This window comes from Scyliorhinus canicula, chromosome 3 (genome assembly GCF_902713615.1).
Source record: "Scyliorhinus canicula chromosome 3, sScyCan1.1, whole genome shotgun sequence".
Taxonomy (NCBI): domain Eukaryota; kingdom Metazoa; phylum Chordata; class Chondrichthyes; order Carcharhiniformes; family Scyliorhinidae; genus Scyliorhinus; species Scyliorhinus canicula.
In genome coordinates this window covers 91,782,961-92,071,318 of record NC_052148.1, presented here as the reverse complement: position 1 = coordinate 92,071,318, position 288,358 = coordinate 91,782,961, and the positions used below count along the sequence as shown (strand labels likewise).

The following is a 288,358-nucleotide window of genomic DNA, read 5'->3' as shown; positions in this document are numbered from 1 at the left end:
GGCACGATTACGATTCCTTTATTTTGTCAGCAGCAAACAAGGTAAGAGAAAATGGTGGGTCACAAAGGTTGGCCGGCGTGGATCGCGAAGGTCTGCCGGCGTGGGTCATGAAGGTCTGTCGGCCGGCATGGGACACGAAGGTCCGCTGGCGTGGGTCGTGAAGGTCTGTCGGCGTGGGTCGAGAAAGTCGGCCGGCGTGGGTCCCGAAGGCCGGCCGGCGTGGGTCCCGAAGGTCGGCCGGCGTGGGTCCCGATGATCAGCTGGTGTGGGTGACGATGGTCAGCCGGCGTGGGTCCCAATCTCCCGACTGAATGGCGTCAATCTCCCGACTGAATGGCGTCAATCTCCCGACTGAATGTCGCCAATCTCCCGTCTGAATGTCGTCAATCACCCGACTGAATGTCGCCAATCTCCCTGCTGAATGTCGCCAATCTCCCGACTGAATGTCGCCAATCTCCCTGCTGAATGGCGTCAATCTCCCGACTGAATGGCGTCAATCTCCCGACTGAATGGCGTCAATCTCCCGACTGAGTGTCGCCAATCTCCCGACTGAATGTCGCCAATCTCCCGTCTGAATGTCGTCAATCACCCGACTGAATGTCGCCAATCTCCCTGCTGAATGTCGCCAATCTCCCTGCTGAATGTCGCCAATCTCCCTGCTGAATGTCGCCAATCTCCCGTCTGAATGTTGCCAATCTCCCTGCTGAATGTCGCCAATCTCCCTGCCGAATGTCGCCAATCTCCCTGCTGAATGTCGCCAATCTCCCTTCTGAATGTCGCCAATCTCCCGACTGAATGTCACCAATCTCCCGTCTGAATGTTGTCAATCTCCCTTCTGAATGTCGCCAATCTCCCTACTGAATGTCGCCAATCTCCCGACTGAATGTTGTCAATCTCCCTACTGAATGTCGCCAATCTCCCGACTGAATGTTGTCAATCTCCCTGCTGAATGTCGCCAATCTCCCTTCTGAATGTCGCCAATCTCCCTACTGAATGTCGCCAATCTCCCGACTGAATGTTGTCAATCTCCCGACTGAATGTCGCCAATCTCCCTACTGAATGTCGCCAATCTCACGACTGTATGTCGCCAATCTCCCTGCTGAATGTCGCCAATCTCCCGACTGTATGTCGCTTAATCTCCCTGCTGAATGTCGCCAATCTCCTGACTGAATGTCGCCAATCTCCCTGCTGAATGTCGCCAATCTCCTGACTGAATGTCGCCAATCTCCCTGCTGAATGTCGCCAATCTCCTGACTGAATGTCGCCAATCACCCTGCTGAATGTCGCCAATCTCCTGACTGAATGTCGCCAATCTCCCTGCTGAATGTCGCCAATCTCCTGACTGAATGTCGCCAATCTCCCTGCTGAATGGCGTCAATTTCCCGACTGAATGGCGTCAATCTCCCGACTGAATGGCGTCAATCTCCCGACTGAGTGTCGCCAATCTCCCGACTGAATGTCGCCAATCTCCCGTCTGAATGTCGTCAATCACCCGACTGAATGTCGCCAATCTCCCGTCTGAATGTCGCCAATCTCCCTGCTGAATGTCGCCAATCTCCCTGCTGAATGTCGCCAATCTCCCTGCTGAATGTCGCCAATCTCCCTGCTGAATGTCGCCAATCTCCCGTCTGAATGTCGCCAATCTCCCTGCTGAATGTCGCCAATCTCCCGACTGAATGTCGCCAATCTCCTTGCTGAATGTCGCCAATCCCCCATCTGAATGTCGCCAATCTCCCTGCTGAATGTCGCCAATCTCCCGTCTGAATGTCGCCAATCTCCCTGCTGAATGTCGCCAATCTCCCTGCTGAATGTCGCCAATCTCCCTTCTGAATGTCGCCAATCTCCCTGCTGAATGTCGCCAATCTCCCTGCTGAATGTCGCCAATCTCCCGTCTGAATGTCGCCAATCTCCCTTCTGAATGTCGCCAATCTCCCGACTGAATGTCACCAATCTCCCTACTGAATGTCGCCAATCTCCTGACTGAATGTCGCCAATCACCCTGCTGAATGTCGCCAATCTCCCGACTGAATGTTGTCAATCTCCCGACTGAATGTCGCCAATCTCCCTACTGAATGTCGCCAATCTCCCTGCTGAATGTCGCCAATCTCCCGACTGAATGTTGTCAATCTCCCGACTGAATGTCGCCAATCTCCCTGCTGAATGTCGCCAATCTCCTGACTGAATGTCGCCAATCTCCCTGCTGAATGTCACCAATCTCCTGACTGAATGTCGCCAATCACCCTGCTGAATGTCGCCAATCTCCTGACTGAATGTCGCCAATCTCCCTGCTGAATGTCGCCAATCTCCTGACTGAATGTCGCCAATCTCCCTGCTGAATGTCGCCAATCTCCTGACTGAATGTCGCCAATCACCCTGCTGAATGTCGCCAATCTCCTGACTGAATGTCGCCAATCTCCCGACTGAATGTTGTCAATCTCCCGACTGAATGTCGCCAATCTCCCTACTGAATGTCGCCAATATCCCGACTGAGTGTCGCCAATCTCCCTGCTGAATGTCGCCAATCTCCCGACTGAATGGCGTCAATCTCCCGACTGAATGTCACCAATCTCCCTACTGAATGTCGCCAATCTCCCTACTGAATGGTTGCTATAGATGCGGAAAAGGCCTTTGACCGGGTGGAATGGAATTAATTGTGGGAGGTCCTGGGATGGTTTGGGTTTGGGCAGGGCTTCATTGGCCAGTGGTGATTGTGCGGACGAACCGGGTGAGTTCAGATTACTCTAGACTGCACCGGAGGCTAGGCAAGGATGTCCTCTCTCCCCACTGTTATTTGCATTGGTTATAGAGCATTTGGCGATGGGGCTGAGAGCTTCAAAGTCCTGGAAGGGGACAGTCCTGGGGGACAGGATCTCGCTTTATGCAGACGGCCTACCCCTATATATTTCTGACTCGTTAGGGGGGATGGCAAGATTATGCGGATCTTAGGGAAATTTGGCCGGTTCTCGGGGTATAAATTGAATATGGGTAAAAGTGAGGTTTGTGTGATCCAGGTGAGAGGTCAGGAGCGGAGACTGGGGAGTTGCCGTTTAAAGTGATGGTAGGGAGTTTTCGGTACTTGGAAATTTAGGTGCCACGGGAATGGGAGTGGTTGTTTATACCAACAAAAAGGAAGGATGGAGTTTATACCAACAAAAAGGAAGGACGGAAGAAAGAGGGAAAATCGACCGTGCATATCTAAGGAAATAAGGGAGAGTATCAAATTGAAGGAAAAAGCATATAAAGTGGCAAAGATTGCTGGGAGATTAGAGGACTGGGAAATCTTTAGGGGGCAACAGAAAGCTACTAAAAAAGCTATAAAGAAGAGTAAGATAGAGTATGAGAGTAAACTTGCTCAGAATATAAAAACAGACAGTAAAAGTTTTTACAAATATATAAGACAAAAAAGAGTGGCTAAGGTAAATATTGGTCCTTTGGAAGATGAGAAGGGAGTTTTAATAATGGGAGATGAGGAAATGGCTGAGGAACTGAACAGGTTTTTTGTGTCGGTCTTCACAGTGGAAGACACAAATAACATGCCAGTGACTGATGGAAATGAGGCTATTACAGGTGAGGACCTTGAGAGGATTGTTATCACTAAGGAGGGAGTGATGGGCAAGCTAATGGGGCTAAAGGTGGACAAGTCTCCTGGCCCTGATGGAATGCATCCCAGAGTGCTAAAAGAGATGGCTAGGGAAATTGCAGATGCACTAGTGATAATTTACCGAAATTCACTAGACTCTGGGGTGGTCCCGGTGGATTGGAAATTAGCAAACGTGATGCCACTGTTTAAAAAAGGAGGTAGGCAGAAAGCAGGAAATTATAGGCCAGTGAGCTTAACTTCGGTAGTAGGGAAGATGCTGGAATCTATCATCAAGGAAGAAATTGCGAGGCATCTGGATAGAAATTGTCCCATTGGGCAGACGCAGCATGGGTTCGTAAAAGGCAGGTCATGCCTAACTAATTTAGTGGAATTTTTGAGGACATTACCAGTGCAGTAGATAACGGGGAGCCGATGGATGTGGTATATCTGGATTTCCAGAAAGCCTTTGACAAGGTGCCACACAAAAGGTTGCTACATAAGATAAAGATGCATGGCATTAAGGGTAAAGTAGTAGCATGGATAGAGGATTGGTTAATTAATAGAAAGCAAAGAGTTGGGATAAATGGGTGTTTCTCTGGTTGGCAATCAGTAGCTAGTGGTGTCCCTCAGGGATCCGTGTTGGGCCCACAATTGTTCACAATTTACATAGATGATTTGGAGTTCGGGACCAAGGGCAATGTGTCCAAGTTTGCAGATGACACTAAGATGAGTGGTAAAGCGAAAAGTGCAGAGGATACTGGAAGTCTGCAGAGGGATTTGAATAGGTTAGGTGAATGGGCTAGGGTCTGGCAGATGGAATACAATGTTGACAAATGTGAGGTTATCCATTTTGGTAGGAATAACAGCAAACGGGATTATTATTTAAACGATAAAATATTAAAGCATGCCGCTGTTCAGAGAGACTTAGGTGTGCTAGTGCATGAGTCACAGAAGGTTGGTTTACAAGTGCAACAGGTGATTAAGAAGGCAAATGGAATTTTGTCCTTCATTGCTAGAGGGATGGAGTTTAAGACTAGGGAGGTTATGTTGCAATTGTATAAGGTGTTAGTGCGGCCACACCTGGAGTATTGTGTTCAGTTTTGGTCTCCTTACTTGAGAAAGGACGTACTGGCGCTGGAGGGTGTGCAGAGGAGATTCATAGGTTAATCCCAGAGCTGAAGGGGTTGGATTATGAGGAGAGGTTGAGTAGACTGGGACTGTACTCGTTGGAATTTAGAAGGATGAGGGGGGATCTTATAGAAACATTTAAAATTATGAAGGGAATAGATAGGATAGATGCGGGCAGGTTGTTTCCACTGGCGGGTGACAGCAGAACTAGGGGACATAGCCTCAAAATAAGGGGAAGTAGATTTAGGACTGAGTTTAGGAGGAACTTCTTCACCCAAAGGGTTGTGAATCTATGGAATTCCTTGCCCAGTGAAGCAGTTGAGGCTCCTTCATTACATGTTTTTAAGGTAAAGATAGATAGTTTTTTGAAGAATAAAGGGATTAAGGGTTATGGTGTTCGGGCCGGAAAGTGGAGCTGAGTCCACAAAAGATCAGCCATGATCTAATTGAATGGCGGAGCAGGCTCGAGGGGCCAGATGGCCTACTCCTGCTCCTAGTTCTTATGTTCTTCTTATGTTCTTATAAATTCAACTTGACCCGGTTAGTTGAACAAATGGGGGAGGACTTTCGGAGGTGGGACATGCTCCCAATGTCACTGGCGGGGAGGGTACAGAATGTCCTTCCGAGATTTCTGTCTGTTTTCTAGTGCCTACCTATTTTGATACCAAAGACCTTCTTTAAGCGGGTGAATAGGGTGATCTCTGGTTTTGTATGGGCAGATAAAACCCCGTGAGTAAAGATAGTACTGTTAGAGCTGAGCCGAGCGGGGCATAGACTGGCACTGCTGAACTTTAGGAACAATTACTGGGCAGCAAATATAGCCATGATTAGGAAGTGGGTAGTGGGGGAGGGGTCAGAGTGGAAGCGGATAGAGGCGGCTTATGTAAGGGCACAAGTTTGGGGACATTGGTAACAGCTCCTCTGCTGTTCTCACCGGCCCAGTACTCCACAAGCCCAGTGGTAGTGGCAGCTCTGAGAGTTTGGGGGCAGTGTTGGAAGCATATGGGCGTGGCGGGAGCATCGGTGTGGGCTCCAATTTGTGGTAATCACAGGTTTGTACCGGGCAGGATGGATGGGGGATTTCGAAGGTGGCAGAGAGCAGGGATTGAGAGGCTGGGGGATCTATTTATTGATGGGAGCTTTCCATGTTTACAGGATTTGGAGGAGGAGTTTGAATTGTCGGGTGGGAATGGGTTTCGATATCTTCAGATAAGGGATTTTGTGCGAAGGCAGGTTTTGACCATTCCGCTTCTACCGCCACAGGGGATACAGGACAAGGTAGTTTCTAGAATGGGGGAGGGGAAGGTATCCGAAATGTATAAAGAACTTATGGAGTGGGAGGAAATCCAGATAGGTGAGCTTAAGCGTAAATGGGAAGATGAGCTGGGAGGAGAGGTAGAGGCGGGTCTGTGGGAGGATTCTTTGAGCAGAGTCAACACGCCCTCATCATGTGCCAGGCTCAACCTGATACAATTCAAGGTGGTTCACTGGGCACACATGACGGTGGCCCGGATGAGTAGGCTTTTTGGGGTGGAGGACAGGTGTGCGAGGTGTGCAGGAATGCCCGCAAATCATGTCCACATGTTTTGGGCATGCCTGAAGCTCAGGGAATACTGGCAGGGATTTGTGGATGCCATGTCCACAGTGCTAAAAACGAGGGTGGCGCCGAGTCCAGAGGTGGCGATTTTTGGAGTGTCGGAAAATCCAGGAGTCCAGGGGACCAGAGAAGCCTCCTTGGTAGCCCGGAGACGGATATTGCTAATGTGGAGGGACTCAAAACCCCCAAAATCAGGAGTTTGCGTTAGCGACATGGCTGGGTTTCATAGGCTTGAGAAAATTAAGTTTGTCACGAGAGGATCAATGTTAGGGTTCGTTCGGAGGTGGTAGCCGTTTATCGACTTCTTTGGAGAAAGCTAACTGCCAGCAGTTAGTGGGAGATGGTGGGAGATGGAGGGATGGGTTACGCACTGAACTATGTTTACATTTAGAACATAAGAACATAAGAACATTTATATTGTTTATGGTTATAATGGTATAAATGCCTTAATAAAATGTTTTTTTTAAAACTTTCAGAGGGAGGACTGTCATTTTAACTGCCCATCCTGCCAATGACAATGGGAGCACATCCCACGTCCGAATGTCGCCCCTCATCTGCTCCACCAACCGAGCCAAATTCAGTTTATGCAGCTGCTCCCGCCCCCGCGCCAGCTGGATACCCTAATACCGAAAGTTCCCTCCCACCACCTTGAACAACATCTCACCCAATCTCTTCTCCTCCCCTCTCACCTGAATCGCAAAGACCTCACTCTTACCCATATACAATTTGTACCCCAAAAACCAACCAAATTCCTCGAATTTTTCCACAATCCCTTCAATTCCCCACAGTGAATCCGATAAGTATAAAAGTAAATCGTCCGCGTAAAGCAAGACCCTGTGCTCCATACCCGCCCCCCGCACTATCCCCTGTCAGACCCTCAATGCTCTCAGTGTCATTGCCAATGGCTCTATTGTCAGGACAAACAGTAGTAGGGAAAGTGGGCATCGCTGCCTCGTCCCCTGATGTAACCTGAAATAGTCTGATCCCTGCTTCCCTTCTTAAACAAAGGGCAACATTGGCTATCCTCCAGTCTTCTGGAACCTTGCCTGTGGTCAAAGGTGATGCAAAGATATCTGTTAAGGCCCCCGCTATTTCCTCTCTTGCCTCCCACAGGAACCTGGGATATATCCCATCTGGACCAGGGGACTTGTCTACCTTAATGCATTTTAAGATATCCAACACTTCCTCCTTCATTATAACATGTCCTAACCTCAACACCCGTCATGTCCCTCTCCTTGGTGAATACTGGTGCAAAGTACACATTAAGGATCTCACCCACTTCCTCTGATTCCACGCAAAAGTTCCCTCCTTTGTATATATGTATAAAAGGCCTTGGGACTTTCCTTGACCCTGCTTGCAAATGTTGTTTCATGGCCTCTTTTAGCCCTGCTAACTCCCCGTTTGAGTTTGCCCCTACTTTCCCTATATTCTTCAAAAGCTTTGCCTGTTTTTAATTGCCTACACCTTAGATATGCTTCCATTGTCTTTTTGACTAGTCTCACAATTTCCCCTATCATCCATGGTTCCTTAATCCTGCCATTTATGTCCTCCATTTTCGCAGGGACATGCCTGTCCTGCACTCTAATCAACTGGTCTTTCAAAGACTCCCACATATCAAATGTGGATTTACCCTCAAACAGCCTCTCCCAATCCACATTCTCCAGGTCTTGCCGAATTCTGTTGCAGTAAGTTTTCCCCCAATTTAACACCGTCTCTTGAGGACCACTCTTGTCCTTATCCATGAGTATTCGAAAACTTACTGAATTATGATCACTATTCCCAAAATGTTCCCCTACTGAAACTTTGATCACCTGGCCGGGCTCACTCCCCAATACAAGGTCCAGTAAGGCCCTCTCCCTGGTTGGGCTATCAAAATACTTTCGAAAAACCCTCTTGGATACACCAAACAAATTGCCCTCCATCCGAACCTCTGGCACAAAGGGAATCCCAGTCAATATGGGGAAATTAAAATCACCACCACAACAACCCTGCTATTTTCACATCTTTCCAGAATCTGACTACATATCTGTTCCTCCGTATCCTGCTGGCTGTTGGGAGGCCTATAGAACAACCTCAATATTGTGATTGCACCCTTCCTATACGTGAGATCTACCCATAATCCCTCACAGCACGATCCCTCCAAGACATCCTCCTTCATCACACCTGTGTTTTTTAATATAAATTTAGAATACCCAATTCATTTTCCAATTAAGGGCCAATCTAGCGTGGCCAATCCACCTACATAGCACATCTTTGGACTGTGGGGGCGAAACCCACGCAAACACGGGAAGAACATGCAAACTCCACACGGACAGTGACCCAGAGGCTCTGTGCTAACCACTATGCCGCCGTGCTGCCCCCCTCATCACATCTGTGATATGTTCTCTAACCAGTAATGCAACTTCACCATCCTTTCTGCTAACCCCTCTGTCTTGTCTAAAACATAGATATCCTGGAACATTAAGCTGTCAGTCCTGTCCCTCCTTTAACCATGTCTCCGTAACAATAGCAACAATATCATAATTCTCCACATTAATCCAAGCTCTAAGTTGATGCGTTTTACCTGTTATACTTCTTGCATTGAAGCAAACGGACTCCAGACCTCCAGACCCACTGGGATCTGCGACGTCTCCCTGCCTGCTCTCCTGCTTAGCTTTATTTGTCTTCGTCTCAAGCTCTTCCCCATTCTCCACACTTTCTAGCCTACTGCTCCAAGTTCCCCCCCCCCCCCCCCCCCATACTAGTTTAAACCCTCCCAAACCACATTAGCAAATCTCCCAGCCAAGATATTGGTGCCCCCCCCCCCCCCCTTCCAGTTTAGGTGTAACCCACTCATGTTGCGAGAGGCTTGGATAGAGTGGATAGGAAGGGTCTGTTTACCTTCGAAGAGAGGTCAGGGAACATAGATTTAAAGGGATTGGTGGAAAGAATAGAGGGTGACGAGGAAAAATGTTTTCACCCAGAGGGTTGTGCCGGTCTGGAACTCACTGCCTGAAAGAATAGCAGATGCAGAAACACTCAACTCAGTTAAAAGCTGTCTGGATATGAACTTTAAGTGTCACAACCTGTAGAGCAATGGACCAAATGCTGGAAAGTGGATAGTTTTTTGGTTCGTGTTTTGGCCTTGCTGACATCACGGACCAAGTGGCCACTTTTAGCACTGTGAACTTTCTATAATTTGATGATAATCCTTCATTTTATTGCATCAAATGCCAAAAAAATACAATTTCATTGCAATTACACATGAATTGTACACCAAAAATTAATCTTATGACACAAAAATGGCATTGGTATTCAGGTTACAAGCACTACTGCTCTAACAATAGCATTTTACTTTCAATTCTGTCCATGGTAATTGTTGAAGTGGCCATGTATTTATCCTTGAGTAATACTGCCAGGACGCTGCTGATGAATCAACGCAAAATTCACTTCAGATGTTCTGGGTACCAGTGATTGGCTGTTTGCTGCCTCTTGTGCTGATCAAGTCTCTTCACCTCGTGCCCCTTCTCCTTTCTTGTAGTTTTCCACCCATTCACTGTCTGCTTGCAAGCTCTAAGCCGCCAGCACTCTGACCCTCACTCTAATGGTGCTGAATTTGTCAGCTTTTCATTCTGTTCACTGATGTTTCAATACTTCTTTCCCCTTTTCTTTCAATACACTATGGGGCTGGTTTAGCACAGGGCTAAAGAGCTGGCTTTTAAAGCAGACTAATGCAGTCCAGCAGCACAGTTCAATCCCCGTACCAGCCTCCCTGAACAGGCGCCGGAATGTGGCGACTAGGAGTTTTTACAGTAACTTCATTTGAAGCCTACTTGTGACAATAAGCAATTTTCATTTAATTTTATTTCTATGCTCTTTATTTAAAAAAAAGAAAAAGTCTATTTCTGGGCACAGCTCAAGTGTTCCTCTGCTTCCTGCCTCCTCATTAGCTGCACCCTATTCTACATTTTACCACCATCCAGACAGTTCGCCTCCCTGCTTGACCTGGAGCTGACCTCTCATCCTAATTAGCCCTGTCTGCTTCAACTAGTTGATGATCAGCGTTTTCACCACTGATCAAGAAGCTTCTCCTCCCTCCCCCACTACACACCTGCTCTGATAATTTAAAGGGTCGGGGATGGGTTCACATTTCATAAATAAAGGGCTTAGAATCACTGATGCCAACATTTCAATGTCTGTAATTTTAAATCACAGGTTTAGAGGAACTTTATTTACCTGAAATTAATAAGTTAACGGCACAACTCATAAAATATGCAAGTTTGTTCAAACTTCCTTTGCAATACATTGCAATTATGAAACCGTAATGAATTGCCACTGCCGCTAAGTACTTCAACATTGATAACAAGGTTCTGCATCGTCTAATGCAGCAGAACGTCCATACATTTGGTTTCAGTTCGTTGCTACATTTTAAATAGCTCCTGTAGTAATAAACACCTCGGCTTGTAGCTGCTCTGTTTATTTAGTGTCATTTAAAGTTCCGTAATCTCCTGAATCCTGACCTCAGGTTTTACTTCAGAAAGAGTAGACTTGATTTCTTTGTATGTATCAAAAGTAGATATATAACCATTTTAGATAGTCATCCTTAAGAAAACAACTTTTTCCATATTGTGCAGATCAGCAAACAGGAAACACAAAGTAGAAAGTTAAATCCCCAAAGACTTCTGGCAACATAATCTTGCCCACAGGCATATTAAGACTTCCAAGACACACTGCATATCTCTTTCTAATGATTTGTAAAACCAGAGGGGGTTTTCCCACTCTATGCTCCAGGCCACTTATAGGTCCCCACTGTACAATAGCCACAATAATCTTTTATCATATAATCCCTACAGCACAGAAGGAGGCCATTCAGCCCATCAAGTCTGCACCTACCCCTGGAAAGAGCACCCTACCTGGGCCCACTCCCCGCCCAATCCCACCTAACCTTGAAATGAAATGAAATGAAAATTGCTTATTGTCACAAGTAGGCTTCAAATGAAATTACGTTGAAAAGCCTCTAGTCGCCACATTCCGGCGCCTGTTCGGGGAGGCTGGTACGGAATTGAACCGTGCAGCTGGCCTGCCTTGGTCTGCTTGTAAAAGCCAGCGATTTAGCCCAGTGTGCTAAACCAGCCCCTTTGGATACTAAGGAGCAATTTAGCATGTCCAATTCACCTAACCTACACATCTTTGGACTGTGTGAGGAAACCGAAGCACCCGGAGAAAACCCTTGCAGACACGGGGAGAAAGTGCAAACTCCACACAGACAGTCACCCGATGCTGGAATTGAACCCGGGTCCCTGGAGCTGTGAGGCAGCAGTGCTAACCACTGTGCCATCGTAAACGTGTCACGGTGCTCTGCAGGAGTGGTTTTCAAAAATAAGTTGACAATAGGCCACATAATGAGATATAAAGTTGATAAAAACTTGGTCAAAAAGGTAGGTTTTATGGACTGTCTCAAATGAGAAGGTTGGCACTCAAATGAAAGAGTGAAAGAAGAGGTATAGCGAGGAAATCCCAGAGCTTTAGGGTCTAGTCGATTGATGGCACGAACATCAATGGTGGAGAGACGAGAATCAGGGTTGGTTAAGAGACTGAAAGAGTGCAGAGATCTCAGAAAGTTGTAGACCTGGAGGACATTACAGAGGCAGAGAGGGGCGAGACATGGGGTAATTTAAATGCAAGGATGAGGAGGAGGATTTTAAAATCAATATGTTGCCAGATGAAGAGCCAAGGTAGGCCAACGAGCACAGGTGTGAAAGTGAATTTGATTTGGTGCAAGTAGGATACTGCCATCAGATTTTTAGATGGGCTCTAATTTATAGAGGATAAAAGATAGGATGCTGTCCAAGAGAGTACTGGAATAGTCAAATGAAGGGGCAACAAAGGCATGGATGAGAGCTTCAACAGCAGATTATTTGAGGCAAGGCAGAAATGGAAATGTTCATGCTGGGGTGAATCATATGATGCTTGTGTGGGAAAGCAGATTTTCCAATGGTTCTGGTGCTACTTATTGCCAACGTTGGACTGGAGGTGGGGCACAGTAAGAAGTCTGACAACACCAGGTTAAAGTCCAACAGGTTTATTTCAAATCACTAGCTTTCTGAGCGCAGCTCCTTCCTCAGGTGAATCTGAGCTGTGCTCCGAAAGCTAGTGATTCGAAACAAACCTGTTGGCCTTTAACCTGGTGTTGTAAAACCTCTTACTGTACTCATTTTATAATCCTTACTTCATCCTGTTTACGCGGCACATCCTTGCCTCATCTGGGAGTTAATACTCCGTGGTAGGTCCCTAGAAGACTTTTGATTGAGTGTAGGAGAAAACATGCTGAGGGGTCTGAAGAAACTTGGCGATAAAAGGGAGCAATTGGATGCAACGGGATGGCGCTGTCTTTTCAATATGGCGACCTGATCCTCGATCTGCTGCTTTCGAAGGCGCTGCAGTTGGGTGGGAGGGTGGGCTGTGAGGAGAATGCTGAGATGCTTCAAGTAGGTTTACATTAACACTGCAATGAAGTTACTGTGGAAATTGGCAGATGCAGTATAATGTGGGTAAATGTGAGGTTATCCACTTTGGTAGCAAAAATAGGAAGGCAGATTATTATTTAAATGGGTGCAAATTAAGAGAGGTGGATACTCAGCGAGACCTTGGTGACTTGTGCATCAGTTGCTGAAAGTAAGCGCGCAGGTACAACAGGCAGTAAAGAAGCCAAAAGGTGTATTGGACTTGATAGCGAGAGGATTTGAGTACAGGAATAGAGATGTTTTACTGAAATTGTCTTGGGCATTGGTGAGGCCACACCTGGAGTATTCTGTGCAGTTTTGGTGTCCTTATCTGAAAAAGGATGTTCTTGCTATGGAGGGAATGCAACGAAGGTTTACCAGGCGGATTCCTGGGATGGTGGATCTGTCATATGAGGAGAGATTAAATCGGTTAGGATTATATTAATTGGAGCTTAGAAGAGTGAGAGGGGATCTAATCGAAACGTATAACATTCTAACAGGTTTAAACAGGGTAGATTCAGAAAGAATGTTCCTGATGCAGGGGGAGGCCAGAACTAGGGATCATAGTTTGAGGATAAGGTGTAAACCTATTAGGACTGAGGTGCCGAGGAGTTTCTTCACCCAGAGAGTGGTGAATTTGTGGAATTTACCACCACAAAAAGTAGTTGCGGCCAAAAGGTTGTGTTATTTCAAGGAAGGAATTGGATATAGCTCTTGGGGCTAAAGGGATCAAGGGATATGGGGAAAGGCGGGATCAGGGTATTGAACTTGATGATCAGCCATGATCATAATGAATGGCGAAGCAGGCTCGAAGGACCGAATGGCCTCCTCCTGCTTCTATTTTCTTTGTATGATTCTATGTAGATGATGATTGCGAACATCATTATAGTGATAGACAACAAACTTGGCTTGTTAACACAGAATATTAATGCCCATGAGACGGAGATGCAGGATATTTTAAAAAGGCTTGGTGAAACAAAGGAAAGAATCCTGAATGTCAAAGATCATGCTTCCTCAGCTGAAGCTTGGTTTCAATCCTTGGGAAAACCATCCTGGAGGATTCGGGAGAACCGAGGCTGGAGGAAGAATGTCCAGGTCGTCGGTCTGCCAGAGGGAGCAGAGGGTTAGATGCCTGTTAAGTCTTTTGAGAGCTAGCTACCATGTTTCCTTCAGCTGGATGTGAAGGCTGGGCACATTAAGTTAGAAAGGGCACATCGTATCCTGCCTTTGAGGCCTATGGTCAATCAATGTCCCAAGCCTGTAATCATTCACTTTCACAACTTGAAGGATTGTCACAAAGTTCGGCAAGTGATAAGGCGTGGCAGGAGCTCGCTCCATGAAGTAGCAAGGATTTAATTTTTCCAGGATTTTTCGGCAGCGAAACAGAGGCTTCGATGAAGTCAAAAAGCAGCTCAAGGCAAATGGAGTGAATTATGCACTGCTTTATGCTGCCACTCTTATGGTGATGTCCAAGAACTCTGTTAAGACATTCGGTAATCTGGCTCGTGCCTTGGCCTTTGTGAAGTCCATAGAAGGCAGGAGTTTGAAGTAACAGTCTGCAGCTTGTTGAAATATTTGCACTCTCTCCGTTATAATGCCTCATATCTGATCTTATGTTGTTATTTAACATGGTTATTGGAAGGTGTTGATAACTGAGCATTATGCTGAATGTTTTAGCGTTAAGAAACTTTGGGACTTTTATTCGTGGTAGCTTTGCCATGTGCTAGTTTTCTGTCTTTTTTTTCTTCTTATCATTATCTTTATGATGGTAATACTGGTAGTTTGCTATCCTTACTTTAATCATGGAAGTGACGCCATTTCCGAGAGGCGGGTGAAAGGTTTTGGTCTTCATGGGTGGGCCCAAAATGTGGGAGAGGCATTTGGCTCCCATTCTCTTTTTGGCTTATCTCTGCTCCTCTTTTCTGAGGAGAATGCCTCCTGATGGCAATGGTGGTATGGCCGTAGGGTTAGCCTTACGGGTCCTCACTCATGTTGAGCAATGTCCCCTTACAACCTTTTTCGTCGTGATTAGTTTGTACTTATTTTGTGTTGGGGTTTGGGAATTGTTGACTCGATCCAGCAAGGATACAGACAGGTTTCTTCTCTGAGAAAAGGAGGTTATATAGAGTCTATGGTGCCTCTAGTGTGACTGGAGATGAGATGCACGTCCAAATGTGGCGTGAAAATCCCATCTTATATTTCTTTTGGTTGATTGAACAATGGCGGGTTAGTAAAGGCAAAGGAGTCAGTTGAGTAAAAACAAGATGTGGAGATGCCGGCGTTGGACTGGGGTGAGCACAGTAAGAAGTCTTACAACACCAGGTTAAAGTCCAACAGGTTTGTTTCAAACACGAGCTTTCGGAGCACAGCTCCTTCTTCAGGTGAATGAAGAGGTAATTCACCTGAGGAAGGAGCAGTGCTCCGAAAGCTCGTGTTTGAAACAAACCTGTTGGACTTTAACCTGGTGTTGTTAGACTTCTTACTGAGTAAAAACAAAGTACTGGTTTATTCACAGCAGAAACATATACACACTCAGGATCCGGTTAGGCGTTAGCCGTCCTTTCTCTCTTTGCAGGCTGTGCTGGTCAGGCCAACATTATATACAACAGACCTTGCCCTGCAGTTCAAAGGAGAGTGCATACTCCTCAATCCACATGGGAACTATCATCAACACAGTCCCGTATCCCGTGTGGGATACTACAGGCGGTAGCTAATTTTAAACTATGCTCCTGGAATGTGCGGGTAATACCTTGACATATTTTTAAAAAGGAGGTCCTGCCCTTTCTTAAAAAGGAGAAAGTGGACATATTCCTGTGACAGGGGACTTATTTAGATATGGGGCAGTATGGTGGCTCAGTGGTTAGTACTGCTGCTTCACAGCTCCAGCGACCAGGGATCAATTCCGACCTCGGGTGACTGCCTGTGTGGAGTTTCCATTTCCTCCCCGTGTCTTTGCGGGTTTCCTCCGGGTGCTCCGGTTTCCTCCCACAGTCCAAAGATGTGCAAGTTAGGTGGATTGGCCATATTAAATTACACCTTGGTGAACAAATGGTTAGGTGGGGTTACTGGATTATGGGGATAGGGTGGAGGCGTGGGCTTAAGTAAGGTGTTCTTTCCAAGGGTCGGAACAGACCCAATGGGCCGAATGGCCTCCTCTGCACTACAAATTCTATGATACAAGGAGCATTTAAATTTAAAGCGGGACTGGGTGGGTCAGGTTTTATCTTCCTTTGTTCTCATCCAGTAGCAATTTTGGTCAATATGAAGGTTCCCTTCAAGGTAGAGAATTGTGTGACGGGCAAGGGGGTTTGTTTATGATTGTTAAGGGACTTTTTTAATGGAGAATCTGTTTTGATAATGAATGTGTACGGCCCTCCAAATCATTCCACAGAGTTTGTTACTAAAGTCTTGTATGGATTTTGAGGAGCTGCCATTGGCTACTTCTTTGTGGCCTAAACCTCTTGGTGGATAAACTCCCAGTGACCAGAAATCCTCCCACCCTGCAGGCAAGAGCATTAGTGTCAGTTTGTGAGGAGCTGGAGTATTTAGACCTGTGGAGAACAATCTTAGAGATAAATAATTTACATTTTTCTCTGTTCCTCATCAATGTCACACTAGAATTAAGTATTTCTTTAAAACTGGATCAATCCTACATTTGGTGCCTTCCTGCTCTATCGGTAGCACTGTGATCTCTGATCATGCTCCTGTTTTCCTTGAGTTTTTAACTCGAGGGTTCCCAATCTCTCCCCCCCCCCCCCCCCCCAACCCCCACGGCCCGCCCCCCAATCTAGGTCATGGCATTTCAACGCGTCCTTGCTTGGGGATAAATCCTTCAATATGACGTACTTTAAGAGGGATTTTGAGCTCTTTTACTTAGTTAATTCTCTTTCTGATATTCTTGTTGGAAACCTGGAAGGCTTCTGCTAGGGGCTCGGTTATTTCTTTTACAGCCAACTAAAGATGTAGAATGTTGGAATCTAAAACGTTTTGCTGATTCAGCGGGCCGAGAGGTGCTTAAAGTTTGCAAAGCAAAATCTATCAGTTTGAGTACACGCCGAGTAAATTCTCAACTTTCTTGACTAACAGGAGTACTGATTCTAGGGCTGTCCCCTCTGTGCTAAATTCCAAGGGTAGTAGATTCAATAAAACTGAGGATATCAATGAGGCATTAAGGGATTTTTATGCTGAGTTATACAAGGTGGGCCAGTCTGGGGATGTATTGACATGTATGGCATGCTTCTTCTCTTCCCTTGAGCTTCCCTCAGTCTCGGAGGTTGGTCTAAATGCTCTTACCCTCAAAGAGAAAGTGGGTATGGCCATGAAGGCACTCCAACCTGGGCCAGATGGTTTTGGGTGTGAATTCTACAAGGAAATTAAGGACTTGCTGATAGATCTGTTGACTGGCATGGAAAGTCATTCATTTCAGACAGGCTGCTACCGCTGACACTACGAGACCCCCCATCAGATACTCCCATCAGAAATGAGAACACCATCAGAAACTCCTGCCTGCAAGTTGAAGAACAGTCCAGGCAGTAGGGTGAAAAATCGCTGCATTTTTACTGACCCTTCCCTAACATCTGTTGCCTCAGGCAGAAGTGTATAAAGCAGCAGCTGTTACAAGTGTCAGAAGCTTCCTGCTGATAAAAAGAGAAATTGAAAGCACTTGGATCCATCTGATGTGGTGAGAAGCTGTCAATTATTGCAAGAGTGTTTATAAGCATTGTGTTGAGTATCAAAGCAGGATAATTGAGATGCATTCAAGCCTGAATGGAAAGATAAATAAACAAAACCTCTAAGCAGCTGTAACTGGACCAATAACACTGTCAATCACTGGCTAGTGAAATGAAGGCTGTGTGAAATTGAATTAAAGATTTGCATTTCAAAGGCTGTCAAGGGAATTGAAGCCCTCTGAATTTTTGACTGGAAAATATTATTCTCCAGCAAGGGACTAGGCTGGGGTACCCCTCAATCCGTTTGCTGCTCACATTGGCTATAGAACCCTTGGTAGAGGCAATTCATCACGATCCTTTGGTTTTTGGGCTTCTCAGTGGAGAATAAGATCACACTGTATCCTAATGATATGCCTATGTTTGTATCTGAGCCAGACGCCTCGGTTCCTGCTATTATTGATGTATTAGATACAGTTGGCTATTTCTCCGGTTCCAAAATTAATTTGACAAAGTCTGAGGCTTTGCCAGTGGGTGGGCTGATAGATAACTCTTTCCTAACTTCCCATTCAGGTGGTGTCCCTTGGGGTTTATCTACTTGGCTGTTGTAATTACCCCCTCCTTTAAGCAAATATTTGTGGCCAATTTCCTATTGGTGGAACTTGACCGCTGAATCCCCCTGCTGATATTGTGACTGGGATCACATTGATTAATGTGTTGCCTAGATTACTGTATCCGTTGCAGATTTTGCCAATTTTATTGTCTGCTGGGTCTTAAAGGAGATCAATAGGCGGATCATTTCATTTATATATAAGAAAAAGAAACCTTGTTTGAAGTTGACCAAGTTGCAGCTCCCACATTCTAAGTGAGTAATTAGGGGTGCCAAACATTAAAATGTATCAATTAGCCTCTCATTTTAGGTTTATAGGGATTGGGTTAGAAAGACCCCCCCCCCCCCCCCCCCCTCGATTTGGCTCAACATTGAAGCGGGTCAGTCAATGTATCCCTTACAGGCCTTGCTGTTTTACAGGGTCTTCAGGACTGGCTCTGCCAAGTGTTGAAATCCTATAATCGCCAACATTCTTAGAGCGTGGAGGATGGTCTGTGTATCAGAAGGAAGATATAGACTGACGTCTGCTCTCTCTCCCAACAGGGTTTTATGAACCACGGATTTGATGTCTGGAAAGACAGGTATTTGTAGGCCGGAGGTATGTTTAGTGGTGTCTCCTTGTCATATTTTGAGCTGCTATGTCAACAATTTGACATCCTAATACACTCCTTTTTTAAATATCTGCAACTTAAAGACTTCATCCTTAATAAGACAACTATGCATGTTGACAGTTCAATTTCCCTGGTGGAAAAAAATCCTGATTTCTGCAAAGCTGATTTCAGTTAATTAACAGGTTTTATGACACTTTGCATTCTACATCCTCTGTGCGTATATTGGGTACCCTGCAGTCTTGAGAAAGAGACAAGGCAGTCAATACTGATGAGGAGATGTTGGGTAGTATATGGGAATATATGCCAATAACATTTTGGTATGCAATAGGATAAAGGAGACTGAATTCAAGATATTGCACCATTTGCACATTTCACCGCGTTTGAGGCATAGGTTTGATCCTATGGCAGGTCGTCGAAGGTGATGACATACACTGCATATGGTCCTCTGTCAAAATTCAATCCAATTGGTCTGATGCAGTTAAAGAGAGGATCTTTGGCACGGCTTTGGAATTTGATCTCATATTGCTAATTCTGGTTCTCCCAGGCAGGAGAATTATTGACGTTAATGAAAAAAGGGTGTACAATATCCTAACATTTGCAGCACAGACAAAAAAATACCCTGCGATTCAAAAATTGGCATAAAATAATTATGGATTGTCTCCCTATGGGATTCTTGACTTCTGTACTCCATTCTAAATCAAATACATTCCAAAAAGTGTGAGATCCCTATCAGGTTTTCCATGAGTAATACAACAAGTCTTGATTTTGTTATACGTAAAGGTGTGCATCTTGTTATGTAATTCCATCAAGTTTGCATAGGCTTTATCCTCCCCCCACGCATTCTCTAGTTGATCCATTGTATAGTTAGAGGCACTAAATCTTTAGAACTCTTAGTTCTGAGGTTAACCTGTCCTTTTCTGTTCTTATGTATGCAGAAATAATCGTTCTATACTGGAACAGCTTGTTGCATTGTCTGCAAAAATGATAAAACTCTAATAAAATGTATATATAAAAAATAAATGTTCATGCTGGCTGGTAAAGAGTTAACCAATCCTTAATTCCATATTCCAACTATTGGTTTGCACCACAAGAAGGGTACTGAGATGCCAGTAAGTGGTTTTGGGACAAAATCTACCAACTGGTAAATATGTGCCGTTTAATCCTGTATACTGTGCGCTAAAAAATTGCAATATTTCTCCAGTCAACCAACTAACCATTAAAACAGGTAATCTGCACAATATCTCAGGATTAGCAGAGACAGCACTTCAAAGTAAAAGCACTTCATTAGCTGTAAATCATTTTGGGGTACCTTGCGAATTATAAAAAGCAAATATTTTTCCTCATTATGCAACAAGAAACAAGATGGCAACGTGTAATTCATGCTCCTGGGATACAGTTAGACCATGTGAAGCCTTAATGTTCATTGATATTATATCTAGTGTTGCTCATAGTGGTATCGGCTGTGCCCCCTGCTGCTCCCGTTTACTACACTGGTGTTACACCCAAAGGGCAGGCCATGAACCATATCTGCCTGACCTTCCTGCTTTCTTCAGGGTGGAAATCTCAGGCCTCTGCACGCATTGTTTGATTTGTGCCCTCCTCCTTGTCTCCATGTCTCAGATTAACTCTCTTTGTTCTCAGTCTGTCTTTCTTCTCCTATGCAAGCTAAATTGTTTTGAGTCGATGGGAAGCATGGACCAGTGTCATATAAAGGAGTATTATATCAGCCACAGCACTATCTTAGGGGTGCTTGCAAACAGAATAAAGACTAAATTTGGAGACAGAATAAAGAAGGAGCTTGGAGACTAAATGAAGAGAGAGAAAAATATTCCCTGTTAATGTTCTCGTTTTTTAACAGGATGGGGTAGAATCATAAACTCAGCAAGACAAGGAAAAGGTGCGAAAAACCTTTGTGAAATGAACGGGAAAATGGAGGTAGAAAATAAGAAAAATATATTTATGGGGAAAATGAAAGTATGATCCAGAATTGTAATCGAAATAAAAGTCCTAGAAAGGGCAGAATAATAAATAAACACAATAAATGAAAAGGTGGATTATCAGGAAAAGAGTGTAATAGATAAAACTGCAGGAGAAAGGAACAGAAATACAGATGTTAAAACTGAACAACACTATTTATATGACTGGCAGAGAGTCAGAGTAAGGACATGAGAGAGAAAGTATCTGTCATGGCTTTTGCTGCATAGATATCATCATAACACAGCAAATCTCTGTAATGCAGAAGGAGGCCATTTGGCCCATCGATTGTACACCAACCCTCTGAAAGAGCAACCCACCGAGGCACATTCCCCCACCTAGCCTGTACATCCCTGGTAACAAAGGGACAATTTAACATGGCCAATCCACCGAGCCTGCGCATCTTTGGACAATGGGAGGAAACCGGAGCACCGGTTCACCGACCACAATCTGGATGCCCTCGAGGAGAGGAGAGGGCGCCTGTACCAGGACCCTGCCAGAGGGTCCCACCCAAAGTGGCCTGGCATCTGTGGAGGGAGGTGGGCGTGGCCGTCAGTACCATCGTGTTGACACTCGGGACTGGCGAGCAGTGCCACAAAAACCTCAATGACCTACTGAGGGCAGCCAGGGTGAGTACCCAGCAATGTGCCCATGGCACCAGCCCCCCTACACTCCACATGTGTAACACCTACCTCCTCCCCAGGGGGACGGGCACTGGACATTGCTGGTGCACCGGAGGACCAGGAGATTGCCCATGCCGATATCGGCGGCACGCCACCAAGTGAGATTCCTCCATGCCAGGTCCCTTTCCTCTCAGCATTGTCCCGTCAGCACTCTCCCCTCAGCCCTCTTCCCTCAGCCCACCACTCCCAGCACTCTCCCCTCAGCACTCTCCCCTCAGCACTCTCCCCTCAGCACACTACCCCCAGCACGCTCCCCTCAGCACTCTCCCCTCAGCACTCTCCCCTCAGCACACTACCCCCAGCACTCTCCCCTCAGCACGCTCCCCTCAGCACTCTCCCTCAGCACACTACCCCCAGCACTCTCCCCTCAGCCCTCTTCCCTCAGACCACCACCCCCAGCACTCTCCCGTCAGCACTCTCCCTTCAGCACTCTCCCGTCAGCACTCTTCCCTCAGCACACTACCCCCAGCACTCTCCCCTCAGCCCTCTCCCCTCAGCCCTCTCCCCTCAGCACACTACCCCAGCCCTCCCCTCAGCCCTCTTCCCTCAGCCCACCACTCCCAGCCCTCTCCCCTCAGCCCTCTTCCCTCAGCCCACCACTCCCACCACTCTCCCCTCAGCACTCTCCCCTCAGCACTCTCCCTCAGCCCTCTTCCCTCAGCCCACCACTCCCAGCACTCTCCCCTCAGCCCTCTCCCTCAGCCCTCTCCCCTCAGCCCACCACTCCCAGCACTCTCCCCTCAGCCCTCTTCCCTCAGCCCACCACTCCCAGCACTCTCCCCTCAGCCCCCTTCCCTCAGCCCACCATCCCAGCACTCTCCCCTCAGCCCTCTCCCCTAGCCCTCTCCCTCAGCCCTCTTCCCTCAGCCCACCACTCCCAGCACTCTCCCCTCAGCCCTCTCCCCTCAGCCCTCTCCCCTCAGCCCCCTTCCCTCAGCCCACCACTCCCAGCACTCTCCCCTCAGCCCTCTCCCCTCAGCCCTCTCCCCTCAGCCCTCTTCCCTCAGCCCACCACTCCCAGCACTCTCCCCTCAGCCCTCTCCCCTCAGCCCTCTCCCCTCAGCCCTCTCCCCTCAACCCACCACTCCCAGCACTCTCCCCTCAGCCCTCTCCCCTCAGCCCTCTCCCCTCAGCCCTTTTCCCTCAACCCATCACTCCCAGCACTCTCCCCTCAGCCCTCTCCCCTCAGCACTCTCCCCTCAGCACTCTCCCCTCAGCACTCTCCCCTCAGCATTCTCCCCTCAGCCCTCTTCCATCAGCACTCTCCCCTCAGCACACTACCCCCAGCCCTCTCCCTTCAGCACTCCCCTCAGCTTCCTTCCCTCAGCACTCTCCCCTCAACACTCTCCCCCCAGCACATTACCCCAGCCCTCTTCCCTCAGCACACTACCCTCAGCACTCTCCCCACAGCCCTCTTCCCTCAGCATTCTCCCCTCAGCACTCTCCCCTCAGCACTCTCCCCTCAACACTCTCCCCCCAGCACACTAACCCAGCCCTCTTCCCCCAGCACTCTCCCTCAGCACTCTCCCCTCAGCACTCTCCCCTCAGCACACTACCCCCAGCACTCTCCCCTCAGCACTCTCCCCTCAGCATTCTCCCCTCAGCCCTCTTCCATCAGCACTCTCCCCTCAGCACACTACCCCCAGCCCTCTCCCTTCAGCACTCCCCTCAGCTTCCTTCCCTCAGCACTCTCCCTCAACACTCTCCCCCCAGCACACTAACCCAGCCCTCTTCCCTCAGCACACTACCCTCAGCACTCTCCCCTCAGCCCTCTCCCTCAGCACTCTCCCCTCAACACTCTCCCCCCAGCACACTAACCCAGCCCTCTTCCCCCAGCACTCTCCCCTCAGCACTCTCCCCTCAGCACTACCCCCAGCACTCTCCCCTCAACACTCTCCCCTCAGCACTCTCCCCTCAGCACTTCTCCCTCAGCACACTACCCCAGCCCTCTCCCTTCAGCACTCCCCTCAGCTTCCTTCCCTCAGCACTCTCCCCTCAACACTCTCCCCCCAGCACACTACCCCAGCCCTCTTCCCTCAGCACACTACCCCCAGCCCTCTCCCTTCAGCCCTCTTCCCTCAGCACTCTTCCCTCAGCACTCTCCCCTCAGCACTCTCCCCTCAGCACTCTTCCCTCAGCACTCTCCCCTCAGCCCTCTCCCTCAGCCCTCTCCCCTCAGCCTCTCTCCCCCTCAGCCCTCTCCCTCAGCACTCTCCCCTCAGCACTCTCCCCTCAGCCCTCTTCCCTCAGCCCTCTCCCTCAGCCCTCTCCCCTCAGCCCTCTCCCTCTCACTCTCCCCTCAGCCCTTCCCCTAGCACTCTCCGTCAGCACTCTCCCCTCAGCCCTCTCCCCTTGGCACTCTTCCCTCAGCACACTACCCCCAGCACTCTCCCCTCAGCCCTCTTCCCTCAGCACTCTCCCCTCAGCACGCTCCCCTCAGCCCTCTCCCCTCAGCACACTACCCCCAGCACTCTCCCTCAGCACTCTTCCCTCAGCCCTCTTCCCTCAGCACTCTCCCCTCAGCACTCTTCCCTCCAGCACACTACCCTCAGCACTCTCCCCTCAGCCCTCTTCCTCAGCCCTCTCCCCTCAGCACCTACCCATCAGCACTCTCCCCCCAGCACTCTCCCCTCAGCACACTACCCCAGCACTCTCCCCTCAGCACTCTCCCCTCAGCACTCTCCCCTCAGCCTCTCCCCTCAGCACTCTCCCCTCAGCCCTCTCCCCTCAGCCCTCTCCCCTCAGCACTCTTCCCTCAGCACACTACCCCAGCACTCTCCCTTCAGCACTCTCCCCTCAGCCCTCTTCCCTCAGCACACTACCCCCAGCACTCTCCCTCAGCACTCTCCCCTCAGCACTCTCCCCTCAGCACTCTCCCTCAGCACTCTCCCCTCAGCCTCTCCCCTCAGCCCTCTCCCTCAGCCCTCTTCCCTCAGCACACTACCCCAGCACTCTCCCCGCAGCACTCTCCCCTCAGCACTTCCCCTCAGCCCTCTCCACTCAGCACTCTCCCTCAGCATTCTCCCCTCAGCCCTCTTCCTCAGCACTCTCCCCTCAGCCCTCTACCCTCAACACACTACCCCAGTACACTACCCCCAGCACCTCTCTCCTCAGCACGATCCCCTCAGCTCTCTCCCCTCGCACTTTCCCCTCAGCCCTCTCCACTCAGCACTCTCCCCTCAGCCCTCTCCCCTCAGCCCTCTCCCCTCAGCCCTCTCTCCTCAGCACACTACCCCAGTACACTACCCCCAGCACTCTCCCCTCAGTACACTACCCCCAGCACTATCCCCTCAGCTCTCTTCCCTCAGCACACTACCCCCAGCACTCTTCCCTCAGCCCTCTCCCCTCAGCTCTCTCCCCTCAGCCCTCTCCCTCAGCTCTCTTCCCTCAGCACACTACCCCAGCCTCTCCCCTCAGCCCTCTTCCCTCAGCACTCTCCCCTCAGCCTCTCCCCTCAGCACTCTCCCCTCAGCCCTCTTCCCTCAGCACTCTCCCCTCAGCCCACTACCCCCCAGCACTCTCCCCTCAGCACACTACCCCAGCACTCTCCCCTCAGCCCTCTCCCCTCAGCACTCTCCCCTCAGCCTCTTTCCTCAGCACTCTGCCCTCAGCACTTCTGGCCCTCAGCACTTTCCCCTCAGCCCTCTCCACCAGCACTCTCCCCTCAGCATTTTCCCCTCAGCCCTCTTCCCTCAGCACTCTCCCCTCAGCCCTCTCCCCCTCAGTACACTACCCCCAGCACTCTCTCCTCAGCACGATCCCCTCAGCTCTCTCCCCTCAGCACTTTCCCCTCAGCCCTCTCCACTCAGCACTCTCCCCTCAGCACTCTCCCCTCCAGCCCTCTTCCCTCAGCACTCTCCCCTCCGTCCTCTCCCCTCAACACACTACCCCAGTACACTACCCCAGCACTCTCTCCTCAGCACTCTCTCTCAGCACGATCCCCTCAGCTCTCTCCCTCAGCACACTAGCCCCAGCACTCTTCCCTCAGCCCTCTCCCCTCAGCTCTCTCCCTCAGCCCTCTCCCTCAGCTCTTCCCTCAGCACACTACCCCAGCACTCTCCCCTCAGCCCTCTTCCCTCAGCACTCTCCCCTCAGCCCTCTCCCCTCAGCACTCTCCCTCAGCTTCCTTCCCTCAGCACTCTCCCCTCAGCACACTACCCCAGCCCTCTCCTCTCAGCACTCTCCCCTCAGCACACTACCCCAGCCCTCTCCCCTCAGCCCTCTCCTCAGCACTTCCCCTCAGCCCTCTTTCCTCAGCACTCTCCCTCAGCACTCTCCCGTCAGCACTCTCCGTCAGCACTCTCCCCTCAGCACTCTCCCTCAGCACTCTCCCCTCAGCACACTACCCCAGCACTCTCCCCTCAGCACTCTCCCCTCAGCACTCTCCCCTCAGCCCTCTCCCCTCAGCACTCTCCCCTCAGCCCTCCCCTCAGCCCTCTCCCCTCAGCCCTCTTCCTCAGCACACTACCCCCAGCACTCTCCCCTCAGCACTCTCCCTCAGCCCTCTTCCCTCAGCACACTACCCCCAGCACTCTCCCCTCAGCACTCTCCCCTCAGCACTCTCCCCTCAGCACTCTCCCCTCAGCACTCTCCCCTCAGCCCTCTCCCTCAGCCCCTCCCCTCAGCCTTTCCCTCAGCACACTACCCCCAGCACTCTCCCCGCAGCACTTCCCCTCAGCACTTTCCCCTCAGCCCTCTCCACTCAGCACTCTCCCCTCAGCATTCTCCCCTCAGCCCTCTTCCCTCAGCACTCTCCCCTCAGCCCTCTACCCTCAGCACACTACCCCAGTACACTACCCCCAGCACTCTCCCCTCAGCACGATCCCCTCAGCTCTCTCCCCTCAGCACTTTCCCCTCAGCCCTCTCCACTCAGCCCTCTCCACTCAGCACTCTCCCCTCAGCACTCCCCTCAGCCCTCTCCCCTCAGCACTCTCCCTCAGCCCTCTCTCCTCAGCACTCTCTCCTCAGCACGATCCCCTCAGCTCTCTTCCCTCAGCACACTAGCCCAGCACTTCCCTCAGCCCTCTCCCTCAGCTCTCTCCCCTCAGCCTCTCCTCAGCTCTTCCCTCAGCACTACCCCAGCACTCTCCCCTCAGACCTCTTCCCTCAGCACTCTCCCCTCAGCCCTCTCCCCTCAGCACTCTCCCTCAGCCCTCTTCCCTCAGCACTCTCCCCTCAGCACACTACCCCCAGCACTCCCCTCAGCACATACCCCAGCACTCTCCCCTCATCCCTCTCCCTCAGCACTCCCCTCAGCCCTCTTCCTCAGCACTCTCCCCTCAGCACTCTCCTCAGCACTCTCCCCTCAGCCCTCTCCACTCAGCACTCTCCCCTCAGCATTTCCCCTCAGCCTCTTCCCTCAGCACTCTCCCCTCAGCCCTCTACCCTCAACACACTACCCCAGTACACTACCCCCAGCACTCTCTCCTCAGCACGATCCCCTCAGCTCTCTCCCCTCAGCACTTTCCCCTCAGCCCTCTCCCCTCAGCACTCTCCCCTCAGCACTCTCCCCTCAGCCCTCTTCCCTCAGCACTCTCCCTCAGCACTCTTCCCTCAACGCACTACCCCAGTACACTACCCCCAGCACTCTCTCTCAGCACTCTCTCCTCAGCACGATCCCCTCAGCTCCTCTTCCCCTCAGCCACTAGCCCAGCACTCTTCCCTCAGCCCTCTCCCCTCAGCTCTCTCCCCTCAGCCCTCTCCCCTCAGCTCTCTTCCCTCAGCACACTACCCCAGCACTCTCCCCTCAGACCTCTTCCCTCAGCACTCTCCCTCAGCCCTCTCTCCCCCTCAGCACTCTCTCCCTCAGCCCTCTTTCCTCAGCACTCCTCCCCTCAGCACACTACCCCCAGCACTCTCCCATCAGCACACTACCCCAGCACTCTCCCCTCAGCCCTCCCCCTCAGCACTCTCCCCTCAGCCCTCTTTCCTCAGCACTCTCCCCTCAGCACTCTCCCGTCAGCACTCTCCCCTCAGCACTCTCCCCCCAGCACTCTTCCCTCAGCATTCTCCCCTCAGCACTCTCCCCTCAGCACTCTCCCCTCAGCACACTACCCCCAGCACTCTCCCCTCAGCACTCTCCCCTCAGCACTCTCCCGTCAGCCCTCCCCCTCAGCACTCTCCCCTCAGCCCTCTTCCCTCAGCCCTCTCCCCTCAGCACACTACCCCCAGCACACTACCGCCAGCACTCTCCCCTCAGCACTCTTCCCTCAGCACTCTCCCTTCAGCACTCCCCTCAGCCCTTCTCCCTCAGCACACTACCCCCAGACGTTGCCCCTCAGCACTCCCCCCTCACCCCGTACCGCGACCCACTCCCCCCTCCACCTGCCTAACCATGATGGTGTATTGCGTGTCGCAGGGCCACGTGGTGACCGACCCGGAGCACCGGGCAGACACCACCCGCATCCAGAGCCTGGACAGCCTGCCGACGCTGACCAACCGGGCGCACCTGGCAGACACCACCCGCATCCAGCGCCTGGAAGGCCAGGCAACGCAGATCAACCGGGCGCTCCTGGCAGACCCCGCCCCCGGCCAGTGCCTGGAAGGCCAGGCAACGCAGATCAACCGGGCGCTCCTGGCAGACCCCGCCCCCGGCCAGTGCCTGGACGGCCAGCCCACAGGGACTCTAGCAGCGATGGGGAGCACAGCTCCAACAACAGCCCTCCGGCCCAGTGCAGTGATGACCCGATGACCCAGGACACCAGCACACAGGGGACAGACAGACATGACACGATGACACAGGACACCAGCACACAGGGGACAGACAGACATGACACGATGACACAGGACACAAGCACACGGGGCACAGACAGACACGACACAACGACACAGGACACAGGCATACAGGGATCAGACAAGCACGACATGACGACACAGGACACAGGCACACAGGGGATGGACAGGCACCACATGACGACACAGCTCACCAGCACACAGGGGACAGACAGACACGACACAATGATCCAGGACACCAGCACACAGGGGACAGACAGACATGAAAGAACAGAACATGACACCACCACAGAGGGGATGAACATACAGCACATGGCACCCCAGGGTACCCCCGACCGCAGGTCCGATGAAGGCACAGAGGTTGCGTCACAGCTGTCCCCTGCACTCTCCGCCACCCAGATACTCTCACCTCGATTGGCCATTTTAATGATGAGGCTTCTGGGACACTAACTGGTGCGCACCACAGAGCCGTTCCGGTACAGCAGGTGGAGGTAGGAGCAGCCGAGGGGCCGGACGGTCGGAGGGCAGCCCAGACCCAGTAAACACCTGCCGCTCAGACGGGTCACGGGTTCCTGGAGTTCCCCCGCCCACCCATAGACCCGTGCAGTCAGGGACCCAGGGACGATCGAAGGGGGTGACGGCCGGTTTCCAGCACCTGCAGACGCAAGTACAGGAGTGCATCCGCGTCCAGGAGCAGGAAATGGTGCCGGTCATGAATGCCACACAGGCCAACATCGCACGGGTGGCGTCTGCAGTGGAGGCAATGGTGGCGACTGTGTCGGGCATGGGACTGAGTTTGCAGGGTCTGGGGCTGTCTATGCACGCACCCTCCGTGGCCCAGGACAGGACTCACAGGCAGCCATGGGCCAGGGCCAGCTGAACATCGCAGAGGCGCTCAACAACCTGGCGCGGTCTCAGCAGTCCATGTCCCAGTCCCAGCAGGCCATCGCTGAGAGCATCAGCGCCATTGCCCTGGTGCTGGCCGGCGTTGTACAGAGCCAGACAGGGATGGCCAACTCCCTGAGCTCCATGGCTGCAAACGTCAGGACCCTGGTCGATACTTGCACAGGACTGCCAGCGCCAGGTGATGGTGGTGCCCCGGGTGCTGCACCCGCTCGGACCCTCATCCCATGGAGAGCCCCGGGGGCCACTGGGCACCCTGAGGGAGGAGGAGGTGCTGGGGCCCGTTTTGGCTCCCCCTGCAGGAGAGGTGACGGAACGCTGCACCACCTCGGACTCCCCCCTGCCTTCCCTGGTGCATCTAGTGGGCAGCGGGCAGAACAGGGTGGCACCATGCCATCCCAATTGCCCAAGGTGCAGCGTGGCCCATCCAGGCCGGGCTGCCCCAGGAAACGGCCGCCAAAGGGGACCCTAGTCACAGGGCAGGAATCACAGGAGTCCACCTCCAGCTCTGCTGTCTGGGGGAACACCGAGACGTTTTTATTTGTATTTGTTTTTATTCATTCACGGGTATAAATGAATAATGTAATGGGCAATACATGCTGGGCCAGCATTTATTGCCCATCCCTCTTTGCGCTTGGGGTAATTAAGAATCAACTGCATTTCTGTGGGTCTGGAGTCACATGTAGGCCAGACCGGGCAAGGACAGCAGATTTCCTTCCCTAAAGAACATTAATGAACCAGATGGGTTTTTACGACAATTGACAATGGTTTCATGTTCATTATTTGACTTTTAATTTCAGATTATTATTGAATTCAAATTTCACCATCTGCAGTGGCGGGATTTGAACCCGGGTCCCCAAAGCATGACACTTAGAATAGAATAGAATAGAACAGTACAGCACAGAACAGGCCCTTCGGCCCTCGATGTTGTGCCGAGCAATGATCACCCTACTCAAACCCACGTATCCACCCTATACCCATAACCCAACAACCCCCCCTTAACCTTACTTTTTAGGACACTACGGGCAATTTATCATGGCCAATCCACCTAACCCGCACATCTTTGGACTGTGGGGGGAAACCGGAGCACCCGGAGGAAACCCACGCACACACGGGGAGGACGTGCAGACTCCGCACAGACAGTGACCCAGCCGGGAACCGAACCTGGGACCCTGGAGCTGTGAAGCATTTATGCTAACCACCATGCTACCGTGCTGCCCTTCTGGTCTCTGGTTTACTAGTCCAGTGACAATACCACTATGCCACCATCACCCCAGCTAGAGAGCAGTCCAGATAGAGGCAGTGAAAACAAAATCACTGTATTAACACTCACCTGGTTAATACACCTGCTGACTCAGGCAAAGGAAGCAGCATCTATCAATTCCTGGAAAGAGAAAACAAGTCAGCTGTGCTTAAACCCCCTCAGATCTTTGATCTGCAAGCCATTCACTAACTTCTCTTTGATATTGATTTTACTAGGCTGTGATTGACAGCTACCACACCTCCCCATTCATCTTCCTTCATGTTTGAGTAACTCTGCAGTGTGTAACCACAATCTTCTTTGACAGCTTCTGAACCACCTTGGTTTCCTCCGGGTGCTCTGGTTTCCTCCCACAGTTCAAAGATGTGCAGGTTAGGTCAATTGTCCATGATCAATGCTTGGGGTTACAGGAATGGTGAGGTGTGGGGAGACAACATTTGGCAAAGTTCAGTTGGGTGTGAGGGGAAAGTGTATTCGTGTCATCCACAGAGCTCTTGAAAGGACATCTACAAGATCTGAGCTGGAAATACTAATGGGAGTATTCAGGGCCATACTGGAAGTGGTCAGGGCACAGTTACTGCCCTACTTGTTACTATTTTCATAAATGTGCTCTGCTTATGGGCCAAGGCTGGCTACAGTTGCCCAGAGTGAACAAGTATACAAAGTGGACCAGCATCATTGACACAGCCAAAAATATTGGAGTCAGCAGGTACTCTTTTAATGCCATTAAATATTTTTTGCATAGAGTAGACCTGAGAAACTACATTTACACATTCTGCCACCTCAGCAAGTATATGGCTTTCTGCACCAAATAGAATAATACCACTCTTACTGAATGCTGAAGGCAGGTGAATTCTTCATTAATATGACTGCAGACAGTATACTGCTCCAATCCTTCAACTTTGCGTCGAACAAGTATCCTGTAGGAACGGCTTATTAGACTGATTTTCCAGGCCCTGCTTGACCCTCCAAACACATTTCACCTGCACTGGGAATCTATCAAAATTACAAAATTACAAAAGTACAAAATTAAAGGAAGTCTCTTCCTTTAATGCCATATGGAATGAGGGCGCTCACATCAGGATCCATTTTTTAGAACTCTTTTCGCCCGTTTTCTTTCAGGAATTTTTTTCACAGACACATTTCTTTCTTTTTTTTTATAAATTTAGATTAGCCAATTATTTTTTCCAATTAAGGGGCAATTTTACGTGGCCAATCCACCTACTCTGCACATTTTTTGGGTTGTGGGGGCGAAACCCACGCAAACACGGGGAGAATGTGCAAACTCCACACGGACAGTGACCCAGAGCCGGGATCGAACCTGGGACCTCAGCGCACAGACACATTTCTTATTGAATATAAAGGATCCCTAAGCCGCTGCCACTCTGAGAAAAGGACGTAAACAACCCACAGAAAGAAACTCGTTGACTGACTCAGACACTTCACGCAGCTCCTCCATGGAAAAAATGCCGGAGGCTGCGGCGGTGATGCCGGCCTCCCCAATTACTGCACACACGCTGGCAAGTGTGCTAGCCAAGGAATTTGACACCGACATCGATAAGCAGTGGAGGCAAATGGATGAGAACCTACAAAAGTCGACTGAGGAAGGCCAGGGCTCTGTCCACGAGAAATTGGAAATCGGTAAAAAAGCATGGCAAAGGTGATCAAAGATATGGAAAAAGCACTGATGAGACACGGGGAACAATTGCCTTGCTAGAAACTGAAGTAACAATAGTGTCTGATGAAAACAGAAGGCTGAAGACTAAGGTCGACGACCTCGAGAGCCCATCTTGGAGGAAGAACCTCAGAGTCCAGGGTTTGCCAGAGTGAATAGAGGGCCCGAATCCAACTATATATCTTGCACAAATGTTTGGGAAAATGATGGAGGAGGGTGGACTCGTGTCCCCTCCAGTGTTGGGCAGGTCCCACCAGACCCTCAACCAAAAACCTTGGCCAAACGAGCTGCCACGTGCGGTAATAGTGCACTCCATAGTTTCCAAGAAAAAGAGTGTCCTGAAATTTTATAGCCAAGGACCATCAGGATTGGAGGTAGGGAGGCAATCTCATGCGGGTGTACCAGGGCATGGGAGCTGAGCTGGCAAGGAAGCGGGCAGCCTTCAACAAGGCTAAGGCCACCTTGTATAAGAAAGGAGTTCAGTTCGGGGTGGTGTATCCGGCGAGGCTGCGAGTCACTTATGATTCAAGAGACGTTTAATTTGATACAATTTAATTTAATTTGAGGAGGTGGACACCTTTGTTAAGAAGCAGGGACTCGGTTCAAATTCATGATGCTTTCTTTGATCTCTGATTACTGTATGTTGGGAGGAATTTTGGGGTATTCCATATATAGTTGTTGTCTGAGAGTGAGATTCTTCTTATTTTTCTCTGTTTTTTCTTCTATGGGGATGACGGAGGATCTTTGCTTCACGTTTAGTTTGGTTATTGGTGGGGTGCTAGCTTTTATAAGGTGTTTTGGGCAGAATTCTCCATTGGCAGGATGCTCTGCTCCGCCAACAGCGCACCCACGCCCGTGGGTTTCCCGATGGTATGCGGTGGACACAATTGGAAATCCCACTGGGCGGCTGTCGGAATGGAGGATCCCATTGCTGGTGAGGGTGCAACGTGCAGGAAAACACTGGCTGGCGGACCGGAGAATCCAGCCCGTTGTTTCTCGTTTCTTGTAGTTGGTGTTATATTGCCCCTGTTGGGAACTCAGTTTTGTATGGGTATTGGTTTTGGGAGCCTTGTCTTATCTTCAGGGTGGGTGCTGAAGTTGTGTAAAATCCAGCTAGGTGACGGGAGTGAGATGTGGGGGGGGGGGGGGGAGCTGAACCAGTCTCATGTGGTTCGACGAGGTTAGCATCTGAGAAATTGGTGGTTGGGGTGTGGGGGGGAAAAGGTTTTGGTTATTTTTCGGGTATCAATATGTATATTTGGGTGGGGCTTTAGTTGAAGGAGGGGGTGAGGCAGGGGTTTGTTTGCTGATTTGCTAATGATGATTACGAGATTCTCTTTGTCTCACTCTGTGGGTGGGTATGGTAGCCATCTTTGGTAGGCCTTGGGCCCGCTTTTTTTGAGTAGGTGCTTGTCAGCACCTACCTGGCAGTGGAAATGGATGACTCAGGGATGAGGGGCGTGGGAGGCCCCCAATTCGGTTGGCCACCTGGAATGTAAGGAGGTTAGGTTGCATGGTAAAAATCTCAGACCGTGCTTCACACTTTGTGAACTTGGCCTTGGAAACAGATTCTAATCAGTGCGCACCATGGGCATATTTAGATAGGATGGTGAGGGAGGTGGTTGCGTTCCTTGGGCCGGATTCTCCGTTGGCGGGATACTCTACTTCGCTGGGACGGATGATCCTGCTGCCGGCGGGGGCGTGCCACACCGGAAAATAGATGAGGTAGGACGGAGAATCCCACCCCTCGAGTTGTATTGCCAATATTCGTCTGACCCTACCCCGGACTTGCGAAGAAGCTGCAGTTTGATTTGTTGTCCACTGTAAAGTGGTGAGCCAGCTCTGACGCTTAAGGTTATTTTTTAAAGTTTTTCCGCCTGAATAAAGTCATGGGGTCTTTGAGTCTTTTTACAGGAACCTATATAGGTCAGAGCCCTGGGAGAACAGATTGGTCATGTTGCCGTTCTTAGACGGGTTGTAATTCCCGTGGTGGAAAGAGAAAGACAGGAGGAGTTGGGAACCCCATTGAGTCCGGAAGAAGTACCGAAGGGCATTGGATCGATGCATTTGGGTAAGGCCCAGGTCCTGATGGGTTTCATGTTGAATTTTCTAAGATGTTTGCGAGCCAGTTAACACCATTGTTAGTGGACATGGTTAATGATTCCTTTGCCCCCTACACTCTCCTAGGCTTCGGTATCTCTCATTTTGTAAAAAGACAAAAAATCCCACTGAATGGGGTTCTTGTAGGCCCATGGCAGCACGGTAGCATGGTGGTTAGCATAAATGCTTCACAGCTCCAGGGTCCCAGGTTCGATTCCCGGCTGGGTCACTGTCTGTGCGGAGTCTGCACGTCCTCCCCGTGTGTGTGTGGGTTTCCTCCGGGTGCTCCGGTTTCCTCCCACAGTCCAAAGATGTGCGGGTTAGGTGGATTGGCCATGCTAAATTGCCCGTAGTGTCTTAAAAAGTAAAGTTAAGGGGGGGTGTTCTTGGGTTACGGGTATAGGGTGGATACGTGGGTTTGAGTAGGGTGATCATTGCTCGGCACAACATCGAGGGCCGAAGGGCCTGTTCTGTGCTGTACTGTTCTATGTTCTATGTTCTATTTCTCATTTGAACTTCAATGCCAAACTGATAGCTAACGTATTTGGAGCCATGTGTCCCAGAGATGATAACAGATGACTGGACAGGCTTCATTAAAGGTCACCAATTATTGGCTAATGTGTGGCGTTTATTGAATATTGTCCTTTCCCCCTCTCTGGTATTCCGAACCAGAAGTGATCGTGTCTTTGGACACGGAGAAGGCATTTGACAGGGTTGAGTGTGAATACCTCCTCGAGGCCCTGTGGAGGTTTGGTCTTGAGTTGGGTTGGCTGTTTTATCGTGCTCCTATGGACAGTATACACACAATGCTTCAAATGTGGGATATTTTTCATTGAATAGGGGAACAAGGCAGGGCTGCCCTTCGTCACCACTCCTGTTTGCGCTGGCGATTGAGCGTTAACAATAGCGCTGAGATCCTCGGATAAATGGAGGGGATAGAACGGGGAGGGGGGCGGGAACTTAAGGTGTCCCTTAATGCCGATGATCTTCTTCTGCATATTACGGACCCAGTCTCCTCTGTGGATGAAATAATGAATCTGCTCAGGATCTTTGACTTCTTTTTGGGATACAAGCTGAACCCGGAGAAGAGTGAATATTTTCTGGTTAACTTCCCGGGGATGGGAACCAATCTGGTGGTTGAACCCAAGCTTCAACAACTCATCAATACCACTGCCTATCCTTGGCCCTCCACCAGTCCCAATCCCTCGTACCCCATTTCTCCCACCTCTTGCCGCGTGTTCACCATACCCTCCGACCTTCCCCTCTCTGAGGCTGAGCGTGCAAAGGACTCAGCTTTGTACCCTTACATCCCCACCTCAATGAATTCCGGGTTCAACATTTCTTCTTCTTCGTCTCCGTGCCCACTTCTTTGGGCAGGAATCCTTCCCCCGTAAACCAACCCCCCCCCCCCCCCCCCCCCCAATCTTATCCACCTTTCCTTACCCTTTCTCCTCTTTGGTTTCCCCCTTCCCCTCCCTCCACATCTACAGTTCACTCTCTGATGTCTGATTCTCTGCTGTTTGGCCTTTCACATCTTTTGTTCTCTCTGGGGACTGCCATTAACACTCTTTCACCTTGGTATCTGTGGCCTTTAGCACCCAGTTTCCCTGGGTTTCTGTGGCTATGACTCATCTTTCATTCTCACTCCACAGTATAAATATTTCCCACTTTCTCTGTCTGTTAGCTTTGACAAAGAGTCATTGGACTCAAAACATTAACTTTTTCTCTCCCTACAGACGCTGCCAGGCCTGCTGAGATTTTCCAGCATTTTCTCTTTGGTTTCAGATTCCAGCATCCGCAGTAATTTGCTTTTATATGGGGGTAATACATTTTCTCCTTCCAGAGGTAGCTTTTGTTATTTGGGTGGCCCATGACTGGCCATAGATTGAACTGCACTGTCTGGTGAGCAGGGTGATGTCCGACCTGTAGATGTACAATAACCTCCTTCTGTCCTTGGTGGCCAGGTTCCAGGCTATAAAAATGAATATCCTCCCAAGGTTTTTATTTCTTTTTCAGTGTGACTCACGATTTTTCTCCCCAAAACATTTTTTGCTAAGATTAATAAATTTGTGGCCCCTTTTATTTGGGCGGGTAAGACCCCAAGAGTCCGTAGGGTATTTCTTCAGAAGGACTGGCAGTCGCGGAGGGGGTGCCTGGCATTACCCAACTTGCTTGTTTGTTATTGGACAGCCAACATAGAGAAGGTGCTGGGATGGTTTGGGGGGCTGGGGCACATGTGGGGACAGATGTAGGCAAACTCCTGTAGGGACTCTGATCTAAGGGCTTTGGCAATGGCTCCACTCCCCTTCTCCCCGATGAGGTATTCTTTCAACCCGGGAAGGGGGGAACGATGTCCACTCTTAAAATATGGTGGCAATTTAGGCAGCATTACGAATTGGGATCCATGTCATTCTGGCCCCTATCTGTGGCAACCACCTATTTGCTGCATCAGGTTTCAGTGCAACTTTTAGGTCATGGGAGGGGAAAGGCCTTGGAACTTTTAGGGATCTATTAATGGAGGGACGGTTTGCTAGTTTGGAAGTATTATCAGTGAGGTTTCAACTCTCGGGGACAAACGTGTTCTGTTACCTCCAGGTACATGATTTTATTCGGAAGGCTTTTCCCACATTCCCCTTGTTTCCGCAACCCTTCCTGTTGAGTAGGATCCTATCACTTGCGGGGTCTGGTGGGGGGAGCATTTCCAGCATCTATGGGCAAACCTTGTTGACAGAGGTGGCCCTACCAGACGAGATAGGGGCAAAATGGGAGGGAGAGCTATTTTCGATGGAGACATCTGGTATGAGGCTCATCGCAGCGTGAACTCCACATTCTCCTGTGCATGACTCAGTCTAATTCAGCTCAAGATAGAACATGGGGCTCACCCAACTGAAGTTAAGATGAGCAGTGTCTTTTCAGAGTGGAGGACAGGTGTGAGCAGTGTTGTTTAAGACCTGCTAATCACACCTACATGTTCTGGTCATGTCCCAGGATGGCAAGCATTTGCGTGTCCTTCTTTAACACCATGCCAGTGGTTCCTAACCTTGTCCCTTGGTGGCCATTTTCAGGATGTCAGACTCACCGGGGTTGCTGACAAGGATGAAGGCGGATTTTCTCGCCTTTGCCTCGCCAATAGTCCGGAGTCAAGCTCGGCTGGGATGGAGATCTTTTACTCCACCCAGTGCCTCGGTCTAGGTGGGTGACCTGATAGAAATGTTATATCTGGAGAAGGTCAAATTCACCATCAGCGGGTGGGCCGAGGGGTTTCACCTCAGGTGGTGCCCATTCAGTTCCTACTTTAAAGAATTCATCACCATCAGCTGTTGGGGGGGGGGGGGGGGGGGGGGGGGGCAGGGATTTAGTTCTCCTGGTTGGGGAAAGGGTGTTTATTTTCTTGGAGGGGGAGGGGGGGGGGGGGTGCTTTGCATGGTTGGTTCTTCTAATGTTGCCTTTTGTAATATACATTTTTCCATGTGATTATTGTGCATTTTTTTGGTATAAATGAAAATTCTTTAATAAAAGTATATGTTATTAAAAGAACTGAGAAGTGAGTCAAAAATAAAAGTTTAAAAGAAAAGGAAAGAAATTAGAAGGAGGCCCCTGAATTGGGCCAGTGTAGCCAAAATGTTCTTAGCATGTAGAATTAATATGCACAAACACAGTTTTATCTAGAAATGATTGGAAATATTGCGTGCAAAAATAGCTCAAATCATAAAAGAGAGTGGGGCATGAGTCGTTTTTCAAACTGTCTGCTCACAAAGCATTCATAGATTTGGATCCTGTCTGATTGCAGGAGCTGATTCACTTTGAAAATGTGGGGAATCTATCATTTCATAATTTCAGCGTCTCCCTCTGTCACAACCAGCTGCTGTTCTTCAATGTGAAATACAGAGGTTGTGGCCAACTGCTGTCAGAAGCATGGTAGTGTGAACAAGCTGCCCTCCCAAGTGATGAATCTATGTTCCCGACACAGCTCAGCTTTGTCTGGTCGTATACCTTTTCAATGGTCTGCAGTTCATTGAAGACATGTTCATGTTTCCATTGCGGGACAGAACAAGAGAAAAAGACATCTTCATCCTGTGGAACGCACGGCAGTGACGTGCATCACATAGTATCAGTTACAACAGACGATACACCATGGATGGAGGGACATGTAAAGAGGCTTTTCACCAATTGAAGAACAGTCATCCTTAACATGCTGCCTACCAATAAAGACAGTGAAAGATTATTAGGCAGAAAATTACAAACATAACCTTTCTTGTCAATGTCAGCTTTTCAGCACTAAAAATAGATACATTTATCCAAAGTTATACAAAGTAATCCGTGTTGCTTTAATGTTCAATAATAGCATATCAAACATTAAAACAGAGCCTGCTGAAATACACAGATGCCAAAATCTGGAAAGTGAAGTTACGAACAATTTGGGTGTAGACCATCACTGGAAATGTGGACTAATGAATTGGAGAGTTCCTTAATGGGGCTGAACATTTCAAGGGCACAGTGCAAAGGGAAGAGCTTTGAGGGGGTGAGGTGGGGGGGGGGGGGGGGGGGGGGCAACCAAGGGTGGAAGTCAAGAAAGAGCCAAAACCTGCAATGAATTGGTTTACCTCTGGAAAAAGGTGACAATTGCCGGGTGACAATTGAGTTTATTGAGGTGACCAAATTAAAGACATTAAAAGAACAAAATAACTCACAGCGCTGAGGGACCTGGTTCGATCCCGGCCCTGGGTCACTGTCCGTGTGGAGTTTGTACATTCTCCCCGTGTCTGTGTGGGTCTCACCCCCACAACCCAAAGATGTACAGGATAGGTGGATTGGCCACGCTAAAATGTCCCTTAAGTGGAAAAAAAAAGAATTGGGTACTCTCAATTTATTTTTTTAAAAGAACAAAAGAGTGGGAAAGTAACCAAAGGTGTTTGTAAAATGTACAGCAAAGGTGTCTAAAACACGCAAAAATGGGGACAAATTAAAAAAAAAAATACAGCAAACACTGGAAATCTAAAGTACTGGAAACACACAAGTCTTCAATATCCATTAGCGCATTTGACGCCCCGCACTGCGTGGGTATGCAAATCGTACAGTAACAGTCATAAGCATATCATTAAGGGGCCTGATCCGGTAGTCTCCGGCCACCTGCAATTCCCTGCCTCCGCCAGGCGGAAGTGATGCCAGTGCGTTCACTCGTGGTATTTAAAATCGGGAAACAGGTGCCATGGCAGCTGAGCATGAGAACATATTTGAAAGGGCGTAACTGCAGATTGTCAGTTGTACTGCTGGCTTGGGAGCGACTGCCAGGGCTGGAGGGAGGGGGGGGGGGGGGGGGGGGGGGGGGGGGGGAGTAGCAAGGGATGACCAGGAGATGGTCCGTGGGCCCAGGGTGTCCTCCCGGGGCCAGGGTGTCCAGGCATGGACCACCATTGCCACAGTTTGCAGGACAGCCATCTGGCTGCGCACTCTACTGACTGCCCACTGTGACCCGTAAACGTGTGGAAGGCCACCAGCCGTATGGGCATCCTGCTGGTGGGGCATTACTCGGCCCACCCAAGGAGGGCACCCACGGTAGACGCCACAGGAGGGCACGGGACAGGACCCGCAGAATGTAACGCTGGCAGTGACGGGTGGTGGGGCAGGACGCCCCCCCGGTGACAGGCATCGGCGAGGCCAGGGGCCCAGTGCAGAGGGAAGAGTGTCGGGGGGGGGGGGGGGGGGGCGGCCAAGGGGTGGGGAGGTAGGGAGACATGTGGGTGTAGGGGCCGCAGTGTAGGCCAGGGCCACCATGTAGCCTATTGGACCTGGCTTGGCACGGGAATACTCACCATGCTAATATGTCTGCCCTTTACTCCCTGCCGAAAATGGAGTTTGGGTTCAGCCAGGTGTGGTTGGCATCTGCCTGGTTGCCACAGCCCTGGTGGATGCACTGAGGTTGCATGACCTGAAGCTGCTTGGGGAGGACCCTGTAGAACAGGAGCTTGCCCCAGAGGAGCAGGAGCCAGCGAGTGACAGTGGAGAACCGGCTGACCAGCAGGCCTGAGAGGAGGTGGGAAGGAGGTGTTGAATCAGGCCTCGTTTGTACCGGCAGTTCCAGTCGCTCGAGGGCCTGCTGGACTGGGCATGCCACTGCCGACTGCAGCTCAGCAGGGAGACCATGTGACATCTGTGCCGGATCATCGGGCACCTGGAACTGCGGGAGTGTGGGGAAGGATGGGGAAGCCTGGATAAGCTGGAGCTTTTTATAAGCATTCCACTCCCCACACGCTCTCATTTCAGCCAGGAAGATGGCACAGAGGAGAACGGCCCCGAGGTCCAATGCTGGATGCGGTGGAGGAGAAGCATGACACCCTCTTCCCCAGGGTAGACAGGAGGCTCCAGCCCACAAATGTCAACCGGGCCTGGGTAGATTTGTCCAAGGTGGTCAGTGTTGTCAGCCTCACCACACAGACCTGCACGTAGTTGAATGACCGCCTCCGGGCATCTCGAGTGAGTCACCACCTCTAACATCACTCCTGTCCCCACTCCTCACATCACAGCCCCAATTCCATAGAGGCCAATACAAACCCACCTGCCTGCATCTCCCTCACATCCCACCCTGCACCAAACCCCAACACCTATATTGTCCTCTTTGGTCAGGTGCCTTCACACACATGCCACCAGCTACAGATGCTCCCCCCTACCCCACACCCTCCCGTGTAACTCGTCTCCATGTGTCTCACCATGTCCTTTATGTGTCCCATAGGAAAAGGCAACCCAGAAGCAAAGAGAGAGGGTGAAAACAGCAGGGGGCGTCTTGGACCTCAGGGTGTTGACACCCGCTGAGCAGAGGGTGATGAAGTAGACGGAAGTTGCAGGAGAGGGCCATCTCTGAGGTGGAGGTCAGCATGCGACAACTAAGTGAGCCCCGAATGCAGTGTGATGTCCCTGTAGTGAGTCACCCCTCTCCCCCAGACCACTCCTTCCCAAGATCTCACCATGTCTTGTCTTTTGTCTTGCCGGATCACCATCAGACCAGACTGGCCCGTCTGGTGTTCCTCGTCCCCAGCCACATCCCCAGCACACCCTGGAGTGGCGGTCCAGAGAAGACACAAACCTTGCGTCACTGCTGTCACCTGTACCCTCCATCAGCGCAGATACTATCACCTCAGTGGGGCCTTTTAGTGAGGAGACTCCTGGGTCACCTTCTGTGCGCACATCACGTGGAGGTAGGAACTCCTGAGGGAGAGGGCAGTCAGAGGGCTGCCTGATCCTAGGAACCAGCTGTAGTTCAGACAGGTGTCGCACTTTTGGACGGTATGATCCCATTACTGGTGGAGATACAGACACAGAGCAGGTGCAGGAGGTTGTGCTGACAATGCATGGTACAAAGGTCAACAGTGAACGGGTGGCGTCCATGTTGGAAGCTTTGGGTCAAAAAGGTCACAGTCATGAGTCAAGACATCCAAGGCTTGGGGCACACTGTGTTGTCGATGGTTGAGGCTTAGGACAGGGGAGCTCAGTCACAGTCAGCGGTATCCCAGGCCCACATGGACATTGCTGCGGCACTCCAGAGCTTGGCCCAGTCACTAAGCGTCATGGCTGAGTGCATTGAAAGCATTGGCCAGGCACTGACTGACCTGGGCCAGACCCGAGGGAATTGGAATGATCCCAGAGGACAAGTCCGAGCCAGGAGGGACATGACTCACTTTCTGAGGGACGTGACCCAATCTCAGTGCTCCATCCTCCATCGCTGAAGGCAACGGGATCCTGGTTCAGACGAGGCAGGCCTCCAGAATTGGCAGTGCCAGGTGATGATAGAGCCTCTAGAACTCATTCCAGCCTCATCTCCATCCCGTGGAGTAGCCTATGGCCCATTGAGCACCCGATATGTATTTTTTTAAATATAAATTTAGAATACTCAATTCATTTTCTCCAATTAAGGGGCAATTTAGTGTGGCCAATCTGCCTAGCCTGCACATCTTTTTGGGTTGTGGGACAAAACCCACGCAAACACGGGAAGAATGTGCAAACTCCACACGGACAGTGACCCAGAGTTGCGGTCGAACCTGGGACCTTGGCGCCGTGAGACAGCAGGGCTAACCCACTGCGCCACTGTGCTGCCCTCGCGATATGTATGATGTATATAGTCACTATTAAACATTCAGACCTGCCTCAACCCTCTGAAGAGTGTGAAGGATGGGCTGGATGGCACGGGACAGGGCTCCCAGGACAATTTAACGTTCCACCTGAAGTCACCTTCAGAGGTGGCAGGGAGCAGTGCCAGAAGAGGGGCTGTTTAGCACAAGAGGGGCTGGTTTAGCACAGGGCTAAATCGCTGGCTTTGAAAGCAGACCAAGGCAGGCCAGCAGCACGGTTCAATTCCCGTACCAGCCTCCCCGAACAGGCGCCGGAATGTGGTGACTAGGGGCTTTTCACAGTAACTTCATTTGAAGCCTACTTGTGACAATAAGAGATTTTCTTTTTTTTTTCATTTTTCATTTCAAGTGTGTGGCAGCTTTGTAGCATAACTCTCCCGGTCAGTGATCCATCATCACTCACCATCTCCATAACCACCTGCCATCCCAGTACCCCACAAAGGATATGTGGGCCTTTTTTTAATATTCAATTATTGGATATGGGTGTCACTGGTTAGGCCAGCATTTATTTCCCATCCCTAGTTGACCTTCAGAAGGTGGTGGTGAGCTGCCTTTTTGAACTGCTGCGTAGGTACACCCACCGTGCTGTTAGGGAGGCAGTTCCAGGAAGTTGCCCCAACGACTGTGAAGGAATGGTGCCATATTTCCAAGTCAGGATGATGAGTGACTTGGAGGGGATCCTCTAGGTGGTGGAGTTCCCAGGTACCTGCTGCTCTGGATGGTAGTGGTCATGGGTTTGGAAGGCGCTGTCTAAGGAACTTGGCAAGTTACAGCAGTGCATCTTGTAGATGGTACACACAGCGGCCACTGTCCGTTGGTGGTGGAGGGTTTAAACATTTGTGGAAGGGGAACAATTAAGTGGGCTGCTTTGTTCTGGATGGTGTGGAGCTTCTTGAGTGTTGTTGGAGCTGCATCCAGGCACGTGGAGAATATTCCATTACTCTCCGGACTTGTGCCTTGTCGGTGGTGGACAGGCTTTGGGGGGGTCAGGAGGGTGAGTTACTCACCGAAGAATTCTTAGCCTTTGCCCTGTCCTGGTAGCCACAGTATTAATGTGGCTAGTCCAATACACATGCAGGGATCACCCGGGCATTCAGTGGAATGTGATCCTGAAGGCAGGAGTCAGGCTTTGTCAAACAATGAGGAGCAGCAGAGATCATCACACAGCGAGTTGCCATCATCCTCCGTCCTGTGGACAATGGGCGGCATGGTAGCACAGTGGTTAGCACTGTTGCGTCACAGCTCCAGGGTCCAGGTGCGATTCCTGCTTGGGTCACTGTCTGTGCGGAGTCTGCATGTTCTCCCCATGTCTGCGTGGGCTTCCTCCTGGTGCTCCGGTTTCCTCTCACAAGTCCCGAAAGACGTGCTTGTGAGGTGAATTGGACATTCCGAATTCAGTGTACCCAAACAGGCACCGGAGTGTGGCTAGGGAATTTTCACAGTAGCTTCATTGTAGTATTAATGCAAGCCTACTTGTGACACTTATAAAGATTGTTTTAAATTTAAATAAATTTAGAGTCCCCAATTATTTTTTTCCAATTAAGGCAATGCACGGTAGCACAGTAGTTAGCACTGTTGCTTCACAGCGCCAGGGTTCCAGGTTTGATTCCTGGCTTGGGTCACTGTCTGTGGAGAGTGTAACTCCGTATACCTGAACAGGTGCCGGAATGTGGCAACTAAGGGCTTTTCACAGTAACTTAATTGCAGTGTTAATGTAAGCCTACTTGTGACAATAAAGATTATTATTATTTAGAAAAGACAAAAATGGATATCTGCCATAATTTACAATCTGATTTGGAATGACAATTTTACCAAAGGTAGTGCATTGACTGTGAAGCCACAGTGCTATCCACTTGTGCTACCGTGCTGTCCCAAAATGGGATGGATAGAGATAGGTTGAGTTAGTGGGCATTACTTAGACAGAAACCAGCTGCAGAATTTGGAGGTACAGAGGCTTAACGACTTTCTCGTGCACGAGTCACAAACCGTTAGCATGCAGGTACAGCATGTAGTCAAGAAGGCTTATGGAAAGGGGAGGCGGAGATAGTGGTGGCGCTAGATGCGGAGAAGGCCTTTGATAGTGTCGAGTGGGGGTACTTGTGGGAGGTGCTGGAAAGGTTCGGGTTTGGGGAGGGGTTTGTCAGTTGGGTGAGGCTGTTGTATGAGGCCCCGATGGCGAGCGTAGCCACGAATAGGAGGAGGTCGGAGTATTTTCGACTATACCGAGGGACGAGGTAGGGGTGTCCCCTGTCCCCCCTACTTTTTGCGCTGGAAATTGAACCCCTGGCTATGGCGCTGAGGGAGTCGGGGAATTGGAGGGGGCTGGTCCGGGGTGGGGAGGAGCACCGAGTGTCGCTCTATGCGGATGACCTATTGTTGTATGTGGCGGACCCGGTGGGGGGAATGCCGGTGATGATGGGGATTCTCCGGCAATTTGGGGATTTCTCAGGGTATAAGCTTAACTTTGGGAAAAGCGAGCTGTTTGTGGTCCACCCGGGGGACCAGGAGGGGGGGATTGGGAGGCTCCCACTGAAAAGGCGGAGAGGAGCTTCAGGTACTTGGGGGTTCAGGTGGCCAGGAGCTGGGGGGCCTTGCATAAGTTAAACCTCACAAGGATGGTGGAGCAAATGGAGGAGGAGTTTAAGAGATGGGACATGCTGCCGCTGTCTCTGGCGGGTAGGATGCAGTCAGTCAAGATGACGGTGCTCCAGGGCAGCACGGTGGCCTAGTGGTTAGCATAACCGCCTCACGGCGCTGAGGTCCCAGGTTTGATCCCGGCTCTGGGTCACTGTCCGTGTGGAGTTTGCACATTCTCCCCGTGTCTGCGTGGGTTTCGCCCCCACAACCCAAAAATGTGCAGAGTAGGTGGATTGGCCACACTAAATTGCCCCTTAATAGAAAAAATAATTGGGTAATCTAAATTTAGAAAAAAAAAGATGACGGTGCTCCCGAGGTTTCTGTTCCTATTCCAGTGCCTCCCCATCCTTATCACGAAGGCCTTTTTCAGACGGGTTAACAGGAGCATTACGGGGTTTGTGTGGGCACATGGGACCCCAAGGGTGAGACGGGTGTTCTTGGAGCAGGGCAGGGATGGGGGGGCTGGCGTTGCCCAACCTCTGTGGGTATTATTGAGCTGCCAATGCAGCGATGGTGCATAAGTGGGTAATGGACGGGGAGGGGGCGGCATGGAAGAGGCTGGAGATGGCATCCTGTGTGGGTACGAGCCTGGAAGCGCTTGCAACGGCGCCACTACCGCTCCCTCCGACGAGGTATACCACGAGCCCGGTGGTGGCAGCTACCCTCAAGATTTCGGGGCAATGGAGGCGGCACAGGGGGGAGGTGGGGGCCTCAATGGGGTCCCCGATACGGGGGAACCACCGGTTTGTTCCGGGGAGAATTGATGGCGGGTTCCTGAGTTGGCACAGGGCAGGTGTCAGGAGGCTGGGGGACCTGTTGATAGACGGAAAGTTTGCGAGCCTGGGTGAGCTGGAAGGGAAGTTCAGGCTCCCCCCGGGGAACACCTTTAGGTAAATGCAAGTAAGGGCGTTTGTCAGGCGGCAGGTGGCGGGGTTCCCCCTGCTGCCGCCGCGTGGGTTCAGGACAGGGTGCTCTCGGGGGTATGGGTTGGAGAGGGGAGGATCTCGGAAGAGTACCAGGTGATGCAGGAGGTTGATGAGGCCTCGGTGGAGGAGCTGAAAGATAATGGGAGGAGGAGCTGGGTGAGGAGATTGAGGAGGGGACGTGGGCGGATGCCCTAGAAAGGGTGAACTCCTCCTCTTCGTGTGCGAGCCTTAGCCTCATACAGTTTAAGGTACTGCATAGGGCTCATATGACCGGGACAAGGATGAGCCGGTTTTTTGGGACCGAGGACAGGTGTATTAGGTGCTCAGGGAGCCCAGCAAACCATGTCCAAATGTTCTGGGCATGCCCAGCGCTGGGGGAATTTTGGAAGGGTGTAGCAAGGACGGTATCGAGGATGGTAGGATCCAGGGTCAATCCAGGCTGGGGACTCACAATATTTGGGGTTGCAGTGGAGCCGGGAGTGCAGGAGGCGAAAGAGGCCGGTGTTCTGGCCTTTGCGTCCCTAGTAGCCCGGCAGAGGATTCTTCTTCAGTGGAAGAAACATGGAGGTCTGGGTCAACGATATGGCGGGGTTTATTAAATTGGAGAGGGTGAAATTTGCCCTAAGGGGGTCAGTGCAGGGGTTTTTCAGGAGATGGCAACCATTCCTAGATCTCCTGGCAGAACGGTAAAAAGAAAAGGTCAGCAGCAGCAGCAACCCGGGGGGTAGTTCTGTTTTTTTTATTGTTCTTAGAATTTTCTCTTATTGTTTTCTTTTTTGTGAAAATGTGAAAATTTGAATTAAAATTATTTTTTAAAAAAGGCTTATGGAATGGTATCCTTTATTACGAGAAGAACTGAACTGAACATAAAAGTAAGGATGTTATACTTCAGTTATAGAATGCATTTATGAGAATTAGAATTAGAATTAGAACAGTACAGCACAGAACAGGCCCTTCGGCCCTCGATGTTGTGCCGAGCAATGACCACCCTACTCAATCCCACGTATACCTATCCCAGTAACCCAACAACCCCCATTAACCTTATTTTCTAGGACACTAAGGGCAATTTAGCCTGGCCAATCCACCTAACCCGCACATCTTTGGACTGTGGGAGGAAACCGGAGCACCCGGAGGAAACCCACGCACACACGGGGAGGATGTGCAGACTCAGCACAGACAGTGACCCAGCGGGGAATCGAACCTGGGACCCTGGAGCTGTGAAGCATTTATGCTAACCACCATGCTACCGTGCTGCCTATCTCAGTTATTTTGTGCAATTTTGGTCTCCTTATTTAAGGAAGGATGTTAAATGTGTTGGAGATGGTCCAGAAGTGGTTTACTAGATTGATCCCTGGAATGAGTGGGTTGTCCTTTGAGAGACTGTTAGACAGACTGGGCTTGTTTCCACTGGAGTTTAAAAGAATTAGGGATGACTTGATTGAAGAATATAAAATCCTGAATGGTCTTGACAAGGCAATAACAATAATCTTTTATTGTCACAAGTAGGCTTACATTAACACTGCAATGAAGTTACTGTGAAAAGCCCCTAGTCGCCACATTCCGGCACCTGTTCAGGTAGATGGAGGGAGAATTCAGAATTCTCAGCTGCTACGGGAATTGAACTCGCGCTGTTGGCCTTGTTCTGCATCACAAACCACCTGCCTAGACCACTGAGCTAAACCAGGTGGACATGGAAAGGGTGTTTCCCCTTCTAGGTGAACCTAGAAGTGGGGGGGCACTGTTTTAAAATTAGGGGTCACCCTTTTTGGGGCAGAGATTCAGAGATTTATTTTCTCTCAATGAGTTGTGTAACTTTGGAACTCTGCCTCTGAAATGGGTAGAGATGAGGGTCATTGAATATTTTTAAGGGAGAGGTAAATAGATTCTTGTTAGGCAATGGAACCAAAATTTACTAGGGATAGGTGGTAATGTAGAACTTGAAACCCAAACAGATGAGCCCTGATCTTATTGAATAGCAGAGCAGGATCAAGGGCCCATATGGCCTACTCATGCTCCTATTTTGTATGTTCATATGTCTGTATTAAACAGCAGGCCATTCTTCAAATTGCAAATTGCTACCACTCTGTTATTGATTTCTAAATAAAAATGCTTTCTTCAATAATGTTGCCAATTATACATATTCATCTATATGCACACAGAGGGGAATGCAAGATGCCCTCCTCGGTTCCACTATATTTGCCCTTGAAACTTTCATTTTTCTTGGGCGGCACGCTGGCACAGTGGTTAGCACAGCTGCTTTTCAGTGCTAGAGACCCAGGGCGTGATTCTCTCAGCCTGGGGCTGGGCCGGAGAATCCCCACGACCCGCGCGAATCGCGGCACGCTGCCCCGACGCCAGGACGCGATTCTCTGCAGAGCGGAGTATTGCCGCCATTGGTGCCAGGGTGGTCGGCGCGTCGCCAGTCAGGGGCCATTCTACTCAGCCCCCCCCCCCGCCGATTCTTGGCCCGAGGTGGGCCGAGCGGCAGTAGCGAAAAACCCGAGTCCCGCCGGCGCTGTTCTAATCTGTTCTCAGCCGGCGGGACCTCGCCGAGGAAAGTTCCGGGGGTGGCCTGTGGGAAGGAGGGGGGGGATCGACCCCGGGGCCTGGCCCGTTCGGGGTCCACCAATCAGCGGGCCAGCCTCTTGGGCTGGGGGCTCCTTTCTTCTGCACTGGCTCCTTTAGCCCTACGGTCTTTTGGATCGAGGCCAGCGCAGAGAAGGGAGCCACTGCACATGCGCACGTTGGCACAGGTGCCACTGCGCATGCGCGGACACCGCGGTGCCTAGTTGACGCCGGAATCAGCAGCTGGAGCGGCGTGAACTGCTCCAGTGTCGTGCTGGCCCCCTGTAGGGGCCAGAATTGCTGATCCTGAGGCTGTGTTGATGCCAACGAGAAACGCGACGGTGTCATCACAGCCTCAGGATCAGAGAATCCCGCCCCCGGGTTCAACTCCAGCCTTGGGTGACTATGTGGAGTTTGCACCTTCTCGGTTTATCTGCGTGGGTTTCCTCTCACAGCCCAAAGATGTACAGGTTAGGTGGTTTGGCCATGCTAAATTTCCCCTTAGTGTCCAAAGATTAGATGGGGTTGGAGAGTTATGGGGATAGGGTGGGGGAGTGGAAGTGGTAGGGTGCTCTTTCAGAGGATCGGTGTAGACTCGATGGGCCGAATGGCCTCCTTCTGCACTGTAGGGATTCTATGATTCCTGGGAGTGCCACTGGCAAGGTCAACATTTATAACCCATTTCTAGATATTCTGAGAAAGTAGTGGTGAAAGTACACCAACAAAACATCTCAACATCACCTTGCAAGATAAATTGGCTCAAAACTGGGAGAAGGCCCACACTGCAGGGCAGCTTCTGAGAAGGTAACACTGGAAATTACAACATCAGAACACACAGTGGGTGTGGGTGAATCAACCCCTTTTTTAAAATATAAATTTGGAGTACCCAATTGTTTTTTTCCAATTAAGGGGTAATTTAGCAAGCTAATTGACCTACCCTGTCAAGCCATTTTGTTGACATGAATCTTTGACATACCTTTTATATGGGGTCCAGATCCTTCTCTTTTTAAAACTGTCCTGTCCCTTCAGGAAGATACCATCATGAACATTGTGGACAGGGGCAAGTCAAGAGCATGGCCTCTTGAGAGACTGGAGACTATTTCATCCTCTTATCCTTCTCATTAAAATCTCACCCTTGCATGGCAAAGGCTGCTTTCTGAAACTTCTCAACTCTCTCTGTTTACACTTACCACTAACTTATAATTCCCATTCCTCTCTTTCATTTCAGATCCAAAGCTAGAAAAGCACAGCAGTAGTGGAGGAAGACAATCTTCCAAAAGATGCAACATCGCTGAACCATCCCTGAAGCAGTGGCACCTGAAAGACTGTTACCTCGTGTAGTTTTGAAGGCATCTCATATATTGGGTCTTAATCTCAACCAAGAAATTAGAGGAGGAAATTAGTGGAGGTCTACACTGGCTGCCAGCTTGCAGACTATTACTCCATGGTGGAGTTGATGATTCCATGCGCCTGAAGAAACCCAGCAATTCTTGCAACATCCACCACTCAATCCTCCTGTTTGGCAGCCTCCATTGGGAAGGCAATTAATTCCTCAATTGTAGCGAACCATGCACCTGTGACATCCTAGTTGCAAATTGCGAGCTGTTACTGTTACTGTGATCATCTGCTGGATGCTCAGGGCTATGGTGACCTTTCAGAGTACTGCCTGTGACTGAGCCCTATCATTAGGCTGTAATTATTGGCTCAGAAACTGGCAGAGGTCAGTCACCGCCTTCCTGGCGAACGGTGTCATCTGTTCTGCTTCTCCTCTAGTATTGAGGTTGGATATCTGGTTCCTGCACATGCTCCTGGTGTTGGGACTCCTCTACCCTGCCTTCCTTTGTACTCTTTTAGAAGCCTGGGCAGCCCTCTTTTACTTTCCTTGCTGTTGCTTCCACAGCTCCTGCCCCTTATATCACATCCCCAAAATCAGACAAAATAGGATACCCATGTTCCAACAACGTTGACAAGACAACCCTTTGAAAGAGAGCGTTACGATCAAAAAAATCACTCTCCGATTTTAACTCAGTGAAGCAGTAGCTCAGAATATCATTAACAAATCACCAAAACACTGTCAAACATCATATAAATTCCAAAGACTTATATTAATGGGGCTGAGTAACTCTGAAAATAACACGTCTGTAGCATGTTTCCTGACTGTTAAGGCAATAATTTCTTGGTTGAGATTAAGACCCAATATATGAGGTGCCTTCACAAATATGTATTTAGGAAATAGGTCCATCTTCAAGTGCGGGGTCTTTATTTTAAAATTAGATGTATTTTATATTCCTTTCAGGCATGCGTCAGTGTTTCCTGAAAGAAAATATTTCAGGTTTGATTTAACAATGGCCCGGACACACACACACAAACCAGTCAAGACCATCACACTGCAAAATTCATCATTGTTACATCTTTCCAACCAGAAAATGGTTCTGAATTTAGGGTGGAAGTCTCCCAAACTGGGATTAAATTCCGTGGCGGGGGGTGGGAACGGGCTGGATTCTCCGCCCCGCCACACAACTTTTCAGCCTCGACCCGATACGGAATTCTCCACTATGCCGGCCGGTCAATGGGGTTTCCCATTGTGGGGCAGCCCCACGCCATCGGGAAACCTCCAGTCGCCGGCAAAACGGAGAATCCTGCCAGCGGAGAATCCCACCCATGGAGTGCTTCCCACTGCGGAGGTTGGCAAGGAAACATGCCCCAAACGAATTAATTATGCAATTGGGTGTTCTGCGTCGTATTCCATGGAGGGGCAGGCTTGATGGCGCACAGTCTGCTGTTCTATCTGGGCGCCATATTTGAAACAGGTCCATCATCACAGACCCACTATTAAAAAAAGGTGAACCTCCTGAAAATGAAGATCGATCTTCGGGAGCACTCTAAGGTCAGAAGGTGGACCTCCTGGGAAAGAGGATGGAGGCCAAAGGCTGGACACTGAATCCGGAAGATCCACCTGTGGATGGTGCTCCCAACCCACAAGTGAATTCTGCTGTTGGGAATTCCCTCTAGTGGAGGCAGAGCATTGCAAAGCCCCTGGAGAATATCGGGTCAGGCTCGCTAATGATATGCAAGTGGCTTCTAATGTATGCGCAGAGTGGAACGCATTAATTCTGATGTCGAGGCACCGGAGAATTGCAATTTGGGGTGAACCCGGCGCCAGCCACGATTTCGGTGTCAGGACCAATTCTCCACCCAATTGCTTTTCCCAATTTTGGCATTGGTCGACGGAGAATCTCGACCCGTTGTTTTGCCCTAGTCTTTCCTGTTGCAAAGCAAGTTTTGACACATGTGGATGTATTTCTCTCCACTCTATCTTCTTGTTTGAGCTTTTGAAATGCAATCTTGCACTGCATAATGAACTGACTTTCCATAGTCATGTCACTCTGCCATGTGTCTCCCTCTGGAGTCACCTTGCCTTCAGTTGAATAAAACCTTCTCACCAAAACACTCACTACAGAAGTACAGTTGTCCTTATACTTCCAACCTGCAAAAGAAGCAGAGATGACGTTGAGAATCCAGGAACACAGAAACATTCAAAATCTGCAAGCATATGCTGAAAATAACAAATTAAAACAGACAAAGGCTGCCAAACTGCTAGAGACAAAATACAAGCACAAACTGGCTGTAAGTGAAATTACTGACTGCAGAAAAAATACAAAAGAATAGCCCACATGGGCTGCAGGCTGAATTACTGGCTGTAGAGAAACAGGTAACACAAACAAAGTCTGCAAGGAAATTACTGAGTGAGTAAAAATGGCAGCAGTAAATTTTCCAATCCCATCCCCACTCCAGTTGAAAAATGATGCATGACAAAACTGGTAGTTTTCCCAGTTACAATGGCAATGAAATTGCAGGAGACTTAATTAAGAAGCCTGAAATTATACAAATAGCTACACTTTTAACATTGCTGGGGATGGACTGCTACTAAGTCTATATTGTCCAAAATCTAACAGACAAGCAAAGAAAAAAGGTGACAGATTTTGAAAGCCTTGCTCATTTTGAACTCTGAATGAATGTTACATATGAATGATGTGTGTTAAACACTGGAGTTCAGAGTGAAAATAGGACCGTTGAATGGCAAATCATGTCTGTAACTCTGCTAGCAGAATTTATATAAATTTGGACAGTTAAATTATCTGGTTAGGGTGGCACGGTGGTGCAATGGGTAGCACTTCTGCCTCATGATACTGAGGACCCTGAGTTCGATCCTGGCCCCGGGTCACTGTCCATATGGAATTTGTACATTTTCCATATATCTGTGTGGGTCTCACCCTCACAACCCAAAGATGTGCAGGGTAGATGGATTGGCCATGCTAAATTGCCCCTTAATTGGAACATTTTAAAAATGGTGATCTGGTTAAATATAGATTGGTCCTAGAAGGTGGGAGCAAGAATAGTGAAAGGTGAGAAACTGATACTAAAGAGAGCGATAGATGTGTCAAAATGCAAAAGATGTAAGACGTGAACTAGAGTATATGTATGTCAGAGCAGACCAGCAGATACATTATGCCGAGAGATGGCATTGGCCAAAAGAGCAGACCAATCACAGAGAAAGGGCAGGATGTAAATACTGTGGAGCGCAGGAGAAAAAGGGATTGCCCAGAATGATTCAGTCTCCTACAGTGTTTTAACTGTAGGAGACTGAATCATTTCACAAACAAGTGCTTGCCCAGAAAATACAAAACAAGCCTATACAGTTAGCTACTGGAGAGATATCAGCAGACAGGTCTGTTGAAGAACTATACATGATACAACACGTTGATTCAGTCAAAGGGTGGCACAGTGGTTAGCACTGCTGCCTCAAGGCACCAGGAACCCATGTTTAATTCCAGCTTTGGTTGACTGTGGATTTTTTACATTCTCCTTGTGCCTGCGTGGATTGCCTCTAAGTGCTCCAGTTTCTTTCCACAATCCAAAGATGTAAAGGTTAGGTGGATTGGCCATGCTAAATTTCCTCTTAGTGCCCAAAAGGATAAGTGGGGTTACTGGGATAGGGTGAGGGTGTGTGCCTAGGTAGGGAGCTCTTTCAGATAGTCGGTGCAGACTTGAAGGGCCAAATGGCTTCCTTCTGCACTGCAGAGATTCTATGATTCTAATTTCATACGTGATAAATGGTTTGTGACTGTTACAATGACGACCACAGAGGGAGAGCACGAAGCGATTGAGAAATGCCAAATAGACATGGGTGCATCATTCAACATGACCTTCTCAAATCTGTGTGAAGTTGTTCAACATGGAGATCCGTAAATGAACTCCTCAAAAGTAACATTGATGCTATATGATAGTCATACCAAGAGAATCAATTAGTCTCTCAGTTCAATGCAATGGGAAGAAGGATGATTGTGTGTTCCAGATCATAGATTAAACACAACAGCCACTCATTTCAGTTAAAGCAGGCTTAAAGCTTGGACTGGTAACCCTGAAGTGACAACAGAGACTCACAACATGTCACAGCACACAAAACCATTGACGGCAGAACAGATCCAACAGGGGAAGGCAGTATTATTGTCACTGGACTTGTAAACCAGGGACCCAGAGTAATGCTGTGGGGACCCAAATTTGCCACTGCAAATTTGATTGCAATTAAAAGTCTAATTATGACCATAAAAAACATTGTCGATTGCCGTAAAAACCCATCTGTTTCAATATTGTCCTTTAGGGAAGGAAATCTGCCGTCCTTACCTGGTCTGGCCTAAATGTGACTCCAGACTCACATCACTGTGGTTGATTCTTAACTGCCCCCTCAAGGCCAATTAGGGGTGGACAATAAATGTTGGTACAGCCTGCGATGCTCACGTCCCATAACGAATTTTAAGAAAGTACAAAGATATATTTACAGGATTAGGATGTCTACCAGGAAAATATCACCCAGTTTGGGATCTAGATCTTGGTGTGTGGTGGACAATTTCAAAGTTTGCAAATGACATAAACCTTGGAAGTATTGCAAACTGTGAAGAGGACAGTGTAGACCTTCAAAAGATAGATGTCAGATGAAGTTCAATTTTTTGAGAAGTGTGAGCTGATAGCACAGCATTTGGAAAGCAGTGGTGTAATCAAAGTCAGCATGAATTTACGCAAGGAAAATCTTGCTTGACAAATCTACTAGAATTCTTTAAAGATGTAACTAGTAGAGTTGAACAGTGAGAACCAGTGGATGTGGTTTATTTAGACTTTCAGAAGGCTTTTGACAAGGTCTCACATAGCAGGTTAATATGTAAAGTTAAAGCACATGAGGGCAGCACAGTGGTTAGCATTGCTGCCTATGGTGCTGAGGACCCGGGTTCGAATCCCAACCCTGGATCACTGTCCGTGTGGAGTTTGCACATTCTCCCCGTGTCTGCGTGGGTTTCACCCCCACAACCCAAAGATGTGCAGGGTAGGTGGATTGGCCATGCTAAATTGCCCCTTAATTGGAAAAAATAATTGGGTACTCTAAATTTTTTTTTTAAAGTTAAAGCACGTGGAATTATGGGTAATGTCTTGAGATAGCTAGAAATCTGGTTAGCAGACAGGAAGCAAAAAGTTGGAATAAATGGGTCTTTTTCTGATTGGCAGGCAGTGACTAGTGGGATACTGCAGGTATCTGTGCTAAGTCCTCCAACTGATCACATTTATATATTAAAGATTTGGACGACCAACTAAATGTATTATCTCCAAATTTGCAGATGAGACAAAGTTGGGTGGGAGGGTGAGTTGTGAGGTGGATGCAGAGATGCTTCACGGGATTTGGGCAGGCTGGGTGAGTGGGCATATGCATGGCAGGTGGACACTCAGCGAGGCCTTGGTGTCCTCGTGCATCATTGCTGAAAGTAAGCATGCAGGTACAGCAGGCAACAAAGAAGGCAAATGCTATGTTGGCCTCCATAGTGGGAGGATTTGAGTATAGGAATAGAGATCTTTTACTGAAAGCGTATTTGGTGAGGTCACACCTGAAGTATTCTAACAGGATAGATTCAGAAAGAATGTTCCAAATGGTGGGGGAGGCCATAACTGGGGTTCATACTTTGAGGATAAGGGGTAAACCTTTTAAGACTGAGGTGAGGAGACATTTCTTCATCCAGAGAGTGGTGAATCTGTGGAATTCACTACCACAGAAATTGGTGAGACCAAACCATTGTGTAATTTCAAGAAGGAATTATATATAGCTCTTGGGGCAAAAGGGATCAAGGGATATAAAGGGAAGGTGGGTTCAGGGTATTGAACTTGACGAAGTTTACAAGAATGGCTTCAGGTATGAGAAATTTCAGTTATAAATAGATTGGATGGGGCAGCACGGTGGCACAGTGGTTAGCACTGCTGCCTCCCGGCGCTGAGGTTCCAGGTTCGATCCCGGCTCTGGGTCGCTGTCCGTGTGGGGTTTGCACATTCTCCCCATGTTTGCGTGGGTTTCGCCCCCACAACCCAAATATGGTGGATTGGCCACACTAAATTGCCTCTTAATTGGAAAATAATGAATTACGTACTCTAAATTTTTTCTTTTTTTATAAATAAATAGATTGGAGAGTTGGAACTGTTCTCCCTGCAGAGAAGAAAACCAAGAGGAGATTTGATAGAAAATCATGAATGGACTGGACAGAGTAGATAAGAAGAAACTATTCCCGCTTATAACAGGATCAAGAACAGGAGGGCACAGATTTAAGGTCAATTGATAATAAGCAGAGTAATGTGGGAAAATACTTTTTCACACAGTGAGTAGTATGGGTCTGGAATGCACAGCCTGGAAGTGTGGTGGAGGCAGGTTCGATCAAGGCATTCAAGAGGGCATTGAATGAATATTTGAACAGAAACACTGTGCCGGGGTACAAGGGAATGGCACTAAGTTGTAATACTCATTTGGAGAACCAGTGCAGATATGATGGGCTGAATGGCCTCCCTCTGCACTGTAACAATCCTGAAGTACCGTGATTCTGTGACCTCGGGCACCTGTAAGTAGAAATTAGATTTTTACCATTCCCTACAATGTCCGCATGCATGGAACATTGAAAACGACATGAAATTGGGGGCAGAGCTTGCAGAGAGCTCTTTCAGACACAACCAGAAATATGGGTGAAGAGTACAAGTTGACAATTTGTCCACTCAAGATTACTCTTCCATACAGCTTGATCTGGGAAGTTCTTGTTACTGATCCCCGATTTCCACTCATTCACAGCAACCCCATATTCCTTGACATCTTTACCATTACGAAATGTTTGGATGTTATTATGAAGTTCACTCACTGACAGTGCTGCAACTGCATGAAGGGGTGTTGGTACCAAACACTCAGAACCCTCCAATTGCAGAGATTCTAACACATCCCAGTCCTAGATGCCTTTAATATTATTACAAAACTGCCCTCTATCATTCTGGACTCTCCAACCAAGTCAAATATCTTTCCTATGTAGACACTGCAGCGGCTTGTAAGAGCTCCAGATGATTCACGTAGAATCTGAAACAAAAACAAAAATTCGCAATTCTCCAGTCCTCTGTGTCTAAGGAATTTCCTGCAATTTCCACTCTCACCTCCCTCAGTATCCTTGGATACATCTCATCCGTTCCTGGTATCTTATCAATTTTAAGTAAAGATAGCCTTCATACGAGAGCTATTGCTACCCTTGATAAGGAGATGAGTCGGCCAAACAATTCTCCATGTGCGGTCTCACAAAGGCTACATTCACACACAATTTTAATCTGTTATAACCAGTTGAGGAGGATTGAATCCCCTTTATTTCAGCCCCCTCAATTTGTCACATCAAACGTTTTACCATTTATTTTCCCCTTGAATGCCACTTTTTTTGTGTCAAATAAAGAGTAAGTTTATTCGGTGACTAAACCCAAGAAAAAGTAATAAAGATATGACAACACACATATCAGACGTACCCCCCTACCCCCTGCATTTTTACGATATGTGAATGATGCCTTTGCTATATTTCAATCCACAGCTGCATGTAATAATTTCCTTACATGTCTTAATGGGCTCCACCCTGTGGTTAAATTCACATTTAAAATGAAGCAGTCAAATGAACTCCCCTTCCTTGACATGCTAGTTGTCATCTGCCAGGGGGTTCTCTATCATGGTCTACTGCAAACCTACCTTCACTAGTCAATATACACATTGGGATTCTTACAGTTCCACATACCATAAGATTGGTCTTACTGGCAACCCTGTAAGTAGGACCTGAGACACTTGATGCTGAAGTAGGGATAGTGGCTATCTTGATCAGATTATTTTGGGCTATGCAAACTGATGAACTGTCACTTTTAGCCCTGAAAAATGCCCAGTTGACCTCAGAGTATCCTGGAAGGACAAGGTATCTCAAAACTTTGAGCAACAGGTGAAGCTGGCTTCTCACGCTGCTACTATGTAGCAACATATGTGGTATTCGTCACAAACAGAATGCTGCCGTCAAATCAAAAAGAGAGTCTACCTATCATGCAAATGAGTAATGTGGAAGAGAATTTCAGTATCAGCGTGATGTTAGGTATGTAGGCCATACATCCCAATGACTGGCAGATCATATAAAACAGCATGTCCCTTCCTCTGTTTGCAATGCCAAGGTATAGACCATACCCAACTGGCCCATGCTTACAAAACTCAAAACAGTATCCAACATTAGATGTGATTCTGCGATTGGACAACATTTGCTAAATAATCCTCAGTGTGCTAAGAATTATGCTGCCCACCAATTTAAGATTCCGGCGGACTCACAGTGTGGCACATTTACTTGTACTGAATACAAATACAAATATATTGCAGACAGAAAGAACATATACATATATTGTGGCTGTTCCAGCTAAACAAAATAAGTGACAACCATTTGTTGATTCATTCAGCAGGATAATGTCTTGACCAATCAGTCAGGTTGCCTAGTTTAAATTTCAAATAATGCCTGGCAGTTATCTTGTTAGTCAACAGCAACTGGTGCAGTCTCCATGGCAACACCGCTACCAATCAGTCCACTTGCCAACCAATCAGCTTTCTCGTTTCATACAGTATAGGTTGCTCTTTTCCCCTTATTCTGGCATTCTTGTGGTGTCCTGATCAGTGCAAGATGAAAAGCTTTCTTTTTACAGCAATACCCAAGTTCTGTACCATCAAACAATTCGGAGCAGGAATGTTTAACGGTCAAATGCAAATTAAAAGAACATACGGTTAAATATAAGATAAATAATATGACTCTTCTATAGTTCTATATGGACTCAAGGTTAAATCTGTTTCTCTTGCCACAGATGCTGCCGGACGTGCTGAATTTATTCAGTATTTTCTGTTTGATTTCAGATTTCCAGCATCCACAGTATTTTGCTTTTATACATTAATCACTTTGCTTGTCTTTGAGGTTTTGATTGTTGAACATTGCAGCCAATTCAAGTTAGTTGGTTTCCTGTAGAATCCTGGATTTGGTTTTGTTCAGGTCTGCAGTTTGTTGAAGGCATCCTTTAGCTCCCAGAGAGGGAGAGAGAGAGATCTGATTGCTCTCTTCCAGCAGTCTTTTCTGATGAAGTCTTGACAGCAGACAGAACTTGGACAGATTCCTCCAGTCTTCAGTTCAGTCTGCACATGACCTCTGACATATCTGACTGATGTTCCCAAGCCTGTTTCTGCATCTCTTAAGGCCAGGTCCAGAGGCTTGTCATCTGCATGAGATGGAGCAAGGGCCTGGTCTCCAGCAGTCTTCTGAGTGTCAGAGACGTCGGCTGGTCACTTCCAGCTGTGGACCCATATCTGTTATGTCCTCAGCAGATTGTGACCCTGAATCTACTCTAGATTGTGCACCAACCAAGGTGAATGTCTCTGCACTGGTATAGGGTTCAGGTAAACACCATGATGGTGTATCCTCTCAGAGTTCTGAACCATCATCCTATAGCTGGTCTCCCATCTTTACCTCCCTCTTTTCTGGTTGGTGCCCTAAATGGAGAATAAAAAGCGATAGTGAGTTTTTAAACAGTCTCCCTTATCTATGTGTCACTCCGTGGGCTCACCTGACAATAACAGACTAGAGGAATCCTCACTGGATTCCTGGGGGATTCCTGTCTCACCTTTGGCACATGCACAGTCCTGTTCCCCCATAACTTTTTCTGCAACCTCTTACTTGACACTGGTTTGAATTCTACTATTGGGCGTGCCACCACTGGTCTCGGCCCACTCCCTCCTAGTCTGGGTGTCAGGTAGAGGAATTGATTGTCATCCCAATGTGTGCATGAGCAGTTTAGGAGTATGCATGTCCAAGATGCTACCGTGAGGCCCCAAGATTTGGGGCTTCACGGTAGCATGGTGGTTAGCATCAATGCTTCACAGCTCCAGGGTCCCAGGTTCGATTCCCGGCTGGGTCACTGTCTGTGTGGAGTCTGCACGTCCTCCCCGTGTGTGCGTGGGTTTCCTCCGGGTGCTCCGGTTTCCTCCCACAGTCCAAAGATGTGCGGGTTATGTGGATTGGCCATGCTAAATTGCCCGTAGTGTAAGGTTAATGGGGGGATTGTTGGGTTATGGGTATACGGGTTATGTGGGTTTAAGTAGGGTGATCATTGTTCGGCACAACATCGAGGGCCGAAGGGCCTGTTCTGTGCTGTACTGTTCTATGTTCTATGTTCTATGTCTTGCCACTGATCAGACATCGAAACATGAAGTGGCTGGCACGTCTTCATGTTGTATCTACTGCTGAGTCCTGCAACGCAAACCCCAGTGCACTCGTGCACTTATAATGCCTAATGCCCTTATGAGAGGGGCAGCATGATAGCACAAGTGGATAGCACTGTGGCTTCACAGCGCCAGGGTCCCAGGTTCAATTCCCCGCTGGGTCACTGTCTGTGCGGAGTCTGCACGTTCTCCCCGTGTCTGTGTGGATTTCCTCCGGGTGCTCCGGTTTCCTCACACAGCCCAAAGATGTGCAGGGTAGATGGATTGGCCATGATAAATTGCCCTTAGTGACCAAAAATGTTAGGAAGGGTTATTGGGTCACAGAGATAGGGGGGGAAGTGTGGGCTTAAGTGGGTCGGTGCAGACTCAATGAGCCAAATGGTCTCCTTCTGCACTGTATGTTCTATGTCTATGAGTGCCACATTGCAATGGGTAGCTGGGTCAACATTTATTGCCCAACCCGCGGGCATTTAAGAATCAACCACATTGCTGTCGGTCTGGAGTCACATGTAGGTCAGATGAGGTAAAGACGACAGATTTCCTTCCCTGAAGGGCATTAGTGAACCAGATGGGTTTTTATGTCAATCATTTCATAATCATCATTGGGCTTTTAATTCCAGAGTTTTATTGAATTCAAATTTCACCATCTGCCATGGTGGGATTCAAACCCAAGTCCCCAGGGCATTACCCTGGGTCTCTGGATTAATAGTCCAGTGACAATACCACTACATCACTGCCTCCCTCCTGTGGGTCTAATGGGTGCTAACCTCTGCTGCAACCTCCATTGAAGCTGTTGTGGAGGGGCCACCTATTGCCTTTACTGGGTAACAGCACCTTCTGCCTTTACTGGACAGCCTGAAGGAGAACCTGCAGGGCCGCTTCACGCATTGTCTGTTCTGGCTCATTCTGTTATCTGCAGTAAGTCTTCCCCTCCAGCCAGACTGATGCCAGGACCTTTGACTTCCTGACTACCCCCACTGGCAGATTCACCATGCTCCTTGTACATGTATATGTAATGAGTTGCACAATGCGAGATAGCGTCATCCCACCCCCAAGCGGAAATCACTCACCTCCGCTCCCACTGCCCAATTTATATTCCAGAATTGCTCTCCTCTACTAGAAGATGTAGTGAAGTAGTTCCTTTACCGTTAGAGGTGCAACCCCCAAGATGGAATAAAGCAATACTTAAGATTTTTTAAACCTTTGTCCTTTGGTTGACTTAATTGTTTCCTATTCTTGTTGACAAATAGTTGAAACAAGAGAAAACATGAATAGGTAAATCAGGAAGGTAATGACTCTGTGACACCAAGTTTGGGTTTTTAAATCTTGGCCATTGCAAAGATAAGGAAAGACTTTGGGAGGTAAGGAGTTTCAGAGTCTGGAGATCTTGGAAAATAATGATAGTGTTCTCTCAAGGATGAAATGTGCTTAGTTTTGTTTCTCGACCTACCACTGGAGCTGCTCTGCTGGAGTCTTGTCCTGAACAGTTTACCTTTTAACCCTCTCTAAGCTGATAAGGAACACTTCTGCAAAACCCATTTTTTTCAATGGAATCCTTTATTTGGATTTCCATTTTGAGGAGGAAGAGATCCATCCTCCTTTTGACAGCACAGGATTCCTTTCATTCAGACGTTGAATGCATTTGTTTTTTCTTTAGTTGTTTGAACTTTAAGGATTAAACTTTATCCTTACCCATTGTTCGTCCAGTGACCAAGGAAGGAATTCATGCCTGGCCAGGCTTGTCCCTATAAATTCAAGATTCTCCCATTTTTCCATCCACCTTATCCTCCCCCATTCCATCTGTGATAAAACCCTTCTTTGGTTTGGTTGTAGCAGTGTTTTCATCTGTCCACTTATCTCGCAGGGACATTCCGAGCAGATTTGCAACTAACATTTAACTGAGCCTCGTTAAACTTGTCCCCTCTCCTACTGTATATCTTCAGTCAGAAGGTTTTTAGTGTTCAGCAACAGATGTCTTACAGGTCATCATTAATTTATGCAAATTAACTTCACCATGTCCTGGTATCAAGCGATACGCAGAAAAGGCAGATAAATGGATTGGGGGAATGGGACAGCTGTGATCTAATTGAATGCCAAAATACACTCAAGATGTTGAATGGTCTGTTCCTTTTCCTGTATTGGGTTTTACCTTGAATACGTGCTTGGCCTTTGTTTTGTCATTTAATTTTACGGAACAAGTGGAGAATGCTGGATGCTTCATTATCCTTTACAACTTCCCATTCCCATTGTATACAGAAGCAAAACTGCAGATGCTGAAATAATCATCAATATCTCTGCCACTTCTCTCATCACGTCATGAGATACACTATCTCCTGCTTATTCTGCACTGTACATTCTTTCATCTTTTCAGTTCAGTAGCACCAACTCACTCAATTCCAGAGCTGTCCTGAATCCCAGTTCCACTTTATTCCTGATCTCATTTCTACCTTTTCATCTCTTGATGCAGGGGAGACAGTGGCATAGTGGTATTGTCGCTGGACTGGTAATCCAGAGATCCATGGTAAGGGCAGCATGGTAGTATTGTGGATAGCACAATCGTTTCACAGCTCCAGGGTCCCAGGTTCGATTCCGGCATCCTCCCCGTGAGTGCGTGGGTTTCCTCCGGGTGCTCCGGTTTCCTCCCACAGTCCAAAGATGTGCGGGTTAGGTGGATTGGCCATGATAAATTGCCCTTAGTGTCCAAAATTGCCCTTAGTGTTGGGTGGGGTTACAGAGTTATGGGGATAGGGTGGAGGTGTTGGCTTTGGGTAGGGGGTAGGGTGCTCTTTCCAAGAGCCGGTGCAGACTCGATGGGCTGAATGGCCTCCTTCTGCACTGTAAATTCTATGTAAAATTCTATGTAATGCGCTGAGGACCAGGATTAGAATCACACCATGGCAGTTGGTGGAATTTGAATCCAATAAAAATCTTAACAGTAATCATGAAACGATTGTCGTAATGTGGTTCACTAATGCCCTGTAGGGGAAAAAATCTGCCATCCTTACTGGGTCTGGTCTACATGTGACTCCAGATGCACAACAATGTGGTTGAATATTAAAATGCCCTCAGGGATAGGCAATAAATACTGGCCCAGCCAATGATGCCCACGTCCCATGAACGATCAATTTTTTTTTTACAAGGACTGCAAATGTGAACAACATTGAGATGACATCCTTCCTCTTCGTTGCATCCTGAGCCCATCAATCTTGTCATATTTTCCATGTCACTTATGACATCCCTCTCTACGCTTGACTGATCCATTTTCAACTGAGGAGTCAGCATCATCCTGTTTATCTCAATGAATCTAGGTTTGTCTTATGTTGGGCTCTGCTCCCATTGTGTTTTTCTCCATGTCTAATATTTTGACTAGGTCCCTTACCCTGGATAGCAAGCTCTTTGTCCTGTCTTCAGCCTTTCCCAATTCACTTCTACCCCTCTCTTTGCCCCACGATACTCTCAATCTGTCCATTAAGACATCCAACATGGATGGCGCAGTGGTTAGCACTGCTGCCTTACGGTGCCGAGGTCCCAGGTTCGATCCCCACCCTGGGTCACTGTCTATGTGGAGTTTGCACATTCTCCCTGTGTTTGTGTGGGTTTCACCCCCACAACCCAAAGATGTGCAGGGTAGGTGGATTGTCCACGCTAAATTGCCCCTTAATTGAAAAAAAAATCAATTGGGTACTCTAAATTTATTTTTAAAAAGACATCCAACATGATATCAGCCTGAATCACTTTCAGCCCACGGGAGCTGGAAACCGCACAGTATAGTTCGGGCTTTTACTATTTGCTTCTATTTGTCATGAAATTTACAGAGATAACTAGCCTATTTCCAGATGTAATGAGGCGATGGTGAACGCGGGGACAGCTGCCAAATGCAGCTGTAAGGGGTCTGAAGACCAATTAGAAATATTACATTTATTTGGATTTTCGAATGTTTCACGCCCATGTTTCCATCCGAGTATTAATCCGGACTAATCACATCTTGATTAATCACTGAATTGAAAAGTAAGAGAAATTACAATTCCCCCTTACGCAATTCTGTCCAAATCATGTGTATGTTAGCAACAGTACAGATTTATACATGGTACGCCTTCAGATACACCGTGGTCAGAACTGATGCTGCCTATTATAATGCCATATAATAATTTACCGTTCCTTCCAACTGGGTAGACGTGGACTCATTTTTAAGACAAAATACGTGCCTCTATTAAATTCACATGTTTCAGTGTTGAAAATCAAAAGAAAATATTATTAAATGATTGCAATAATGAAAAAAATCTGATCCGCTGCAAGAAAATATTTTTTGCTGAAGGTTGTTACTAGATCTCTTCCAGGGAAACCAATTACTTTCAGAAGGGTGGTCTCATTGTTAACATACACTTTCAACTTCATCCAGCTGTTGTAACAAAATAGTTTCAGTAAGCATGCTTACATGATTTAGGTTGCATGTAAAAGCATAATAACAAGCTAACAATAAATTGTAGCCTCGGTGATTGGTGTTGCCAACTCTTCTTGTTGACAATGCAACAAAAACGCACGCCAGGCTGCACTCCTTGAACGACATGGTCCGGAGGAGTGACTTAAGGTGGTGATATTTAACTGTTTTGATGGCAAACTCTTAGAGGGAATGAAACCCAACAATTCCGTACGAACGTTACATTTCAGGTCATCTGGGTTTCCGAATACCCTATTTGAAGAGGTGCACTGACTTTATTTTCTTTTGTACATACAAACTAGCAACGCGTTCCAAATGTAGATTATGTGGGGTCAACTCATATCACCACCGTTAGTTATGAACGACGTGGTTAGTTTTACCCAAAACTGGCATTAATTATTCTGCACGTAGATGTAAAAATGCGAAACACGCTGTAGAGCTTTGCAGATTGTCCGTCCTTTGTTGGTCAAGCTATGTTGTCGGTGGGAGCTGGCGTGCAGATTATTGTGTGTGTGTGTGTGTGTCTTTCGTCATTTATTTGCTTGCCCTCTGATTCCATCCACACCCAAAGATAAGTAAATGCAACGCCGATCGAGTAGGGCCAGCGAGGATTGCTGTGCCTTTAAAGAAACGTGTCAACCCCCCCCCCCCCCCCCCCTCCCCACCCCCACACCAAAAAAAACAATCGCTGCAAACATTCCAGGAGAAATTACCACGCCTCAGTTAGAAAGTTTCAACAACTGTAAAAGTTGACTGAATTTCTGAGAAGCTGTGAGAAGTACACATGTTGATGCTGGCAGACGAAACTGCACCGGGAAGTCAGCCACAGTTTATGACCAAAGTAACACCCAATGTCACAGTGTTGAACTGACCGTATGTGCTGGTCGCTTTGAACTGCATCTAAACTCTGAGCTTTCTGGATTTGCTCGAATCAACAAACTATCTAGGAATTTTCCGATAAAATAATAGAATGTGTAATTAAATAACAATGGCAACAAAATCCCCCCCCCCCCCCCCCCAAATGATATTTTCCTTTCTCCGAAATCCACTTTCTGATGAACAGTCATCGATCTGAACCGTTAACTGCTTATTTATCCACAGATGCTGTCTGACGTGGTGGGCATTTTCTGTTGTTATGCCGCATCGAGATTAATCGCGTGTAATACACTCCCCCCATTGTTTCTGATTTCAATTCCTGATTGTAAGGCGCTTGTTTATTTCATATAATCTTACAGTGCATCCGCGTCTTTTCATTCAGCATCATTAAACTGGAACTAGGCAATTTACACACAAGTAGTCAGCAAACACGGTCCAGGACAGGAAGGAGTATTGTATTGTTTGGTTCAGAGTTACTACCGTTTTCGTGCTTGGTACAAGACCCGGCGTTCCGCCAGAATCAAAGGAGGCCACTCTGTATTTCACTGCTTTGTAAAAGGGGAGGGTTTCGGAGTATTTTTTACTACATTCCCGGCATTCAACATGTTCTCAACAATAAATACTGTTTGAATTTAAGCCTCTAATCTCACTTAGGGTTGCATCGGATATATTGTTCAGAATCAGGCCATTCGGCCAGGCAGTGCTGGTATTTATGTTCCACTTCAGCTTCCTCCCAATTTTCCTAATCCAAATCTACCATTGCAACCATTTATTCCCATATCCCCCAAATGCATGTCCAACTTCCCCTGATGCCATCTATAGCATTCATTTGAAAAATGAAATGAAATGAAAAAATGAAATGAAAATCGCTTATTGTCACTAGTAGGCTTCAATGAAGTTACTGTGAAAAGCCCCTAGTCGCCACATTCCGGCGCCTGTCCGGGGAGGCTGGTACGGGAATCGAACCGTGCTGCTGGCCTGCTTGGTCGGCTTTAAAAGCCAGCGATTTAGCCTTGTGAGCTAAACCAGCCCCATTTCAACCACTCCCTGTGGTAGCTAGTCCCATCCTCTTCCCACGCTCTGGGTAAGAAATGTCCTCTGAATTCCTATTTGATTCCTTGGTGACTAATGCTACATTCCAGTTGTGCTCTTGCTCACAAGAGGAAACACTCTGTGTATGCACACTATCGGAACGTATTTGCAAACACCTCTATTAGGTCACCCTTGAGCCTGTCCCCCCCCCCCCCCCCCCGATAAATGTTTACATGTTCAGTCCCCGTTTAGTAAAAAAATCCGGTTTCAATTTACACAAAGGACCATTTAACATTAACTTTCCATAATCTTGTATGCTAAACAAATGGATACCCTCCCCATTGACACCCTCTGATTTAGCCGGCGGTAGCGCTGGAACCTCGCTTTCCTTCTTCTTAACTTCGCAACACATGTTCCAGCCCTCCACAACAGAACAGGTCTTCGGTTACAATATAACCGCACAGGGTTATAAAAGAACCCTACTCCAAACGGATAACACACACCCTGAACCTAATTACATCTGACCACAGGTTTACCTGGCAGACTGACTGCCAGCAATAATTTGACTTTCCCCAGTTCAGACAGCCATAACTTGTCAGAACTGAGTTACTGATGAGTAATGTGTTTGTGCAAAACAACTGCCTGTTTGGTCTGCTCTCTAGCAATTGGGGGCAGGCTGTTAAGCAACATGTCAACCACATCTTTGGGATTTCTCCAAGCCTAGTCCTCAAATTTAAACACGCTCGTTTTAAGGAACGATTAAATAGCCAACACACAACTTCTGTAGGATGTGCTTCACGTAAACAAATAAACGACTTTGGGATCGGATTGTTTCAATGTGCAGCTGCAGCTAGTGTTGAACTCCGCCCATCCTCCTAAAAGATCAGGGCCAATGTAGCACGTCTGCTGCTTGCCTTATCCGTGGCTGTGCTGTCCCCTGGCCTACAGATTTGATGCTGGGTGTAACCCTCACGTTTCTCGTCCAGTTGTGTTATTGAACACCATCAGTAACTCAGCTGAATTGAATCGAATGGAACCAATGTAACCTTGTTTACAGGAGCAGTTTATTCAAGTAACAGGAGTGAGTTCAAACATTGACATTTTTGTGTGAAATCCTGGAATGTGGAAATCTAATGTTTCAGTGGGATGGACGTGTGGAACGAGCACCGATTCTCTCCCAACACCCATTCCTTCTAGGGGCCAAATGTTTAAAGTAGAAGTTACCTTCATCTGGGAATGGTTGGCAATTTACATCATCACGAGGCTTTGTTTGGTTGAAATGTATAAACATTTCAAAATTTCAACATTAAGTGACGGAGATCAACAGTGCCATGTGTGAGAATGGTACGATGGCTTAATCTCACATCAATTAGCAAATGCAATATAAATCACCATTTTAAAATGCCCCCTTCCCACATTCAAAGGGATGAACAAGAAAGCGCATATTGTCACCACGAGCAGATTGAAGCAGGACACATGTTCGGAAATGCACAAGATGCACATTATCTGCCTACGTGGAACCTGTTTCATTGCGTAAATGGGTATCTAAAATGGTTACATTCCCCATGGCTTTTGCAGCGAGGGCAGCTTCCATCTCCTTTGGATGGCACTGTTTTCTGATGCCCTGGCACAAGGGCACTACCCGATGGTTTTACGGTCCAGTGGTACCCGACATAGACATTTTTAAAACGCGCTTCTGGATAAATAAACAACACTATACAACGTGCAACACAGGGACCGTGTCTCTCAGGCGAATGTGGAACAACAAGCAAACAAGCGAGGCTACTGGAGGCATTTCTGCAAAGGGGTCCTCCGGTTAATGTGGCTAAAGAAGACTAATTAGTGCATCTTATTTTGAATTAGTGCTGTAGTGTTCCAGGATTTAAGAATCCCGAGGTCAGAGCCTACCATTGAACAGCACTCACCTATTAAAATACAACAGGGCCTTTTCAAAATATAAGAGAAACGCAATACGAGGACTCTTACTTCACAGATGCGGCTGTGAAATCTTTGTGTTAAAAACTTAGCATCTTCTCATGCTTTTTAATGCCAATGGAATTGGGTGTCTCAGTAGGGTCACCGAACAAAAGATATGTCTTACAAGCACGGCATTTTCTGCTTTAAAAAAGGAAACGAAAAAGCCGGGGGCCAAGTTTGATGGGGTACTAATTATTTTGTAGCTGCGAAGTACTATAGAGGCATTAAACGGTAATTCAGCGCCGTTTCCTTTTATCTGTCTTATCAATTGATGTCTATACCGACTTAGCTCGGGTCTCCCAAGCACGTCAGAGTGTTTCAGATACACAAGATTAAGTAGCAAGTGACATCCCAGACCACATAGCCCACCCAACAAGTACTGAAACCAGCGGAAAGGCTGTCAGGATTTTGCCTTCAATCCATTAATCTTCTTGCCTTTCAATCCTGCCAACTCTCATCTCCTTCCAATAGTCAGGAGAGAGTTTTGCCCATTTTCTTCACAACGCCGGGATTTTGTCCTCCCACATGTACATTGTGTTAATTTCATTGTCCCCCCCGAGTTATTTTTTTTGTTTGTTAACCCCACCCCAAGTATTTCACAGTCCCAGGTGAACTGCCTGCTCCTTCCGTTCAGCAGGAGACCAATCGGCCCCAATTGCTGCTGGAAAGCAGAGATCGAGGTTTCAGAACCAATATTAAAAAAAATAAAACAAAGCTTAGAGTAAAGGGAGAAGGATGTCAAGTGGGACCAGAGAGGGGGGGGGGGGGGGGGGGGGGGAGACAAGGCATAGTAAATAGAGGGAAAGGAGCGAATGCATGCCTATACTCCCTGGAGGGGGGTTGTTGGCCGATCTACCCTGAGAACAGGAGGAAGGCGAACCATCAAAATAAAACCCTGATCCTTTGAACAGATCTGAACTCAAATTAAGCAGCATGCCACGCATGCTTCTGTTAGTGTTTTCTTCTTCGTGAGAACCTTTTTGGGGTTTTATGTATCTGTCACCTTCACTCTTCGCCTCAACAATACGCGTTTCACAAGATTCTGACCAAATTACAATCACTTGCGGCGATTTATGCTAACAGGTAGACTAATGGCACTTCAAACCCCAAAACTGCTGAACGAAAATTCATTTATTCACAGGCCAATCATCCTTAACGGAAACAAATCAGACAGTTACATTCTGAGACACAGACAACGCCAAGGATCATTACCTGAAAAAGTTAAGACCGAATGTAATTATAATAGGGGCGGTTTGATACGCTTTTTTGTTCACTCAAGTGATTATTCCTCACAGAAATAAATCTGCACCATTTTAAAAGCCAGTCAGAACACAGCCGAGAGAAAACAAGAAAGTGAAATGACACAAAAAAAACCGCGAAATAACTTTTGTTCACCGCATTTGCAGCCCCACGACAGTGCCTTTAGCTGAGTAATGGCTGGTGCAATATAAAACATTCAAGGTCTGAAAGGTGATTTATGGAAATCATTTACTACTATAACAAATGTTCATTGTGACAATGGAAACTGCTACAACACTTGTAGCGCAGGCGAGGATCAAGCAGGCATTAGAGTGAAATGGGCTGAAACATGTCAGCCTTTGTTATTGAAGTCCTGGAAACATTTCCAGACGTTATTTTCTAATAATGCTGTGGGGTAGAAGCGTACCCTATAAAATAACTCCCATTACAAAATGTGCGTCACCAACACGTCCTGTTCTTTTTAACCCCGAGAACAATGTAGATTTTCGCTGACATGGCTGAGAAAAATTTTAAATGTTGCAGGGATTGTTTGCGGTTGCGTTCTTTACTTATTTCCTGGTTACTCGGAGTAAATGGCAACGCTAAACATTAGGACTAAGTTGAAGAAACTTTAATGCCGCAGACTGGCATCCAGAGCGTGTAATGTTCGGCGGGCAGACCAGCGACATTTCGCAATGAACTTCGTGACAGCTTGCTTTGCACTTTATTCCAAATGTGCACATGACCAGGAATTCCCTCATATGTGCATTTAAAGCCATGTGCAAGGCTTCAGTGGCTGGGACTAACATCCTTGTTAACGAGAGCGCAATCTGGGAGGTAAACTTTCCCACTAACATTGTGAATAATAGCCTTGGAGCAGGCGACCTAACTGGAGCTGGTTTCCTACCTTTTGTTTTGAAAGAGCCAGATTGTCAGCCTAAATCCCAGTTACCACTTACACATTGACAAAATATTGCAGGATAACGGCCCCCTTAATTACTGTCTGGGCAGGAAATGCAGTTATATATATATATATATAAAAACACTATTTAAAATCTGTAAAGAATTCAGTGCAGCATTTCAGTAAGGTTGGTGCCAACTTTAACTAGTATTTTGAGTCGAACCAAAAGCAGCAATTCTTTTCAGGGTGGTTTTAGTGTCTTTCCATGGTCACCTCCAAATAAACTCGCGTTAGTCTCCATTTCTGTAGGGGGCAGGAAGATGCAAGTGGAAGTAAGTCTCCAGGCTCCGTGTCCTTCCTGTGGTTCAGCAGTAAATTCTGAGGGGCATATGACTGGACTTTGCTCGTCTTCGTTGTACAATGCTCCACCCTGCTTAATCAAACAAAAAAATACAGGCGAAACTCGAGAACCAACTAGGCGAGTTACTAGGGCGTTTTCTTAAAGCAAAACTCCAGTATAACAAGCGTGACAACACAATGTGTGTTCCCATCAGTATTTGGGACACATTGCTGAAATAATTTGAGTCACACTTATGGATGTAGGTGTGCGTGAGAACATTCACAATGAAATTAAGGGAAAGGCGAACGAGGTAGTCATTGTTGCGGGTTAAGAGGCACATCTTTGAAGGCTGACGCATCCAGGGAGTGCGTGAGTTTGACCATAGTTTCATTTATGTAATTCAAATATTACATGGATACGCTAAAATAAATCATATGGTCTATCAATGTAGCGTTGAGCTTAATCTCATGTTTAATTAGTGTATTATATATACCGATTTACATTAAAGAACATGATGCTGTCAATTCTTATATAATTGACCATAGTCAAATTGACACATTTTGTGTATCAACACTCAATAGCACCAAGGAATAGAAGGACCAGAGGTCAAATAAAATTACACAGCCAATAAAAAGATAGATGCTGCAGCTATTTGCTGATGTTGCAAATGTCAACTCAAACTCAAGAATAAGACAACTGCCCGGCGATGTCGCTGATCCCCTCAACTGGATTGCTACCATTTGTTCCATTTGCACAAAACATGTATACAGGTCTGTTAGTTCTACCACTATGGAACCAAGCTGAAGCCACTTTCTCCACTTCTCCAGAACTTGTCCCATCTGTTTTACTATTAGATTAGAGCACTTAAGTCTTGTGCCAAAATACATTTCATTCTATGGCAAGTGTGCATTCACTGTGCTGATTAACAAGTGCTCCTGGTACCATTCTAACTGCCAAACAAGGATTCAAACTTCCTTACAAGCTCTCCAATGATCTTTCTAGGAGGGCGAGAAGGTAAATTGATTTCTTTGGGGTTTAAGCTTTGATATGCCTGATGCCAACTTGGTCCTGAAACGGGGACAGACTTGATATTCCAAACCTGTATCAGGTAGGACCACATTACCCGAGGTGCTGTTGGTGACTGATCAGTCAGCCTTGCTCATTGATAATCAGAGAAGTTGATCTGTTAATGGGAGTGGAAATTCTTCTCATTGGTGACTTTTCAAATTAATGTCCCAAAAATTTCAAATAACATCCCTGTGCTACAATTGCACAAGGTTTTGGTGAGACCACATCTGGAGTACTGTGTAGTTTTGGTCTCCATACTTAAGGAAGGATAACCATGCACTGGAGGAAGTGTAGTGAAGATACTTGGATGAGAGTTCTCCAATGACGCAAGGTTGAGGAAATTGGCGCATACTCTCTGGTGTTTAGAAGAATGAGAAGTGATCTCATCGAAAAATACAAGATCCTGAAAGGGCTGGATGATATTGACATTGAAAGGTTGTTTCTCCTGGCTGGGGGAACTAGAACACAGGGACACAGTCTCAGGATAAGGGGCTGATCATTTAGGACTGAAATGAGGAGAAACGTCTTCGCTTAAAGAGTTTTGAAGCTTTGGAATTCTCTATCCGAGAGTTGGGAATGCTTCAATGTTGAATATATTTCAGGTTGAAATGGGCAGATGTTTCGTCTCTCGGGAATCAAGGGGTATGGGGAGTTGGTGGAAATGCAGAGTGAAGGCTGATGATCATCCATGATCGTACTGAATGTTGAAGCAGGCATGAGGAACCATATTGTCTAGTCCTTCTCCCATTTCTTATGTTCTAATGTATGTGTTCCTACTTGAACAGCGACAGGAAGTATACTAGCATTTGGCAGTTAAACTGTTTGGATTTAGCTGGTTAAATTCTAGCTGCATCATTCTCGAGAGTCCCTGTGCCCATATTATTTGGGTTTAAGGAGTTTGTACACTGTAAATAAAGTAATGAAAAACATGGAAATATCTTGATAGTTTAGTGTGGTGAATACGTTCTCTGTAAATCAGATACCAAGCTAACCAATGACAAAAAATAACATTAATTTACAAGCCAAGTTAGACCCATCATTATTTTGGATGAAAAAATCAAAAGAAAAGGATTTGAGAACATTGGGGCGATTCTCTGAGCCGTGTCGGGCCGGAGAATCGCCACCACGACGCGTGATTCTCAAGGTGTGGAGAATTGGCGCCATTTGCACCGCCGCGTTTGGCACAATGCCGGCACTGGAATCGGCGGGGCCGCCGATTCTCTGGCCCGGTTGGGCCGAGCGGCCACGCCTATATGACAGAGTCCTGCTGGCGCCATTCACCCCATGTCACTGCCAGCGGGAACTCTGCGCGAACATTCGAGGGGGGCTCCTTCACCGGGACGGCCTCCTATGGGGTCTGGCCCACGATTGGGGTCCACCGATCGACGAGCCGGCCATCTCTCCCCCCCCGCCCCCCCGGGCCTACTTTCTGGCACGGCTGGCCCCTGAACACCAACGCCATGTTGAGTCGGGGCCGGCATGCTAAAGAAGTCCCCCGTGCACGCGCAGGTTGGCGTGGCCCAACTGCGCATGCGCGGGTTGGCGCTGCAGCCCAGTTCACGCCGTTGTGTTTCACGACGGCGCGAACACTTGGGCTCCATATTGGAGAATCGCCCCCATTAAGTCCAACTTATAATCAATGTGATGAACACCTTTTGAAATCTATGTAATTTCACATCTGGTCACCGAGAATTATTAATTTCAGAGAGACAGATTTTGAGGTAGTATATTATACTCTCTCTCAGACTTCAAATTAAATTCCGAACAGCAAGATGAAAATCCTTCAGTTATTTGTATGGATCCTAAAAGGAAATCCATATGGAACTTAATCAATTCCAAACATGCAGATGGTAAACTGCCCGTTTTGGTATAAATTGCTTTTGTAATCAGAAGGACCAAAGAGAAGCATGTGAAGAAAATAGGGAGCAAAGTTTCATTAGAGAAGTAGGTATATCCTGACGCTTAAGTATATTTTTGGGGCAAAGGAGGAGCAGAATCTTGTACTTTTGTTGCGTCTGATTTAAGTTTCGTTGATGTAGGCATTAATTGTCCACCGTAAATAAAGTAACAAAAACCATGTAAATGTCTTGATAGTTCAGTGTGAAGATTTTCTTTGCAAATAATATAACTAGTTGGAAAGTATTAAAGTCCTTGCCATCAAAAAAGTTAATCTAGAGTACAAAAAAGGTAAAAATAGAGAATAAAAATGTTCACATATTGCAGAAATACTATGGTTAGAGTTAACTGATGTAATCAGTTTTGATGATGCACACAAAATATGCTTGCAGTTACTGCATAATATAAAAAATGTACTTCCTTTCACAATGATACACAATATAACAGGATGATGAATACCGCAGAAACTCATTGTAATATTGAATAACACAGAAATAGGTCAATTTGCTTTTAAAATCAATATTTCTATTTTTCCTTCTCAAGCCAGCATCCCTAACCCGACTCTTGCTTGCTTCACATGTTCTCTTGCACTGATCATCTAATTCTAGTTTTTTAAAGAAAAAGACTCTGCTTTAAGCTTGGCGCATGGCTCAGGACTTAACAATATTGTCACAGTGCAAAAATATTTTCTATCTTTTGCTGTGGTTTATTTTTAATTTGTACTTTTGCGGGCGAGCATTTTTCTGATCGCTGGAAATGCACTACACCATTTACCTTATCATAATCTATCAATGTTGCAGACTTTTAATTAGTTCATCCCTTCACCTTTCTACTCCAGTGAGAAAGCCCAAACTTCACAAATCTTTCTTCACAACACCCTTATTCTTGGTGACATTTTTGTGGCTCCACAATGTGATTTTCCATTGTTTTTAATATAATTTCTACAACGGGTATTTAAAATGCACAGTGACTCCAGTTTAGCTTAGTTGTTGTACAAACGCTATATTGTCTCCCTGCTTTTGTTTTCTATCATTCAAGTTACAAAACTCAGGATTGTTCCATTAATCCTTATTATGGCCTTAACTACATGACGTTCCATCAGCACGCAAAGGCCCTTTTGCTCTCCTATTCCACTTAAAATCTTACTATTTGAGGTGCATTTCCTTTCAAAATGTATTTCAATTTTTTCCCCCGTGAACTGCAATCACCAATGATATGTCCATCCTGCTAGCCAGTTCATCCCATCCTGAAGGTTGTCATAATTCCTGATAACAACAATTTGGCATTGGCAGAAATCTGTGATGCGTTTAACTTAATTGATAAAGCCAGATTATTTGCCTGTAATAAATAATAGTCCCAACAAAAGTTTCAGTGAATCTTTGTGTTCTACTCTCCAATCATCTCTCTATTCATGTGACCAAATTGTCCTCAATTCCATGTGCAATTATTTTGTCATAAGCCTCTTATGTGCCATTAGGACAGAGGTCTCAACAACAGACCAGTGACTGTTGAGAAAACAAAGACCACACAGATTTCATACCAGGGTGTTGAAGGACAAGCTCAGAGCATTCCTTTTGCCTAATCCTCATCCTCCTTGACCTTTCAGCCTTTGACACGTTTGGCCACACCATCCTCTCTAATGTCTCCCCTTCATTGTCCTGCTCAGTGGGACTGATTTTTGCTTGCATCCACTTTTACTCATCTGATTGCCAGAGTACCTCCATAAGCAGCTTCACTTCCAGTCCCTGCATTAAGAGGCCCCCTCCTCTTCCACATCTGCTTTGCACCCCTTTGTAATCTAAAGACATGCATTTAGTCAATTTGCATGCTGATGACCACCTAGCTCTAGTTCTCCAGCCCTTGTACCCACCTCTCCACTGGCTCTGTATTCTGATTGCTTTTCTGATATCAATTCTTTGGGCGAGTTACAGGTTCCTCCAGTTAAACATTGGGATAGCAGAAGCCATGGTATTAGCCCCCCCCCCATTAATTATCCCATGCCACCAATTTCAATTATTTCACTACCTCCAGTTGAACCAGATCATTCTCAACTCAGCACCTAAATCAACTCAAGTCAAGATTCCAACCTTATATTCCTGTCTTCATAGATTACCTATTTCCAGCTCCACATCACACATCCTTGACTCTGCCCATCTACTGTTGAAATTCTCATCCATGTTTGTCACTTCCACATTTCAATGCTCTCTGGCTGCCTTTCCATCGCATTCCATAAACTTCAGTTCATTCAAAACTCTGTTGCATGTAATCGATCCTGCCTTGTTCCATGTCCTGTTTACTGATCAACTCTACTCTTGCTCCATGGTCCTCATTGCTTTCAAATTAAAATACTCATGCCTGTGTTTTAATGTTTGCCCCTCTTTATACTCCACTCATACAATCATTCCAGAATTCTGCATTCCTCTGAACTTTTGTCCACCATTGTCAGCCAAACAAGAAAGTATATTGGCAGAGGAATGGTGACCTCGGGCGAGAGGAGACAGGGAGAGTTGCAACAAGGCCAGGACAAAGCTTAAACACCAGGATGATTTTAAATTTGGAAAACAAGGGGTGAAATGTAAATCAGTGACGATTTGAATATGCCAATTACCTGGAACGTCCTGGTGGCGTAGTAGCAAGCCTGGAATCTAGCACAAAGAAGAATGGCTGTGGTTCTTGGAGGTCAGTCATCTCAGCTCCAGGATTGCAGTAACTCCTCAGGGTACTAGGCCCAACCGTCATCAGCTGCTTCATCAAATGTTTGTTGATGACTGCAGAGTGTTCAGCACCATCCACAACTCTTCAAATATTGAACAAGTCCATTTCCAAATGCAGCAAGACCTGGACAATTTCCAGGCTTGGGCAGACAAGTGGCAAATAATAGTCATGATACACAAGAGGCAGGCAATAACCATCTCCAACGAGATAATATAACCATCACCCCATGACATTGTGGAATTTCTGTCAGTAAATCCCCACTATCAACATCCTGGGGGTTACCATTGACCAGAAACTGAACTGGACTAGCCATATAAATACTGTGGTTACAAGAACAGGTCAGAGGCTGGGAATCCTGTGGCGAGAAACTCACCTCCTGATGCCTAAAGCTTGTCCACAATCTATAAGGCACAAACCAGGAGTGTGATGGAACACTCTCCTGTTGACTGGGTGATGCAGCTCCAACAACACAAGAAGCTCGACACCATCCAGGACAGAGCAGCCACTTGATTGTCACCCCTTCCACAAGTATTCACTCCCTCTACCTCCGATGTAGAGTAGTAATGGTGTGTATCATCTGCAAAATGCACTGCAGGAACTCACCAAAGGTTCCTTAGACAGCACCTTCCAAACCCACGACCACCATCTAAAGGACCTGGGCAGCAGATAAATGGGAACACCATCACCTAGAAGTTTGATTCTAAGCCGCACACCGTCCTGACTTGGACTGCACCACTTGGACTACAACAATTCAAGAAGGCAGCTCACTTCTCAAAGACAATTTGGGATGGGCAATAAATGCTAACCTAACCAGTGAAGTCCACATCCCTTGAATGAAGGCGATTTAGACAAGTTGAGTGAGTGGACAAACACATGGCCGATGCCGTACATTGTGGCTAAATGTGAAGTTATACACTTTGGTGTGAAAAACAGAAAGGAAGAATATTATTTAAATGGTGATATATTGAGATGCATGGTGTACAAAGGGATCTGGATGTCCTTGGACACCAGCCAATGAAAGTGGAGAGGCAGGTTCAGCAAGCAATTAGGAAGCAAAGTGGTAGAGTTCTGTGTCCAGTTTTTAATAACGTCCTTGCTTTAGAATATATTACTACATTGAAATTACAAAGCAAATGCATGTTGTTGTTTTGTAGCCTGTAATTCTACAAAGCTTAAGAACACCTAAAGCTTAAATATTGTTTAAATAGTTTGCAAGGTACCTCTTAAGATCTGTTTGGATGGTTAAAGGTGGTGAGATAACTTTTCTTCTTTATCCTCACCTCTCAGTTGTCTGAAACAAGATGTGTTTTGGAGGGAATGTTTTAAATCTGTTGAATGTTGTGATTTTCAGTGATAAAAACAAAGTAGCCCCCAGGCAAGTTTAAATCAAACAAAAGGATAATGTTTCTTCACACAAAATCCTAAAATGTAAATGTTACAAAACACATTCACTCCCTCATGCACACAAACAAAGATGGATTCTTTAAGCAAGCTAAAAGCATGCTTTTAAGTAACTTGCAAAATAAATTACAAGTAGTAAATCAGGTGCCCAAATTTTAGTCCTTTAAAAATCCATGCGAGCAGGCCTGGTTGGGTTCTCTCTTGTGGCCCTTTGATTGAATAGAAGTTGGAAGCCTATCTGGGTCCCCACTTGAAGTTGTGGCCAAGTTTTGTTGAGGCAAAGCTTTGCAGGAGAAAACAAATTAGTTCCTCTCTCTCATTGCCTGGCTTGACTAATTGTTGGGCAGGTTTCTCTTCTTCTTGCTGGAGGAAGGTCCCTCTAGTTCTGTTAATTTGTACCCTGATCTGTCCCTCCCTGGTTCTGTGAATAAAATTATTTATGATCTGGAGTCAGCTTGGGTCATGTCTCCACATTGACTGAAGCCTGCATCTTGAAATTTGGGAATATAATATTCTTGCAGGCATGACATGACCATCACACGTCTCATACACCTCTGACAAGATACAAGAATATCTCAATTTGATAAGTGATCCTTCTCTCGTGCGCTATTAACCTCTCTCTACTGCAACTTTATTTGTTTCTATTTTTAGTCAATGCCATGTACTATGGTCAATATTTCCTTTTTCATTTTCTTTAGGGTGAAAATATACTTGACAATATGATCTTCTGCCTCAAAGTTACGTTGAAATAAAAAAAAATCATAGTTTAGAATAGCTCTCAATTTAAAAAAATCCATCAAGCTTTGCACTTGCAGATGAGATCACTGGAATTATTTGGGATGTTATCTCTTACCCACCCTAACCCCACACTGCCCACTCTAACCCCACACTGTTCTATTTGTATAGTCTCATATGTCACAAACACTACGAGTCATTTTCAGATTGAAGAAAAGCTCATGATCTGAAACAAAAATGCGAAGCCCTTTTTCTACAAATTTAACTTTGAGGATCACAGAATTGTACAATCAAATTATGATGGTCCATGGTCTCGATCACACTAGTGAGTACTTCTTGCTTGGTATAGATTAGGCTCTTGTTCTTGTTATCTCTTTAATCTGACAGCTACAGGTCAATGAGAGGGCCTTGATTCTTTTTTACTTGGAATATTGGATGCTTACCCATTGAGTATGTTCACATCCATATGGGAATCTGTGCCTTATTGAGAGCCATTGAAAGGGATGGAGAAAAAAAATGAAATTTATGGAAAATATAAGTTTTATGAAAGAAGGCTTGGCAAAAATAATTGGTTAAAGGTCACATTTATTCAGATATTAAGAGTAACAACCTAAATACAACAGTTGATTTTCATGGTCAAGCGGACGACGGTGATGGTGCCATTTATTTGGTTGATGTCCTGGTCCTTTTGTTCCAAGAGTAGTTTGCGGCATATAACTTTGGTTTGGGTATCTTTACCTTCTTTTCCTCCAATTCATAGCTCCAGCCTGTGGTGAAAGAGAAACGTTTTATTGCATAGGCGCTTTATTTTAAACATGATGAAAGCAATTTCATAACTATATATTGGACATTTATTGATACAGATCACAATAGTATGTACAATTCCTCAAACATTATAGAGAAAAGTTTTGAATCCCTAAACAAAGTGAAATTTACAGTATTCCTGTTTTGGTTATTGTAGGATGCGGGTTGCCTTTTACGGAAAGCATTTATATATTACTGACTAAATGTTCAAAGCCTTAAGTAACAAACTGCATTATCCACCATCCACCTATGAAATACAAGGGTGGCACAGTGGTTAGAACTGCTGTCTCACAGAGCCAGGGACCCGGGTTCAATTCCGGCCTTGGGTGACTGGCTGTGTGGAGTTGGGGCCGGTTCAGCTCAGTTGGCAGGTAAACTGGCTTGTGATAATTGAGTGGATTCAATCCCTGTACCTCCTGAAGTTATTCATGAAGGCCCTGCCTTCTCAACATTGCCCCCCGCCTGAGGTGTGGTGATCCTCAGGTTGAATCACCACCAGTCAACTCACCCCCTCAAAGGGGAAAGCAAACTATGGTCTGGGATTATGGCGAGTTCACCGTTACCTTATACATAAATACAAATACAAGTTTAAACACAGGAACAATGGGCGGGATTCTCCAGCCCAGTCCCGGGCTGGAGAATCCCCATGAATGGCGCGAATCGCGTCACGCCCCCACGACACCAGCACGCAATTCTCCGCAGAGTGGAGAATCAGCGCCAGCGTGGTTGGTGCGGCAGTGACGCCGATCGGGGGCCGCTCTACACGGCTGGCCTGCCGATTCACGGCCTGGGATGGGCCGAGCGGCCGTCGTAAAAACGGCGAGTCCCACCGGTGCCGTCCACACCTGCTCTCAGCCGGCGGGAACTCGCCGTGGAAGGGTCGGGTGGCAGCCTGTGGGGTGGGCAGTGGCTCCCTTCAACACGTCCCGACGCAACATGTGCAGGACTACAGGAGCCGGCACGGAAGAAAGGAGGCCGCCAGCCAGAGAGGCCGGCCGGCCGATGGGTGGGTCCCGATCGCGAGCCAGGCCACATCGGAGCCCCCCCCCCCCCCCCCAGTGTTGGACCCCCCTCCACACCCCACAAGCTGCCACCCGACCCTTCCACTGCGCATGTGCACGTTGGCGCCGGTGCCACTGCGCATGCGCGGATCCTGCGGCACCCATTTGACGCCGGGATCAGCAGCTGGAGCGCCGTGAACCGCTCCAGTGTTGTGCTGGCCCCTGTAGGGGACAGAATTGCTGATCCTGAGGCCGTGTTGAGAAAGCGACGGAGTTTCCAGCGGTGTCAACACTTAGACTCAGAATCACCGAATCCCGCCCAATGAATTCAACCCAACCATATTCTGCTTGTCACTCTCCATGCAATCTACCCACCCTGTTCCCATATCCTTATCTGCCCTTTTCCACAGACTCCCTATAGTGCAGGAGGCAGCAATTCGGCCCAGTGAAAGAACAATGGCCCACTCCTCCCGTCCTATCCCCATAATCCCGTCCTATTCTCTCAATAAGAGGCAATTTAGCATGGCCTATCCACCTAACCTGCATATCTTTGGATTTTCTTTCAGCACGCCTTATGTGGCAACGATTTCAGGGAAACAGAAATGATAAACTGGTTTTAAATTATTTGTAAACTTGGCTGCTGCAATTCTTCTGTTGCACATGTCCATTGGAATGTGTCGATAACCAAAGTTTTCTCAGAGGAAAAGCTATTCGCAGACCAAAGGTTTCTCAGAGTAAAAGCTATTCACAGTTAAAAATAACCAAAGTAAGTATTTTATTTGAATGAAAACAGTAAATTAGTAAACTAGAATTCTTAGCATATATGTCCAATTAGGTCCAGATGTTTCTTTTTCCTTTTCTCTACCAGATGTTTTTCTTTCCTTTTCTTTAACTACTTATCTAAAGTGCTCATTTTATTCACTGTAGTCCATGAATTCCGATTTCCCGATGGTTGTAGCGGAGTGGTGGTGTTTACCTCAAAGATATGGCGGGGGGGGGGGGGGGGGGGGGGTCCCCTCGGATGCTCCCATGCAAAGATTGCACAGCAATAGCAGGAAAGTAAAAACTTATGTTGGGCAGTAACCCTGTACTGGGAACCACCTGATATCCCGATTTAAATTCAGGTGGTTCCCAGTGCATTACAGAAATAGTTACCCAGGAAAGGTTAGAATTAAAACCACTACCAACACCTGGGTAACTATAGTACTGACCCCTTCTCCCGCCACTAACTACACCCGCACTGGAACTCCGACGACCCCCACTGGACCCGACTATCCTCCTGACCCCACCCAATTTTCACCCAACAGCACCAACATGATAAGCCCTACCACCGACCACCCGAATCAACCTCCCCCATCCCCCACACCCTTTCAGAATGTGTACACACTTACCTTCGCCATGGTTTCTCAAAGGGGCTGGACCTTTAAATTTAGCTGCTTTACAACAGCTATTGCCATAAAAAAGGGGGCATGGACTCCTTTCCTCTGACTCTCCAGCACATGACAGAAGGCCTTGGGAACCCAATGCACTACACTTTTCTCACCAGGCCAGAGATGAAAGGTCGGGCGAGACAGGTGCGGCTGCATTTCAGTGTAAGTAAATAGGAGCACAGCAGCAATCCGGCTGTGATTACCATCCACAGAAGGTCTGACCCGATTTCATGATTCTCGCTCTCATCCACTCATTACTAAAGAAATGGATAAAAGCAAATTACTGCGGATGCTGGAATCTGAAACGAAAGAGAAAATGCTGGAAAATCTCAGCACGTCTGGCAGCATCTGTTGGGAGAGAAAAGAGAGCTTTGACAAAGAGTCATCGGACTCGAAACTCTCCCTGCAGATGCTGCCAGACTTGCTGAGATTTTCCAGCAATTTCTCTTTCGTCTCACTAAAGAAATGGACATATTTTCCAGAATGGATCTGCAGCAGGTGGTGAGAGGAACAAGAGGAAAAACCTACTTGACATCGTCTTCACCAATCTGCCTGTTGCAAATGAAACTTCTCATAACAGTAGTGTTCCCACAGTATTTGTGGAGACAAAGACCTGCCTTCACACTGAGGACACCCCCCTATTAATATTTAGATTTTTCTGTGCATTTTTCTCATTATATAGCAATCTGCATGGTCTTATGGTATGAAAATTCTGGGATATTTAGTCTAGGACTTTTACACCTATCCAGGCGCTTGAAATAAAAAAAAACTAGAATGCCGTTCACAAGGGCCTGCTTTTTATATATAATCTACAAATGATCCCTCCTACCATGGCAATAGCATTAAAAAGTGACTGATGGAATTTTAAATGATTATATAAATTGCACAAATATGAAAGTCAAATCACACAGGCTGTTATTTTGAATGAATCAGAGTAAAAAAAATGAACTCAAGTTCACATAAGACTCGGCTAACTTGCACTACATTCTTATTTATGCAATGGCAGCTACTTTGCTTTGAAAATAAGTTCCATTTTCTTTTTCTTTGAATATTATTTGAAAACATTAACATAAAATTAGAAACAATAGCAATGTGGCACATGTTCAGTCCTTCGATTACTAATTTAATCAGAAAAATACAAGTTGAGAATCCCGTATCCGAAATGCATGGGGCCGAGTGTGTATTGGATTTTGGAATTTTTCAGATTTCAGAATATAATGCGCATCTGTGACGCATTGGGACCTGTGCATGTGTGACGCACATTGGGACCTGCGCATGTGTGACGCGCTTTGGGAACTGCACATGTGTGGTGTGTTGGGAGCTGCGCATGTGCGGAGCGTTGGGTCCTGCGCATGTGCGGCACTTTGGGAACTGCGCATGTGCGGCGCTTTGGGAACTGCGCATGTGCGGCATTTTGGGAACTGCGCATGTGCGGCGCTTTGGGGACTGCGCATATGCGGTGCATTGGGAGCTGCGCATGTGCGGTGCGTTGGGAGCTGCGCATGTGTGGCGCGTTGGGAGCTGCGCATGTGCAGCGAATTGTGAGCTATGCATGTGTGGTGCGTTAGGAGCTATGCATGTGCGGCACATTGGGAGCTGTGCACATGGGGTGTGTTGGGAGCTGTGCATGTGAGGCGCGTTGGGAGCTGTGCATGTGCGGCGCGTTGGGAACTGTGCATATGTGGTGTGTTGGGAGCTGCATAAATGCGGCGCGTTGGGCCTTGCACACCGCCCAGGAACCTTCCCAGAGCCTTATGGGATTACCCACTCGTGATGTCACGTCGGTGCTTTGAAAAAAAGTGTGGATTTGGGGATTTTTCGGTTTACGGGTAACCTGTACAACTTTGGAACATCAAGCTACAGCAGAACTTTATGATCATGATCAAGAAGTAATTTTAAACTCAACACCCAGATTAAAGAAAATAGCACAATACCATTCTTTTCCACAAAGGCAATTGCGTCCTCTTTGGTGCTAAAACTTAATTCCATATTTGATAGTGGATCAGCTCTGAAATGAAAATAATTGTAAGCTTTTACAACAATCTCAACTACTATCATATTAACTTTGCTTCTAATTATAGCATTTCAATATGTTAAAACTATAAAATGTTACACATAATTAGCTCATTTCTCTTCCACAGGAGGAAAAGAGCACCAATGTGAGAAGGACAAATACTCCAAGTCACACTATATGTTCTCATGGACAAGGATTACAGCAGTTTAAGAAGAAATTCATTTCTCAGATCAACTGGGTGTAAATACAATCTTAACTTGCAGCCAAAGATCAAATCTTAAAAATAATTTCATATTATCTGTAAATGGGCAAGTCGAATTTTACAATTCCAGGAGGCAGGAATGCACAATACAGGATGACTTAATTTTATCTTAAATAATAACTTGCCTAAAATTAGGGACCTGCTTGGTGGATAATTACTAGTGTAAAACAGTGCCCAAACTGCAGAGGCACATTAGAATCTCATGCCCAGTAGGCCATTTGACTTGTAATTTTGTAAATATTTATTTTTGAAACACTTCCAAACTCAAAACATATCAGGCGTTAAAAAAGTGCTAAATCAAACTTATGCCAAAACTCTCCTGTTCTGAAAGATTTAAGCTGGTTCAAAGGCATATTAGTCGTCATTTTGATAAATGGGAGTCATCACAGCTGAACTACACCCCATTCTCGCTTAATGTGCATTCTCTAGAAATGGTCACGGAATAGTGATTGTCTGGATTAATTTTCTCTCCTTAAACTTAAGGATGTTAAAGGTAATTAACACAGGGATACTTAAACCAAGTGCAGAGGTCTACTCCAATCTAAAATCTATAGTTAGTTATTGAACCTGGGGGATTGTGGTCTGAATGACTATTGCATGTCTCCATTGACAAAGCCACTGGTGAATTTCTTTGAGAACATTTTTATAGAATATTTCAATTCTTATGGAATTAATATAATCACACAGGTGTGAATATGACAGGTTAAATAACTACCTCAATTTAAAGAAAAACACTTTATATTCAAGAGGGGGAAAAAGCTAATTTTTACAGTTCCTAAATTTGTCTCCTGAAGGTTTACAAAAAATAAAATGGGAGGGGAAGCACCAAAAGGGAAATGGGCCAAAACATGGCTGGGGGAAATTCAAATGAGTCAGGATTTTCTAAACTTCGACCCTTGAGGAACTCGAGGAGAGGTTCTGGCTCCTGAGAGGGAATGACCCAAGATACATACAGATCAGAAACCTCCGCTGCAAGGAAACAATGACATACCCCCAGATTCCAGGACAGTCACTGCTAGAAAGACGGGTGAGCTAGGGAAGGGAAACTGTGCAGCATGTATGGACAACTGTTAGAAAAGGTATGCTCATCCCTGGAAGAGTCAAAGAAAAGGTGGGAGGAAGAAATAGCTAGGGAAAGGGCTCTGGATCGAAGCACTGCACAGGGCAAACTTCATCTCCACATGGGCATGGCTGAGCCTAATGCAACTGAAGGTGATGCACGGGGCGCACCTAACCAGAACACATGAGCGGGTTCTTCCTGGAGGTGGAGGACAAATGTGAACGGTGCCAGGGATCCCCAGCCAATCACACACAAATATTCTGTCGGGTGGCACGGTGGCGCAATGGTTAGTACTGCTGCCTCATGACACTGAGGACCTGGGTTCAGTCCAAGCCCCAGGTCACAGTTCGTGTGGAGTTTGCTCATTCTCCTTGTGTCTGCGAGGGTCCCACCCCCATAATTTAAAGATGTGCAGGGTAGGTGGAGTGACAATGCTAAATTGCCTTTAATTGGAAAAAAAATGAATTGGGTACTCTAAATTTATGAAAAAAACAAATGTTCTGTCTTGCCCAAGACTTGTTGGATACGGGACGTCCTTCTTTGAGGCTTTATCCAGGGTTGTGGGAGTGAGGGTGGAGCTGTGGCACTAGTGGTGGTCTTCGGGGTATCAGAGCAGCCAGAGCTATTCATGGAGATGGGGGCTGATGCCCTCGCCTTTGCCTTCCTGATCACCTGCCGGAGGGAGACTCCTGCACCACCCACGATTGCAGACCGGCTTTCTGAGCTGGTGGAATTTCTCAGGCTAGAGATAAAATTTCACCATCCGTGGGTTGGAAGAAGGCTTTCACAGTACGTGGAAGCTGTTCACCAACTTGTTTCAAGACCTGTTCATAGCCAGCAATCAATAAAGTAGGGAGGCGAAATGAGATATGTCTCGGAATAAGGAAAAGGGTGGGGTGGGGCGAATGCACCCGAAGAAGAACCAGGGACAGGCAGAAAGATAACCGCAAGAGACAGGTTGCTGGCAAATTACTGCCTGAACCACAATGTAGATAAATTACTGTAAATGTGTGTTTTGGCAATGTCACTTTTGCAATGAAATATTTAAAAAAAAAAATGTAATTCAAATTTTCAACAAATTTTAACCAAAACAAAGAAAAACAGTAACCCCTCCCCCCCAAATACAAAAGCAATAAATTAACAAAAATAATGAGCATGAAACCACACACCCACCCCCCATAGTGAACAAGTAAACCCCCCCCCCCCCCGCACCCGGTTGCTGCTGAAGTTGACCACCCCTAATGCTCCGCCAGGAAGTCTAGAAACGGCTGCCACCGCCGGAAGAACCCTTGCACCGACCCCCTCAGGGCAACTTGACCCTCTCCAGTTTGATGAACCCAGCCATGTCGTTGATCCAGGATTCCACGCCTGGGGGCCTCGCATCCTTCCACTGTAGAAGAATCCTGCGCCGGGCTACCAGGGACGCAAAGGCCAGAATACCGGCCTCTTTTGCCTCCGGCACTCCCGGTTCCGATGCTACCCCGGATATTGCGAGCCCCCAGCCCGGCTCCACCCCAGAGCCAACCACCCTTGACAAGGTCCCCGCAACACCCCTCCAAAAGCCCTCCAACGCAGAACATGCCCAGAACATGTGGGTGTGGTTTGCTGGGCTCCCTGAACACCTGCCACACCTGTCCTCCCCCCCAAAGAATCGGCTCAGCCTTGTCCCAGTCATATGCGCCCTATGCAGCACCTTTAGTTGGATTAAACTAAGCCGCGCACAAGAGGAGGAGGAATTCACCCTCCCAAAGCATCCCCCCACGTCCCCTCATCGATCTCCTCTCCCAGCTCCTCCTCCCACTTCTCTTTCAGCTCTTCCACCGAGGCCTCCTCCCCTCCTGCATCACCTGATAAATTGCCGAGATCCTCCCCTCACCGACCCACGTCCCCGAGAGCACCCTGTCCTGAACCCCCCTTGGTGGCAACAGTGGAAACTCCGCCACCTGCCGCCTAACAAATGGCCTAATCTGCATGTACCTGAAGGTATTTCCTGGGGGGAGACCCCACCTCCCCTCCAACTCCTCTAAGGTCGCAAACTTCCCATCGAGAAAGAGATCCCCCATCCACCTGATACCTGCCCTGTGCCAGCTCAAAAACCCTTTGTCCATCCTCCCTGGTACAAACTGGTGGTTCCCCCTTATCGCGACCAAATTGAAGCCTTCACCTCCCCCCTATGCCGCCTCCACTGCCCCCAGATTTTGAGGGTAGCCACCACTACCGGACTTGTAGAATACCTTGCTGGGGGGAGCGGCAACGGCGCCATCACCAGCGCCTCTAGGCTCGTGCCCACACAGGATGCCGCCTCCAACCTCTTCCATGCCGCCCCCTCCCCCTCCATCACCCACCTACGTATCATTGCCACGTTCGCAGCCCAGTAGTACCCACACAGGTTGGGCAGCGCCAACCCGCCCACTTCCCTACCCTGCTCCAGGAATACCCTCCTCACCCTTGAGGTCTTCTGCACCCACACATACCCCGTAATACTCCTACTGACCCTCCTGAAAAAAGCCTTCGGGATCATGATGTGCAGACACTGGAATAGAACAGAAACCTCGGGAGCACCGTCATTTTGACCGACTGGACCCTGCCCACTAGGGAGAGGGGCAACACATCCCATCTCCTAAACTCCTCCTCCATCCGCTCCGCCAGCTTTGTAAAGTTGAGCCTATGCAGGGCCCCCCAGCTCCTAGCTATCTGGACTCCCAAGTATCTGAAGCTCCTCTGCCCTTTTCAGCGGAAGCTCCCCTATCTCTCTCTCCTGGTCCCCCGAATGCACCCCGAACAGCTCACTCTTCCCCACGTTGAGCTTATACCCAGAGAAGTCCCCGAACTCCCCAAGAATCCTCATCACCCCCGCCGGGTCTGCAACGTACAACAATAAATCGACCACGTACAACGACAGCTGATGCTCCTCCCCCCCTGCACTATCCCCCTCCAGTTCCTCGATTCCCTCAGCGCCATGGCCAGGGGTTCGATCGCCAACGCAAACAGCAGGGGAGACAGGGGACACTCCTGCCTCGTCCCTGGTACAACCTCCTCCCATTCATCACCACACTCGCCACCGGGGCATCATACAACAGCCTCACCCACCTAATAAATCCCTCACCAAACCCGAGCCTCTTCAAAACCTCCCAAAGGTATCCCCACTCCACCCTGTCAAAGGCCTTCTCCGCATCCATCGACGCCACTATCTTCGCCTCCCCGTCCACCGCTGGCATCGTTATGACATTGAGAGGCCTCCGCACATTAATGTTCAACTGCCTCCCCTTCATAAAACCCCTTTGATCCTCGTGAATAACCTGTGGCACCACATCCTCCACCCTCCTGGCCAATATCTTGGCCAGCAGTTTCGCTTCCACATTGAGGAGCGAAATCGGCCTATATGATCCACACTGAAGGGGGTCCTTATCCCGCTTCAGAATCAATGAGATTAACGCCCTGGACATCGTCGGGGGCAAAGCCCCCCACTCCCTTGCCTCATTCAAGGTCCTCACTAGCAGGTCTGAAAACTTCTTATAAAATTCAACCGGGAACCCAACGAATCCCGGTGCCTTCCCTGACTGCATGCTCCCCATCGCATTAACCAGCTTCTCCAGCTCAACTGGCGCCCCCAGACCCTCCACCTGCTCCTCCTCCACTCTCGGGAACTCCAGCTTGCCCAAATAGCGGTCCATTCCTCAGTCCTCCACTGGGGGCACTGACCGCTATAACTCCTCACAGAAGGTCCTAAATACTCCGTTAATGCCCCTCGCACTCCGCATTAGACTCCCTCCTCCATCCCGAACTCCCCCTATCTCCCTCGCCGCCTCCCGCTTCCGGAGCTGGTGCGCCAGCATCCGGCTCGCCTTCTCCCCGTGTTCGTATACCACCCCTTGCGGCCTCCTCCACTGCACCTCCGCTTTCCTGGTGATCACTATATCGAACTCCGCTTGGAGACAACGACGCTTCCTCAATAGCCCTTCTTCCGGGACCTCCGCGTACCTCCTGTCCACCCTCACCATTTCTTCCATCAACCTCTCCCTCTTCTTGCCCCTGTCCCTATATGCCCTGATGGAAATCAGCTTCCCCCTAACCACCGCCTTCAGCGCCTCCCAGACCACCCCCACCTGCACCTCCCCATTATCATTAGTTTCTAAATACCCCTCTATGCACCTCCGAACCCGCCCGCACACCTCCTTGTCCGACAGCAGCCCCATCTCTAACCTCCACATCGGGCGTTGGTCCCTCCCCTCTCCCAGCTCTAGATCCACCCAGTGCAGGGCATGATCTGAGATGGCTATCGCTGAATATTCCGCACCTACCACCCTCAGAATCAACGTCCTGCTCAAGACAAAAAATCAATCCGGGAGTAAGCCTAGTGGAAATGGGAGAAGAACGAGAATTCCCTAACTCCCGGCCTCATAAACCTCCAAGGATCCACCCCTCCCATCTGGTCCATGAACCCCCTCAGCACTGTGGCCGCCGCCGGCCTCTTACCCATCCTGGACCTGGAGCGATCCAGTGCTGGGTCCAGCACTGTATTGAAATCTCCTCCCATTATCAAGCCCCCCGTCTCGAGGTCTGGAATCCGGCCCAACATACACCGCATTAAGCCTGCATCGTCCCAAATTGGGGCATACACATTAACCAGCACCACCCGCTCCCCCTGGAGTCTACCGCTCACCATCACATATCTGCCACAACTATCCGGCACCACACACAACGCCACAAACGACATACTCTTCCCCACCAAAATCGGCACCCACCGGTTCCTCGCATCCAACCCCGAATGGAACACTTGCCCAACCCACCCCTTTCTCAACCTTACCTGATCCGCCACCCTAAGGTGCGTCTCCTGGAGCATAGCCACATCCGCCCCCAGCCCCTTCAAATGTGCAACCACCCGGGCCCGCTTGACCGACTCATTCAGCCCCCTTACATTCCATGTGACCAGCCGAATCAGGGGGCTATTCACCCTCCCTCCCCGCCGGTCAGCCAGAACTCTTCCTCGGCCAACCACATGCCCGCAGTCCCCGCACGGCCCGTTACCCACAGTGGCAGACCCTCGTCCCGACCCCTCCTAATACCATCAGCTCCCCTTCGGCCCTTCCAGCAGCAACCCGGTACCCCCCCCTAGCTAAGGCCCCTCTCGTTGTACTTCCGCAAGTCAGCTGACTCCTGCTGACCCTGGCTGCTCCCGCCACCCCAACGACCCCCTCCCGGTGTAACACTACCCCCCTTCACCCCGGCCGGCACAGTCCCCTCCCATTCAGACTCCAGCGTGGGAAAAAGCCCCGCCTCCAGCTTAAACCCCGCCCCTCAACCCAAAACGCAGGAAGAGAAGGCCCACGCCACAACGGGCCTCCAAAACATCGCACAAGCTTTCCCACAAGAAAAAGGAAAACAAAAACCAACACAAAAGAACAAGGGAGAACAGAGCCTCCGAACACTGTACATCAGTCCCCAACCCCCCCTCAATCCTCAGTTCGAGTCCAGCTTCTCTGCCTGGACAAAGGCCCAGGCCTCTTCTGGGGAGTCAAAGTAATACTGGCGGTCTTTAGAAGTGACCCAGAGGCGCGCCGGCTGTAACAGGCCAAACTTCACCCCTCTCTTGTGCAGCACTGCTTTCGACCGGTTATAACCGGCCCTTTTTTTCGCCACCTCCGCACTCCAGACCTGGTAAATTTAGAACTCTGCATTCTCCCACCTGCTGTTCCTCTCCTTCTTGGCCCACCTCAGCACACATTCTTGGTCGATGAACCGGCGAAACCACACCAGCACCACCCTTGGCAGCTCGTTAGGCTTGGGCCTTCTCACCAACACTCGATGGGCCCCCTCCAGCTCCAAGGGCCTTTGGAAGGACCCCGCTCCCATTAGCGAGTTCAGCATCGTGACCACGTAGGCCCCCAAGTCCGATCTCTCCAGCCCCTCCGGGAGGCCCAGGATCTGCAAAGTCTTCCGCCGCGAGCGGTTCTCCATTTCCTCCAGCCTCGCCTGCCATTTCTTGTGGAGCGCCTCATGCGACTCCACCTTTACCGCCAGGCCTAGGATTTCGTCCTCATTCTCCGAGGCCTTTTGCCGGACCACGCGGATCTCTGCCACCTGGGCCATCTGAGTCACCGTGAGCTTCTCAAGTGAGGCCTTTAGCGGTTCCAGCAGCTCAGCTTTCAGCTTCCTGAAGCAGCTCCTGCGCCCACTGCTTCCACGCTGCCGATTCCCCGCCCGCCGCCATCTTGGTCTTCCTCCCTCGCACCTTTCTCTGCTGCAGAGCCGATTTTTTGACCGCCCCGCTCCTGGTCCAGTCCATCCACCAGCAGAGAAGCGTAGCTGATGTCTTCCCACACCGGGAAAAGTCCGTCCAGTGACGTTACGGGCCCTAAAAAGAGCCCAAAAGTCCAAAAATAGCAGGAGCCACCGAATGTGCGGCTTAGCTCTGCATCACCGCAACCGGAAGTCTTGCAATGAAATATTAAAAGCCCGAATAAAAATATTTTAAAATTAAGATTTTCTGAACTAGTAGTAACATCAAGGTTTGAGACTTCATTACATTTCACACTGCTCCGTCACACCTCAGGAGTACCCTAGGTTTTGTCCTTGGATCTCTCAGCTGGTGCCACTCTTGCCTCACAGTCCAAAGGTTGTGGGTTCAAGTTCTATTCCAGGACTTGAGCACAAACATCGAGGCTGAGGGAGTGCCATATTATTGGTGGTCCAATCTCTCGGATAATTAATCAAGGTCCCATTTTGGGTTGTACTATCTCAAAGAGCAAATAGTTATTCTTAGTGTTCTGGCCAGTATCTATCCATCAACCAACACTACAAGAACAGATTAACTGGGTCATTATCACATTGCTGCCTGTTGGATTGTGCTGTGTGCAAATTGGGTGACGCATTCCTGCTTTACAACTGCATGACGATACTTCAAAAAGTATATCACTGGTGATAAAACCCTTTGGGACAAACTATAGTCATGATATAAATGTAAGTCAGTCTTTCTTCCTTACACATTACAGATATGTGGCCAGTTTCCATATGCGTGCTAATCACAATCAGCCTCCCTTGTCCGTCATCAATCTTCATCAACTGGTTTTTTCCAAATTGATCATTTGACAAGTCGTGGCTAAGCTAAAGTTCGGAATTGGGTATCACCTCAAAATGAAAAAGCACAATACCCTTTCCATGAATCATATCTTTCTCTACTGATGTTAGTTCAGACTGAATCTGATTCCTTTGATGTCCTATTCAACTCTGAAGTGAGCTTCAAATCGCATATCCAATTTATCAATAAGACTATGAAATTCCATAACATTACCTTTCCTCGTATCACAGAAATCCAAAACCTTTATCTGCAATTCTAATAGTCAATAAATAATTTCTGCATTGCCTTTGGATATCCACCCTATTCAAACCACCACTTGTCTAAAACTTTGCTGCTTCCATTTGTTGGGGGGGGGGGGGGGGGGGGGGGGGGTGTTGGGGTGGGGTCTCTGACTCTGCGTCCTTTACATTCCCTCACCTATTATTGATTGCTTCAGTTGTTTGAAAGACCTTCAGCTGTTTGCATCTTGTCGTCTGGAATGATCTCCAGAAATCACCTTTGAAAATTTGTTCAAAACACTTTTTTTGACCACATAGTTGGTAAATCAACTGGTTATTCTTCCACTACAGCTTGGTACATACTTTAATACTTTAAAAGCTATATCAATTTAACCTGTTGCTGATTAGACTTTGTTTTGACCAACTCTTTCTTTGAGGATAACTGGTCCATTTCAATGTTGTTTTAAAAATCAAGAACTGGAGCTTAGTGGTTGTGTTACTCGACTAGATCTAATGATCAGAGATGAGAGTTCAAATACCACAACAGCAGTTGAGAAATTGGAAATCAAGTTCATTAAACAAGTCTGGAATTAAAATACTAGCATCAATAATGGTGGACATATAATTATGAGATTGTCAAATAACCCATTTGGTTTGCTGATATCCTTTCGGGAAGGAAATCCGTAGTTTTTGTGGGGTGATTTGCTAATGATATTTGGGAGTGTTTAAATTAACTTGGCAGGGGTCTGGAAAACATGAGGTAATACTAGAGAGGGATTAAGATGCAAAGAATATTAGATCTGGAGGCAGTTGAGGCAGTACTTTAAATTGTGGGCAGGGTCAAGAGCGATGCCAATTAGGGGAAATGATAGGTTTGAGCCAGTGAAGTGGGATGAGACATTTTGGAGATGGGAGGAGAGGGGAGTTAGGGATTAAAGATTTTGTTTCTGGGGGGCCGTTTTGCGAGGCTGGAGGAGTTGGGGGAGAAACATGGACTGGGGCAAGGGGACGTATTTAGATATCTGCAGGTCGAGGAATTTGCCAGGAAGGAGATATAGGAGCTTTCCGATAGCGCCAGCCTCCACATTGTTGGAGGCGGTATTGACAGCAGGGGGAATGGAGAGGTGGGTGGTATCAGCGATTTATGGGATGATTCTGGGGGAGGACAAGGTATCATTGGAGGGGATCAAAGCAAAGTGGGAGGAAGAGTTGGGGGAAGAGTATGGAGGACAGGCTGCTTTGTGAGGTGCTCCAGAGGGTGAATACCTCAACCTCATGCGCGAGGTTGGGGCTGATATAGTTGAAGGTGGTAATAGGGCTCACCTCACGAGGCCAGGATGAGCCAACCCTTTGAGGGGATGGAGAATGTGAGAGAGCGCTGTGGGAGGAGCCCCGCAAATCATGTTCGCATGTTTTGGTCCTGTCCAAAACAGGAGGAGCATTGGAGGGAGGCCTTTAAGGTCACCTAAGCGTGGTAAATGGGCAGTTTAAACCAGCCATATCGGGGGGTCGAACCACCCTGGGCTGCAGGCGGGTGCAGGGGCAGATGTCTTAGCCTTCGCCTTGTTGATTGTCTGAAGGTGGGTCCTGTTAGGTGGAGGTCAGCTTCTCCGCCCTCTGCCTTGGTGTGGCAAGGTGGGGGGGATATTTTAATGCTCGAGAAGGTGAAGCTTGAGTTGAGGGGGGACGATGGAAGGGTTCTGCAATTCATGGGCATTGCCTTTCCTGCACTTTCAAGAATTGGATGCCATCGATCATTAGGGGGTAGGGGGTGGTTGGGTGTATTGTTTCTTGTTTAACCATGCGTGGGATGACCGTGGATTCTCTTTTGGTCTTTCTTGTTTTGTATTGGGGATGTAGGGGGGAAGATTTAGATTTGTATGTTGAAGAGAATGCTGGTTGGGGGATTGCTATTGTATTTTGATATTGTTGGTTACCTCTTGTTGGGTGTATATTCGATGAAAAAGTGGAAAATGAGGAGAATAAATATATTTTTAAAAATACAAGGGCAGCATGATGGCGCATTGGTTGGCACTGCTGCCTCACAGCGCCGAGGTCCCAGGTTCGACCCCGGCTCTGGGTCACGGTCCGTGTGGAATTTGCATATTCTCCCCGTGTTTGCGTGGGCTTTGTCCCCACAACCCAAAGATGTGCAGGGTTGGTGGATTGGCCACGCTAAATTGCCCCTTAATTGGAAAAAATTAACTGGGCACTCTAAATTTTAAAAAAAAGTGGTCTGGTCGCTGGACTAGTAATCCAGAGATGCAGGATAATGATCTTGGGACCCGGATTCAAATCCCACCACGGCAGGTGATTGAATTAGAGATGGGAAACAAATGCTGGCACACCCTGCGACACCCACGTCCATGAACGAATAAAAAAAGTAAGCTATTAGATGGGTTCAGAGAAAAGGAGACAGCAAAAATGCCTAAATTATGGTTACTGTGCATGTTTTGGAATGATTGGAGTGTGTAAGGAAGATTGGGGAGTTACAGACGCAGATTACCATGTGGGAACATGGCATTGTGGCTATAATAGAGACCTGGCTCAAAAAAAGGTAGGACTCAGTATGAAATATTCCTGGATACAAGCTGTTCAGGTAAGACAGGAAAGGAAGGAAAGTGGGAGAGGTGGGGGTATTGATTAAATAGAGACTTGCTGCGCTGGAGAGAGATATCCCCCAGAAGGGTTAGGAATAGAATCTATTTGGTTAGAACTAAGGAACACAAATGGTGCAGGTAAGATTGCTCGGTGTAGCCTATAGACCAACTGGTGGGAAAGATGCAGAGGAAAAGTAGTTATAATAGAGTATTTTAATTATCCGAATACAGGCTGGGATAGGTGCAGTGTGAAGGGTAAGAGTCCCTGGAGTGTGTTCAGACAAATCTTTTAAAGCAGGAAGTTCCCAGTCCAACGAGAAAGGAGATAGCAAAAATACCTAAATTATGGTTACTGTACATGTACAGGAATGCTTGGAGTGTGGTAAGGAAGATTGGTGAGTTACAGGTGCAGATTACCATGTGGGAATATGGCATTGTGGCTATAATAGAGACCTGGCTCAAAAAAAGGTAGGAGAAAGGAGACACTGCTAGGCCAGATTCTTTGGAATGGGGTGGTCCAAGTGGAATAAGACCATAAGACATAGGAGCAGAATTAGGCCACTCGGCCCATCGAGTCTGCTCCGCCATTCAATCATAGCTGATATGTTTCTCATCCCCATTCTCCTGCCTTCTCCCCATAACACCTGATCCCCTTATTAATCAAGAATAAGTGCCGGAAGAATATTGTTTTGGATAAAGTGATCATTGTATCATAAGGTTTTTGCTGGCTATGAAAAAGGGCAAGGAACAATCCAGAATAAGAACAATTAACTTGTGGAAAGCCAACTTCAAGGAGGTAAGAATGTATCTGACCCAGAAAAATTGAAATCTAAGGTTGGCAGGAAAAATGGTATCTGAACAATGGGCTGTCTTTAAAGAAGAGAGTAATTTGAGCACAGCCAAGACATATTCCCATGAAGGGAAATGGTAGGGCAAAAATTTTAAATCGAAGAAGAAAAAGCGTGATGAAAGATGTCAAGTTGGATAAAAGAACCGAGAAACAGGCTGAACAAAGAAGGTTCAGAAGGGAATTGAAAAAGCAAATACGTAAAGGAAAATTCTGAAAAGAAACTGGCAGCTAACATTAAAAAAAATTCCATGCCGTAGGCATATAAATGGTCGGGGAGTGGTAAAGGAAGAGTAGGGCTGATTAGGGTCCGAAAAGAGGATTTACGCATGGAGATGGTGGGGGGAGGGGAATGGTTGAGATATTAAATTAATACATTGCATCTGTCTTTAACAAAGAAGATTTGACCCAGCCCATGATGAAAGAGGAGGCATTTAAAGCAGAGGTTTAAATTAAGAAGGAGGTGGTATTGGATAGGCTATCTGTATTTAAAGTTGATAAGGCACCAGGAATGAGATACATCCAGGGATATTAGGATGGGGAGGTGGTGGCATAGTGGTATTGTCGCTTGACTAGTCATCCAAAGACCCAGGGTAATGATCTGCGGACCTGGGTTCGAATCCTACCATGGTGGATGGTGAAATTTAAACTCACTGAAATATCTGGAATTAAAAGTCTAAAAACCCTTATGGCTCACTAAGGAAATCTGCCATCATTACCTGGTCTGGAGTCATGTGACTCCAGTGGTTGACTCTTAAATTCCCTCTGAAATGGCCTAGCAAGCCACTCAGTTGTATTCAACCACTACAAAAACACAAAAAGGAATGAAACTGGACGGGCCATCCGGCATCGACCTCAGCACCGGAAACGACAACGGCAAACCCAACCCTGTTGACCGTGCAAAGTCCTCCTTACCAACTAGAGGGAAAAACATATTTGACTTCATCCTCACCAACCTGCCTGCTGCCGTTGCATCTGTCCATGACAGTATTGGTAGCAGTAATTACCACATAGTCCTTGTGGAGGCAAAGTTTCTCTTCACATTGAGGATACCCTCCATCCCCAGATCGAGCAACTCAAGACCGAGTATCCATGAGGTGCTGTGAGCCATGAGCAGCAGCAGAATTGTACTCACCACAATCTGCAACCTCATAGCTTGGCATATCCCCAATCTACCATTACCACCAAGCCAGGGGATTAAAAAAAAAATTGTGGGCGTCGCTGGCTGGGCCAGCATTTGTTGCCCATCCCTAACTGCCCTTGAACTGAGGGGCTTGCTCGGTCATTTCAGTGGAGGGCAACTAAGAGTCAACCGCATCGTTGTGTGGGTCTGGAGTCACATGTAGGTCAGTCCTGGTAAGGATGGCAGATTTCCTTCCCTGAAGGACATTGGTTAACCAGATGGGTTTTTACGACACTGGTTTCATGGTCATAATTAGACTTCCAATTCCAGATTTTTACTGAATTCAAATTTCATCATCTGCAGTTGCAGGATTCGAACCCGAGATCCCAGAACATTACTGGATTACTAGTCCAGTGACACTATCACTATGCCACCGCCTCCCCCAGAATCAACTGTGGGTCAATAAAGAGTGCAGAAGAGCATGCCAGGAGAAGCACCAGGCATGCTAAAATGAGGTGTCAACCTGGTGAAGTTATAACACAGGATTACTTGTGTGCCAAACAACATAAGCAGCAGTTAAAAGATCTAAGCGATTCCACAACAAATACATCAGATCTAAGCTCTGCAGTCTTGCCACATCCAGCCGTGAATGGCGCTGAACAATTAAACAACTCACTGGAGGAGGATGTTCCACAAATATCCCCATCCTCAATGATGAAGGAGCCCAATCCATCTGCGCAAAAGACAAGGCAACAAATTTGCAACAAACTTTGGCCAATAGTGCCGAGTGGACGATCCATCTCTGTCTGCTCATGAGGTCCCCAGCATCATAGATGCCAGTCTTCAGCCAACACGATTCACTTCACATGATATCAAAAAACAGCTGAAGGTACTGGATACTGCAAAGGCTATGGGCCCTGACAATATTCCGAAAATACAACTGAAGACTTGTGCTTTTGAACTTGCCTCACCTCTAGCCAAGCTGTTCCAGTACAGTTACAACACTAGCATCTACCAGGCATTGTGTAAAATTGCCCAGGTATGTCCTGTACACAAGAAACAGGACAAATCCAACCCGGCCAATTACTGCCCTGTAAGCCGACTCTCCATCATTAGCAAAGTCATGGAAGGAGTCATTAACAATGCTATCAAGCAGCACTTACTCAGCAATAGCCTGCTCATAGACGCTCAGTTTGAGTTCTGCCAGGGTCTTTCAGCCCCTGACCTCATTACAGCCTTGGTTCAAATATGGACAAAAGGGCTGAATGCCAGAGGCGAGGTGAGAGTGACTGCCCTTGACATCATGGCAACATTTGAAAGAGTATGGCATCAAGGAGCCCTAGCAAACTCAAGCTCAACACCATCCAAGACAATGCAGCCCACTTGATTGTTACCCCTTCCACAAACATTCAATCCCTCCATCACCGATGAACAGTGGCAGCCATATGTACCATCTACTGCACTGCGGCAACTCGCTAAGGTTCCTTAGGCAGCACCTTCCAAACCAACAACCACTAACACCTAGAAGGACAAGAGCCGCAGATAGCTGGGAATCCACCACATGATGACTCCCCTCCAAGTCACTCACCATCCTGACTTGGAAATATATCACTGTTCGTTCACTGTCGCTGTGTTAAAATCCTAATTTTCACTAATATCCTGTCGGGATGGAAATCTGCCATCCTTACCTCGTCTGGCCTACAGGTAACTCCAGACCCACAGCAATGTGGGTGGTTGACTCTTAAATGCCCTGAGGTATGGGCAATAAATGCTGACCCAGCCAGAGACGCCCACATCTCATGAACAAATAAAAAATAAATTAGGGATGAGCAATAAATGCTAGTCTAGCCAGCGATGCCCAAATCTCGTAAATTATTCTTTAAAAAGCAAAGTGAGAATAGAAATTGCAAAAGCACTGGTCATAATTGGCCAGTCCCCTTTGGACTCAGATGTGACACCAGTGAACTAGAGAATTGAAAACATTATATCCTTGTTCAAAAAAGGGTTAAAAGACAACCCCACCAAATGCAGGCCTGTCAGTTTACTTTTGGTGATGGGGAAACTTACAGAAACAATAATTAGGGACAAAATTAATAGTCATGTCGACAAACTAGGGTTAATTAAGTAAAGCTAGCATGGATTTCCTTCGGGAAAATAGTGTTTAAGTAACTTGCTGGAGTTTCTTTTTAAAAAGAGGTAACCGAGTGTGTCGGTGAGGACAATGTTTTTGATATGGAACACATGGACTTTGAAAAAGGATTTGATACTGTGCCACGCAGCTAAAGTATAGCTCAAGAAATAAAAGGGAAAGTAGCAACATGGATACAAAATTGACGGAGTGACAGGAAACTGCCAGTGGTGCTTTGTTGGGGAGTTCCCCAGAGATCAGTGTCAGGATCCTAGATATATATGAACGACTAAGCGCTTGGTGCACATGGCACAATTTCAAAATCTGCAGATTATGCAAAACTTGGAAGCTTTGTGAACTGTGAGGAGGATAATGCAAAACTTCATAAGGACAATGACAAACTGGTGGAATGTATGGCCAGGTGGCAGATGGAAGTTCAATGCAGAGAAGCGTGAAGTGATTCATTTTGGTGGAAAGAACAGGTAGAGAAGATAAAATAAGTGGTACAACTCTAAAGAGGGCGCAGGAGCAGAGGGACCTGGGTGGATATGTGCATAAGTCACTGAAGATAGATGGACAGGTTGAGAGAGAGTACAGTATTCTGGGCTTTCTAAATAGGGGCATTGAGTTTAAAAGAAAGGAGGTTACATTGAACTTGTATAGGACACGGGTTCAGCCTCAGCTGGAGTATTGTGTCCAGTTCTGTGCGCCACACTTGGGGAAGGATGTGAAGATATTGGGAAGAGTGCAGAAAAGTTTAACAAGAATGAAAGTCTTCATCCCAGAAACGAGTTCTGAAGATAGCCTGGATATGTTGGGACCGTTTTCCTTGGGGGAGAGAAGGCTGAGAGGAGATTTAATAGGAGGTATTCAAAATCATGAAGGGTCTGGACAGAGTAGTTAGGGAGAAATTTCCCACTTGTGAAAGGATCGCGAATGAGAGGATGTAGATTTCAAGTAATTTGCAAAAGAAGCAAAAGCCATATGAGAAAAAACTTTCATAGCATGAGTGGTTAAGGTCTGGAATGCACTGTATGAGAATATGGTGAAAGCAGATTCAATCGAGGCTTTCAAAAGGAATTTGACTGTTAGTTAGAGTCATACTGCACAGAAAAGGTCCTTCAGCCCATCACGCCTGTGCCGGTCAAAAACAACCACCCATTTTTCAGCTCTTGGCCCACAGCCTTGTATGCCGTGGGATTGCAAGTGTACATCTAGATACTTCTTAAATGTTACGAGGGTCTGTGCCTCCACCACCCTTTCAGGCAACGGAAGAATGAAGAGGAAGATGTGCAAGGATATGGGAGGAGGTGGGAGAATGGCACTAAGTGAATTGCTCACATGGAGAACCGGTGCAGACATGATGGGCCGAATGGCCTCCTTCTGCACTGTAACAATGCTGCGATACTGCAAAAAGAAATAATGGAGACAAGAGGAGCAACGTCTTCAAGCAAGAAATGGTTAGCATCTGGAATTGGTTTTCTGAATATGTGATGGTAGACTTCTTTAAGCAATGCATTGAATAAATAATTGAATTGTTATATGAGAAGGAACATACAGGGAGAAGGCAGGGGAGTAGCACAGCAATCTGGCTGTGTCTTAACTGCTATTTGAAACAAGCAGGTGATTCAGTTATTGAGAAAGCAACTCAGCACCACCTTCTCATGTGCAATTAGGAATGGACACTGAATTCTGACCTTGTCAACAATGCCCACATCCTGTGAATGACTATGAAAGAATTCCTGCAGGTATGACAATGTGAAACCAAAAGAAAAAATGATGGAAAATCTCAGCAGGTCTGGCAGAATCTGTAGGGAGAGAAAAGAGCTAACGTTTCGTGTCCAGATGACCCTTTGTCAAAGATAAAAGGCATAGAAAGTGGAAGGTATTTATACTGTGGGGTGGGTAACGAAAGACGAGTCAGAACCACAGAAATCAAGGGAGAAGAGTGCTACTGGCAGTCCCCAGAGAGAATAAAAGGTGTGAAAGGTCAAACAGCAGAGACACTAAAGTCAGAGGGTAAGCTGTGACAGATGTAGGGGGGAAAGGGGGAAGCAAAGGGGAGAAAAGGTAAGGAGAGGGGGAGATAAGATGGGGGGGGGGGAAGAGGAGGAAATGTATAAATATAAAGAAAGATAAGAAAGAAAGAAATGGTAAAAGACAGTAAACATGAAATGGAATGAAAACAGAAGGGACGAGGTGGGGTAGAGCTAATCATCTGAAATTGTTGAATTCGATGTTGAGACCGGAAGGCTGTAGCGTGCCTAACCGGAAGATGAGATGCTGTTCCTCCAGTTTGCATTGAGTTTCACTGGAACATTGCAGCAGGCCAAGGACAGACATGTGGGCATGGGAGCAGGGTCTTGTGTTAAAATGGCAAGTAACAGGAAGGTCAGGGCACAGACAGAAGGTGCTCAGCAAAGCAATCACCCAGTCTACATTTGGTCTCTCCGATATGACAATATGAGATCTGCATGTGTGAAGACCTGAAAACTAATTGGTTACGAACTGTAAATTGCTAGGTTATGTAGCTGAGTGATGTTTGGTTCAGTAAAGGATATTGATTTAAAGGGCAGATTTGTTTTCCATTTGCAGAGATGCGTTATTTCAGCAAATAGAAGAAATAAAGCACCTTTTACAAAAAGATCATATTGACCTCAGATTAAATGAAACCCGAGTTTATTGTACTTCCTAATGACTATGAAAGCTTATTTATTAAAAGTCAAACTTACGTGGATGCCCAGCCCATTAAGGGATTCTCCCAGCGTTCCCTGGTGTCAAATTCCAACATCCAAAGCTTTGTATTGTTCACACCAGACTGCATTGTATTCCGTGCTGGAACAAAAATCCTCACTTTACGTGTTTTTACTTGGACCTCTGGGATCCCGGTAACTGGACTGATATCCTAGATTTCAGAAACAAAACAGAAGGATGTAAGAAATAGCAATTGACCATTCTGCCCTTTGAGCAGCTCATTGATCATATCTGATCTTCAACTCCCAACCTCCTATCCCTTAATTCTCTTATGTCTCCAAACATCTCTACGTCTATCTTGAATATACTTAACAATGGTAAATGACACATAAATTTAAAGTGTTGACGGGCAGCACGGTGGTTAGCACTGCTGCCTCACGGTGTCGAGGATCTGGGCTCGTTCCCGGCCCTGGGTCACTGTCCGTGTGGAGTTTGCACATTTTTCCTGTGTCTGCGTGGGCATCACCTCCACAACCCAAAGATGTGCAGGGTAGGTAGATTGGCCAAGTACAATTATCCCTTAATTGGGAAAAAAATAATTGGGTATTCTAAATTTATTAAAAAAGTGAAATTAAAAATTAAAAATAAAATTCAAGTGTTGACATGGGTTAATAATATGGCCCTTTTACTGAACATGGAAGGCAAATGTCTCAATCACAGTGTGCTTTTCAAAACATCGCATATCCTAAATACCATGCAATAATTGTTCAACGGTTTGCCAGGTGAGTATGTGATCTTGTGATTCATAGTCAAGTCATCAGTTGCATTGTTTGGGATTTTTTATACATCTCATGAGCAGCAGCTGTGTGTCTTCCAAACTACAACAGCTACAACAATATCACCACAGTCAGAGACAATATTGCATTACTTTTTAGTACAACAACTTAATTTGTTTTCTGTTAGAACCATGGAAAGGTTATGGAGCAGGAAAAGGCCATTCAAACCATCTTGTCTCTGCTGGCTAAAAAAAGAGAAAAAAGAAAATAGCCACTCATTTAAATCACTTTTTCAGGCACCTGGTGCATAGCCTTGCAGGGTGAAGCACTTCAGGTGCAGATCCAGGTACCATTCAAATGAGCTGAGCATGTCAACCTCAACTGCCAATTCAGGCAGTGAATTCGAGATACCCACCACCCTCTGGGCGAAAAACATTTTTCCTCATGTCCCCTTGAATACTTCTATCAATCATCTTAAATCAATGCCTCCGGGTAATTGAACCCCCAGCTTGGAGGAACAGGCCTTTCCTGCCTGCCCTATCTAGGCCCCCATAAATTTGGGGTCGGTTTAGCTCAGTTGGCTGCACAGCTGGTTTGTGATGCAGAGCGAGACCAACAGCGTGGGTTCAATTCCGGTACCAAGTGAGGTTATTCATGAAGGGACCATCTTCTCAACCTTGCACATCGCCTGAGATGTGGTGATCCTCAGGTTAAAACACCACCGGTCAGCTCTCCCCCTCAAAAGGGAAAGCATCCTCTGGTCATCTGGGACTATGGTGACTTTACTTACTTACTTTAATTTTGTACACCACAATTAGGTGAGCCCTTAGCCACCTCTGTTTTAAGGAAAACAACTATGGCTCTCCAATTTTTCCCACAACGCCAATCCTCAAGTCCCAAGGCAACATTTAAAAAAATATCCAGTACTTTCTCCAGAGCATGACCTTCCTGTAATGTGGTAATTGGAACTGTATACTAAATTCCAAAAGTGGCCGAACCCGTGTTTAATACAGTATTACATCCCTGCTTTTATATTCAATACCTTGTTAAATAACAGAAAGCATTTCATACGCTTTCTTTACCACCTTTTCAACTGTCCAGCCAACTTCAGGGACATGCACACTGAGGTCTCTCACTTCTTCAACCTCTTTGGATATCTTACTGTTTATTACAGAATCATAAATTTTCTACAGTGCAGAGAGAGACCATTCGGCCCATCGAGTCTGCACGACCATCTGAAAGAGTACCCTACCTAGGTCCACACCCCCACCCTATCCCAGTCACCCCACCTAACCTGTGCATCCCTGGACAATAAGAGGAATTTATTTCATCTTGGCCAATCCATCTAAACTGCACATCTTTGGACTTTGGGAGGAAACAAGAGCACCTGAAGAAACCCACGCAGATACGGGGAGAAACCGCAAATTCCACACAGTCACCCAAAGCTGTGAAACAGCAGTGCTAACTACTGTCCCACCCTCCCTTGCTTTGTTTGCTCTCTACAAAGGGGTGGGGGGTCCCGGCAGGATGGAGTGCCGTGAACCACTCCGGCGTTGACCCGCCCCGATTCCGCACCTTCAGGGGCTAGGCCGGCACCGGAGTGGTTTGCGTCCCGCCAGCCGGCGTGGAAGGCCTTTGGCGCCATGCCAGCCGGGGCCGAAGGGACTCCACCGGCCGGTGAGAGTCCGCGCATGTGCGGGTGCGTCAGTGGCTGCTGACGTCATCCCCGCGCATGCGCAGGGGTCACCTACGCGTCGGCCATCACAGAGGCTGACACAACTGACGCGTAGGAAAAGAGTGCCCCCACTGCACAGGCCCACCCGCGGATCGGTGGGCCCTGATCGCGGGCCAGACCACCGTGGGGGCACCCCACAGGGCCAGATCCCCCCCCCAGGACCCGCTCACGCCGCCAGGTGTCGGCGGTAAGGGATCTAGTCTGATCCACGCCGGCGGGACCGGCAAAAAACCAGCGGGCCTTCTGACCATCACGGGCCAGAGACTTTGGGCAGCCCGGGGCCCATTGAGTCGCGCCTGTCCCCGCCATTCTCCGGGGCGGGCGGCAGACTCACGCCTCGTCGACGTTTGGAGGGCCAGAGAATTCAGCAGCCGGAGGGGGAGGGATTCACATCAACCCCTGGCGATTCTCCGACCCGGCCCCGGGGGGGGGGGGGGGGGTGCTATCTACTTCACTATCAACTACACAGACAATTTGTGTGTCATCTGCAAATTTCTCAATCATGCCTCCCACATTGTTGCCCAAATAATTAATGTATACAACAAATATAAAGGGCGCCAACTCTGAGCCTTACGGAACACCATTGGAAACCGCTTTAAGTGACTGATTATCCCCATCACTGAGCAAAGCAACAGGTACAGGCCATTCAGCTTATCAAGTCTGTTCCACCATTTAGTATCATCATGACTGACTGGACACTTCAATGCCTTTTACCTACACTACCCCATAATCCTTTACATTATTGTTAATCAGAAATCTGTCACAATTGGCAGCACGGTGGCACAGCGTGGAGCTTTCACATTCTCCTGGCGTCTGCGTGGGTTTCCTCCAGGTGCACCGGTTTTCTCCCAGTCCAAAGATGTGTAGGTTAGGTGGATTGGCCATGCTAAATTGTCCCTTAGTGCTCAAAGATGTGCAGATTAGCTGGGGTTATGGGGATAGGGCAGGGAAGTGGGCTTAAGCAGAGTCTTCTTTCGGAGGGTCGGGGCAGATTCAATGGGCCAAATGGCCTCCTTCTGCACTCTGGGGGTTTTTATCTTCTATATCTGCTTTAAACATGCACAATGATTGAGCTTCCACAGCCCTATGGGGTCGAGAATTCCAAAGATTCACAACATTCTGTGTAAAGAAATTTCTCCTCATCTCAGTCCTTAGTGACATTCCCTATTTTGAAATTTTGTCAATGATTTTAGACTCCCTACCCAGGCATCTATTCTGTTTTTTCCTTTAAGTATTTTGTAGATTTTAATGATGTCGCCTCTCATTCTTCGAAACACGAGAGAATACAGGCTCAGTTTTCCCAATCTCTCTTCATAAGACAATCCCACCATCCCTGGAACAAGCCTGATGAACGGTATTGCACTCCCGATGCAATAATATCCTTTCTGAGGTAAGGGGCCAAACGTGCCCACAATACTCCAGGTGGGGTCTAACCAAGCTTCTATACAATTGATGAAACATCTCCCTATTCCTGCACTCAAATCCTCTTGCATTAAAGGCAGACTTTCCATAGCCTTCCTAATAGCTTGCTGCACTTGCTTCAGTGACTTATGGACAAGAACACCTGGGTCCCTTTGTACATCTGCATTTTCTAATTTTACCATTTAGGAAATACTCCGCACATCTATTCCTTCTACCAAAATGGATTACGTCACATTTTTGCACATTATATTCCATGTGCCATGATCGTGCCCACTCACTAAGTCGGTCCAAATCCTCATGCAGTCGCTTTACATCTTCTTCAAACATGGCTTCCCATCTGTCTAGCTGTGTATCATCTGTGCACTTCGAAACATTACATTTGCTCCCCACATCCAAATCATTTATCTATTGTAAACAGCTGGGGCCCCAAGTACTGATTCTTGCAGTACCCCACCAGCGACAGCCTGCCAATGTGAGAATGACTAGTTTATTCCTACTCTGTTTTCTGCCTGTTTGCCAATCCTCAATCCATGACAGTATGTTGCTTCCTATCTCTTTTGCTCTTTTGGAATAAGTGACTCACCCATTTCGAGAAGCTGACTGTATCAGAAACTTACCAGCAAACAGATCTCTTAATAATTGGAATATCTTCCACATCTGGCTGCATCCAAGGAACCAGCTAACCCGAATCAGCCCCAGTGTTTAAAAGTTACCTACTTTTTATTTGAACCTAGCTTCCCATGTTTCTGAAACCTGTGTGTGAGAGTGCATGTGGGTAGGCCTGAATACCTGCTTGACTGCCGAATGCTTGACATTGTGTTTTTATTATTTTTCTCAAATTTAGTGGCTAATAAATTTCCTCATTCTTTGACACAAGGATACCTTGGTTGATTGGCTCCTTATTACTTACAGCTTAAGTAGGTCAGTGCATCCTTCACTGAAAAAGGATACTGTTGTGAAAATGAAACTTAAATCTTTGTTGAGCCCATCCGAGGAGGTTAAATAGAGGGGAGCCAGTTCACCCCTTTTCACCCGGTCGTAACAAAAATGGGGGCTTGCGTCCGGAATAGTTTCCGCAGACTAATACATTAACGAGGGAATTGAGTAGAGAAAGTTAATGGTTTTTTCAAAAGCTATGTAAAAACTGCAAAAGATTGTCTTGGGTTTGTAATGCCAATGTGCTAAACTGTCCACATTCAATGTTAAGGCTATCATAGAACGCAATGAGATAACTTGTGAGAAGTTAAAGGAATAACTAAAAGGTGCAGCTAAGCACTTAGCAGTGGAGTTCCACCCAAAAGCAGAATTCCAGGAAATAGAAAAGGAAAGAGAGTATAAATTTTAAAAACCTGAGCTGAGAAGGGTGGATCCCCATTGAAGGCACTTTGGTGAGGGAACTTGTCTTGGGGGCTCAGATATTCAGGTTTGCCCAATTAATCCCCAAGTTTTATGAAGAAGTGTGGATGCCTTCTTTATCTCTTTTGAAAGATTAGCACAGCAGTTAAAGTGGCAGCCCAACATTGGAACCTGCTGTTGCAGCGTTAGTTGACAGAAAAAGCTCATGAGGTTTACTCCCCCTTGCCCGAGGAAAGTGCAACAAGCTATAAAGCAGCAAAAAGGGATATTTTGGATGTGTACAAGTTAGTCCTGAAGGCATTCAGTTAGAAATTCTGTGCTCTCAGGAAACTGTCTGACCAGATATATCTAGAATTTGAATGGCTCAAGCAGCTTGATGTTGACACGCGCTTTAAATTAAAAAAAATTTTTTTGATTACCCAATTATGTTTTGCAAGGGGCAATTTAACGTGACCACCTTTCCTGCACATCTTTGGGCCATGGGGGTGAAACCCATGCAGACACGGGGAGAATGTGCAAACTCCTCACAGACAGTGACCCAGGGCCAGGATTCAATCCCGGGTCCTCAGCGCCTTAGGCAGCAATGCTAACCACTGTGTCACCGTGTTGCCCTCAGCGCGCTTAAAATTGAGGCCACCTTCGAAAATCTTCATAAAATAATTCTCGAGGAGTTCATAAACTTCTCAATAAGAATTGAGAGAGAGGAACAGAATGTAACAGGGTCAGTCAGGCAGAAACTCTGGTCAATGATTATGAGCTTGCCCATGAATCCTCATCCCACAGGAAACAGTTCTATGGTTACCTGCCACCAACTGAGAAGGATAGAAGGTGGGAAAGTGATGGGAAACTGAACATCCATGGGAGAGAAGGGACAACTGGAAACTCTGAGTAGGGGCCCCCCCGAAGGCGAGAAAAGGTGGTTCCAAAAGAGGAGTTGAGGCCAAGAGGCCGATGTGTATTAACTGCCACAGGGCAGGACAGCTCCAGGCTGAATGCTGGAGGTTTTGGGAAAAACACATGGGATTTGTTGGGACACAAATGTTATGGCTCTGGCTGCGGCAGCAAATCCCTGTGGATGTACTACTGATAGTGCAGCCATTGGATTCAACAATTATAGAGAGGGGTCCTTTAAAATATTAGCTAAAATATTCTGGAAAATAAAATGATTCTTGAAAATTATTTTAATTTGCAGAAATATGAGTATGTTATGAAATTGGCTAATGTTTTGAATACTATCCATGACTGTCTCAAATGTAATGAATAATGTACTGCAAGTACTCTTACTGATATGATAGTACATTCAACGTGTTTGAAACAATCTCAAAACTGAGATCAGGCATGATGTCGAGAGTTTGAATGTGGGATAAGAGTCGTGGAAAGATAATTGATTTGGAGTAATTGATTAATGTCCAATTAACCAATTGCCTGTTAAGTGACTGACACTTTCCTGAACGATCAAGGGCGTCTCAGCTGAGTATTAAAACCAATGTAACCAAGTAAGGGGCTAAACCCAGATAAGGATTCCCCTAAGAACGTGATCCGTTTGAATGATGAGAGAGGGGAATTTTAGCCGTCGGAAAATCCTTGAAGCATTCGTAAAAATGACTTTTAAGGCCTTCTGTTGAAATGATTTTTAAGTTTGTAAATCTGGAGCCACTTTTCTCTTGAAGTTTTTGCTTTCACCCATTGGTGTCGCAAGGATATTTTGAGGCATGCAGGAAAAAGTCTTTCGATTCAATTTTGAATGTACCAAAATGATTCTTAAAGAAATAAACACTGCTTTACATTCATTCAACCAGACTGAGACCGTATCTATGAGCAAGAGATTTAGAACAGTACAGCACAGAACAGGCCCTTCGGCCCTCGATGTTGCGCCGAGCAATGATCACCCTACTCAAACTCACGTATCCACCCTATACCCGTAACCCAACAATCCACATGGTGGATTGGCCATGCTAAATTGCCCGTAGTGTAAGGTTAATGGGGGGATTGTTGGGTTACGGGTATACGGGTTACGTGGGTTTAAGTGGGGTGATCATTGTTCGGCACAACATCGAGGGCCAAAGGGCCTGTTCTGTGCTGTACTGTTCTATGTTCCCCCTTAACCTTACTTTTTAGAACACTACGGGCAATTTAGCATGGCCAATCCACCTAACCCGCACATCTTTGGACTGTGGGAGGAAACCGGAGCACCCGGAGGAAACCCACACACACACGGGGAGGACGTGCAGACTCCGCACAGACAGTGACCCAAGCCGGGAACCGAACCTGGGACCCTGGAGCTGTGAAGCATTGATGCTAACCACTATGCTACCGTGCTGCCCCCATAAACGAAAATCACACCCCTAGACCATTGACTCGGTGATAAGGTGAGTTTTTTAAAAATCCCAGAGAGTAAAAAGCATTTTGTATCAAGGGAAGAATTGCCACATTTCCCCAAAGTAATTCAGGGGCCAGTCAAACTCTACTGCTGGGAAAATGTATGACTTTTCCACCAGAGAGAGCAGGAAGTGACAAGGTGTTAATAAATGATATTGAAGGAGGATGCATGCAAGGTGTTAATAAATGATATTGAAGGAGGATGCATGCCTTATACTGAATGCACCTGGAGTAAAAAATGTATATTATTACAAACTTTACGCAAAGTCTCTAACCTGCAGATACCTGAACTCACTCCCTCTCGGCAGCTCTACCCTCTGCCAGACCCTCCTCCAGACTGGCGAACCCTTCCTCCAAATCCAAATCCCTCACTTTGACCAACCCCACTTCCCTCCATCTCCATCCCATCCAGCTCAAACCCATGATTCTCACACAGCGGTGTTAACACTGACATCCCTTCCATCCTAAAATGCCTCCTCAGCTGATTCCATATCTTCACCGTGGACTGCACCACTGGGCTCCCTGAATACTAACTCGGAGCCATTGGCAACGCTGCCGTCACCATCGCCCTCAAACTAGACCCCTTACAAGATTCCTCCTCTATCCTTACAGACTCTACCTCTTCTCCTTCCCACCACCGCCACACCTTGTCTACATTCGCCGCCCAATAATAATGAAGCAAGTTCGGCAACGCCAACCCCTCCTGCTGCCTCTGCAGCAGGGTCCTCCCCACCCTCGGCACCTTTCCCGCCCATACAAAGTCTTCGATGATCGTGCCCATTTTCCAAAGAAAGGCCTTTGGTATAAAGATCGAGAGAGCCTGAAAGATAAACAAGAACCTCGGCAGAATATTAATTTTCACCACTTGGACCCTCCCCGCCAATGTAAAAGCCAGCATTTTTACTGGCTGCATGTCCACAAGGATGCAATACGGTTTTGCAGAACCTGCCAGGTTGTGGGAAAACCCTAAAATGCAAACATTCCATGCCAGCTTTGGGGGAATATTCAGCAAGACGCTAGTGGACTGTCAGCAGACACCACAAATCCTTGGAGAGATATCACCAACATTACCTCCGCTAAATCCCGCAAATCTACTGGGAGGATAGGTGTACTAACTTGAGCGTCCTCTCCCAGGCCAATATCCCCAGTATTAAGGCACTGGTCACATCAACCAGCTACAATGGATGGACCACAATGTCCGCATGCCCGACACAAGACGCCCGAAACAAGTGCTCTACTTTGACCTCTACAGTGGCAAGCGATCACTAGGAGGGCAGAGGAAACACAACAAGGACACTCTGAAAGCCTTCCTAAATATAAGCAACATCCCCATCGACACATGGGAATCGCTTGTCTTAGAACACACAAACTGGAGAAGCATCTTTGAAGGTTCAAATCACCTTGAGTGTCGCACGCAGATGCCAATTGTAAACAGCAGAAGGAGTGTGCAGAATCCGGAGCGTCCCACCCACCCACCTCACTAAACACCATCTGCCAAACCTGTGGCAGTCGGTGGATCCAGGATTGGACTATTCAGCTACCACAGAACTTACCTCCCCGGAGTGGAAACAAGTCATCCTCGACTCTGAGGAACTATCCAAGACAGAATGGACTGTGTGGGGCTCCTGTCCGACAAACGGGCTCCCAAAATATGTACGGGAAGGCAGTGGCGTAATGGTAATGTCCCTGGACTAGTAATCAGGGTAATGTTCTGGAGATCAAGGTTTGAATCCCACCAGGGCAAATGGTGATATTTGAATTCAATAAAAATCTGTAATTAATTGTCTAATAATCACCATGAAACCATTGTCGACTGTGGTAAAAACCCACTAATGGTTCACTAATGTCCTTTCGTGAAGGAAATTTGTCATCCTGGTCTGGCCTACATGTGACTACAGACCCACAGCAATGTGGTTAACTCTTAAATGCCTCCTGAAATGGCCTGGCAAGCCAGCCGATTCAAGGGCAATTAGGGATGTGACTCCCTGCTTCCCAAAAGAGCATGGGGGAAATGACCCAATACTGACTAGCTCACCAAAATTTGTCGGATCAACAGTCAAATTTCATGTCCCAAATATTCCAGGAAGTCATGGATAACCTCCACAGTGTATCAGCACATCTAGAATGGTACCACCAGACCCTAAAAACAATGAGCAGGGCAGCACGGTAGCACAAGTGGATAGCACAGTGCCAGGGTCCCAGGTTCGATTCCCTGCTGAGTCACTGTCTGTGAGGAGTCTGCATGTTCTCCCCGTGTCTGTGTGGGTTTCCTCTTTGTCCTGCTTTTGTCCGACTAGCAAATACAGAAATTCTAGCAAAATTGGATACCATTTTGCCCACGTAAATACAGAACAGACAAGGCTGCTCACTGCATTTAAATGCATCTGCAGCGACAAGCCAGACTACACCACTTTAGCTCTACATGATGTGGATGTGGGAGAGGCCCCTCCCATAAGACAACATCCCATTAATTTGGAAAGGGGTTCAGCAGGATGTTAAACACACGCTGGAGCATCAACTAATAGAGTCAGCGAGAATGGCTGGAGCTCCCCAGCTGTGCTCAAGCCCAAGCCAGATGGGTTCATAAGGCTCTGCATTGACTACCAAAAGGTTGAAGCAGTGACTAAAGTCAATACCTATCCGATCCCCTGCCTGGAAGACTGCATAGATAGGGTAGATAATGATGCAGCCTACATTAAAAAGATGGATATACTCAAGGGGTACTGGTAGGTTCCCTTGGCTGCCCTCAAGGGCAGAAGGAAGTGTATGGCTTTGTGACTCCAGATGGGTTATATCAGTTCATGTCATTTGGACTCAAAATGTCTGACCACCATTCAACGACTGAAAAACCAGGTAGTAACAGGCTTATCCAAGTGCACCTAGACAAGCTCAGTGTACAGTAACGTCTGGGAAACACACTTAGAGCAACTGGAAATGGTCTTCCAGAAATTACAGTCAACTGATTTTGTGGTCAAACTTGCAAAGAACAAATTTGCTAAGGATCAGGTGTTTTACCTAGGGCACACGGTGGGTCAAGGACAAGTGCTACCCAGAGCTGCAATTCCCAAAACAAAATGGGAAATCATGAGACTTTTAGGGATATGCACGTTATGCCACAATATCTCCTAAACCTAGCACTGTAGCAGCCCCACTAACAGACCTATTACAGAAAAAAGAAGAAATAGTATGGATTGTTTTTTAAATTTGCTCATGGGATATGGGCATCACTGGCTGGGCCAGCATTTATTTCCCAACCCTAATTGCCTTGAACCAAGCGACTTGCTAGACCATTTCAGAGGGCATTTGGGAGTCAACCTCATCGTTGTGTGGGTCTGGAGTCACATATAGCCCAGACCAGGTAAGGATGGCAGATTTCCTTCCCTAAAGGACATTAGTGAACCAGATAGGTTTTTACGACAATCAACAATAGTTTCATGGTCATGGACTTTGAATTTCAGATTTTTACTGAATTCAAATTTCAACATCTGCCGTGATGGGATTCGAACCCGGGTCCCCAAAGCATTACCCCGGATCTCTGGATTATTAATCATTACCCACTTTAAATTTTTTTAAAAGCTGTAATAATTTTGAACTACGATTTAAGTAATTTCTAATTGATGTCCATTACTGAACAGAGGCACGGTGGCACAGAGGTTAGCACTGCAGTCTCATAGTGCCAGGGTCCCAGTATCAATTCTGGCATTGGGTGACTGCCTGTGTGGAGTTTGTATGCTCTCCTCATGTCTGTGAGTTTCCTCCGGGTGCTCCGGTTTCCTCCCACAGTTCAAAGATGTGCAGGTTAGGCCATGACCAGTGTGTGAGGTTATGGGGATAGGCGGGTGAGTGGGCCTAGCTATAGTGTTCTTTTGGAGACTCGTGCAGACTCAAAGGGCCGAATGGTCTCCTTCTGCACTGTAGGGATTCTATGATTTCTTCTGCACTGTAGGATTCCTATGAGTCCCATGAACAATATACATTAAAGTTGCAGTCCAAGCAAACTAAATACTTGAAATGGAGAAAGTAAGGAAAGCAAACCACAACAGCACAGTTTACATGAGTACTGTCAAAATATAGGCCATTGGGAAACCAGGCATTTACCAACTAACTGCTAGTTTACCATAAATAAGTTGAAAATTAAACGAATCTCAATGTAAATATTACATATAAATTACAACGAAATACAGAGAATGTTGGAAAATCTGAAAGGTCTTTTAACGAATTAACCAGTGCTTTCAGCTCCACTTTAACCAAGCATTAAAATTATTTGAGGCTGTCCTTCTCCAGGAGGACGAGACAAGAATAGAGACACCAATTATTATTAGTTAGGTACTTTTCCAAAATGCTGAACAAACAACAGAAATAATATTCAACAGTAGAAAAAGAAACCCTTGGCTTATTGTTGGCTCTCAAACACTTGAGATATATGTCTAAGATGGATACAGGGAGGCCAGTCTATACCGACTATAGCTCTTTGACCCTTGTGGAGGTTAAAAACTCAGAATGCCGGGTTATTCTGTTGGAGTCTGTTTCTCAAACAATATCATCTAAACATCACCATATTGCAGGGAAATAGAATGTAATTGTGAACGCCCTGTCCAGAACTTAAAGATCCCCAGTTAAACTGAAGTGATAATCTGGAGCAAGGCTAAGAGTGAGTGGAAATGAATGTATTTTTGTTTGTTTTGTGTTTTTATATCTTGTAATGAAACAAGAGTGAATCTCATTTCGGTTTTTGTGGTGGGCCAATGTCATGAGGCTATATGCATCTTTATTTTTGTAAATATGATTTTCAACTTTCAACTGATTCAAAATTTTGCAATTAGAACATAGAACATAGAACGATACAGCGCAGTACAGGCCCTTCGGCCCTCAATGTTGCACCGACATGGAAAAAAAACTAAAGGCCATCTAACCTACACTATGCCCTTATCATCCATATGCTTATCCAATAAACTTTTAAATGCCCTCAATGTTGGCGAGTTCACTACTGTTGCAGGTAGGGCATTCCACGACCTCACCACTCTTTGCGTAAAAAACCCACCTCTGACCTCTGTCCTATATCTATTACCCTTCAATTTAAGGCTATGTCCCCTCGTGATAGCCACCTCCATCCGCGGGAGAAGGCTCTCGCTGTCCACCCTATCTAACCCTCTGATCATTTTGTATGCCTCTATTAGGTCACCTCTTAACCTTCTTCTCTCTAACGAAAACAACCTCAAGTCCATCAGCCTTTCCTCATAAGATTTTCCCTCCATACCAGGCAACATCCTGGTAAATCTCCTCTGCACCCGTTCCAAAGCTTCTACGTCCTTCCTATAATGGGGCGACCAGAACTGTACGCAATACTCCAAATGCGGCCGTACTAGAGTTTTGTACAACTGCAACATGACCTCATGGCTCCGGAACTCAATCCCTCTACCAATAAAGGCCATCACACCATAGGCCTTCTTCACAACCCTATCAACCTGCAGTAATCTATTCTAATTGAGATAGAGCTAATTCTTTAATGAAAAGGCCACATTCCAAGGTGAAAGTGAGAAATAAACAAATCACACTCAGGGGTGTGTGAAGAGAGAGACTATAACGTAGACACCGATCAAAACTTGTAACTGTCTGAGGAAGGTTAAAATGCAAAGTGCCAGATGTTAAAACAATGGTGGCCACAAACACACACCTCTTAATGTACAATGGGTGGTATTTCAAGGAAAGGCTACCCAGCCAATAGAGAGAGATTTGCAAGTGACACAAGCGGGATCAAGAAAATCTTCAATAGAGGAAACAGACTGAGGGAAGGTCTCTCCTCCTCTCTCAGTTTTGGGATAAATGACTCACCTTGTTCAAGAAGCCAACAATACCAGAAACCTCGCAGCAACCCAAGATCTCGTAATAATCACAAAATCGCTTACATCTAACTGCATGCAAGTATCTAGCTAAACTAAATCAACCAGTGTTTAAAATCTACACCTCAAGGACAATCATTTAGCCGTACATTCTTTTACCTTTTGTTATTGGACTCTGGCTCCGTATTTCTGATGCCTGTGTGGGTTTATGTTGAGCGCATGCATGTGTGTATGAGCCTGAATGACTGCATGACGGCTGAACGCGTGACTTCGCACTTTATTATTTTTCTTAGGCTCAGTGGTTAATAAATGTTCTCTCTCTTTGACTCAAGAAAACCTTGTTTGATTGGCTCCTTATTGCTCACAGCTTAAATTGTTAAATACATTCTGATTTGGAAAAGGCATAGCCTACTGAAACTTAAACCTTTGATGTGACCATCCAAGGAGTTTGAATAGAATGCAGCCAATTCACCCCTCTCGCCAGGTTGTAACAGGTGCATGATGTAATATTTGATCCCATATTATGTTTCAAGTGAATGGCAAAGTTTCTGCAGTAATCATTAGCCATTTAAAAGATCGTTCAGCATAATGTAATACATTTAATTTGTTCTTGCTTATTGCCAACAACGTTCCTTCTACAGTACTTCTGTTGCAAAAGAACAAATTCATAACACCGTATTCCTGTATTAAGAGGTGATGCCCCATTAAATCCGTTCATGATCTTGACCACATATCAACGTGGAAGGTTTTCAGGAAGAATACTTCAGAATGAAGAAAACTGCACTTTTTTCAGTCAAATAACAATTGTTCACCTTTAATAATTTTGCTTTATATATTAAGAATATCTCAGTCAGCAGATTGAAAAGATTCATTCATAGCCACAACACAGGTCTATAATAATTTCTGTTAAATTGCACGTCCCATATGCAGCTAGCGATTTCAACATATGGTGGATATTAATATTAATCCATACAGTTGCATTATATGCACCTTTAAAGCAATATTTTTTAAATTAGGCAATAAATTTTCAACTCTAGTTTTCCCCATGAGGAATTATTGCCTGGCAGTCAGTGAACAGTGGCTGATACATTCCATTAATGACTTAGCCACTCTATGTTCAATGAACAAGTTGACCCAATGTTTTCTTTTCATAGGATACAAATAATTGGACTTCCTGAAACTCAGTTCTGTCCATATGCTGGAGATGGGCATACCCACAGTCAGACCTAATATTTTAAGTAGCAAAATCATTGAGTGCCATTTTATTATGATGTCTGTTAAACCATAAAATTTCAGAATTTAAGATGCTATTAAATTGTCCAATAATTGCCAAACTTTGATATTTGTGAAACCCCTGCAAATGTTGACACATTTCTGAGCACCAACCCTATTCCTGCAGAAAATGCTAGTTAATATACAGCAACAGAAACAATTTGAGAGTAGGTCAAGAACTACAGGACTGAACTTTCCTGGCCCATCAGAAACATGTGAGAGAACTGGCATTATTCTGGAGAAGGATGTGAAGGGTGTTTTGAGGGGAGTCCGAAGTCCTGCGGGATAATGGCTACACGCTATTAGATCATTGCTCGCTGTGTATTGCACATACTAATTTATGGGCTTAAGAGCACCATTTTCAGACCTGAAAAATGTCACATCGACTTCAAATTAGTCAGGAATGGAAAGGTATCTCAAATATTTAAGCAACAGTGAAGCTAATTATTTTATGCTGCCAATATGCAGTAGCAACACGAGTGGTATATTCCACTAACAGGATTCTGCCATCAGTCGAAAAAGATGTTCTGCTTCCCACAGAAATAAGCAGTGTGCTATATGAAAATGAAAAAATGAAAATCGCTTATTGTCATGAATTTCAGTGAGAGTGTTATGCCAGGCAGATAGGCTGTATGCCCCAACTGGTGGAATATATCAAACAGCACATCCTTTGGCTGTTTGCAATAGGCACAGTATTGACCATACACAACAAGTCCGTGCTTGCAAAACTCAGAACGTAATATCTAACATTAGATGTGATTCCATGATTGGACAGCACTTGCTGAACAATCATGAGTGAACCAAGAATTACACGAAAAAACAATTTAAGATGACCAGTTGGGCTCACAATGTGGCTCACATACGCTTGCTAGAATCAACATATATTCCTACACAGGGACCTGTCCTCTGCAGGCAAAAGGAACATGTCCAGGCATTGTGCTTCTTTAAAATTTTAATTCTATGAGGAGCCATAATGGGATTTGAACCAATGTCCCCAGAGCAATAGCCTGGGCCTCTGGATTACAAGTCCAGTGACATTACCATAAGGCCACTGCCTATTACACAAAGAACTGAATGTTTAACAAAATGGAGTTTACAACCATCATGACTTGTTAACATCAAGATTATAATTGATAACTGAGTCATAAAATGGGAAGAAGAAAGAGGATACATTCATTTTTATGACAACATTCCAAGGAGGATTTTTCTTTGTGTGTTAGCTTTTCTTGGGATAGTCTTTCCATCGGGAACACCAGACCTTTCAGCTGGGCGGTTGGCAGTCTCTATCACTATCTGGAAGTGCAGGACAACATGGATAAATGTTTTTTTGACTCTAGAATATTTCCTGTCTAGTGAATGGGGAAAATTAGGACTCAAAGCATGTAACCTTTTAGCGAAGTTAAATTAATATATGTTGGCTGTTTTAAAAAAAGTGTTTCACTGCAGAAGGTGTTTCTTCTTTTTCTTTCCCCATTGATGATTATTGATGTTCACCAATGTGCTTTTGAAATATCCAAGTGCAAAACAAATAGGATTTGCTGCAGAACCAAACTGTTCACAGTGTCAGTCTGTAGACATGTCACCGAGTCTCCTGGGAAGTTAAAGTCCCCTGCACCCATCTGTTTCCCAGATGTGCTTCTTAACCAGTCTAGAATTTATCTATAGTAACTAATGGCAACACAGTGAATCTTGTAATTGAATGCTCATCAGGACACGCTATCCTCTGTAAATCCATTACCAGGGGTTTGTACAAATGAGTTATCCACCCGTACCCATCTGTGATTTGGCAGAGGGAAAAAGAGGAAAAAAAGCAGGAAAACCTGGCCAGTCACTTGAATAGATAGATGTGAGGGTCACAAAAACGTTTGGTGTGTTGGGCTGCAAAATTGGTTGTAGTCAATAAACTTCTCAGCCTGCTTGATCCGATCTTCAGTCATACTACAGTATTAATGTTGTTTCCATAAACAATCTCCAGTAATATCAGTTTTGTACTTTTCACATTTGTTACATTTTAGTCAGGAATAGTAATTTGTTACAAATACGCGATACAATATGGCATTAAGTGCTTTTTGCAGGATTGCAATTAGAATGAACCGCCTGGTATCTTCATTCCACAAGCATTCATTCATTCTTTCTTCTGTATGCCTGTATGGCTTGCACATTGAGAGCCCAGATGACTGAATTTGGCAGTGAATTTCTCAAGATACATTGTTTTATTAAAAAGCAGCACAGCTGTTTAATAGCATACGAGATAACATCCTACATAATTTTAACTTACCCTCTTCTCCACTTAAAAGAACACGAGATATACTCAAGAAAATTCGACCCAAAAATATTCCCTGGTAATGGCCAAAATTTACCATAATACAATAGTAGCATTAAGCTACTGATGAATTCAGTTAATAATTTTCATTTTATAGATTTGCAGCACTATACAAGTACTCAAATTCATAGTACAGGAGACCATTCATCCCACTATACCCGTGTTGGCTCTTCGATGGGGCAATCTAAAATTAATCTGACTGCTCCCGACAGCCTTGCACTGTGATTCTAATACTTATCTTAAATGAGGCAATGGTGTCTGGATCAATCGCACCTCATGACAAAGCACTCTGTGCTCCAATAACCCACTGAGAGGCGGCACGCTGGCACAGTGGTTAGCATTGCTGCCTCGCAGTAAAACCCGGGTTCAATTCTGATCTTGGGCGTCTGTGGAGTTAGTCAGTTCTCCCCGTGTCTATGTGGGTTTCCTCTGGGTGCTCTGGTTTCCTCCCACAGTCCAAAGATGTGCAGGTTAGTGGACTGGCCATGGTAAATTGCCCCTTAATGTCCAAAGGCTAGGTGGGGGGTTACGGGAATGAGGTGGGGAGAGGGTCTGGGTAGGGGACACTTTCAGGAGGTTGGTGCAGACTCGATGGGCCAAATGGGCTCTTTCTGCACTGTAGGTATTCTATGATTTTATGATATCGCCTTCCTATTAAAGGATTATCAATTTTTTGCAGACACCTGAATCAGACCAAATAGTCTTTTCCAATTCATTTCAAAACAATTTGCATTTACAGTCTTTTAAATAGATGCTTCACGGGAATATTATAAAGCAAAATTTTACATGAAAGCCATTTAGGTAGATATTAGGGCAGAAGATCATAGGTCAAAGAGGTAGGTTTTAAGAAGTGTCTTAAAGGAGAAAAGAGATGTGAAGAGGTATTGGGAAGGAATTCAGAGCACCAGGTTATTTTTTTTTTCCCAATTATGGGTAGCAGGGTCAATTCACCTACCCTGCACATCTTTGGGTTGTGAGGGTGAGACCCACACAGACACAGCGGAAATGTGCAAACTCTGCAGTGACAGTGAGCGGCGGCTGGGATCGCTGGGTCCTCAGCGGCGTGAGGCAGCAATGCTAACCACTGCACCACTTTGGGAGTGGATTACAGAGCTTAGGGCCTTGGCACGTGAGGGTATGGTGAGTTGCGGTGAAGCAAACAAAATTGGGGATGTGCAAGAGCAGAATTAGAGAAATATAGGTATCTTGAAGGTTGTAGAACTGGGAGAGATTATAGAGATAGGGAGGAACAAGACAATGGGGAAATTTGAAAATTTAAAATTGATTGAACCACAGGTTGATGGGTAAACAAGACTTGGAGAGAATAAAGACATGTGCCACAGAACCTTGATTATCTCAAGTTTACAGAGGGTAGAATATGGGGAGTTAGCCAGGAGTGCATTGGAATAGTAAAATCTAGAGATAACAAAGGTATGGATGAGGGTTTCAGTATGTGCCGAGGTAGAGATGGAGTCAGGGAATGTTATAGAGTGTGGATATGTTGTTGGAAACTCAATTCAGGGTCAAATATGACACCAAGGTTGTGAACAATCTGGTTCAGCTTCAGAGTATTCAGAGGGAGAGGAATGGGATCGCTCGTTAGGGAATTGAGGACAAAGGAAATTAGGTATTCCCTGGAGAGAATTTCTGTATATCCAGTACTAGATATTGGACAAGCGATCTAGACATTTGGAGACACGGTAGGAGTTGATAAAGATGGTGGTTCAGCTGGACTATGTGTCTTCAGTGTACATGTGAAAACTGATGTTGTACTTACGGATGGTGTAACTGAGGGTAAGCACGTGGGTGAGAAATAGAAAGTCAAGGACAGATCCTTGGTGGACATGAGAGGGAATGGTGCAGGAGAGGGAGCAGAGCAGGTGTTTCATTGGCTATGATTAGATAGATAAATGGGGTGGCATACTGGTGCAGTGGCTAGCACTGTTGCTTCACGGTGACAAGGACCAGGGTTCGATCCCGGCCTCGGGTCACCGTCTATATGGAGCTTGCACATTCTCCACGTGTCTGCCACGTGTCACTCCCATAACCCAAAAAGATGTGTAGGGTAGGTGGATTGGCCACGCTAAATTGCTCCTTAATTGGAAATTTAAAAAAAAAATGATCTGACAGTTAAGAATTGGGTAGAACTGAACGAGGCAAGTTAATTCTCACCAAAGCGATTGGCGGTCAAGAGAAAGAGGAGGTCGCCATGGTTAAAGTTAAACACTGCAGTTTGAGAAGGGATACTGCACCTTTGTTACAGTCACATAGGATGTCACTTGTGCCTTCATTAAGGGCCATTTTGGTATCATGGCAAGGGTGGAAACCTGATTGGAGGGATTCAAACATGGCGTTCTAGGTGAGATGGACACAGATTTGGGAGGCAACAACACATTCAAGGGCTTGGGAGCATAAAAATGGAGGTTGGTAAATAAGTGGTGTCATGTGAGAGTATCTTGAAGAAATGGGTGTTTAAGAAATGTACCTTTAAGAAATGGGTGTTTATTAGTGATGTCAGAGTGTGGGTGGAGCTGCTCTGTCAGTCAGCTTTCTACTTTAGTTTTTGAGCAGGCTGCAGGGTGTGTTTTAGTTTAGTTTTCAGTGTTGGAGCTGAAGTCAGACCAAGTAGGTGTACTGCTGTTCTCTCTACCATCAAAAGACTATCTCTTGATCATTTGGTGAATTCAGAATTATAAATGTTTTCAGTAGTGACTTTAACCTGATGTGCTTCTGTTAAAGGTGATGTTTTTTATAAGTATTCTGGATGTTAAAAGGACAACATAAGCATTACTTAGTGTTACTCTTTGGGGGTTGTATTTGAATTAATCGTTGCTAAGATGTTCACTGTTTTAAAGAGGTTAACTTGAGTTCATAGAATAAACATTGTTTTGCTTTAAAAAATACTTTTCCATTTCTGCTGTACCACACCTGTGGAGTGGGCCGTGTGCTCCCCATACCAAATCTATTAAAAGTCGTGGGTCAGGTGAATTCCATGATACACTTTGGGGTTCTCTAAACCCTGGCCCATAACAGTAGTTGTTTGTAAGGACGGTGAGCTCTGGGGATGGGTTTTGAGGAGGGGGCGGAAATGATGATCGATTGTCAGAATCTGAAGAGAGAGAACTGTCAACAATAACAACTAAAAGAACCAGGAAAACTGGGTGGTCATTAATTTAGTGCAGTAAGAAGTCTTACAACACCAGGTTAAAGTCCAACAGATTTGTTTTGAATCAGTCTACAGGTCCAGACGGAGCAACTGGAGAGAGGGATAATCACAGGTTAAAGAGGTGTGAATTGTCTCAAGCCAGGACAGTTGGTAGGATTTTGCAAGCCCAGGCCAGATGGTGGTGGTGGTGGTGGTGGTTGGGGGGGTGAATGTAATGCGACATGAATGCAAGATCCCTGTTGAGGCCGTACACATGTGTGCGGAACCTGGCTATTTGTTTCTGCTCAGTGATTCTGCCTCACTTGGAAACACCTGCATTAGACATTTTTGAAGCATTTGTTCAAACCTATGACTATCAGAATATCCAAATGAGAAAGCAGGGTCCTGAATCTCTCTTCGACTTGAACATACTGATTTTAGCAAATTTTTGTGCTTTTTCTGTTTCACAAATTTGAGTATTTTGTTATCCCTGGCCAGAACCTGGGACGTAGCGGGAGATCTGATGAGGTTTGTTTGAAGTAGATAGAGGTTGAGATTCAAGACACCTGCTTTTGAAATAAAGCCACAAGATTATTTTTTAAATTTGTTCATACATGGCTGTGGGTGTTGCTGCTAGGCCAGCATTTATTTCCCTTCCCCAATTGCCCTTGAGAAGTAGGTTGTGAGCTGCTTTCTTGAACCGCTGCAGTCCATCTGGTGTATGTACACCCATTGTGCAGTTAGGGAGGGAGTTCCAGGACTTTAGCCAAGTGACAGCGAAGGAACAGTGGGCAGCACGGTAGCACAGTGGTTAGCACTGTTGCTTCACAGCTCCAAGTTCGATCCCTGGCTTGGGTCACTGTCTGTGCGGAGTCTGCACGTTTGCCTGTGTCTGCGTGGGTTTCCTCTGAGTGCTCCGGTTTCCTCCCACAAGTACCGAAAGACGTGCTGTTAGGTGAATTAGACATTCTGAATTCTCTCTGTGTACCCGAACAGGTGCCAGAATATGGCGACTTGGGGCTTTTCACAGTAACTTAATCGCAGTGTTAATGTAAGCCTACTTGTGACAATAACGATTATTTATTTATTTATATTTCCAAGTCAGGATGGTGAGCGGCTTGGAGGGGAACCTCCAGCTGGTGGTGTTCCAATGCATCTGCTGCCATTCTAGATGGCAGCAGCTATGGTTTGGAAGGTGCTGTCGCAGGAACCTTGATGAGTTCCTGCAGAGCATCTTGCAGATGGCACATACTGCTGCTACTGTGCATCATTGGTGAAGGGAGTGAATATTTGTGGATGGGGTGCCAATCAAATGGGCTGCTTTGACCTAGACAGTAGTTTTTTAAAAATCCAATTATGAGGCAATTTAGCGTGGCCAATTCACCTACCCTGCACATCTTTGGGTTGTGGGGGTGAGACCCATGCGCAGACGGAGAGATGTTCTGGATAGTTTTGAGCTACTTGAGTGCTGTTGGAACTGTACTCATCCAGGTAAGTGGAGCATGTTCTATCACACTCCTGACTTGTCCTTGTGGATGGTAAACAGGCTTTGGGGAATCAAGGGATGAGTTACTCACTGCAGAATTCCTAGCCACTGACCTACTCTTGCAGTTTCTGGTCAATGGAAGCTCCCAGGATGTTGATAGTCTGGGATTCAGTGTAGGTAATGCCATTGAATGCCAAGGGATGACGGTTAAATTCTCTCTTGTTGGAGATGGTCACTGCTTGACACTTATGTGGCATGAATGTTACTTGCCACTTGTCAGTCCAAGACTGGATATCGTTCGGGTCTTCATGGACTGCTTCAGTACAAGAGGACTCACAGGCGGTGCTGAATATTGTGCAATCATCAACGAACATGCCCACTTCTGACCTTTTGGTGAAAGGAGGGTCATTAATGAAGCAGCTGAACAAACAAAAACAAACTTTACTGTACAAGTTCAGAAAGATAAAATAATTTATAAATCTGTCTTATACTCTAACATTAAGGTAAACATGAAGTTCAATTCCATAGAACCATAGCATCCCGACAGTACAGAAGGAGGCCATTCAGCCCATTGAGTCTGCACCAAACCTCCAAAAGAGCACCCTACCTCGACCCACTCCCTGCAACCGCACCTAACCTTCAGACAGTGAGGGACAATTTAACATGGTCAATCTGCCTAACCTGCACATCTTTGGACTGTGGGAAGAAACTGGAGAACCCAGAGGAAAACCACGCAGACATGAGGAGAAAGTGCAAACTCCACACAGACAGCCACCAACCCCAGAATTGTACCCAGCCCCTGGTGCTGTGAGGCAGCAGGCTAACAAATGTCCACCGTGCCACCCATCCAGGAATTCTATGGATTTCCCAATACCCTCACCAAGACATCTGCCACATCACAAACCAACTAATTTCACTTTCTCACAAGGGTTTCCAATCTCCACCTTTGAAGGTCTCTCCTTGAATTATTTCCAAAGGTTGCTCCCACTCTGACGGCTTTAACAATGACCCATCTCACAGGGTTTCAATCTTGCTTTCCAAGATTCCTTCTCCTGTCTTCTTACTGGTGTAATTTCAGCTCATTGTTAGACAGCTAGCTTCACCAAGCTGGCACTGCCCCCGATTTTCTCTGGTCTCTCAATTTAATTTATCCAACTATATATGGATCTCAGTGCTTTCCAAGTCCTGTTTACCAGGGCTTCCCCTGAGCCTTCTTCAAATACCACAACTTCCCTGAACCCTCTTCAATTACCAGGGTTTCCCCGAGACCTCTTCTCAGTACCCCAGAGCTAACAGGAGCATTTTGGCTGCATGGAACTCCTTCCTTCTGGTACTGACTCTCCCGAAACTGATTGTTCAACTGGCTTTTGAACTGATCTAGGGACGTATCAAAACACTCCGAGTGGGTCCCACCCTTGTTACTAGGCAGGAAGCACCGTAACAAGCAGTGGAATATCCTGTATCTTAAATATTACACTCTCCACTGACTCCTCATTTAGTATCCAGGGACACAATGAATTGACTTCTTAACAAGTCCTTATTTGATGCGGAATTTTTTCCTTCCAAAATCCAAAATCAGTAATTTTACTTCTATGTCATTTAATTTGCCTGTCCAAGTATTCTGAATATGGGATTGTATGGATCAAGATTGTATAGTTCACTATACACAACCTGGGAAACATGAAAGATGCAATTGAGATTAATATAGAAAACAGAAGTGGAGAAAGTATTTATGCAATGAATGGAAATTATTTCTGGTGTTTTATCAACATGATTGATTTGATGGGCCGAATGTCATCCTCCTACACTGTAGGTATGCAATGATATACATTACTGCTGCTCTGCTGCTAGGGTTTTAGCAGTGTTACCTGGTTGAATCCAAAAAACAGCACCATAAACTCTGATAACTAGATTTATTAATTGGATATTGTCATATGCAAATATTTATCTTACATACAAGGATATTCTCAAATCGGTTTTGTCCTCTGGAACTAGATTAAATTAGATCTTTTCCAAATTTGAAAAAACTGTTTTCAAATAATCTGAGTTTTATGCATTATAACATGACCACAAAGTATAATGAAATGAAATTGCAAATAAAGCAATTCATAGAATCATAGAATTTATAGTGCAGAAGGAGGCCATTCAGCCTATCGAGTCTACACCAGGCCTTGGGAAGAGCACCCCACTTAAGCCCAGACTTCCACCCTATCCTTGCAACCCCACCTAACCACTGAGGGGCAATTTATCATGGCCAATCCACCTAACCTGCACATCTTTGGACTGTGGAAGGAAACCGGAGCACCCGGAGGAAACCCACGCAGACATGGGGAGAAATTGCAAATTTCACACAGTCACCCGAGGCCGGAATTAAATCTGGGACCCTGGAGCTGTGAGGCAGTGCTAACTACTGTGCCGAAAGCGGAGCATTAAGCAAACCTTTCTGAACTTATTTGTTTAGATAATTTGTTTTTTCAACTCACTGAATCAGCTAGAACTCTTGCTACCTGAAAAATTTTCACTACATTCTCAGCATCTCCTCCTGGCAGCCGTCCACAAAAGACCATAAGGATTAAAATAATGTGGTTTATGCAGCTCAAGTGTTTTCCTTCACTGTCTCGTCTATTCTTCTGAAGCAATTAAGTTAATGTTTCAGTTAATGTGGTTAAACAAAAAATTGCCACAGCAAATTGCTAGTTCCCAAATCACACCAGTTCAGACACATAGGATAGAATTTGTAGCACATCAGGTAGGGAGGTTATAATTTTAAAAGTCTGAATCCTGTCCCCAACCCATCTCCAAGACACTGAATTCCAGTTTAATGCAGGTGGGGGGGGGGGGGGGGGGGGGGGGGGGGGAGGAGGTGTGAAGGGTAGCATAGGCAGCGTTGGGAAATCCACCAGCTAATCCAGGGCAAGGGACTGCCTGATCAAGGAGGTATGTACCTTCCCACTAACATGCCCAGTTCAGCATGCCAGTCTGGTCAACTTGATCCTTCTGATCGTCTTCACTGAAGCTTCCAACTTCTTTATCCCTCTCCCACAGCTTCCCCTCTCCACTCACATAGACTTCTTTGGTTTCCAGCCCATTGCCATCCCCACCTAAACCTTTGGCGACATTCCCTCACTTCCACCATGTTGATTTGCCCCCATTCCAGGTCTCTGACATTCTCCCCCATCTCCCACCTACCAGGTCTCCAATCTTTCTTGCTCCCAAAGGCTTCCAATCCTTCAGCTGTCTGTTAGAATCCCCACCAATAAAGACCCCCCCTGCCCCTGCTGGTTGGGGTCTTGCCCAATATCTGCAATGTTCATGCAGATTGTGGCCTCAAAATACCACAGAGCAATCATGACTTAAAGGTTTCCCATGCTCGACAATTCTCCCTCTCCACCCCAACTGATTTCAATACAGACAAAAGGAGCTATATATTGTTACTACACACGGTTGCAAACAGCCCCACAAGCTGTCACATCCATTGGGTATTTTTCAAAAATTTGCAGGGCTACCATCATAATATAAAGCAGATTTCTTACAGAATGTCAGAACATTTGCATTGAAACACATTATTACAGTTGTGAGGTGTGTCAGATTATGATCTGCATCTTTAATTTTAAGGTAAATGACAGGGACCATGTGACCTACTCTGAAAACTGTTTGACAGCAAGTCTGGGTGGTCTGGTTGTTAGAGATCAAAGGAAGGCTTAGATGGTTTTACTGCGAAGAAGGTGCAAGGTATTTAAGCTTGGAAACAATGGCGGTCTCCGAGTTCACAATTGGTGGATGCGGAGTCTGCCAAAGTCCTAGGATGGTGTTGGAGGTATTAAGTTGTAAACAGCTGTCCTGTAAACTGTCCGTTTATTTCTAAGATATGAGAGAATGGGGGTCACGAGCAGGTAATCAGCATTTCTGACTTGTGTTTCATGCTGCCATGGGGAAGAGAGCAGAGTAAGGCATTTTTGAGATTAGGTTACAGGCTTCCCTAGAGATCAATAAATATCACAGATAGCAGAGTGGAGAGGCTGTTTTGAATTTACGAGCTACCACAGCCAGATGCAGGAGTAAAACAGTCTCGAGACAGAGACGCATACTGTAGTCATCTAAAGATTCTGGAAGATTCATCCTGACACATTCGGGGAGAAGAATCATTGGAACAGACTTTACTGCTGGTGGTGGATTTAAGAAACTCTGAAATTGACCAAAGAATCTGGAGGTGGTCATGAAGCTACCACTTGGCGAAACAGAGAAATGGGTATCTGTTGGAAGCTAAGAGCAACTAAGAGCAACAGGTTAAGGGGGGGAGGGGGTTGTTGGGTTACGGGTATAGGGTGGATACGTGGGTTTGAGTAGGGTGATCATGGCTCGGCACAACATTGAGGGCCGAAGGGCCTGTTCTGTGCTGTACTGTTCTATGTTCTAACTGTGGACTGTATGCTATGAGATCTGTATTCCATGAAGTGTGTGATATGTATTAAGTATAAAAGGGGACTTTCCTTTCTATAGTTTAAAGTAGGAGTTGCCTAAAATAAATAGTTTAGTCACAATGTCTTTTAGTCAAAATGAAAGAGAAAATGCTGGAGAATCTCAGCAAGTCTGGCAGCATCTGTAGGGAGAGGAAAGAGCTAACGTTTCGAGTCTGATGAGTCTTTGTCAAAGCTGTCAAGTTTTTTAGTCATTTGTTACAGTAGAAGTTTAAAAACATGAAATCTTGTTGTGTCAGTCTTTCAGTTGGAAATTTAAATTTTTTTCTCCTTAGTTCAGGGCAGCACGGTAGCATAGTGGTTAGCGCAATTGCTTCACAGCTCCAGGGTCCCAGGTTCGATTCCCGACTGGATCACTGTGCGGAGTCTGCACGTTCTCCCCATGTGTGCGTGGGTTCCCTCCGGGTGCTCCAGTTTCCTCCCACAGTCCAAAGATGTGCGGGGTAGGTGGATTGGCCGTGCTAAATTGCCCTTAGTATCCAGAAAGGTTAAGTGGAGGTTGCTGGGATAGGGTAGATATGTGAGCTTGAGTGGGTTGCTCTTTGTAACGGCCGGTGCAGACTCGATGGGCCGATTGGCCGCCTCCTGCACTGTAAATTCTATGATTCTGAAAATTCTATGATTCACATCATAGAATTTCAATCACTGGTTAAGCCAGTATTTATTGCCCAGCCCTAAATGCCCTTGAGAAGGTGGTGATAAGCTGCCTTCTTGAACTGCTACAGTCCACGTGGTAAAGGTAACGGTCTCCAAGGTGTTCATAACAGTTATATGGAAACAATCTATACGTAAACAAGCTATGTTCATCACACCAATAATTTCATCCAACACAGCAAACACAAAAAACACATACAAGTTAAATGTACCTACAAACTGTTGATACCATTTTCTAGGAGGCCATGTAAGTTTGTCATCTCTGTATTTTTACCATAGCCATACTTAAACTTCTTTTTAAAGGGTATATACTCAATAGGAGGTTAGATGGGCAGCTTCCAGGCTACACCACAAAGTACTAATTTTCTTAACTGTAAGTCTTAAAATGGATAAAAACAGTTCTCATTCATTTTTACCTGTCCCTCACTTCTTGGAGGCAGCCAGTCAACCACTCCCAACCAATAAAATAAAAAGTAAAAAGCTCCAAATCGCCACCCATGCAATACGACTTAGGCCAGGTATTTATTGCAGTGAAATATACATCACATTAGTTAATAAGTTGTAATATTGATGAATTTTGTTTTTTAAAGTAATATATGCACAGTTGTTATAAGTCCCTTGGTAAAATGTAATCTGCGTTCCATGCACGTCTATATAATATATATATACACACACATAAACTTTGAGCTTGACATATTACTGGCAGACAGTTGAGAAATGCAACTTTGGTGCTGCTGTCAACACGTGGCCTTTATATAGCATCTTTAAAATCGAAGAATAACCTGAGGGTTTCACAGAGATGTTAAGAAAACAATGGATAGGGCAGCACGGTGGCACAGTGGTTAGCATTGCTGCTTACATTGAAACACATTATTACAGTTGTGAGGTGTGTCAGATTATGATCTGCATCGAATCCCGGCCCTGGGTCACTATCCATGTGGAGTTTGCATGTTCTCCCCGTGTCTGCGTGGGTTTCGCCCCCACAACCCAAAAGATGTGCAGGATAGGTGGATTGGCCATGCTAAATTGCCCCTTAATTGGAAAAAATAATTGGGTACTCTAAATTTATTTAAAAAAAGAAAACAATGGATGCTGATCCAAATAAGGAGATATTAGGAGGCTGACCAAGAGATTGATCAAAATTGGGTCTTAAACAAAGAGAGGCCCATGTAGAGGAGTTGCTGGTTAGGGAAGAAATTCCCTGTTGTGGGAGCCAAAGACAATGGTTTCAGTCTTCCCAAAGTTCACATGAAGGAAACCACGGCTCATCAAAAATGAGATGTTCGACAATCATTTGATGCCAGATTAGTAGAGAGATGGCGGCGAGATAAAGTCGGGTATCATCAGCCTACTCGTGGCGTGGATGTTGTCATCAAAAGGTAACATGTATGAGAAACATCAGGTGCCAAAATGGATCTCTCAGAGACTTCCAAGGTTATGGTGAGAGCGCAGCAGAAGCCATTGGTAGGAATGCTATGGCTGTGACTGGACAGGCAAGAGTGCGGCAGGCATACAATCTGGGAATTAAGAAGTGGTACTGAGGAAGATAATGTGGATGACGATGTCAAAAGCTGCAGAGAAGTTCAGGGGAATTTGGAGGAGCAGGATGAACTCGGAGAGCAGGGTGGAAGAGGATTTACAGAGAGGCAAAGATCTAAGGACACGGGTAAAATGAGGAGGTTTTGTTTATGGAGAGCAGGGCAAAGGAATTTATATGGCAGGTATAAAAAGCAATCAGACACTTACTGAAATATTGGCTTTTATTTCAAAGGGGTGGGAATACAAAGGGGAGAAAGTTACACTTCAGCAGTACATAGCTTTGGTCATACCACATCTATAACATTGTGTTCAGTTCTGGGCCCTGTTCGTAGTAATCATATATTAGCTTTCAGGTGGGTACAGTGCAGAATTGTCAGAATAATGGGGCTTTATATGGTTAAATTATCAGGGCAGAATACATAAACCTGGCTTGTGTTTGCCTGATTTGGAAAGATTGAGGGAGTGATCTAATTAACATGTATTAAAATGATAAATGGATTCCATAGAGTAGACAAGATTAGTTAATTATCCTGGAAGAATACTCCAGAACAAGTGAGCAAAACCGTAAAATGAGAGCTGGGCCATTCAGGATTGAAATCAGGGAAGCACATTTTTTACACAAAGGGATTTGGAAATGTAGAACTATTTCCCCCCAAAATGATGTGTGTTTTGGGTCACACAAATTTTCAAACTGGGGCCTGAAAGTTTTATTAGGTAAGATTATCAAGGAATATGTTTGGGCAAATGGAATTGTGCTACAGATCAGCCATGGTGGAACATGTTCCTGTGGCTGAATGGCCTATTTTATTCACATCATCCTATGAAACAACCAATGTAGCTGAATGGATATTACTGTACTTTACTATAATCATGCAGTTTTTAATTGTATCTGCAAGAAATGTTTCTGTGCCTCAGAAACATTGCTGATATGTTTTTCTAAAATAACTGTCAAAGTTCTAGTAACACTACTCATTCAACACTATGTATCAGTTAATGATTATTCACATACCATGCCAGTTGTATAACATTTACGATTACTCTCGTATCTATTTGAAACACATTATACTTTGGTTGGTTCTACCCTATTTATGAAAGAATGCTGTTGTACATTAGCTGAGATTTGGACTGTTTCTATTGATGGTTTTGTGTTAATGTGCTGCTGCTGTGATGACCATTGACACACTTCACCAGCATATTCCACTTTGCTGATACATCAAGTTTCAATCTTAAGTTTTATAAATAATTACATCAAATTTGAGACAAAAAGGCCGATCTTTTCAACTAAAGCACACATTTAATATCCCAATTCAACAAAACTGATAGCCTCTATTGCACTAAAACCTTTAACTAGATTGGGATTTGTGAAATCAAGACTAAGTTTCTATTCCTTCTGAAAATAATTTATTGCTGAATCCACCCATTAAAGGTTGACAATTTGGCAGTCAGATGTTAGAATCAAAGATCTCAAACCACTTTGAAAATTAAATAATCTTACCGTACATTCATTGTTTCTGCTTGCTGAAAGCAAGTAGGGTACTGTAGTACAGCTGAGCTGTTGCCAAAATTAGAAAAAAAGCTTGGCATCTATCACATACTTGACACCTAATGGGCAAAGAAGCTCTAAATATTCCTATTCCCTGTAGGCTCAGTCAGTCTAGACAAGCTGATTTCTCACTGTTTTTAAAATGCATTACAACACTCTCCATTGTGATCAACTAATTCTTCCAACTCAGACAACATCCAGTAAAACAGGTTTCGAAAATTTCCAAAAGCAATTTATTAAATAAAACAATTTCATAATTTTCAGGCAACATAAACTTAATATAACCGTAGAAATGAAATGTAGAAAAACGATTTCATGACTCAAAAAAAAAACAGATGTCAAGGTTCAAGACATGATTTTGACCCTTTAGCCGTAATTTTTATTGTATAAGCATATTAAATGTGTGCGTTAACCGAAAAGGGCTGTCCTTTTTATCTCAGATTTTATTTAACTATTTATAAAATTTTTTATTGAATCTTGATGTATCTGCACAGTAGAATATGCTGGTTTTGACCTTTTGTACCACAATGATAATTACGTTGCGTTTCTACTTAGTACCATATCTACATTAAAGTAGAACTTAGTCAAACCAGTGGGTTTTTAGCAAAACCTTCTAAGTTCATTGAAGTGTGTCTATCGGTCGGCTGAAGAAATTCCACTTGAAAATGTCCATTTTATCACACAAATAAAAAAAATGACTTATACCAAAGTAGCACCTTATCAATTCTCAAAAATGAATTTTCAAGTTCAGTGACTTAAGTGCTAGTAATGTAGTACACAAAAACTCTCACAGCAACTGAATGAATGACTAGTTAATCTCGGTTTGATTAAACACAGAACCTAGACTAGAGTACAGACACAGGACATTCAGTGCTAATACTCCACACAAGTTTACTTCAACTCTAATTCAGTCTTCCCACCCTGTTCTATTCCATTCTCTCTCATGTATGTACCTAGTCCCCCCCTGACTATATCAACACCATCCACTTCATCCACTCCATATAGCAAACACATTCTTGACATTCTGTACGTATTTCCTTTGAAATTCATTCTTTGGATATGTTCGTACCTTTGTGTGTTTGGGTCAGGTTGTCGACAAGTTGAGATAACTTCTCCAAATCCATTTTATTGAATTATTTCATAAACTTACCGACCTCAATCAGGTTTCCTTCCCGTCTTCTCTTTTACTGAGAAAAAAAGCCCTAATCTTCTCATTTTTTCTTAGTAGTTGCATCCTCTCAATTCTGGTAATATCTCAGAAATAGTATCCGGAGTCCTCTCTGTACTGGTAACACCTTTGTAAATCTTTTCTGCACGTTCCCAATTGTTTCACTATCCTTTTTTTGTATCGAGTGTGGAATGACACATGGTGCTAAACAGTGGTCTGACCAAGGTTCTACATAAATTTATATTACTTACTGGCTTTTGTATTCTATTCGAACATAAATGAGGTCCGGTACTTTTTTTTTTTGCACTCTTTATATTCTTAGCAACTTGCACGAGTACTTTGTGATATTTTTATCCGTATTCTCAGGTCTCTTTCCTCCTTCCAACAAATTAAATTTCTTACCTTTCACACTGGGCTAAATCACTGGCTTTGAAAGCAGACCAAGGCAGGCCAGCAGCACGGTTCGATTCCCGTAACAGCCTCCCTGAACAGGCGCCGGAATGTGGCGACTAGGGGCTTTTCACAGTAACTTCATTGAAGCCTACTCGTGACAATAAGCGATTTTCATTTTCAAATAGGCAGTCTCTTTATTCCCCATACCAAAATGGACCATCTTACATTTTTCTGTACTGAACAAACGTAAGGATTAATATTGGTGTTACCTCCTTGGTCTTTGAATAATGCCATAGCAGAAGGAACCTCCGTCTTATAGAACATACAGTGCAGAAGGAGGCCATTCGGCCCATCGAGTCTGCACCAACCCATTTAAGCCCTCACTTCCACCCTATCCTTGCAACCTAATAACCTCTCCTAACCTTTTTGGTCACGAAGGGCAATTTATCATGGCCAATCCACCTAACCTGCATGTCTTTGGACTGTGGGAGGAAACCGGAGCACCCAGAGGAAATCCACACAGACACGGGGAGAAGGTGCAGACTCCGCACAGACAGTGACCCAGCGGGGAATTGAACCTGGGACCCTGGCGCTGTGAAGCCACAGTGCTATTCACTTGTGCTACCGTGCTCCCAGCCAAAGGGAGCACCTTCAGTACAATATTGACATTCTAACCTATAGGACTGTTCAAGTTCTGTTGTTAAAGGAGTCTGGGGGAGCTACATGCTTTATTTTTAAACAGTCCCAAAACATACTTAATCACAACAAACTAATCAACAAACTGGGCACAATTGTAATCTTTCACCTGAAGGTTGGCTTTACTGACAATGCAGCACCCTTGCAATATTGTGTTAAGAAAGTAGTAATCGGTGTTAAAATTTGGCATGAATGAAAACTTACAAGGAATATTAAAGTTGTGTTTTAATTAAAATATTAATTGAAAGAGAGTGGCAAGAAGAAATGTGGGTAAATGTGAGTAAATTCATATTTTAGAACAAAGAACAAGGAACAAAGAAAAGTACAGCACAGGAACAAGCCTTTTGGCCCTCCAAGCCTGTGCCGATCATGATGCCATAACTAAAAACAAAACCTTCTGCTCTTACTGGGCCTGTATCCCTCTATTTGCTCCCTATTCATGGACCTATCCAGATGCCTCTTAAATGTTGCTAATGTGCCTGCTTTCGCCACATCCTCTGGCAGAGAGTTCCTGGCACCCAACACTGAAAAACTTAGCCCGCACATCTCCCTTAAACTCGCCCCCTCTCACCTTGAACCTGTGCCCCCTTGAAATTAACACTTCCACCTTTGGAAAAAGCCTCTGACTATCCACCCCGTCTATGCCTCTCATAATTTTGTAAACCACTTCTCAGGTCTCCCCTCAGCCTCTGTCTTTTCAGTGTAAACAATCCTAGTTTATTCAACCTCCCCTCATAGCCAACGCCCTCGAGACCAGGCAACATCCTGATTAACCTTCTTTGCACTCTCTCCAAAGCTTCCATGGTCCTTCTGATAATGTGGTGACCAGAACTGCACGCAATAATTCAAATGTGGCCTAACCAAGGTTTCATACAGCTGCAACATGATTTCCCGACTCCTGTACTCAATGCCCCGGCTAATGGAAGACAAGTATGCCATATGCCTTCTTAATCACCTTGTATTGTTTCACAGTAATAGAAGAGGACAAGGTACCAATGGTACAAAAAATTAAAATCAAGGCAAGGGACTGGATTTAATAGAAGTAAGAAATAATCATGGAGAAAATGACACAACATAAGACAGGATCTGATGATTTGCACTCTGGCCAATAAAAGAAAAAGGAGAGAAATTGTAAATTTGTCATAATTTTCCAAAGTTTTCTAGATTTAGGAATTGTGTTTTTGATTTTAAAAATACAAAAATGTCACTACATTATTTAAGAAACGAGGGAGGGAGAAACTACAGACATATAAATTTAAAGTCAGGTGTTGGGAAATTGCCGGAATCTGGTATCAAGGAGAGTTTCTGTGGTTTCTTGGTTTCTGTGGCTATTAGCACTCTATTCTCGTGGTTTCTGTGGCTATGACTCATCTTTCATTCACTCACACCACAGTATAAATATCTCCCACTTTGCATGTCTTTTAGCTTTGACAAAGGGTCATCTGGACTCGAAACGTTAGCTCTTTTCTCTCCCTACAGAGTCTGCCAGACCTGTTGAGATTTTCCAGCATTGTCTCTTTTGGTTTCATATTCCAGCATCCGCAGTAATTTGCTTTTATCAAGGAGAGTCACTGAACATCTAAGACAATTATGAACTAATCAAAGGAAATCAGCATGGAATTGCAAAAGTGGCCTGGTTGATCACTTAATAGAATAGCATATCCTGCTCCTATATTCCCTCCACTTTACTGCACTATTAATGATTATGCTTCCAGACATCTAAGTCCGATGATCTAGAATTCTCTCCCTCGATCACTTCATTTCAAGTCACGTTTTAACAATAAATCTTTGATCAACTTTTGGTAACTCCTAACCGCATCCACTTCTTGTAATTTCCTTTTGACAGGCTTGGAATTTATTTGGGGGATAGGGCATGCAACTGTCATTACTTCAGGTTGCCTCAAATTGTGCGTTGGATTACGATATGTGATCCAAAGATGTGCAGGTTAGGTGGATTGGCCATGCTAAATTGCCACTTGGTGTCCAAAAGGTTAAGTAGAGGTACGGTACTCTTTCCAAGTGTCGATGCAGACTCGATGGGCCAAATGGCCTCCTTCCGCACTGTTGGGATTCTATGATCTGCTCTACTGTATTCTTCCTTCTCATTTGCTTTCTTTTGAGGCTAAAATGTTTCTCAAGAATCGCATCCTTTGACGCCTGCCTCATCTCTACACCTTCACCTGCTTGACATGTGTTTCTGAAGTAGTCACAACGGCAAAGTTGCCAAAAAATTAAAACTTAGCCAAAAGATACATTAGTTAAATATAATTAAATATTCAGCAATGTACCTTCATGGGTTTGAGCATAACTTAAGATAATTTATATCAGTCTAGTTTAACCACTTCCTCTGCACTTCCCTATTCATTTAATTTTCGATGGAGATCACATCTGCCTTTTCCTGAAAATGTTTTACATCAATTTTTAAAAGTTCATAATGGTAATTAGCCTAATTTATCAAACATAAATAATTAGCAGTCATGGCTGTTCAATACTAGGAAGTTGTAATGCATTGACTAAATAAAATGGCAGTCTTTATTGCAATTTAATAGGTGTTTTTTTTAATATACTTAATTTTGAACAAAATATGATTTCTACTCAACAGAAATTTAAACTGGTAATATTTTCCACAAGACATGCTATGTTAATAAACATAATAAAACACACCCTAAATAGCCTGCACATTGAACATACCGTTTTAGAAACAAAATATGAATGTTGAATTTAGGAGCAGGAGTCGACCACTGCGCCCTTCATGCCTGCTCCGTCATTTATTAAGATCATGGCTGGAATGATTGTGGCCTCAACTACACTTTCCTCCCTTCTCCCATTTACCTTTTGACTCAGTTGGCAATGAAGAATCTATCTATCTCAGCCTTAAAATATTCGATGATCCTGCCTCCACCGCTCTACGGGGAAGAACGTTCTAAAGACTCACGACCCTCAGAGGAAAGATTTCCTTTCATCGAAGTCTTAAATCGGAGACCCCTTATTTATAAATGTGTCACCTAATTCACCCACAAGGGGAAATACCAGCACAGTGGGTGTATCTACACCTGAAGGACTGCAGCAGTTCAAGAAGGCAACTCACCATCATCTTCTGAAGTGCAACTTCAATAAATGCTGGCTTAATCAGTGAAGCCCACATCCCATAAATGAATTTGAATAAAACCACTCCCAGCCATCCCAGGAAACAGTCAAGTGAACTTTCTCTGAACTGTTTCTATGCAATTAGGTTCTTTCTTAAATACCAATATACTCTAGAATAAAAGGAAAACACTGGAGATGCTGAAAATCTGAAGAACAGAAAATGCTGGAAAAACTCAGCAGTTCAGCAGAATCTGTGGAGAGAAAAACAGAGTTAATGTTTTGAGTCCGTTTGACTCTTCAGCTGTCTTCGTACCCTCATAAGTGGTCTTACTGAAGTTCAAAACACTTGTCTTGGATCTACTCCTATCTCTTGAACCGAATAGGAAATTCAAACATGTTATGATTACTGCTCCCGAGGGTCACCTTCACTATGAGGTCATTAATTAATCCGGTCTCATTGCACTTTATCAGATCTAGCATAGCCTGTTCTCTGGTTGGCTCCAGAATGTGCTACCCAAAGATACTGTCCCCAAAACACTCTTACGAACCTTTCTGTCAGGCTACCTTTGCCAACCTGATTTGACAATATACATAGATTAAAATCACCCATGATTAGTGCCGTACCTTTTGCACAAGCCTCCATTATATCTGTCCTACAGTGTGGTTACTGTTCTAAAAAAAATTTGGAGTACCCAATTCATTTTTTCTAATTAAGGGGCAATTTAGCGTGGCCAATCCACCTAGCTTGGACATTTTTGGGTTGTGGGGGAAAAACCCAGACAAACACGAGGAGAATGTACAAACTTCACATGGACAGTGACCCCCGAGCCAGGATCGAACCTAGGACCTCGGCACCATGAGGACGCAGCGCAGTGTGGTTACCGTTAAGGGATCTATAAGCTATTTCCACAGGTCACTTCCCACATTTACTATTTCTTTGAGCTTTGATAAAGGGTCACCTGGACTTGAAACGTTAGCTCTTTTCTCTCCTTACAGATGCTGCCAGACCTGCTGAGATTTTCCAGCATTTTCTCCTTTGTTTTCAGATTCCAGCATCCGCACTAATTTGCTTTTATTTAATATGGGTTGCACAGCAGCACAGTGGTTAGCACTGATGCTTCACAGCTCCAGGGTCCCTGGTTCAATTCCCGGCTTGGATCACTGTCTATGTGGAGTCTGCACGTTCTTTCCGTGTCTGCGTTTGTTTCCTCCGGGTGCTCCAGTTCCCTCCCATAAGTCCCGAAAGACCTGCTGCGAGGTGAAATGGACATTCTGAATTCTCCCTCAGTGTACCCGAACAGGCGCCGGAATGTGGCGAATAGGGGATTTTTACAGTATCTTCATTGTAGTGTTAATGTAAGCGTACCTGTGGCAATAAAGAGTATAAAATAAATATTTCTTATTTCTACCCAAAATGATTCTACATCTTGATCTCTGGAGGAAGGGTCATCTCTTCCTATTGTACTAATGCCATCCTTTTGTTTTTTAAATTTAGAGTACCCAATTCATTTTTTCTAATTAAGGGGCAATTTAGCGTGTTCAATCCACCTACCTTGCACATCTTTGGGTTGTGGGGACGAAACCCACGCAAACACGGGGAGAATGTGCAAACTACACACGGACAGTGACCCAGAGCCGGGATCGAACCTGGGACTTCGGCGCCGTGAGACTGCAGTGCTACCACTGCGCCACCGTGCTGATGCCATCCTTAATTAACAGCGCAACTGCCCCTCTATCTTTTCCTAGCTTCCTGTCCTTCTGAAATGTCACTGGCGTGAGAAGATTTAGTTTGAAAATTGTATGGGCAGGACTGCGTATTTTGGGTTGGGACCTTGAAGTCAAGTTCAAATGTGACTCCTGACCTTAGTATACTGACCAGAATCGCCCAAAAATGATTTTGCCTTGATTAATCAAATAGTGGCAACAGGGTGTACTCTCTGTCCTTAGCTCTCAAAGTTGCAACTCCTTGAGCAAAGAAGAAGATTGAGCCTGCTCTAGCAGGAAAAGGAGAGAGAAGGCATCTCCAGCTTGAGCCACCCTCTCAGCAACTAACAAAAAAAGGTGCAGCATTATGGGAGGAAAATCTCTCCATTAAGTGGGCAATGATAGGCAGGGGCTGGGGAGAGGAAGGCATGAGGCTTAACGTCTTCCTGGAGCGCTAGTCCCCCATCTTCCACCAGCAGGCTGCCTCTAGACAGCTACTGTACTCCTTAATGTGTGGAAGCATGCAGGAGCAATGGAAAATTCCAGCTGGCCTCTGATAATTAGCCTTAATTAGTCTTTAACCTTAAATAGCTAGCCACTGCTTGCGGGCAGGTTTCGCCTCCATGAAAACTGCTTGGGGTGAGATGATGCTGGTAAACTGGCCGGTGGCATAAAATTATGTGCCCACCCAACTTTATTCCTAATCCATATTGGGGAGAAAATGCAGCCCATCAGAAGAATGTTATTTGAAGTAATTTTTACTCTGGATTACTAGAGACTGATATAACCCGTTTATCCCTGCTCCCCGCCCTACTCTGGCTGATCATAGGCTTTGTTTAAAGTGGCCCACCCACAGTTTAATAGTCTTTAGCCTGTCGAATGTTCAAAGCTTCAGATCCGCCCAACTTGGAATAGTAATTAGACTGATTATTATATAATGTATTCAGTTATTTTGGTACAATGCCAAATATTGGAGAGTTACATGGAATTGTCAAAACTGAAAAGGTCAGCTTTTTTCCCGATTGTGTTCAGGCACACACCTATTTGAAATTTCTCAAAATTTATGCAATACACCATTCATCAAAAATGTATGCGCCAAGTGTACCTTTGTTCAATTACGCATTCATAGTGGAAGACGTTCCCGCTATTTACCCTTTGAAAATCTTTCATAGTTTTGAACATTTATTAGATGCTCCTTTTATCATTTCTCTCTTCTACAAAAAAAATTCAATTTACCAAGCATTTCTTCATAAACTCTTCTGAAATAACTTCCTTATATTTATACTGAATTATTTTTATATTCTTTCACAGCATGTGGACATCACTGGCTCGGCCAGTATTTTCATCTCTCAATGTCCTGCTGGTGAGCCTGATTTGTAAACCACTGCAGTCCATGTGATGGAGGTATATCCACAGTGCTGTTAAAGAGGAAGCTCCATGATTTAAAAAATATATATATTTTATTCTCCTTTTTCACATTTTCTCCCAAATGTACACCCATCAACAATAAACAATAATCAGTAATAAATACAATGTCAATCCCCATATCAATAACAATCCCATCCTTCCATCTAACCCCCAAACAGCATCCCGCATGTTAACATAAACAAATAATAAAAAGGAATCACCCATAGTCACCATTAACACAGACAGTCAGTCCCCCAAACCCCCCACTAATGCTTGATGTAATCCAATTCTCGAAAGTGCATAATGAATAACGCCCATGAGTTGTAGAACCCCTCCATCCTTCCCCTCAGTTCAAATTTGACCTTCTCAAGAGTCAAGAATTTCGGCAGGTCCCCCGCCACACCAGGACACAGGGTGGAGAGGTTGATCCCCATCCCAACAGGATCTGCCTTCAGGCGATCAACGAGGCAAAGGCTACAACATCTGCCTCCGCACCCGTTTCCAACCCCGGCTGGTTCGACACCCCGAATATGGCCTCCCGTGGGCCCGGATCCAGTTTCATGTGCACCACTTTAGAGATTACCATAAAAACCTCCTTCCAATAATCCTAACTCCATGATTTTGACCTAGCGACAGCGAAGGAAAGGTGATAGGGGCAGCACGGTAGCATGGTGGTTAGCATAAATGCTTCACAGCTCCAGGGTCCCAGGTTCGATTCCCGGCTGGGTCACTGTCTGTGCGGAGTCTGCACGTCCTCCACGTGTGTGCGTGGGTTTCCTCCGGGTGCTCCGGTTTCCTCCCACAGTCCAAAGATGTGCGGGTTAGGTGGATTGGCCATGCTAAATTTCCCGTAGTGTCCTAAAAAGTAAGGTTAAGGGGGGGGTTGTTGGGTTACGGGTATAGGGTGGATACGTGGGTTTGAGTAGGGTGATCATTGCTCGACACAACATCGAGGGCCGAAGGGCCTGTTCTGTGCTGTAATGTTCTATGTTCTCTATATGGTTCCAAGCCAGAATGGTATGTGGCTCGGGAGGGAGAAATTGCAGGTGGTGGTGCTCCCATCCACCTGGTATCCTTCGTCCTTCTAGGTAATAACGGTTGCAGGTTTGGAAGATGCTATTGAAGGAGTCTTGATGAGTTGCTGCAGTGCATCTCGTAGATTGTATTCACTGTTGCCACTGTGCATCGATGGTGGAGTGAATGCATATTGAAAGTGGTGGGTGGGGCACCAGACAAGTGAGCTGCTTTGTCCTGGATGGTGTTGCCCTTCGAGTGTTTTGGAGATCCACTCATCCAGGCAATTCCATCACACTTCTGACTTGTGTCTTGTAAATGGGTGATACAGTTTTTGGAGTGAGGAGGTGAGTTACTTTCATCAGAATTCTGACTTATGACTTCCGGTAGCGACATGTGAGTGTAGGTCGCACGCTAGAGCTTTCGTCTTTTTGGGCCTTTTCACCCAGATTTGGGGGGGGGAATTGTATATGGTCTCCAATAAGGTTGTGGTAAGTAGAGATGCTGAAAGCCCAATGGATGAGTACAGGATGAAAAGGAATGAGCGCTAGTCCGCCTGAGAGCTCATGTTCGGCATGGAGTGTTGTGCAAGGAAAGATGGTGGGAGCAAGCACGCCAGGTGGGGCTGTGCCCATTACGGTGGACATGCTGACAGGTGATGGTGGTGGTTCGAGCGCCATGTGGATGGATGGATTTGTTTGTTTATTGTCACGTGTACCGAGGTACAGTGAAAAGTATATTTCTGTGAGCTCAAACAGGTCATTTAGTATATGAAAATAAAATAAAATAAAAACGAAAAAGAAAAGAAAATACTAAGCATTTGCTTAGCACTTTTGCTAAGCATTTTGAGTGGTATGGGAAGGAGATGATAAGAACGCTCAAACAATTGGTGGATGATATGGTGGCCCAGATAAAGGAGGCTATTGGAAAGATGTTGACGGCGGTGCAGGAGTGGGAAAGGTGTTGAAGGGGGGTGGAGGAGGCATTGTCGCGATGCAGCAACCAGCTCACTTCGATGGGAAAAAAGCTGTGGAAGGTGGAGGAGAGCAATAAAGGGCTGAGAGTCAAGGTGGAGGACCTGAAGAATAGGTCACGGCACCAGAATCTGCAGATTGTGGGACTACCTGCGGTGGTGGAGGGCCGGAGGCCGACGGAGTACTTCTCGAAGACGTTCGCTAAGTTGTTTTGGGGAGGAGGAGAATACCTCTCTCTTTGAGCTGGATGGGAGCAGTGATAATCTGTTTACAAAGTTATATATCAAGATGTCACCGTGGAGCTGGCAAAATGGTGGGCAGCCTTCAACAGTGTGAAGGCAGTGTTTTACAAGAGTAATATACGTTTTTGGGCTGTCTACCCGGCGAAGTTGAATGTTACACATAACTCCAAGGACTATTACTTTGAGATGTTGGAGACGTTCGTGAGGGCTGAAGGATTGGGGCTGAATTGAGTTTGGACTTTGTTTTCTTATGTGGTGGTTGGAAGGGGATGGTTTGGGGACGTTGGGGTAATATTTGGAATTTTCCCCCTTTCTTCAGGCTTTATCATGTGGGGTGTTTCTGTTGATTTTTGTACAAGGTATATGGGGAGGCTCTGGCGGGGGCCACCTCCTTAGAAAGGTGTGAATGGGAACGAGGTGGTGGGGGGTGGCTGCGGTCAGGTTTTGATGGGTCTGGGAGGTGTGAATGGAGGAGGGGATGCGGAGCATGCAGAGATATGTGGTTTTGAGAAAAAGTGATTGGGGGGGGGTTTCTGGGAAGGGAGTGGTAAGTGGTAGACGGTGAATAGGGGCAGGGCCTGGTCCTGCTTGTGGGGCGGGAGCCATGGCCGTGACTGATTGTGGGGGGCGCAGTCTGAATGGTAATGTGGAATGTGTGGGGGCTGGGTGGATCGCTAAAGCATGCGAGAGCTTTCGCGCATTTGAGGAGCCTGAGAGCCAATGTGGTGCTGTTGCAGGAAACCCATTTGAAAGTGAAGGACAAGGATAGGCTTCGGGAGGGTTTAGTGAGTCAGGTGTTCCACTCGGACTTTGACAGTAGGGCCTGGAGGCTACTCTGATATGCAAAACTCGTGTGTTTTTTCTGCCTGCCTCCTGAATTATGGACTTGAGACACAGAATTTCAGCAATGCAAATTGAGCCCGTCCCTTGCCCCAATTCATTAGGGTCACACTGGCACTCTGACATGTCCCTATCTTTGATTTAAATGTAACTTTTGGACAGTGAACAATTATCAGCCTCGTGACTATGGGTTTGAGACTAGCGTTTAATCTGCGATAGTTCATGGGCTGGAAAAATACCCATTTCTATAATGAAAATCCAGTATCTGCATGTTTATTAATTGTTCCATTTCTCTTTTTATTTTTGCACACAATTAAATTACACAGATCGGTGCAGGAACAGTCTCAGTCATCGAGCCAAAAGATCGTATGTGGGACTCCAAACAATAGCTGGACAGCACATCAGCATTGAATGGCCAAAGCAAAGCCTCCATCCTATCCAAGTAGCAATCTGAGTGTGCAGCCGATTTATCAGGCTGACCTGCTGTGACTGAGAAATGATGACATATATGATGGAGAGGGGCTCCTTCAATCTTTCTCAAATTACCCACAGTGCCTCTGGAAAGGGCTGTAGACCTCACATATTTTCTTATCACATTGTGTCCAGCTCAGCAGAGCTTGGATTGTCCTGGGTCCCCTGATGGGGATGATCCACTGTTGCCCTCATCTCAAACCTCTGCTCATATTCACTTGTGATACGCATCTCACCATGTGATAAACTAGCTATCTCCTTTGAAAGCTCCACCAAACTGAGGGTCTGATTTGGTGGAGGGTGCGCATGAATCCTGATGGTGCTTTCTCAGAATGCATGGCCTCCTCCAAGGACTCCTTCTGCTCCAGCTCCTGTGATACACTTGAAGCCCTGTGATGGACGAAAGACATGAATTGCAATTGATATAGGGTGGGGTTCCATGTCACCCTTGTGGAGATGTTCACTTAGTGGTGACAACAAATTAACACAAATGATCATTTTACACTATGTGGCAGTGTGAATTCTATATCAGGTATCTGATAGACCCCCTCCATCTGTCCATCACCAATGCACTTTGCTACCCTGTTGATCTCCATGGTCTCCTCCTCAACAGCAATTGAGGCTATCACTGAAGGGAGATCCCCTAGTTCTCTGCTGCTTCCCTGAAGCTCTACGCTCTCTTTTATTCCAAGGAGAGAAATCAGGTAGTTAAGTGTGCAAGAAATGGATTGCGTGGCAAGGAGAGAATTACAACATTTGTAGAGGGCAATTGTACGGGATGGGTGTGAGATGACAATAAGGTGAGAGCGAGTGACAGTGTTGGCTATTCAGATGGGGCTATGAGATGGAGGAATGAATGGAGTTGTAACTGTGTTGCTCAGACGAGTGCTGTGCAGAATACGCAAGAGGTAGGGTTTGGTACATTCCCTACCTTCATGAGGTAATTGGGCCTCCGAATCCAGCTGCAAGCGACCACACTCCTGCTGCTTATTTGTCAGCTACTTCTAGTCATGCCTGCTTGGTTTATGAGGCTGGCCTCTTCCTCCTGACTGCAAGTAACAATACTTTCCTGCAGAACCTCACAGCTCACAAGAAGACCGTACAAAGAAAGGTCAGAGAATGGCAGGGGTTCCCCCATGTTGCGCTTCCATTCCTATGGTTGACAAAACCTCAAAATGCAACCACCAACACAGCTATTCTGAACCCTAAAAATCATTGTACTGACAGGTGGTCATCATCATGCCCACATTGGTCAAGTAACCTGAGAAAAAGGTGCCAATGCATGACAAAGCTAATTCCAGTAACAATCATGCTCCTGACCCATGCTACACCCAAACCACTCAACTCTGGCCATGAGCAGATTTGCTTCACTAAAATAATGCCGTAGATTATTAATCGCATCTAAAGTATCAGGAATCAACTATTTCTTGGTTTGTTCCTTTTTCCTTTCTTGATTAGTGTTTTGCCATCTGCCACACTCCCAATACTTTGGTACAATTGCCATTTTCAAAGATGTTTGGAAAACTGATTCAGTGTCTCCATTACAACGCTCAATACTGTAGGACGCACACCATATCAGCAAGGTGGATTTTCATTTTTAAATACAAGATAGCTTCCTTTATCCTGAATTAACAATTTTCTTTGTGCTGATGTTACCAATGTTTGCATTGGGGATATTATTCCCAGGTGCTCCTATTAGAATATCATGGGTGCACTGTCCAAAGTGACAACTGCTGCAAGCAAACAAATTGGGAGCATAATTTCATTAAGTTAGATGACATGCAATCTTTTTCATACGCCCACTTAGCTGTCATAATCTCCCTATTGCTTATCTAAGGTTATTACCCTTCTCATAGTTTTCTTCCATATCATCCCTTTTATCACATTTTAGTTCTTACTTCTCAATTATCAATGAAACATGAGCTTTTGATGCACTCCCGTCCTGCTCTTCAGATTGCATTTCACTTGCACTTTTATAAAGAAAGTAAAGCATATCAAAATCTTGATACAAAATATTCTTTTGTTCAACTGGAATATCAACCTTCAAAAGATCACAAATAAATTATGCATAGAATGGAACTGTGGGGAATTCAGTTGTGAAGAATAACATGTAGCTCAATTCTACGATCCCTGATTCCATATCAGCAACATTCTCGGTCAGGTATTTCTTTTTAGTCCCCAGTTTTTAAAATTGTTTTTTTTTTCCTCGCATCATTTAGTTAGCCAGAACTTTGCCAGCTCCCTGCAGCTGTTTGCCTGTTTCTTGCACACTATCTCAAACGTTGGTTATTTTCCTGGCTTTTTCCCCCCACAGAGATCCACTTAATCACCTTCACTCATAAGGCAGACACACAGTCACACTACCTTACTAGAGCAAGAAGAGTATGTTACCATCTGTTGTCACCATGTGACATGACATTGTCTGCCACTGCCAGATAAAATACATTGGAAAACTAAGTTTCCACGCAAGTTTTTCTTTAGAAAGAAAATAGGTGAAATACCAATGCAGTATTTTTCAGTAGAGTGAAACAGGAGTTTTGTTTATATTAACTGGTCATTCACATTTTGATTCATTCCTAAACTACCAACTTCAGCTGAGAGGTTTCTGGCACTGATAGAACCTTCATTTTTAACTCATAATACACGTAAAGCACACAAAATACCACATCAAATAACCAAGTAACAAAAAAAAATCAAGCTCGTCTACATTTTTATTCTAAAATGAATCTTTTAGATTAAATACATTTTGTGGTTTCTTACTTACCATCTTTTTTGGATTTTGCACACAATAACAGTATTTCTTTTCTTCAATATTCATATTTTCCAACTTTCCCTGGCAGATTACTACAAATCTTGCTTTTGGAGTGACAATTATTCCTCCTTAAATTCAGGGCTATATAAATCGCTCACCACATTATAATATAAATTCTAAATCTTATTGCATAAAGTTTTTTTTTATTTAAAGCGTGTTAATTGTGTTCAATACAGCACGGCTCATAATCTGACTATGCGAAAGGTTGGCCATTATAAGGACACGGGACGTTTTAGGAGCCGGTCTGATCATCAATTTTTAAATATCAATCACAGCTGTGGACTTCTCAAAAGAAGCTTTAATTTCTTCTTTCAACCAGAAGTGTATCTAAATATCTCATCGACCTATTTATACAGCGCGCTTCAATTACCTCACCTAGCAACTTATTCCACAAATCTACTTGGTTCTCAATGTGAGGTTATGTATTACTTCCTTTCCCCTTTTACTCCTAACTTACGCTGGAGATGTGACAGACAGACAAGTAGGGTGGATCAGAATTAGAGAGATTCCCCTCCATTCTGCTCCTCTTGTTGGGAATCTTGAGAATAATCTCCTAAAGGCCAGCAACCTTTCACCTCCCCCTGATTACTCCCAGACTTGGGATCTCTCGAGACCAACATTAAATATATTTTCTTCCATGAGTCACTGACCCCTAGACTACTACAAAGTGGATTATTGGAGACTGAAACCACCCCTTTCACTCTTCTGACTGTTGTTTCTGGTTTGAAAACTCTCTTTAAACTTACAACTCAGGCATCGCAAGGCAGTATCATGGCCTTTCACAGAGCTTGGATTAAGACAACTAGTTTCATTCTATTCATCTAGCATTGCAGTGGTGCTTTTGACATTGCTTTGAAAAGGTTGTGGAGTGCTGGTCATGCCCACAAGTTTCAAGTCAACAACAGCTAGTGCATATTAAATCTTGTAAATGTTCATCTCAGGCAGTCATTCCATCTTTATGCTTTAAACTTGAGTAGTATTTCTGTTGTTTTGTTTTCCATATTTCATCATCAAGTTGCCTATCCATTCAGCTATTACGCTTAAACAGAAAATTCACTGATACCCGGGAAGCTGGGTTAGCCAAACTTTTACTATACACGAGTTAAGTAAATGCAGAGCTCGACCGTTTCCCGTTTTACAATGCTGGGAGGAGGCGATATAACCAAGGCTGGCCATATGCTGATAAAGAAACAGCAGATACTGTAGTGTAACCAGTACATCAAACACAACATAGAAAAAGATTTTGATGCAATTTCACTCAACAGCAAGATTGTGATGTCAGAGTGCAGCACCAAGTGGCTACAAGGTGCTTTTCACAGCAAAAATGGCTGTTCTCAATAAATGAAAAACATTCCATATCAAACATGTTTTAACTGTATAATGAAATGGGTATACCAGTATATTTACAGGGGCCAAACACTGAAGGAATGTACTGTGTATTCAAGAGAAATTGCTTTCCCGTACTTAACTTGATGTCTCTTCCCCTCCACCATCAGAAATATCTGTCGATTGCAAACTTGTAGCCTGTAGCAGTAAGTATGGTTATTTAAAATCATAAAGAGACATATTATTTCTTTAAGAAGTCTGTCAGTGAGAGCAAGAGGCATTAATTGAATTAAACCTCTGATACTACTCAGTGGGCAAATCAACAACTTTGCAATAACAGAATACTGCCGCCATTATTTTGCAGGCCCAAACTTCTCTATTTTTCAAGTGCACATGAACCTAAATAATGACTCTCGAGATTAAAGTTGGTTTTATTTAAAAAGTAAAGACTTAGTTACTCTTTGACTGCTAAGCTGCTTAAGGCAGTAAGTAGATGAGCTATGCAGACCACAAAGAACGTCAATCCTCGTTCTGTGCTGAATTAACCATAAGTAATAGAGTTTCTGCTTCTGAATGTGCTCTGCTGCAAGTATAAGACAACAGATTTAGGATAAGAACAGAATCAAGGTGCTGCTATGATGCAACCTTTGGTTGAATAGCCTGCAGACCTTTATCGTTGAGGGTCTCAAGTGAAGAATCAAAGAGTGTTACAGCAGAAATAAAAACATATCCCATCAAGTAAACAATTGCTACCTGGGCACTCAGAATTGTAGCCCAGTAAGGATTTTGAGAGAAATAAATAACTGACCTGGACAATAATTCCCAAATGTACTTGTTTCTTAAAAACTCATCTATGCATACCATCAATGACACAAATTCATTCTGCACATAGTACCCAATAGACGGACAGAAGGATTCTCAATTACAACTGCGTGCTTAGGCACAGTGCCTTGAATACGTGGCAATGTTTAGCAAAAACAGAATTTACGTATGTAAACCCTGGTGAAATTAGTTAATAAACAAAACTAAATAAACAGGTTCAATTGGAGATTTTGCAAATGCTGAAAACTGTGGGGGCAAAGATAGACAAGAAAAGGTCACAGCAATTTAAAAAGTTACATAATTTCCGTATGTTTCATTATTGATACTTTCCAGTTTACAAACCACGAGTAAAACATGTAATTAACTCTAGAATAATGGATTGTCCCACTGGCAAAAGCTGAGATTTAACTTGCTTCTCAGTTTTGCTGATTAGTTTCATAGCAATATATGAAAGTCATGTTTAAAAAGATTGCTGGGATTAACCACAGGGTATGGCTACTCTGGGTCTGTTAGGTTGTGTACCTGTGACTGTTTATCAATCTCCAATTTAATCGACATATTCATAATGTCCTTAAGATGAGCTTTCCTATGGTTTTTTCCAATCTTAACTTTTCTCTTTCCTTTCCCAGTCTCCTCCCATCTATATCTATGTCTCTTTGTATGCCCTCCATCACTTAAATGGTTTCCTGGCCCTAACTCTCATATTCTCATCATGGATTTCCAATTTCTCTACACCCCCAAATCACAACAGGACTGTTTAGGACTTTTTGCTTCTTCCTTGAATTAAGGTAGAACCAGCCATTATTAACCACCACTCTCCTCCCCCGGTTAAACTTGTTCTCACATTGAAATTCAAATATTGCACTCACTTTCACCAAATAAAGTTGTTGCTACTGATGCCCACATAGGTCCTTGCCTTTTGTGGGATATGTGAAACACACCTTGTTCCAATTCTACTCAGACGCCTCCTTCACCTTTGTTTTGGGTACAGTGATGACTGTATCTGTGCTATTTTCTGCACTCACCATGAACTGGAAAATTTAATCAACTTTGCTTTCAAGTTGCACTCTTTCCTAAACTTCACATGGTCCATCGTCCTTCCTTTCTTCACCTTCTCTGTCTCCATTTTGGAGAATAAGATGAAAATATTCCCTCTAAGTCCACTGACTTCCACAGCTGTGTCCAGTACACTTAGTCACACACTGCTTCCCGAAGGACTGCATTCCATTTGGTCACTTTCTCCATCTAATCTGACAATTCAACCGCCCATAATAGCGCGTATGATATGTTTTTCTTTTTCCTCAACCGTGAATTCCATCCCTGCCCCTAAAATGTTGAGAGGGCCCACGACCGTGCTCATTCTATTTCCTATAATCCTGCTTACCTTTGCACTTCCTCCCATAAGGTTCCTCTAATCCTCACCTTCCAATCACCAGCACCCATACTCAATGAATCATTCTCCAATTCTGCCACCTCTAGCTTGACGGCACCAGCAAATTAATCTTCCCCCTTCCTTTCAGCATTCCAAAGGGACCATTCCCTCTTTGATTCCCTGGTCCATTCCTCAATCATCTCCAATAATGCCTCTCTCTGAACCTTTCCATGTAAGTGCTAGAGATGCTCTTTTATCTCATCTCTCTATCCAGGTGAAATAGCAATTTATTTATACATCCTTCAAATTAGTATATTGCATTTGGTGGCACAGTGGTTACCATAGCTGCCTCACAGCACCAGGGACCCAGGTTCAATTCCGGCCTTGGGTGACCATCTTTGTGGAGTGTGCACGTTCGTCCAGCGTCTGCGTGGGTTTCACCTGGTCGCTCCGGTTTCCTCCCACAGTCCAAAGATGTCCAGGTTAGGTGGGGTTGCAGGGATAGGGCAGGGGAGTGGGCCTGGGTGGAGTGCTCTTTCAGAGGGTCATGGGCCGAATGGCCTCCCTCTGCACTTTCGGGATTCTATGAATTTACTGCTCATGATGCAGTCTGCTCTATACTGAGGAAACCAAATACAGATTATGTGAACATCTCCATGCAGTCCACACGTGTGACCCCCTAACTTCTGGTGGTCTGGCACTTTAATTCTCAGCCTTGTTCCCACACTGACCTCAGCTTCCTGTACTGTTCCAATGAAGCCCAGTGCAATCTCGTGGACTAGCACCTCATCTGGACTCAATTGTGGGTTCAATAATTTCAGCCCACAAACACTGCCCCCCCCCCCCCCCCCCCCCCCTCCCATCATTTAGTTTTCTTTTGTCTTTTCAAGTTTTGGTTTTACTGCTCTGTTTTCATCTATCTTTGCTTTTCGGGCAGCAGCTGTTCATGATTCTGGTATTCACACTTCCTCTTGACATGTCTTTTGTTTTTTCACTTATTCCATTACCACTGCCTTTGGCCTTGTACCATCATCCCGTTTGTCATTCAATCTCTTCTGTCTCCACCACTATCACAGATCTTCTCTGAAGTTCTTTTTCCTTCCTCACCCTTCCACTTGCTTAAAGCTTTTCCTATTTCTGATGAAAGGTCCACCTGAAATATTAACAATGTTTTTTTCTCTTCACAAATGCTGCCAGAATTGCTGAGTATTTCCACCATTTCCTGTTTTGATTTCAAATTTCCAGCATCAGCAGTAGTTTGTGTTGCCCTATGTCGTCGGTTCTGTCCCTCTCAAGTTGGAGCATAGAACATAGAACAGTACAGCACAGAACAGGCCCTTCGGCCCTCAATGTTGTGCCGAGCAACTATCACCCTACTCAAACCCACATATCCACCCTGTACCCGTAACCCAACAGCCCCCCCCCCCCCCCCTTAACCTTACTTATTAGGACACTACGGGCAATTTAGCATGGCCAATCCACACATCTTTGGACTGTGGGAGGAAACCGGAGCACCCGGAAGAAACCCACGCACACACGGGGAGGACGTGCAGACTCCGCACAGCTATTTTTAAACAGATAAACTATACTTTCAGCATCATTAATCTAAGGCACATATAAAGCATGTATTGACCCTGCTGCCCAACTGCTCATTCTCGTGACAAATATTCCTGCCGATTTGGTAATTTTAATATTTGGGACAATTATTCATCCCAGGTACTCAGGAAGCATCTCAAATCTATTTAACAACCCTGGCTCAGCAAAGGATGAAACATATTATGCTTTCTTCTCACCAAACCTGCATTTTGCTGAGATTTATCATACTGCACTGCTGCAGTGTTTATTCCAATGAAAGCAGTAGACTAAGTTGCTAACAGTTTAGTTTTATCTTGACTCAGACCTGTTAAAAACCATAACTCCAAGCTGCTTAGCTCATCATATGCATCTATTGGGGATCGTCTTGCTACCTGAACTGATTTTGGCAGACATCTTGCACGCAATTAAAAACCATTAGATTTGGCTTTTGATCTTCTATGGCATCTCAGATACTCAGAATTTATTTTACCATCCTGGCAAAACACAACTGTCAATCTGAATAAGATAACTGATTTTCCATCTCCTCAGTAATGCACTTAATTTTCAAATGGCACTCTGCCACCAGCTATTTTTAAACAGATAAACTATACTTTCAGCATCATCAATCTAAGGCACATATAAAGCTTGGCTCTTCAATTATCACTGCTAGTTCTGGAAGCTTAAATTTATCCAGCATCTAGGAGAGCAGTGATGAGCATATGGTAGGGAGAGACACTTGGCTCTGGTGTTGATTAGTGAGGATATTGCTCTGAAATTCTTGTTCAGTGTTTGAAACTAACATATGATTAACTTTAATTTCAATTTGAATCTGATGTGCATTTTCCTGCTTGCTCATGAAGCTACTTGGTTTCAATTTCAGGGTAACTTTTGTGAATCGATAGCTAAAATACGATAGTCATTCATTCATTCTTTAAACCGAAGCCCCTGATGGAGGACTTCACTGTGTGGGGGTTTGATAAGAGAACTGTGTTGTAGAATAACCCTCACAAATGTATTTATTCTACCTGAACCTATGTTCAGATAGAACAAACTACCAGGTATTTACCTATATTGCATGTAATGGTGCAGGTATACATTTTTAAAAAAATTGTCAATGCAGAAGTTATCAAAATTAGAAGGCAACCTAGAGGTCAATATTTGGCGGAATTGTACCATAATTTGTCAAGAGCGACTGAAATCCGGCATATATCTTCCCAGATGCACAGCCGAGTTTTCAGACAAAGCTTTCTAGAACACAGTCCAAAAATAATCTGGGTACATGGTTTAATCTTGCTGGGCAGGGCCTGATCGGGGCACCATCATTAAAGGGCGCCCTGATTAGCGCTAGAATTGAACTCCCCCACAAGCATCGGGACAACCCTCCCCCATCACAGAGGTAGCAGGACTCTCTCTTTCTCGCCCCCCCCCCCCCCCAAATACAGAGGTTTGAGGGCTTTCTCTGCCCTCCACCACTGCAACAGTATCGCAGATGTTGCCCCCCTCCCCCAACTCTACAGGCAAGTCCCGCGCTCCCTTCATAGGCATTGGTCCTTAACCTGTGCCAGGGAGCAGTGCCAGTCCCTGGCAGAATCCCCTCAACTGAATCCTATTTGTATAAAGCCGTTGTAAACCTTGCTGACGTGACATCACGTAGACGTGATATGAATATTCAGTGAAAGGGTATCATGTGGCAGGGAGCCTGTTAATAATATTAAAAAGTACCTCATTATGTCACCGGCAAGGAGCGGGGAAAATCGGGAAACGAGATCCCACCGGCGAAAATCTTGTTTCCCGACTCTTGTGGGATTTTGCAGCTGAATCGCCGTTTACACTTGCGCTAAACGTGGGCTCAAAATTCTGCCCGCTATGTTTTTGAACAGACTCAAAAGTCAATCTGAATTGTCCATTTCCTTTGTTTCCGAACTGAGTCTAGCATCTGAACAAATGGCATAGTTGTTGCTTATACAGTTTTAGTTGCACAAGCTAATTTTTTGCATTCAAATATAATATTTCTTTAAAAAGTATAAATACAGTGGAGCAGATTTTCTTTTCTTTTTCAAAAACGCTTGTTTTCAAAGTAAAAATATAGTGCTTAATATTTTGTTTACATTTTAATGTTTAGCAGGAAACTTGAAAATTTACAACATTTCAGTTTATATAAACATTTAAATGTTAACAGCCCCAATGTTTTCCAACAGTTACCTCTGACGACATAAACAGTTTTAATGTTTTCTTACAAATACACATGACAGGGGTTTGAACATGTGTTGTGTACTTTTATGCTTCACCGTGATTTGCTTATCATAAGGAAACAAAGAATAGGAGGACTACTTGGCTACTCGAGCCACTCCACCATTTAATATGATCATGGCTGATCTTCAGTTTCAACTGCACTTCCCCACTCGCTCCCCATATCCCGAGATTCTCTGAAAGATCAAAAATCTACCAATCTCAGCCTGAAATATATTCAACAATGCAGCATCCACAATTCTTTAAAGTAGACAATTCCAAAGATTCACAACCTACTGGAGTGAAAAAAATTCCTGCACATCTCAGTCCTAAATTATTGCCCTCTTAGGCTGTGCCCGTATTCTAGATTGCCCTACCGGGGGAAAGGACCTCTCGGTGTCTCCACTGTCTGGTCTCTTCAGAATCTCGTATATTTCAGTGAGATCACGTCTCATTCTCCTAAATCCACGGAGTTACTCGGCTTCCCATCACTGGACAACCCACCCACCCCAAAAACCAATCTTGTGAATCTTCACAGTATCACCTTTAATATTCCCCCTCCGACATGGAGACCAAAACTGCGCACACAACTCCAGGTATGGTCTCAACAAAGCCTGATGCAACTTCAGGAAAACCTCTTTATTCTTGTCTCTTTCAATCACCTTGAACCAAAGGCCAACATACCAATTGTCTTCCTAACTGCTTACTGCACGCCAAGTTTGTGTTCCTTGTACCAATATACCCAAGTCTCTCTAAACAACAATATTTAAGTTTCATATCTTGTAAAAATTGTTTTTTTATTCTTACTACCAAAATGAATAATCTCTCACTTCCCTAAATGATGCTCCATCTGCCACTTTTGTTTCCCATTCATTTAACCTGTCTTTCTCTCTTTGCAACCTGTGTGTCCTCCTCACAGCTTATTTTCCGACCTAACTTTGTATTGTCAGCAAACCTAGATAAATTACTCATGGTCTCTTCATCTAAGTCACTAATGTAGATTGTAAATAACTGAGGCCACATCACTGATCCTTGAAGCACTCCACTACGTACAGCCTGCCAACTCGAAAATACTTGTCTTACTCTTTGTTTCCTGTCCAGTATCCAGTCCTCCATTCATTCCAATATATTACTCCCAACTCCATTTGCACTTACTTTGCATCCTAAACATTTGTCCAGCACCTTACTGAATGCCTTCTGGAAATCCAAGTATCCATCTACTGGTTCCCCTTCCTCTACCTTACTGGTAACGTCATCAAAAATTTCTAAGAAATTTGTCAAGTATGATTTCCCTTTGCAAGATTATTTGACTTTGTCTGACCATAACGATTGTTTTCTAAGTGCATTAAGATTTCCTTAATAATAGAGCACTTTCCCGACCACTGATATCAGGCTAACTGATCTGTAATTCCCTGTTTTGTCTTTCCCTCCTTTCTTGAATATTGGTGCTTTATTTGCTAACTGCCAGTTTTTTGGGACTGCTCTAGAATCTAGGAAATTTGGGAAAGTCGTAATCAGAACATCCACTAATTTAGCAGCAATCACTTTTAGAAGTCTTAAGATGTAGGCCAACATGTCCTGGGGATTCGTCACCTTTTTGGTCCCTAGGTTTCTCCAATATTTTTTCTCTCTGACATTAATCACTAAGTTTTTCACCCTTCTTAGCTCCTTGGTTACATCTATTTGCATATTTTACTGTAAAGACAGACACAGAATATTTGTTCAATACCTCTGCCATTCTTCTTATTGAGTTTTTGATTTTTCATGGAATATATTTTTTTTTTTTTTAAATAATTTTTATTGAAGAGATTTTTTTTACATGAGAATATTTACCCCCCCCTACCCATAGACTGTTACACAATATTCCCTCTTAACAGATATCCCCCCCCCACCCGACCCCCCGCGCGCGCTGTCCCTCCCCCCCTCCCCCCCCAAAAAAACAAACAAAGCAACAATTAGCATCAAACATGAACTGCGAACAAATTTGTCCGCATTCCAACCTTAAATAACCCACCACCCCCGTTGTTGCCGCCCCCCCCCCCCCCCCCCCCGGGTTGCTGCTGCTGCGACCTCTGCACCCTATCTTTGAGCCAAAAAGTCGAGGAAGGGCTGCCACCGCCTGAAGAACCCTTGTACCGACCCTCTCAGGGCGAATTTGACCCTTTCCAACTGGATAAAGCTTGCCATGTCATTAATCCAAGTTTCCACGCTTGGAGGCCTCGCGTCCTTCCACTGTATCAGTATCCTTCTTCGCGCAACTAGGGACGCAAAGGCCAGTATTCCGGCCTCTCTCGCCTCCTGTACCCCCGGCTCCACCCCAACCCCAAAGATCGCTAGCCCCCATCCTGGTTTGACCCTGGATCCCACCACCCTCGACACCGTCCTTGCCACCCCCTTCCAGAACTCCTCCAGTGCCGGACATGCCCAAAACATATGGACATGGTTCGCTGGACTTCCCGAACACCTGACACATCTGTCCTCACCCCCAAAGAACCGACTCATCCTTGTCCCCGTCATATGGGCTCTATGTAGCACCTTAAATTGAATGAGGCTAAGCCTCGCACACGAGGAGGAAGAATTAACCCTCTCCAGGGCATCAGCCCATGTCCCATCCTCTATCTGCTCTCCCAGCTCCCCCTCCCACTTGTCTTTCAGCTCCTCTACTGATGCCTCCTCAGCCTCCTGCATTACTTTGTATATGTCCGATATCCTCCCCCCTCCGACCCAGACCCCCGATAGCACCCTATCGCTCGCCCCCCTGCTGGGGAGCAAGGGGAACCCTTCCACCTGGCGGCTAGCAAATGCCTTCACCTGCAAATGTCGAAACACGTTTCCCGGGGGGAGCCCGAATTTCTCCTCCAGCTCTCTCAGGCTCGCAAACCTCCCATCTACAAACAGATCCTTCAGCTGCCTGATGCCCACCCTGTGCCAGCTCTGAAATCCCCCGTCCATGTTCCCCGGGATGAATCTATGGTTCCCTCTTAACGGTGCCTCCATCAGACCTCCCACTTCCCCCCTGTGTCGCATGGAATATATTTTTGTTGAACCTTTTGAAATGTTTCTTTAAATGTTTCTCACTGTTTATTTATAATCATATTTTTCAGTCTATTTACCCAATCAACACGGGGAGATGGTAATATAGGGTAATGTTCTCGGGATGCAGGTTCAAAGTACACCAAGTCAGTTGGTAGAATTTAAATTCAATTAAGAAATCTGGAAAAAAAAGCTGGTCTCAGTGATTAAACTAGCGTTGACTGTTGTAAAAACACATTGGGTTCACTAAAGGAAATCTGCCTTCAGGGATTCTATGATTCTATTATTCCATAAGTGGGACAATACTATCTACAAGCAATTAGCCATCATCTTGCTGATGTACAGAAAATAAGTTCTTCAACAAAGCATTATTATAAATGAAAAACTTGCATTCATCACAGTTCTCAAAAAGACATCAACACTGCTTCCCAATCAGCAAATTACTTTTGCTCAGGGGACCTCAAATGTTTTTGCTTCCTAGGCTCCCCCATCATATGTTTTTAAAGGTATCCAGGGATCCCGTGTGACAAAATTAAGATTTTGATACAATCCTCAAAACAGTGGTGAAAACTCAAATCAGCCACACCCTAAATGGCCAATGTTGCAAGAGAGGTGGAGAAATAAACAAGACCACGAGTCTCTTTACCCACATGACCTCAATAGCAAAAATCCTTTAGTGACAATGGCAGACCCCCTCTTATGGTCTTATTAATAAGGAGATATGGGGTTATGGGGATAAGAAAATATCAGCCATGATTGAATGGCGGAGCAGACTCGATGGGCTAAGTGGCCTAATTCTGCTCCTATATCTTATGGTCTATTCTCCTCCCCAATCTTATCCAAACCCATCACAAATAGCGAGCGGTATTGAGTCAAAGGACATGAGGCCTGTTGGTGAGAGAGGCACATGACCATGAATTTAAAGCTTTATCTGAGGGACAAGGAAAATTGTAATATTGACTTTGGCTATTTTATTAGCTTAGGCTGACAACATCGAAAGAGTGAATCACACTAGATCCTGAATATTACGACCTTGCTGCAGATTCAAAGACAGCAGTCCCTTTCTTTCCACCATACACTTTACCCTGCACTCCCTGACCATGTGGCGGACAGACTACATTGACAACGCCCTGTCCTGGCCTCAGATTCCAGCCCTCTCCACATGTCAAACACAAGTCCCCCTCTTCCTTTCAAGCACCAGCCTCATCTTAGACTCAAACACTAGTTAACTTAGGGCAGTAACACCTGTATAAAACAATTCTTTTCTTTTAAAATCAAGAGCCCACTCAACACTGAAAAACGTGCAAGTTTCCCCATAACCCGACCCGAACGTGGAATGATCAAAACAACATACATCTGTATTAAGATACATCTGTAAAAATCTCCATCAACAAATGAACGTTCTGGCCGTATGCTAATGATGCCCAACAATGTTATACGAAATGCAGTAGCCAACTTGCACACAGCAGAGAAATTAAACGAATTACAAATCATACAAATTGTATTAATGAATGCATATTTGCACAGAACAGGTTCCACTAGAACTACAGTGTGAACGGCGTTCAAAAGGCATCTTGACAAATACATGGATAGGATGGGTATAGAGGGTTATGGCACAATGAAGTGCCGAGGGTGTTGGCTAAGTTTGGAATCTTGACCGGTACAGGCTTGGAGGGCCTGTTCATGTGCTGTATTGTTCTTTGTACAGGAACAGATAATTGGGTCCTTTGTTTAACATCTCCTTCAAAGGAGCATCACCAACAATATAGCACTGCCTCACTGCTGTATTTGAGTGTTGATCAAATTTGACCAAGGATGTGCTCAGATCTTTTGACTTAACCTTCTCACTCAGTGGTGAGAATTTTAATAATTGAGCCAAGCCTGCATATAATGATTTGATAACAGTGCACTGATTAACAAGTCATTAGACTTTGTATGCATACTCGTAATTTATCAACAGACTTTGAGGTTACAATTTGTATTTTTTTTAAAATAGAAATTTGATATTTCTCCCTCTTTTCATACTCCAATTTTCATCTCTCTCTGCAACATATGCCCTTTTCAATCTAAGAAAATAAGCATATAGTCGTATTTCTAAAATCAATGTAATTCCTCAGTGAAAGTGGCCACATCCTATTTTTGACTGTACCCCGCCCTGTGAAGAATTATTTGTTCTTCAAAAATATTTTTTGCTGACACTGTGGCTGAAATTAAGAAATCACCGGGGATGAACTACATGTGGAAATATATTGCACACAATTGTTATGAGACAATCTGTACTTCACTGATCTCAAAAACAATTACATAGATTTAGGATTCCAATATAATTTTTAATTTCAGCCCCCCTCCCCAATCCTCTGGAGCTTGAACTCCTGTGACACAATATCCTTGGCAGAGAGTGGAGGTGGCAGATGACCAATACATCGTTCAATTTTGCTCCATGTGCAGCTGCTTAGATGTCTGGTAGAATAGGCAGGATTATGGCTATACCACTGTATACACACAGTACATTGGATTCCTTGTGCACCCACACATCACAGCTTAAGGACATTCAAAATGTAACTAAATTTCTAGGAATCTGTTAATGTCTTATACCAAAGTCACATAGCAAAGAAACCAAGACTTTACTTCTAAAATTTGTCAACGCCTCTAGTAGTACTGGAGTAGGAATACTCAAAAAGTGAAATTAATAATTTGAATAAATCCAATGACCTTAATTCATGCTAATAAGAGACTATAAAGTAACTATAAAGTGCAAGCTTGCCATATTCTACATCAAAGGTTTTCAAGGGGGTATGGGTCAGTGATCTATGAGATCTATTCTGAAACAGTTGATTTAAATCTATCCAATGTCCCATAATATTTTTTTTAATGGTGATTGGGGGTGGGTGGAGGGGTGGATTTCAACATTGATTGGTTGATGAGCGACTGAAGCAATCTTGACAGCATCTTTTAACCTTATGCCCTTATTGATATTCGGCTCTGTTCCCATAGATCTGCTCTTTGCATAAACGCATGGTCTTTCACCAATGAATTTGAAAAGCTTTGTTGCTAAATTTTAGTGTAATACACCTGACCATGTATTGGTTTCTGGAGGAAAAAACTCTGGTAAATAATTATATTTTAATGGTGATCACAAAAGTTATTTTCTTGCGTCATATTACCAGTAAGCCAAAAGGGTTTAAAAAAAAACATTCCTTTTTGTGAATCAAGCAGAGTTAAAAGCAAGTACACTGATATTACTTGTCAAAGACAGAGTAGTTTCATTGTATGAAGCAAGATACCATGTTACTCACTACAGAATTACCTCCTAGTCCTGAAAGTTAAAAATGTAACTTTAAGGTTGAATTTCCTTGAACATTTAGCACAACACTGGACTGAACACATCTGACCCATAGTTTAGTTTTCTAATAGGCTCATTGCCAAGAAAATAGCCAATTCATATAAAAAATTAGTTTAAAAGTTGCTGTGCCTTTCCCACCTTCCTCTCAAACTCTACCTAAATGTTAGTAATATCATTAGGACTAAGCTTTCAAATTCTGCAATTTTAAGAGTAGACTTGGGGCACTTCTGACAAAATAAAATTCACATTTCTGTCTTTTCCATTCAAAGTCATTTTAGCCTGATTTGGTGGCCTTATTTCCATTCTTACATACGTTCCACACAAGGAAGGGAAGTCTGCGACAAAACACAGGCAAACCTCCCAGCAAGCTCCCACCAGCCACCCAAGTCTCTTTGCTGGGCTAGCTGCTTTCTATTCAATCCCAGAATTTCACACATTTCAATAGCCATTACAACTTCAAAGAATCAAATTTTCATCATTGTCTGTCATCTGCCAGTTGATTTGTATAAAAGAGGTCTCCTATGTGCACTCTGCACAAAAGGCTGCTCACTATCGTGGCTATATATCAAGTTTAAAAGTTTTGTTTGTGACAGTTGCGTCTCTGGTAAATTAAGGCAACACTGAAGGACTGCAGCTGGTCTGTCGAGACCTCTATTTGGCATCTTTTCCTTTAAATTAAAATTGAATAGTTTTTGCTTTCATAAAAATCACAAAAAACACCATCAGACTATTCGTAATCATTTCCGTTTACTCCACTTCCTCAACAATTTCTATTTGTGGTCTCCACATAGGGACAAGTGCTTTTAGTAACTTTTAATAGGTCCAATATCCAATTTATTTAATAGGCTACTGATTTGGCTTGAAAATTCTATAATTTAATTTGTTAAAAATTTCTAAATACATAAAATCTTTAGAGAAGAGCCATTTATTCAAAATGCAGGATTAGGTATATTTCATTCACAATAGCAAAGAGTAAAGCAAGTGAGAAATAAAAAAGGATAATTAACACGAGTTAGAATACAACTTTTTTTTGGTCATCTGGGATACTCAAGAGTTGTCCTGTAAAATCTAAAGCTAAAATGTTAGCAACGGTAAAGACTTTTTCAGAGGAGCGATTAACTGCATGATATACAAATAGAGGAGTGGATAGACAGCACTTAATAGATGTTGGTCCTATAATTACTGCAATCCGCAATACACAATAGTTTTATTTTGCATTAAAATTATTTTCTCTTGTGGCGGCAAGTGGCACAGTGGTTAGCACTGCTGCCTACGGTGTTGAGGACTCAGATTCGAATCACGGCCCTGGGTCACTGACCGTGTGGAGTTTGCACATTCTCCTCGTGGGTTTCACCCCCACAACCCAGAAGATGTGCAGGTTAGGTGGATTGGCCATGCTAAATTGCACCTTAATTGGGAAAAAAGAAATTGGGAATTCTAAATTTATTTTTAAAAATTATTTTCTGTAATGTAATTCACCTGACTATTGCAAGCAAACGCTTTGTATTATGAACATTTATACAAAAGAAAAGCGAACTCTTATAATTAAAGTCTGAAGAAAAATATATAGTACAGAAACAATGAGCCCAATTTTAATCCATTCAATACCTGCTCATATGCAGAGATATAATTGGGCCAATATTTAGTTCACATTGATGTAAAGGTTGAGCAGCCAAAGACAAAACATTACATAACTTGCACTCCACACTCTACCACTGTTATGTGTCTGTACATTGGATTTCATAATTGTTTTATCAATGGCATAGGATGTTGAGATTTTCTTTCACAAATGTACACAGAAATATAGAAAATAGAAGCAGGAGGAGGCAATTTAGCCCGTCAAGCCTGCTGCACCATTCTTTATCCTGGCTTATCCACCAACTCAATAGTCTGTTCCTGCCTTTCCCCCCATATTCTTTGATCCCTTTCACCCCAAGAGCTATATGTAACTCCTTCGTGAAAACACACAATGTTTTTGCCTCAACTACTTTCTGAGGTTGAGTAGAGACAGTAGAAAGTGGCAAGAATGAACATGGCACAGACATCATCTTTAATTTCATGGGCATAGCTTTCTTGGAAATGCTAAAATCTTGATAGTAACAAAGTACACTAAAGTTCACACAAATGTCATACAAATGTTTATCCCAATAGTTGGATAGGGTGAAAAAATTAAGTTTTAAACTTTTTTAGCATGTAACCACCATTAAAAAATATTTTTATACTTGCTGTCTATTCAAAGCACTATCGGGTATATCAATTAATTAAGAGTAAATTGAAGCTTCCTTTTCCTCAAGTATGCTTAAAAACAGAATATCATGGAAGCACCTTGTTGCCCATCTCATCATTTCTTGTACTATCTCTTTGAGCAAGTCTATCCATTTAGCACTGAGTTATGGGCTGTTTTGTGCTGTAAACTTATATTCATTAATAATTGCCCAAACATATTTCATCTTGGACCTTTACACTGACATAAATAGACTTCCAATCATTAGGGTATTAATGGCATCCCAAAGATAAAAGAACACAGAGATCCCAAATCCTAAACGGTTATTAATAATGTTTTCCACACAGAAAATTAGCAAAATGCATATCTGCAATTCAAGTTTAAGAATCTACTCATGTACAGTACTAAAAACAGTTTACATGGATGGGAAACAGAATTTTATGGTCCTTTTAAAAAATTATAAAAATAAATTTAGATAATCCAATTCTTTTCTTTTCCAATTAAGGGCCAATTTTGAATGGCCAATCCATCTACACTGCACATCTTTGGGTTGTGGGGGTGAGACCCACACAAACACAGGGAGAATATGCAAACTCCACGCGGACAATGACCCGGGGCCGGGACCAAACCCAGGTCCTCGACGCCATGCGGCAGCAGTGCTAACCACTGCACCATTGGGCGGTCCTAACATTTTATGTTTCATTGGAATTGGATGCTTTCCATATAATTGATCAATGGCAAAAAAACCACAGATAATCTATGCATTTTCCTAAGTTGCTGAACTCTCTTCCAGCATTTTAAATTTTGACTCAAAATTGTTACTTTAGTTTACAACAAATTAATATTAATTAAAATATTTGGTTAAGAGAGCATCAAGAACAGGAGCAACATGCACACAAATCCACCTATAAAAAGCAAACCAATAGGCTGAAAATCATTCAAAAGGATTTGAAAATGGAATTTTAAAGGACACACAGAAATGCAAATACTTTTGTGAACTAAAAGGACCCAATTTTTAAAAGATTTAAAACTAATGCAAATGTATTTTTCAGAAGGAAATAAAATGGGACTTGCAAACTATTTCACCGCCACTGTACTACTTTTCAGATGCACGTTTTGTATAAATGCAAGCGTTGTCCGTTATTGGCAAGCCACAAATTTAGCACAACGTTTGTGGCTGGGAGAGGGGGTGTGGGGGAGGGTCAAGTGTTAATTAAACACATCAAGCAATTTCCAAAAGTGAAAATGGCATTTCAGTATTTTATAATTGTAGCATTTTTCAAGTGTTTTGGCATAAACACCAGACAATAATGCTTATAAGCTCTTCAGTAGGATACTTGTAGAGTTGCTGACTAACCCGCTGCAATTTTTGTTAAAAAATTGAACTCTTTGTTGCTATTTAGAATCTTCCTTTCGCCTGCCCTTTATCATAATATAACCCTTTTCATCCTGAACTAATTTTGATTTGATTTGCAATCGTTGCTAGTTTTGCTTTCCTGCACCGTTGCAAATATTTCTTTTTTATTTGGGGTTAGATCTTATCTCTTTATTCAGTCACTGTGGTCTTGTTATTGTTTTTTTCCTTGCAAGGATATAATTTCATGCTACTTCCTCAAAGCAGTTGTCAATACTACTGCTCTCTGGCTCGGATTCCCATTTGATTTGTGCTAGAACACCTCCTGGTTCTCAAATTTGCTCCCGGAAATTTGCCCATTGTGATTTCTAAATCAAGTCCACAATGCAATTTCAAATCCACAAAGTGCACAGATTGCTGCATCTACGTGCTCATTAGCCTTCTTGTGGACTTATAAAACACAACAGCCTGGATCTTCTCAGCAGTAAAATGATGTGCTCACCACTGACCTCGAAGAAAGCTGTCCGCAAGAATTAGCGATCTTTGTGGTGCAGATTTCACCTTGCTCAGCACTAAATTGAATCTGGTGCTAAGTCAAAGGGATTTCTATTTGTCCAGCAGAGTTGACATCATCATGCAGGGTAAGCAGCCAATCACATTGAAAATTTCTCACAGGTGGGAAACCAAGAAGAAAATGCACTGATTATCCATCATGTTTTATAAATTTTACAGAGAAATTAATAAAGATCGGGACATACATATTAGAAGCTGAAAGATTACAAACAAACTTCAAATAAGATCAGTGAAAAGCAGAATACTGCGGATGCTAGAAACTGGAAACAAAAACAGAAAATGCTAGAAATACTCAGGTCAGGTAGCATCCGAGAGAGAGCGAGAAAGAAACAGAATGTTTCAGGTCTGTGACCTTTTGTTAGAACAGGGAAAAGTTAGAAATGCAATTGATTTTGAGCACGGGGTTGGTGGAAGAAGGGCAAAAGGAAGGTTTTTGATAAGATGAAAGGCAGAAGGGATTGAATGACAAGAGTGAATCTTACAGAGCCAAAGGAAATGGTGATGGGCCAGGAAAAAAAAACATTGGGCGCGATCAAACGGCTTTGTTGCACCCGACTCAATGACACAACGAGACCGATAAATCTCACGAGAGGATTCACAACACTCGGAACGCCCCGTGAGATCGAACAGGATCTTGCAAGACTGCGCGATCTGGATCTCGCCCTTGCTGGGCGCAATCCAGATATACATATTTAAATGAGGGTATGGCCGTCTGATTCTGCCGAGGCCCTAACGCCCGTGCCAGGCAGACCACACCATGGCGCCCATTGGAGGCCCCTGGGTGGTCAGGGGTAGGGCATGGTGTCACCCTGGCTCTCCCAGTGGCACCTAGGCAGTACCAGGCTAGCACCTTGGCATTGCCACTCTGTCACTGTTAAGGTGGCTGGACGGCACTGCCAGGCTGGCAGGGGCATAGATCATAGAATTTACAGTGCAGAAGGAGGCCATTCGGCCCATCGAGTCTGTGGCAGCCCATGGAAAGGTCACCCTATCTAAGCCCACATCTCCACCCTATCCCTGTAACCCCATCTAACCTTTTTAGACACTAAGGGGCAATTTAGCATGGCTAATCCACCTAACGTTCACATCTTTGGACTGTGGAAGGAAACCCATTTAGACACGGGGACAACGTGCGGACACCGCACAGACAGTGACCCCAACCGGGAATCAAACCTGGCACCCTGGTGCTGTGAAGCAACTGTGCTAACCACTGTGATACCGTGCCACCCGTGCATTGCCAGGGTTGCACTGCCAAGGGCCAGGGCCTGAGAGGGTCCGTGACCATTTAAGGGGGGGGGGGGGGGGGAGATGTGGGGGTTATGAAGGGGGGGGAGAATTACGCTGCGGGAGGGGGGGGGGGGGGGGTCACAAATCACATTCATATGGTTTGGTCCTGTCCAGGAGGATTACTGGAAGGGATTTTTTAGGGTAATCTCTAAAGTGCCGCATGTGAAACTGGACCCACGCCCTCGGAAAGCCATGTTCGGGGTGTCGGACCAGCCAGGGTTGGAAACAGGTGCGGAGGTGGATTTTGTAGCCTTCGTCTCGTTGATCGGCCAAAGGCGGATCCTGATGGGTTGGAGAGCAACCTCTCCACCCTGTGCCCTGGCGTGGCGGGGGGACCTATTGGAATTCTTGACTCTTGAGGAGGTTACGTTTGAACTGAGAGGTAGGATGGAAGGGTTCTACAATTCATGGGCATTATTCATTATGCACTTTCAAGAACTGGATAACATCAAACATTAGTTGGGGGGCGTGGGGAGGTTGGGAGGGTTGTGGGGAGGGGAACTGCGTGTGTTAATGGTGACTATGGAGGAACTGTACCAGTCGGAACCTCCGATGGGGAGAGGGGGGATGGAGAGCTTCATGAACAGGCTATGTTTCCCAAGGGTTCAAGAGGCGCTGGGGGCGCCGATAGAGTTGGAGGAGCTAGTCAAGGGGATTGGACAAATGCAATCAGGTAAGGCCCCGGGGCCGGACGGGTTCCCGGTGGAATTTTATAAAAAGTATGCGGATCTGGTGGGCCCCCTGTTGGTGCGAGCCTTCAATGAGGCATGGGAGGGGGAGGGCTTTGCCCCCGACGATGTCGCGGGCACTGATCTCTCTGATCCTAAAGCGGGATAAGGACCCCTTGCAGTGTGGATCATACAGACCTATCTCGCTCCTCAATGTTGACGCCAAGTTGCTGGCGAAGATCCTGGCCACCAGGATAGAGGATTGTGTGCCAGGGGTGATATACGAGGATCAGACAGGATTTGTCAAGGGACGGAAGCTCAACACGAATGTGCGGAGACTGCTAAACGTTATCATGATGCCGGCAGTGGAGGGGGAGGCGGAGATAGTAGTGACGCTGGACGCAGAGAAAGCGTTTGATAGAGTTGAGTGGGGGTACCTGTGGGAGGTGCTGGAGCGGTTTGGATTTGGGGAGGGATTCATCAAATGGGTGAGGCTGCTCTACGCGGCTCCGATGGCGAGTGTAGTTACAAATGGAAGGAGTACTTTAGGCTCTACCGTGGGACCAGGCAGGGGTGCCCCCTATCCCCCTTGCTCTTTGCACTGGCGATTGAACCTCTGGCTATGGTGTTGAGGGAGTCAGGGAGATGGAGGGGTCTGGTGTGGGGTGGGGAGGAACATCGGGTATCGCTGTATGCGGACGACCTGCTGTTGTATGTGGCGGATCCAGAAGGGGGAATGCCGGGAGTGATGGAGCTGTTAGCGGAATTTGGGGGCTTCTCGGGCTAGAAGTTAAATTTAGGCAAGAGTGAGGTATTTGTAGTACACCCGGGTGATCAGGAGGAGGGAATTGGGAGGCTCCCGTTTAAGAGGGCAGTGAAGAGTTTCAGATACCTGGGGGTGCAGGTGGCCAGGAGTTGGGGGACTCTCCATAAGCTTAATTTTACCAGGCTGGTGGAGCAGATGGAGGAGGAATTTAAAAGGTGGGACATGGTGCCGCTATCGTTGGCGGGTAGAGTGCAGTCCGTCAAAATGACGGTTCTCCCGAGGTTCTTGTTCCTCTTCCAGTGTTTGCCCATCTTTATCCCTAGGGCCTTTTTTAGAAGGGTGACCAGCAGCATCATGAGCTTTGTTTGGGCGCATGGGACCCCGAGGGTGAAGAGGGTCTTCTTGGAGCGGGGTAGAGATGGGGGGGGGGGGGGGGGGGGCTGGCGTTACCCAATCTCTCGGGGTACTACTGGGCAGCCAATGTGTCGATGGTGCGCAAGTGGGTGATGGAGGGGGCAGCATGGAAACGGATGGAGAGGACGTCCTGTGGAGATACAAGCCTGGGGGCCCTGGTAACGGCGCCGTGGCCACTCCTTCCTACGAGGTGTACCACGAGTCCGGTGGTGGTGGCTACCCTCAAGATTTGGGGGCAGTGGAGGCGCCATAGGGGAGAAGTGGGGGGCTCGATGGAGGCTCCGTTAAGGGGGAACCATAGGTTCGTCCCGGGGAACATTGATGGGGGATTTCAGGGTTGGCACAGAGCGGGCATCAGACAGCTGAGGGACCTGCTTATTGATGGGAGGTTTGCGAGCCTGGGGGAGTTGGAGGAGAAATTTGGGCTCCCCCGGGAAACATGTTCAGGTATCTGCAGGTAAAGGCATTTGCTAGACGTCAGGTGGAGGGATTCCCTTCGCTTCCCGCGTGGGGGGTGAGTGACAGGGTGCTTTCGGGGGCCTGGATCGGAGGGGGGAAGATATCTGATATCTACAAGGTTATGCAGGAGGTGGAGGAGGCATCAGTGGAGGAGCTGAAATCTAAGTGGGAGGGGGGGAACTGGGGGAACAGATCGAAGACGGGACATGGGCTGATGCCCTGGAGAGGGTTAATTCTTCCTCCTCGTGTGCGCGGCTTAGCCTCATCCAATTCAAGGTGCTGCACCGGGCCCACATGACCGGGACGAGGATGAGTAGGTTCTTTGGGGGTGAAGACAGGTGTGTCAGGTGCTCGGGGAGTCCAGCGAACCATGCCCATATGTTCTGGGCATGCCCGGCACTGGAGGAGTTCTGAAAAGGGGTGGCGAGGACGGTGTCAAGGGTGGTGGGATCCAGGGTCAAGCCAGGATGGGGACTCGCGATTTTTTGGGTTGGGGTGGAGCCGGGAGTGCAGGAGGCGAAAGAGGCTGGTGTTCTGGCCTTTGCGTCCCTAGTAGCCCGGCGAAGGATTTTGCTACAATGGAAGGATGCGAGGCCCCCAAGCGTGGAGACCTGGATCAATGACATGGCGGGTTTTATTAAGCTAGAGACGGTCAAATTCGCCCTGAGAGGATCGGTACAAGGGTTCTTTAGGCGGTGGCAACCTTTCCTCGACTTTCTGGCTCAACGATAGGGTACTGGAACAGTAGCAGCAGCAACCCGGGGGGGGGGGGGGGGGGGGGGGGGGGGGGGGGGGAGACGATGACTATGTTTGTTTATTTAATTTATTTTTAAGTTCTTTTGTTGGGGTTGGGGGGGATATGATACATGCGTTGAGGCGGTCTGGGGGATGTTACAGTTGTTCTGGGTTATTTTGTTGCATTTCATTGTTGTTATATTTTATATTTTCTGTAAAAAATTCCAATAAAAATTATTTAAAAAAAAAAAATGGTGACTATGGGTGATTCCTGAATCCTTTTTGTCATTTGTTTAAGTGAACATGCGGGCTAATGTTTGGGATTGGGTGGGAGGATGGGATCATTGTTATTGACGTGGGGATTGACATATTCGTTACTGATTATTGTTGGAGGGTGTAAATTTGGGAGAAAATGTGAAAAAGGAGAATAAAAATATATTTTTTAAAATGAAGGGGGATATGACTTGAGGGCTTGAAGGGGCCTCAAAGTTTGGGGGGGGAGAGAAAGAGTGAAGGGTGGGGGTCCAGAAGGGGATGGGGGGGAAAAGAGCCCAAAAGGGTGAGTGGATAGGCCTGAAAAGGGGGAGCCGTCAGCGACCCCATAGCGAGATGTCCTCACTTGGGGTGTGTGCAATAATGCCCATGTGTGCAGGGGGTGCCTCAAGCTCACTTAGAAATCAGGACACCCTTTCAAAATGGTGGCCCGGTGCCCCTATTTCTGAGGAGCTAGCCTCACCGGTGAGTTTAGCTCCTATTGCTGAAATAAGTTCAAAGTGTGGGCTAGAGCAGGGAGAACATAAGAACTTAGGAGCAGGAGTAGGCCATCTGGCCCTTCGAGGCTGCTCCGTCATTCAATTAGATCATGGCTGATCTTTTGTGGACTCAGCTCCACTTTCCAGCCCGAACATCATAACCCTTTATTCCTTTATTTTTCAAAAAAACTATCTATCTTTACCTTGAAAACATTTAATGAAGGAGCCTCAACTGCTTCACAGGGCAAGGAATTCCATAGATTCACAACCCTTTGGGTGAAGAAGTTCCTCATAAATCATTTTCATTTCATTTCAAATCTACCTAAATCAATCCTAAATCTACTTCCCCTTATTTTGAAGCTATGCCCCCTAGTTCTGCTTTCACCCACCAGTGGAAACAATCTGCCGACATCTATCCTATCTATTCCCTTCATAATTTTATATGTTTCTATGATATCCCCCCTGCGTCCTTCTAAATTCCAATGAGTACAGTCCCAGTCTACTCAACCTCTCCTAGTAATCGAACCCCCTCAGCTCTGGGATTAACCTAATGAATCTCCTCTGCACACCCTCCAGAGAAAGTCCCCAAGGCCCCAAAAAATGACCTAACTGTGGGCAAATATCAGTTTGGGTCTCACCGAAAAAGCCAGCAAGAAACGCCCCGCCAAACCCGCCCAAAATGACACTTAGAAATGTTTCCGTTAAATTACGCCCAAGGAAATAAAAGATGTGCCTAGAGCAGGTACACTGCTGATTGAAAGAAAAAAGAGAAAAATCTAAATAAGCAAAGAAAAGGGAGCATAATGGTGTTCTGCAAAGTGCTCATCCAATCTGCATTTGGTCTTCCCAATGTAAAGGAGGGCCACATTGTGAGCAAAGAATACACTCGCTTACTATAACTTTTAAAGATTGTTGTTTATAAGGATATCAAATGTACACTCTGTGGAGGAGCAGGGAATTGCTGACAACTTCAGGGTTTTTGAATTTAACTACACATGCCCAGAAGCTAGAAGTTGGTGTCAGTTTCACAGGTAACAATGGTGAACATTGATGACTTCACGATCATTCCGACTGCAAAATCTGAGCCAACATCTTACTGAAGAGCTTCTCCAATACTTCACTTCCTATTTCTTGTTAAGAATAAATCAAAGATTACTTGAATTAAATTGCTTGCGAGTTTCATTCCCCCCCCCCTCTCCTGATTGTTTGCGGTACTTTTACCTTTGGGATACTGAAATTCCCATAATGTTCACAATATGATTTCCTGCAGTCTCTGTAACATGCTTGAGCTGGCTCAGTTTTTGCTGCCAATTGCCACATAGAGTCTTGTCTTTTATCCCAAGCTTCTATTAACACTGTTCTGGCGTTATGTAAGAGCTGTACTGATAATAAATGGCATATGCTCAAGTTGTTTAAAGAACAAGCTGGGAAGGGGCAAAGAATCATGATTGGCTAAGATATTTAATTAATTCTTCAAATAAATGCTCATTAAAAAAAAGACTGAAATCAATTATTAATCAAGCTAATTTGGCTCAGGAAGATACAACAAAGAAAATTACAGCACTGGAACAGGACCTTCGGTCCTCCAAGTCTGCACCGACCATGCTGCTCGCCTGAACTAAAAGCCCTTACACTTCCGGGGACCATGTCCCTCTATTCCCATCCTATTCATGTATTTGTCAAGACAGCCCTTCAAAGTCACTATCATATCTGTTTCCACTACCTCCATCGGTAGCGGGTTCCTAAGCCTAACCCTAACCCACCATCCTGTGTGTAAAATCTTGCCTCGTACATCTCCTTTAAACATTGCCCCTTGCACCTTAAGCCAATGCCCCTTAGTAATTGACTCTTCCACCCTGGGAAAAAGCTTCCGTCTATCCACTCTGTCCATGCACCTCATGATCTTGTAGACTTCTATCAGTTTGCCCCCCAACCTCCGCCGTTCCAGTAAGAACAAACCAGTTTCTGTAATCTCTCCTCATAGCTAATGTCCTCCATGCCAGGCAACATCTTAGTAAATCTTTTCTGCACCTTCTCCAAAGCCTCCACATCCTTCTGGTAGTCTGGTGACCAGAATTGAACACGATATTCTAAGTGCAGCCTAACTAAAGTTCTATAAAGCTGCAACATGACTTGCCAATTTTTAAACTCAATGCCCAGCCAATGAAGGAAAGCATGCCGTATGCTTCTTGACTACCTTCTCCACATGCGTTGCCACTTTTAGTGACCCATGGACTGTTACACCCAGATCCCCTTGCCTATCAATACTCTTAAGAGTTTTGCCATTTACTGTGAGTTTCCCATCTGTATTAGACCGTCCAAAATGCATTACCTCACATTTGTCCGGATTAAACTCCATCTGCCATCTCTCTGCCCAAGTCTCCAACCAATCTATTTACTGCTGTATCCTCGGATGGTCCTCATTGGTATCCGCAATTCCACCAACCTTTGTGTCGTCGTCAAACATATTAATCAGACCAGTTACATTTTCCTCCAAATCATTTATATATACTACGAATAGCAAAGGTCCCAGCACTGATCCCTGCGGAACACCACTAATCACAGCCCTCCAATCAGAAATGCACCCTTCCACTGCTACCCTCTGTCTTCTATGACTGAGCCAGTTCTGTATCCATCTTGCCAGCTCACTTCTGATCCCTTGTAACTTCACCTTCTGTACCAGTCTGCCATGAGGGTCCTTGTCAAAGTCCTTACTGAAGTCCATGTAGCCAATATCCACTGCCCTACCATACCATCATCAATCATCTTCGTCCCTTCCTCGAAAAACTCGATCAAGTTGGTGAGACACGACCCCACCTTCACAAAACCAAGATGCCTCTCGCTAATTTTCCAAGTGGGAATAAATCCTGTCTGGAAGAATCTTCTCGAATAATTTCCCTACGTAAGGGTCACTGTCCTGGAATTACCTGGACTATCCTTGCTACCCTTCTTAAACAAAGGAACAACATTGGCTATTCTTCAATCCTCTGGGACATCACTTGTAGCCAGTGAAGTAACAAAGATTTCTCTCAAGGCCCCAGCAATTTCCTTCCTGCCTCTCTCAGCATTCTGGGGTGAATCCTATCAGGTCCTGAGGACTTGTAAACCGTATTGATTTTCAAGACCTCCAAAACGGGTGGCACGGCTGCATAGTGGCTAGCACTGTTGCTTCACAACAACAGGGTCCTACGTTCGATTCCTGCTTGGGTCACTGTCTGCAGAGTTGGCACATTCATTGCAGTGTCTGCGTGGGTTTCCTCTGGGTGCCCCGGTTTCCTCCCACCATTCCCGAAAGACGTGTTGTTAGGTGAATTGGACATTCTAATTTTTCCCTCAGTATACCCAAACAGGCGCCGTAGTGCGGCGACTAGGGGATTTTCATAGTAACTTCACTGCATTGTTAATGTAAGCCTACTTGTGACACTAATAAAGGTGGGCAGGAGGTCCTCAATGAGCACACTCAAAAGTGGGTAAAAGTGGCCAGGAAGGTTAACTTCTGAACTGTGGGCCCAAGGATCAGGCAGCAGTGACCCGAAGAGATCTAATTACCCCACCAGGGTGCTCAAGGTCAGGGAATGAATTTTCTCATGACATCTCCTACCCACTATCAAACTATCACATTGCTCAATGTACCACACTGCTTTTCACTCAACCAGCAGCACGTCCTGACACTAATGACTCCCATCAAAGATCCAGTTTGCCAAGAAGCCCACACATACCTACCAATGATTTTCGCCTTACATTCAATTCTCGCTGCTATCACAAACATGCAGCAAGTCAACCATGGCAGGCACATCACTCAAACACATTACTGTATAATCTGTGACTTTCTGCCTTCTTTCTTGCAGGACAAGCTACAGTAAAAGGGAATAGAGTAGAGTCATTTGGGAATAGATTGCCTGCATCTCCTGAGGCCGATATAGGAGATTGTCCACTGCATCATGCTACTGGCTGTGAAGGGCCTCAAGCATCTGGTGTTGCTAAGAACATTGAGGGTTACAGCATCTTCCTGCCTTATGCACCTTCTCAATTCCCAGTACACTCTCATCTCCTCATTTTGCTGTCTGCCATGATGACCCACTTGATCATGGGCTACTCGCTTCCCACCCAGCCCTTTCTCCCGAGTTCCTGTTTCAAACATCTACCCAGCCATAGTAGCCCCAGGAAGAGTAATGAGAGAAACAACACAACACTGATGGAGAGAGAGCAATAACACAACACTCGCATCCACCAGTTCAGACACCTGCAATGCACTTGCCTTGAAGGGTAGTATAATGTTGGCATCTGCACAAGGGAGTACAGTTGGTTGCAACTATGCCAGGGTTGAAAGGATGTTTCTTTTGTTAGCTTATAGATGGGTGAGGTGACAGGCAGCTGCTACTGCAGAGGACTCAATGAAGGACCCACAGGAGAGTGCTGAAAGGGCATGCACACTGAAATGCAGGGTATATTGGTCGACCTCCCAGATAGTCTCCTGTCACCATAAAGGAACATAGAGTGGACCAGCTCTAAATTGACCCAAGACATGGTGTGGATCAGTGCAGCCTCTGCTCGATCTCCCTATCCTGCTACAGATTCAATGGCACTGTTACCCCCATACCTTTTGCAATCTTTTGTGTGCACAGGTCAGCTGCTCCTCTTCTCTCCTTGTGAGGATGCAGCAACAGTCTCTGGAAAGTCCAGGGACTCACCAAAACAGCCGAAAAACTCTCCAGAGTACATTCAGACAGTTTGCAATGGAACAAAGTTCCAAAATTTTAAACTTAATTGCAATCAGGGTACCTGGCCTTTTAATAAACACTTCTGTAGAGTTCATCTTGCTGCCTCTCGCTTTTTTCAAGAGTGGACAATGGACATTACCCTGACCTGTGTTGTCTAAATTTGGCTTTCCGGTGTCACTTCAGCTTGCTGGGCTGTAAGACATTAAAATAGTGGCAATTTAATATGTTGGGGCACATGTATCCTTGGAGAACACCATACAAGTCATCCAGGTAGTGGTCAGCAGTGTAACCTGCCCCAAGAAAGCAAGGGAGTTGTGCCACACAGCCAGGGAGCTGTATCACACATATTTTGCTCTGCATGTTTCTATATAGAGCACCCAAGGTCTGATAGGATAACAATAATTCCTAAGAAATTAAAAAAGCAGCTCTCAATATTTTTAGAAGTTCCAACAAAAGAGGGTCTGAGCCAGACACGATAAACATTGTACTTAAAAGGGGAGTTCAATATGAACATGGAAATTATAGATTATTAACAGCTCGTAGAATTAGATCAATTTTGACCTATTAGCTGGAGGGGAGAGCGCTGCAGGACATTATAGTGGATGAGCTGAGCATCCACCTACTTCCACCTCCATAAAGTTCTCTGCATCTGCCCTCCCTTAATCCATTTGCCATTGAAGCTCTCATCCATAGATTTGCCATCTCTAGAACTTGAGTAGTTAAATGCTTTTTGGGCCTGGTCTCACATCCATGCCCTTTCCCATATCCCTAATACATCCAATTCAAATTTTCATACTCCACTTATGCCTCAAAATTCCAATCCTCGAACACTTTGTTCTTCAAACTGTGATATCTTGTGTTTCCCTCCCTCCCTTCAACCCACCATTGGCAGCTGTGCCATCAGCTGCCTACACCCCAAGATTTTGAAATTCCTTCTTATGCCTCTATGCCTTTCCATCTCCATCTCCTCATCGAATAATAATAATAACCTTTTATTGTCACAAGTATGAAATTAAAACCCTCTTTAAAATATCCTTCTTTCTCATGCTTTTGGTCACTGCCCCCATTCTCAATTCTTTGGTTCAGCACCCATTTTTGTCTGATGATGTCTTCGTGAACTGTCTTGGGACATTTTCCATATTTAAGCTGCTATAAGAATGCAAGCTATCATTATTGATAATCATTGGGTATTCCTGGTAACAAGCAGAGGCAGTTTTAAAGAGCATTTAACAAGATCTCTGAAGGAATATGTAATGTCTTGATTATCTTGAGGTTATAACTAAACTAATGAATGAGGGACATTAGAAAGGTATAATTTACCTGAGTGTTCATTTAGAAAACATTTGATAAATGTCTGACACTAGAAAAGGAAATTTAGCACCTTCCCTCCTGTTCTCAGGTATGTTCCCTACCACCACCATTTTAACTAGCCTGAAATGCAACACAAGAATGGTCCACCCGGTCTCAGAAGGTATCTTGGGCCTTCTCTGTCCCCTCATCTGATTCTCCACCACAACCATCACCTTATTCACCTCAGCATTTCTGTGGTTGGGTCACAGCAGCGGCCTTCGAACCCCGACCAGCAAAGTTTGACTCTTGCTCAACAACCAATGATGCCAGCTTTGGGTGTGCAGCAGTGTTGAGCACGTAAATACAAATCTTCTAGTTTTCACCACTGAACCTTGATTTCTTCGGAGTTGAAATCACTTGGAGATCATACACTCTAAACCATGTAAACTTCCCGTAACAGCCTCCCCGAACAGGCGCCGGAATGTGGCGACTAGGGGCTTTTCACAGTAACTTCATTGAAGTCTACTCGTGACAATAAGCGATTTTCATTCATTTCATTTCATGTCCTCTTATAGTTAGGTTTGGGTAATAGTTCCCACCTGCTTCAAGAATACCATTATCATACCGGTGCCAAAGAAGAACTTGGCATGGGCAGCACGGTGGTGCAGTGGTTAGCACTACTTCCTCACAGCGCTGAGGACCTAGGTTCGATCCCAGCCCCGGGTCACTGCCCATGTGGAGTTTGCACATTCTCCCTGTGTCTGCGAGGGTCTCACCCCCACAATTGCAAAATTATGTGCAGGGTCGGTGAATTGGCCATGCTAAGTTGCCCCAATTAGAAAAAAAATTGGGTACTCTAAATTTTAAAAAAAGAATAACGAGGAAATGTGCCTCAACATCTCTCATTATGAAGTGCTTCCTGAGGTTGGTCATGAGACACATCAACTCCATACTTCCAGAATGCCTGGATCCACTGCAATTTGCACACTGTCGCAACTGGTCCACAGCAGACGCCACCTCCCTGGCCCTACACTCATCCCTGGAGTAACTCGACAACAAGGACTCCTACATCAGTCTCCTATTCATTAACTACAGCTCTGCCTTCAACACCATAATCCCAGCCAAACTCGTATTAAAATTCCAAATCCCAGGATTTGGTTCCTCCCTCTGCAACTGGATCCTCAACTTCCTGACCCATAGCCCAAAATCAGTAAGGATAAACAACGACGCCTCCTCCACGATAGTCCTCAATACCGGGGCCCCGCAAGGCTGTATACTTAACCCCGTAATATAATCCTTATACATCCTATGTTTTTCACGTATGGAACGATCTGCCTGGAGTGTATGCAGAACAAACTTTTCATCGTATCTCGGTGACAAATCTGAATCTTTTTAAAAATACTTTATTCAGGACATTTTCACACATATACATAAAATATCAGAAGAACAATACAACTCTATAAACAACCACAACCCACCTTTCCCCGATAACAACATTCTGCCACATCCCACCGTCTCATTTTAACCCCCTTACCCACCCCCTGACCTAACCGCCCCCTTGCTGACCCTCAATCCTCCTTAAAGAAATTGATAAGCAGCTTCCACCTCCGGGTGAACCTCACTGCCAACACTCACTGAGTGAACTAGACCTTCTCCAACCTCAAGAATTCTGCCAGGTCGCTCACCCACGCTCCCGCTTTCGACAGCTCAGAGTCCCACCATCCTAGCAAACTCCGTCTCCGGATCCGTCTCCAGGCAGGGAAAGGCTAAGACGTCAGCCTCCAACACCCCCTGACTGCCGGGTCTTCAGACACCCTAAATAACGTCACCTCTGGACTCGATACCACCTCCACATTCAACATCACAGACATCATGTCCGAGAAACTCTGCCAGAACCCCCTTAGTCTTAGACACGCCCAGAACATATGGATGTGATTCATAGGCCCCCCCCTGAACATAATGACTACTTAGATAAGGTATAGAAATGTAGTTGCCATCAGTAAAACAGTATGCCTCCAGGAATCAATATCTTTAGATGAGAAAAGGGAGAAATTTCAACAAGCTTTGAGCGATTTCCTTAAATGTCACAGACTTTCTAAACTGCAGTGATTTCTGATTCCAATTTGATAATTGCTGAAACCGTACATCAATAATGTAATATAATTGCCCCCAAAATAAAATTTTAAACAAACGGCAACAATATGCTTGATGTTTCCACACTTCAATTATAAATAATTTATTGAACATTCTGGATGAGGCACATAAGTAGAACATGGTCCATAAACCTAAAATAAAATATTCTTGAAATAAGCATTCAGTTTCCACAATATTACATTCTGCCACAATTCTACAAAGTTTATAATAATACTGAGTTGTTCTTTAATACAAATACATCAAAAATCTCTTTGAATAATCTGTCAAACTCTGCAAGCAAAAACGTGTGTTACACAACTGATTAACTTTTCCCGACTTATTTAGATTTTTTAGGTTTTATATTCCAATGTAATTAAATAACACTTCACACTGTCCTGAAAATAACTTCCAGAACACACACACACACACACAAATACCAAAGGAAAATAGAGCTGATTTTACTATAAAAGGAAGATTCAACACAAATCAACAAAGTATAATACAATTTGCATTCCCCACATTGTTTGTAACTATCACATCTTCTAACATCAATCTGTATCAACAATAGGAAAATACAAGTCCCCAGTCACTAACCAGAACCTCAATTTCCCACTTCCCCAAAATCTTCTCAACTTCCTTCTCCCATATCCTCGGCTGTGTATGCAGTAACTACTGTGGAAAATGCTGGAAATATTCAGCAAATCTGGCTGAATCTGGGGGGAGAGAAACAGAACACATGGGGGTCATTTTAACCCACAATTATGGGTGGGTTTCAAACGATTGGGCACTGGAACACTTCCAATCATGGCAAGATGTCTAAATGCAGCTGTGACATTCATAGTCAGAGAATGATAAAATGATGGAAAACATGCAAGTAAAGTGAGTCGTGAACACAGCCCAGTCCATCACACGAACCTGCCTCCCATTCATTACTCCATCTACACCTCCTGCTGCCTGAGGAAAGCGGGCATCATAATCAAAGGCCCCTCCCACCGGCTTACACACTCTTCCAACTTCTTTCCAGACTTACCTTTACCTTCATGCCACTTTCAGCGCCTTCTTTAGTCTTATACACTATCACTAAACACTTGCTTTGTCTTGTGACTGTGGCACCTTTGTAAAATCTCTCCTAGCTCCCACCTATCCCTGACTTTCAATTCTTACCTGCTCTCACCCCTCGTAAACAGTGTAAAATCCATCATAATTTTTCCTCTTTAGTTCTGAAGAGTCATATGGACTTGAAACATAACTAGGAGTAGGAGTAGGTAATTTAGCCCCTCGAGCCCGCTCCGTCATTCAATACCATCATGGCTGATCTCCTCTCAGCCTCAACTCCACTTTCATGTCCGATCTCCAGTCCTTCAAACCATTACTAATTAAAAATCTGTCTGTCTCCTTAAATTTATTCAAAGTCCCAGCATCCACTGCGCCCTAGGAATCTAGGTTCACAACATTTTGAGAGATGTAATTTCTCCTCGCCTGTTTTAAATCTGCTACCCCTTATTCTAAAACTATGACCTCTCGTTCTAGATTGCCTCACAAGGGGAAGCATCTGCTTGACGTCTACTTTGTCAATACCTTTTATCACCATATATACCTTAATTAGATCTCCTCTCATTCTTGTAAATAAGAGAGCATAGGCCTTAACTGCTCAATCTTTCTTCATAAGACAAACCCTTAATCTCTGTAATCAATCTAGTGAACCTCCTCTGAACTGCCTCTAATGCAACTACATCCCTCCTCAAATAAGGGGACCAAAACTACACAGTACTGCACATGTGGCTCACTAATGCCGTATACAGTTGCAGCAACACTTCCCTACTTTTATACTCTATCCCTTGAGCTATAAAGGCCAAAATTCCATTTGCCTTCCTTATACCTGCTGTACTTGCATACTAGTTTTCTGCGATTGATGCATGAGGATACCCAGACCCTCTGCACCAAAGCACTCTCAACTTTCTTTCCATTAGATAATAATTTGCCTTTCCATTTTACCAAGCAAAATGGATAACCTCACACTTATCCCCGTTAAACTGCATCTGTCAAATTTTGGCCCACTCACCAAACCCATATATATCCATTTGAAAATTTCTTATTTCCTCACTGTAACTCTCTATCTCACCTATTTTAGTGTCTCCAATCTCTCCTCGTATGACATTCCTGTCATCCCAGGAATTAGTCTGGTGAACCTTTGCTGCATTCCCTCAATGGCAAGTATATCCTATTTTAGATAAGGAGACCAGAACTACACACAATACTCCAGGTATGGTCTCACCAAGTCCCTGTGCAACTGCAGTAACATAGAAAATAAGGGTCCTCAGAGCCTGCTCCACCATTCTTTATCATAGCTGATCATCCAACTCAACAACCTATTCTTGCTCTCCCCCCCCCCCCCTCCCCCAACCATATCTTTTGATCCCTTTAGCCCCAAGAGCTCTCTAACTCCTACTTGAAAACCTATACTCATTTCTGTGGTAGCGAATTCTACAGGCTCACCACTTCTCTGAGTGAAGACATTTCTTCTCATCTCAGCCCCATCTCCCTAAACTGTGACCCCTGGTTCTGGACTCCAGAACATACTTCCTGCATCTACCCCGTCTAGTCCTGTTAGAATTTTATAGGTTTGTATGAGACCCCCCTTCATTCTTCTGAATTCCAGCGAATATAATCGTAACTGACTCAATCTCTCCTCATACGTCAGTCTCACCATCCCAGGAATCAATCTGGTAAGCCTTTGCTGAACTCACTCCATAGCAAGAACATCCTTCCTCAGAAATGGAGACCAAAACTGCACACAATATTCCAGGTTTGGTCTCACCAATGCCCTGTAAAACTGCAGCAAGACATCCCTGCTCCTGTACTCGAATCCTCTCGCTATGAAGGCCAACATGCCATAAGACCACAAGACATAGGAGCAGAATTAGGCAACTCGGCCCATCGAGTCTGCTCCGCCATTCAATCATGGCTGATATTTTTCTCATCCCCATTCTCCTGCCTTCTCCCCATAACCACTGATCCCCTTATTAATCAAGAACCTATCTATCTCGGTCTTAAAGACACTCAGTGATTTGGCCTCCACAGCCTTCTGCGGCAAAGACTTCCACAGATTCACCACCCTCTGGCTGAAGAAATTCCTCCTTATCTCAGTTTTAAAGGATCGTCCCTTTAGTCTGAGATGGTGTCCTCTGGTTCTAGTTTTTCCTACAAGTGGAAACATCCTCTCCATGTCCACTCTATGCAGGCCTCACAGTATCCTGTAAGTTTCAATAAGATGCCCCCTCATCTTTCTAAACTCTGAGTACAGATCCAGAGTCCTCAATTTACCTACTTCACCTCCTGCTGCAACTGCATGCTTATTTATAGCAACTGGTGAAGGACACCCAGGTCCCTTTGTACGACAACATTTCCCAATCTATCACCATTTAAATAACATTCTGCCATTCAGTTTCTCTGTCCAAAGTGGATACCTTCATATTTATCCATGTTATACTGCTGCTGTCATGTATGTATTTGCCAACTCATTCAACTTGTCCAAATCATGTTGAAGCCTCTTAACATCCTCCTCACCACTTATATTCCCACCACGTTTTGCGTCATCAACAAACTTGGAGATATTACTTTTGGTTCCCTCATCCAAGTCATTGGTGTCTATTGTGAGTAGCTCTGGTCCAACGACTGATCCCTCCGGGACCCCTGTAGTCACTGCTTGCTACTTCAAAAGACTCATTTATTCCTACTCTTAGTTTCCTGTCTACTAACCAATGCTCAATCCATGCGAATATTATTACCCCCAATCCCATGTGCTTTAATTTTGGAAACTAGATTCATATGGAAGTTTATCAAAAGCTTTCAGAAATTCAAAATACACCACAGCCACTCATTCGCCAGCTCCAATTTCTCCAGCCCCATTTTTTTTAGGAATACTAATTATTTTTAATTCCCCCTTCTCAATAGATCCTTGGCTCCTTAACATTTCTGGCAAGTTATTTGTGTCTTCCTCCGTGAAGGCACAAAGTAGTTTTTTGATTGCTCTCCTTGTTTTCTATTATAAATTCTCCTGTTTCGGACTGCAAGGGACCTACACATTTGTTTTCACAAATCTTTTTCTTTTTATATATTTATCAAAGCTTTTGCAGTCAGCAAGTCTACACTCATTCTCTATTTTTTCCCCCTTAATCAATCTCCTGGTCTTCTTTTGTTGAATTATGAACTGCTCCTAATCCTCAAGCTTGTTACTTTTTCTAACAATTTTGTATCACTCCTCTTTGGATTTAACACTGTCCTGAATTTCTTTTGTGGCCATGATTAGGCCGCTTTTCTTGTTGTGTTTTTGCACCAGAAAGAAAGAATAATTGTTGTAAATGGTACATTTGTTCCTTAAATATTGGACATTGCCTATCCACTGTCATGCCTTTTAATTATGTTCCCCAATCTATCTTGCCTATCCACTATCATGCCTTTTAATTATGTTCCCCAATTTATCTTGCCTATCCACTATCATGCCTTTTAATGATGTTCCCCAATTTATCTCGCCTAATTTACACCTCATAACTTCATAGTTTCCGTTATTTAGATTCAGGACCCTAAGTTTCAAATCAGACTTCTGCACTTTCCATTCTATTTAAGAATTCAATCAAGTTATGTTTACTGTTCCCGAAAGAACCCCGCACAAGATCTGTTCATTAACCACTTCTCATTGCATAATACCAAATCTAGGATAGTAAATTCCCTAATTGGTTCCATACTGATCTGAAAAAAACATCTCGTAGACAATCCAGGAATTAATTTACGACAGTATTGTTGCTAATTTGGTTTGTCCAATCTATATGTAGATTAAGGTTATCCATGATTACTCTTGCACTCTCGCAATATGCATCTCCAATTTCCTGTTTAAAGCCACCCCCTACGTTATTAGCACTGTTTAGAGGCCTATAGACTAATGTCTTCTGCCTCTTGTTGCTTCTTAGCTCCACCCAGCCTGATTCTACATCCTGATTTTCTGAGCCAATATCCCCTCTCACTATTGAACTGATTTCATCCTCGACTAACAACAGCACCCCTCCTCCTTTTCCTTTTTATCTGTCCTTGGATATTCAGTTCCCATCCTTGGTCACACTGCAACCATGTCTCCATAATTGAAATCATATCTCACCAGTGTATACAAACCCACGGTGTTAATTAGTCTACCTTACTGCGACCAATGATCTGGAGACGTGAATCAAAATTCCACTGTAATCAGGGAATTCTAATTCAGTGATTGGATAAATCGGCAATAAAAAGCCAATGTGAGTAATAGTGACCATCGGTTATCATAACAACCCATCTGGTTCATTAATGCCCTTCAGGGAAAGAAAACGGCCATCCTTCCAAGGTCTGGCTCATAGAAAGGCCACCATAATTAAGCCCAACCTCCACCCTATCCCCAAAACCTAGTAACCCCACCTATCCTTTTTTGGACTCTTTTAAGGACAATTTAGCATAGCCAATCTACCTAACCTGCACATCTTTGGACAGTGGAGGAAACCTGAGCACCCGGAGGAAACCCACACAGACACGGAGAAAGCGTGCAGACTCCGCACAGACAGTGACCCAAGCCGGGAATCGAACCTGGGACCCTGGAGCTATGAACCACTGTGCTACCGTGCCGCCCGTGGCTGATGTGTGATTTTAGACTCTCGGCAATGTGGATGACTCATAACTGCCGTCCAAAATTATCTAGCAACCCACTCAGTTGTATCAAACTTCCATGAATAAAAAAACTGTAAGAATTTAAAAAACAGGACCTCTGTACTGGAAACGACAAATGTACATGCATGTTAGTCAAGTCTGCAAAATTCTCCTAACATCTGGGGACATGTGCCAAAATTGGGAACACCGTAGCACAGACTAGTCAAGCAACAATCTGGCATAGTTATACTCACAAAATCATACCTATTAGCCAATATTTCAGACTTTCCATTACCATATCACTGACAGGGCAAACAGAGGTGGCAGTAGAGTGGTATATTTTTGGGAAATTGCTGGCCCTGGAAATTTGCAACATTGACTCAAGACCCATGGAGTCTCATGGCATCAGGTCATACATGGACAAGAAAGTTGAATATCACCCACAGTCCTCCCTGCTTCATGTTGAGCATCAATTGAAATAGGTAATCAGGGTGAAAAGGACACTCTGGAGGCCCAGTGGCAATTGATGGAGATAACCAAGTTCGGAAGGATAATAATCATATTTATTGTCACAAGTAGGCTTAGACTGAAAAGCTCCTAGTCGCCACATTCTGGCACTTGTTCTGGTACACGGAGGGATAATTCAGAATGTCCAATTAATTCAGAATGGGCTTGCAGCAGCTGGTTAGTGAACTAACAAGTGGGGAAAACCTACTTGATCTGGTCTTCACCAATCTGCCTATCGCAGATGCAGCTGTTCATAATATTGGTAGCAGATTCCGTCTTCACATAGAGGATACCCTACACTGTGTGCGTGATGCTACTACCATGCTAAATTCAGAACAGATCTAGCAGCTCAAAGCAGTAACAGAAATGCATTCCACAACAATCTATAACGTCATGTCCTTGCATATCCCTCATTCCATCATTACCATCAAACCAGGGAATCAAACTTGGTTCAATGAGCAGCATGGCAAAATATGTCATGGCCAACTTAAAATTGAAGCGCCAAAGTGGTGAAGCTACAACATAGTTTACTTGCATGGTAAACACTAAAGGAAGAATACTGTAGACGGAATTAAGTGATTCACAAAACAATGGATTATGTTACGGTTGAAGAGTTGAAGTTTCACTCCCATATGTGGAGAAGGGAAGATATGGAAATGTTGCGCTGGCTGGCATGGCAATTTACCCCCCCCCAGATGATTTTGCAGGAGGCAGGATGGGGGGTGTTGGAGGATAAACATTAAAATCTTCATTTGGGGCAGCACGGTGGCGCACTGCTGCTTCACGGCACCGAGGACCTGGGTTTGATCCTGGCCCTGGGTCACTGACTATGTGGAGTTTGCACATTCTCCCAGTGTCTGCATGGATCTCTCACCCCCATAAACCATGGTAGGTGGATTAGTCAAGCTAAATTGCTCCTTAATTGGAAAAATTAAAACCATAATCGTAATTTGGCCATTTACAGAATGCGGGTCGCGGGACACCTGAGGAATCAGGGACTATGCCGGAGGGCGATTCTTTTTGGCCACTGTCAGATGGGTGTGCCAAGGTCTGTAGATATAATTGGTAGCTTGATAATAGGCACAGCTAGCCCCGTTCTGTTGATCTGCCTTCTATGTTTTAGTTAATGATGTGACATGAAATGCTACACTTTGTATTCTCCAAAGCCAGTCCCGATTATTAGTTTTAACTTCAGCTAACCGACTGTTCACTTGATTTTTTTGTTTCTTGAGCCCCAAGTTTTTTTTTTACATTTATCATTTTTTTTCAACTATCCTGTTCTAGAGTTTCACAAAGGTTTCAATCATAGTTCACTTTCTGGTGAATAAACAGACAATGCGGCCAGGTTAGGATCCACATAAATACTTGCAAATTTTTAATTGGGCCAAAACTATCTAACAAAAATGCAAAAAATTAGTATCAAAGTTAGAACAATAGTATAAAATCAGATAAGTAGTGAAAAGCACAGCAGACTAAAAAGCTCCTGAATTTTTAAGAATTCTACTGGAAGAATTCTTAAGAAGTTGCCATAGGTTTCGTTTAGGCGGGCAAGACCCCACGAGTAAGAACGGTAATGCTTGAGCGGAGTCGGGGACAGGGCGGGCTGGCACTGCCAAATTTTAGTAACTATTGCTGGGCGGCAAATATAGCCATGATCAGGAAGTGGGTGGTGGGGGAGGGGTCGGCATTGGAGCGTATGGAGGCGGCTTCATGCAAGGGCACCAGTCAGGGGGGGCAGTTGGTTACTGCGCCTCTGCCGTTCCTGCCGGCGCAGTACTCCACCAGCCCCGTGGTGATGGTGGCCCTGAGAGTCAAGGGCAATGGAGGAGACATGTGGGAGCAGAGGGAGCATCGGTCTGGTCCCCAATCTGTAATAATCACCGGTTTGCCCCGGGAAGTACTAATGGGGGGTTCCGGATATGGCGGAAAGCAGGGATTGAGAGGATGGGGGATATGTTTATAGAAGGGAGCTTTCCGAGTATGAGGACGCTGGAGGAGAAGTTTGGGTTGGCGAGGGGAAACAAATTCAGGTATTGCAGATGCGGGGCTTCCTACGTAAACAGGTGTCAACCTTCTCGTTCCTACCGCTCCTACCTATTTGGCCTGAATGCCTGCCTTTTTTTCCATGGCTATGGGTAATTTCCAGAGGGTGGGTAGGAGAAGGGAGAGTCTCTGACATTTACAAGGAACTTATGGGGTCAGAGGAGACGCAGACCGAGAAGCTGAAGCGCAAATGGGAGGAGGAGCCAGGAGGAGAGATAGAGGATGGTCTATGGGCGGACGTGTTGAGTAGAGTCAACTTGTCCGCAACATGTGCCAGGCTCAGCCTGATACAATTCAAGGTCGTTCATCGGGCTCACGTGACAGTGGCCCGGATGAGCAGATTCTTTGGGGTGGAAGACAAGTGTGCAAAATGTGCGGGAGGATCAGCAAACCATGTCCACATGTTCTGGACATGTCCGAAACAGAGGGGATTTTGGCAGGGGTTTGCAGATATCATGTCCACTGTGTTAAAAACAAGGGTGGTGCTGAGTCCAGAGGTGGCAATTTTCGGGGTGACGAAAGTCCCGGGAATCCAGGAGGAGAAGAGGTAGACGTTCTGGCCTTTGCTTCCCTGGTAGCCTGGAGATGGATACTTTTGGCTTGGAGGGACTCAAAGCGAAGTCTGAGACCTGGCTATCGGACATGGCTAGCTTTCTCTGTTTGGAGAAAATCAAGTTCGCCTTGAGAGGGTCACTGTTAGGGTTCGCCCAGAGGTGGCAACCGTTCGTCGACTTCTTCGCGGAAAATTAATTGGCAGCAGAAGGGTGTTTGGGGGGGGGGGGGGGGGGGGGGGTTTTAGCTTAGAGTAGGGGGTTGATAAAGGTGGGACCTGTAATGAAGGGAGACGGCTTTTGCACTATGTTTATAGTTTCATGTACATTGTTTATTTTGTGGTTACAATACCAAAAATACATCCATAAAATGCTTATTAAAAAAAAAGTTGCCATAGTATAACAAATAAGCAAACGGGCCCCAGAGCGATCATGTCCTAAACAGAAAAATGGAGCCAAGATATATTAAATACATTGTTATATTTAAATGAAGCTTAAATGAAAGCAGTGAGTCATTTCTGGCAAGGCAAGTTTGGGCTGGTTTTTAAGGTTTGTTGGGTATCTCATTCAGTGCCAAAGTGGACCAAATCCAGGGATATTGATCTGAGTAAGATTCTTCAGCTTGCGTGTACCATTTACTCAAGAAGTGGCGGTGAAGAAAAAATAAGTAAAATAGAATAAAATAAAATAAAATAAAATAAAAAAGGTGGCAGTGTCATCCAACTTCTTCTACATTGCATAGAAGATGCACATTATTTGTCAAGGTTCACCCTAGATAGCTTCATAACGGAACACAGAGATGTGCGAGACCAAGGGCTCGATGTCTCGTTCCTGATGGGGTCAAGCATGGAGGTGGGTAGGGGTGGCATGTAGCTAATTAAACTGCTGAAAGGCCTATTAAAAACTACTGTCAGGAACTGACTCCCATTTTCCAGTCACACAGTTATAGTTGCATGGAGGTGCTATCCTGTTGGCAGACACACTCTACACAGGCTTTGATGCTCTTCCCGCCAACCTGCTTAAACTGCATCCACATGCCACCCTGTTGGGAGATTACCCCTCCAAAATACTGGCCCGTCTGGTCAGTCCACCTTTCACTTAAACCTTTAAAAAGTTGGAGAGAGGCCATCTCAAAATGGCAGCGTCCTTTCTCTTACTGACCTGAAAAAGCAGTATGTGCTTCTTAAGGGGCAATTTAGCATGGCCAATCCACCTAACCTGCACGTCTTTGTAGTGTGGGAGGAAACAGGAGCACCCCGGAGGAAACCAACACATACACGGGGAGAATGTGCAGACCCCGCACAGACCATGACCCAGTCGGGACTCAAACCTGGAACCCTGGCGGTGTGAAGCCACAGTGCTAACCACGGTGCTACCCTTAAACTTAAACTGAATGTTAAAGGTTACCAGAAACCTCTGGAAACTGCATACCTCAAATGCATATGTAGCACCTTCCAAACACTTTAGCTAAGAATCGTGTAACTCAACACATTCTTTCAAGTGTAATGTGGACAGATGCAAATGTGTCAACACTGTACCTCAATGTAAATATAGCATGGTTTGAACATCAACATTTCCTGGAGTTATGTATTGTACCTTAAGTGTCTTTGAACTAGGATTACAAACTTAAAATATGCAAAACATCCTATGGACTGTGCTCATATATATTTTGTTTTATTTATGAATAAAGTTTATAAATATTTTCTGGAGAATGATAGATAGACAGGTATATGTTTCTGGATAGGAATAAGAACAAGATATGGGATTTCACCAAAACATTTAATTGGTGTGTTTTACATTAGAAAACATAAATTGTAGCATAATGCATCGAAGGCAAAGTCAATATATTTAAAAATTACACGGACAAAAATTTATATTTCAACAAGTTGCTAAAGAAAGTGATGCAAGAGTAAACAAAATATGTACATTTACGATAGTTATACTGGTACCCAAAGATTTTGACTTCAAAAGAGAAATTGAATTAATCCCTGAAGGGATTTCCATAGAGCATAGATTAAACAATGTTAAATTCGATACTTGTATACTATCAGTCAAGGAAGTTACTCTATTAGGCATTGTTGCAGCACGTTGCTTAATCCAAATGTGGTTTCCCAGAACAATTAGAGTGGGAAGTTCACATAAATAAAAGTCCCACACAATTCTGGTATTTAAAAAAAAAATTTAAACCAAGGATCTGTCATTGTAGACATTTTCATGCCAAAATCCTGATTTCACAGACTCTTTAGCAGAATTGATACAGGGAAAGAGGTTGTGTTGAATGTTCAGGCAACAAGCATTTGCCAATCTAAGCTTCTCCCATGAACCACGCATACCTGCTTCAGTCAAATTGCTTTTTGCTCAATAACAGATCTGTGGTTTCCCAAGCGATTGGATATGCTCACCGAAATATTTCATGACCTGCAAGTAACACTGACGACCTCAGGTCATCAGGGGTCAAGAGCATCACCAGAACCTTTAATTTATGAGCATTTTTCTTCTTGTGGTTTTTTATTTGTTTACACAGAGATATGACACAGTCAGATGATAAAGAATATCTGGAAGAATATACTAATAAAACTCACATTTTATGAAAACTAAACAACTCATTACCATTTAATAAGTATGCAAACCAGCTTCTATTCTCCACCAATGTCTCAGACACAAGACCAAAAGACTGAAACAAAAGTTAAAGGCCAACCTCATGTGAGAGAGGATTGGCTGGGACCAAAAGTAAGGGAGTATCAAAATATTTGAAAGGTGGGTGTGATCCCATTTAATAATAATTAACACTTCAATTAAGTTACTGCGACAATCCCCTAGTACCTCCCCTTTTCTACCCATCCGCTTTCCTCATTCCAATTCAGAATGGATAGTCCATCTTTGGCAGGTTGCTATTTAAAAGTGCAGATGTGCCATTAGTCCTGATTCTGATGCAACGAATTGTTGAAAAAGATGATACTAGGGCCTAGTGGTTAGCACAACCGCCTCACGGCGCTGAGGTCCCAGGTTCGATCCCGGCTCTGGGTCACTGTCCGTGTGGAGTTTGCACATTCTCCCCGTGTCTGCGTGGGTTTCGCCCCCACAACCCAAAATGTGCAGAGTAGGTGGATTGGCCACACTAAATTGCCCCTTAATTGGAAAAAATAATTGGGTAATCTAAATTTAAAAAAAAAAGAAAAAGATGATACTATCCAGGATCTGTTCAATGGTGATGCTGAACCTAACTATAGGAGAATTTCTACACAGAACAAGAAAGCTAGTCCCGCCACTGCCATCAAATGTTTAGTATTTAAAGGAGGCTGAACTGGACCCCGAAATAGAACTTAGTGCAGAAGGAGGCCATTCAGCCCATCGAGTCTGCACCGAACCACTTAAGCCCTCACTTCCACCCTATCCCCGTAACCCAATAACCCCATCTAACCTTTTCTGGTCACTAAGGGCAATTTATCATGGCCAATCCACCTAACCTGCACGTCTTTGGACTGTGGGAGGAAACCGGAGGAAACCCACGCAGACACGGGGAGAATGTGCAGACTCTGCACAGACAGTGACCCAGCAGGTAATCGAACCTGGGACCCTGGTGCTGTGAAGCCACAGTGTTAGTTCCTTGTGCTACCGTGCTGCCCGAAATGTTACTTAAGTTTTTTTTTCATGCTGCCCAGAACGAATTAAAGGGGAAAACTCCTCCAAACAAAATGCAGCATTTCCTCTTAAAAAATCCTCTTAAAAGAGTGGAGGAACTGCGACATACAAAGTGCTAATTTCTTCCACATAGTTTGTAGGGGGCCTGCAAACCATGTCCACATATTTTGTGCATGTCCGAAGCTGAAAGGGTTCTGGCAGGGGTTGGCCTCGAGTCCAGAGGTAGTGATATTTGGGGTGTCGGAATCCAGGGGGCAAGAGAGGCTAATGCCTTTGCCTCCCTCATACCCCAGAGACGGATTTTGCTTGGTTGGAGGGACTCCGAGCCGCCAAAAGCTGTGGTATGGGTGAGCGACCAGGCAGAGTTCCTGAGGTTGGAAAAGATTAAATTCGTCCTGAGGGGGTCTGTCGATGGATTCGCTTGGAGGTGGAAGCCGTCCATTGACTTCTTTAGGGATGATTGAGGTGTCAGCAGAGGGGAAAAGGGGGGGGGGGGGGAATAAGGAAGTTAAATGGGGAAGGCAAGACAGGAGGATGCCGTGGGGGGGGGGGGGGGGGGGGGGGGGGGCTGGTCGCTCACCCATACCACAGCTTTAAAGTGAAAACACAAGTTATGTTCAACTTCTATAGAACACTGAAGTATGATGAACAGGGCTGAGGTCTCCATTTTATAAATAGGATATAGAGACACTGAAGGTGGTGCAAATAGATTTACTGGAATGGCACAAGAACTGAGAGGTCATACCCATCAGGAAATATTAAACAGGTTGGGGCTCTTTTTCCTTGGAACAGAGAAGACTGTGGGGTAACTAGGGGTTTCAAGAACATACAAATTCGGAGCAGGAATCGGCCATTGGGCCCTGAAGCCTGCTCCACCATTCAACAAGATCATAGCTGATGTGATTCTGGCCTCAATCCACATTCTGCCTCCCCCGATAACCTTTGACTCGCAACCTTTGACTTGCTTGTTAGACAGGGTTGTGAAAGGTTTGATCAAGTAGACACAAGAGAAGATGTTTTCATTTTCTGGAGTCCAGCAAAAGTGTCACAGTTTTAAGATAGTCACTGACAAATCCAAAAGGAAATTCAGAAGAAACTTTACCCAGTAATTGGTTAGAATGTGAAAAGCACAACCACAAGATATAGTCGAGAAAACTAGGATCGGTGTACTTAAGACAGGCCGAATATATATTTGAGGGAGAAATTACAGGTGAATATATTGATAGGGTTAGATTAAGAAAGTAGGAAGAATGCCCATGTGGAATATAAACACTGACATGGGCCTGTTAGGGTTCTGAATTACAAATACTATGAAATACTGTACAGTCATATATTTTAATTCATTAATGGGATGTGAGTGTCATCATCAAGGCTGACATTTGTTGTCCATCCTTAATTGCACTTAAGAAGTTGATGGTGGAGGACATGAAGGCATTAGAAAGAACGCAGAAAATATTCCAGGGATGGATAAGGAACTGTTCTCCTTGGAGAAGAGAAGGTAGAAGGGGCAGTTAAGAATCAATCACATTTCTGTGGATTTGGGGTCACACGTCGGACAAACTGGGTCAGGGAGGCAGATTCCTGAGGTACATAACTTAGCGAGATGGGTTTTTATAATGGTCATCATTATTGATAATAGCTTTTTAATTCCAGTTTAATTAATTAAACTTAAATTTCATTAGCTGCCATGTTGGGATTTGAACTGAGCATTCATCACATCCTCTGGATTACTAGTCTAGTAACATTACTCCTACTATTCCCGCATGTGGGTGATTGCTGTACTACTATCTAATTTTTCCACCTTGTTTCAAAGAAGTTAATTAAAAGTCAAACAATGCAACATTAATTGGTCCAGATCTCCTTTCCCAAAGGCCATACATACATCAGAGGTACCCCTGAAGGTACCTTTGGAAGTCCGCAGGCAAGGACCGCATAGGAATTGTCCGCAAAGTTCCAACATTCATTGGGCAATTACCCTGGATCCAAATGCCTCAAACTCCAATATAAAGTTGGATATTTTGGATAGTTCTGACTCTCTTGGCAGAATAGTTACCCAAGAAAAGTTAGACGCAATAAAGTTAGTTCTAACTCCTGGGTAACTATACTATTGACTCCCACTGGACTTTCTCTATACTCCCCCACATCCTCAATGACCGCCAACCACACCTTTAACCCCACTCTTCAAATATCAACCCGATCCGCTAAACATCCCCCCCCCCTCGGGGTCTTCTGACTATCCCCCTGCCCCCTTCCTGATCATCCCACTAATCCCCACAATCGCAACTAACCTCCCTCCCCAACCATATCCCATAACGCCTAACCCCTCTGCCACCCAACTAAACAACTTCGCATTCCCAACCCCATGATACCCAACCCCTGACTAATGTGTTTTTGGGATGAAGGATGAAGCAAAATAGCACTGCAGGTGACCAGCCTGCAAGTCTGAGGTCCTGAGAGGCACAAATATCCTTTGCCTGCCAGGTGCTTTCCAGAGTGAGTTTAGTTAAAAGGGGAAATATGACATACTTTAGGATAGTACCAGAATGTCATCATATTAGCTATCATTAGTTTCCTGGTAAAACCCAAGTTGCTCTTGGAGGGATGTTTTAACTTGTTTGGCACATTGTGCCAATGAGCTCACCTGTTCAGTAATTCCCATCAAAAATAATTTCATATCTGATTACCTGCTGAAGGGTTGGGTCAGAATAAATACACTACTCTTGTAACATTCTATTACAAATATTGGTGGTGAAATGAAATAGCTTTGACCTGAGAAACCAGTTTGTCTTTAGCAATGGATAGTGCATCACATCAGGATTTTATTGCAGACGATCTTTTAAAGCAATTAAGGTTAGATATATGCATTTTTCCTTAAACTTGTTCCCATGCACAATAAAGAGTATATTTTTGGAGCACAATGAACCATTATTATAATTCACATTGTTTGGCATTTATTAAAACAAAGTTAACCTTTACAAATGCAATAAAATTCTTCATAAAACCTTCAGTACATTGGGTGATATAATATTAATTGCCATATTAGCTAGAAAAGAGTAAGGATCCTGGTGCAATTACTGACTTCACAACGTATCTATTCAATAAGAATATGTTATCAACAGAGTTGTCAAACAGTGGAATGTGCTTCAAAGGCATTTGATTACAAGTTAAAACAGATTATTCAAATGCTATATAATTCATTGGTAATGTCCATTTGGAATACTGCATGCAATTTTGGACAGCCGGCTTTCAAAAGCATCTTTGTGCATGAGAAAGGGCCCAGAGAAGAGCAATAAGGACAATTCAAGGAGTTTGACCTCTAAGCATTGAAGAGATACTCATAGAATGAAACATGCTTTCATTGAGGAAAAACACTGAAACAGGACTGGTCTTTAAAATTTTGAGAAGCACGAGTAATAGAGATCACTCTGGGTTATTCAAATTGGATTGGAGTGCAGAGTGTAAAATCAACACACGGTTAGAGTATATTTCTCTCCTATAAACTATTGTATCTGTTAAAAAGGCATCTTCAACCAAATTGTTGCTAATTTAAGTAATATCCTAAAAAGAAAACAAAGATAAATACCTGTGTAAGAAACAGAATTTGGTAATATGGACTGAGATAGTAGAATGTTCTATTATACCCAACTGTTGCTGTGCAGGTAAACAAAGTGTCATCAGCAAAAAACAATTGGAAAGAGTTAATAACATTGGCTACAACATTAGTCTAATGTTTTTAAATAATGCTGAATATTTTTAAAATGTTTTTATTCTCCATTTTCACATTTTCCTCCAAAATTCCCACCCCACCCCCAAACAGTAAACGGTAACAAATACAAAGTCAATCCCCTTAACAATAACAACGATGCCATCCTCCTACCACCCCAAACACCGGCCCACCTGTCAATATATGCATCCAATAAAACAAACTCTCCCACGGTGGAAACAAAAAAAACAAAGGAGAAAAAAAGTAAGAGTCCGGGACCGTCCATGGTCACCCTAGAGTCCCCCCCCGGTCACCCTAGAATCCACTCTCCTCTTCTCTTCTCCCCCCCCCCCCCCCCCCCCGGTCACCCTAGAATCCACTCTCCTCTTCTCCCCCCCCCCCCCCCCCCCCCCCCCCCGAGTACCATATGCGCTACCCAAGAGTTGTAAACCACCCCCCCCCCCCTCCCCTCCAACTCCTCCTGCCCACTACCTCATGGAAAACTCCTTCCCCCAACCTCTGTTCTTTCCCCCCAACTTTCCACTCTGGCTAGACCACTCGGACCCTCTTCTGCCAGGCTCCGATGGCCGCAGCCCCTCCCCCCACCTCACTCCCATTCACTGGCCGTTTAAACCGGCCAGCGCGGAGGCCCCCACCCAGGTTCCTTTCCCCCTTGCCCGGCCCTAGGAAAGCCCAAAAATCCCCTTTTAGCACACAAATCCTGCATATCCACCTACACCCCAAAGAGCTCTCACTTCGAGTGCAAGTCCCATCACTTCCCTTGTCCAAATATATACACCATTGGCTCCTTTAGCCCATACACCCGGACGCAGTGAAACAAAAAAGGAGGCAAAAAAGAAGTACAGTTCTGAGGTTACATCGGCACATGGCCATTTCTCAATTTCTCAGTTCTACCACAGTCCTTCTGCCTTCGCAAACTCCTCCGCTGCTTCCGTCGTTCCAAAATCAAAGTCCTTGATACAATGCCGCACTGCACCTTGCTGATGTACAGTGCCCTCTTCACCCGGTTGAAAGCAGCCCGCCTCCTCGCCAGCTCCACCGTAACGTCCTGGTGTACACGTATACCAGCTCCAGCCCACTGGACCACCCGCTTCTGCTTGGCCCACACAGGACCTTCTCTTTCACACAGTACCTACGGATGCAAAAAGTCACTACTCTTGGTGGCTCACCCGCCTTTGGTACAGGCCTCCACGACCGATGAACCCGATCCAGTTCATATCTGGAGGGATCCTCCCCCTGCCCCAATAGTTTCGCCAGCATAGCGGCAAAATACTCCGTCGGCCTCGGCCCTTCAACTCCTTCGGGCAGCCCCACAATCCTCAAATTCTGTCGCCTGGACCTGTTTTCCAGGTCTTCCAATTTTCTTCGCAGATTCTTGTTCACCTCCATCACCTTCCCCATCGAGGTAAGTTGATCACCGTGCTGCGAAACCGTCTCCTCCACTTCAGCGCCTCCCCTTGCGCCCTCACCTCCGCCATTGCACCCGCCACCGCCTTCGTCACCTGGGAAATTGCCTCCTCCACCAGCACACTCAAAACCTCCCTCATCGCCTCCAGGTGTTTTGTAAACTGCCTTTCGAATTCTGCAGCCATTACCGTGGTTATTTCTTCAGCCTTCAACAATTTGGCCTCCCCTGGTGCTGCAGCCTCCTTTTTCCCTGGTGACCCCGTGGTGACCTCTCCACTCCCCGACGGGCCCTCAGCTGTTCTTTTACCGGTCGTTTTCTTGCTAATCCTGGACATCTTCTTCAACTGTGCCTCCTCCGTGCCTTCTCCCTGCCTTTGACGCCTCCATGGACCCTGGGGCCGGGTTTAAAGCCCCGAAAATGCCGTTCCCAATCGGGAGCCCTCTGTTGCGCGGCCGCCTCCCGCTCGACGGCACCGGAAGTCCTCAGTAATGCTGAATTACCTTATATCTTTGAAAGAAAGAGATTAAATAAATTGCTTCATTATTCATCAATTTCTAATACCATTGCACATGCGGATGAGATCAAAGTGAGGTGCAGTCTTCTGACGAAACAGGATAAAAGATGGGGGTGGGAGGAGGAGGAAATGACTAGTTTGGAACATGCAGACGTAATTCAGCCTTGATATTAAAGTTATATATTCAGTCCTCAGGGCAGCACTGTGGCACAGTGGTTAGCACTGCTGCCTCACAGCACTAAGGACCCAGGATCGATCCCGGCACCGGGTCACTGTCCACGTGGAGTTTGCACATTCTCCCCGTGTTTGCGTGGGTCTCACCCCCACAGCCCAAAAAGATTTGCAGGGTAGGTGAATTGGCCACGTTAAATTGTCCTTTAATTAGAAAAGAAAGAATTGGGTATTGCCTGCATTTATAATGAAAATTGGCTATATAGATGATACAGGGGATGATATAGGGGCAGCACGGTAGCATGGTAGTTAGCATAAATGCTTCACAGCTCCAGGGTCCCAGGTTCGGTTCCCGGCTGGGTCACTGTCTGTGCGGAGTCTGCACGTCCTCCCCGTGTGTGCGTGGGTTTCCTCCGGGTGCTCCGGTTTCCTCCCACAGTCCAAAGATGTGCGGGTTAGGTGGATTGGCCATGCTAAATTGCCCGTAGTGTCCTAAAAAAGTAAGGTTAGGGGAGGGGTTGTTGGGTTACGGGTATAGGGTGGATGTGTGGGTTTGAGTAGGGTGATCATTGCTCGGCACAACATCGAGGGCCGAAGGGCCTGTTCTATGCTGTACTGTTCTATGTTCTATACCTTACTTGGTAATCAAATTCTACTCACCAATGTTGCCATGGGGAGATGGTATAACTACAACATAATACATTTATATTATACAGACAGATGTAGAAAATTATAATTGATTTAACAGAAACAAAGGTCAAAATATTGCGGAGACAGTGAAGACTTGTGGTTGACCCACATTCATTGAGTAGTGGGACCTGGGCTACATTGGCAGCAGCCAATTAAGTGGCTTTTACCAAAAATGTTGTTCAATTAAGGTTAGCACCTCATTCCCAAGCGTTGTCAGCCCAATTAGAGGGCTGGAAACTCAGTAGTGCCACCAACAAGAATGACCTTTGTTGGGGCTTCACCTACAGGATGAGGGTGCATCAATGACCATGTGCCCTCAAAAGCATTGCCTGACATGCCCACATTGATGTTCATGGATCTTTACAGTGAGTGCTGGCAAAATATTCAATTAGAGAGGGGATAGACTACAGCATCAGAATTAAGTCTGTCCTAAGCAGTGGTGGGGGAGGGGATAGGGTGAGAAAATCGCTGAAGAGAGGTGTTGTTGCTGCTACCAAGAAAGAAACTGCCACTGGGGCCCTCTCTGATGGCCAATAAGGAAGTCCACCCCACCCCAATTGGTCGGAGGTGGATGTTGGGGACCTTACTGAAGTCTTCCCATCTCCCACCTTGTCATCAATGGGTGGAAAATTCTGGTTGAAGCTTTTAATATATTATAGATAGCTCATGATAGATGTTCCATGATTGTAAGACAGATTGTGAATGGCATTGGCTTTGTGGACTTATTCAAAAGATATTCCACGATTGTAAGCCAGATTGTGAAGGGCATTGGCTTAGTGGACTCATTCAAAAGCTACATTTGATGCCATGATTGAAAAGACCATTTTACAAAATTCTGCATATTACTTTTGATATAGCTAAAAGCTATGGTGACATTTCAGTTTTTGAGTGTAATTACTTCTGTCAAATGAAATGTATCACTGCCTGCCTTTTAAAGAGAGGACATTGCAAGTAGTTTAGGAACAGGAACATAAATTGAAAATATAGCTTTATAAATATATATAATTATGAGGCCCCTTCCTGGAGGGTGCTAGCTATGAAGAAAGGTAGAGTAGATTAGGATTGTTTTCGTTGGAAAGACGGAGGTTGAGGGGGGACCTGATTGAGGTCTACAAAATTATGAGAGGTATGGACAGGGTGGATAGCAACAAGCTTTTCCCAAGAGTGGGGGTGTCAGTTACAAGGGGTCACGATTTCAAGGTGAGAGGGGGAAAGTTTAAGGGAGATGTGCGTGGAAAGGTTCTTTACGCAGAGGGTGGTGGGTGCCTGGAACGCTTTACCAGGCGGGTACGATAGCATCATTTAAGAAGCATCTAGACAGGTATATGAACGGGCGGGAACAGAGGGAAGTAGACCTTGGAAAATAGGAGACAGGTTTAGATAAAGGATCTGGATCGGCGCAGGCTGGGAGGGCCGAAGGGCCTGTTCCTGTGCTGTAATTTTCTTTGTTCTTTCTTCTTCCATCAGGCAGAAGAGTCTGAAGACCCGCACATCCAGACATAAGAACAGCTTCTTCCCCTCAACGACTCTCCCTGGACTGATCTGTTCCCTGTAAGAACAGTGTTCACGACACCCTTGCTGCTCTCCAATCACTATTTGTTGATGTATCATTTGTCAATGGACTCTGTCGAATATTCTTTTGTCTACTATGTACGTACTGTGTATGTTTCCCTTGGCCACAGAAAAATACTTTTCACTGTACTTCGCTACATGTGACAATAAATATCAATCAATCAACAAGTCAAAGAAAAGCAACTAGTTTGTATAATGTCAGTCACAATTAATTCAAATGTACTTAGGCGACCAGCTCTCTTTCATGATTTCTTAATGTTTCTTGCATCATAATTTCTTCCTAAAATATAGAAAGGTTACCTTTTGACAATCATATGCCCCACTCTGGACTTCTAAAGAAATCTTAAATACCATTTTACCTGCCAAGGGAAGCACAGATACAGTCTAACTAAATGCAGGCATTATGCTGTAATGTTATTCACTGCAACAAAATTATAGCCGTTAATTATCAAAAAAAATCCCCAATAATCTAACACACATTTCCTCTTGATTAAAGTCATCTGTTTATGATTATCCCATGTTCAGAACTTCCCTTAGATAGTCCCAACTTCTCTGTTCTAGCATTGTGCAATTCTTTCTCAGTTAGAACTTCTTCCATTGTCTTTCAAGGATACAGGTAATTTTGTGTGGCTCATTGCAAATAAGTAGCTGTGGTATTATATGAAAACTAAGCTTCTTACAGCTTTGCATTAATAAACCCTGTGCAACTCAGCCATTCAGGCTGTTTTAAAATATCAAAATTACATTTACAAAATCAAGTGGAAAACAAAAGAAAGACTGCTAGGTTTAAAATTAATTTCTGTAGTTGTAACCTGAAAGATTCTTTGCAGATGAACAAGATGGATATGCAAAACACACTACAAATAGACATTGCACCATCACGTTACAAGTCTTAGAAAGGCATGTAATGCAACAAAATTCCTAGATAGTAAACAATATGAAAAAGGCAATTACAGAAAATTACTTCAAATTTGATTGAAAGTGTAGCCACCTGGGTTGGCTACTTCCCGAGTTTAAAATGGAGATTCGCTAAGAACGCAGGGAAAAATGGACAGGCTCAGAAAAGCAAGCAGAATGCAAAGTGTCTTGTATATTCGAGTTGCAGAAAGCAGACAGCACTGAAACTGACGACCATCTACATGTTAATGAGCGATCCCCGGGAACAATAGCAACAGTTAAAGATAATCGAGGTAAAGCCAGACTCCTCGGCGTCAGCAGGAGTCCAAAACAAAAGAAGCCAACGGACACTTAGGAACCGCCTAGCGATCAGGGAACAGCCCCAGTATTGTGGAAATCAAACCAATCGATTGGAACATAGTCCAATCAATTGGAGCCAGGTACGGGGTCCGCCCAAAAGGCGCGACGCCCCTGGGGACTATAAAATAGAGTCCCCAAGTTCAATTCGGTCTTCTTGGCAGCTCTCAAAGAACTCTTGACCGTGACTCTCAACTCGGAGAGACTTGCCTAGCAGTTGCACCAACAAGTAAGTGTCCAGTCAACACACGCTACGAGATAGGCGCTCCTGACCCTTAGTCCATACCAGCTGGAAGCCTGCAGTCTCAGGATCGAACAAGAGACCATTGTTCCCTGACCTTTTCCAAAAGGGTTCCTTTTCCAAAGCTAAGTATTGGCCTTTAGTGGTAGAAATAGTCTAGTTCTGTAGTATTTTATGCATGAGTAGCGATTGACTGTGTATATAATAAATGTGTTTTGATTTGAACCTTACTAACTGGTGTATTGAGTTATTGATCAGCACTTGAACTTGAACCTCGTGGTGGTATCATAAAGATACCTGCCGACTCTAGAGCTAGGTGATTAAACAGAGTAAACTAAGTGTAAAGCACACTCACCACAAATTAGCAACAAAAGAGAATAAGGTGTCACAGTTTCTCACAGAACGATCAACATGTGAATTCTGGTAGTGTAGTACTATAGTAACAGTAGCAGAGTAGGAGCAGTAGAACATAGATGCAGCAACGCATGAACTAAAATGAGTAAATGGCCTTCTTTATCCAAAATTACCTTGAGACCCTATGAATTAATATTAATAGTATGGCCAATTTACAATGCTTAATCAGCCTATTATGTGAAATTCTGTTTAATAATTTATTTTATTCAGCACATTGGAAGTACCCATAACATTTGAAAGATTAAATACCTAATTTTTATTAAAACATTATTGCATAAAGAGTTAGGTTTGAGGCCAAATACACTGTAGTCCAACTTTCCTTTGCAAATCCCACACAAGCTTTTCTGATGATTAAGTCTATCTAGTGAGCATCAGTGTCTTTTCTGATTCCAATCACTATTGAGGAGTTGGTGGCAATGAACCATAGCTTAGGACAAATTAGATGCTGATGTTGTAGCCTATCCCCTCTCTAACTGAATATTCTGCAAGCATTCACTGTAAAGGTCTATGAACAGGTAATGATTATCCAAAAAGAGATGCTCTAACCATCACCCCATGACATTAAATGGCATTAGTATCAGTGAATCCCCCACAATCAACATCCTATGGGTTGCCATTGACCAGAAATTGAACTGGACTAGCCATATAAATAGTGTGGCGAGATCAAAGGCGAGGAATCCTGTGGTGAGTAACCCACGTGTCCCCCCCTCCCCAAGCCTGTCCATTATCTACAAGACACAGGTCAGGAGTATAATGGAATACTCTCCACTTGCTTGGATGAGTGCAGCTTAAACAACACTCAAGAAGCTCAACACCATCCAGGACAAAGCAGCCCACTTGACTGCTATCACTTCCACTAATATTCACTTCCTCCACCACCAACGAATAGTGGCAGTCGTGTGTAGCATCTACACGATGCACTGCAGGAACTTACCAAGATTCTTTCGGCAGTACCTTCCAAACCCACAACTACTACCATCTGGGAGGGCAAGAGCAGCAGATACCTGGGAAAAACACCACCTGGGGATTCTCCTCCAAGTCACTCACCATCCTGACTTGGAAATATGTTGCAATTCCTGCACTGTTGGTGGGTCAAAATCCTGGAATTCCCTCCCTTATAGCACTGTGGATGCACCCACATCTCAGGGACCGCAGTGGTTCAAGAAAGCAGCTCACTACCACCTTCTGAAGGGCATTGAGGGGGCAATAAATGCTGGCCTAGCCAGCAACGTCCAGATTCTGTCAATTAATTTTTTTTTAATTACTAAAGAATTAGCTCGGAACGTTGCCTCAGGAAGAAATAAATGTCTCCAGTCATTGGAACGGGAGGAGAGAACTACACCTACTAGAAAAATTTTGTAGCTAGTTAAACTCTCTTCGACCAATAACTTTGAAAACAAGTGAAGAGAGCTCTTGGAAGACCGTATCACCTCCACCAGGCTGCGTTAACTCAATGTAATCACAATTAAGCAGCTCTTCCTTAAGGCTTTGCAAGTCTCATTAATGCTCTGTAACTACAAAGTTTAAAAGTAAATATTTTTATTAAAAGCTTCCATCTTACTGAGGAGTCTTCAGCCAATCCATATTCAACAACCAGCTCTGAATTCACATTTTTACAGTAGTGACAAATTCCAAAAAAGCAGAGACAATCTAAAACATTCTGAAACAATAAACAATGCTCAAAGCATAATAACTATAGCATTTAAATAAAAATACGATTTGTGTCATCTACCAATGTTAATGGTCCTTTAAAAAATTCTAGGATCCAAATCAGGGAAAACTAATCAGGATCTGTGCGGGTTAGGTGGATTGGCCATGCTAAATTGCCCGTAGTGTAAGGTTAATGGGGGGATTGTTGGGTTACGGGTATACGGGTTACGTGGGTTTAAGTAGGGTGATCATTGCTCGGCACAACATCGAGGGCCGAGGGGCCTGTTCTATGCTGTACTGTTCTATGTTCTATGTTCTAGGGGCGGGATTCCCTCGGTGGGTCGGAGAGTCACCCAAAGCCGGTGTCAATCCCGCCGCGCCAGTCAGCGGGCTCCCCGCGGCGATTCTCCAGCCCGTGATGGGCCGAAGTCCCGCCGCTGACAGGCCTCTCCCGCCGGCGTGGATTAAACCACCTACCTGACCAGCGGGATTGGCGGTGCGGGCGGGCTCCGGGGTCCTGGGGGCGGGGCGATCTGACCCCAGGGGGTGCCCCCATGGTGGCCTGGCCCGCGATCGGGGCCCACCGATCCCCGGGCAGGCCTGTGCCGTAGGCGCACTCTTTTTCTTCCGCCTTCGCCATGGTCTTCACCATGGCGGAGGCGGAAGAGACCCCCTCCCCGCGCATGCGTCGGTATGACGTCAGCAGCCGCTGACACTCCGGCGCATGCGCGGATTTACGTCGGCCGGCGAAGCCCTTTCGGCCCCGGCTGGCATGGCACCAAAGGCCGTTCACTCCAGCCGGCTGAGTGGGCACCACTCCGGCACGGGCCTAGCCCCTCAATGTGAGTGCTTGGCCCCTAAAGGTGCGGAGAATTACGCACCTTTGGGGTGGCCCGCGCCGGAGTGGTTCACGCCACTCCGGGACCCCCCCGCCCCGCCGGGTACGGGAGAATCCAGGCCCAGTTCTTCCTTCGGCCATACACGAGTTGCATACCTTGTTTTGTTGAAATCCATCTGTTATTTATTTTGAAAAATACGGTTTACAGAAAAATAAACCTGAAGTTAGGGAGGCAATAAAAGTGCTCCTCTCTTAGATCCTCAAAATTACAAATGTCAACTTCGATTGTAGTCACGGATGCTGCTAGCAAAATTGTCTAAGAACACCCCAAAGTATAATTTCTGCTTTACCAGTTGTTATTCCACATAAAACACACTGAATCATTCACAAACCACTCAAGCTGGCTAACAGCACAGCTTGCTTAATCAAACAGAAATTACTTACAACTGCAAGATGCAGTGAGCACTGGAGGCAGAATTATCCTAGACTCCTCTATCTGCTATTTATAAAATCCATTTCTTTATCAATTCTTAAAATGATATAACCTCGTGGTTAGAAAAGGGAAAAGTAAAGATGTAGCTTCCTCGATGTAAAATTAAATTTTTGCGTGCAACTAAATTATGTGGCATTATTAAAACTTGGTTAGTTTCCCCAACTAGATATCTTGTGTTCAGTAAATTTGACTATAATGTATTGAAAGGATCCAATATCAAATAAGTAGCAAATAAGAATATACAATTTATAGTCAACAGAATATACAATTTATAGTTAACAGGGCTGGAATGCATCTATTTCCAAGTCCCAGCCATGTTACTTGTCATTACCGGGCATCTCATCCTATTTTGAAGCAGGAAACCAATTAGTAGCCCGCTGGCACATTTGCTGTTCATTGGGCAATGTGTTGAGGAGGTGGAATACAGATATGATGGCCTATTTCAAAATGCGCGCGGCAGCCATGAGTGTGAACACTGATATTGTTGACCATGCTAGAAGCCAGAAGACATCACAGCAGCAGCACAGCTTGCAGCCATGGAAGGGAATCCCAGTTTGCTGATGGTGCTGTTGGAGGCAACGGCAGTGCATTTGAGACAGGGTGAAAGAATCATACAATTATCATGTGAACGGGTATAGCCCTGACCTGGTTTGTTCATTTCATGCCAATGCATCAACTGTTACAGCCTGCTACCTCTACAGAAACGGCTACTGGAAAAATGGAACTTTCCTAACAAATTCATTCGGCTCCCACAGGACCAGTTGTGGAGTAGCTGCCTCCGCAAACCAATGCACTGCGACAATTTCAGACGAGCAATATGCATCTGAGGCTGCACTGCTTCAGGTTGCTACAACTCTATAGAAGCAGCCCCAGCTGTTTGTTCCCTTCAGTGTGTATGAACACCAGGAAAGGGCTGGAGCAGTCAACAGTGTCATCAAAGGGGCCACCCCTCAGTGCGCATTCATCATAGGCCACCCTTTTGGCCCTCTGACTGATGCATCATCTCTGCATCAATCCCCGGGACCAAGATTTTCCCTGCATTGTCATAAATATGGCAGCTGGTGATACTGTCACACTGCCCCCATTGGCAGCTCAATGCCTAGGACAGATTCCACAGACACCTCAGCCGCATGTAGTCACAAACAAGCAGCCTGCACCCATAGAATCTACTGTGTGAGGATGATGCCCCGTCAGTAGTTTCATACAGGTAACTTTTATAATGTGTCTGTTCGTTAAACATCATTATAATGTAATAGCTGATGGTTGAACTCTAATTTGCGTGATCCCAATGTTTTGAGGTATTAAGGCACCAACATGATGGAGTGGATGTGCAATGGTAAGGTGGGTGGCTGTGTCACTGGTGGCAATGTGTCTTCCAGGCATTGTGGGGAAACAGGAGGCAGTTCAGCATGGTAGGCATTTGAATGCTGTTGCACCTTGTGGGAAAGGAGTGGCAATGGGGAAAATATCTTCCAGGATGTGCCTTCCTGGACCTCTGAATGGCATTGCAATACAGGATCACCATGTTCTACCATATCTTCCTTCTCGTTCCCCAAAGACATGCGCCACTCACTCTATCGTCATCCTTAAGGTTAACATCGCTCTGGAGAGCCAAGCTGTGCAGAGTGCAGTATATTACCACTGCCACCATGCAAGAAGCCCTTAATGGAGTGTACTGGAGGGCTTTCTGACTGGTCACGGTATCAGAACTGCATCTTGAGGAGTCCGATAGCTTGTTTTCTCGTGGCCCTTGTCCTTAGATGTCAGAGGCTGCAGCAACACTAGCGCCGTTGGAGGGCTGTGCACACGTGTCAGTAGTCACTTCTTCAACGGATAGTCTTCACCCATCCATATATTGTCTCTGGTATGAACAGCTCTGGCACCTGCAACTGCCTCAGGATGAAGGCGTCATGGCAAGTGTCAGGAAACTTCATACACAACTGCAGGAAAAGCGTGTGATGATTGCAAACCGGTTTGATGTTGTGGGAGTGGTGTCTCTTCCTATTTCTAAATACCCTGAGCTGCTCCTTTGGGGCCTTGATGCCACATGGGTGCAGTCAATCACTGCCTCTACCAGAAGTCACCCTACCACGGAGGCAATGCCACAAGCACCTTGTGCCTATGTGATCCTGCTAGGCTGGAACTCAATGTACATCAACGCCCTCTCATACACGGCATTTATCACCTGCCTAATGTTATAATGCAAAGCTGCTTGCGATAGTCCACACTGGTCTGTTGCAGCCCTTTGAAATGCCCTAGAGGCAAAGACGTTCCATACCATGTCACTTTTACAGCTACTAGCAGGGCAGCAGGGATTTGACACGGAGCAAGTTTATGTGGCTGTCCTGTGCAATGGTCTGTTAAACCAGACTCAAGGATTCACGGGCCACTTGTAATCCCTGCAACTTGGAGAAATTAATGTTTCACATCAATGTAGGATGTGTGAGGATGCAGCTCCTCTTCCATTACCTAAGGGAATTACTCCTCAATTTCTGGCTGCACTTCAATGGAGTGGTGACTGAATATCAGAGGATATCTTCATGGGACTGATCTTGGGACTGGCCAAAGTCAGCATCAACAAACCCAAGCAAAAGGTGGCCAAGGAGATCATTCGGCCTGAATGCCTGGCTTTTGTCCCATGGCTATGAACACGCCCAACTGGCACTGGAGATGGAGAACACAGCATGCGCTGGTTCGCTTGAGGGTTTCTGTGACATAGAGGGGAGTTGGTGTCATCATCATCCCCTGGAAATGTCTCTTAATTTGATTAGCTAAGTTTCTTCTCAAGGTTTTTGATACATTATATTAATGGTGCACCTTTCACTTCGTTCCTCTCTATTGGCAACCTTCAAGTTGGAGGCAATGATGTTGTGGTATTTTAATTCGGTGAGCAATCCAGAGACACGGAGTAACGCTCTGGGGATTGAATGCCATCATGGCAGATGGTGAAATTTGAATTGAAATCTGGAATTAAAAGTTTAATGATGACTGTGAAACTACTGTCGATTGTTGTTTAAAAAAGAACCCATCTGGTTTGCTAATATCCTATAGGGATGGAAATCTGCCATCCTTACCTGGTCTGGCCTACCTGCGACTCCAGATCCTCAGCAATGTGGCTGATTTTTAAATGCACTCTGAAATGCCTTAGCAAGCCGCTCAGTTCAAGAGCAATTAGGAATGGGCAATAAATGCTGGTACAGCCAGTGACACCCACATCCCAGGAATGAATTTTAAAAATTGTTTGATCAAATGTGGTATAATAGGAACAGGCGGAAACCAGTGTTTGAGTACAGGGGATATTCATTTGCAAAGTATATCTCTGTGAATAAATACATATAAAAGTGTGTAAAGACGGGCTCCTGTTTTATCCTTCACCAGTGGGCTTTCTGGAGAGTACAGTAAGAAGTCTTACAACACCAGGTTAAAGTCCAACAGGTTTGTTTCAAACACGAGCTTTCGGAGCACGGCTCCTTCTTCAGGTGATTCACCTGAAGAAGGAGCCGTGCTCCGAAAGCTCGTGTTTGAAACAAACCTGTTGGACTTTAACCTGGTGTTGTAAGACTTCTTACTGTGCTCACCCCAGTCCAACGCCGGCATCTCCACATCATTTCTGGAGAGTAGCATTTTTTGACGGTAGATGGGGTTTCTGCTAATGTCTCACCTCAAAGCAGCATTCACATTGAGGTATATCCCCCACTCTAACATTACCACCAAATCAAGGGATCAACCCTGGTACAATGAATAGTGCAGGAAGACATGCCACAGGAGCAGCACCTGGTACACCTAAAATGAGGTGTTAACCTGGTCAAACTAGCAGCCAATTCAATTCACTGCATATGATATCAAGGCAATGGATACTGCAAAAGCAGTAATTTTACTGGACAAAATTCATGCAATAGTACTTCTGCCCCAGAACAATAGATTTCAAGGTAGGCAAGTGCGAGGATGTCCATTTTGAACATAAAATAGATAGAACAAGTACTTTCTAAATTCTGAAAAGTGAGGAAACTAGAAACAATGGAAGGCCATACCGACACTGCTCTTAAAATGTCATGAACAGGTACAGAAAATAATCATAAAGGTGAACAGAATGTTGGCCGTTTCGATATTTTAAGGGGAATTGGCTCGATCTGCAAAACATAGTCTAAAAATTAGAGTCAGACCATTGAGGAATGAAATTAGGGAACATTTCTTCACACGACGGGTGGTAGACGTTTGGAACTACTTGCACAAACAACAATTAATGCAGATCAACTGTCAATATTAAATCGGAGATTGATAAGATTTTTGCTTGCCAGAGATATGGAGAGCCAAATACCCAATGCCAGTTTCTATGTCTCATTCCGTGTGTCATGAACCACATTTTAAGCATGTATTCTTTATCTCCTGAGCAGCCAGCTGATAACTGTTGGCTGGTGCCAAAGCATTTAGAATGGTGGACAACTCCAGGACAAAAGCACCTTGCCAGGAAATCTTATGCACACCTGCAAAATCATTTCTTTGTGACTGCATATCAACTGTACTTTGATGGAATGGAAGCCCCTACGGTTGATGAATACTCCTGGTAGCTTAATTGCTGTTGGCATGCAATGGTGTCACACACCCTCAATCTGTGGGAACCCCACCAGAGCTGCAAGCTGAGTACCTGCTTATTTTTTTTTCTTTTCATTAACTTTTAACAACAATCATAATAAATAAAAGTACAGAAAATAACTTGCAGTACAGCAATTATTTAATGAACTTACATATGGAAGAGAAAGAGGAAAGTAAAGGAGGAATAAGATAAAATAAGGAAAAAGATTTTTTAAAACCCTCCCTAATGCCCCAAAAAGAATCACTCAGAAAAAACAACAACAATCGTAAGGCAGATATATTTTCACATGATATAATATACAGAGCCTAATTAGGATCAGTTATATGGAAGTAGAGAACTGTAGTTCCTCAAAATAATCTAAGAACGGTTGCCAAGCTACATAAAATCCATCAGTGGAATCCCTAAAGAATACTTTATTTTTTCAAGCTTAAAAGTTTAGGTACGATCATGTATCAAGTTAGCAAAAGACACAACGCTACCGATCTGGAGCCAGTGTTCTAGCGAAAAGGATAAATAGGGTGGTCAGTAGGACTTTAAACTTCTGAGTCGGGGGGAAGGGAAAGGGAAAGCGACAGGGAATAGGGAATTAAATGGAAGGATAAGCAGCAGGTTAGCATGTGTGCAGGTGGGTTTAAGTTCAAGGTAGACTAGGAATGAAGCAAAAAGGAAGGATAACTTAGGACATCTCATGATGTCCAATTTCTCTAATAATGATAAGAAAGTCAGCATTAAGGCACTTTACCTGAATGCTCGTAGCATTCGTAACAAAGTTGATGAATTAACGGCACAAATCATCGCGAATGAATATGACTTGATAGCCATTACGGAGACATGGTTGCAGGATGGTCACGACTGGGAGTTAAATATCCAGGGGTACCAGACGTTTCGGAGGGATAGACAGGTATGTAAGGGAGGTGGAGAAGCACTAATAATCAAGGACGACATCAGGGTGCCATATAGGTTCTATGGAGAATGAGGTTGAATCCATTTGGGTAGAAATTAGAAATTCTAAGAAGAAAAAGACACTGATAGGCGTAGTCTATAGGCCACCAAATAATAGCATCACACTGGGACGGGCAGTAAATGAAGAGATAACTAATGCCTGTGAAAAGGGCACAGCAGTTATCATGGGAGATTTTAATCTGCATATAGATTGGCCAAATCAGCTCGGTCAGGGTAGCCTTGAAGAGGAGTTCTTTGAATGTATCCGGGATAGTTTTCTGGAACAATATGTAATGGAACCGACGAGAGAGCAAGCTATCCTCGATCTGGTCCTGTGTAATGAGGCAGGAATAATTAATGACCTCATCGTTAGGGATCCTCTTGGGAGGAGTGATCACAGCATGGTTGAATTTAGTATACAGATGGAGAGTATGATAATAGAATCCAATACCAGGGTCCTGTGCTTGAACAAAGGGGACTACGATAGAATAAGGAAGGACCTCGCTAAAGTAGACTGGAAACAAATATTTTATGGTAGGACAGTTGAGGAGCAGTGGAGTACTTTCAAAGAAATCTTTCATAGTGCTCAACAAAAGTATATTCCAGTGAGAAGGAAGAATTGTAAGAAAAGAGGTAATCTACCATGGGTGTCTGAGGAGATACATGAGGCTGTTAAATTGAAAGAGAAGGCTGACAAAGTGGCCAAGATCAGCGGGAAACTAGAAAATTGGGAAAACTTTAAAGGTCAGCAGAAAGCCACGAAAAGAGCCTTTACTAAAGAAAAGTAAGATAGAACACGAAAAAAAACTGGCACAGAATATAAAAACAGATAGCAAAAGTTTTTATAATTATATAAAACTAAAAAGAGTGGCTAAAGTAAACATTGGTCCGTTAGAGGATGAGAGTGGTCATTTAGTTATGGGATATGATGAAATGGCGGAGGCATTGAACAAATATTTTGTATCGGCCTTCACAGTGGAGGACACTAATAACATGCCAGCAATTGACTGAGAGAAGAAGGTAGGTGAGGACCTGGAAACCATTACTATCATGAAAGAGCAAGTGTTGGGCAAGCTAATGGAGCTCAGAATAGATAAGTCTCCTGGCCCTGATGGAATGCCAGGGTACTGAAAGAGATGGCTGGAGTAATAGCAGATGCACTGGCGGTAATTTTCCAAAATTCGCTGAACACTGGGGCAGTCCCAGAGGATTGGAAAACAGCAAATATGACGCCACTGTTTAAAAAGGGAAGTAGACAAAAGATGGGGAATTATGGACCGGTTAGCTTAACCTCTGTCGTGGGGAAGATGCTCTAGTCTATTATCAAGAAAGAGATAGGAGAGCAGCTCGATAGAAATTGTCCCACTGAACGGGCGCAGTATGGATTCATGAACGGCAGGTCATGCTCGACGAATCTCTTGGAATTCTATGAAGACATTTCGAGCAAGGTAGACAAAGGGGACCCAGTGGATGTGGTGTACCTAGATTTCCAAAAGGCCTTTGACAAGGTACCGCACAAGAGGCTGCTGCATAAGATAAGGATGCATGGTGTTACGGGTAGAGTACTAGCATGGATAGAGGATTGGTTGTCTAACAGGAAACAAAGAGTGGGAATAAATGAGTGCTATTCTGGCTGGCAATCAGTGACGAGTGGTGTGCCTCAGGGAAATGTGTTGGGACCACAATTATTTACAATTTATATAGACGATTTGGAGTTGGGAACTACGTGTAAGGTATCCAAGTTTGCAGATGACACAAAGGTGTGTGGCAGAGCAAAGTGTACTGAGGACTGTAAAACCTTACAGAGGAACATTGGCACATTGAGTGAGCGGGCAAAGGTCTGGCAGATGGAGTATAATGTCAATAAGTGTGAAGTCATGCATTTTGGTAGGAGTAACAATAGAACGGATTATTACTTAAATGGTAAAAAGCTGCAGCATGCTGCTATGCAGACCTGGGTGTACTTTTGCATGCGTCACAGAAGGTTGGTCTGCAGGTGCAACAAGTAATTAGGAAAGCAAATGGAATTTTGTCCTTGGTTGCAAAGGGGATTGAGTTTAAAAGTAGAGAGGTAATGTTGCAGTTGTACAAGGTGCTGGTGAGGCCACACCTGGAGTACTGTGTGCAGTTTTGGTCTCCACACTTGAGAAAGGATGTGCTAGCACTAGAGGGGGTGCAGAGGAGGTTCACTAGGCTGATTCCGGAGTTGAGGGGGTTATCGTATGAGGAGAGGCTGAGTAGATTGGGATTATATTCACTGGAATTCAGAAGGTTGAGGGGGGATCTAATAGAAACATATAAAATTTTGAAGGGAATGGATAAGATAGAAGTAGAAAGGATGTTTCCACTGGTAGGTGAAAGTAGGAAAAGAGGGCATAGCCTCAAGATTAGGGGGAGCAGATTTAGGACTGAATCAAGGAGGAACTTCTTCACTCAGAGGGTGGTTAAAGTATTGAATTCCCTACCGAAAGGAGTAGTAGACGCTACTTCATTGAATATATTTAAAGATAGGGTAGATGTTTTTTTGAAAAATAAAGGAATTACGGGATATGGCGAGAATGCGGGTAAGTGGTTCTGAGACCATGAAAAGATCAGCCATGATCTTATAGAATGGCGGAGCAGGCTCGAAGGGCCGGACGGTCTACTTCTGCTCCTAGTTCTTATGTTCTTATTTAATAAAATAATGCGGCTCGCCAATAATGTTGAAACTGCAAGTGGATCAGTCTAACTATTTATAAAATGGATGCCATTTGGTTTTACTCCAAAGAGTGATATAATAGGAGAAGGTTCAATGTTACGAATAAAACTGTGAGAGTGATACAAATGATTTTGACCGAAACAAAGTCAATTTAGGCCATAACCATAAGACCATAAGACATAGGAGTGGAAGTAAGGCCATTCGGCCCATCGAGTCCACTCCGCCATTCAATCATGGCTGATGGGCATTTCAACTCCACCTACCAGCATTCTCCCCGTAGCCCTTAATTCCTCGCGACTAGTACATATTAATTGGAAAGGCTGGGGAAAATGGCATTTATCACAGGTTGGATCAACATTTGGATAAATGTTGGATAATTTAACTTTGGATTGATGGATACGATGTAAAATTTAAAATTGTAGTAACCCATGTTTTGCACATACAGATGAGGAATGCACATAAGAGAGAATATAAATCTGAATTAAAACCTTGCTCCCATACAGATTTTAAGATAGAAAGTGAAGGGCAGTATAGTGAAAAGATTAGAGAATACAATTTGAAAATGAATCCCCTAACAAAAGGATTTAATTCTAATATAATATCAATCAGTGGTTTACGGGGCAAAAAAGGAAACTGGGGCATCAGTTCAAATCAAATCTCTGATTTGTAAGTAGTGAAGGAAAGTGTGGAGGGCAGGGCATGTTTCCTAAATGTGGAGATGCCGGCGTTGGACTGGGGTGGGAACAGTAAGACATTTTACAACACCAGGTCAAAAGAAGCAAAAATATTATAAATATATAAGTTAGCACGTGTTCTGACGCTTCTTGTGTGCCAGACTTGGAAGGCAAAATCTCCTAATGAAAGCGGATATGAATGATTTGCATTAAAAAAAAGTCTGTATAAAGAGAGAGATTGTAGCCCAAGGTGTGTTCTGAACTGGGTCCAAATTTAAGTGACTGTCTAATGATAGGGCTTGAGGAAAGGTGACTGATTGAGAAAGGAATGAAGGAGCACAACAGAGTCAGCAGAAATGTGGATTGACAGGAGACTGCCTCCAATTGCACCCACGCTAAACCAGCGTAATTAAAATTCCTAAATATTTAAAACTGTTCACTGAGACCTTGAAGGCGAGGGGAGAAAGGAGGCAACTCTTAGCAATAAGGCTAATAGGAAAAGCATCTGATAATTCTGATTGGCTTTGTCACAGGCAAAGTTGACATAATTGCTGGCCCTGGCAAAGAAGCCGACAGTCACGGTCTGATATATTTCTGAGTTAACTGCAAGGTCTCGCAAATGTCTGCAGCATAGCTATGGAAGGATTCGGAGGTAGAAAAGTTGAGGGTAGCGGGGGTTTGGCAGCCGATAGTAAAGCATGGCTAACAGGTCCATTTGGCAGCAGGTTTTGTTCCAGAAACTTGCAACATTTTGGGTCTCCCGAGTTACGAGACATGGTGTGGAAGCTTATCCTCTACCTTTGTGGTACATAGATGCTCCTGGGAACTGAATCTCTGCTGGTCCCCACATTCTTTTGAGCCACACATAGTTCTATGAGGAAGAGGTTCTTTCTGGTACAATTCTGCCCTTGCTAAAAGGGGTCATCTTGGTCCTCCCCAAGATCCAAAGTAATACACGGTAAGTGGCACCCAGGTTGATCAGATCAGAGCTCCAAATAGCAGGTCGGATTTCTGGCCCTCCAGAGTCTATAAAGTAATGTTTCAGCACAAATACTGCGAACAAACCCTTTCAAAGAACTTGAGAACAGTACCATCAGACCCGCAAAATGATGATTAGGATGTACTGCCAAGACTATCCCCATGATCGGGACAAGGGTTTGCCATTAGGGATGCACCAAATAAGTCTATTGGTTTTTGTACTTTTGAGTTAGTTCATGGGCATGAGGCAAGAGGTACTCTGAAATGAATCCAAGAAAGGTTTTTAGAGCAGAGGTTGAACGTTCCATGGAAACGGTGTCTGGGTTCAAGGAGCTGCTCACAGGGCTTGTAAGGTGGCAATGGAACACATAAACCTTCCCAAACAACGATAAAGAAATGGGCAGACAAGTAGTCCAAGGCACAAACCTTTCAATCAGAGGATCATATGTTCTAATTATTGCCTTTACAGGGCAAATCACTAAAAGGACTGTTTAGTGGTCCACATAAGGTAATCAAAAGGATTGGTACAGTTAATTATTTAATCAACAGCCCAGATTTCCAGATAAAGAATCGGTAATGTCACATCGATTTGTTGAAGCAATATCACCACCTGGAGGAGGATAAGCAAGTATATAGGTAGGTCAGGTACAGAGAAAGACCAAGTCAATAATGAGTAGAAGGCAAAAGAAAGCCCACGCAATTCTCAATTTGAACCTCCCACCAACTACTATTAGAGAGGCGAGTGTGTGTGTGTGCGTGTGTGTGAGGCGAGAGTGTGTGTGTGTGCGTGTGTGTGAGGCGAGAGTGTGTGTGTGTGCGCGTGTGTGTGAGGCGAGAGTGTGTGTGTGTGTGTGTGTGCGCGTGTGTGTGAGGCGAGAGTGTGTGTGTGTGTGTGTGCGCGTGTGTGTGAGGCGAGAGTGTGTGTGTGTGTGTGTGTGTGTGTGTGTGCGTGTGTGTGAGGCGAGAGTGTGTGTGTGTGTGTGTGTGCGTGTGTGTGAGGCGAGAGTGTGTGTGTGTGTGTGTGTGTGTGTGCGTGCGTGCGTGTGAGGCGAGAGTGTGTGTGTGTGTGTGTGTGTGTGAGGCGAGAGTGTGTGTGTGTGTGCGCGTGTGTGTGAGGCGAGAGTGTGTGTGTGTGTGCGTGCGTGTGTGTGAGGCGAGAGTGTGTGTGTGTGCGCGTGTGTGTGAGGCGAGAGTGTGTGTGTGTGCGTGTGTGTGAGGCGAGAGTGTGTGTGTGTGAGGCGAGAGTGTGTGTGTGTGAGGCGAGAGTGTGTGTATGTGGCGAGTATGTGTATGTGTGCGAGAGAGGCGAGTATGTGTGTGTGAGTGACAGAGGCGAGCGCGTGCGAGAGGGGCGAGCGCGTGCGAGAGGGGCGAGCGCGTGCGAGAGGGGCGAGCGCGTGCGAGAGGGGCGAGCGCGTGCGAGAGGGGCGAGCGCGTGCGAGAGGGGCGAGCGCGTGCGAGAGGGGCGAGCGCGTGCGAGAGGGGCGAGCGCGTGCGAGAGGGGCGAGCGCGTGCGAGAGGGGCGAGCGCGTGCGAGAGGGGCGAGCGCGTGCGAGAGCGCGTGCGAGAGCGCGTGCGAGAGCGCGTGCGAGAGCGCGTGCGAGAGCGCGTGCGAGAGCGCGTGCGAGAGCGCGTGCGAGAGCGCGTGCGAGAGCGCGTGCGAGTATGTGTGTGTGAGTGACAGAGGCGAGCGCGTGCGAGAGGGGCGAGCGCGTGCGAGAGGGGCGAGCGCGTGCGAGAGGGGCGAGCGCGTGCGAGAGGGGCGAGCGCGTGCGAGAGGGGCGAGCGCGTGCGAGAGGGGCGAGCGCGTGCGAGAGGGGCGAGCGCGTGCGAGAGGGGCGAGCGCGTGCGAGAGGGGCGAGCGCGTGCGAGAGGGGCGAGCGCGTGCGAGAGGGGCGAGCGCGTGCGCGAGCGCGTGCGAGAGGGCGTGCGAGAGGGCGTGCGAGAGGGCGTGTGAGAGGGCGTGCGAGAGGGCGTGCGAGAGCGCGTGCGAGAGCGCGTGCGAGAGGGGCGAGCGCGTGCGAGAGGGGCGAGCGCGTGCGAGAGGGGCGAGCGCGTGCGAGAGGGGTGAGTGTGTGTGAGAGAGAGAGGCAAGTGTTCTTGCGTGTGTGAGAGAGAGAGGCAAGTGTTCTTGCGTGTGTGAGAGAGGTTTGCAATGTGGGCATGCCGGACCAGACCCAAATTTTTGTCAGGACACCGGACAAGAAACCCCAAACATTTTGCCATTTGTAAAACTGTGAGAAAAGGATGCCACCACAGTCTTGATGACTCTGACCAATAGGTAACTTATATGCAAAAACAGTTAAACAATTCTTAACTAAAAGGAAACCTTAACTTACGTCCTACACCGTTACAATATATATTCCAACCAAAGAACCCAATACCACTCAAAATGCACTCATAAATGAAGTTAGCATACACAGTCACTTGCTGTTCTTTGTGCAGACTTTATGAAGGAGATCCTTTCACGGACAACCTGAACATCTTACTCGTTTGCCAGACTTGTATCCTATGGCAAACCCATAGACAAACCTGGCTCCTACTATTAATTAAATCACCTCTATCCCACAGATATCCAACGACATGCTTAGCTAGGACAAAACACTCAGCCCCCCCCCTCATAAATCATATATACACCCCATGGAATCTCCTTTCTATAAACAATATTCGATTAGCCATCTATATGCAAACAAGTAAATTGTTAAAATCAATGATTACTTCACCGTTACAATTCCTTAATCACAACTTTAGTAGACATGTTGCCTGTATGTATTTGAACCCACAGTTCTCAATAATACTACAAAACATAAAATATATGTAACAATCTTCTACATTCATCAGAGTATGAGAGAGTGTTGTCAGTGTGTGTGTAAGAGAGAGAGGTGAGTGTGTGTATGAGAGTTAAGTGTGTGTGAGAAAGGTGATTGTGTGTACATGTGTGAGTGAGGGTGAGCATGTTTGTGTGTGAAAGAGGTGAGTGTGTGCATGTGAGACAGAGGTGAGAGTGTGTCTGTGGGAGAGAGTATATGTGTGAGAGAGGGGAGTCTATGTGTGTGAGAAGTGAGTATGTGTGTGTGTATGAGAGAGGAGGTTGTCTGTGGCATTGCTGAAAGGCCTCACAACACCAGAGACCAGGGTTCAATTCGCCACCTTGGGTGACTGTGTGGAGTTTGCACCTCTTCCCTGTGTTTGCATGGATTTCCTCCGGGTACTCTAGTTTCCTCCCACTGTCTAAAGAAGTGCAGATTATGTGAAGTGGGTATGATAAATTGGCCCTTAGTGTCCAAGATGTGCAGGTTAGGTGGGGTTATGGAAATAAGGTGGGTGCATGGGCCTAGGTAGGGTGATGTTTCAGAGGGCTGGTGCAAACTAGATGGGCCAAATGCTTCTTCTGCACTGTTGGAATTCTAACAAGCATGTAAAAAAGCAGATGCTCAAAGGCAGCCTAAAGAATTGCAGTTAAATGTAGAAGTCAGTGGATTGGAGCAGACTTCCTGAAATGCTTCCATTTTGCTTAGATTTCATCTCTTCCAACCCTCACCCAAACTAATGAGCATTTACCCACATTAATATTTCCCTCCAAGCTATTTTTGACAGTGGTAAAGTTTTCCTTTCGCACCTGGGTTTAACTAATTGTAGGATGTTAGTTCCAACCTCGAGTTCTAAAAGATTGTGTGCATTAACCGTTGAGGTATCAATTAAATTTATTTGGGCAGTATCAATTTTCACTGTTTATTTACATACCAAAAATCCTGAGTATGTATTACATTTGGAAGCAGAAATGTGTCTTGGGCAGTATTAGATCAGTCACCCTTATACACAGTACCAGATATTTAATTACATTAACTACAGTGGAACGGAGTATCAGGTGCCACATATAACAGGTGGCTGATCCAATACTGCCTGTTTTGAAATATTGTACCGTACAGGAAAATTCCATCGAGAAAAGTCAAATTGATTAAATCTACTGACTGAAAAGCATCACAGCCTGGTCTGCTCGTTGCCTCACAAACTGGAAGATATTTGTTGATTTGATGATTTATTCGATTATGTAAGCATGACAGCTACTGTCATACAATCGGTTTTTCAGCATGTTCCAATTACTGGCAATGAAACATAGATACATAGAAGATAGGAGCAAGAGGAGGCCTTTTAGCCCTTCGAGCCTGTTCCGCCATTCATCAGAATCATGGCTCATCATCCAACTCAATAGCCTAATACTGCTTTCTCCCCATTCTCCCCAAGTGCTATATCTCGCTGCCTCTTGAACATATTCAAGGTTTTAGTATCAACTACTAAGGTGGTCTGAGGTGCATTTTTTTTAATGCGACAAGTGTAGCAGGTAAGGCAGATGAACTTAGGGCTTGGATTAGTACATGGGAATGTGATGTTATTGGTATTACTGAGACTTGGTTGAGGGAAGGGCAAGATTGGCAACCAAATATCCCAGGGTATAGATGTTTCAGGAGGGATAGAGAGGAAGGTAAAAGGGATGGAGGAGTTGCATTACTAGTCAGAGATAATATCACAGCTGTGATTAAGGAGGGCACAATGGAGGATTCGAGCACTGAGGCAATATGGGTAGAGCTAAGAAATAGGAAGGGTGCAGTAACATTGTTGGGACTTTACTACAGGCCTCCCAAAAGCAAGCGTGAAGTAGAGATAAAAATATGTAGACAGATTATAGAAAAATGTAGGAGCAATAGGGTGGTCGTGATGAGAGATTTTAACTTCCCAACATTGCATGGGATTCATGTAGTGTTGGAGGCGTTAATGGAACGAAATTTGTAAAGAGCATCCATGAGAGGTTTTTTTAGAGCAGTATGTAAATAGTCCAATTCGGGAAGGGGCCATACTGGACCTGGTATTGGGGAATGATCCCGGCCAGGTGGTTGAAGTTTCAGTCGGTGATTACTTTGGGAATAGCGATCACAATTAAGTTTTAGAATACTCATGGACAAAGACGAGAGTGGTCCTTAAGGAAGAGTGCTAAATTGGGGAAAGGCTAAGTACAACAAAATTCAGCAGGAGCTAGGGAATGTGGATTGGGAGCAGCTGTTTACGGGTAAATCCACATTTGAAATGTGGGAGTCTTTTAAGGAAAGGTTGATTAGAGTGCAGATCAAACATGTCTCTGTGAAAATGAGGGATAGAAATGGCAAGATTATGGAAGCATGGATGATGGGTGGAATTGTGAGACTAGCAAAGATGAAAAAGGAGGCATACATAAGATATAGGCAACTTTAAACTGGTGAAGCTTTGGAGGAATATCGGGAAAGTAGGACAAATCTCAAACGCGCAATAAAGAGGGCTAAAAGGGGTCATGAAATATCTTTGGCTAACAGGGTTAAGGAAAATCCCAAAGCCTTTTATTCATATATAAGGAGCAAGAGGGTAACTAGAGAAAGGATTGGCCCACTCAAAGACAAAATAGGGAATTTATGCGTGGAATCAGAGGAAATGGGTGAGATTCTTAATGAGTACTTTGCATCAGTATTCACCAAGGAGAGGGACATGACGGATGTTGAGGTTAGGTATGGATGTTTAAATACTCCAGGTCAAGTTGGCATAAGGAAGGGGCAAGTTCCTTGGACGCAGAAAAGGCCTTCGACAGGGTCGAATGGAAATACCTCATAGACGTACTGGAGCGGTTCGGGCTTGGAACAGGGTTCACCGCTTGGGTAATGCACCTATACAATGCTCCCATGGCGAGTGTACGGACCAACAATACCAACTCCCAATACTTCCAGCTGCACAGGGGCACCAGACAAGGATGCCCACTGTCCCCGCTGCTGTTCGCACTAGCAATCGAACCGCTAGCAATCGCACTCAGAGCAGCAAAAAATTGGAGGGGGATCCGAAGGGGAGGTAGAGAGCACAGAGTCTCACTCTATGCGGACGATCTGCTCCTCTATATCTCGGACCCACAAAGCAGCATGGACGGAATCATTGCGCTCCTGAAAGAGTTTGGAGCCTTCTCGGGCTACAAACTCAACATGAGCAAAAGTGAGATCTTCCCAGTACACCCGCAAGGGGGGGGGGGGGCTGCCGTTCAAACAAGCCCAACACAAATTCCGCTACCTGGGGATCCAAATAGCCCATGACTGGAAAGGGATCCACAAATGGAACCTCACCAGCCTGACGGAGGAAGTTAAAAAGGACCTGCAAAGATGGAACACACTCCCGCTCTCCCTCGCGGGGAGAGTCCAGACGATCAAAATGAACGTACTGCCCAGGTTCCTCTTCCTGTTTAGATCCATTCCGATCTACATCCCCAAGGCCTTTTTCAAAGCGCTGGACAAACTTATCATGGCGTTCGTATGGGGGGGTAAAAATGCTAGGATCCCAAAGAAGGTCCTACAAAAAACAAAATCCAGGGGGGGGCTAGCCCTCCTGAATCTACAATTCTACCACTGGGCGGCAACGGCCGAGCGAGTAAGGGGATGGATCCAGGAGCCAGAAGCTGAGTGGGTGCGTGCGGAGGAGGCCTCCTGCATGGGGACCTCCCTCCGGGCCCTCGCCACGGCAGCACTCCCATCCCCACCCAAAAAACACTCCAGCAGCCCAGTGGTGACAGCCACCCTCCAATCCTGGAACCAACTGCGGCAGCAATTTGGCCTGACCAAAATGTCAGACAAGGCTCCCATCTGCAACAGCCATAGGTTCACACCAGCACTGACTGACGCCACCTTCAAAAGGTGGAGGCAGGACGGGGGGACACTGACAGTCAGGGACCTATACACGGACGACAGGATCGCAACACTGGACGAACTGACAGAGAAATTTCAGCTAGCTGGGGGGAACGAGCTACGGTACCTACAGCTCAAAAACTTCCTAAGAAAGGAGACAAGGACGTACCCACAACCGCCACGACAGACTCTACTGGAAGACCTACTGAACGCAAGTATCCTAGAGAAAGGGAACTGTAGCGACATGTATGACCGACTAGTAGAAAGGGACGACACCGTACTGGACGCAACAAGGAGGAAATGGGAGGACGACCTGGGGATGGAGATAGGGTGGGGACTCTGGAGCGAAGCACTGCATAGGGTCAACTCCACCTCCACGTGCGCAAGGCTCAGCCTGACGCAACTAAAAGTGGTACATAGAGCCCACTTAACGAGAAACCGTATGAGCAGGTTCTTCCCGGAGGTGGAGGACAGATGTAAACGGTGCCAAAGAGGCCCGGCCAACCACGCCCACATGTTCTGGTCTTGCCCCAGACTTGTGGATTACTGGACAGCCTTCTTCGAGGTTATGTCCAAAGTGGTGGGAGTGAGGGTGGAGCCATGCCCGATAGTGGCGGTCTTCGGGGTTTCAGACCAGCCAGATCTATTCCTGGGGAGGAGGGCGGACGCCCTTGCCTTTGCCTCCCTGATCGCCCGCCGTAGAATCCTGTTTGGCTGGTGGTCAGCAGCACCGCCCAGAGCTGCAGACTGGCTGTCTGACCTCTCGGAATCTCTCCAAATGGAGAAAATCAAATTTGCCATCCGAGGGTCAGACGACGGCTTCCATAGAACGTGGGAGCCATTCATGCAACTGTTCCGGGACCTGTTTGTGGCCAACGTACAAAAGGAAGAATAGCCGGGTGGCCAAGAATCGGGGTAAAATGGACGGGAATCGGGGGAAGGTAGCCGGAGGGGGGGGGGGGGGGGGGTTACGGGTTCGTTATGGGGGTTTGATGGCAAGCTAAGGCCCAAAACCAAACTATAAATAAATGCTTATAAACATGTGCCTCGGCCATATTGGGGAATGTAGAATATGTATGCTGGCTAAAGGGGGCGGCCACAATTGTTGTTATAAAGATGCTTACCTGTAAATATACATGTTAAATTTTTGTGTCTTCTTTTTTTCTCTCTAACAATTTGTAACTTGTCATATATAAAACATGAAAACTCAATAAAAACATTTATAAAAAAAAAGGAAGGGGCAAGTTTTGGGTATTCTAAAAGCATTAAGGTGGATCCCGTATGGGATCTATCCCAGGTTACTGAGGGAAGCGAGGGACGAAATAGCTGGGGCCTTAACAGCATCCTTGAGTACGGGTGATGTCCCGGAGGACTGGAGAATTGCTAATGTTGTCCCTTTGTTCAAGAAGGGTAGCAGGGTTCTATTCATATTTGGAAGAAAATGGACTTATCAGTGATAGGCAGCATGGTTTTGTGCAGGGAAGGTCATGTCTTACAAACCTAATAGAATTCTTTGAGGAAGTGACAAAGTTAATTGATGAGGGAAGGGCTGTAGATGTCGTATACATGGACTTCAGTAAGGCGTTTGATAAAGTTTCCCATGGCAGATTGATGGAAAAAGTGAAGTCGCATGGGGTTCAGGGTGTACTGGCTAGATGGATAAAGAACTGGCTGGCTGAGAGTAGTGGTGAAAGGGAGTGTCTCAAAATGGAGAAGGGTGACTGGTGGTGTTCCACAGGGATCCATGCTCGGACCACTGTTGTTTGTGATATACATAAATAATCTGGACAAAGGTCTAGGTGGTCTGATTAATAAGTTTGCAGATGATACTAAGATTGGTGGAGTTGCAGATAGTGAGGGTGACTGTCAGAGAATACAGCAAAATATAGATAGATTGGAGAGTTGGGCGGAGAAATGGCAGATGGAGTTCAATCCAGGCAAATGCGAGGTGATGCAATTTGGAAGATCCAATTCAAGAACGGACTATACGGTCAATGGAAGAGTCGTGGGGGAAACTGATGCACAGAGAGATCTGGGAGTTCAGGTCCATTGTACCCTGAAGGTGGCAACGCAGGTCGATAGAGTGGTCAAGAAGGCATACAGCATGCTTGCCTTCATCGGACGGGGTATTGAGTACAAGAGTCGGCAGGTCATGTTACAGTTGTATAGGACTTTCATTAGGCCACATTTGGAATACTGCGTGCAGTTCTGGTCGCCACATTACCAGAAGGATGTGGATGCTCTCGAGAGGGTGCAGAGGAGGTTCACCAGGATGTTGTCTGGTATAGAGGGTGCTAGCTATGAAGAAAGGTTGAGCAGATTAGGATTGTTTTCGTTGGAAAGACGGAGGTTGAGGGGGTACCTGATTGAGGTCTACAAAATTATGAGAGGTATGGACAGGTTGGATAGCAACAAGCTTTTTCCAAGAGTGGGGATGTCAATTACAAGGGGCCGCGATTTCAAGGTGAGAGGGGGAAAGTTTAAGGGAGATGTGCGTGGAAAGTTTGCCTGGAACGCTTTGCCAGCGAAGGTGGTAGAGGCGGGCACGATAGAGTCACTAAGATATATCTAGACAGATATATGAACGGGTGGGGAACAGAAAGAAGTAGGTCCTTGGAAAATAGGCGACAGGTTTAGATAAAAGATCTGCAGTGCAGGCTGGGAGGGCCGAAGGGCCTGTTCCTGTGCTGTGATTTTCTTTGTTCTTTGTGCTTCCTGTGGTAATGAATTCCACAGGCTCACCATTCTTTGGGTAAGAAATGTCTCCTTATATCTGTCCGAAATGGTTTACCCTGAATCCTCAGACTGTGACCCCTGGTTCTGGACACACCCATCACTCGTAACATCTTCCCTGCATCTATCCTGTCTAGTCCTGTTAAAATTTTATAAGTCTCTATGAGATCCCCCCTCATTCTTTTGATCTCCAGCAAAAAAAAAACCCGACCGAGTCAATCTCTCTTCATATAACAGTCTCACCATCCCTGGAATCAGTCTGGTAAATCTTCGCTGCACCCCCTCAAGAGCAAGGACATCCTTCCTTAGAGAAGGAGACCAAAACTGCACACAATACCCCAGGTGTGGCCTCACCAAGGCCCTGAATAATGGCAGCAACACATCCATGCTTCTATACTCGAAACCTCTCGCAATGAGGGCCAACATACCATTAGCCCTCGTTACTGCCTGCTGCACCTGCATGCTTACCTTCAGCGACTGGTGCACAAGGACACCCAGGTCCCGCTGCACATTCCCCTCTCCCAATTTACAACCATTCAGGTAGTAATCTGCCTTCCTGATTTTGCTTCCAAAGTGAATAACCTCACACTTATCCAATTTATACTGCATCTGCCATTGATTTGCCCACTCACCCAACCTGTGCAGATCATGCTGTAGGATCCCTGCATCCTCGTCACAATTCACCCTCCCACCCAACTTGGTATCAGATGATGTTACATTTTGTTCCCTCATCCAAATCATTAATATAAATTGTGAATAACAGTGGATCCCTGCGGTACCCCACTGGTTACTGTCTGCCAATTTGAAAAGGACCCATTAATCCCTACTCGTTGTTTCCTCTCTGCCAACCCATTTTCTACCCACCTCAATACATTTCCCCCAATCCCATGCACTTTAATTTTGCACAATAATCTCTTATGCGGGACATTGTCAGACGCCTTCTGAAAGTCCAAATATACCACATTGACTGGCTCCCCCTTGTCAACTGTACTGGTTACATCTTCAAAGGATTCCAACAGATTTGTCCAGCACAATTTTCCCTTCATAAATCCATGCTGACAGGGGCGGCATGTGGCACAGTGGTTAGCATTGCTGCCTACGGCACTGAGGACCCAGGTTCGAATCCCGGCCCTGGGTCACTGTCCGTGTGGAATTTGCACATTCTCCCCATGTCTGCATGGGTTTCACCCCCACAATCCAAAGATGTGCAGGGTAGGTTGATTGGCCATGCTAAATTGCCCCTTAATTGGAAAAAAAAAATTGGGTGCACTAAATTTGTAAAATAAAAAAATCCATGCTGACTCTGACTGATCCTGCCACTGCTTTCTAAATGTTCCACTATAAAGTCCTTGATAATGGATTCAAGCATTTCCCCCACTACCGATGTTAGGCTTACTGGTCTAAAATTCCCTGCTTTCTCTCTACTTCTCTTGTTGAATATTCGAGTGACGTGAGCTACCCTCCAATCTGCAGGGACAGTTCCAGAGTCTCTAGAATCCCAGCAGATGACCACCAATGCAGCCACTATTTCTAGAGCCACCTCCTTCAGCACTCTGGGGTGCAAATTCTTAGGCCTTGGGATTTATCTGCCTTTAATCCCATCAAATGTCCCAGCACCATTTCTCTACTAATGTTGATCTCCCTCAGTTCTTCCCACTCAGTAAACCTTTCATTCTTCAGCATTTCTGGTGTCTGATTTGTGTCCTCTTTTGTGAAGATAAAACCAAAGTATGTATTCAATTGCTCAGCCATTGCTTTGTCCCTTATTATGCATTCCCCTGTTTCTGTCTTTAGGGGGCCTCCATTTCTCTTTACCAATCTCTTTCTCTTCACATATCGATAGAACATCTTGGTGTCAGTCTTTCTGTTCCCTGCAAGCTTCCTTTTGTACTGTACTTTCCCTTCTTAATCACCCCTTTGTCCTTCTTTGCTGAACACAAACAACTTAAATCTCAATCTGACATAACCTAACCATGTCACAGTGGTTAGTACTGTTGCTTCACAGTTCCAGGGTCCCAGGGTCGATTCTCGGCTTGGGTCACTGTCTATGCGGAGTCTGCACGTTCTCCCAGTGTCTGCGTGGGCTTCCTCCGGTGCTCCAGTTTCCTCCCACAGTCCAAAGACGTGCAGCATAGGTGGATTGGCCATGCTAAATTGCCCTTCGTGTCCAAAATTGCCCTTAGTGTTGGCTGGGGTTGCTGGGTTATGGGGATAGGGTTCAGATCTGTGGTTCTCCCGAATTGGCATTTCCCTTGACCCTGCCCCCAACCTGAACTGTTGGCGAAACTGCCTCAAAATTCTCAATGAAGCTATTATTACCAGACTCCCCGAGTATTTCCCCGGGCCATCGGGAGCGGCGCTGTTGCTAGTGCTTTCAATCCCGATCCTCTGCACAAACTCTCCTCCATTCTGACCCACTGGGAATCAACCCCTCTGACCCAGCTCCACACCTTCTCCACATTCGCCGCCCAGTAATAATACATCAGGTTCGGAAGACCCAAACCCCCTGCCTGCCTTCCCCTCTGTAGCAGCACCTTTCTAACTCTGGCCACCTTCCTTCCCCATATGAACGAAGTAATCATTCCCTCAATTCTCTCTGAAAAAAGCCTTTGGCAGGAAAATCAGCAGGCATTGGAAAATAAACAGAAATCGCGGCAACAGGTTCACTTTAACCACCTGCACCCGACCCGCCAGTGACAGGGGGTGACCATCCCACCTTGCCAGATCAGCTTTCACTCTCCGCACCAAACTATAAATGTTGTACCTCCCTCCACTCCCGGGCAACCTGCACCCCCAGGTACCTAAAGTGAGTCCCTGCCCTACGGAATAGCAGCCTCCCCACCCCCGGCTGAGACACCACTCTTGTCCGGGTTTAGTTTGTACCCGAGAAAGACCCAAACACCCAAAGCAGCTCCAATATTCCCACTATCTACTCACTCGGTTCCGACACGTATAACAGCAAGTCATCGGCATATAAGGACACCCTATGCACTACCGCCCCCCCCCCCCCTTCCACCACCGCATTATTCCTTTCCATACCCCCGACCTTCTTAATGCGATGGCCAATGGCTCAATTGCGAGTGCAAACAGCAGGGGGGGGGGGGGGGGGACATAGGACATCCCTGCCAAGTCCTACAGTGGAGAGAAAAGTATCTTGAGCTGATGTTGTTTGTGCGGACACTCGCCCTCGGCTCCTTATATAGTAGCTTTACCCAGTTCACAAATCTTGGTCCAATCCCACACTGCTCCAGAACTGCCATTAAGTACCCCCATTCTACCCGTTCAAACGCCTTCTCAGCGTCCAATGCCACAACCATCTCCTTTTCCTTCTCCTCCGCCAGTGCCATAACCATGTTCAATACCCTTCTAATGTATGAAAAGAGCTGCCTCCCTCTCACGAACCCCGTCTGATCTTCACCCATCACCTTCGGGAGGCACTCCTCCAGCCAACCCGCCAGTACCTTCGCCAATACTTTTGCGTCCACATTCAAAAGTGATACGGGCCTATACAACCCACATTCCGTCGGGTTCATATCTTTTTTTAGCAACAGGGAAATTGATGCCTGCCCCAAGGTTTGTGGCAACACCCCCTTCCCTATCGCCCTCTTGTTGGTTCCCTCACCACTGGCTGCAGTGCCCATCTAGCAGCTATGGTCCTTTAGGACCCAGCCAGCTTGGTCTGCGGTGGTACTACCTAGGCACTCTTGGTGATGGACATTGAACTGCCCCACCCAGAGTATATTCTGCGCACTTGCCACTCTCAATGCTTCCTCCCAAGTTGTGTTCAACGTAGAGGAATATTGATTTACCAGCTGAGGAGGGATGGTACTTGATAATCAGCAGGAGGTTTCCTTGCTGGACTACTTGCATGCCATACAGCATAAGCAGCAAGTAATAGACAGAGCTAAGCAATTTCACCACCAACGGATCAGATCTAAGCTCTGCAGTCCTGCAATTAAACAACTCACTGGTGGAGGTGGCTCCACAAATATCCCCATTCTCAATGATGGAGGAGTCCACCATATCAGTGCAACAGAGAAGGCTAAAGCATTTATAACAGCCAGAAGTGCCTACTGGATGATCCATCTCAGCCTTCTCTAAGAGGTCCCCAGCATCACAGATGTCACTCCAGCCAATGCAATTCACTCCATGTGATATCAAGAAATGAAATGAAAAAATGAAAATCGCTTATTGTCACGAGTAGGCTTCAAATGAAGTTACTGTGAAAAGCCCCTAGTTTCCACATTCCGGCACCTGTTCGGGGAGGCTGTTACGGGAATCGAACCGTGCTGCTGGCCTGCTTGGTCTGCTTCCAAAGCCAACGATTTAGCCCTGTGCTAAACAGCCCAGAAATGACTGAAGGCACTGCAAAAGCTATGGATCCTAACAATATTCCACCAATAGCTCTCAAGTCAAGCTGTTCCAATATAGCTACAACACGAACAGGCGCCTGAATGTGGCGACTAGGGGCTTTTCACAGTAACTTCATTGAGGCCTACTCGTGACAATAAGCGATTTTCAATTTTCATTTTCACTGGCATCTACCCGGCAGTGGGGAATTTGCCTAGGTATGAACTGTACACAGATAAATCGAACCAAGAAAAGTACCACCCGATCAGTCTACTCACAAACATCAGTAAAGTGATGGAAGGAGTCTTCAACAATGCTATCATGCGAAACACACTCAGTAATAACCTGCTCACAGACACTCAGTTTGGGTTCCACCAGGGTCACTCACCTCCTGACCTCATTACAGCCTTGGTTCAAACATGGACAAAAGAGCTGAACTCCAGAGGTGATGCAAGAGTGACTGCCCTTGACACCAAGGCAGCATTTGACCGAGTATAGCATCAAGGAGCTTGGTGGACTTTCATACCATAGAGGTGCAACTGATGATATCCTGCAGCTGTGGAAATTCAGTGATAGAAGCAAATCCCACCTCTCTTATGTGCCTGCAAGGTTGCAATCTGCCCAAAATGTATGAACTGCCCAGCTCTTGCAGCAAGGGCATCAGTTACCAGTGACTTGCAGTGGTCTACTGCTGTTTATGAGACACCAACAAAGTGCACTGCTGATCCAGAGACAAAAAAAAGTTCAAAGCTACGGTGACGTTTGACGGCTACTGGCAGCATATGGCCAGCAGCACTGTGAGGTCTGAGCTTTTCCCTCAATGAGTATGTGAAGGAAGGGAAACAGGTGAGGGAGGGGCAAATGAGGAAGGGGAAGAGTGGGTGATCAAGTGAAGCATGCCGGGGGAAGTGGAACAAGTGATCGAGGGCAACTGTGCATAAACCACACTGAAGAATGTCATACAAATGAGGCACCAAGTGGAAGAAACATTCAGCTGACTGCATTTATCAATATCCCTCATATTTGAAAGCTTATCTACATTATAATAGCGATATTATAATATTGGGGGCAGCACGGTAGCATGGTGGTTAGCATAAATGCTTCACAGCTCCAGGGTCCCAGGTTTGATTCCCGGCTGGGTCACTGTCTGTGTGGAGTCTGCACGTCCTCCGCGTGTGTGCGTGGGTTTCCTCCGGGTGCTCCGGTTTCCTCCCACAGTCCAAAGATGTGCGGGTTAGGTGGATTGGCCATGCTAAATTGCCCGTAGTGTCCTAAAAAAAAGTAAGGTTAAGGGGGGGGTTGTTGGGTTACGGGTATAGGGTGGATACGTGGGGTTGAGTAGGGTGATCATTGCTCGGCACAACATCGAGGGCCGAAGGGCCTGTTCTGTGCTGTACTGTTCTATGTTCTGTGTTCTAATGAGAGATTGTGGTAGCAGAAAACTGTTGGATTAGCAGAAAATTACAGCACCATGGTTTGCAGGTTAGCACTCGTTGAAAATATACTTTTCCACCATTAAGCATCGAACAAATTATGTCTGGTGTATACTTCCTTACAATGAGGTTTTAAGACATTAAAATTGAGTTACTTTCAAAAGGTACATGAAATTCTTTTCTTCTTAGGAGCTCATTGTTTTTATGGGCAATCATGAAAGCAAGACTAAAAATGATTGTCTCGAGCTTTAAAATCAAATTTCTTCTATCCCATTGTGAATTTTTGAAGCACAGTACAGATGTGGCAATTTATAGATTTAAAAAAACAAAGGAACAACTTTATTCTATTAATCATAGAATCACAGAATTTACAGTGCAGAAGGAGGCCATTCGCCTATCGCGAAACCCACACCTCCACCCTATCCCCGTAACCCAACCTAACCTTTTTGGACACTAAGGGCAATTTAGCATGACCAATACACCTAACCAGCACATCTTTGGACTGTGGGAGGAAACCAGAGCACCCGGAGAAAACCCACGCAGACACGGGGAGAACGTGCAGACTCCACACAGTGACCCAAGCCAGGAATCGCAACTGGGACCCTGGAGCGGTGAAGCAACAGTGCTAACCAGTGCTACCATGCCGCCCTATGTGCCTTCCATTTCTTTTGTACCAAAATGAATTGACATGAATATTTTGCGGCTGGCGGAATACAAATTTCAACATATATATATATATATATATTTAAATAACTTAGGGAAAAACACAAGATTGACAAATTTTAAGACAACTAAACTTTATTTTTAACTATGTCTTTGTTGTTACTAATCGATTAATTGGCAAGTCCACTGAAAAGCAACAAGAGCTTAAAGTTGGAGTAAGTCACAATTTTATAGATATTGGCATGGTTGCTTTTCACTATTCATTACATTTATCACCTTTTTAAAAGAAAAGTTGTTTTGTATGTTCTACATTATCTTGTTTAAAGTATGCATACAGCTGCACCAAATGCTTACTGCACAGTCATGCTGTTGATGTTGGTCTGCCTATTGGCTTTTGAAACCATATGGGCGCACCTTAAAACCTAATGGTGAACTATTCTGAGCTGAAAGAAAAACAAAATTTATATCCCCAAATAGTGTCTATAAAGGAACGTGACAATATGCTTCCAACAGCAGTAAAGTGCTTCTTAAATCATCTGGTCTCTAAAAATATCATAAAGCTACAGACAGACATGAGGTAACTGCCAATTACATATTATATTTATGCACATGCACACACACACACACTAAATTAAAATGGGAAATTTTAATTCCAGAAGGCATGTCGAGTTATCATGGAGCTTATTGAATGATTATTCCCTTGGATAGTCAGACCAAGACTGTGTGGGCTCTTCACTGGTTCCAAAAGCAGCCTTCAAGGTGGTTTCCAGTCAATGAAAATCAAAATGCTTCTCCAAAACGAATAGTGACAGCAAAATGTAGAAGCAGCAAAATATTGGCCCAGATCGTCTGTTCCCCAGCGGTAGAACAGAAGATTCACTTGGGGACTCCTCAGAAGATCCCACACACTGACCGCCTGGGTAACTATACGACTGACACCCTCCACCACGCCCCCCACCAACCCCAAATAAATCCCATGATAACCTGACCAGTCCCGCACCTTGATTAAGCCTCTCCCACTCGATTTGGAAAGCAGTGGTATAATCAGACAAAGTCAGCACGGATATACGAAAGGGAAATCATGTTTGACAAAACTACTGGAATTCTATGAAGATGTAACTAGTCGACTTGAGCAGGGAGAACTGGTGGATGCGGTTTATTTAGACTTTCAAAAGGCTTTTGACAAGGACTCACATGACAGATTACTATGTAAATTTGAAGCGCATGGGATTGCGGGGAGTATCTTGAGATGGATAGAAAGCTGGTTAGCAGACAATAAGCAAAAAGTTGGACTAACTGGGTCTTTTTCCGATTGGCAGTGACGAGTGGGGTACAGCAGGTATCTGTGCTCAGACCCCAACTGTTCACATTACGTATTAATGGCTTGGATGAGTCCCATGTCCCCTCCCCTCTTGTTTTAAAAAAAAATTTTGTCAGGGTATTTGTAGTTTTTATAACAATAACGATAACAGCAACATAAACATGGTACATAAAACAATACCCCCTCTTGTTTACGTTGGCGATAGAGCCCTTGGCTATTGTGCTGAGGTGTTCGGATAAGTGGAAGGGGATAGTGAAGGGAGGTTGTGGAGCATAGGGTGTCCTTGTATGTCGACTACTTTTTGTTGTATATTTTTAACCCGGGTCCAACGGTGGGGGCATAATGGGACTGCTCAAGAAGTTTGGGATTTTTGGGGGATACAAACTGAATTTGGAAAAGAGCACGTGCTTTTTGGTTTGTTCTCCGAAGCAGGGACTGACTTGCGGGGGATTGCCGTTTCATGTGAAGACTACTCAATTTGGGTATTTGAGGGCGCAGGTGGCTCGGGATGACCTGGCACCGCAAGTTGAATTTTTAGGGCCTAGTGGATAGGGTTACGGCAGATTTGTCGAGGTGGGATAGCCTTGTTGGGTGAAAGCGGTAAAGATAAAGATCTTGCCGCAGTTTTAATTTTTATTCCAGTGCTTATGGGTCTTTTTGCCGAAGGAGTTTTTTATGCGGGTGGAACGGTTTGTTTTGTAATTTGTATGGGCGGGTACAGTAGCAAGGATTCAGAGGACGGTGCTTCAGAGAGGGCGACAGTCAGGGGGATTTGGTTCTTCCAAATCTGTTATATTATTATTGGGGGCTGAGTTGTTTTGGCCTCGCAGTTGCTCCCATTGAATGGCAGTACAATGAGAAGGAATGCGTCCGGTAGCTTGTGCAAGGTGCAGGGTTGGGGAAGGGAGCCACAGGCAATGTGGATGAGAATGGAGGCAGACTGTTGTAGGGGGTTGGGTGCTGGCAATGGCATGTTTCCATTTGCCCCTGGCAAATACTCTGGGGATGACGCTATAGGAAGGGTTGCATGAGGTGTTGCGGAGGGTGAATGCCTCAATCTTGTGTGCGAGGCTAGGGTTAATGCAGTCAACGGTGATGCACAGAGCACACCTAACAAGGTCAAGAATGAGGCAATTGTTGGGAGGGGATGGAGGAGCTATGTGGGAGAGGTCCAGTCAGCCATGTACAGATGTTCTGGTCCTGCCCGAAGCTGGAGTAATTTTGGATGTTGTTTTCCAACACCATGTCGTCGATCCTATGCAAACACTTGGAGCCCAGTCCCCTGGGGGCCATATTTGGGGTGTCGGACCTGCAGACGGGAGTGGGGGCAGATGTTTGAGCCTTCGCCTCACTGATTGCTTGCAGGCGGGTCTTGTTGGGGTGAAGGTCCGCTTCTGCGCCGCTCTATGGCTTGGGGGCTTGATGGAGTTTCTGTATTTGGAGAAGGTTACGTTTGCTTTAAGAGTGGCAACTGAGGGGTTCCACAAGAAATGGAGTCTGTTTATTCTACACTTTAAAGAGTTGGTTACCATATGCTGCTAAGGGGTGGGGATGGGGGTTTGGCGGGGGGGAGGGGGGGCGGTTTTGGCGTTATTGGGGTGTTGGCTGGTGAAGTGGAGGGGCTGGACTTCTGCTGTTCTTGTATTGTTTTGTTTTATGTATAAAATGTTGAAAACAGAATAAAAATAATATTTTAAAAATAACTCGGATGAGGGAACTAAATGTATTATCTCCAAATTTGTAATGATAGTGAGCTCTCAGGATGGTGTAGGCTTTTGACAGCAGGATTTGGACAGGCTGAGTGAGTGGGTATATGCATGACAGATGCAATATAATGTGGATAAATGGCAGGTTATCCGCTTCGGTAGAAAAATTAAGAAGGCAGATTATTTGAACGGGTGTAAATTGAGACAGGTGGATACTCAGCTAAAGTCGCTGAAAGTAAGCATGCAGGCACAACAGGCAGTAAAGAAGGCAAATGGTTGTTGGCCTTCATAGTGAGAGGATTTGAGTGTAGGAATAGCTAGGTTTTACTGAAATTGTATAGGGCTCTGGTGAGGCCACACATGGAGTAGTGTGTGCAGTTTTGTTGTCCTTATCTGAGGAAGGATGTTCCTGCTGTGGAGGGAGTACAGCAAAGGTTTACCAGGCTGATTCCTGGATGGCAGGGTGGTCATATGAGGAGGGACTAAGTTGGTTAGGGTTATATTCAGTGGAGTTTCAAAGAGTGAGAGGGAATCTCTTCGTAACTTATAAAATTATAACAGGATTAGACAGGGTAAATTCAAAAAGAATATTCCCGATGGTAGGGGAGTCCAGAAGGAGGGGTCATAATTTGAGGGTAAGGGGTAAACCTTTTAGGACTGAGGTGAGGAAAAATTTCTTCACCCAGAGAGTAGTGAATCTGTGGAATTCACTACCACAGAAAGTAGTTGAGGCCAAAATATTGTGTAATTTCAAGGAGGAATTAGATATAGCTCTTGGGGCTAAAGGGATAGGGGGGAAAAGCAGGATCAGGGTATTGAACTTGATGATCAGCCATGATCATAATGAATGGCGGAGAAGGCTCAAAAGGCCAAATGGCTTCCTCGTGCTTCTATTTTTTATGTATGTATGATTACCCTCCTACACCCTGACTACCTCCAGCCTCCCTCCTGACCAATCCACACCCTTCTTTACCGTGCGTGCTTACTTGCTCTCCTAGCGTGTCAAAGTGGGTGGGACATTAAAATCTACCAGAATACAGCAGCTAGCGCTGTAAAAAGGGAGCATGTTTTTCTCTCCCTATGTTCCTACACTGAAGGACTCCATGAGCAGCTACGCTCCACATTACTCAGCAGGTCTGGGTCAGAAGTCTGGGCGAGAAATGTGCAGCTCCAGAACAAGGTATAAAAGAAGTAGAAGCACAGTGATAACCTGACTGTAATTTCCAACCCACATAATATTCAGCCAATCATGTTTTCTTTTAAAAAAAAGAGTTAAAAGTTTTTGAATTGGTAGAAGAAAGTAAATTAGGTATGGCAGAGAGGGGAAAAAGGCTTGCATTGATTTAGCACTTTTTGCATCCACTGGAATCTCAAAGCACATTACAGACAAGAAAGTACTTTTTGAAATGTCGTCACTGTTAGATTGTCGGAAACGAGGCAGCCAATATGGGCAGACCAAACACCCACAAACGGCAATGTGATAATGACCAGATCATTTGATTCTCTGATGTTGAATGAGGGATTAACTTTCGCCAGGTTAGTGGTGCTAATTTCCCTTCTCTTCTGCAAAATAATATGAAAATAAGAATGCAAGAGCAGGAGAAGTCCATTTGACCCCTTAAGTCTGCTCCGCCATTCAATTAGATCGTGGCTGACCTTCTACCTCAACACCATTTTCTTGCACTACCCCCATACCCCTTGGTGTCTTTAATGTCTAGAAACCCATTGATTTATGTCTTGAACATACTCAATGAATGAGATCCACAGCCTTCTGAGGTAGAGAATTCTAAAGATTCCCCACCCTCTAAGTGAAGAAATTCCTCCTCATCTCAATTCGGGGGAAATGGTGACGTAATGGTGATATCACTGTACTATAGCAATCCAGAGACACAGGCAAATGTTCTGAGGACTTGTGTTCAAACTCCACCCTGGCAGAATTTGAATTAAGTGAAGATAATCTGGAATATGAAGCTAGTTAATTAAAGCTAGAAATCATCATTGATTGGCACAAAAATTCATCTGGTTCACTAATGTCCTATAGGAAAGGAAATCAGCAGTCATTACCGGGTCAGGCTTACTTGTCAATCCAGACCCAGAGCAACAAAGTTGATTTATAACGGTCCTCTGAAATGGCCTGGCAATAGTATGGCTCACTAGCACCTGCTAGTGAATGGACAACAAATGTGTGCTTTATCAGCAACAACATCCTTTTTTAAATTCATTTACAGCATGCGGGCGTTGCTGATTTGGCCAGCATTTATTGCCCATCCCTAGTTGCCCTTCAGAAGGTGGTGGCGAGTTGCCTTCTTGAACCGCTGCAGTCTGAGGTGCAGGTAAACCCATAGTGCTGTTCGGGAGGGAGTTCCATGACTTTGGCCCAGCGACAGTGAAGGAACGGCGGTATATTTCCAAGTCAGGGTGGTGAGTGACTTGGAGGAGAACCCAGATACCTGCTGTTCTTGTCCTTCTAAATGCTAGTGGTGGTGGGTTTGGAAGGTGCTGCCGAAGGAACCATGGAGAGTTCCTGCAGTGCATTTTGTACACATGGTTGCCACTGTTCATCAGTGGTGGGGAGTTTGAAGGTTTGTGGAAGGTGGAGTAATCGAGTGGGCTGCTTTGTCCTGGATGGTGTTGAGCTTCTTGAGTGTTGTTGGAGCTGCACTCAACCAGGCAAGAGGGGCATATTTCATTACACTCCTGACTTGTGCCTTGTAGCTGGTGGACACTCTTTTTGGGGGGGGGGGGGGGTGTCGTCGTCAGGAGGTGAGTTCCTCGCTGTCGGATTCCTAGCATTTGACCTGCTCTGGTAGCCACAGTATTAATATGGCTCGTGAAGTTCAGTTTCTGATCAATGATAAGCGTCAGTGTTGATTGTGGGGTTTCAGCGATGATAATGCCATTGAATGCCAAGGAGCAATGGTTAGATCTTCTCGTGTAGGAGATTGTCATCGCCCGGCACTTATGTGGCGCGAATGGAACTTGCCACTTGTCAGCCCAAGCCTGGATCTTGCTGCATTTGGACATGGATTGCTTCATTATCAGAGTCGTAAATGGTGCTGAACATGTGCAGTCATCTGCGAACATGCCCATTTCTGACCTTACGATGGAAGGGAGGGCATATAGTTGGGCCTAGGACAATACCCTGAGGATCTCCTGCAGTAATATTGTGAAGCTGGAATGATTGAACTTCAACCACCACAACCATCTTCCTTTGTGCCAGGTATGACTCCAACCAGCCGTGAGTTTTGTCCTCGATACCGATTGACCAGTTTATCTAGGGTTCCTTAATGCCATACTCGGTCAAATGCTGCCTTGATGTCAAGAGCAGTCACTCTCACCTCACCTCTGGCAGTCAGCTCTTTTGTCCATATTTGAACCAAGGCTGTATTGAGGCCATGAGTTGAGTGATCCTGGCGGAATCTGAACTGACGTCTGTGAGCAGGTTATTGCTGAGTAAGTGCCGCTTGATAGCACTGTTGATGACTCCTTCCATCACTTTGCTGATGATGGAGAGTAGACTGATAGGGCGGTCATTGGCTGGGTTGCATTTGTCCTGTTTATTGTGCACAGGACACACCGAGGCAATTTTCTGGGTAGATGCCAGCTTTGTAGCTATACTGGAGCAGCTTAGCTAGTTCTGGAGCACAAGTCTTCAGTACTATTGCCGGAATATTGTCAGGACCCATAGCCTTTGCAGTATCCAGTGCCTTCAGCCATTTCTTGATATCACGTGGAGTGAATCGTATTGGCTGACGACTGACATCAGTGATGCTCGGGACCTCCAGAGGAGACCAGATGGATCATTCATCAGAACTTCTGACTGAAGATTGTTACAAATGCTTCAGTCTCGACTTTTGCACAGATACACTGGGCACTTCCATCATTAAGGATGAAATGAAATGAAAATCGCTTATTATCACGAGTAGGCTCAATGAAGTTACTGTGAAAAGCCCCTAGTCATCACATTCCGGCGCCTGTCCGGGGAGGCTGGTACGGGAATTGAACTGTGCTGCTGGCCTGCTTTAAAAGCCAGCGATTTAGCCCAGTGAGCTAAACCAGCCCCTGATGGGGATGGGGATTTTTGTGGAACCTCCTCCTCCAACGAATTGTTTAATTGTCTACCACCATTCATGGCTGGATGTGGCAGAACTGCAGAGCTTAGATCTGCTGTATTTGTTGTGGAGTCGCTTAGCTCTGGCTATTACTTGCTGCTTATGCTGTTTGGCACACAAGTAGTCCTTGGTTGAAGCTTCACCAGGTTGACACCTAATTTTTAGGTATGCCTGTGTTGCTCCTGGCATGATCTTCTGCACTCTTCATTGAGCCAGGGTTGATCCCTTGGCTTGGCGGTAATGATATATGCCAGACCATGAGGTTGTAGATTGGGGTTGAGTACAATTCTGTTGCTGCAGATGGTCCACAGCACCACAGGGATGCCCAGTCTCAAGTTGCTCGATCTGTTTTCAGTCTATCCCATTTAGCACGATGGTAGTGCCACACAACACAATGGAGTGTAGCCTTAACGTGAAGATTGGATTTGTCTCAAGGACTGTGCGGTGTTCACTTCTACTGAAACTGTCATGGACAGATACATTTGCAGCAGTTTGGTGAGGATGAGCTCAAGAATGGTTTTCCCTCTTGTTGGTTCCCTCATCACTTGTTGCAGTCCCAGTCTGGCAGCTCTGTCCTTTAGGACCCAGCCAGCTCAGTGAAAGTACTATTGAGCCACTCTTGGTGATGGACATTGAAATCCCCCACCCAGAGTACATATTTTTTTAAAAATAAATTTAGAGTACCCAATTTTTTTTCCAATCAAGAGCAATTTAGCCTGGCCTGCACAACTTTGGGTTGTGGGGGTAAGATCCACAAACATGGGGAGAATGTGCAAACTCAACACAGACAGTGACCCGGGGCCAGGATCAAACCCAGGTCCTCAGCACCGTGAGACAGCAGTGCTAACCACTGCACCACCGTGCCACCCTCCCCCTCCCGAGTATATTCTGCATCCTTGCCACCCTCAGCGCTTCCTCCATGTTCAATGTGGAAGAGTATTGATTCATCAGCTGATGGTGAACGGTACGTGGTAATCAGCAGGAGGTTTCCTTGCCCATGTTTAACTTGAGGCCATGGAGAGACTGCATGGAGTCCAGAGCCAATGTTGAGGACTCCCAGGCAACCGCCTCCTGACTGTATACCACTGTGCCACCATCTCTGCTGGATCTGTCTTGTCGGTGAAACAGGACATACCCAAGAACGGTGATTGTGGTGTCTGGGGCATTATCTGTAAGGTATGAATCTGAGAGCATAATTATGTCAAGCTGTTGCTTGACTAGTCTGTGAGACAGTTCTCACAACTTTGGTACAAGCACCCAGATGTTCGCCAGGAGGACTTTGCAGGGTCAACAGGGATGGATTTGCCATTGTCGTTTGGGTCAATGCCCCAGACACCACAATCACCGTACCTGGGTATGTCATGTTTCACCGACAAGACAGATCCAGCAGAGATGGTGGCACAGTGGTATACAGTCAAGAGGCGGTTGCCCTGGGAGTCCTCAACACTGACTCTGGACTCCATGCAGTCTCATGGCCTCAAGTTAAACAAGGGTCAATGTCAGGTGATTCGGCCGGTTTCATTCCTTTTTTGTGTTTTTGTCGCGGTTGAATGCTAGGTCATTTCAGAGGGCATTTAAGAGTCAAACACATTGCAGTGGATCTGTAGTCACATGTAGGCCAGACCAGGTAAGAATAGCAGATTTCCTCCCCTGAAGGACATTAGTGAACCAGATGCGTTTTTACAATAATCGACAATGGTTTTCATGGACATCATTAGACTTTTAATTCCAGATATTTTATGGAGTTTACATTCCACCACCTGCCATGGCGGGATTCAAACCTGGGTCCCCCCTCTGGATTAGTAGTCTAGCAACAATACCATGATGCCACCGCCTTCCCATCAAAGAATAAAACCTAAAGGGCCTACCTTTTATTCTGAGATTGTGCCCCCTGGTTCTAGAAACATTCTTCCTGCTTCCACAACGTCGAGCCCTGTCTGAATTTTGTATGCTTCAAGAGATCACTTCTCATTCTTTTAAACTTAGAGAAGAGTCCCAGTCTCCTCAATCTATCCTCATAGGACAATCCCACCGTCCCAAGGATCAGTCTGGTGAACTTCCATAGCACTCCCTCCATGCCAACTATATCCTTCCTTAGATAAGGGATCGAATGTGTATAGGATTGGCCAAGTGCGGGCTCACTAAGACACCTTTACTCTTGTACTCGAATCCTCCTGCAATGAAGGCCAACATACTATTTATCTTCCGAATTGCTTGCTGCACCTGCATGTTAGCTTTCAGTGACTCATGAATAACGACTCTTTGGTCGCTTTGGACACTAACACTTGCCAATCTCTCACTATTTACAAATTCTGTTTGCCTACCCAATAGGAAAACTTCACATTTTTCCATATTATATCCCGTATCCTTACCCACTCTTGTGGAGCCTCCTCCTCCAACGAAACCCTTGAAACCTCTTTGTATCCTCCTCTCAATTCACAGTCCCACTTAGATTTATGTCATCGGCAAACTTGGAAACATTAGGTTTGTTCTCTGCATCCAAACCAATGTGAATAGCTAGCTGGGACCCAAGTACAGATCCTATTGGTACCCTATTCGTCATGGCCTACCAACCTGAGAATAGAACATAGAACAGCACAGCACAGAATTACCCATTTATTCCTACTCTCTACTTTCTGCCTGTTAACTAATTCTCAATATTTAGGATATTTTACATCCACCTGGGAAGGCAGATGGAGCCTCAACGTCTCATTGGAAAGACTCCCTCAGTACTGCCGTTGATTTTCAGCTTTGATTTTTGTACTCAAGCCCTGGACTGGGTCTTGAACCCGGAACCTTGTGGCACAGAGGCTAGAGTGCTAACAACTGAGCCACAGCTAACACTACATAGAAAACAATGAAAATAGGGTAAAGGAAGAAAAGGGGTGAGAACAGGTAAATGTTTCACATATTTGACTCATATTGGTTTTAGCAATAAAGTTATTTTGATGAATAGGTGTATTTATTACTATATTTAATATTATTACTATATTTAATATTATTTCCAGCATCGGTGTATGAACGGAAAAGAAATAAATCTGGTCCTGGATATCCTGAGCTGCCTGAAGTCTAACAATGAAATCCGTAAAGGCTTTCATAAACTTAATGTATAATCTATGCGATGCCCTCGAATTGTTTTTGTAGATGAATAAGGAGAGTTTGTTGATTGCTTTCAGTAACGTAGATTTTTGTCTCAATATTGAATCCCAGCTGCTCTGAGAACTGACCTTAAAGTTTGACAGTAATTCTTTTTGTACCTTTTCTCAAAGTATATAGCATACAGCTTTTAAACAAACACAGCCTCTGGGCACCAAAATGGTAGCAATTTAAAACCCTTACCAATTTCTCATCAACTGTGATGAGTTGCGTGTCTTGGGTTCGAGTCTGCGCTAGTCGCCATGTGGAAGTGCTCAATGACCTGCAGTGCAAAACAAAAAAAAGTAGAAAATGTTTCATACAACTACATGGCAGAGACAGATGAACCTTGCATAAACAGGTTACTTATTAATATTAATCTTTAAAAGAAGGTTTCAGACAGAAAATATAGCAGTGCTGAAATCCTATTTCTCCCCAGTTAATTCTGTCTGTTTAATTCCTGTCAAAGTCCCATTCAGCAGTTCACAACAGGCTGCACTTTACATCAGCCTGCAGGCTTTCGATCAGAGACTGCCAATAGCAATGACTGTACTGAAGTGTGCGAATGCAGCTGGCTTGTCACGAATAGACACCAAGTTCCAAGAAATTTTTACTGCTAGCTTTTGTTAAGTACCCAACATAGCTCAATGATTATCCATGTTTAAAGCGATTCAAAAAATATATTTTTAAGATGTATCCCCACACAATATTTCAAAAAACTACAATTTACGAGCAAATTAATTCCAAAGAATTCAATGATTTTTTGTATTTTACTTCATTCTCAAATCTGTCATTCTTGGCATACTATTTTAAAATTGAGATTCTGACATTCTTATATTCAACTTTCCAGTTTAACAATGATTCTTAAGCCTGTATTAGATAGCTGACTGACCAAATGACAAGAACTTGGGTTGATATTAATCTTCGAAACAATACCTTTCCAGATAAAATGTTTGTTACTGTATTTTTCATTTAACAAGCAACCCATCTATACAAATGCAGCATAAAATGCAATCATATAGTTGCATGCCATTAAATATGAGTTTACTGCTCAGGATTAGACACAGTATGAAATTCTGGTAAACAAGTACCTCAGCTGGAGTCTACAACTTTTAAATGTGATGCCAACTGATATATGACCCAATACTTGCAGAGGGGGATCCTATAGCCAGGATATGCATTGACTCTGGGGACAAGGAAATCCTGTCAAATCTAATTGCAGAACCTCTATTACAATTTTTTATTTTGTTTCCCGCATGGTAGACAGCCAAATTGACAGGCAGTCTGGCTGCAGGCAGAAAAACCAGTGACACAAAACCACAGATGGGGAACCTTGTGAACAGTCCCTGATAATCAGGAGGGGGGAGAAAAGTTGGAAATTGGGGCTGGGGATCAGGAGTTTGGAGAAGATGGATGCAATTATGGGAGGGAGAAAAGCTTCTGGGGATTGTGGTCAAGGAGAAAGTTGCCAGCAAATGTGGCTTCTGTGCTTCAGAAGCTACATGTGAAGAGCATTCTGCGATCACAGCAGGAGAAAGAAATGGGCAGACGGGAGACTGAAGGAATCTTTAAGGTACCAGAGAGAGCACCCCTGCTTTTTTTGGGCCACAAGAAATGCTGTAAAAGATTGCTGCCCTTCTTGAACTGGCATATCTGACCTTCCTTTCATTGCCAGGTTCCCCAAACCCTGAAAAACCCAGGCAGCACCCAAGTCAGGCTCCCAATTACACGATGGGAGCCTGATTTACTAAGTTAGTAAAGTGTCCTTCCTCACTCTCCAAGGCAGGGACCTCGCATATTTCAAAATCTGCTGGGAATATAACCCTGATTTTCCCCCCACCAACTGTCATGTGTGGAGAGGGGCATGAGGATTAATATCGAGACCTATATGTCCAATATCAGCATCCGTGAACAGGGTTTAGGAATAAAGTCAACAGCATAGAAATTATTTCAAACCAGCACAGGCAGTGACAAAAATATTGAAGTCAATAGAGTTGCCAGCTGAATAACAATGGCAGAAACAAAATGAAGAAGTGTGGTGTATTAAATACAATCTCCTCTCTTAACTAAATGAATGAACCAAGGAGCCAGGAAATACAATGGGTGGTACACTAGATACCATCTGGACAGAAGTACACGGAAGGACACCATAGGTCTGATATTCCCCAAGGAGAATATTTATACCTTGGATTACAGGGAAAAAAAGATTATTGGAACAAGAAACCAACAAAAACACTGTGGCGACTAGGGGCTTTTCACAGTAACTTCATTTGAAGCCTACTTGTGACAATAAGCAATTTTCATTTCATATAAAGTTTTATTGGGGATCAGGAATTACTATGGATAATTTATGAAACTGTAATCCAATGCCAGGGGAAGGGGGAAAAATTTAAGAGGATAGCTAGATCTATAGGAAGGACGTGGAAGCTTTGGAACGGGTGCAGAGGAGATTTACCAGGATGTTGCCTGGTATGGAGGGAAAATCTTATGAGGAAAGGCTGATGGACTTGAGGTTGTTTTCGTTAGAGAGAAGAAGGTTAAGAGGTGACTTAATAGAGGCATACAAAATGATCAGAGGGTTAGATAGGGTGGACAGTGAGAGCCTTCTCCCGCGGATGGAGGTGGCTAGCACGAGGGGACATAGCCTTAAATTGAGGGGTAATAGATATAGGACAGATGTCAGAGGTAGGTTTTTTACGCAAAGAGTGGTGAGGCCGTGGAATGCCCTACCTGCAACAGTAGTGAACTCGCCAACATTGAGGGCATTTAAAAGTTTATTGGATAAGCATATGGATGATAATGGCATAGTGTAGGTTAGATGGCCTTTAGTTTTTGACTTCCCATGTCGGTGCAACATCGTGGGCCGAAGGGCCTGTACTGCGCTGTATCGTTCTATGTTCTATATTGTCACTGCATAAGACACTAGAATCTGATCTTAGTGCACTGTATGCAGTTCTGGTTAACCAATCCGAATTTTGAGATTACGGAGATAAACTACAATAGGTGTTACAAGGAATGTCCAAAAGAACTAAAGCAAATGTCTACAGCTGCTGGAAATTTGAAATAACAAAAGTACTGGGGAAGCTAGAAATTTGAAACAGTATCAGAAAATGCTGGCTCTGGGAACATCTGTGGAGAAAGAAAATAATTAACATTTCAGGTCTGTGGCCTTTCATCAACACTGGGAAAGGTTTGAAATGTAATAGGTTTTAAACAGATAAAAGGGATGGCAATGAGGAAAAAGAACAAAGGGAAGTTCTGTTGGGTGGAAGACAGGAGAGAAAAATGACAATGGGGTTGTTATAGTAAAGCCAAGGTATGCGGCCAGAGGAGATGCTATGGGAGTTTTACAAGAATTGGGATGTTTCCTTTCCAAAATAAATAAATAAGTTGTTTTTTTTTAAACTTACTGAGATGGGTGGATTTTAGTATTCAAGATTATGAAGGAATCAATCAGGCTGATCCAGGAAATGATTTAGTATGGAAGGCAGTTAATCTCTTTTCTAAATCTAAAATTTCCTAAATCGTGGATGTCACTGGCTAGGTCAGCATTTGTTGTGCATCCCTAATTGCCGATAAGGTGGTGGTAGTGAGCTGTGGTCTAGGGACACCCAGTATTGTTAGCGAGGGATTTTAACTCAGTGGCAGTGAAGGAGCGGCAATATATTTCCAAGTCAGGATGGTGAGTGACCTGGAGGGGAGCTACCAGGTATGGCGTTTCCATTTGTCTGCTGCCCTTGTCTATCTCGGTGGTAGCGGTCATGGAATTGGAAGGTACTGCCTAAGGAGCTTAGTGACTGCAGTGCATCTTGTAGGTGGTATCCACTGCTGCCACTCTTTGTTAGTGGTGGAGAGAGTGAATGTTTGTGCAAAGGGTGTGAATCAGGCTGCTTTGTTGGATTTTTAAAAAAATCTTTCATGGGATGTGGGACAGCATTTATTACCCATCTTTTGATGATGGGGCAATTAAGAGTCAACCACATTGCTGAGGATCTGGAGTCACATGGAGCCCAGACCAGGTACGGGTTGTAGATTTACTTCTAGTAAGGACATTGGTGAACCAAATGAGTTTTTGAGACTCGGCAATGGTTTCACGATCATATACTTTTCTTTTTTTAAATATTTTTATTCAACACACCATTTTACAATATACATAACACTCATTCAACTTTATACAATTTTCAGAACAAACAAACCTACCATGTGCCCAGTTTTATTTTTTTGCAATCATTAGACTTAATTCCAGATTTTTAAAAAATGTAATTTATTCGAACCCAGATTGCCAGAGCATTACCCTGGGTCTCTGGATTACTATTCCAGCAACAATATCACAATGTCACTGCCTCCCCAGAATTTTGGGTGGTGTCAAGCTTCTTGTGTGTTGCTAGAGCTGCACTCATCCAGGAAATGGGAGAGCATTCCATCACACTCCTCATTTGTGCCTTCTCGATGCTGGATAGGCTTTGGGGAGTCAGTAGATGAGTTAGGGCAGCACGGTAGCATTGTGAATAGCACAATTGCTTCACAGCTCCAGGGTCCCAGGTTCGATTCTGGCTTGGGTACCTGCCTGTGCGGAGTCTGCACATCCTCCCCGTGTGTGCGTGGGTTTCCTCCGGGTGCTCCGGTTTCCTCCCACAGTCCAAAGATGTGCAGGTTAGGTGGATTGGCCATGATAAATTGCCCTTAGTGTCCAAAATTGCCCTTAGTGTTGGGTGGGGTTACTGGGTTATGGGGATAGGGTGGAGGTGTTGACCTTGGGTAGGGTGCTTTTTCCAAGAGCCGGTGCAGACTCGACGGGTCGAATGGCCTCCTTCTGCACTGTAAATTCTATGATTACTTGCCGCAGGACTCCCAGCCTCGAACCTAATCTAACATGGCTAGTTTCTGGGCAATGGTAGTCCCCAGGATGTTGATGGTGATTTCAGTAATGGTAATGCCATTGCTGGTTAGATTCTCTCTTGTTGGAGCTAGTCATTGCCTAGCACTTTTGTGGAGTAAATTAAAATGTAGGAAGTTAGGAGTAAGAAGTGTATGTTTTTTCAGGCCTTGGAGTGAAAAGTAAAAATGAGTTTAAGCAATTGTTTGATTATTTCTGGAGAGAAGGGGTGGGAAAGAAGGAAGGTATTGCAATGTTTACCAAACCACTACAGATTTATTGACATACTGCCCTTTATATTATCTTCAATCTGCTGTCATAGCAAGGCACACAAAATATTAAAATGGCTAAATAAATATTCATCTTCATTTTAAAGGGGACTGGAATACAAAGGGGTGAAAGTTGTGCTACAGGGATATAGAGATCATCAGATCAACCACATCTGGAGTACTGGCTCAATTCTGGGATATAACAACCTTGAAGGATGGGGCACTGCAGATTCACCAGAATGACACGGGCAAAAGGAGTTAAATTGTGACAACATATATGGACTAGGTCTGTATTTCCTTGAGTTTTGAAGAGTAAGAGATTATTTCATTGAAGTGTTTAAGGTGATAAAAATCATTTCTCCTTTGGTGGGAAGCCCAGAATAAGAGAGCATCACCTTAAAATCAGAGCTAGGTTGTTTAGAAGTGTTTTCAGGAAGAATTCACATTAAAAGTAGTGCTCATTTGGAGCTCTCTCCCTGAAAAAAAAGCTTTTGAAGCTAGGTCAATTGAAAAACTCAGCATTAAGGTTGATAAGATTTTCATTGGGTAACAGTATTAATGGACATGGAACCAAGTGAGGTCTGAATGTATGACAAAGTTTAAATGGTCTTCTGTTCTTTGGCAATTTGTGTAACCAATATCTTGCATGACATTAAAAAAAGCTTGCTTTAATAATTTTACATTAGGTTCTTGCTCAATTTTGTTTTTAAAACGCACACAATCAAGAAATCTTCAAATTACTTGAATTAGAAAGTTGCTTTATTGATAGTTATGCAGATGAAGGCTTCCTTCAGGTTAAAGACTAAGGAAGCTTATAAAACATAGCTTTTCATTTCCATGGATTATAACTCTGTAGCACACTTGAGACAAAACGGATGCAGACTTTGCAGAGGATCGAATTCTGTGCTGAGAATTTTAAAAATCCAGTTTTGCAGATAAATCCAACCAGTGCTTTGATAAAAGTATGAGGTTACAACGAGCAGAAGCTTTGTAGGTGTCATCTAATGTTACACCCTTGATATTGCTAAAGATGCAGTCACTGCTCTAACAGAATGACCTCTGATATTCCCAGAATGTTGTCTCCATGCCAAATTAATAAAACAATGCAAAATGCACTCCACTAACCAGTCTGCAATTCACTGTTTGAAATAGGTTTACCAAAGTTCAAGGATGAGACAAACAGCTGTCTAGACTTGCGAAAAGGCTTTGTTCTGTCTACAGTGCAACAAAGAGTGCATTTAGCACCCATGTACTGAAAGCGCCATTCAATCTGTGACATATGAAGAGGTGAACAAAGAAACTGCAATTTTTTTTTTGCAAAGTATCAGACAACCTTGGGGAGAAATGTAGTACTAAGCTTTAGAATGGCCCTGTTTTCACATCAGACAAGATGGGGTGGGTGCACAACTGTGAACTGAAGCTCATTCTGCCCAAAACTAAACCAAAAAAAAAGCTATATTTGAAGAGAAATTGAAAATCACAGGAGCAAAGCGGTTTAATTTCTATAAAACAATGATTCAATTTCCATACTTTTTTCTGTGAATAATTTGTCATAGGAACATGAAAGGCTGTTGTAACTGTAATATAACCCAAAAACTTTATGATATCTCAAGTTGACGATGCATAAATACCATGTGAGAAAATAATTTGAGCACCACAGTGCATTTCCTCCACTTGGTATTACAGGGTGTATTTGTAAATTTCCTAGGAGAGCCTTCTGGAGATCGTAGCAACCCTGTAGACTGTAAGCTTTTCCCCTGTGTCTGTCTCACACAATAGGAAGGTTGCTAAAGACATGACTCAAAGGTCTGCAGCGGATTTGGTTCCCAAGCTGTGGAAAATCTCGAGCGAAACAGATCAAATCAGTGGCCTAATGCTAAAGCACTCTATGTTGGAGAAGCACAACTGATGACACCATGCTGGCCCCACAGTTTGGAATTTTGGAAAAACTTGGGTAAGACAGAAAATAGACACAGAGGAATATACCCAATACTGAAAATGGCAAGTTATTTAGAGTCCATGCTGCAATACTGATTTATGGATCAGAAGTTTACGGCCCTGCAGTTTTTGAAATAGGTCAAATGAACCACTCTAATATTCTCCATTTCTTGAATTTAAAGCTAGGCATGTTTGAAAAAAATTACTAGTTAACATGAAAAAAGTGAATATAGCCAAACTCACCAACTGTTGGGCTTCAGGGAATTTACAATGCAGAAGGAGGCCGTTCGGCCCATTGAGTCTGCACCGGCTCTTGGAAAGAGCACCCCACTTAAAGCTCACGCCTCCACCCTATCCCCATAACCCAGTAACCCCAGCTAACCATTTTTGGACACCAAGGGCAATTTTTCATGGCCAATCCACCTAACCTGCACATCTTTGGACTGTGGGAGGAAACGGAAGCACCCGGAGGAAACCAATGCAGACACAGGGAGAACATGCAGACTCCGCACAGACAGTGACCCAAGCCAGGAATCAAACCTGGGACCCTGGAGCAGAGAAGCAAATGTGTTAACCACTGTGCTGCCCTGGGCTTAGTGTATGGCTCTAAAACAAATGGCCAATCTGAGGTGCATCATTAGAAAATGGTTAAGTCACAACACAGTTAGTTATATATGGTCCGTAATGCAGCAGTAATTGGAGTTTAAAGACCGACAGACCTCATAAAATCAACATTTTAAAATTTACTGCTGGGTCACTTTCTGAGTTGTTAACTAGAATTTGGAAAAAAAAAAGGTGGATTTCAGTCTTCCTGCCCAGTAATAGGAGGCCTTATCAAAATGAAAACTAGAAAGGGCTTTAGTTGAAAATTCTGACGTTCTGGCCATAGACCTGAAACATTGGGCGGAATTTTATCAACTTAATCCCTGTCGTACAATGGGATTATTTCCATGTCAGGATGCTAGTGGTAAAGGAGTGGATTCACTGAGCCACAGAATTAGCATCCTCCCTCTGGGCTACCCAATTAATTAGGGAGGACAATATAACATGCCTACTCTGTCAAAAGAAGGATTTCTAATTAAAGAGATAAAACATAGGTTACAAGGGCCCTTGGGTTTTTACAGTTGCAACAAGAGAGGAGAGGAGGCTGCTCCCTGCGTATCCACTGTGAGAGAGGCTACAGTGAGGAGCTGAAGTAAAGTGAGAGCTCACAGGACCGCAGCGAGAGGACAACCTTTCAACTTGGGGACAGTGCACCAAAAGAATCCATAAACTTTGGTGAGTGGCAAAATACTTTCAGCTACCAAGCCCACACTCCCAACCTTCGCCTTCACAGCACCTCTCAGGACAACACATCTTACAGCTGCACTCATTCCTCTTCCTGCAGGCAGTTCACATCTCCATCAGAGTTATCAACACGTGTTCCTATTGCTTTCTTGCATCCTTGCTCCACAATAACTCTCCAGAAAGATGGTCGCCCCCTCTCTACACAAGCCATTACAAATACACATATCGTCTACTCTCTCTCCTTGGAACACAGCTTGCGGAAAGGCAAAGACCTGGAGGTTGCCTGCAAGGAAGTGCAGTTGAAGGTGTGTGAATGTTAGACAAGCGCCTACCACAAAGTTGGCAATCACCATTCAAGCAGATGTAGCACTCGCTAAGAAGTGCTTTGGATGGCAGACTCTCTCCTGGCCATGGCTGGAGTTCTTCAGACTCACATCCTCAGAGATCTCTTCCAGAGGACAAAGTGGAGGGCAGCAGAAAGAGTTTGTCCTAGGTCTAGCTGGATGAAAGATGTCACAGAGTGTTTTCAGATGAGTTACAGTGGATGTCTGAGGCAACACGGTAGCACAGTGGGTAGCACTGTTACTTCACAGCTCCAAGGTCCCAGGTTCGATTCCCGGCTTGGGTCACTGGCTGTGTGGAGTCTGCATGTGCTCCCCATGTCTGCGTGGGTTTCCTCCGGGTGCTCCGGTTTCCTCCCACAAGTCCCAAAAGACGTGCTGTTCGGTAATTTGGACATTCTCAATTCTCCCTCTGTGTACCTGAAGAGGCGCCGGAGTGTGGCGACTGGGGGCTTTCCACAGTAACTTAATTTCAGTGTTAATGTAAGCCTACTTGTGACAATAAAGATTATGAGGATGGTGATGACAGATGAGTGACACATACCATGACAGCAGAAGTAGCTACAAGCAGCCACACCAATTATTGACCCAACAGAACCGAGAGGGTTCCCAGTTTGCTTTCTTAGAATCTTAGAATTTACAGTGCAGAAGGCCATTCGGCCCATCGGGTCTGCAAGGGCCCTTGGAAAGAGCACGCTACTTAAGCCCACTCCTCCACGCTATCCCCATAACCCAGTAACCCCACCTAACCTTTTGGAAACCAAGGGGCAGTTTAGCATGGCCAATCCACCTACCCTGCACATCTTTGGACTGTGAGAGGAAACCAGAGCACCCGGAGGAAACCCACGCACACACGGGGAGAAAGTGCAACTCCACAGATAGTCACCCAAGGCCAGAATTGAATTCAGGTCTCTGGAGCTGTGAGCAGCAGTGCTAACCACTGCGCACCCCTTTCAATTATGGCCCAGTGAAACCCAGAAGCTGGTAGATGTTAAAATCACGACCTGACCATAGTTTCAGGGATTTAATTCCCCATCTGTACCCAAATCCCCCTCCAAATGATTGTTCAAAGTCTGCCTGTTATATTTTAGGGTTTCAACTTAGCTCACTATTTGTAAAATAGATACATATTCAACACAAGGCTGGTAGTTGTTATTCAATTCTTACCCGCGGCCAAGATTTTCTTCACCTGCTTCAGAGAATGCACTTATTGTCTAATAGAAGGTAATTTGTTCACATAATTTGGAAGCGGGTGTCTTTTAATGAATCCAATGAGGATTTTTTTGTGGAAAATCACAACGCCTGATAACTGAGAATAAAGTGTCAAGGACTATAGGCAAAGAGATTACAGAATTCCTGTGTGTCATGAAATGCAAACGGTGAAACGCTTTTGGTCAAGCTTCTCTAAAACAAAAACAAGGAATCCTCAGTTCATAGAGTCTTTTGGCTTATGTGCTAATAGAAGAGGAGAATCCCGAAATAGAGAATGCTAGAAATACTCTGCAGGTCAAACAGTATTTGTGAAGAAGCATTTTAGGTTGGTGAACTTTCATGCTCTCTTCTATACTTCTGCCAGCTACTGGAAGCATTGAGCAAGATTCTGTCCTTTGGGTCAGGGCTCCAACATCAGGATCAAATGGGAGTCACAACCCTGCACTGTGTGGGAAACGGTCACCAAGCAGTTTTCCCAAAATGGAACTCACCAAAGCTCCTTAGGCAGCACTTTCCAAACCCATGACCACTACCATCTAGAAGGACAAGGGCAGCCAATACATGAGAACACCACCACCTGGAGGTTCCCCTCCAAGTCACTCAGCATGCTGATTTGGAAATATAATCGCCATTCCTTCGCTGTTGCTGGGTCAAAATCTGGGAACTCCCTCCCTGACATGCTTGTCTACACCACATCGACTGTAGTTGCAGTCAAGAAGGCAGCTCATCACCACCTTCCCAAGAGCAATTAGAGATGGGCAATAAATGCTGGCCTAGCCAGCGATACACACATTCCTTGATTAATTTTTTTAAATGAGAACATTTATTGGCCAACTCCTACCCAGGCAGTGGTCTCACCATCCAATTAAAGACAACAGGTGGACTCTTGAAGCTGGAAAGTACTGAAGAAGCTGCAGCTGGACTTCAGGTGAGAGAGAGGAGGGCGTCTCTATCGAAGCATCCTCTCCAACTTTAATTTTTTTTTAAATGATCTCGGTAGCCATCCCACCATTGTGAAGGGGAAACCCCTCTACATGGCAACTTGCAACCTTAATTGTTGCCAGGCTGGCATGGAGGGCCTGAAATTATCTGGAATGCTGGCACCCAGGTCTACCGCTGAGTGGCTCTCCCAGGCAGCTGATCTAGTTCTTGATACTTCAAGGGGACCTGCAGGCCCTGGGAAACATTTTATTCAGCTTCTGACAACAGACCTTTAACTATCTTGGGAGTGGAAACTGGTCTTGGGGTGGAATGGTGCTGTTAAACTGAAATGCTGGTTGGCAGTGCAGATTTTCACTCCTTTTGTATGCACTGCCATCAGGGTCAAAATCCTGCCCTTTAACTTTGTTTATAATTCCAAAGATGCTACCTGACTTGCTGCGTATTTCAAGCATTTTCTGTTTTTATTTCACATTTCTAGTATCTGCAGTATTTTACTTATTCAGCAGGATGCTTTGCTTGCTTTTTGGTGAGTGAGGGCTGCAGGCTGGGGTGGGAGTGGAGTGGAGAAAGGAAATCGTGGAGGTGGGGTAAAAAGACAAAATAACTCCTTTGGATTAGAAGTTATGGCTATCTCAGCACTGCAAAGTAAAATGTCTCCAGCAGAAACTGTATGCAACAATTCACCATTGGAATGAGGTAGATAGTTTGGGAATGAGACACAATATTTTTTTTTAAATTTAGAGTACGCAATTCATTTATTCCAAATAATAAGGGGCAATTTAGCGTGGCCAATCCACCTAACCTGCACATCTTTGGGTTGTGGAGGCAAAACCCACACAGACACGGGAGAATGTGCAAACTCCACACAAACAGTGACCAAGGGGCGGATCGAGCCTGGGACCTCGGAGCCATGAGGCAGCAATGCTAACCACTGCTGCCCTAGAATGAGACACAATATGGAGGTAAAAAGGAGAACATGTTGGGAACACTCAGCAGGTCAGGCAGCATCTGAGGGAAAAAATAAATTTTTCAGGTTGGTGACCTTCATCAGAACTGAAAAAGTCAGTGATGTAACAGGTTTTAAGCAAGTAGAGAGGCAGGGAAGGGAAGAGAGGACGAAAGCACAAAAGGGAAGATTTGTAAAAGTATTGAAAGTAGAAATGATTATATGAGGAAAGGGTTGGTGGTGCAAGGCAATGGGGACTGGTAATAAAGAGGTACCATTCAGTATTCATAGGTACGCAGAAAACATGAAGCTTAAACATCAACAATACTGGTCATATTTCTACCAAACTGGACCTTGTGGTGAGGTTATCAATCTTTCGCACATTCTATATCAGAACACAAGAGCAGAAGAAATAGCACCAGCAGAAGACCATATGGCCTGCCGAGCCTATTCCATCCGTTTAATAGTCATGGCTGATCTTGGGCTTCAACTCCATTTTCCTGCCTGCTCTCCATATCCCTTAATTTCCTGAGAGACCCAACAACTGTCTATCCCAGCCTTAAATGCACCCAACAAAGGGACATCTACAATCCTCTGCGGTACAGAATTCCAAAGATTCACAATTTAATCTCAGTTTGAAATGATTGACCCCTTATCTTGAAATTATAGCCCATGTTTTAAACTCACTGATCCAGCAGAAACAATGTGTTTACCCTATCAATTGAGCCCATTCAGAATTGTGTAGGTTTCAATGAGATCACCTCTCATTCTTCTCAGCTCCAGAGAATATACGCCCAATTTACTCAGCCTCCCATCATAGGAAAACACCCTAATCCCAGGGACCAATTTAGTAAACCTTTGCTGTACCGTCCCCAATGCAAGTATATCCTTTCTTAAATGTGGAGGCTAAAACTGCACACAGTATTCAATCTAAAGTCCTGTACCACTGTGGCATTCTTGTATTCCAATCCCTTTGCAATAAAGGCCAACATCCCACTTGTCTTCCTAATTGCCTGCTGCATCTCATACTAACTTTCTGCAATACTTTCGCAAGCACACCCAAGTCTCTTTCAACATCAACACTTAACAAGTTTCTCATTATGTAAAAAATATTCAGCTTTTATATTCTAACATTATACTCCATCTGCCACCTTGTTGCCCACTCATTCAATCAGTCTCTTTACAGCCTGTGTTCTCCACACAGCTTATCTTCGCATCCAGCTTGGTATCATCAGCAAATATATTATATTTGATATATTATTCTCTGTGCTTCATCTTTGTCATGAATCTAGATTGTAAACAGCTGAAGCCCCAGTACTAATCCATATGGTGTTCCACTATTCACTGCCTTAAAAAAGTCCACTTTATGCCCACATACTGCTTTCCATCCATTCACTGGAATTAACAGGAATCCCAGTACGGATTAGGACATTAACCTCAACCTTTTTATGAAAAATGGTGCCTTTTCTCTACTACAGGACAGCAATATTTAACCAGTACATATTTTTATTTGTTCCTGGGATGTGGAGATCATTGATTCATAAAATCAACAGTGCAGAAGGAGGCCATTCGGCCCATCGAGTCTACACCGGCCCTTACAAAGAGCACTCTACTGAAGCCCACGTATCTACCCTATCCCATAACCCAGTAACCCCCACTTAACATGTTTTGGACACTAAGGGCAATTTAGCATGGCCAATCCACCTAACCCGCACATCTTTGGACTGTGGGAGGAAACTGGAGCACCCGGAGGAAACCCACGCAGACACGGGTAGAACGTGCAGACTCCACACAGACAGTGACCTAGCCGGGAATCGAACCTGGGACCCTGGAGCCATGAAGCAACTGTGCTAACCACTATGCTACCGTGCAGTCGCCCTCTTTGCCATTTGGAAAGTGCTGCCAGTGCTACATATACAGCTAATCTCTAGCTGCCTTGCCTTTGAATTGCTGAAACCCAAGTCGTGAAGGGGCTCTCATAATTAAGTAGGAAATCCCAGGATATTGGCCCACCAATAAAGGAAGACTGATATGTCTGAATAATATGTAATTCGGTGTGAAATTTGACAGCGATGGTATTCCCACAGGAGGTTGTCATTCAGTTCACCATGCTTGTTCCTGCTCTTTGGCAGAGCTATCCATTAATCCCACTTCCCTGCTCTTTCCCCATAATTCTATGAATATTTCCCTTAAATTATCAAACCTTTTCACGAGTTGATATATCTCTATCAAATCTGCACTTAACCTTCTCTGCGTCAAGGAGGACTCCACCAGCTTCTATAATTTTCCTACGAAGTGAAATCTCTTATGCCTGGTAACATTCTAATAAATATGCACCCCTTCCAGGTTCCCCTGGCATCCTCCGTAAAATATGTTGCCCAGAATTAAGCACAATTCTCCAGCTAAGATTTCACCAACATTTTACAAAAGTTGCTTTTTATTCCTCTATTAATAAAATCAAGGATCCCATGTGCTTTTTAACAGCCTTCTCAACTTCTCCTGTCTCTTTCAAAGATTGGTATGCGTACACCCAGTTCTTTCTGTTGCTGCACCCCCTTTAAAATGCACCATCTAGTTAAAGACTGCTAAAATGCATCACTTCAAACTTCTCTGTATTTCAGTTGTCTATGTCCTCCTGAAGTCTGTTACTAGCATCCGCATAGTTCACTGTATTTTCTGCTTTTGATTTTCTGCAAACTCTGAAATTATGCTCTGCATACAGTTTTTGGAATGGGCCATTGTCTGATACTTGATGCAGAACACTTTTCATGGTGAATGGTCCACAGACAAGTGCTCAAACTGATAACCCACTGAACTGTATCGATCACAAAATGGGGAGCCATTTAGTCCATCCTCATTCATAACATCAAATTGTATTTTACATTATCTCAGGTTTTTTGCCTTCATTGCACAAACTGAAAGTTTAATCAACACATTGATCACCCTTTATGTGAGGAATTTCCTCATATTGAAATGAAATAAAATGAAATGAAAATCGCTTATTGTCACAAGTCGGCTTCAAATGAAGTTACTGTGAAAAGCCCCTAGTCGCCAAATTCCAGCGCTTGTTCGGGGAGGCTGGTACGGGAATCGAACCGTGCTGCTGGCCTGCCATGGTCTGCTTTAAAAGCCTGCGATTTAGCCATGTTGCTAAACCAGCCCCTTATTGGTCCCAAAATTACCTTTCACTTGTTGTAAATCCATAGTTTAATTTGAAGTAATACTTGATGTACCTGTAGAAATTGTGCCTTGATCAGTTTCAAATACTTCCTTTCTAGGCTGAAAGTCTCAATTTCACAACTCCGAGCACTAACATTGACTGGCCTTTCTTTGCATAGCTTCTGGAAACTCTATCTCGTCTTTTGGTGACCAGAAACGAATGCAGTATTAAAGTTGAGGCCTGGCTAGAGCATTGCAAAGTTTGCTCACTATCGCCTCTTGATTTGTAGCCTCCCATTTTACATACGTATTCCATTGACTTTGATTTTTTTTTTCATTTATTCATGGGATGGGGGCGCCGCTGACAGGGCCAGCATTTATTGCCCTTCTCTAATTGTCCCTGAACTGAGTGACTTGCTAAGAAGGCATTTTAAGAGTCAACCATATTGCTGTGGGTCTGGAATCACACGGTTAAGAACATAAGAACATAAGAACTAGGAGCACGAGTAGGCCATCTGGCCCCTCGAGCCTGCTCCGCCATTCAATGAGATCATGGCTGATCTTTTGTGGACTCAGCTCCACTTTCCGGCCCGAACACCATAACCCTTAATCCCTTTATTCTTCAAAAAACTATCTATCTTTACCTTAAAAACATGTAATGAAGGAGCCTCAACTGCTTCACTGGGCAAGGAATTCCATAGATTCACAACCCTTTGGGTGAAGAAGTTCCTCCTAAACTCAGTCCTAAATCTACTTCCCCTTATTTTGAGGCTATGTCCCCTAGTTCTGCTAAGGATGGCAGATCTCCTTCACTGAAAGGATATTAGTGAACCAGATGGATTTTTATGGTTTCATGGTCATCACTAGACTTTTAATTCCACATTTTTATTCAATTCAGATATCATCTGCCATGGTGGAATTTGAACTCGGATCCCAAAGGCATGACGCTCGGTTTCTGAATTGATAATAGCACTACGCCGTCACCTCCCCGTGAGCTGTGCAATGGTTGTATATGTTAGTGCTTAGTTCCATCAAGATTCCTCCATTATTTTCAACTCCAGCTATTTCGATGTCAATCATGGAGTGGGAGTGCCATTTCATCTTCCTCTCTAAGTTTCACAAAAACCTTTGAAAATCAAGGTTGCATCACATTATAGTCTCCCACAGTTCACTTGGGTTATCATTTCAGTAAAGTGGTCGAGGTTGCAGAGGCAGGATCATTCCTTTCTGAATCCATGTTGACTACTGTTTACTCGATAGTTAGTGTCCAGATGATCCTAAAGTTTATTCCTAACAAAACAATTCTGCTATTTTGCATGGAATGAAATACTGATAAGTCCAATTAAAACAGAAAATGTTGGAAAAACTCAGCAGATCTGGCAGCATCTGTGGAGAGAGAAACAGAGTTAATGTGTCAAGTCGAGTGTGACTTGTTCAGAATTGAAGGGAGGTAGGAATAGTATTATATAATATTTTATATTAATGGGTCTGTAGTTGGCTTCATCCATGTCATCGTTTGTAACTGGTCACCATATTATCCATTTCTAATCTACTGGTACCTTATCAGTAGCTACTGACTCCCTCATAGCATCTGTCAGTGTCTCTGTAATCTTCTCTAATCGCTCTGTGATATCGGATAAACACCATCTATTTCTGAGTAATTTATTTGTTTTCGAGTCTGTCTATAATTTCTATCCAATTTGTAACAAAGCCATTAATTTTATTTAGGAGATCCTTTGTTTGGAGAGAGTATGTTGCTTAGGTCTTCCCTTGTGAATACTTGGAGGAAGTAGTCATTCAGAATATTTACTGTTTCGTACTCATCCACAGTTTTCAGCCCCAAATCATTACCTTGGATGTCTGGAATGCTAGTCTTTGCTTTTACCTCATTCTTGTGTTGCGTATTCACCGTGGCACTTGCTTTTGAAGTGGCAAATTTCTCCAGAAATATAATAAATTCCAGGTTAAGTCCTCTATTTATTTCTGCAATCAAAATTTTCCACCAAGAGATAAGGAAAGGCCAAACTGCAAATTAACTGTAAAGACGCAACGTACTAATTCGCAGCAATCCATTACATTAGCTCAGATGAATAGCATGTAAATTTGGTATAAACTCGCTGGAACGTAATATTTTTAATTCAGCTGAATACTAAATTTATTAAATCAAGCACTAGGCTACTAATGGCAACCAATGCCTTAGAGCAGGAAAACGATGAGACAAGAACAAAGAATTGTGAAACTAATGATAGTCTATCATCCAGTTTTTCCCAGCCTAAGGCCCATTTTGGCTGATCAAACCAGTGGTCCAGAATTTAATTTAACAGTGCCTTCAGTACTTTCTCTGCTAACCACCCGTACAGACTTATCACTTATGGACTACAATAGCATGAAAGACAGCCATCAGGCATTAGAGGATTGTAAAAGACATAAATGAACAAATATATGGGGTGGGGGAAAGGGGAAAATCAGCAGTTGGGCAATGAGACGTGCCATAATATAAAAATAGCACCTGGGGAATTATACGGCCACGATTTTCAGCTGGCTGAATAAGTGTCTGGGGCTCTAGACCCAGGTAAAAGAACATTTTCCTTTCAGCCTTCAAAAGTCTCACTAGTTAGGTTCTCTCCATTTTTAAAATAACTAAATAATTTGAAGTCCCAAGAGTGATGCACTGAATTCTTAATCCTCAACTAAAGAAAAGTGAAGATTAGATTTCTGATCAAATATCAATTAGTTTGCGCCAGAGGAGGGGCTATTAAGGGAGCGGCGTAGCTTGCAGGCCAGGTTCGACCTACTGACCACTAGGAAGGCGGAAATGCAGTGGAGAAGGGCGCAGGGTGTGGCGTATGAGTACGGGGAAAAGGTGAGCAGGATGCTGGCACACCAGCTTCGTAAGCGAGATGCAGCCAGAGAGATTGGGGGAGTGAGAGAGAGGGGTGGGGACGTAGTGCAGAAGGGGCAAGAGGTGAATAGGGTCTTTAGGGACTTCTATAGGGAATTGTATAGGTCTGAACCGCCGAAGAGGAGAGGGGGAATGAAGAACTTTCTCGACAAATTGGGGTTCCCAAAGGTACAGGAGGAGCTGGTGGAAGGGTTGGGGGCGCCGATAGAGCTGCAGGAGCTAATTAAAGGGATAGGCCAGATGCAGGCGGGGAAGGCGCCGGGGCCGGATGGGTTCCCGGTGGAGTTTTACAGGAAATTTGTGGACTTGGTGGGTCCAGTGCTGGTGCGAGCCTTCAATGAGGCGCGCGAGGGGGGGGTACTGCCCCCAACAATGTCGCAGGCCCTGATCTCCTTGATTTTGTAGCGGGACAAGGACCCGGTCCAGTGCGGGTCCTACAGGCCCATCTCCCTCCTGAATGTTGACGCCAAGCTGTTAGCAAAGGTCCTGGCAACCAGGATAGAGGACTGTGTGCCAGGGGTAGTCCATGAAGACCAGACGGGGTTCGTGAAGGGACGCCAACTTAACACAAATGTCCGGAGATTGTTAAATGTGATTATGATGCCAGCAGTGGAAGGGGAGGCGGAGATAGTGGTAGCGCTGGACGCGGAGAAGGCATTTGACAGGGTGGAGTGGGAATACTTGTGGGAGACGTTGGAAAGGTTTGGGTTTGGGGAGAGATTTATCAAGTGGGTAAAACTGCTCTATTCAGCTCCGACGGCAAGTGTGGTAACAAACGGGAGGAGGTCAGAATATTTTGGGCTCCATCGAGGTACTAGGCAGGGATGTCCCCTATCTCCCTTACTCTTTGCATTAGCGATTGAGCCGTTGGCGATGGCACTGAGGGGTTCAGGGGGGTGGAGAGGACTGACAAGGGGAGGGGAGGAACATCGGGTCTCGCTCTATGCGGATGATTTGTTGTTGTATGTGGCAGACCCGGAGGGGGGAATGCCGGAGGTAATGGGGATACTAGCGGAGTTCGGGGACTTTTCGGGATATAAATTAAATCTGGGGAAAAGTGAGGTCTTTGTAATACACCCGGGAGACCAAGGGGAGGGAATTGGGAGGCTCCCCTTCAAAAGAGCAGTTAAAAGTTTTAGGTACTTGGGGGTGCAGGTGGCAAAGAACTGGGGGACCCTCCACAAGTTGAACTTTTCCAGACTGGTGGAACAGATGGAGGAGGAGTTTAAGAGGTGGGACATGGTGCCGCTGTCGCTGGCAGGGAGGGTGCAGTCAGTTAAAATGACGGTCCTCCCGAGGTTCTTGTTTTTGTTCCAGTGTCTGCCCATCTTCCTCCCCAGGGCCTTTTTCAAGAAGGTAACGAGTAGTATCATGGGGTATGTGTGGGCACATGGCACCCCGAGAGTTAGAAGGGTCTTTTTGGAGCGGAGTAGGGATAGTGGAGGGCTGGCGTTACCCAACCTTTCAGGATATTACTGGGCGGCAAATACATCGATGGTACGAAAGTGGATGATGGAAGGGGAGGGGGCAGCCTGGAAGCGCATGGAGAGGGCGTCCTGCGGCAACATAAGCTTAGGGGCACTGGTAACGGCACCATGGCCGCTCCCTCCCACGAGGTATACCACGAGCCCGGTGGTGGCGGCCACCCTCAAGATCTGGGGGCAGTGGAGGCGACACAGGGGGGAAGTGGGAGGTCTGATAGGGGCACCACTAAGAGGGAACCACAGATTTGCGCCGGGAAACACAGGAGGGGGATTCCAGAGCTGGCAGAGGGCGGGTATTAGACAACTGAGGGACCTGTTTATAGAGGGGAGGTTTGCGAGCCTGGGAGAGCTGGAGGAGAAATTTGGGCTCCCCCCGGGGAACACGTTCAGGTACCTCCAAGTGAAGGCATTTGCCAGACGACAGGTAGCGGGGTTCCCCGCGCTCCCCGACAGGGGGGTGAGTGATAGGGTGCTATCAGGGGTCTGGGTCGGGGAGGGGAAGATCTCGGACATCTATAAGATTATGCAGGAGGTGGAGGAGGTACCAGTAGAGGAGCTGAAAGATAAGTGGGAGTTAGAGCTGGGGGAACAGATAGAGGACGGGACATGGGCAGACGCCCTGGAGAGGGTCAACTCGTCGTCGTCATGTGCGCGACTAAGTCTCATTCAATTTAAGGTACTGCATAGAGCCCACATGACGGGGACAAGGATGAGTCGGTTTTTCGGGGGTGAAGACAGGTGTATTAGATGTTCGGGAAGCCCTGCGAATCATGCACATATGTTTTGGGCATGTCCGGCACTGGAGGAGTTCTGGAAGGGGGTGGCAGGGACGGTGTCGAGAGTGGTGGGGTCCAGGGTCAAGCCAGGATGGGGACTTGCGATCTTCGGGGTTGGGGTGGAACCGGGGGTACAGGAGGCGAGGGAGGCTGGAATATTAGCCTTTGCGTCCTTGGTGGCTCGGAGGAGGATCCTGATTCAGTGGAGGGACGAAAGGCCTCCGAGTGTTAACACCTGGTTAAACGACATGGCAAACTTCATCCAATTGGAAAGGATCAAATTCGCCCCGAGAGGGTCGGTGCAGGGGTTTTCCAGGCGATGGCAACCCTTCCTAGACCTCTTGGATCAGAGATAGAGACTGAGGCCGTGACAGCAGCAACCCGGGAGGGGAGGGGAGGGCGGGAGGGAGGGGGGAGGGACAAAGACGAAGGAAGTACGGTAGCGGTGGTGGCACGGGCAAGGCCTGCCCGAGGACGCTGCTAGAAATGATAAGTTGGTCTGACTGTCGGTTCGCCGGCGGGGGGGGGGGGGGGGGGGGGGGGGGGGGGGACACGCACGGGGGGGGGGGGGGGGACTTACTTTTTTTTTTCTTTTTCTTGTTAAGTAGGGGGGTTTGACTTTGTTTTGGTATAATTTAAATGTGAATGTAGGGGGGGTTAAAATGTTTGTATTTTGAAAAATTCAATAAAAATTATTTAAAAAAAAAAAAAAAATATCAATTAGTTTAACTCCAATACAAATGATCTTTAGAATAGTAAACAAGTTAAGAGTAAATAGTAATTAAAATCTGCTCTGCTCATTAGAGTCATAGATGTTTACAGCATGGAAACAGGCTCTTCAGCCCAGTTTCACCATGCTGCCCAGTTTCTATCACTAAGCTAGTCCCACTTGCCCGCATTTGGCCATATCCCTCTATACCCACCCTGCCCGTGTAACTGTCTAATTGCTTTTTAAAGGAAAAAAATTGTACCCGCCTCTACCACTGCCTCTGGCAGCTCATTCCAGATGCTCATTAACCTCTGTGAAAAAGTTCCCCCTCTAGTCTCTTTTGTATCTCTCCCCTTTCATCTTAAAACTAAGCCCTCTAGTTCTAGACCCCTCTACCTTTGGGAAAAGATGTTGACTATCTACTTTATCTATGTACCTCATTATTTTATAGACCTCTATAAGGTCATCCCTAAGCCTCCTACGCTCCACAAAAAAAGGTCCCAGTCTATCCAGCCTCTCCTTATATCTCAGCCCATCAAGTCCTGGTAGCAAACCTCGTAAATCTCTCCTGCACTCTTTCTAGTTTAACAATATCCTTCTGATAATAGGGTGACCAGAACTGAACACAATATTCCATGTGTAGTCTTACCAAAGTCTTGTACAACTTCAACAAGACGTCCCAACTCCTGTATTCAATATTCTGGCCAATAAAACCTGGCATGCTGAACGCCTTCGTCACCACCCTGTTCACCTGTGACTGCACCTTCCAGGAGCTATGAACCTGTACCCCTAGATCTCTTTGTTGTATAACTCTTCCCAACTCCCTACCATCAACTGAGTAGGTCCTGCCCTGATTTGCTCTACCAAAATACATCACCTCACATTTATCCAAATTAAACTCCATCTGCCATTCATCAGATACAACTAGCCCAATTGGTTAAGGTCCTGTTGCAATCTTAAATAATCTTCTTCACTATTCACTAACCACCAATCTTGGTGTCACCTTTGTAGCCACCTGGGGTGACCACGTCCCGATTCCAAAATGGACATCCGCAAAGAGTGCAGGGAAAATTGCACAGTGCTTGGAAAATAAGCAGGTACAAGGTTTCCTGTGAATTGGAACTTGCAGATCCCAGACAGAACTGATACTACAAGCCATTAGCATAGTAATGAGCTATCTCCGGGGACAAAAAAGAAACATTTAAACAATTAGTACCAGGGCAGACTCCCCGGCGCCAGCGGAGACTAAAACAAAGGCAGGCCAACGATTACCTAGGGCCCACCCAGCGATCGAGAAACGACCCCTTTATTGGAGAGAATCAATACAAATGATCGGGACATGGTCCAATTAATTGGGACCACGTTCAGGAACCGCCCAGAAGGGCGCGAAACCCTTTGGGGTATAAATAAGTCTCCAAGGTCAGAGCGCTCTCTTCTTCTTCACCTTCGCCTTTGGCTCTCAACGATGAGAGGCCCGCCAAGCAAGTCGAAGGTCAACGCACGCTACAAGATAGGCGCTCCTAGCTACTATTCTAATTCTATACCAGTTCAAAGCTAGCAGTATCAGAACCGGACAACGGACATTGTTCCTCTGACTGAGTGGGCGCCCAAAGCTAAGTATAGGCTTTTAGTAGTAGTGGTAGTTTAGTGAGTAGAGCTTGTGCATGAGTAATAATCGACTGTGTGTGTAAATAAATGTGCATTGATTTCAAACTTACTAACTGCTGTATCGAGTCATTGATCAGTATTCGGTTTTGAACCTTGTGGTGGTATCAGAAAGATACCTGGCGACTCTTGAGCAAAGGTAGTTAAAACAGCAAATTAAAGAAAACTTAACGAGCAACATTTACTGGCGACATCTGACGGGACTCAACTTAGAAGTGGCCCCCCCACTCCGAGAGAACCTAAAATTTGAATTAGAGATCCAATTGTAAACAGTAAAAACCACAAGTGTTTAAGCAATACTGATCAAGCCTCCAGAATTTGGAAGTGTGTTAATGAATGCGTACTAACAGGGATATAAGGTAAACCCGAGAGAAATTAGCGTAAGCCGTACCCGTGTTTACATCACCGCTTTATCACCCCCTGTTCCAAATCCAGTAGAGAACCCAGAGATAGGAAAGATGACAATGAAGGCAATGGAACGCCTTATGAACCCACAGGAATTAGAGGTCGCAGCGACCAGCAGAGTAGGACAATGTCCCATTTGGGAAGAGGAAATAAGGAAGTACCTCAAAGGGAAAGGATGGCCCCTTTGGAGCGAATTTTGCGCAAATGAGGAAACAGGTCCCGGGAGTATAGGACATACTTGGTGGGAGAACCTGACAGAGATCCAGAAGAAGAGCTCGGGAAAAGATCGCAAGCCTGACAGGTGTCCTGTCTGGCACAATTGCGAGGCACAGAGGAGGTCGTTCGGATGCTCCGAAGAGAGATAGAGGAGAGAGATAGAACCAGTAAGATAGACGTGAGCAAAATTGAGTAGGAGAACAGAGAGTGCAGAGGGAAGTTAGCAGCAAAAGACAGAGGTGGATGATGCCAAGAGGGCACACCAGTCTTGTCTGGCGCACTTAAGCAGCTTCCAGACTCAATATGATAAGGCCTACCAGGACACACAACGTGGAGTCTTGGTAAGACAGGAAACAGAGCAGCAGGTAGAGACATTGCAGAAACAGTGCAATGATTTAAAAGTAACCCTACGAGCACTCCATGCTTTCAAACGGAACAAAGGCAGAGCTCAGTAGACCACGCAAAGTGCCGGAAGCAAATTGCAGAATTGCAATCCCTGCTTTCTGTTAAAAATGGCTTTCAGTGCACATTCGGTCCCCAATTAGGAAAACGGCCCAGATTGGCAGGAATTAAACAAAACAGCCCATAGATACGTGCATGGAACAAGTGCGCAGGAGAAACCCCAGAAAAGGAGAGCACCCCAACGCCCCACTGAACAGGCAGAACACACCCCCATGAACCCAGTAACCACACACCACAGGGCCGCAGCAGAAGAAGCAGATTTTCTGTGCACAACCCCCTTAACCATGACCCAATTACAGGATGCGTGTGAGAAAAGTACACCGTTCCTCCCCACTTCAGACCCCCACCAATTCTTCGCGAGGGTAAAACAGCAGGCCACCATGTACGGCCTGGACGAGAGAGCAGATAAAGCTCACAGTTTTAAGCCTCGACCCTTCAGTCGTGGCAGCCCTTCCCAAGCCACAGAATGTAGGAAGAGGCACCCTAACAGATGCACACAGCGATCCTTGATGCAATCGGCTACAACAGAGGAGACCCGGTAGAAGGCCTAAATAGATGTAGGCAAAAGAAAACAGAGCACCCCACAGCGTTTGTTGGACGCTTGTGGATCCATTTCACCGCAGTTTTTGGTGAATTAGCCCGCGCCCATTTGTCCCCAGATAACATGGCAAAATGGACTTGAATCTTGGTCTCTCATGCAACAGAGGCAGGACAGAGCGCTTGCGCGAATTACAACCCCTCAGATGAGGCCCACAATGAGAAATGGGTTTTGAAAAGGTTATCCCGCGCTTGGGAGCAATCCGTTCAGAACAAGGGGCAGCACGGTAGCATGGTGGTTAGCATAAATGCTTCACAGCTCCAGGGTCCCAGGTTCGATTCCCGGCTGGGTCACTGTCTGTGCGGAGTCTGCACGTCCTCCCCGTGTGTGCGTGGGTTTCCTCCGGGTGCTCCGGTTTCCTCCCACAGTCCAAAGATGTGCGGGTTAGGTGGATTGGCCATGCTAAATTGCCCGTAGTGTCCTAAAAAGTAAGGTTAAAGGGGGGGTTGTTGGGTTACGGGTATAGGGTGGATACGTGGGTTTGAGTAGGGTGATCATTGCTCGGCACAACATCGAGGGCCGAAGGGCCTGTTCTGTGCTGTACTGTTCTATGTTCTATGTTCTAAGACCACATTTAAGAAAGCAGCGGAAGAGCAGGCAGATGCAGATATGCATACAGTTAAAGCGCACCAGAACCCTGCATGAATAAATGAGAGTAGGAACAGCCCACCCCAGCCCAAATCGCAGGTGTGTTACAACTGTGGACAGTTAGGACACTTTGCACGAGAGTGCAATGCGCCACAGAAACAACAGAGAGGCCAACAGACAGGCACCCTAAATAGAAATAGGGCAAAGCCGACACGTAGTGTTAGCGCCCGTTCAGACAACGGAGACATGAACGGCACAGACTGAGAGTGTTCGGGCTCCCCAACTTGGGTCTGCGACACCCTTTGGGATAGGTCCGGTCGACCGGTCATAGCAGGCAGAGTCCGGGGTCAGCCCGTTGAGTTTCTTTGGGACACAGGAGGGTCCCGCACCATACTCAATTCCTCCACGATGAGGGCACGTGGCCCACAACAGACACCATCACCCTCAGCGGCTTTACAGGCCACTTACAGCAGGGACACATCACAGCCCCTGTACCCATATAAAATCGGCAACATAACCACCAAGCACCCCATAGTGTTAATTGATCTGCCCCACACAGCAGAACATATTTTAGGGATCGACTTTATTAGCTCCCACAATCTTTCATTCGATCCAGTCAATAAATGTGTTTGGAAAATGGCAAAAGCATCAGAAGCCCCCGCCACGCTCACAGTAGGAGAGTATGTAAACAGGATTAGCTCAGTAGGAGACTACTGGTTCGACCCGCGAACCATTAGTGCAGACAAACAGGTTAGAGCAGTCCTGCAAGAACACAAACCAGCATTTGCACAGCACAAGCACGACTGTGGTAGAATGGCTGGCACTGTGCAGATTACAGGTCCTGACCCCAGACCCCAGAAGCAGTACGGATTTCCCCAGGAAGCAGAGGGAGAAATCTCGAAAGTTGTAGATAGCTTGTTAGACCAGGGCGTCCTGAGATCAGTAGCCTCCACTAATAATGCCCCGATTTGGCCTGTCAGGAAACCGGATGGATCGTGGCGACTGACCATTGATTACCGGGAACTGAACAAAGTAACCCCAGCAGCAGCCCCCACCGTAGCCACGAGTCCCGAGACCATGCTCAAGCAGGGATTCCAGTCACGATTCTTTACGGTTTTGGACATTAGTAACGGCTTTTGGTCCATTCCATTGGCTAAAGCGTGCCAGTACAAATTTGCCTTCACCTTTAAAGGACAGCAGTATATGTGGACGTGCCTTCCACAAGGCTTCCACAACTCCCCCTCCATTTTCCACCAACAGCTTGCAAATGGATTAGCTAAATTTTCCCGCCCTGAATGTCTGGTCCAGTATGTAGACGACCTGCTACTACAGACAGACACAAAAGCAAAGCACATTTCGCTTCTCGCAGAACTCCTAGGACTCCTAAAAGAAATTGGCTGTAAGGTAAACCCCAAAAAGGCCCAGATTTTGGAAGAAAAAGTGATATACTTGGGAACAGTTATCACACATGGTAAACACAAGATCGAGCAAAAGAGAATTGACTCGATCGTCAAATTGCCCCTTCCCCACAATGTCTCAGCCCTCCGGTCATTTCTAGGACTGGTTGGCTACTGCCAAAACCATATTGATGGTTTCGCCACTAAGGCAGCTTTCTTACCTTCTCAAGAAAAAGGTACCTTGGGAATGGCTTCCGCAGCATACAGATGCCGTGGATGCTTTAAAAAGAGCACTCAGCACAGCCCCAGCACTACAGGTCCCAGGTCCACTTTCCCCGCACACTATCGAAGTAGCAAGCACTGACCGAACCCTTTCGTTCGTGCTCCTCCAGGAACGGCATGACCAGTTAAGACCCGTGGCATACGCCTCACGAGTGTTAGACCCTGTCGAACAAGGATTTTCTGCCTGTGAAAGGCACCTGCTCGCAGCTTTTTGGGCAGTACAGTACTTTTCATACATGACAGGACTCACGCCCATCACCATCCTCACAGAACACATCCCCAACACAGCTTTTGTTAGACGGCCGACTTAAAGATGGCACAGTCAGCCAAATCCGAGCAGCCCGTTGGACCCTTCTTTTATAGGGACGGGACATCACAGTTAAAAGAACTTTCCTTGCAGACAATTTACAGTACCCAGGCACCCCTCATGAATGTGAGATTATCTCCACACAGCACAACACAGGCCCATTCATTCTAAAGACACCTCCCAGAAAAATAGGTAGTTCACCCCAGAGACCCCAGCACAGACACCCCAGCCCAGAAACATGCGCACCCCTGAAAATCTATGTGGATGGCTCCTCCACAGTTTTAGATGGCAAACGCATAAAAGGTTGCGGCATTTATGTAGAGGACGCGCAGGGACGCGCCCTAGAAGAGATTTCCCTCAAGTTGCCAGGACACTTAGGCTCGCAGGCAGCAGAACTAGCACCGATAGCTTACGTTGTTGACCACCCCGACTCGTTCCCCACCCCAGCAGACATCTAATGTTAAGCAGACGTCCTAGCAAAGGCAGGTTCTAGACATGGTCATTTTTGGAACCCCCCCCCCCCCCCCCCCCCCCCCCCCGAAAGCACAGTTCAGGTCTCACAGACCAACATCCAGGATTTAGCCCAGTCACAGAAACAGGATGAGAAACTCAGGGAAGTTTTAACGGGAACCTTCCCAGCCCCTTATGACAAATTAAAGAATTCCATAACCACACATGACGGTGTGATTCTAAAAGACAGCCTTTATGTAGTTCCAGAGCAGGATAGGAACCAACTCATTTGTCAGTTCCATGACAATCACAGACATCAGGGAACTGAACCCACTTTAGCCCACCTCAGACCGCTCTGTTGGTGGTCAAATTTAAAAGCCGATGTGACACACTACATAGAAAATTTCTTAATCTGTGCCAGAACAATCCGGACAAATACGCAAAGAAGGCTCAACTTAGCCATACCCGCCCCGTTAATGGTCCCTGGACTAATCTCCAGATAGACTTCATAGGACCCCTACCCCCTTGCAGAAAAGGTTACAAGTATGCGTTGGTGGTCATCGACACCTTCACAAAATGGGTGGAAGCTTTTCCATCGCACACCAATACGGCAAAGACCACGGCAAAAATTCTAACCCACCACATCTTTACAAGATGGGGACTCTCCCGCAGCATAGAGTCCGATCAAGGCTCCCATTTTATAGGACGGGTTATGAAAAACGTCCTCACAATTCTCGGAATAACACAGAAGTTTCGTATAGCATACCACCCCCAGTCAAGTGGTATCGTCGAACGGATGAATAGGACACTAAAAGTCACCCTTAGGAAAATGGTCCAGCAGAATAACAGCACCTGGGATTCAGTTTTCCCATTTGCGTTAATGGTTTTAAGAAACACGGTATCCACAGCCACAGGATACACCCCCCACATCCTCATGACCGGACGCCCCATTAAAAGGAAGAGAATATTTATTAGGTTTAGATTTGACCAGCCCCGCAGTGACAGCCCTCACACATGAAAACGCTGTGCAACAGTTAATAGAAAATGTTAAGGAGGCCCAACTCGCAGCAGCTATGAGACTTGGGACAAGGAAGATACAGAGCAAGGCTTGTTTCGACAAGACAGTGCATGCCAATGAGTTTGAAGTAGGGCAGCAAGTAATGCTTTCCCTCTACAATCGGAGCACATTTCTTTCACCAAAATACTCAGGTCCGTACTCCATCTCGGACAAAGTAAGCCCCTCTGTGTACAAGATCAAATATCCTAATGGAAAGTCTGCGTGGTTTCACATAAACTAGCTTAAGGCTTATGGCTCGCAGAACAACCACACACACCACATCCTGCTCGCAGCAGCAGACGACCACGCCCCGCCCACAGAAGACATTCCTACCCTCCCCCAGCCATCCAACCCGTCCTCGGACACAACTTCAACTCCACCCCCACAGACACACGACTCCGCCTCTCCCCGCCCCCAGACAGCAGCGACAGGGACAGTGACTGCGAGAGCACTGACGACAGCCACAGCACACCACATTATAACTATTCCCCTGCACACGGCCCCATTCCCAGCGATTCAGAGTACAATTCAAGTGATCCCTTTGAAATCACATACCTCAAAGCCCCTGACCCAGACCCACCGCCGACGATTACGGACTGAACTCCAGTAGCTCCAATCTAGACACACAAATCTGGCACCAAGTCAATTCGTTCAAGCTCATCCGGAACGATGAGATGGACCCCAAGTCGCCCCACGCAGCTTTGGCAAGGCTACTACAGTCAAGAGTATGGCAGCCGGGAGAAGATGATGACATTGAGTCTGACCCTTCGGTTGCTTTCCTCATGCTATTTACATCCTGAAACATTGGGATGGTAAATCGCACAGGCTGCGAGACGGCTCGCACTGTGTCAATATTTTTCGAGAATGACTTGTCCAGAAATTCGGTTTAATAAAAAAAATGAGGGAGTCACAGATGCTGACCAATTATAAAGGGTAATTGGCAACAAAGGACAGACAGACTAAACACACGAGATCTTAAGCAAGATAACGACAGATATTATGTTTGTGTTCACAGGATTCCAGAAGCTCAAAGAAGACGAGAAGAGAAGAAAAGAAGAGAAAAGATGAAGGCGACCTCCATCTTTGTTATATGGACACTAGAAGGATCCCTTCGGTTATGCGCGAACGCTAATCCCCTCACCCCCACCCCACAGGCAGTCAATGATTCACTCCCACACAGTACACAGAGCCCAGTAACGGTCAGCAGTACCCCAACCTGGTGTGATAAGTTTATCACTTGGTATTCACTCTCATATGTCGTAGAAGCACTTTTAGCACTGGCGATACTTTGCAGTGTCATGCAGACCATTAGAATGAGAAAATGGCGAAGGGGAGCCTACCGCTCTCGCACCCCGGTATACAGAATTAGATGCCCTATCTTCGGTTTTCACCAAACCCCCAAACCCCTTGACATGGATTAAAGTGCATTCGTTTTGTTTTGTGTCTGTTCGTTTGTTCAATAAAGAAATGTGATCTGTGTTTAACTGCCAAATCAGAGAAATTTGAATGCTATTTTTGTACAGTTTAAAATGTTAGGATATTTTTGAATTGTTTGTTTGAGGATATTTTATTAAGAATAGTTAGAGGTTCCAGTTTTTTTAATTTTGTAATGCATGCCCTTAACACCATAGCGCCCCGTAGACTTTTTGATGATGTGTGTATGTAAAATTGTTTCGGTAAAAATATGCTGCATAGTTTAGGTCAGTGTAGAGCCTATGGGTGCCCGGCTTGGTCAGAGAACGAAGACAACGCAGTAATGTGATCCTTCAGACTTCGCGTTGAGGATCACAAGGAGGGAGTGCAGCCACCTGGGGTGGCCACGTCCCGATTCCAAAGTGGACATTCGCAAAGAGTACAGGGAAAATTGGACAGTGCTTGGAAAACAAGCAGGTGCAAGGTTTGCCTGTGGATTGGAACTTTCAGAACCCAGACATAACTGAAACTACAAGCCATTAGCATAATAATGAGCTGTCTCCGGGGACAAAAGAGAAACATTTAAACAATCGGTACCAGGGCAGACTCCCCGGCGCCAGTGGAGACTAAAACAAAGGCAGGCCAACGGTTACCTTGGGCCCACCCAGCGATCGAGAAACGACCCCTTTATTGGAGAGAATCGATACAAATGATCGGGACATGGTCCAATTAATTGGGACCAAGTTCAGGAACCGCCCAGAAGAGCGCGAAACCCTTTGTGGTATAAAGAAGTCTCCAAGGTCAGAGCGCTCTCTTCTTCTTCACCTTCACCTTGGCCTTTGGCTCTCAACAACGAGAGGTCCGCCAAGCACCAGCCAAGTAAGTCTAAGGTCAACGCACACTACGAGATAGGCTCTCCTAGCTACTATTCTATACCAGTTCGAAGCCAGCAGTATCAGAACCAGACAACGGCATTGTTCCTCTGACTGAGTGAGCACCCGAAGCTAAGTATGGGCTTTTAGTAGTAGTGGTAGTTTAGTGAGTAGAGTTTGTGCATGAGTAATAATTGACTGTGTGTAAATAAATGTGCATTGATTTCAAACTTACTAACTGCTGTATCGAGTCATTGATCAGTATTCGGTTTTGAACCTTGTGGTGGTATCAGAAAGATACCTGGCGACTCTTGAGCAAAGGTAGTTAAAACAGAGCAAATTAAGGAAAGCATAACGAGCAACACCTTCAAACTTACTGACCATGCCTCTCACATTCTCATCCAAATCATTAATATAGATAACAAATAACAGTGGACCCAGCACCGATCACTGAGGCACACCGCTGGTCATAGGCCTCCAGTTTGAAAAACAACCCTCCACGGTCACCCTTTGGCTTTGGTTGGCAAACCAATTTGCATCCAATTGGCTACCTCACCCTGGATTCCGTGAGATTTAGCCTTTTGCAACAACCTACCATGTGGTGCCTTGCTAAAGTCCATGTAGACAACGTCGACTGCACTGTCCTCATCTACCTTCTTGGTAAAAATACCCACCAAATCAAATTTGTGAGACATGACTATCCCCTTACAAGCAACGTCCCACAACGTCCTGGGATACATTTCATCAGGTCCCCGGGATTTATCTAACTTGATGCACTTTATTTTTTTTTTATTTTATAAATTTAGATTACCCAATTATTTTTCCAATTAAGGGGCAATTTAGCGTGGCCAATCCACCTACTCTGCACATTTTTGGGTTGTGGGGGCGAAACCCACGCAGACACGGGGAGAATGTGCAAACTCCACACGGACAGTGACCCAGAGCCGGGATCGAACCTGGGACCTCAGCGCCGTGAGGCGGTTGTGCTAATCACTAGGCCACCGTGCTGCCCGACTTGATGCACTTTAATACCTCCAGCACCTCCTTCTCTGGAATATATACACTCCTCAAGACATCATTTTTTAGTTCCCCAATTTCTCAGATTGTTCATTTCAAAATATATATCTAATTTTTAAAAATGAAGAGGAGCGAAAAATTATACTCTCCAATTAGAAAGCTCACTATTATAACCTGCCTGCTTACCACTGGCTGGGGGCTAATGACAATCCACAAACCTTAGGGAGTATGAGCTTCCCCAATGACCGGGTTGGGGGGGGGGGGGGGGTGGATTCTTCATGCCCTTCACAAAACTGGCAACAAGGGTTATAGTGGATGGCTGTCTACACTGCTGAAGCCACCTTCCTGAATTTTTGTTGGATCCAGGCTGTACGTTTTTTTTTCTGTTACTCCATGCCTCTGTATCGACATTTGGATGTCTTTGATGCTGCTCTGGAAAGTTGGAACCAGTACGCACAACGGATGCGTTACTATTTCCGAGCAAACAACATCACCGAAAACAAGCGCCAGGTGGTCATTTTGCTCACCGCCTGCGGCCCGCATACGTTTGGGGTGATTAGGAGCCTTAAGTACCCAGCTGCGCCGGACACCAAGACGTTTGATGAACTTGTGACCTTAGTGGGGCAACATTTTAACCCAACCCCGTGCACGATAGTCCAGCGTTACCGGTTTAATACCGCTGAGAGGACCAGGAGAATCCCTTGCAGAGTTTCTATCCAGGCTACGCAGGATTGCGGAGTACTGTGACTATGGCGAGACCTTGTCAGAAAGGTTAAGCGACCATTTGGTTTACGGTATTAACAACGGAGCCACCCCAGAGAAGGTTGTTTGCCGCGCTAACATTGACTTTTCAACAGGCCATTCAGATAGCGTTGTCCCGAGAGAGCACAGAACAGGGAGTGCAGGAGCTACAGGGAATGGAGGTGCACGCCTTGGGTTGCAACCCCTTCTGTCCAAAAGCGACTCCTGCACCCCTGCAGTACCTTGGGCGGGGCGCCAGTGGCCACCGGACATTCCTCCGCGATAGGAGCCTTCTCCAGAATAGATGGATGAGGAGCCATGTCAGTGTCGGACTTGTGGGCACCGACACCTTTGTGGACGCCGGTCCCGGGGGCGCCAGAGGCGCTGGCGTTCCGACAGAAACTAGGGCCAGCCCAGGGGCCATACCTTTGGATACAGAACTGGCTAGGTCATAGAAGGCATAGAGTAGCAATGGAAGGTTGCTTTTCTAATTGGAGGGCTGTGACCAGTGGTGTTCCGCAGGGATCAGTGTTGGGACCTTTGCTGCTCGTAGTATATATAAATGATTTGGAGGAAAAGGTAACTGGTCTGATTAGTAAGTTTGCAGACGACACAAAGGTTGGTGGAATTGCGGATAGCGATGAGGACTGTGAGAGGATACAACAGGATTTAGATTGTTTGGAGACTTGGGCAGAGAGATGGCAGATGGAGTTTAATCCGGACAAATGTGAGGTAATGCATTTTGGAAGGTCAAATGCAGGTACGGAATATACAGTGAATGGTAGAACCCTCAAGAGTATTGAAAGTCAGAGAGATCCAGGTGTACATGTCCACAGGTCACTGAAAGGGGCAACACAGGTGGAGACGGTAGTCAAGAAAGGCATACAGCATGTTTGCCTTCATTAGCCGGGGCATTGATTATAAGAATTGGCAAGTCATGTTGCAGCTGTATAGAACCTTAGTTAGGCCACACTTGGAGTATAGTGTTCAATTCTGGTCGCCACACTACCAGAAGGATGTGGAGGCTTTAGAGAGGGTGCAGAAGAGATTTACCAGGACGTTGCCTGGTATGGAGGACATTAGCTATGAGGAGAGGTTGAATAAACTTGGTTTGTTCTCACTGCAACAACGGAGGTTGAGGGGCGACCTGATAGGAGGTCTACAAAATTATGAGGGGCATAGACAGATGTGGATAGTCACAGGCTTTTTCCCAGGGTAGAGGGGTCCATTACTAGGGGACATTGGTTTAAAGTTTAGAGGAGATGTACGAGGCAAGTTTTTTTTAAAAAACACAGAGGGTAGTGGGTACCTGGAACTCGCTGCAGGAGGAGGTAGTGGAAGCAGGGACGATAGTGACATTTAAGGGGCATCTGACAAATACATGAATACGATGGGAATAGAGGGATACGGACCCAGGAATGTGTAGAAGATTTTAGTTTCAATGGTCAGCATGGTCGGCACAGGCTTGGAGGGCCGAAGGGCCTGTTCCTGTGTTGTACTTTTCTTTGTTCCATTTGGATGAACCTGCGGCGACTACTCCTGAGGACGTGGAGACGGAGGACGACTGCCTGCAGCTGCATTGTGTGGCAGCGCCCCGTTTACGTTGTACAAAGTGCGTCTTTCAGGACAAGGAAGTAGTTTACCTGGGTTATCGGGTGGACCGCAAAGGTTTACACCCCGTCGCAGAGAAGGTGCGTGCAATTCAACAGGCCCCCACCCCGACTGACACTTCGCATCTTCGTTCTTTTCTCAGTCTCGTAAACTATTACAGAAAGTTCCTCCCCAATTTGGCAAATACGCTGGCCCCGTTGCACCTTCTGCTAAAGAAGAATCACACCTGGGTTTGGGGACAGCCGCAAAAAAACCGGTGGGCAAAATAGAATGGGATCATGGGGCTTTCGCCTCCCGCACATTAACTGCGGCGGAAAAGAAGTACGCGCAGATCGAGAAGGAGGGCCAAGCAGTGATCTTTGCGGTGAAACGCTTCCACCAGTATGTGTATGGCCGCCACTTCACTATCGTGACTGATCAGAAGCCTCTGCTGGGACTTTTCCAAGAGGATAAGCCAATACCGCCCATTGCTTCCGCACGGTGCTCGCTGCCTATGGGTATTCTCTGGAGTATAAACCAGGGACCCAGATATCGAATGCCGATGTACTGAGCCGATTGCCTTTGTCGACCGGTCCCATGTCGACCCCCACGACCGGTGAGGTGGTTGCAACCCTAAATTTTCTGGACTCCTTGCCTGTCATGGCATCACAGATCCATGAGTGGACTCAGACGGAGCCAGTCCTGTCAAAGGTTTGGCACATTGTCCTGCATGGTGGGCAACATAGACAGCTCCCAGGCAAGTTGCCTGCATTTTCCTCGAAGCTGTCAGAATTTAGCGTGGAAGAAGTATCCTCTTGTGGGGGAAGCATGTGATTGTTCCGGAAAAAGGACAGAAGCTGATACTAAGGGACTTGAACAATGGGCATCACGGTGTGACCAAAATAAAAATGTTGGCCCGAGTTATGTCTGGTGGCCAGGCCTCGACACCGACATTGAGAAGGTGGCCCAAAACTGCTCCATTTGCGCCCCTACACTCGGAATGGCCAGGACGGCCTTAGGCACGCTTGCATTCGGATTTTGCCAGCCCTTTTCAAGGATCCATGTTCCTTCTATTAATCGATGCCCAGTCTAAATGGTTAGAGTGCATGAGATGGGAAACACAACATCCTGCGCAACAATCGAGAAGATGCATTTGTCTTTCAATACGCATGGCCTCCCCGAGATGCTGGTCACGGACAACGGCACTCCGTTCACAAGTGAGGAGTTTGCGAGGTTCATGAAGGTAAACGGCATACGCCATATCCACACTGCCCCATACCACCTGGCTTCCAATGGGTTGGCAGAGCGCGCAGTGCAGACATTCAAACGTGCCTAAAGAATCAGTCTTCCGGGTCTCTGGACACGAGACTGGCTCGATTTTTGTTTTCATACAGGACCACTCTACATGCGGTGACTGGGGTAGCTCCCGTGGAACTCTTAATGGGCCAGAGACTTCGCACCTGCCATAGCAATGGTTTTCCCGGACATTGGCGCAAAAGTACGCCGCACTCAAGAACGGTACGGACATGGCCTTTCTTGGCATCGGCCATTTCGGCACTTTGCACCCGGTGACCCAGTGTTCGTTCGAAATTTTGCTGGTGGTGCCCAGTGGGTCCCTGGTGTTATCTTTCGCCGAACGGGCCCTATCTCTTACAAGGTGCAAGCCCAGGGTAGTCTCCTGCGCATGCATGTAGACCACGTTCGGTCCAGAAGACCATTCTTTACAAAGATTCCCCGCCCCCGGAGCTTACTTCTACAGCCACAGACACAGATACAGTGGAGAGTATTCCTCACAATCTTCCTCTGTTGCCGCACTCAAAGCCTGTGCCGGTCGTTTCAGAACCGCATGGAGATAGGGATGCCGAGATGATGGAGGCAGTGGACTCCGATTCCGAGATGGAGACACAGGACGCCTCAGAGGGGAGTCCTTGGGCCCACGGGCCATGGATGTACAACCATTACACAATTCATCACAGAAATGCTGTTCTCCGACTCATTACACACCACCTGATCCAACGGCTTGTGCAAATGATGTCCGACCTGCGGCAAAACAAGTCCAATACCCTCCTTCACCAGGGTCTTTGGTGGATTCCTTGGACTTTTGGGGGAGTTGTTATAACCTGCCTGCTTACCACTGGCTGGGGACTAATGGCAACCACACAATCCTTAGGGAGTATGAGCTTCCCCAATGATGGGGGTGGAGAAATCATTAGCAGCGTCCCTGCATAAAGAGAGCTGGCCAGTATGGAACCAGCGAGAGAGGAGTGAGCAGGAAGAGAGTACTGCTGCTGCTGTTGTGTGTATATATATGTAATTGAGAATAAATGTTTGTTCTTTCTATTCTACCAACTCGTGCTGGATTCTTCCTGGCCCTCACAAATTCACATTTGAGTACCAGGAAATCTGACACTTCCCTTTTGCGGCATAAAATGAAGATTAGAATTTTATTCAGCGATAACGACTCTTATGAAAACCCCAATACAAAAAAATACCGGGTCACTGAAAGTACTATTGTGACAGAATGATAAAAAATGTCACATTGTATTTCTACATATAAATGATCGATTTCTTAATCAATACCTCTTCCCGTTCCCTTTCTTCCATGAGTCCAATGAGTCAAACTTCTTCTTATGCACCACCAGCTCTGTTGTCTTCTCTCACCCATCTTCCTTCATACCCACTGAGCTAACTGTGTCTGAGAGACCCACTTCTTGCTCTCAGCTAGATTCCCACTGAACATGGACTACCCAGCTACCCTTCCTGACTCCGTTGGCTGATATTGATAATGATTCTGGCATCACCTATATTCTCAAAACAAAAATCCTTCCAAGATTGGGATTACCTACCAATGTCTGCGTGGCTCTCTCGCTGCATTTTGCTTTCTTTTTGGGGGGTTTTGCAAATGTATCTGTGAAATCAAGTTAAAGTGTAAGGTGGTTGCATGAGGCGCAGAGGTACAGGAATCAGTGGCGGTGGACCTTATGGAGGTTTCAAGGAATGCGAGTCGATGACCTGGGGCAATTGGATGAAAGTAACTTGATTGACTGATTCAAGAGGGGGAAGGGAAGGGTTAGGCACCCCCTTACTTGATTGGCGACTTGGAATGTTCGGGGACTAGATGGACCTGTTAAGAGGTTGCGTGTTTTTGCGCATTTGATGAATCCGAGGGTGAACTTGATGTTTCTCCAGAAAACTCACTTAAATGTGGCGGATGAGACAAGACTAAGAAGGGGATGGGTCGGTCAGGTCTACCATTCAAGTCCTGACATGAAGATGAGAGGGGTGGCTGTATTAATAAGCAAGGGATCAGATTTAGAATTAGATTCGCTGTCACATGTACCGAGGTCCAGGCAGATTGTTCCATACATCAGAAAACACAGGACATATGATAAATACACATAAATAGAGATAGACATCGAGTGAAGCATACAGAGTGTAGTACTACTCAGTAGAGAAGATGTGTAGAGATCAGTTCAGTCCACAAGAGGGCCATTCAGGCTTCCGGAAACAGTGGGGATGAAGCTATTTTTGAATCTATTGGTGCGTGTTCTCAGACTTTTGTATCTTCTGTCCAATGGAGGTGGTTGGAAGAGAAAATAATCCAGTGGGAAGAGGTCTTTGATTATGCTACCCACTTTCCCAAGGCAGCGGGAGGTATAGACAGAGTCAATGGGTGGGAGACGAATTTGCATGATGGACTGGGCTGTGTTCACGACTCTCTGTAGTTTCTACGGTCTTGGGCCAAGCAGTTGCCATACCAGGCTGTAATGCAGCTAGATAGGATCCTTTCTATGGTGCATCTGTAAAAACTGGTTAAGAATCAATGTGGACATGCCGAATGTCCTTAGTTTCCTGAGGAAGTATAGGCGCTGTTGTACTTTCTGGGTCCTAGCGTCAACGTGGTTGGACCAGGACAGATTGTTGGTGATGTGTACACCTAGGAACTTGAAGTTGTCAACCATCTCTACCTAGGCACCTTTGATGCCGACAGGGATGTGCACGACACTTTGTTTCCTTAAGTTAATGACCAGCTCCTTAGTTTTGCTGACACTGAGGGATAGATCAGAATCATAGAATTTACAGTGCAGGAGGCCATTCAGCCCATCGAGTCTGCACCGACTCTTGGAAAGAGCACCCTACTTAAGCCCACACCTCTGCCCTATCCCGTAACCCAGCAACCCCACCTAACCCAAGGGCAATTCAGCATGGCCAATCCACCTAACCTGCACATCTTTGGATTGTGGGAGGAAACCGGAGCAAACCCATGCAGACACAGAGAGAACATGCACACTCCGCACAGACAGTAACCCAAGCTGGGAATCAAACCTAGGACCCTGGAGCTGTGAAGCAACTATGCTAACCGCTATGCTACCGTGCCGCCCCACGATTGTTGTCATTGCACCATGCCACTAGGTTTTCTATCTTCCTCCTGTATTCTGACTCATTGTTGTTTGACGAGGGTGGCTTTTACAATGAAAAAGATCATTGCCAATCCGAATGGAAGATTTGTGCTGGTGAGCAGGTGGTTGGAGGGCTCCACTGTAGTGCTGTCCAACATTTATGTTCCAAACTGGGAAGATGTGGATTTTATGAGGGAGGTTCTGTCACTGATCCTAGATTTGGATATACACAGATTGATCCTCGGGACAGACTTCAACACAGTACTAGACCACCCGGTGCTGGACTGCCCGTGCTCTAGTTCCGGGAAGATATCGATGATGGCTGGGGAGTTGTCGAGATTCATGCAACTTATGGATCCGTGGCGCTTGAGAGACCTAGAACGAGGAAGTTGTCCTTCTTTTCACAAGTTCATAAGTGTTATTCCTGAATAGACTTTTTTGTTTTGGTTGTCCTGTGAATGTCCTTTTAAGAATGGTTTTGTTTCACCACATGGCTTGTAGCACAGCTTCAGTGATATCATTTGTGGGTGGAGCTGGGCTGTGGAGGTCAAGTGAGAGGCAGCTTAGTTTTTTGGTTTCAGTTTCGGTTGGTTGCCTTTGAAGTGTAGAAGAAACAGTGTTGGAAAGCACTGTGTTAAGCTTCAGGGAGTTTCCACAGTTTTTGCTGTTTTTATTTTAAAGCTGTTCCAGTGAACTGAAAACAGATTGGGTGTGGTAAACTACCCTGGTAACCTTAAAGCTACAGTGGCTTTCCTGAAGGAGTTTTGTATTTGCTGGATGGAAACTGGACCAGAATCTCAGAGAAAGGATCACTACCATTCAAGTGAGATTAGTGTGCTGGGCCACGCCCTTGAAAGGGGTTTTGGTTTTATTGGATTTTGTATTGAATTGGAACAGCTAAGGGGGATTCATTAAGAGTTATATACATAGCTTATTGTAGTTGTTGTGTTTTTTCACGTTTGTAATTGATAACAAATTCCTGCTAAGTGTTTTATATATGTTAACAACATTCTTAAAAGAGAGAAAACAGGGAAATTTCCCTGCATCATTATTCCTGATCAGCACCAGAGAACATTAGGGCTGCTTGAATAAGCTTCCGCTCCGCTTGCCAAGGAGCTCTTGATATCTAGGGATCCATGTGGCGTGGGATTGGGCCCAGCTCCATAAGTTAAATCAGGAGAATTTAATGGAGGGGATTAAAGAGGACTATAAACGATGGGATATGTTGCCGCTATCGATGTCGGGGCGAGTCCAGACAATAAAAACGGTGGTCCTACAAAAATTCCTCTTTACATACCAAAATCTCCCAATCTTTCTGCCCAAATAATGTGGAGGGCAGTTGTAGGCTGCAAAGAGACATTGATAGGATGCAGAGCTGGGCTGAAAAGTGGCAGATGGAGTTTAACCCTGATACGTGCGAGGTGATTTTGGTAGGTCATATTTTAATGTGGATTACAGGATTAATGGCAGGGTTCTGAAGAATGTGGAGGAGCAGAGAGATCTCAGAGTTCATGTCCATAGATCTCTGAAAGTTGCCACCCAAGTAGATAGAGCTGTGAAGAAAGCCTATAGTGTGTTAGCATGTATTAACAGGGGGATTGAGTTTAAGAGTCGTGAGGTTATGATGCAACTGTACAAGACCTTGGTTGGACCACATTTGGAGTATTGTGTGCAGTTCTGGTCACCTCCATTATAGGAAGGATGTGGAAGCATTTGGAAAGGGTGCAAAGGAGATTTACCAGGATGCTGCCTGGATTGGAGGGTAGGTCTTATGAGGAAAGGTTGAGGGGGCTAGGGCTTTTCTCATTGGAGCGAAGGAGGATGAGAGGTTACTTAATTGAGGTGTATAAGATGATGAGAGGGATAGATAGAGTGGACGTTCAGCGACTTTTTCCTCGGGTGGATGTAGCTGTTACAAGGGGGCAAAACTATAAGGTTCATGGTGGAAGATATAGGAGGGATGTCAGAGGTAGGTTCTTTACTGAGAGTGGTTGGGGCATGGAACGCACTCCCAGCTATGGTAGTGGAGTCAGGCACTTTAGGAACTTTCAAGCGGTTATTGGATAGGCATATAGAGTGCACTAGAATGACTGGGAGTAAGTTGATTTGATCTTAGTTTCAGACTAGTTCGGCACAACATCGTGGACCGAAGGGCCTGTACTGTGCTGTACAGTTCTGTGTTCTAAATCATTCTTCAAAAAGGTTAATAGGCTTATCCTGAGTTTTCTGTGAGCAGGAGGATTCCTCGTATTAAGAGAGCTTATTTGGAGGGGCCTGGCTCTCCCTAGCTTTCAAAATTACTACTGGACTGCAAACATTGCCACGGTCCAGAAGTGGGTGGTAGACGAAGGGTCGGTATGGTGTCGGGTGGAGGAAACCTCATGCAGAGGGACCTCCTTGAGGGCACTGGCTTTGGCTCCTCTGCCGTTCTCACCAAACAGGTACTTATCAAATCCGGTGGTATTTTCAAATCCGGTGGTAGTTTCTACACTAAAGTTGTGGAATCAGTGCCTGCTACATTTTGGCGTGGAGAGCATGTATATGAAGATTTGTGGTAACCATAGATTTGACCCACCTAGACTGGATGCCAAGTTTAGGGAGAGACACGGTTTGGGGATTAAATAATAATATTTATTATGTCACAAGTAGGCTTACATTAACACTGCAATGAAGTTACTGTGAAAATCCCCTAGTTGCCAAACTCCGGCGCCTGTTCAGGTACACTGAGGGAGTATTCAGAATGCACAATTCACCCAACAAGCACATCTTTTGAGACTTGTGGGAGGAAACTGGAGCACCCAGAGGAAACCCACACTGACACGGGAAGAACGTGAAGACTCCACACAGACTTGAGCTGGGAATCAAACTTGGGTCCCTGGCGCTATGAAGCAACAGTGCTAACCATTGTGCCACCCAAGTTTCGAGGACCAGTTTCTGGGAAGGTAATTTGGGGATTTGACTGAGTTGGCGGGGGGCTTACAAATTATCCAATGGTAACGGGTTTAGATACCTCCAAATCATGGCCTTTTTGAGAAAGGAGGTGGGTTTATTCCCAATGTTGCTGGCCCGGATTACAGGATAGGCTCCTATCACAGGAAGGAATTAGGAATGGCAAGACTTATATGGTGAGCTGACCAAGAAGGAGGAAGCTTCAATGGTGGCAATTTGACAAAAATGGGAGGGGGAATTGGGAGGGGCAGTGCGAGCAGGGGTTTTGGAAAGAAGCGCTATGTAGGATTAATGTGTCCTTGTTTGCGCCAGACTTAGTCTTATTCAGTTTAAAGTTGCACACAGAGCATATATGACACCGGCATGTTTGAGCCGATTCTTCCCAGAAGTAGTTGATTATTGCATTCCGTGTGATGGGTCCCCTGCAAACCATACCACTTATTTTGGACTTGCCTAAAGTTGGCGGGGTTCTGGAAGGGAGTCATTGATGTATTGTCCAAGGTATTGGGAATGGTGGTCACGCCTTCCCCATGGGAAGCTATTTTCGGAGTGTCTGGAGATGCGGGTGCTCCAGTGGGGAGAGAAGCAAATGTGGTGGCTCTCGGCTCCCTGCTAGCACAGAGGAGAACTTTGCTAAACTGGCGGTCCTCAGATCCACTAAGTATCGGGTCTTGGGTGCAGGATGTTACTGATTTTCTTCACTTGGGAGGGAATTAAGTTCGCTATTAGAGGATTGGATGAGGGACCCTCCATAAGGTGGAACCTGTTCATCAACCTTTTCAAGGGGGGGGGTTATAATAGTCACTGCTTATTAAAAGGTATGGGGAAGTTATTTTGGTTTTAAAAGTTTTTGGCAGTGTTGCTGGTGTGTTTGTATATACGGGGGGTTTCTGCTGTGTTATATTGTTAGTGTTAAATGCATTGTTACTGTATTATGGCGTATTCGTTATTGCTCTTTGATTGTTTCTGCTTTTGTGCTATCTCGATATGTCTTCAAGAAATTATTTTTTAAAAATTCAAGTTTAGAGAAAGGATCCTCCTCCAGATACCATGCCCCAGAGGGTGTTGGAGACCATGGACTTCCATTGGATTGGTCCATGATTATACTTAGCAACATACTGCAGTGGTTTTCAGTTGCCTTCTGCTGTCCGGCCTCTCCTGCTCTAACTGTCTGCCATTTAGGTGTACCAGAACAATTTCCAGGTTGATAATTAACCTGTTGTCCACATGATGAACACAACTTCCATGGCCATCAAGTCCTGAAGTGGCACTTGAACCCAGACCCAGACAAAGGGATTCTAATAATCCCTTCTTGCCGAGAAAGAATAATACTGTGAAATAAGTCATGATTTCATAATGAGATAAAGAAGAAAGAAGGAATGGTTATGGCATATTTAAAGCTTAAATGAACAAGAAGAAAGTTTAGAGAAACAATGACTTGAGCAGCACTGTTTAAATACAAATAAGAAAGATTGATGATATAATAAGGTTTATCTTTTACAAGTACAATTTATTTTTTACCTGTAGCAAAAAAGTTATTAAATATAAGGTTGGAGAGAGAACCACCATGGGAGGATGTCATATGCTGAGTCATGAAAGCACTGTGCTGAAGCAATAAACTTTTGTATAAAGTTTTTAAAAATCTTTTTCAATCACCTTATTTTGATAGTATGCTAGCGATAAACATGCTACCTAGTCTCAAAGTGTCTACCTATAGATAAAATGAAATAAAACTCCAAATATGTTTCTGGTGTTTCCAAACATTGAAAATTCAGAAGTTGCAGATATTTTTCTTCACACCATTCCATGTCAAATACAAAACAGTGAGCAGAATTGTGATACAAACATTTAATCTGTGTTCTTTGATATGATAAACAGGTTGTTATTCAACACTTCGAATCCGAATGCAAAAGCGGCATGGTGGCACAGTGGTTAATACTGCTGACTCACAACACCAGGGACCCGGTTTGATTCAGTCTGTGTGGACTTTGCACATTTTCCCCATGTCTGGGTGGGTTTCCTCCGGGTACTCCAGCTTCCTCCCACAGTTCAAGGACGTGCAGGTTAGGTGCTTTAGCCAGATGCTTAGTGTCCAACAGTTAGGTTGGGTTACAGGGATAGGGTGGGGGTGGGGGTCGGGGCCCGAGATAGGGTGCTCTTTCAGAGGTTTGGAGCAATCTCGATGGGCTGAATGGCCTCCTTCTGCACTGTAGGGATTCTATGAAAACTTACTCAATCTTTTTTTCCAGCATACAAAACCCCAATGGATTTGGAGGTGCTAAACCCAAAGCAAACGGTTGTATCGGTATTGGTGCCTGCATTATTAATTATTTTTAAAGTTGCCACAAAATTATTCAGAGAATCAGAGAAAATACATAACATTGTGCTGTCATCTGTTACTCAATAATTCAATGTTCAGCAATTTTTTTAACCTTAACCTACATTTCCTGGCACCCAAAATTGTGAGTAGCATACTGATCAGCACAGGGCTAAATTGCTGGCTTTGAAAGCAGACCAAAGCAGGCCAGCAGCACAGTTCAATTCCTGTACCAGCCTCCCCGAACAGGCACCGGAATGTGGCGACTAGGGGCTTTTCGCAGTAACTTAATTTGAGCCTACTTGTGACAATAAGCGATCTTCATTTCATCTTGCAAGTATCTCAGGAGACCTTGTTCCCAGAGTTAAAACGAGTAGATGATGAGTGAAGGTTATCTTGTAAAAGCTTGAATTCATGCAGAATAGTAAATAAAAATATTTATATTCGAAACAAATATCATGTCTTTGCAGCATACTACAGGAAGAAGCCCCATTATTTCCCACTGATACCCCAAAGTTTTCTTGGTGATTCGCATCTTTGATTTGCTTTATCCAAAACATCTAACTTTTAAATTAAGGTCCTTGCTCAGGATGCTTTAAATGATGGTAAAATATACAGCAGCCTATAATAAACAGTTCATTGTACTGGTATGTGTAGCATTCCATCTTGGATAATTGATCTTGGTATGCATATTTAAGTTCCTTTTTTTAAACTCAAAATACAAAGCTAGTACCAATAAAATGAGATTGTTGGAGCAGTTAAGCTGCTCGCTGTGTACACTTTGTCAAGCAACAAAGGAGCTCACCATCTATGTGCAAACAAATATAGATACTTAGAACTCCACTCACCAGTTTAATATTCGAGGAGAGCAGATAAGAGAGTCATGCTCTTCTCTAACATTAATACATCAATGTGCAGTTTACAGCACTTGAGACACATTTAAATGGAAAGAAAGCAGGTAACTTCACATCACTTGGTACAGTCATAAACAGGTGACCAGCTTGAAGGGAATTAATATGAAGGTGATAACATAAATCTGAAGCAATTTGAAGTACCCACTCTATTATAAATGTCATCTATTCAGTTTATTCCCGTACCAGCCTCCCCGAACAGGCGCAGGAATGTGGCGACTAGGGGCTTTTCACAGTAACTTCATTGAAGCCTACTCGTGACAATAAGCGATTTTCATTTCATTTCATGCTGGGAGATCCAGTTGGACTCATGCTCAGCACGGATATCAAGTCTTGGTGGCTACAATAAAGTTTTGAAAACTGCTCTTCCGGAATTCTATGGACTCTGGAACCGCCCCTCCAGATTGGAGGGTAGCGAGCTCACGTCACTCCGATATTCAAAACGATGGTAGAGAGAAAGCAGGGAATTATAGACCAGTAAGCCTAACATTGGTAGTGGGGAAAATGCTTGAATCCATTATCAAGGACTTTAGAGCGGAACATTTAGAACACAGTGGCAAGATCAGTCAGAATCAACATGGATTTATGAAGGGAAAATCATGCTTGACAAATCTGTTGGAATTTTTTGAAGAGGTAACCAGTACAGTCGACAAGGGGGAGCCAGTCGATATGGTATATTTGGACTTTCAGAAGGCGTTTGACAAAGATCTGCATAAGAGATTATTGTGCAAAATTAAAGCCCATGGGATTGGGGGAAATGTATTGAGGTGGCTAGAAAACTGGTTGGCAGAGAGGAAACAAAGAGTAGGGATTAATGGGTCCTTTTCAAATTGCCAGGCAGTAACCAGTGGGCTACCATAGGGATCGGTGCTGGGACCCCAGCTATTCACAATATATATTAAAGATTTGGATGAGGGAACAAAATGTAACATCTCAAAATTTGCAGATGATACCAAATTAGGTGGGAGGGTGAATTGTGACGAGGATGCAGGGATCCTACAGCAAGATCTGGACAGGTTGGGTGAGCGGGCAAAACAATGGCAGATGCAGTATAATTTGGATAAGTGTGAGGTTATTCAATTTGGAAGCAAAATCAGGAAGCAGATTACTACCTGAATGATTGTAAATTGGGAGAGGGGAGTGTGCAGTGGGACCTGGGTGTCCTTGTGCACCAGTCGCTGAAGGTAAGCATGCAGGTGCAGCAGGAAGTAAAGAGGCTAATGGTATGTTGGCCTTCATTGCAAGAGGTTGAGTATAGAAGCAGGGATGTGTTCTGCAATTGTACAGGGCCTTGGTGAGGCCACACTTGGAATATTGTGTGCAGTTTTGAACTCCTTCTCCGAGGACGGGAGTGCAGCGGAGGTTTACTAGACTGATTCCAGGGATGACGGGACTGTCATACGAGGAGAGATTGACTAGGTTGGGATTGTTCTCGTTGGAGTTCAGAAGAATGAGGGGGGATCTCATAGAGACGTATAAAATTCTAACAGGACTGGACAGGGTAGATGCAGGGAAGATGTTACCATTGATGGGTGTGTCCAGAACCAGGGGTCACACACTGAGGATTCAGGGTAAACCATTTCGGACAGAGATAAGGAGACATTTTTTCACACAAAGAGTGGTGAGCCTGTCGAATTCATTACCACAGGAAGTTGATGCTAAAACGTTAAATATATTCAAGAGGCGGGTGGATATTGCATTTGGGGAGATTGGGGTCAAAGGCTATGGGGAGAAAGCAGGATTAGGCTATTGAGTTGATGATCAACCATAATCGTGATGAATGGCAGAGCAGGCTCGAAGGGCCAAAAGGCTTTCTCCTGCTTCTATCTTTTATGTATGTATGTATACCAGCAGTGTTTTGCATCAGCTCATGTATATAGAGGGTGTAAGATGGGTGGCCTAGTAGGATACCTTTGCAGGTCTGATGGCAGGTCATTTATCTGAAATGTTAGTTCTGCTCTTTTCTACTGCTAACTTGTTGAGTATTTCCAGCATGTTATTTAATATTTCCAGTATCCACAATACTTTGTGTGAGCATTAGAACAATCAAATCTCAAGGTAACAAAGACATGTATGGGGGTTTTAGCAGCAAATGAGTGGAGGTGAAGCAAAGCTGGGAACCGTATACATTTACTATTGCGTTTTCAAGTGCCAGACAAAAGAAGCCCTCCTCCAAATGAGAAAGTAAGAACAACTTAATATGCTCGGAGATCGTTCATGAAATTGCTCCCGGTTATGGAGAGATTTTCTTATGAGGAGAGGTTGAGCCTGTACTGATTGGAATTTAGAATGAGAGGCGATCTGATTAAGACAAAAAGAATTCCCAGGGGTCTTGACGGGATAGATGCCGAGGGGATACTTCCTTTTGAGAGAGTCTAGGACCAGAGGGCATAATCATAGAGGAAGAGTCACCCATCAAACAGAAATGAGGAGAGATTTCGTCTTTCAGAGGGTAGTGAATTTGTGGAATTCATTACCGCAGAGAGCTCCAGGGGTTGGATCATTCAAGACTCAGACAGATTTTCAATCAGGAATGAAATCAAGGGTTATGGGGATAAAGCAGAAAAGTATTATCACATCAGATCAGTCATGAGCTCATTGAATGGTGGAGCAGACTCAACAGGCCAAATGGCCTACTTCTGCTCTTGCAACCTACCTCTTTAACAGAAGGTGACCAAAAGTATTTACCCCAATAGTAGTGTGCCTATGTCAAACTTTGCTTTACACTCCAGTGATCTTACTTGGGGTGTTTTATTACTCAAAGGCACTACGTAAATGCAAACTGTTTATTTTTGCTCTTGAAACACGTCCATGAAATTTATTCTTGTTTAAATCTCCACACTGAGAATGAAATGCTCAGTGATCTAGGTTTTCCGTTTCAGTGGGATGAAGTGCCGTGCTTTCATCAACCAAGTTAATGTACCGTGAAGCACCGCCTCATTGATAAACCTCCCCACATTGTCGGGGTCACTCACACCAAATGTAGCAGGTCTTCCCGGGGCGCTGGGAGCAAATGACAGGCACGTTCCCACCGGTAAATTTACCGACAGCAACAGGGCACTGAATCTATTTTTTTTCCAAAATAAATTCCGAGGATAAAGGAAGCTCCTTCATGTGCGACTTTAGACCGCGGTAAAGGGTATCACCATAAAACTGTAAGCTGAGGTCAGTTTTTAAACTGCACGGTGGGAGAAGCCCTGCCTTAATGGGTGTTTAATAATGATCGATGGGGCGGTCTTTTACCTGCTGGGACTCGGTAAACACCGAGGGAGAGCCCGGAGGAGGCGAATCTGATGGAAAGCCGCTGACATTGAGGCCGCCATCTTGGACTCCAGTCTACGGCTAGCGGCGAGGTTCGATATTGTCCCGTCACCATCAACCCTCCCTCCAGCGCGACCTCATCTCGAAATTCTGCCAATCCCGCGCATTCTCTTCAAGTGCGGGTAAAAAAAACGTTCCACCACAGATTAAATATGGTGTGTAGCGCATAATTCAGTTTACAGAAAGAGATGCATCACAAATAGTCTGATTTTCGGTTGAAGTTCTTTTCTGACAATAGTTTGTTCCGGATGTGAAAAAAGGGCTTTCTATAACAAAGGAGAAACTTGTGAAGTGTAGTCACTTTTGCAATATTGTATTCTTGTATTAGTCTTATTGGATGATGGATAAATGTCGGCCGCAGTATTTATGGCACAGAAGGAGGCCCTTTGGCCCATCGAGTCCGTGCCATCAAGAAAAGAGACTTACCTGTGCTTCCAAAACATTTTTTCTGAAGTGACTGTGGTAAACCACTCTTAGAATATTATATGAATTGTGGTAAACCACTGCCTGATGGCTCCGCCTCCCCTCGGGCTCTGTATAAAGGTGGCTGACCTCCGGTCGTGCCCCAGTTCGGGATCAGAGGCCAGGAGGCTTTCAGGTTAGCTTATTAAAGCCTCACTTTCGTTCACTACTCGTGACCCCATGTTAATGTCTTGGATTTGTTATCACTCCAAAGTGAAAATCTGGGGCTGGGATGGGCAACCGGGGAATGGCCTTCAGTTGTTGACAGGAATAGTAGGAATTTCTGCTTCCATCACCGTTTCAAGCAATAGGTTCCCACCCCCCAGCTTTTTATTTTTCAGACAAAACAACCACAGCTATCCAATCTTTTCTAAGAGGTAAAATTATCTCATCTTGATAACATCTTTGTGAATATCTTCTGGTCAAATCACAACTTCCTGTAATGTTGCTGGACTGAATGCAGTCCTATAGCTGTATTGGTGTTCTACGCACTTCCAGAATAACCTTTCTGCTCTTATATTCTTCTCCTTGGCTAATAAAAGAAAGCACCTTGTATGCCTTTTAAACACCTTATCTTCCTGGTACATTCAGGAATCGGTGGATATGTACTCCAAAGTCACAGAATCATTAAAGCACAGAAGGAGGCCATTTGACCTGATGTGTCCCTGCTGCCTTTCTGCAAGTTCCCACTTAGTTCCCACTCCCTGCCTTTTCTCCGTAGCTCTCCAATTTGTTTCTCTTCAGTTAAGTATTTGAAATCCACAACTAAATCTGCCTTCACTGTACTCAGTCAGTGCATATATCCGAACCACTTGCTGCATAAAAAGGTTTTCCCTAATGTCCCCCTTGTTAAGGTTTCGAAAGACCTTAAATCAGTGCCCTCTAGTTCTGGGTCCTTCTGCCAAAAGGAACAGTTTCTCTTTCTCTACTCTGTCCAGATCTCTAATGATTTTAATACCTCTATCCAATTTCCTCATCACCAAGGAGAATATCCCCAGCTTCCTCAAGCTAGTCACGGAACTGAATTTCCTAATGCCTGGAATGATTCTCATCAATATTTTTTCCACCCACTCTAATGCCTTCATATCTTTCCTAAAATGAACTGGACGCAAT

General features: G+C 45.4%; 1 protein-coding gene across 1 annotated transcript; it reads right to left on the bottom strand.

Annotated features, from left to right (window-relative positions):
- Positions 1-79,053: 79,053 nt before the first annotated feature.
- ndufs4 (NADH:ubiquinone oxidoreductase subunit S4) lies at positions 79,054-286,909 on the bottom strand. Its single transcript, XM_038790890.1, has 5 exons — positions 286,706-286,909; positions 239,189-239,267; positions 101,784-101,956; positions 83,656-83,729; positions 79,054-79,253 (listed from the first exon to the last, which is right to left on the bottom strand). Exons 1-5 carry the CDS (start codon positions 286,783-286,785, stop codon positions 79,150-79,152), a joined length of 510 nt encoding a protein of 169 aa, XP_038646818.1. The 5' UTR covers positions 286,786-286,909; the 3' UTR covers positions 79,054-79,149.
- Positions 286,910-288,358: the final 1,449 nt, after the last annotated feature.

Bases quoted from the DNA above. Each gene is read 5' to 3' on its own strand.
- ndufs4 (XM_038790890.1), bottom strand. From the start codon at position 286,785: ATGGCGGCCTCAATGTCAGCGGCTTTCCATCAGATTCGCCTCCTCCGG. The intron at 101,957-239,188 runs GTAAGGGTTTTA...TCTGAAATCTAG, and splicing joins TCACAGTTGATGAGAAATTG to GATATCAGTCCAGTTACCGG. The intron at 79,254-83,655 runs GTATTGTGCTAT...CTTTCACCACAG, and splicing joins TGCCTTTGTGGAAAAGAATG to GCTGGAGCTATGAATTGGAG.